This window comes from Rhinoderma darwinii, chromosome 12, assembly GCF_050947455.1.
Source record: "Rhinoderma darwinii isolate aRhiDar2 chromosome 12, aRhiDar2.hap1, whole genome shotgun sequence".
Classification (NCBI taxonomy): Eukaryota; Metazoa; Chordata; class Amphibia; order Anura; family Rhinodermatidae; genus Rhinoderma; species Rhinoderma darwinii.
This window is the reverse complement of record NC_134698.1, coordinates 45,415,663-45,704,020: the sequence shown is the minus strand read 5'-3', so window position 1 is coordinate 45,704,020 and position 288,358 is coordinate 45,415,663. Positions and strand designations below refer to the sequence as shown.

General features: G+C 43.2%; 1 protein-coding gene across 3 annotated transcripts; it reads right to left on the bottom strand.

Annotated features, from left to right (window-relative positions):
- Positions 1–50,179: 50,179 nt before the first annotated feature.
- On the bottom strand, positions 50,180–191,774 carry STXBP6 (syntaxin binding protein 6). Of its 3 annotated transcripts, none has more exons than XM_075843394.1 (6): positions 191,570–191,774; positions 133,924–134,105; positions 76,040–76,170; positions 62,833–62,998; positions 54,536–54,693; positions 50,180–50,945 (listed from the first exon to the last, which is right to left on the bottom strand). In XM_075843394.1, exons 2-6 carry the CDS (start codon positions 134,075–134,077, stop codon positions 50,922–50,924), a joined length of 633 nt encoding a protein of 210 aa, XP_075699509.1. In that variant the 5' UTR covers positions 134,078–134,105; positions 191,570–191,774; the 3' UTR covers positions 50,180–50,921. The 3 variants fall into 3 exon arrangements, with proteins under 3 accessions (XP_075699509.1, XP_075699510.1, XP_075699508.1); XM_075843395.1 differs by lacking the exon at positions 191,570–191,774 and adding an exon at positions 191,457–191,548; XM_075843393.1 differs by lacking the exon at positions 191,570–191,774 and adding an exon at positions 189,644–189,956.
- Between the last annotated feature and the right edge of the window lie 96,584 nt (positions 191,775–288,358).

Sequence of the window (288,358 nt, the reverse complement as noted above, 5' to 3'; positions counted from 1 at the left end):
GTTAGAGGAGTTATGATTAAAATAGGTCATAGAAATATAAAACTTAGGGAGAAGAAAATCACTGAGCGCCTTACGGAGATTCAGGTATTGGAAAACCGCAATAAAACACATCCTTCCCTCACTAATTTGGACAAACTCTCCTCACTCAGAAACTGCCTAAGAAACCTTATATTGCAAGATTATGAAAAAGCATTGAAGAAAAAACAAAGCTAAATTTTACTCTCAAAACAACAAGGCAGGCAAACTCTTAGCCCATAGATAGAGATGAGCGAACTTATGAAAAGTTCGGTACGGCAGGTTCGCCGAATTTCATGAAAAAGTTCGATTCGGACCGAACTAGATCTGACCGAACCTGTAATACAAGAAAGCCCCTAAAAATCGTGTATAACACTGTTTAAAAGCACTAGAAGCCCTGTGTAACACTCTTAGGTCACCCATGAGTGTATCCAAGTACTTTTGAGCTGTGTCAAAGTTACGCCAACATGTATGGCTATAGGAAAACGGATGGGACACGGTGATAACTAACAGAAACCACTGCACTTGTGCATGTTGTATGCTTAATGCATTGTTAAAAAAGGTACAAAAATTAACCATTTTTGCCGGCAGATGCCTGCCAGGGTTCATACATATAAGGTGGTAAAAGAAGAAGCAATGGCTTTTGACAGGCCCTCAAAAAATTTACCCTTTATGGTGGCAGATGCCTGCCGGGGTTCTTCCATACATGAATGTAAAAGCAACAGCAATGGCTTTTCACAAGCCAAAAAATGTACCCTTTTCATTGGCAGATGGCTGCCGGGGTTCATCCATACATGGATGTAAAAGCAACAAGCAATGGCTTTTCACAAGCCCTCCAAAAATGTACCCTTTTTATTGGCAGATGCCTGCCGGGGTTCATCCATACATGGATGTAATGTAAAAGCAACAAGCAATGGCTTTTGACAAGCCCTCCAAAAATGTACCCTTTTTATTGGCAGATGCCTGCCGGGGTTCATCCATACATGGATGTAATGTAAAAGCAACAAGCAATGGCTTTTCACAAGCCCTCCAGACCTGCTTGTAGCAGACGGCAGTGGAGGTGTATTGGTGGTAGTAGAGGTAGCCAACAGACAGCAAGGGTGGTAGTAGTAGTAGTAGCAGCACATTAAAACAGACTGAACAGTCACAGGACAAAGCCCTGTAGTGGGGCATGCCAGCTTGTAGCAGACGGCAGTGGAGGTGTATTGGTGGTAGTAGAGGTAGCCAATGGACAGCCAGGGTGGTAGTAGTAGTAGTAGTAGTAGCAGCGCATTAAAAGAGACTGGACAGTCACAGGAGGACAAAGCCCTGTGGTGGGGCAGGCCTCAGGCCTGCTTGTAGCAGATGGCAGTGGAGGTGTATTGGTGGTAGTAGAGGTAGCCAGGGTGGTAGTAGTAGTAGTAGCAGCACATTAAAAGAGACTGGACAGTCACAGGACAAAGCCCTGTGGTGGGGCAGGCCTCAGGCCTGCTTGTAGCAGACGGCAGTGGAGGTGTATTGGTGGTAGTAGAGGTAGCCAACAGACAGCAAGGGTGGTAGTAGTAGTAGTAGTAGCAGCACATTAAAAAAAGAGACTGGACAGTCACAGGACAAAGCCCTGTGGTGGGGCAGGCCTCAGGCCTGCTTGTAGCAGACGGCTATGGAGGTGTATTGGTGGTAGTAGAGGTAGCCAACAGACAGAAAGGGTGGTAGTAGTAGTAGTAGTAGTAGCAGCACATTAAAAAAAGAGACTGGACAGTCACAGGACAAAGCCCTGTGGTGGGGCAGGCCTCAGGCCTGCTTGTATCAGACGGCTGTGGAGGTGTATTGGTGGTAGTAGAGGTAGCCAACAGACAGCAAGGGTGGTAGTAGTAGTAGCAGCAGCACATTAAAAAAAGAGACTGGACAGTAACAGGACAAAGCCCTGTGGTGGGGCAGGCCTCAGGCCTGCTTGTAGCAGACGGTAGTGGAGGTGTATTGGTGGTAGTAGAGGTAGCCAACAGACAGCAAGGGTGGTAGTAGTAGTAGTAGCAGCACATAAAAAAAAGAGACTGGACAGTCACAGGACAAAGCCCTGTGGTGGGGCAGGCCTCAGGCCTGCTTGTAGCAGACGGTAGTGGAGGTGTATTGGTGGTAGTAGAGGTAGCCAACAGACAGCAAGGGTGGTAGTAGTAGTAGTAGCAGCACATTAAAAAAAGAGACTGGACAGTCACAGGACAAAGCCCTGTGGTGGGGCAGGCCTCAGGCCTGCTTGTAGCAGACGGCAGTGGAGGTGTATTGGTGGTAGTAGAGGTAGCCAACAGACAGCAAGGGTGGTAGTAGTAGTAGCAGCAGCACATTAAAAAAAGAGACTGGACAGTAACAGGACAAAGCCCTGTGGTGGGGCAGGCCTCAGGCCTGCTTGTAGCAGACGGTAGTGGAGGTGTATTGGTGGTAGTAGAGGTAGCCAACAGACAGCAAGGGTGGTAGTAGTAGTAGTAGCAGCACATTAAAAAAAGAGACTGGACAGTCACAGGACAAAGCCCTGTGGTGGGGCAGGCCTCAGGCCTGCTTGTAGCAGACGGCTGTGGAGGTGTATTGGTGGTAGTAGAGTTAGCCAACAGACAGCAAGGGTGGTAGTAGTAGTAGTAGCAGCACATTAAAAACAGAGACTGGACAGTCACAGGACAAAGCCCTGTGGTGGGGCAGGCCTCAGGCCTGCTTGTAGCAGACGGCAGTGGAGGTGTATTGGTGGTAGTAGAGGTAGCCAACAGACAGCAAGGGTGGTAGTAGTAGTAGTAGTAGCAGCACATTAAAAAAAGAGACTGGACAGTCACAGGACAAAGCCCTGTGGTGGGGCAGGCCTCAGGCCTGCTTGTAGCAGACGGCTGTGGAGGTGTATTGGTGGTAGTAGAGGTAGCCAACAGACAGCAAGGGTGGTAGTAGTAGTAGTAGCAGCACATTAAAAAAAGAGACTGGACAGTCACAGGACAAAGCCCTGTAGTGGGGCAGGCCTCAGGCCTGCTTGTAGCAGACGGCAGTGGAGGTGTATTGGTGGTAGTAGAGGTAGCCAACAGACAGCAAGGGTGGTAGTAGTAGTAGAAGCACATTAAAAAAAGAGACTGGACAGTCACAGGACAAAGCCCTGTGGTGGGGCAGGCCTCAGGCCTGCTTGTAGCAGACGGCAGTGGAGGTGTATTGGTGGTAGTAGAGGTAGACAACAGACAGCAAGGGTGGTAGTAGTAGTAGCAGCACATTAAAAAAAGAGACTGGACAGTCACAGGACAAAGCCCTGTGGTGGGGCAGGCCTCAGGCCTGCTTGTAGCAGACGGCAGTGGAGATGTATTGGTGGTAGTAGAGGTAGCCAACAGACAGCAAGGGTGGTAGTAGTAGCAGCACATTAAAAAAAGAGACTGGACAGTCACAGGACAAAGCCCTGTGGTGGGGCAGGCCTCAGGCCTGCTTGTAGCAGAGGGCAGTGGAGGTGTATTGGTGGTAGTAGAGGTAGACAACAGACAGCAAGGGTGGTAGTAGTAGTAGCAGCAGCAGCACATTAAAAAAAAGAGACTGGACAGTCACAGGACAAAGCCCTGTGGTGGGGCAGGCCTCAGGCCTGCTTGTAGCAGACGGCAGTGGAGGTGTATTGGTGGTAGTAGAGGTAGCCAACAGATAGCAAGGGTGGTAGTAGTAGTAGTAGTAGTAGTAGCAGCACATTAAAAAAAGAGACTGGACAGTCACAGGACAAAGCCCTGTGGTGGGGTAGGCCTCAGGCCTGCTTGTAGCAGACGGCAGTGGAGGTGTATTGGTGGTAGTAGGGGTAGCCAACACAGACAGCAAGGGTGGTAGTAGTAGTAGCAGCACATTAAAAGAGACTGGACAGTCACAGGACAAAGCCCTGTGGTGGAGCAGGCCTCAGGCCTGCTTGTAGCAGACGGCAGTGGAGGTGTATTGGTGGTAGCAGAGGAAGCCAACGGACAGCAAGGGTGGTAGTAGTAGTAGTAGCAGCACATTAAAAAAAGAGACTGGACAGTCACAGGACAAAGCCTTGTGGTGGGGCAGGCCTCAGGCCTGCTTGTAGGAGATGGCAGTGGAGGTGTATTGGTGGTAGTAGAGGTAGCCAACAGACAGCAAGGGTGGTAGTAGTAGTAGTAGCAGCACATTCAAAACAGAGACTGGACAGTCACAGGACAAAGCCCTGTAGTGGGGCAGGCCTCAGGCCTGCTTGTAGCAGACGGCAGTGGAGGTGTATTGGTGGTAGTAGAGGTAGCCAACAGACAGCAAGGGTGGTAGTAGTAGTAGTAGCAGCACATTAAAAAAAGAGACTGGACAGTCACAGGACAAAGCCCTGTGGTGGGGCAGGCCTTAGGCCTGCTTGTAGTAGACGGCAGTGGAGGTGTATTGGTGGTAGTAGAGGTAGCCAACAGACAGCAAGGGTGGTAGTAGTAGTAGTAGCAGCACATCAAAAAAAGAGACTGGACAGTCACAGGACAAAGCCCTGTGGTGGGGCAGGCCTCAGGCCTGCTTGTAGCAGACGGCAGTGGAGGTGTATTGGTGGTAGTAGAGGTAGCCAACAGACAGCAAGGGTGGTAGTAGTAGTAGCAGCACATCAAAAAAAGAAACTGGACAGTCACAGGACAAAGCCCTGTGGTGGGGCAGGCCTCAGGCCTGCTTGTAGCAGACGGCAGTGGAGGTGTATTGGTGGTAGTAGAGGTAGCCAACAGACAGCAAGGGTGGTAGTAGTAGTAGTAGTAGTAGTAGTAGTAGCAGCAGCACATTAAAAAAAGAGACTGGACAGTCACAGGACAAAGCCCTGTGGTAGGGCAGGCCTCAGGCCTGCTTGTAGCAGACGGCAGTGGAGGTGTATTGGTGGTAGTAGAGGTAGCCAACGGACAGCAAGGGTGGTAGTAGTAGTAGTAGTAGCAGCAGCACATTAAAAAAAGAGACTGGACAGTCACAGGACAAAGCCCTGTGGTGGGGCAGGCCTCAGGCCTGCTTGTAGCAGACGGCAGTGGAGGTGTATTGGTGGTAGTAGAGGTAGCCAACAGACAGCAAGGGTGGTAGTAGTAGTAGTAGCAGCACATTAAAAAAAAGAGACTGGACAGTCACAGGACAAAGCCCTGTGGTGGGGCAGGCCTCAGGCCTGCTTGTAGCAGACGGCAGTGGAGGTGTATTGGTGGTAGTAGAGGTAGCCAACAGACAGCAAGGGTGGTAGTAGTAGTAGTAGCAGCACATTAAAAAAAGAGACTGGACAGTCACAGGACAAAGCCCTGTGGTGGGGCAGGCCTCAGGCCTGCTTGTAGCAGACGGCAGTGGAGGTGTATTGGTGGTAGTAGAGGTAGACAACAGACAGCAAGGGTGGTAGTAGTAGTAGCAGCAGCAGCACATTAAAAAAAAGAGACTGGACAGTCACAGGACAAAGCCCTGTGGTGGGGCAGGCCTCAGGCCTGCTTGTAGCAGACGGCAGTGGAGGTGTATTGGTGGTAGTAGAGGTAGCCAACAGATAGCAAGGGTGGTAGTAGTAGTAGTAATAGTAGCAGCACATTAAAAAAAGAGACTGGACAGTCACAGGACAAAGCCCTGTGGTGGGGCAGGCCTCAGGCCTGCTTGGAGCAGACGGCAGTGGAGGTGTATTGGTGGTAGTAGGGGTAGCCAACACAGACAGCAAGGGTGGTAGTAGTAGTAGTAGCAGCACATTAAAAAAAAGAGACTGGACAGTCACAGGACAAAGCCCTGTGGTGGGGCAGGCCTCAGGCCTGCTTGTAGCAGACGGCAGTGGAGGTGTATTGGTGGTAGTAGAGGTAGCCAACAGACAGCAAGGGTGGTAGTAGTAGTAGTAGCAGCACATTAAAAAAAGAGACTGGACAGTCACAGGACAAAGCCCTGTGGTGGGGCAGGCCTCAGGCCTGCTTGTAGCAGACGGCAGTGGAGGTGTATTGGTGGTAGTAGAGGTAGACAACAGACAGCAAGGGTGGTAGTAGTAGTAGCAGCAGCAGCACATTAAAAAAAAGAGACTGGACAGTCACAGGACAAAGCCCTGTGGTGGGGCAGGCCTCAGGCCTGCTTGTAGCAGACGGCAGTGGAGGTGTATTGGTGGTAGTAGAGGTAGCCAACAGATAGCAAGGGTGGTAGTAGTAGTAGTAATAGTAGCAGCACATTAAAAAAAGAGACTGGACAGTCACAGGACAAAGCCCTGTGGTGGGGCAGGCCTCAGGCCTGCTTGGAGCAGACGGCAGTGGAGGTGTATTGGTGGTAGTAGGGGTAGCCAACACAGACAGCAAGGGTGGTAGTAGTAGTAGCAGCACATTAAAAGAGACTGGACAGTAACAGGACAAAGCCCTGTGGTGGAGCAGGCCTCAGGCCTGCTTGTAGCAGACGGCAGTGGAGGTGTATTGGTGGTAGTAGAGGTAGCCAACGGACAGCAAGGGTGGTAGTAGTAGTAGTAGCAGCACATTAAAAAAAGAGACTTGACAGTCACAGGACAAAGCCTTGTGGTGGGGCAGGCCTCAGGCCTGCTTGTAGCAGATGGCAGTGGAGGTGTATTGGTGGTAGTAGAGGTAGCCAACAGACAGCAAGGGTGGTAGTAGTAGTAGTAGTAGCAGCACATTAAAAACAGAGACTGGACAGTCACAGGACAAAGCCCTGTAGTGGGCAGGCCTCAGGCCTGCTTGTAGCAGACGGCAGTGGAGGTGTATTGGTGGTAGTAGAGGTAGCCAACAGACAGCAAGGGTGGTAGTAGTAGTAGTAGCAGCACATTAAAAAAAGAGACTGGACAGTCACAGGACAAAGCCCTGTGGTGGGGCAGGCCTTAGGCCTGCTTGTAGCAGACGGCAGTGGAGGTGTATTGGTGGTAGTAGAGGTAGCCAACAGACAGCAAGGGTGGTAGTAGTAGTAGTAGTAGTAGTAGTAGTAGTAGTAGCAGCAGCACATTAAAAAAAGAGACTGGACAGTCACAGGACAAAGCCCTGTGGTAGGGCAGGCCTCAGGCCTGCTTGTAGCAGACGGCAGTGGAGGTGTATTGGTGGTAGTAGAGGTAGCCAACGGACAGCAAGGGTGGTAGTAGTAGTAGTAGTAGCAGCAGCACATTAAAAAAAGAGACTGGACAGTCACAGGACAAAGCCCTGTGGTGGGGCAGGCCTCAGGCCTGCTTGTAGCAGACGGCAGTGGAGGTGTATTGGTGGTAGTAGAGGTAGCCAACAGACAGCAAGGGTGGTAGTAGTAGTAGTTGCAGCACATCAAAAAAAGAGACTGGTCAGTCACAGGACAAAGCCCTGTGGTGGGGCAGGCCTCAGGCCTGCTTGTAGCAGATGGCAGTGGAGGTGTATTGGTGGTAGTAGAGGTAGCCAACAGACAGCAAGGGTGGTAGTAGTAGTAGTAGTAGTAGTAGTAGTAGTAGTAGTAGTAGTAGTAGCAGCAGCACATTAAAAAAAGAGACTGGACAGTCACAGGACAAAGCCCTGTGGTAGGGCAGGCCTCAGGCCTGCTTGTAGCAGACGGCAGTGGAGGTGTATTGGTGGTAGTAGAGGTAGCCAACGGACAGCAAGGGTGGTAGTAGTAGTAGTAGTAGCAGCAGCACATTAAAAAAAGAGACTGGACAGTCACAGGACAAAGCCCTGTGGTGGGGCAGGCCTCAGGCCTGCTTGTAGCAGACGGCAGTGGAGGTGTATTGGTGGTAGTAGAGGTAGCCAACAGACAGCAAGGGTGGTAGTAGTAGTAGTTGCAGCACATCAAAAAAAGAGACTGGACAGTCACAGGACAAAGCCCTGTGGTGGGGCAGGCCTCAGGCCTGCTTGTAGCAGATGGCAGTGGAGGTGTATTGGTGGTAGTAGAGGTAGCCAACAGACAGCAAGGGTGGTAGTAGTAGTAGTAGTAGTAGTAGTAGTAGTAGTAGTAGTAGTAGTAGTAGTAGCAGCAGCACATTAAAAAAAGAGACTGGACAGTCACAGGACAAAGCCCTGTGGTAGGGCAGGCCTCAGGCCTGCTTGTAGCAGACGGCAGTGGAGGTGTATTGGTGGTAGTAGAGGTTGCCAACGGACAGCAAGGGTGGTAGTAGTAGTAGTAGTAGCAGCAGCAGATTAAAAAAAGAGACTGGACAGTCACAGGACAAAGCCCTGTGGTGGGGCAGGCCTCAGGCCTGCTTGTAGCAGACGGCAGTGGAGGTGTATTGGTGGTAGTAGAGGTAGCCAACAGACAGCAAGGGTGGTAGTAGTAGTAGTAGTAGAAGCAGCACATTAAAAAAAGAGACTGGACTGTCACAGGACAAAGCCCTGTGGTGGGGCAGGCCTCAGGCCTGCTTGTAGCAGACGGCAGTGGAGGTGTATTGGTGGTAGTAGAGGTAGACAACAGACAGCAAGGGTGGTAGTAGTAGTAGCAGCAGCAGCACATTAAAAAAAAGAGACTGGACAGTCACAGGACAAAGCCCTGTGGTGGGGCAGGCCTCAGGCCTGCTTGTAGCAGACGGCAGTGGAGGTGTATTGGTGGTAGTAGAGGTAGCCAACAGATAGCAAGGGTGGTAGTAGTAGTAGTAATAGTAGCAGCACATTAAAAAAAGAGACTGGACAGTCACAGGACAAAGCCCTGTGGTGGGGCAGGCCTCAGGCCTGCTTGGAGCAGACGGCAGTGGAGGTGTATTGGTGGTAGTAGGGGTAGCCAACACAGACAGCAAGGGTGGTAGTAGTAGTAGTAGCAGCACATTAAAAAAAAGAGACTGGACAGTCACAGGACAAAGCCCTGTGGTGGGGCAGGCCTCAGGCCTGCTTGTAGCAGACGGCAGTGGAGGTGTATTGGTGGTAGTAGAGGTAGCCAACAGACAGCAAGGGTGGTAGTAGTAGTAGTAGCAGCACATTAAAAAAAGAGACTGGACAGTCACAGGACAAAGCCCTGTGGTGGGGCAGGCCTCAGGCCTGCTTGTAGCAGACGGCAGTGGAGGTGTATTGGTGGTAGTAGAGGTAGACAACAGACAGCAAGGGTGGTAGTAGTAGTAGCAGCAGCAGCACATTAAAAAAAAGAGACTGGACAGTCACAGGACAAAGCCCTGTGGTGGGGCAGGCCTCAGGCCTGCTTGTAGCAGACGGCAGTGGAGGTGTATTGGTGGTAGTAGAGGTAGCCAACAGATAGCAAGGGTGGTAGTAGTAGTAGTAATAGTAGCAGCACATTAAAAAAAGAGACTGGACAGTCACAGGACAAAGCCCTGTGGTGGGGCAGGCCTCAGGCCTGCTTGGAGCAGACGGCAGTGGAGGTGTATTGGTGGTAGTAGGGGTAGCCAACACAGACAGCAAGGGTGGTAGTAGTAGTAGCAGCACATTAAAAGAGACTGGACAGTAACAGGACAAAGCCCTGTGGTGGAGCAGGCCTCAGGCCTGCTTGTAGCAGACGGCAGTGGAGGTGTATTGGTGGTAGTAGAGGTAGCCAACGGACAGCAAGGGTGGTAGTAGTAGTAGTAGCAGCACATTAAAAAAAGAGACTTGACAGTCACAGGACAAAGCCTTGTGGTGGGGCAGGCCTCAGGCCTGCTTGTAGCAGATGGCAGTGGAGGTGTATTGGTGGTAGTAGAGGTAGCCAACAGACAGCAAGGGTGGTAGTAGTAGTAGTAGTAGCAGCACATTAAAAACAGAGACTGGACAGTCACAGGACAAAGCCCTGTAGTGGGTAGGCCTCAGGCCTGCTTGTAGCAGACGGCAGTGGAGGTGTATTGGTGGTAGTAGAGGTAGCCAACAGACAGCAAGGGTGGTAGTAGTAGTAGTAGCAGCACATTAAAAAAAGAGACTGGACAGTCACAGGACAAAGCCCTGTGGTGGGGCAGGCCTTAGGCCTGCTTGTAGCAGACGGCAGTGGAGGTGTATTGGTGGTAGTAGAGGTAGCCAACAGACAGCAAGGGTGGTAGTAGTAGTAGTAGTAGTAGTAGTAGTAGTAGTAGTAGCAGCAGCACATTAAAAAAAGAGACTGGACAGTCACAGGACAAAGCCCTGTGGTAGGGCAGGCCTCAGGCCTGCTTGTAGCAGACGGCAGTGGAGGTGTATTGGTGGTAGTAGAGGTAGCCAACGGACAGCAAGGGTGGTAGTAGTAGTAGTAGTAGCAGCAGCACATTAAAAAAAGAGACTGGACAGTCACAGGACAAAGCCCTGTGGTGGGGCAGGCCTCAGGCCTGCTTGTAGCAGACGGCAGTGGAGGTGTATTGGTGGTAGTAGAGGTAGCCAACAGACAGCAAGGGTGGTAGTAGTAGTAGTTGCAGCACATCAAAAAAAGAGACTGGTCAGTCACAGGACAAAGCCCTGTGGTGGGGCAGGCCTCAGGCCTGCTTGTAGCAGATGGCAGTGGAGGTGTATTGGTGGTAGTAGAGGTAGCCAACAGACAGCAAGGGTGGTAGTAGTAGTAGTAGTAGTAGTAGTAGTAGTAGTAGTAGTAGTAGTAGCAGCAGCACATTAAAAAAAGAGACTGGACAGTCACAGGACAAAGCCCTGTGGTAGGGCAGGCCTCAGGCCTGCTTGTAGCAGACGGCAGTGGAGGTGTATTGGTGGTAGTAGAGGTAGCCAACGGACAGCAAGGGTGGTAGTAGTAGTAGTAGTAGCAGCAGCACATTAAAAAAAGAGACTGGACAGTCACAGGACAAAGCCCTGTGGTGGGGCAGGCCTCAGGCCTGCTTGTAGCAGACGGCAGTGGAGGTGTATTGGTGGTAGTAGAGGTAGCCAACAGACAGCAAGGGTGGTAGTAGTAGTAGTTGCAGCACATCAAAAAAAGAGACTGGACAGTCACAGGACAAAGCCCTGTGGTGGGGCAGGCCTCAGGCCTGCTTGTAGCAGATGGCAGTGGAGGTGTATTGGTGGTAGTAGAGGTAGCCAACAGACAGCAAGGGTGGTAGTAGTAGTAGTAGTAGTAGTAGTAGTAGTAGTAGTAGTAGTAGTAGTAGCAGCAGCACATTAAAAAAAGAGACTGGACAGTCACAGGACAAAGCCCTGTGGTAGGGCAGGCCTCAGGCCTGCTTGTAGCAGACGGCAGTGGAGGTGTATTGGTGGTAGTAGAGGTTGCCAACGGACAGCAAGGGTGGTAGTAGTAGTAGTAGTAGCAGCAGCAGATTAAAAAAAGAGACTGGACAGTCACAGGACAAAGCCCTGTGGTGGGGCAGGCCTCAGGCCTGCTTGTAGCAGACGGCAGTGGAGGTGTATTGGTGGTAGTAGAGGTAGCCAACAGACAGCAAGGGTGGTAGTAGTAGTAGTAGTAGAAGCAGCACATTAAAAAAAGAGACTGGACTGTCACAGGACAAAGCCCTGTGGTGGGGCAGGCCTCAGGCCTGCTTGTAGCAGACGGCAGTGGAGGTGTATTGGTGGTAGTAGAGGTAGCCAACAGACAGCAAGGGTGGTAGTAGTAGTAGTAGCAGCACATTAAAAAAAGATACTGGACAGTCACAGGGCAAAGCCCTGTGGTGGGGCAGGCCTAAGGCCTGCTTGTAGCAGACGGCAGTGGAGGTGTATTGGTGGTAGTAGTGGTAGCCAACACAGACAGCAAGGGTGGTAGTAGTAGTAGCAGCACATTAAAAGAGACTGGACAGTCACAGGACAAAGCCCTGTGGTGGGGCAGGCCTCAGGCCTGCTTGTAGCAGACGGCAGTGGAGGTGTATTGGTGGTAGTAGAGGTAGCCTACAGACAGCAAGGGTGGTAGTAGTAGTAGTAGCAGCACATTAAAAAAAGAGACTGGACAGTCACAGGACAAAGCCCTGTGGTGGGGCAGGCCTCAGGCCTGCTTGTAGCAGACGGCAGTGGAGGTGTATTGGTGGTAGTAGAGGTAGTAATTCACTGTATTTAAGCGATATATATTGTGCTCCCACAAAATATGAAAATTTGTAAATTCACTGAAGTGATATATGAGTAAAATGTATAACTTTTATTTCATAACTCTCTAAAAACAGGGGTACAATCACCACTGTGAAGAGCCCAACCGTGTGTATTAAAAACGTATTAAACAAATACTCCAAGTCCTGATTCATTTGTGAACCCTCTATGACTGGGTATATTATGAAGATACAAATATGGAATCAGCGTTTAAACATTGGTGTAACAGTGGTTTAGACCCTAAAACACACCGGAGCTTGCGATAACCGCACCTAAATCTCCTGATGCTAAGGTACACAACGATGCCACTGTCCCCTACGCTAAAATCCCTTGCTTAACCCGACCCTACGCGTTTCTATACTTATCATCATCAGGGGTCTGTAGCTTGGTCACTCTGGCCAGGATGCCAGCGATATTTCTTCAGCAGCAGATATTCTACTGCACAGCACGGAAGCATGCACGCATAGATGTCAGCGGCATGCTTCACTACGGGACTCTAAGTTATTATAACAAGATACTCCTCCCCCTGGTCTCGGCGGCATACTTCGAACCAGCCAATCACACCAGCTCACCACATTCGTGACGTCCGACCATGTGACTCCCGGCCGTCAGCTGACATACCCGGAAGTAACACTGTCAACGCCACAGAACACGCAGACTCAATGGAAGGCTGTAGACGTATCTTTTTGCTGCACAAAGACTCCTTCTACAAAAAGATAGAGTATAACAATAACAGGTTGGATACATATTTCGGATCAGTTCAAAACCGCAACTGGACTGCCACAATTGAAGCACCTTCCCTGGAAATACATATTGTGTGAATGAATGAGCAATATTAATGTCTGCCACACTTTGAACTTTAAAACCCTCCTGGACAGATCTATCATGCCTGTTAATAATGAATGACTTGTTGCAATTTAGCTATACTAGGACCAGGATTAAATGGCCATACACCTACCTAGAAAACCAACATCACAATATATATTCAATTGAATTGTATTCAAATAAAACAGGTATAATTAGTTTGCTCATTTAAACCTTCAGGATGTACACAGGCCAGTCTGTAGATCCATTGGGCCTCTTTACGCAGAATGAGATTGTCCCAGTATCTCTCGAATTCGTAACATCTCCAACATGTTCCCTAATCCGGCGCCGAAACTGTCGCACCGTTTTGCCCACATAATTTAGTGGGCATGGACATGTTATTAAGTAGACCACCCCAGCTGTTTTGCAGTTCACAAAGTCTCGAATGTCATATTCAACCTTAGTGGTAACACTTTTGAATTTCTTCTCACTTTGGATAAAATCACAAGCTTTACAACTGCCACATCTGTGTGTGCCCGGTATCTGCCTATCCAACCAAGTTCCTTGTTGTATTATAGGGTCAAAACAACTCTGCATCACCCTATCCCTAATGTTTTTACCTCTACGGAACGTGACTGAAGGCCATTGTGTTATCTGATCCGCCAAGTCCACATCAGCACCCAAAATACGCCAGTATCTTTTTAGTATTTCCATGATCTCAGATTGTTTGGAGTCATAAGTGCCTATGAGTCTCGTGACCCTTTCCTCTTTTCGTTGTCTAGGGACTAAAAGACTCTGCCTGTCCGCATCCCTCGCTCCCTCATAGGCCTTTCTGATTACCCCCTTAGGGAAGCCTCTTTCCTTCAATCTATTTGCGAGGTCATATGCCTGTACCTCAAAATCATCCATCGAGCTACAGTTCCGGCGTACTCTCATGAATTGGCCTCTGGGGATCCCTCGTTTAAGGGGATAAGGGTGACAACTATTCCATTGAAGAAAACTATTAGTTGCTGTCTCCTTTCGGTGTACTTTGGTAAGTATTGCGCCTTCCTTAGTTTTTATAATTTTGAGATCTAGAAAAGATAATTCCTGATCACTGATTTCACATGTGAACCTTAGCCCTAGATCGTTTACATTAAGGGCTGCCACAAAAGTATTGAATTCCTCCACTGTGGAATTCCAAAGCAACAACACGTCATCAATATATCTAATCCAGATACCTATTGATGAAGTCCATTTAGCAAATTTGTCCCCAAATACTACTGTCTCTTCCCACCAGCCAAGAAACAAATTTGCATAGGTGGGAGCAGTAGGACCACGTTGCTGGTGAAAGATGCGGTCTTCAAAGATAAATACATTCCTCTCTAACACAAAATGTAGCAATTGTAAGACAAGCTGGTTATGAGCCACATATTGAGTACCTCTAGATTTTAAAAAATATTCCACTGCCTCACAGCCAAGTCAATGTGGAATAGAGGAATACAAAGCCTCCACGTCCAAGCTGGCCAGAAAAGTATTTTGTTCCATTGTGATACCCTCAATTTGTTTTAAAACATCCATAGTGTCACGTACATATGATGTAAGACCTAGTACAAACGGACGCAACACCTGGTCTATATATGTGCTCACATTCTGGGTTAGATTATTAATGCCTGATACAATAGGTCTACCACGTAAGGGAGGGTACCCTTTGTGGATTTTTGGCAGGCTATAGAAGCATGCCATGATGGGAAATTGTGGAAATAAAAAGTTGAATTCATTAGCACTGATCATGGACCTGCTATTTGCATCACGTAGGATGCCTAAAAGCTCCTTTTTGAACAGTGCTGTGGGGTTCTCTTTTAAAATGGTATAACAGTCAGGATTGAGCAAAATGTCCTCACACATTTTATTATAGTCTTCTCGACTCATGACCACAATGTTCCCACCCTTATCGGATGCTTTTAAAATGATATTGCGTCTTTTTTCCAAAGTGGTAAGAGCTACACGTTCAGACCAAGACAGATTGTTATCAATACCCCTCACATCCTGACCCAAAGCCTTGATCTCTTCCCCCACCAAATCTACAAGCAGATCTACGTTGGTGAAATCTCCCAATGGCGGCAACTTCCTGCTTCTAGTTTTTAAATTGGTAAAAGTACCTAGTCCTGGAGCTCTACTTGATTCCTCAAGCAACCCTTCCAAGGCTTCTAGGCCTTCTAAATCAGATTCCTCTAAACCCATTTCCAGACACTTTTTCCTGTTATGATGTTTAAAAAACTTAATCCATTTTAATTTACGAGCAAACAAATTCAAATCCTTAATCCAGGTAAATGAATCAAACTTCACTGTGGGGACAAATGAAAGCCCCTTCTCTAAAAGCATGATCTCAGATAGACTCAATTCGTGTTCAGATAAATTGATAATTTGTAACTTATCCGTTCCTCTTCCCTTTATAAATCCTTTTGTCCCCTCAGCATGTAGCGGGAAATGGGGGGATTGTTGGATAAAAAATTACTGCCACTGTTGGAAGAAGCTCTAGCCCGGCCTCTATTCCTAAATCTGGCGCCTCCCCTATATTTTTGTCTACCACCACCAGTCCCAAAGAATGGGCCTATTCTTTCAGAGTCTGTTGTTTCACTCTCAGATGTAGAGGGGTCGGATTCTCTTAAACCCCTATTAGACTGCTGATACTGTTGTTGTTGCTGATTAACAAAATCATAAGCTTTTTTCTCCCTAAACTCCTGCAGATCTCTCTGGAACTGGAAGTGCTTACGCTCTTTTAGATGATTAGTGAACCCCTTTGGTGGTAGAGGTAGCCAACGGACAGCAAGGGTGGTAGTAGTAGTAGTAGTAGTAGTAGTAGCAGCACATTAAAAAAAGAGACTGGACAGTCACAGGACAAAGCCCTGTGGTGGGGAAGGCCTGCTTGTTGCAGACGGCACTGGGGGTGGATTGGTGGTAGAAGTAGTAGCAGCACCAACAGCGGCACATTAAAAAAAGAGTGGACAGGACAGAATCCCGTAGTAGCAGGCGGCAGTAGTAGGCGGCAGCGGCAGCAGCAGCTTCCATGTCAGATCTAATCAGTGGCATCAGGCACAGGGGTTTTAAAATCCTCACCGATCCACGCTTGATTCATTTTCAGAAACGTGAGATTTTTCAAGCTGTTGGCGGACAATCTTGTTCGCTTAGGAGTGACGAAGCCCCCTGCCGCGCTGAATACACTCTCTGACGCTACACTGGAGGTTGGACAAGACTACACCCATGGCAAACTGGGCCAGTTCTTGCCAATGATCCAATCTGCTGACCCAGAAGTCCATGGGGTCTGGGATCAGCATTTCTGACGGAGAAAGGGCACAGTCCAGGTACGAGTGAACCTGGTTGTTTAGGTGCTGCACCTGGTGATGGTGAACATCCCTTTGGTGACTACGATGTGTGTCAGGTCGGGGTATTGGATGTAAAAATGTTGTCATCATATTTTCCAAACTGAATTGGCTGCTGCTGCTGCCGCTGCTGCCGCCTATTGCAGAGGTGGCTCTGCCAGAGGCGGTGGAACGATGAGACAGTGGGGAGCGGAGAGTGGTCCCCCAGTCAGACATGCTTGCAGCAGGTGTTTGCCGTTTGAAAGCCGTGACAAGCTGGCTGCATAGCTTCTCTCGATAATAAGCCAATTTTGCCTCCCTCTCGGAAGGCGCAAAAAACTCCCCCATTCTGGCTTTATACCAAGGGTCTAAAAGTGTGGCTATCCAGTACTCATCTCTTTGCTTCATGCTTACAATACGACAGTCAGCGCGCAAGTAACGAAGCCTACAGCTCGCCATCCTGGCCAGCGTTTCAGAGGGCCCGGTTGGTTCCATCTCCGCCCCATACTGCCATGGTTGGCCATCATCAAGGTCGTCGTCAGACTCGTCATCACCACCATCACTGTCATGTTGTGCGGCTGCCTCGTCCCCTATCCCTTCCTGTGATTCCATCTCCAAATCCAGCTCCTCTTCAGGTCCTGTTTCCTCATCCTCATCCTACTCCTCCTCAACATCCATAGCCAGATGTAATCCTTCCTCCATCCTTTGCTGAATCATGAATATCAGCGGCATAACATCGTTCATTCCGCTAGCGTCACGGCTCACAAATCTTGTGGCCTCTTCAAAGGGCCTCAAAACGCGACATGCGTCTCTAACCAGCTGCCAGTGCCTGAGCTCGAAATTACACTGGCTCCAAACGCTGCCCGTCTGCTGCATCAGGAAATCATTCACGGCTTTCCGCTGTTCGTACAGACGGTCCAACATGTGCAGGGTGGAATTCCAGCGTGTTGGAACGTCGCAAATCAGGCTGTGTTCTGGGAGATTGTTTTGACGCTGCAAGTCCAGGAGGGCGTGCTTAAATGCATACGAACGTCTAAAGCGAACGCAAACCCTCCTGGACATGGCCAGCACACCCTTCAAACCAACATATGACTTTAAGAAGCGTGTTATGACCATATTGATCACATGTGCCATGCAAGGAGCGTGTGTCAGGTGACCTAGACGCTGTGCAGCCACAACGTTCTTCCCGTTATCAGAGACAACATTGCCCAGTGTGAGTTTCAGAGGAGACAGCCAGCGTGCAATTTCCTCCTTGATGCACAGCAGCAGCTCCTACCCTGTGTGGCTTTTCTCGCCTAGGCTCAGCAGGTGTAAGACAGCGTTGTGGCGCTTCACCTTGCACCAACAACTTAGCCAGGTGTGAATTAAGCCGCACGACAAGTGGATGACTGGGTATATATTGTTGCTTATTGGACAACGATTCCGTAATGGATAACTGACGGGACGTAGGAGGAGCACTAGATGACAGTGATGATGATGATGACAACGACATGGTGGATAAGGCCTGGCTACTACTTAGATGACAGGGACTCGGAGCAGCAGCAGCAGCGGCAGAGGGGTCTTCATTAGATGTACATGATGATGGTGGGGCATGTCGATTGTCCCACATGGCCTTGTGATGCCGCTCCATGTGTTTACATAGAGCGGTAGTTCCTACATTGCTGCCCTGCCCACGCCTTACTTTCTGCTTGCAGATACGGCACTGTGCCATGTTTTTGTCCTCCGGGAAGGTACAGAAAAATTGCCACACGGCAGAGTACTGTAAAGAGGTAGTACCACGTCCACCACCACCACCACCCGAGCTTGCCACTTGTCTGGCAGGCTTTTTTCGGGAGCCTACACCAGCATCAGTGTCGCCGTCACCGGCTCTTGAGCTGACCCTACCGCTGCAACGTTTTGCAGATTGACTTCTGTCCCTATCTCGGCTTGGCTGTTTATCACGGCCAGTGCCGCCACTACTACCCTCCTCCTTTGACGCCGTCATCGGCTCGTCACCTGGTTCCCACGTCCTGTCTAAAACAACATCATCATCATAGCCCTCCTCATCATCCCCGCCACTTCTGTCACTGTGTTGTGAATGTGATGTGACATCATGGCGGGCTCCATGCCCCCCCTCATTACTGCGTCTGCCACCACGGCTACCACCACCAACACCCCCACTACCGCAGCTATGCGTCTCGGACACCGCTTCCACCTCCACCACCGCCACAACACACTCCGTTGGCTGACTCGCGGAAAACAAATCATCATCACTATGTTGTTCAGTATCTTCCTTCGCACCCGAGGAGATGTCTCTTAGGACTCTCAGGAAAGATGGCTTCCCGCTAGGAAGGGGGAGTGAAGACATAGATGATGGAATGGAAACGCTAGAAATACCTATATTACTACTGTCACTGTGCCAAGGAACTGTAGAGGATCTGAAATCGAACGAAACCTGGCTTGAAGCCAGATCGTCAGAGTCTTCCTGCTGAGATGACCGCGAGCCAGCCAACCAGTCCACAATGGCCGTATTGTCTAAAGTAACCCGCCCACCGGAGGAGATGGACAAGTCTGGCTTGCTGATACTGCTACTACTACCAGCAGGCACATGGCTGCTGCTACTAGTGGAACTGGGCACATGTCTTTTGCCACAAATGCTGGTACTGGGTCTGGCACCAACAGATCCAACATTTGGACTGGAAGAGGAGACGGCATGGGTGTTTTTTCCTCTACCCCGTCCTTTCACAACCTTTTATTTACCAGACATTTCACTGCTGGAGTGCAGCAAGTTGAATCAAAACCCGGGGGATGAGCCCCTTCTAAAAGCGTATTCACACTGACACTGGCTTGGCAAATGGCAATGAATGAGAATTTCTATCAGCCACGCCACGGTGCACTCAGGGAATGCTGGGCCTTGTAGTACTACTACAAAGGCTGCCTGTATTGCAAGTTGAATGCAATGGGGATGAGCCCCTTATAAAAGCGTATTCACACACTGGCTGAGTAGTGAGTAGTGGATGAGCCCCTTCGATTGCTGGATTCCTGGCTTTTAGATTCCTAAAGCTTTCCCTAACTGCACAGAGATGCTATCCCTACAGCTCCTGTCTGTAAAATGGCCGCTGAGCTCTGTGCATAGACTTTTATTGCAGGCTTGAGCCCGCCCCTATGCTGCCTCCCGATTGGCTGGGAGAGCCGTTTGCAAGGCCTTATGGGGTAGCCTGATGTCAGGTTATCTTGTGAAATCCTCCATTTTACATCTAACAACTGGCAGGCGCCAAAATGTAGCCGGGTTCGCTCAAAACGGGTTCGGCCGAACCTGGTGAAGTTTGGATTCGCTGCGAACCGAACTTTTCCCGATGTTCGGACCGAAAGCGGGTTCGGTTGTCCCGGTTCGCTCATCTCTAGCCGAGACCGTGAATGCCAAACAGTGTGTTGAATGTCTGGTGCTCGAGTTCGGCATATTGCGGATTGAATAGACAAATTGCTGGGTGGGACTGGGGAAGACCTGGTGGTGAATGTACACATCGGTACCAATGACAATGTCAGTGGAAGATGGAAAGTCCTTAAACTATATACATGGGGGCGCTGTGTAGCACTATATACAAGGGACGTGGGCTGTGTAGCCCTATATACAAGGGGGGAGCGCTGTGTGGCACTATATACAATGGGGGGAGCGCTATGTAGCACTATATACAGTGGGGGAGCGCTGTGTAGCCCTATATACAAGGGACGTGGGCTGTGTAGCCCTATATACAAGGGGGAGCGCTGTGTGGCACTATATACAATGGGGGAGTGCTGTGTAGCACTATATACAAGGGGGCGGCGGTGTAGCACTATATACAAGGGGGGGCTGTGTAGCACTATTTACAAGGGGGGAGCTGAGTGGCACTATATACAAGGGGGCTGTGTGGCACTATCTACAGGGGTCTGAGTGTGGCGCTATCTACTAAGGGGGCTGTATGGCACTATTTACAATGGGGAGGGCTGTGTGGTGCTATCTACAAGGGTCTGTGTGTGGCGCTATCTACTTAGGGGGGGGGCTGTGTGGCACTGTATACAAGGGAGGCTGTGTGGCACTATATACAAGGGGGCTGTGTGGCACTATATACAAGGGAGGCTGTGTAGCACTATATACAAGAGGGGGGCTGTGTGACACTATATACAAGAGGGGGCTGTGTGGCAGTATATACAAGGGGGACTGTGTGGCACTATATACAAGGGGGGGCTGTGTAGCACTATTTACAAGGGGGGAGCTGAGTGGCACTATCTACAGGGGTCTGAGTGTGGCGCTATCTACCAAGGGGGCTGTATGGCACTATTTACAATGGGGAGGGCTGTGTGGTGCTATCTACAAGGGTCTGTGTGTGGCGCTATCTACTTAGGGGGGGGGGCTGTGTGGCACTGTATACAAGGGAGGCTGTGTGGCACTATATACAAGGGGGCTGTGTGGCACTATATACAAGGGAGGCTGTGTAGCACTATATACAAGAGGGGGGCTGTGTGACACTATATACAAGAGGGGGCTGTGTGGCAGTATATACAAGGGGGACTGTGTGGCATCATATATACAAGAGGGGGGCTGTGTGGCACTATCTAAAAAAGGGGGAGGACTGTGGTGCTGTCTACAGGACCCACTGGTCCGTACCACCTTGGCGGTATGGCAGCTGGTCAACAGGGCGCAGGTCAAAGTCTATAGTTCGTATAGGGTACCTGTGGCAGCTCGGACTACAGCAAGGCAGGCTCGGCTGTGACTTGGCACTATCTACAGGACAGGGGCTGTGTGGCACTATCTACAAGGGGGAGGACTGTGGTGCTGTCTACAGGGGGGCTGTGTGGCGCTATCTGCAGGGGGCTGTGTGTCTCGCTATATACAGGGCGCTGTGTGTGGACCTATCTACAGGAGGCACAAAGGTGGCATTATTACTGTCGGGGCACAAAGTGGGCGCGGTTACTGATGGGACACTTTTAATGTGTTGAGCACTGAGGGATCGTTATTACTGTCTGGGGCACTGGATTATGAGTTTGTTTAGAGGTGGGGAGGATGCTGGAAAAGCGAGAAACCAACATGTCTGCGTGTCAAATTCCGCAAAGACGAGTCGTGGCTGGAATAATTCGTCACAATGGTCTGGGCCGGATGGAGGAAAAAAGGGAAAGTAAACGACTAATCAGAGAAGACAACACCTGCAATATAAATGTGCTGTAATCACTTATATTATCTGCAGAGCTACTGTGTATAACTGGAATCTTCCACTATATGGTCACTACATGGTGGTATATTGGTCTTTGTATAGTGGTTTTCATTCAGTCACTGTGTGGTTATGGTGTGGTGGTATTATTCAATAACAGAGTGGGGGTATTATTCAGTCTTTATGTGGATATGGTGTGGCGGTATTATTTGCACCTTATACTGTGTTATTATTGGTAATAGTGGTCTTGTAATAGTGAGTTGTGTTCAGTAACAGTATGGAGGTAATATTTAACCTTGTATAGTGGTATGATTCAATAACTGTATATGTATACCGTAAGGGTGTTGTCACGTAGGGTTCGTTGACCCACTGGTCCGTACCACCTTGGCGGTATGGCAGCTGGTCAACAGGGCGCAGGTCAAAGTCTATAGTTCGTATAGGGTACCTGTGGCAGCTCGGACAGCAGCAAGGCAGGCTCGGCTGTGACTAGGCAGCAGGCAGATGTCAGGCGTGGTGAAGCAGGACAAGCGTGGGATACAGCACAGCACAACTCTGGCTCAGCATGGCACACGACCAGGATAGCACGGATACAGGTAACGGGAACAGGAACACACATCGCATAGACAAACTTTGGGTACGACAACAACGCTCAGTCATAGAAGCAAGGGGCTGAACCCCTCTTATAGTCCAGGGCACTCATGGGCTAATATTTCATCAAAGTCCGGTGCGCACACTACGGGATCCGGCCGAGGTGATGGAAGTGAGTGCTGGCGTCTCCTGAGGAGACTGGGGCCAGCGCTCGCCGATCCATGGCTGCGGCCGTCAGGGGGAGAGTGAACCGGACGGCCCGCAGCCACGGACTTGACCAGTGTATTCACATCAGAGTCAGGTTCCATTAATGGCTTCCATCGGAAGAAAGCAATCAACGGAAAGGCAAACGGAATCCATAGCTTCCGTTTGCATTACTATTGATTTCAATTGTAATGTTTTCGTTGCAAATGGTTTCCGTTTGTCTCCGTTTCGTAAGGTTTCCGTTTTCTTGGAGGAATCAATAGCGCAGTGGGCTCATAGACTTTCCATTGAGACCATACGCTACTCGGAGGAATGCGTTTAAGTGATGGGTGGGGGCCACAGCGCAATGACAACTACCGATCAAACCTTCTGTTCGTGATTCACGCACATGTTCATAAGAAATTAAGAGAAGAAAAAAAAATAGAAATGTGCACATAAAGACATCAACAACCGATGCCATACGGAACACACACGGATGCAACGCATGACAAACGTGTCCATTTTTTGCGGACGCAGAACGGACACGTTCGTGTGAATAAGGCCTAAAGGTGAGGATTACATTGGTGTGGATTAAAACTATGCTGGTTTCCCGAGTCAGAAAACGTGACATAGATGGAAGAGGCAAGACTTGAAGATGTTCTGAATGTGAGAAATAAACTATAGTTAGGGCTTGTCCACACGTAATGGAATTTCGGCAGCATTTCCGCTAAAACTAGCAGACATTTCCTGCGTTTTTTACTGCAGAAAATGGTGCCGCTTTTGCTGTGTTTCTTTCAATGCTGGGAGATGGTGATATCTCCTCTGAAATTTTACGCAGCGTGTGGATGAAATTTGTTAAATATCACCCACTTTGCTGCTATTGCATTCTCTTGTGTATTTTCCAAACTGAAAATCTGGACGGAAAATACGCAGCAATTTCGTTACGTGTGGACAAGCCCTTACCTGTAAGTCCAGGGTAATTTCAGGGCAGGGATGAAAACTACTGTTGTTTAGTACTGTTAAGAGAACTATTAAAGTTATGAGGTTGGTTTTGTTCATATTTTTCAGTAACCTGCAAATTTAGAGATTCACATTTAGAGGCAGCACAACAAACCTGGAAAAGTGAAAAAAAAGCAGCACTGGATTAGAAATACTTTATTTTTATGCATTTCTGAAGTTTAAATAGAATTAAGGCTTCGTGCCACAGGAATTTAGTAGTTGAATGTCCGCAGTATGAACAGACTATTTGCAGGATTCTAAATTAATATCTTCATAATAAATTAAAGTAGCTTCACACTTGTTTTAACTTGGAGTACAAAGCATGAGCTTTTAACTTTCTAATAAACGTTGTTGGAATATTGCCGCTGACAGTGGCTACAGACTAGAGCTATGTTCACATAAGCAGGTAGAAGGACGAGCCTGTTAAAGGTAATGTGTCGCGAATGAGAACATTTTTTTTAGTTATTTGTTTTTATTATTTTTTTGGTGTATTTTTTTTTCTTCCACAAGCTGGGAAGTATTAAACAATAAACAATAATTTGGCATGTTCTCCTATGTTGGCCACCAGAGGGAGCACTTTCCAGAAATACAGCAAGGTGAATCAGGCAAAGTAACCTGACTCACAGCTGCTGTAAATGTTGGAGGGAGACTCACCCCCTCCCTATTTTTGGCTAGAAGCCAGGAAGAGGTGTCGTCAAATTGCCAAGCATTGTCTCCATTTTGGGAGTGATAGTACAATGGTAGACTGTGCTGATCACAGCAGCTATAGGACACACCAAAAGTCTGAGAATGATGAAAGTCAAGAGGGAAGATCCTGTGGTGAATGACTTTTCAGTTGACAGGTTTACACGGCGTGTATTTGACACGTTATTTTGGCACATTTAACGCGCCGAAAAACGCTTTATTAAGCTTCCCATTTACATCAATGGAAAAGTGCGCCGTTCGTACATACAATGCGCTTTTTTATGCAAGCATTTAAAAAACGTGTTGCATAAAAAAAGAAGCGTTGCGCCAATTCTTTGGCATGTAAAATGCGCCAAATTAACATTCTAAAATCTTGTATGAATAGAAAGGGTCAATTTGGAAAGCAAGGGCTTAGAATATAGTTTGTCTTCAAGATCAGGTCGTGTTCATGTAATGTCAAGTGTCCATATTCAGACGTATATCCACCAAAACCATTTGGGTCAGACTGGAAATCAATCCAGCGGGTCCAGATTGTCATATATTTCTCAAAGTTTTTCTGTGTCTTTAAACTCAATTCCTCCATTCTAGATATTTGCGCTACTTTCTTCAGCCAATGTGTTATAGGAGGTGGTATATTTGTTCAATCTCCGAAGGATCAAATTTGATACTCAACTCTTTTTCTCTGGCTGTAATGTAAGGTAGTGTAGTTGTGGAGAGGAACGTAAGGATTCATACCATGTCAGTATTCTACCCATGGAACCTTGTTTCAGCAAAAACTTATAATTAGAAAGTATTTGGTTATAGTGTATCTGATTCAGATGTGCCTGAGGGAATTTCGTCCGCAAGCATGGTATCGCAGGTATTTTTCCATCTTGTAAAATATATTTTATGGATGTCTCCCCTAGTCCAACTCGGAGTGAAGTTGTGTTACTAGTGACCAAATCTTGCAGTCCTATCAGATCTCCTAGTTTTACTAGTGGTGATAGGTCTGGGCTAATATCTTTGTGTTTTGATTTTTTTTTCCGTATTTCAAATGGAGCTTTCTTCAAAAGATTGGAGCGTGAAGACTTAGAACATGAGGTTGATATGCGGGTAAGGGTTTGTGCCAATGGAGCACCATTTAATTCTTCCTCTATAGGTATATATAATTTAGATCTGGAGTACCCATCCAAGATTCTACGAAATTGGATAGCCCGATAATATATTTGCATATCAGTAAAGTTAATTAAGTTACACCTACCAAGATATGCATGGAATATTCCAATTATTCATTAATTTATCAATATCTGAGAGGAGGGGAGTATAATTGAGTCTATACCATGAGCTCGGGGAACAGGATATTTTGAGGCCTAAATATGTTATGAAATCTGAAGACCAAGAGAATTGGGACGCTTTTTGAGCTAACAGGATTACCCTTTTGGAACATGTTATGTTGAGTGCCATCGACTTGGATGGGTTGATCTTGAAGTTGGAAATGTCCTAAAAGTATTCAAATATCTTGGTTAGTAGTCAAGTAGAGTAGATCATCTGCGAAAGCTGCTGTATGATGTATCCGATCACCTACCTTAACCCCTTAATGACCGGGCATGTTTGTACCTTAATGACCAAGCCAGATTTGTCAAATCTGGTATGTCTGACTTTATCAGAGAATAACTCTGTGAAAGTTTTGAATATCCAAGTAATTCTGACATTGTTTTTTCGTCACATGTCGTACTTTATTTTAGTGGTAAAAGTAGACTTATACGATTTGCGGAAATTAATTAAAAAATAGAAAAATTGAAGAAATTTTGTAAAAATTACCATTTTCCCCTATTTTTAACTGCAATATGTCACATATGTACACACATACTGTACAATTTTTTTAATTAAATATATATTTCTATCTCTTTACTCCATTTTGGCAGCACTTTTGAAAAAATAAAATAAATTTTCAGCAATTTAGAGGACTTACAAATTAAATAATAATTTTATAAATTTTGAAGTACATTTTGTTTTCCGGCACCAAGCCAGGTTTTCAGAGGCTCATAGGTCTCAGAGTGATGGAAACCCCCACAAATGACCCCATTTAGAAAACTAGACCCCTTAAGGTATTTACCTAAGGGTATAGTAAGTATTTTGACCCCACAGTTTTTTGCTAAATTTAATACATAGCAGGTGAAAAAAAAAAAAATTTCACTTTTTTCATAAAAGTATCAGTTTGAAAACCAATTTCTTTGTAAAGCGACCATGAGAATGAAGAAACACACCACAAAATCTATCACCCTGTTTCTCCTGTTTTCAAACATACCAACATTGTGGCCCTAATGCGCTGCCTGGACACACGGCAGGACCCAAAATGAAGGGAGCACCCGGAGGCTTTCAGGACTCATATTTTGCTTGAAAATGTTTTAGGCCCCACTGTACATTTGGAGAGGCTTTGAGCTGCCAAAACGATAGAAACTCCCAATAAACGACCCCATTTAGAAAACTCGACCCCATAAGGTATTTATTTAGGGGTATAGTAATTATTTTGACCCCACAGTTCTTTGCTAAATTTAATGCATAGCAGGTGAAAAAAATAATAATTTAACTTTTTTCATAAAAGTATTTGTTTGAAGACCGATTTCTTTGTAAAGCGACCATGAAAATGAAGAAACACACCCCAAAATCTATTACCCTCTTTCTCCTGTTTTCAAAAATACCCACATTGTGGCCCTAATGCGTTGTTTGGACACACGGCAGGGCCCCAAAGGAAGGGAACACCCGGAGGCTTTCAGGACTCATATTTTGCTTGAAAATGTTTTAGGCCCCAATGTACATTTGGAGAAGCTTTGAGCTGCCAAAACGATAGAAACTCCCAATAAACGACCCCATTTAGAAAACTAGACCCCATAAGGTATTTATTTAGGGGTATAGTAATTATTTTGACCCCACAGTTCTTTGCTAAATTTAATGCATAGCAGGTGAAAAAAATAATAATTTAACTTTTTTCATAAAAGTATTTGTTTGAAGACCGATTTCTTTGTAAAGCGACCATGAAAATGAAGAAACACACCCCAAAATCTATTACCCTCTTTCTCCTGTTTTCAAAAATACCCACATTGTGGCCCTAATGCGTTGTTTGGACACACGGCAGGGCCCCAAAGGAAGGGAACACCCGGAGGCTTTCAGGACTCATATTTTGCTTGAAAATGTTTTAGGCCCCAATGTACATTTGGAGAAGCTTTGAGCTGCCAGAATGATAGAAACTCCCCATAAACGACCCCATTTCGAAAACTAGACCCCTTAAGGTATTTATCTAGGGGTATAGTTAGCATTTTGACCACACAGGTTTTTCGCTAAATATATTGAAATTAGTCTGTAATAATTAAAATGTACTTTTTTTCTGAAACAACATAGAAATGTTTATTATCTACAAGGAATAACGAAGAAAATGCACCCCAACATTTGTAAAGCATTGTCTCCCGATTACGACAATACCCCATATGTGGTAATAAACTGCTGTTTGGACCCACAGCAGGGCTCAGAAGGGAAGGAGCGCCATTTGGATTTATGATTTTGCTGGAATGGTTTTCGGTGCCATGTCGCATTTGCAATGCACTGGAGGGACCAAAACAGTGGAAACCCCCGAAAAGTGACCCCATTTTGGAAAAACCTTCAAGGAATTTTTCTAGGGGTATAGTGAGCATTTAGACCCCACGGGTCTTTTGCAGAGTTTATTAGAATTAGGGCGCGAAAATTAATATCAAAATTTTTTCCACTAAAATGTTGCATTTTCTCATTTTCACAAGGGATAAAGGAGGAAAAAAACAACCATTTTTTTATAAAGCAATTTCTCCCGAGTACGGAAATACCCAACATGTTGTCATATGTTTTTTCATTAGAAATGAATTAACCCTTTCAGGACTGATCCATTTTTTGCTTTCATATTTTAGATTTTCACTCCCCGCTTTCCAAGAGCCATAACTTTTTTATTTTTCCATCAATAGAGTGGTGTGAAGGCTTATTTGTTGCGGGACAATCTGTAGTTTTCATTGGTACCATTTTGGGGTACATGCGATTTTTTTTGATCACTTTTTATTCAATTGTTTTGCAATCCTGAGCAAAAAACAGGAATTCTGACACCGTTTGTTTTTAGTTTTTTTTTTTGCGGCGCTCACCGTACGCAATAAATGACATTTTTAATTTATTCTGCGGGTTGGTACGATTACGGCGATACCATATGTATATAGGTTTGGTTATTTTTTTTTAGCGTTTGCGCAATAAAATGACTTATTTATAAAAAAAAAAGCCATAATTTTTTAATTTTTTAGTCAAAAAAGCTGTGTAAGGGCTTGTTTTTTGCGGGACGGATAGAAGTTTTTATTGGTACTATTTTCGGGTACATGCGACTTTTTGATCACTTTTTATTCTTTATTTAGGGAGCGGTGGTGACCCAAAAAATTGCGATTGTCGTAGTTTTTTATTGATTTTTTTTGGGGTGTTCATCGTGCGGAAAAATAACATTATAGTTTTATAGTTGGGTTCGTTACGAACGCGGTGATACCAGATATGTGTACTTTTTTAACGTGTTCATTTTTTTTCTATAATAAAAGTCTTATTATAGGAAAAAAAGCATTTAGTGTTTATAGAACTTATAACTTTTATTTTTACACTTTTTTTAAAACATTTTTATTACTTTTTTTTACTTTTTTAACTTGTCCCACTAGGGGACACTTAGTCTTGCAGCTTTGATCGCTGCTAGAGTACATTACACTACACACGTAGTGTAATGTACTCCAACTGTCATTGTGACGTGACTGTCACACTGACAGGAAGCAGAGGAGGAACGGCCGGAGGCTGTTCCTCCGAGGCTTCCGTGCATGGCAACCCGGAGGTCATTATCTGACCTCCGATTGCCGTGACAAGCATCGGTAGCCCCCACGATCACTTCGTGGGGGCTGCTGATGTGCTTCAAACCACTTAAATGCGGCGACGGCAATCCGTCGCCGCACTTAAGGGGTTAACTGCCGAAATCAGCGGCGATGGTCCGCTGTCCGGCAAGACTGATGTCTCAGCTGTCGGGGACAGCTGTCAGCGCGGGTCTGTCACTCTGTGTTTACACAGAGTGACAGTTTGAAATGCGGACGAAAATGTACGTCATGGTGCGGGAACTAGCAGCCGACCATGACGTACATTTTCGTCCTTGGTCGTTAAGGGGTTAATTCCTTTAATCTGTTTGTTTTGGCGAATTGATTGCATCAGTGTTTTAAGGCTCAAAACAAATAAAAGAGGCCTTGCCTCATCCCATTGGTTATATCAAAACTGGGAGACAAGATGCCATTCGCTTGTACCTTAGCTGAAGGACATGTGTATAAGGCCATAATCCGTTCTATAATGGAATCACGTATACCAAATTTCCTTAGGGTGCTTGACATAAACAACCAATCTACTCTGTCAAATGCTTTTTCAGCATCAGTGGATAATAAAGACAATGGTAGTCCCTTTTACTAAGCGTATAGAATCAAGTGAAGCACCCTCAGGGTATTATCTTTCCCTTCCCTTTGAGTCTCAAACTCTACCTGTTCCGGCTGTATTAAGTTTGCTAAAAGTGTTTTTAACCTGTAAGCTATGAGTTTAGTATACAATTTTATGTCTATATTTAGGAGAAAGATTGGGCGGTAGCTATTGCCAAGGGTAGGATCTTCGCCTTCTTTGGGGAGGACTGAAACGTGCTTCCAAAGTTTGTCGGGTGAAGTCATGTACTTCAGAGGGTGAGTTAAAGAGGCTCTGTCACCAGATTATAAGTGAAAAACTATCATTTTTGAGCAAGTTATGAGCAATTTTAGATTTATGCTAATTCGTTTCTTAATAGACAACTGGGCGTGTTTTTACTTTCTACCAACTGGGCGTTGTGAAGAGAAGTGTATGAGGCTGACCAATCAGTGACCAATCAGCGTCATACACTTCTCATTGTTCCAGCCCAGCTTCTTTCACTGCACAATCACACTGTGCAGTGAAAGAAGCTGGGCTGGAACAATGAGAAGTGTATGATGCTGATTGTATTATGCAAAACTATTAGATGTCTATAAGACTGCTGAGAGCTTCCTCTAGATGAATCCAGTAAAGGTTCCAGGGTGACGTTACAGTTAACACCTAATATCAGTATTCCAGTTTGAAATAATTTAAATTGTTTCTACAATCCAAGGTGATTGGTTAGAATTTGGAGCATAGATACCAGCAATTGTTACCGGAGTATTAGCTATCACACCCTTCACAAAAATGAATCTGCCCTCGGGATCAGAGAGTTTGCAGGTAAAGGTAAATGGGATTGATTTTCTTAGAGCGATAGTCACAGCCCTTTTCTTTGATGATGGATGCAACGAATGGAACCATTTATCAAAACAGGAAGATAATAGGGAGGGAGTTTTTCAGACAGCAAAGTTAATTTCCTGTAAAATAGAAATATTAGTGTGTTGGGATCTCAACATTTTACATATTCTAGATCGCTTTGTTGGTGAATTTAACCCTTTTACATTCCATGTTGTAATTTGTATTGTGGACATGTTTGGTAAATAGGAGTTATTGTAAGTGTCTGCGGTGAGTCGTGTAAAGGAATAATATAGACCGTCTGTATAGTTATTCCTTTTATTGTTATTTGTATGGATAAGATGTCTTAGAAAGGTGTGAAGGTGGGAAGAAGGTGGTGACTTGAATACAGACAAATGAAGGGAGTGACCACTGTTGATCAGCATGAGTCAGACTAACTGGGTCAAAGTGTGCTCGTTAAAGATCCACAGTGGATCAAATGTGAATATTGTAACGTCTATGGCCGCGGACCGTCGTCCTGACTTACCCTCTGATGGCCGCGGCCTCCTGAGGGACGATGGCACTCCCTTCCTGGTCCGGACACTGTCTCCCGCAGGGTGCGTGCGTGCATGTACTGCCTTTTAGGGCCAGTGCGCGTACAGTTGCAGAATATCTGCAATTAGCCCAGTATGCTGCTGGACTATAAAAGGGGCTCCGCCCTCTTGATCCCTGCCTGAGCGTTGTTGTGTTTCCTGAAGTTTGTCATTGCAAATGGTCTCTTAGTGTTTTCCAGTTCCCAGTATTACCTGTTCTTGCTGCCTGTACCCTGTATCCTGTGCTACCGTGTCATTGTGCATTCAAGAGTGGAAGTAGTGTTGTGCCCTCCGCTGCTTCTATTGTGTCACACCCCGCCGGGTATTTGTCTACTGTTGGAGCCTCATCTTAGCCTGAATCCACCGCTACTGTCTACATTGCCTCAGGTACCCTTTCTGAACTATAGACATTGCATTGTACCTGTTCGGCCAGCTGCAACACACCGCGTCGTGACAGTACGCTCAGGCCATGGACCCTGCTGGTCGATCCAAGACCAAGATGACGGCACAGGAGATGCGGACGGATATGCTAGACCTCCGGTCTCGACAGGACCAACTCCTCCAGGCCTTGAACATTCTTGCACGTCGGCAGGAGGTGAAAGCTGCCATTCCTCCTACTACGCCTCCTGGCAGTGTTGATCCTGACTACGCCTCCTGACAGTGTTGATCCACGATTTTCTTTGCCTCTTCCTGATCGCTATGATGGAGATGCAGGGTCCTGTCGTGGATTTTTGAACCAATGCCAGATCCACTTCAGCCTGTATGCAAGGGCATTCTCGTCTGATGTCGCAAGGGTCACTTTCATCATCTCTCTCCTCACTGTCAGGCCCCTTGCATGGGTGAATCCTATCTGGGAGAGACAAGTTCCAGAGACCCGTGACTTCCAGAGGTTCCACCGGACATTTCGCAGTGTTTGAGGAGCCTGGACGAGTCTCGTCTGCAGCCGCCTCCATGCTGAACCTACGCCAAGGAAATACCTCCGTCCAAGGAGCGACTCTGGGGAGATCCGGTACAGTTGTCACATCTGTAATTTGCAGCCAAAACAATGGTCTACGAAGGTCTAATCCAAGACCTTCATATAGTGGCACAAGAACCTCCGGGCAACGAATATTTTTCATCGAGCCGTGTAGTATAACTGAAATTCCAAATGGAAAGAGCCAGCGGTAAGGGATGTCTTTGGCCTTCAGAGCCCTTGTCAGAGTTTTAAAGGGAAGGTGTCATGAAATTTATTTTTTTATCATATTGCTTTTAATGTGATAATAACAAATTTTATTTATTTATATTCTCGTGTTCTACTTTTTACTTTGTTCTTATTTTTACCTCTCTATGGGCGCTGGCATTTTTTTTTCATCTCTGTATGTGTCGATTAACAACACATACAGGGATGGAATACGGCACATACAACCCCATAGAGAATGCGAATGGGAGCCGTTCCATTCACTGCAGCGTACGCCGTCTGTGTGGGAAGTAGTAATTGTTTCAGGGATGCCTTTCAAGCGATGGTTGTTCCTCCGACCTCGGTTGTCCTGATCCTCTACATATGATAATAGATTGTTAAAATTAATGTGGCAATTCTCCAAAGCTGCACTAGTAGATTTCCCGTGATTCACAAGTAAATTTTGAGTTTCCTCTAGTCCACTCTGTTTTGTATTTGACTTGTTTCTTGCTTAATGTTTGTAAGTTCCTTCATGACCGGTTTCAGGGTATATTCTCTGATCTTTTGCATAGTATTCTGTGATAAGAGGATAGCAGAACCAGTGCTCCTTGCATCTTCCTCTGCTGAACTATTTTCTGTTGAGTCCATATTATCTGGTTGTGGTAGAGAAGTGATCTTATTAGGGTCTTTTTTTTGAGCAAGGGAGTTTCCCTTTCAGAAACGCATCCATTTCAGCTTGTCCTTTTTTTCAGCTGCTTTCATCCCTCAGTTTTGTGACTTTTAACCATATCGAAGCAACCGGCGATATAGTCAAATAATCAATGCAGAGCTGTAATATAGTTGTCTGTGGCTGAGAAAGTACTTCTTCCCACCTCAATCCAGCTGTTCAGTGCAGGACCATCATATCAACAGCCCTAATAAAAATGATCTACTTGCCCTGTAAATATAATCTTCGGTATTGGAAGGTTGCAGGCCTCCCTAAAAAATTTGAGCTGTGCCTGTACAATAGTGACTTTTCTTTCTAAAGTCAGTAAAATGTGCAAGTATGCATTTGCTGTTTTAGGAAAGAAGGCGTGCCACTCACCATTTGGAGAAAGTCCAGGAAAATTGAGATCATTCGTTGTAGGGTTGTTGCAGTTAGTTTATGGCATAAGCACAAAAATTTAGTCCGCGGCTACAACGGCCACAGAACGTTCGGTGCTCACTCCAAGGTAGTCGCGGTGCGTCCCCACCAGTAGGGACTTTTATACGGAGATTATCACTCCCGATAGCGGATCTTGAGGGAGGAAAGGGGGTGGTAAGCAGAAGAGGAACGTTCCGGAACGGCACAGGCCACGATGGTAGGGTCCGTCACAGATATCACTCTTAAGTCCCATCAATAGGGCCGAGAGAAACACCCGGTCATGAGCCGGGGTATCAGTGCCTCGTTCTAATGGTGTTTCTGAGCAAGTTGCAATCTTTCAGGCTGTGGATTGCCTCAGATTGCCTTGGCTGGCAGAGCAATCCTTCTATGCAGCCATCTCTTTAAGTGCGTTAGCCACGCGCCCCCCCCCCCTCCCTCCAGTTCTAGCCTTTGTATATTATAAAGAACTTAATAAAATCTGCAAAAAAGTAAAAAAATCAGCAAACATACAAACTGAAAGGCTGGTGGCCAAGGATAGTAAAACAAATCCCAATTTTTTTTTCAAGTATATAAATGCAAAAAAGCCAAGGTCAGAACATGTAGGGCCCCTAAATAGTGGTAATGGGGAGTTGGTCACAGGGGATCAAGTGAAGGCAGAGTTACTAAATGGGTTCTTTAGCTCTGTACAACAGAAGAAAGAGCAGCTGATGTAGCCGGTGCCAGTGCTGTTAATATATCAGTTGATTCCAAGTTAAGTTAAATAAAATAAATGTGCACAATGCTCCGGAACCAGATGGGTTACACCCTAGAGTTCTTAAAAAAACTTAGTTCAGAGTAATTTCTGTCCCCCGCTTCATAATATTTAGAGATTGTCTAGTGACTGGTATAGTGCCAAGGGACTGGCGCAGGGCATATGTGGTGCCTATTTTCAAAAAGGGCTCTAGGTCTTCTCCGGGTAATTATAGACCAGTAAGCTTAACATCCATTGTTTGAGGGACTATGTACAGGAGTATGTCACAACAAATTGTACTATAAGTGACAGCCAGCACGGTTTTACTAAGTGCAGAAGTTGTCAAACCTGAATACTGGGAAGACCCCAGCAGTTGGCAGGCACGTAATAATTACAAGAAATGCTAAGTGTACCGAGGCACACTGAAAGCCAATTTCCCAACTGCTGACTGATATTATTTAAAAAGTAACTTTTATTAATTTTGCCACTAAGAATGTCCAGGTGGACATAAACAATAAATACAGACAGTTAAAAGTTATAGCCGATATTGCTGCCACACACGCTCAAATTGCACTCCGTCTGCATGTATTGCCAGACAGAGCACAGAGTGCTAGAATTTGTCCGGTGACAGATATGACAGCTAGACAGCTGCAGACTGCCGTGCTGGGGCAAATGTAAGGTTAAATTCTAAATTGGATTCGCGTGCTGAATTAGCTAGACAAGTAAGGCTGTTTAAAACAAATGTAGCCCCCCCGACATGTTTCGCTGTCAACACAGCGTCCTCAGGGGATCAAAATGGGGCTAGTAAGCGCGTGTACGAATTGTTACTTCCTTTAAAGACTTCCATTACGTAATCCACAGTGTACACCTGTGTAGGGACCAATGGGGTCTCGATTATGAGGACGAGCCTCCACATCCCCAGATTGACATAAGAATTAGCCAATGTAAGGGCCGTATCAGTATAGCCAATGAGAATGCGCCGAATGCGCATGGGCATTGAGTCCAGGATCGGACTCAGTGTCTTTTTCGAGTTTTGCAGAATTTTGCTCGTGGCGCATGCGCATATTGTACCTGGCCAGGCTAGAATGATTTCAACGTATGTGTTGATAGTGGCCAATGCACAGGTCTGGGCAAGAGAATACGCAAGAAAAACCTCCATATCGCTTAATATGAATGTGGACCAATATGTGAGGGGAAGTACAGCCAATTAGGTTGTACCGAACGCGCATGGGCATCAGTATCCCAGTTGGACATAGTAGAATTAGCTACTCATGAGTTCTCTTGGCGGCGCATGCGCATTTAATGACCAATCGGACTTAGTCAATTTTGACATTTATAAGCTACTTATTTAGATCTCTTGGCGGCGCATGGGCATTTGATGACCGATCGAACTTAGTCAATTTTAAAAAGACAATTAGACATATGTCTTAGCTTGTATGGCTTACAAAGGGGGTACGTGGAGCGCATTTGCGCACTAGAGACATAGAGTGACTTAGATGAGTTTGATGGTAAAGATCTAGATATATAGAAGCGTAGATGAGTCTCATTGTTTAACTTAATTTAGCCAAATCCTGCGGATATATGAATTAGTGCACATATCTGGGTGCCTGGAAGACACAACGACGGGAGACCAAATAGGAACCAGGTATGTATTCCAATGTATGTATATGTATTGTCTACACTCCAAATAAATGTGTGAAATTATTGTCCAGATACTTGTCTAAGTCCAAAAAGTTGGTTCACTTAGGAAGAAGAAAAGAAGAGGAAGATAAATAGTGGTCCAAAATGGCATATAAATTAGAAAGGTACATAGAGAGAAATCCTGTCATTTTAATAGATGGATATTCTAATTCGCTATCTAGCGAATGAGGGTAATTACTGAATAATCTATCTGACATTAAAAAATCATGAAAGGATTATAGGAAGGCAACATAGGTGAAGCCCTCATTTAGTCCATTGGGGCTCAAAGATCCAAGCCTGTGGATCCATTTGGCCTCTTCTTGTAGAAGTTTTTTATCAAGGTTGCCTCCCCTGGGGCCCAGTTTAACTTGGGTGATGCCCCAAAATTTCAGGGCATTAATGTCACCTTGATGATGGAGTCTAATATGTTTAGATAAAGGTGTATCTTCTTTTGTATTAATTGTACTTTTATGTTTGGAAATTCTTCTACGGAGTTGTTGAATAGTCTTGCCCACATATAATTTTGGGCAAGGACACCGTGCTGCATAAATGATACCACTGCTTTGACAGTTTATGAATTGTCTGATGGTGAACATCTTGCCATCACCTGGGTTTACAAAAGTTTTGGTTGTCGGCATTAGAGGGCAGAAAGAACATCTGCCACATGGAAAAGATCCCTGTGCTGGGGGTGGAAGCCAGCTCGTATGTGACGTGAAGGGTCTAGAGTAATGACTATGTGTCAGATGTTCACGAAGGTTCTTGCCTCTCCTATAGGTGATATTGGGAATGCTGGAAATAGTGTCACAGAGGTCAGTATCTGCTTGCAGGATAGACCAGTGCTTCTTGAGAATATCTTTAATCTGATGTGAACAGTTGTCGAAGTTCCCTATACATCTAATAAGGGAAGATGGTTCAATGTTATCGGAGTTAAATTTGTTATTCTCCCTTGTACCATGAAGTAGTTCATCCCTAGATGTTGCCCTAGCTCTAGCATAAGCTCTGTGCAAAGTTTTTTTGGGGTATCCTCGTGCAATAAATTTATTGTATAGGGTGTCACATTCCAATTGGAAGGTGGATTCTTCGGAGCAGTTTCTTTTAGCTCTCAAATATTGCCCAATTGGAATGCCTTTTTTAAGAGCCGGAGGATGAAAACTTCCCCAGTGCAAGAAGCTGTTGGTTGCAGTCTCTTTTCTATAAATTTGGGTTTGAACAGCCCCACCAGGATCCAGGGTAATTTTTAAGTCTAAAAAATTAATTTCTTTGGTGTGTATAGTGTAAGTGAATTTCATCCCGATTTGGTTGTTATTAATGATGTCCATAAAGTCAGAGAAAAGGGCAGTGTCCCCCTCCCAAAAAACAAGTATGTCATCTATATATCTTCCCCAAAATAAAATGTGACAAGTGAAAAAAAGTAAATCATCATTAAAAATTAAAGTGTCCTCCCACCACCCTAGAAATAAGTTTGCGTATGTGGGGGCACAAACAGTGCCCATAGCCGTGCCTTTGAGTTGGTGATAAAATTTATTATCGAAAAGAAAATAATTGTGTGTGAGTAAAAATTGTAATAAAGATACTGTGAAATTATTATGTGCCTGAAACTGAGTCCCCTTAGTGCTCAAAAAGTGTCGAACAGCATTGAGGCCCAGATCATGATTGATGTTCGTGTACAGTGACTCGACATCAATGCTGGCTATTAGTGTCGTAGAGGAGACATTAATACCCTGTATCCTGGTGAGGGTGTCTTTTGTGTCTCGTAAGTATGAGGGTAGGGCTGTAACAAAAGGAGACAAAATTTCGTCAACATATATACTGATGCCCTGCGTTAAATTGTCATTACCGGAGACAATCGGTCTACCAGGCAATGGTGTCACGTTTTTATGTATTTTTGGCAAGGCGTAAAATGTCGCCAAAGTAGGAGTAGAATTATACATAGATTTAAATTCCTCAAGTGAGATCAAACCACTTTCTCTTGCGTCATTTAGAATGATATGTAATTCTGATAAGTATCGTTCAGTCGGATTCCTGTCCATTATTTTGTATGTAGATGCATCATTGAGAAGTCTGTGGACCATGGCGACATAGTCTAATCGATTAAGGATGACAATATTGCCCCCTTTGTCAGATGGTTTAAATATAACTTCCTCATTTTTGCTAAGTTCTTCCAATGCTATTTTCTCTGATTTACTGAGATTGCTACATATTTTTTGTTTGCTTAGTTGAAGTTTCTTTAGATCTGCACTGACCATTTTGACGAATATATCAATATGTGGATATTGTGAGATTGGAGGTGTTAATCGTGACTTAGGTCGTAGTGTAGAAAAGGGGCCGGTGGCCCTATCGACAGGGTATTCATTTTCGTTCGACAGTTCTTCTAATGCACGTAGAGTGGTAAGTTCTGTGTGATTTAAAGAGGTGGTGTCATCGAATTTGTTCTTAAAGAATTTATGTAAGGCTAGTTTTCTTGCAAATAAATTAATATCTTTTGTCCACATAAATTCGTCAAAATTTGGAGTGGGAGTGTACGATAGACCTTTATGTAACAATAGATTTTGCTGCGGATTCAGTTGGAAGTCTGACAAATTTATTACTTGCATATCATCTGGGCGGCATGTGCCGCTATGCATTATTTGGTCTGGCTCCACGGTGTCTTGTGCATTCCTAAAAAAGGAATCACAGGAAAAGCATTGGTTGGTGCTGAGGTTGGAAGGCCTATATTTCCAGCATTCACAGTATTCCTCTGAGGGCCGTCTATATGTTTCCCTACGGGAAATGGAGTGTTGGGTGTCCCTATTGAGGGTATGTGAGATGCTGATGACACTGAGGAGGTAGCATGTGCAGAGGAGATAAACGAAGTGGCAGTACGTTGCCCATTGTGTGCTGGCCATAGTGTGGAAGTTCCCTTGGGACCAATAGATGTCCTTTTTGATGGATTATATTTTCTGTTTTTTAATTTCCGTTTCGCTCCCAATCTATTATCGTCAGGGGATATTCTGGACTCCTCGGTACCAGATATATCTGACTCGGAGATGTCTGTAAATCTGTTGTCACGATTCTGGTATGGAGTGGGGGGGGTACGGCTGCGATATGTATATATTTGGCCTGTGTCAAAATCTCTGCGGTCTCTGATATATTTTCTATGCTTTCTCTCCTTAATTTCTCTCTGCAGGTATTCAATGTTTTTTTGTAACTTTATTTCACATTCACTGTATTCTGGGGTTGAACTAAAACTCTGAATATCATGAATTTCTTTTTCTAACTGTGAACCTACTTTGAGAAGGTCTTTTTTCTCAAAGTCCAAAAGGTATTGCATTAGACGCAGGGAGCTTTCAGTTAGTATTTGCTCCCATCCTTTAATAAAGTTAGTATCACTGCGATAAAGATTAGGGATTAGGTTGATGCGTAGACCTCTATATATTATTTGTTGTTGAATGTAAGTTTCCAAACTCGTGATCTCCCAACAGGATCTTACATATTGTTTGTACGTTTTTTGGAGGTCTTTAAATGCCGTCTGCACGTCAAATTGATGCAGTGGTATGCTTTCCGTAGAAAAAACAAATAGTGCTTCAGACGCCAAATCATCTGGATTAAGTTTTCTAGATAGGAAATTTGCCATCACCCAGAGTGGGGAATTGATAAAGATATTTACTAACAGGATCTCTCAATAAAACACAGACAAGAGGTCAAGAGGTAGGTGATTAACCTAATTGAAACATGAATACTGGGAAGACCCCAGCAGTTGGCAGGCACGTAATAATTACAAGAAATGCTAAGTGTACCGAGGCACACTGAAAGCCAATTTCCCAACTGCTGACTGATATTATTTAAAAAGTAACTTTTATTAATTTTGCCACTAAGAATGTCCAGGTGGACATAAACAATAAATACAGACAGTTAAAAGTTATAGCCGATATTGCTGCCACACACGCTCAAATTGCACTCCGTCTGCATGTATTGCCAGACAGAGCACAGAGTGCTAGAATTTGTCCGGTGACAGATATGACAGCTAGACAGCTGCAGACTGCCGTGCTGGGGCAAATGTAAGGTTAAATTCTAAATTGGATTCGCGTGCTGAATTAGCTAGACAAGTAAGGCTGTTTAAAACAAATGTAGCCCCCCCGACATGTTTCGCTGTCAACACAGCGTCCTCAGGGGATCAAAATGGGGCTAGTAAGCGCGTGTACGAATTGTTACTTCCTTTAAAGACTTCCATTACGTAATCCACAGTGTACACCTGTGTAGGGACCAATGGGGTCTCGATTATGAGGACGAGCCTCCACATCCCCAGATTGACATAAGAATTAGCCAATGTAAGGGCCGTATCAGTATAGCCAATGAGAATGCGCCGAATGCGCATGGGCATTGAGTCCAGGATCGGACTCAGTGTCTTTTTCGAGTTTTGCAGAATTTTGCTCGTGGCGCATGCGCATATTGTACCTGGCCAGGCTAGAATGATTTCAACGTATGTGTTGATAGTGGCCAATGCACAGGTCTGGGCAAGAGAATACGCAAGAAAAACCTCCATATCGCTTAATATGAATGTGGACCAATATGTGAGGGGAAGTACAGCCAATTAGGTTGTACCGAACGCGCATGGGCATCAGTATCCCAGTTGGACATAGTAGAATTAGCTACTCATGAGTTCTCTTGGCGGCGCATGCGCATTTAATGACCAATCGGACTTAGTCAATTTTGACATTTATAAGCTACTTATTTAGATCTCTTGGCGGCGCATGGGCATTTGATGACCGATCGAACTTAGTCAATTTTAAAAAGACAATTAGACATATGTCTTAGCTTGTATGGCTTACAAAGGGGGTACGTGGAGCGCATTTGCGCACTAGAGACATAGAGTGACTTAGATGAGTTTGATGGTAAAGATCTAGATATATAGAAGCGTAGATGAGTCTCATTGTTTAACTTAATTTAGCCAAATCCTGCGGATATATGAATTAGTGCACATATCTGGGTGCCTGGAAGACACAACGACGGGAGACCAAATAGGAACCAGGTATGTATTCCAATGTATGTATATGTATTGTCTACACTCCAAATAAATGTGTGAAATTATTGTCCAGATACTTGTCTAAGTCCAAAAAGTTGGTTCACTTAGGAAGAAGAAAAGAAGAGGAAGATAAATAGTGGTCCAAAATGGCATATAAATTAGAAAGGTACATAGAGAGAAATCCTGTCATTTTAATAGATGGATATTCTAATTCGCTATCTAGCGAATGAGGGTAATTACTGAATAATCTATCTGACATTAAAAAATCATGAAAGGATTATAGGAAGGCAACATAGGTGAAGCCCTCATTTAGTCCATTGGGGCTCAAAGATCCAAGCCTGTGGATCCATTTGGCCTCTTCTTGTAGAAGTTTTTTATCAAGGTTGCCTCCCCTGGGGCCCAGTTTAACTTGGGTGATGCCCCAAAATTTCAGGGCATTAATGTCACCTTGATGATGGAGTCTAATATGTTTAGATAAAGGTGTATCTTCTTTTGTATTAATTGTACTTTTATGTTTGGAAATTCTTCTACGGAGTTGTTGAATAGTCTTGCCCACATATAATTTTGGGCAAGGACACCGTGCTGCATAAATGATACCACTGCTTTGACAGTTTATGAATTGTCTGATGGTGAACATCTTGCCATCACCTGGGTTTACAAAAGTTTTGGTTGTCGGCATTAGAGGGCAGAAAGAACATCTGCCACATGGAAAAGATCCCTGTGCTGGGGGTGGAAGCCAGCTCGTATGTGACGTGAAGGGTCTAGAGTAATGACTATGTGTCAGATGTTCACGAAGGTTCTTGCCTCTCCTATAGGTGATATTGGGAATGCTGGAAATAGTGTCACAGAGGTCAGTATCTGCTTGCAGGATAGACCAGTGCTTCTTGAGAATATCTTTAATCTGATGTGAACAGTTGTCGAAGTTCCCTATACATCTAATAAGGGAAGATGGTTCAATGTTATCGGAGTTAAATTTGTTATTCTCCCTTGTACCATGAAGTAGTTCATCCCTAGATGTTGCCCTAGCTCTAGCATAAGCTCTGTGCAAAGTTTTTTTGGGGTATCCTCGTGCAATAAATTTATTGTATAGGGTGTCACATTCCAATTGGAAGGTGGATTCTTCGGAGCAGTTTCTTTTAGCTCTCAAATATTGCCCAATTGGAATGCCTTTTTTAAGAGCCGGAGGATGAAAACTTCCCCAGTGCAAGAAGCTGTTGGTTGCAGTCTCTTTTCTATAAATTTGGGTTTGAACAGCCCCACCAGGATCCAGGGTAATTTTTAAGTCTAAAAAATTAATTTCTTTGGTGTGTATAGTGTAAGTGAATTTCATCCCGATTTGGTTGTTATTAATGATGTCCATAAAGTCAGAGAAAAGGGCAGTGTCCCCCTCCCAAAAAACAAGTATGTCATCTATATATCTTCCCCAAAATAAAATGTGACAAGTGAAAAAAAGTAAATCATCATTAAAAATTAAAGTGTCCTCCCACCACCCTAGAAATAAGTTTGCGTATGTGGGGGCACAAACAGTGCCCATAGCCGTGCCTTTGAGTTGGTGATAAAATTTATTATCGAAAAGAAAATAATTGTGTGTGAGTAAAAATTGTAATAAAGATACTGTGAAATTATTATGTGCCTGAAACTGAGTCCCCTTAGTGCTCAAAAAGTGTCGAACAGCATTGAGGCCCAGATCATGATTGATGTTCGTGTACAGTGACTCGACATCAATGCTGGCTATTAGTGTCGTAGAGGAGACATTAATACCCTGTATCCTGGTGAGGGTGTCTTTTGTGTCTCGTAAGTATGAGGGTAGGGCTGTAACAAAAGGAGACAAAATTTCGTCAACATATATACTGATGCCCTGCGTTAAATTGTCATTACCGGAGACAATCGGTCTACCAGGCAATGGTGTCACGTTTTTATGTATTTTTGGCAAGGCGTAAAATGTCGCCAAAGTAGGAGTAGAATTATACATAGATTTAAATTCCTCAAGTGAGATCAAACCACTTTCTCTTGCGTCATTTAGAATGATATGTAATTCTGATAAGTATCGTTCAGTCGGATTCCTGTCCATTATTTTGTATGTAGATGCATCATTGAGAAGTCTGTGGACCATGGCGACATAGTCTAATCGATTAAGGATGACAATATTGCCCCCTTTGTCAGATGGTTTAAATATAACTTCCTCATTTTTGCTAAGTTCTTCCAATGCTATTTTCTCTGATTTACTGAGATTGCTACATATTTTTTGTTTGCTTAGTTGAAGTTTCTTTAGATCTGCACTGACCATTTTGACGAATATATCAATATGTGGATATTGTGAGATTGGAGGTGTTAATCGTGACTTAGGTCGTAGTGTAGAAAAGGGGCCGGTGGCCCTATCGACAGGGTATTCATTTTCGTTCGACAGTTCTTCTAATGCACGTAGAGTGGTAAGTTCTGTGTGATTTAAAGAGGTGGTGTCATCGAATTTGTTCTTAAAGAATTTATGTAAGGCTAGTTTTCTTGCAAATAAATTAATATCTTTTGTCCACATAAATTCGTCAAAATTTGGAGTGGGAGTGTACGATAGACCTTTATGTAACAATAGATTTTGCTGCGGATTCAGTTGGAAGTCTGACAAATTTATTACTTGCATATCATCTGGGCGGCATGTGCCGCTATGCATTATTTGGTCTGGCTCCACGGTGTCTTGTGCATTCCTAAAAAAGGAATCACAGGAAAAGCATTGGTTGGTGCTGAGGTTGGAAGGCCTATATTTCCAGCATTCACAGTATTCCTCTGAGGGCCGTCTATATGTTTCCCTACGGGAAATGGAGTGTTGGGTGTCCCTATTGAGGGTATGTGAGATGCTGATGACACTGATGATGATTTACTTTTTTTCACTTGTCACATTTTATTTTGGGGAAGATATATAGATGACATACTTGTTTTTTGGGAGGGGGACACTGCCCTTTTCTCTGACTTTATGGACATCATTAATAACAACCAAATCGGGATGAAATTCACTTACACTATACACACCAAAGAAATTAATTTTTTAGACTTAAAAATTACCCTGGATCCTGGTGGGGCTGTTCAAACCCAAATTTATAGAAAAGAGACTGCAACCAACAGCTTCTTGCACTGGGGAAGTTTTCATCCTCCGGCTCTTAAAAAAGGCATTCCAATTGGGCAATATTTGAGAGCTAAAAGAAACTGCTCCGAAGAATCCACCTTCCAATTGGAATGTGACACCCTATACAATAAATTTATTGCACGAGGATACCCCAAAAAAACTTTGCACAGAGCTTATGCTAGAGCTAGGGCAACATCTAGGGATGAACTACTTCATGGTACAAGGGAGAATAACAAATTTAACTCCGATAACATTGAACCATCTTCCCTTATTAGATGTATAGGGAACTTCGACAACTGTTCACATCAGATTAAAGATATTCTCAAGAAGCACTGGTCTATCCTGCAAGCAGATACTGACCTCTGTGACACTATTTCCAGCATTCCCAATATCACCTATAGGAGAGGCAAGAACCTTCGTGAACATCTGACACATAGTCATTACTCTAGACCCTTCACGTCACATACGAGCTGGCTTCCACCCCCAGCACAGGGATCTTTTCCATGTGGCAGATGTTCTTTCTGCCCTCTAATGCCGACAACCAAAACTTTTGTAAACCCAGGTGATGGCAAGATGTTCACCATCAGACAATTCATAAACTGTCAAAGCAGTGGTATCATTTATGCAGCACGGTGTCCTTGCCCAAAATTATATGTGGGCAAGACTATTCAACAACTCCGTAGAAGAATTTCCAAACATAAAAGTACAATTAATACAAAAGAAGATACACCTTTATCTAAACATATTAGACTCCATCATCAAGGTGACATTAATGCCCTGAAATTTTGGGGCATCACCCAAGTTAAACTGGGCCCCAGGGGAGGCAACCTTGATAAAAAACTTCTACAAGAAGAGGCCAAATGGATCCACAGGCTTGGATCTTTGAGCCCCAATGGACTAAATGAGGGCTTCACCTATGTTGCCTTCCTATAATCCTTTCATGATTTTTTAATGTCAGATAGATTATTCAGTAATTACCCTCATTCGCTAGATAGCGAATTAGAATATCCATCTATTAAAATGACAGGATTTCTCTCTATGTACCTTTCTAATTTATATGCCATTTTGGACCACTATTTATCTTCCTCTTCTTTTCTTCTTCCTAAGTGAACCAACTTTTTGGACTTAGACAAGTATCTGGACAATAATTTCACACATTTATTTGGAGTGTAGACAATACATATACATACATTGGAATACATACCTGGTTCCTATTTGGTCTCCCGTCGTTGTGTCTTCCAGGCACCCAGATATGTGCACTAATTCATATATCCGCAGGATTTGGCTAAATTAAGTTAAACAATGAGACTCATCTACGCTTCTATATATCTAGATCTTTACCATCAAACTCATCTAAGTCACTCTATGTCTCTAGTGCGCAAATGCGCTCCACGTACCCCCTTTGTAAGCCATACAAGCTAAGACATATGTCTAATTGTCTTTTTAAAATTGACTAAGTTCGATCGGTCATCAAATGCCCATGCGCCGCCAAGAGATCTAAATAAGTAGCTTATAAATGTCAAAATTGACTAAGTCCGATTGGTCATTAAATGCGCATGCGCCGCCAAGAGAACTCATGAGTAGCTAATTCTACTATGTCCAACTGGGATACTGATGCCCATGCGCGTTCGGTACAACCTAATTGGCTGTACTTCCCCTCACATATTGGTCCACATTCATATTAAGCGATATGGAGGTTTTTCTTGCGTATTCTCTTGCCCAGACCTGTGCATTGGCCACTATCAACACATACGTTGAAATCATTCTAGCCTGGCCAGGTACAATATGCGCATGCGCCACGAGCAAAATTCTGCAAAACTCGAAAAAGACACTGAGTCCGATCCTGGACTCAATGCCCATGCGCATTCGGCGCATTCTCATTGGCTATACTGATACGGCCCTTACATTGGCTAATTCTTATGTCAATCTGGGGATGTGGAGGCTCGTCCTCATAATCGAGACCCCATTGGTCCCTACACAGGTGTACACTGTGGATTACGTAATGGAAGTCTTTAAAGGAAGTAACAATTCGTACACGCGCTTACTAGCCCCATTTTGATCCCCTGAGGACGCTGTGTTGACAGCGAAACATGTCGGGGGGGCTACATTTGTTTTAAACAGCCTTACTTGTCTAGCTAATTCAGCACGCGAATCCAATTTAGAATTTAACCTTACATTTGCCCCAGCACGGCAGTCTGCAGCTGTCTAGCTGTCATATCTGTCACCGGACAAATTCTAGCACTCTGTGCTCTGTCTGGCAATACATGCAGACGGAGTGCAATTTGAGCGTGTGTGGCAGCAATATCGGCTATAACTTTTAACTGTCTGTATTTATTGTTTATGTCCACCTGGACATTCTTAGTGGCAAAATTAATAAAAGTTACTTTTTAAATAATATCAGTCAGCAGTTGGGAAATTGGCTTTCAGTGTGCCTCGGTACACTTAGCATTTCTTGAAGTTGTCAAACCAACCTGATTTGTTTTTATGAAGAGGTGAGTAGAAGCCTAGACAGAGGGGCCGCTGTGGATATAGTGCTTTTGGACTTTGCAAAGACATTTGACACTGTCCCTCAGACGCTTATTGCGTAAATTAAGGACTATATGTTTAAAAATGATAGTTTTTAATTGGATTGAAAATTGGCTCAAGGACCGTATCCAGAAAGTTGTGGTCAATGATTCCTACTCTGAATGGTCCCCGGTTATAAGTGGTGTACCCCAGGGTTCAGTGCTGGGACCATTATTATTCAACTTCTTTATTAGTGATATAGAGGATGTAATTAATAGCACTTTCTATTTCTATTTTTGCAGATGACATCAAGCTATGTAGTATTGTTCAGTCTATGGAAGATGTTCATAAATTACAAGCCGATTTGGACATACTGAGTGTTTGGGCATCCAGTTGGCAAATGTGGTTTAATGTCGATAAGTGTAAAGTTATGCATCTGAGTACCAACAACCTGCATGCTTCATGTGTCCTAGGGGGAGCTATACTGGGACACTCCCTTGTTGAGAAGGATCTGCGTGTACTTGTAGGTCATAGAGTAAAAAACAGAATGCAATGTCAATCAGCTGCTTCTAAGCCAAGCAAGATATTGTCGTGTATTAAAAGAGGCATGGAATCGCGGGACAAGGATACAATATTACCCATTTACAAAGCATTAGTGCAGCCTCATTTAGAATATGCAGTTCAGTTCTGGGCTACAGTTCATAGAAACGATGGCCTGGAGTTGGAAAAAATACAAAGAATAGAAACTAAACTAATAAGGGGCATGGGTAATCTAAGTTAGGATTAAAATAATTAAACCTATTTAGCCTTGAAAAGAGACGACTAAGGGGGGACATGATTAACTTATATAAATATATGAATGGCCCATACAAGAAACATAGTGAAAACCTGTTTCATGTAAAATCCCCTCAAAAGACAACGGGCACTCCCTCGGTTTGGAGAAAAAAAGGTTCAATCTGCAGAGGCGACAAGCCTTCTTTACTGTGAGAACTGTGAATCTGTGGAATAGCCGACCACAGGAGCTGGTCACAGCAGGAACAGTAGATGTGGCTTTAAAAAAGGCATTGATAATTTCCTAGAATGAAAAAATATCAGCTCCTATGTCAACATGTAGAATTTTTGTTTCATCCCCTCCCTTTTTCCCATCCCTTGGTTGAATTTGATGGACATGTGTCTTTTTTTCAACTGTACTATGTAACTATGTGAAAAAAATTAAAACAATTATAATATTTAAATAACTAAAAACACATAAAATAATAAAAAAAAAATTCACGACACCTTACCTTTAAGAGATCAATTTAAGCAAGCTCATCCATGCACCCACTTGCATAGACATTTAGCCTTCCTGGAATCCTTGAAAAGCTGACTTGGATTTGCCAATCGGCACAGCACCTCATAATTGAATGGGGCTGTGTTTGAAACCAGACAGACAGTCTGGTTAGGAGCAAAGCTGTGCCTGAAAAATCCAAAGGGGCTACGGCTCCTACATTCTCAGAATCGGTGTGGGTCTTATAAATAAGACAATGATCGTATATGCTATCAAAATGCCAATATTGTCTAGGAGGGGGGACTCCTTAAAGGAACAGTGTCATCACAAATTATTTTTTTTTATGTTAAAGATGTTAGTGCTTTATTAAAAACGTTTATATTCATTTGTGTGTTTGTGTTTTACTTTTTCTTATTTTTACACTTTTTCTTCCCTATGGGGGCTGCCATTTTTTGTTCCATTTCTGTGTGTGTCGATTAACGACACATACAGACATGGAATACGGCAGCCACAGTCCCATAGGGACTGCGAACGGCTCCCGTCCCATTGACTTCAGTGTACGGCGTCTGTGTGGGAACTGCGCATGCGCCGCTCCCACACAGTCCAATTTGAAATTGGCGCCGTCCGGCGCCATTTTCCTGTGGACCGGAAGTCGCGGCCGGACAGTAATATTACTACTTCCGGTCGCGGCTTCCGGACTTGTGCACTTGCACCAGCGGCAGCAGACGGAGCGGACGGGCCGGAGGGAGCCGCGGCGGCAGGAGCAGGTAAGAGATTTAAATGTATGTTCCGTGTTTGTGTGTGTTTACTACTGTATGTAAACCTACTACACTGTGTGTTAGCTCAAAAAATGGCGACACACAGTGTAGGAGGTTACACCGTTCAAACTCCTCGTTTATCCCGGCACTAGCCAGGATAAAGGAGGGGGGGATGCTGAGAGCTCACTAGAGCGAGGGCTTTTAACCCAATGTTGCAATGCTGCAATTTTGGGAATAGCTCCATCTAGTGACCAGAAATGGGTAATATTATAAATTAGAATTAATTTATAATATTTCCTGACTAGTGAAAAAAATAAAAAAAATTTGAACAATGTTTAATCACCCACACACTACATGTTTAATTTTTTTTAAAAAAACATGTTTTTCTGGCAACACATTCCCTTTAAGGCTGGGTTCCCACAGTGCAGATTTTGCATGCGTTTTCTTTAGCCAAAACCAGAATTGGATCGAAGAAGAGCAGACCTATAAAGCCTTACTTTATATATTTCTTCTGTTTAGGTTCCGTTTCTGGTTTTGGCTTAAAAAAACGCATGCAAAATCTGCACTGTGGGCACCCAGCCTAAAAACCCTCTAACGTCTTAGTTACACACTCACCACAAGTAATACAGAGAAAAGCCGTTATGAATGTAAATAAGATTGTATTTGTTTAGTAGCAGGAACAATAGCAGCTGCATCATTAGAGGAAGTCCTTAAGGCTAGGATTACACAAAGCATAAAAATTACGCTTTAGAACTGGGCTTAAAATCCACACCAAAATCTGCAATAAAATCTGGATTCCAGTTTGGTAATAGCTGCGGAATTAACTATTTGCACAGCAATGAATGAAAGCTGCAGTGAGAGTCCACAGCATTTCCACAAATCCACTGCATGCTTAGAATCCACAGTGAATCCAGCCTAAAAGATTAATATCTAACTTGACTTTTATATAAAACCTGAAATAGATTTGAAATAGGATGTAAATCCTTGAACCAGAACATAGTTAAGGGTATGCCCATTTTTGCAACCCGTTTTCTTTTTAATTGCTCCAATGCATCTAAAATAAAAAATAAAGCGAGTTTGCAAATACTGTAGTAGTTTTTCATAAATGTACTATTGATGTCTGTCTACAGCTCCAATGCAAATGTATGCGTCACTATGGTAATAGACTACAATGAACCCTGAGTAGCCTGATCCTGCAGTCATTCTCTTTCATCTGTCGTTCACTTCTTGCTAAGCTACTCCTTTTAGGTTATGAATAAATGTTTGGGTAGATGCTACACGAATGCTGACGGTCCATAAGGTCAGTTGGTTTCGCAAATGCCTTTAACAACTTAACTGTCCAGATCACCGAATGATAAATTTGAAACGTGTAGGGTGAGAAATACCAGGGCTTATTATTTCTGAAGTTCAGGGTGATCGCTCGACCATCTATCACTGCAAAAAATAGTGATTGCTAGGGTGGATACAAGAAAAGAACAGAACCACAGTCCAAACTAATTTTGGACATAAGATCCTCCCAAACTGAGGCCACGGTCTGGCACTTTTTATTATTTTGTGTTTGTCATGTCGCTTAGATGTCAATTCCGCTAATAAATGAATGTGCTTTTATACATACCAATAAAATGTTACATTTTTGTTCAGTGATATGTTAGCAAGAAGTAGTGGACATATAGGAGTATGACTGCAGGATCAGACTACGCAGTGTTTTTTTGTAGTCTGTTCCCATGGAGACGCATATTTCTGCCCCGGAGCTGTAGACACAAAAAAGTAAGATGTTTTTAATCAAAGACATTTGCAGAGTTAAGCTTCATTCACAGGGCCAGGGTCCCGTTCAGTCTGAGCTTTCCGTCGGAACGGGACCCTGACTGACACAAACGGAAACCACAGGTTTCTGTTTCCATCACCAAAGTTTACCTTTGCAACCATACTTTTCTTTTTCAAATATGGCTTCGTTCTCATCTGCGCCAGGGTCGCGTTCCAACGTTCTGTCGGACCTTGACTGATGGTGACAGATCCGGTGCCAATCGTTCCGACTACGCTATTATTTCCATCAAAAGGACAGAACCCTTGTACAATGGAGACAAACGGAAACCATTGGCACCGGATCCGTCACAATTGAAATGAAAACCTTTGGTTTCCGTTTGTGTCAGTCAGGGTCCCGTTCTGACGGAAAGCTTCGACAGAACGTTGGAACATGACCCTGTTGCAGATGTGAACAAAGCCTTACTTGAAAAAGAAAAGTATGGTTGCGAAGGTAAACTTTCCCTTTAATGGATACTTTACATTGCCATACCAGTATATGATTTTCGTTTAAGCCATATTTTAAAACAAGAACAGGCCCAACGAATGCCACAAGCTATGACAAATGCCATATATTCCTCACATTAGTCTGTGTACAAACAAAAATAATGAATAAACAGTATCTTTTCAAGGGATTAATAAACATTTTATTGCTTGGAATATTATTATGCAACATGGCTTTAAATAAAATACATGGAAATGTTAAAAATGTGCCAGCTCGATAGAAATGCTGGCATGAAAGGCTTGAGCTGGACGACTGTGAACAAAAACAAAGAAATATGGTAAAATCTACCATAAAAATATGAAAAATAACCATGTCCAGTGACAAACAAAGGAGATGCAAACAATTTGTAAGTGCTTTTCTACGCGAAGCTGCTTAACACTGCCAAGACTTGTCTTTATTATGAAATCGCTCCTGCCAGCACTACAAAGAGCATCAACCTCTCCATAACCAGCCACCGCAGCTTGTTTAGTGGCATAGTGCATGTTTACATCAGTGCAGGTATTTAGCTGGAAATCATGTTAAACAGTGTATTTTCACTCACAAACTTTCAGTTGCCCACATTTCTTAAGTTCTGCCTCAGGCCTTTCCTTAAAATGCAGCAACATTCCAGATGATGTCTTTGAATTACTAGCATGGAAGTGGATGCTGGAAGCTGCTGTACCCTGCATGTTATTTCCATAGTTCTCAAAGTATTGCATTGGCACCAGTTGTGCCTGAGAAGCACAATATGATTGGCAACAATAAGTCAATAGGTGTCCCATTCAAAAGAAAGACATTTTTCTTAGTAACCTTGTGCTGAGGTTTTGGCATATAGAGTTCGGCAGGGGTATAGGTATGGGCACTGTTTCCCAGTCAAGGGCGTCAGCATTTATGCTTCATGGCCAGCTGTAGAAAGAAGTAAAAGGTTTCAAAAATTACACTGAACAGATACATTTCACGCAGCATTTAGCGCATTGGGTGCTATGTTCCCTCTGCTTTTGTGCTTATAGGTTGTCTACTTGTTTTGTGGGAAACCCCTCTTTCTTGAGCTTTTTCGTAGGTTTATATACCCAACATACAGTATCACACATGATAGACTTAGGGCTCACTCAGACGAGCGTGATTCTTGTCCGTGTACTGCAACAACACACAGCACACGGACCCATTGATTTCAATAGGGCTATTCACAAATGCGTGAGTTTTTACACAGCGAGTATCCGTTGCGTGAAACTCACTGCATGTCCTATATTGGTGTATGTCATGCACCTAGCCGCCCATTGAAATCAATGGGTGTGTGAAAACCACGGACAGCACATGGGCGACATCAATTAAGCTGAAAAAAAGTTCCACATATCCACCTTATCTCAGCAAACTGTATCACACATGATAGTCTTAGATACATGGCCCAGCAGACAGTATCACACATGATAGACTTAGATACAGGGCCCCAGCAGTAAGTATCCTTCCACTAACATATGATCGCCCCCACCCCAAAAAAAAAGTGTGTACGTACGTGCGTGTATATATATATATATATATATATATATATATATATATATATATATAATGAGACAGCATATCTATAGCACTACAGCTATAGCTATGGATAGAATTAGATACAGTGGCTCAGCAGACAGTATCAGTATTAGATATAGGGCCCAGCCCGCTGACAGTGCGGCTCCAGCGCGGGACACAGGAAAGGTAAAGATAATAATGGTTTTGCTTTTTTATGTGTTACAAATTTTTTTGGGTGTGTTTGTTTTTTTTTTACAGGTTCGGTCATTAGACTACATCGGATTCGGGGACTACTTCAATTATGGCTTTTTTTATTCTCAATAAAATGGTTAATGAGGGTTTTGTGTGTTTTTTTTAATTTCAATAAAACATTTTTTCTATGTCTTTGTATTTTTTTTAAACTTTATTACTACCGCCTTATTAGAAGCCGCTGGCTGATTGACAGTGCCCATTACTGAAGTGGGGCTTGGTTTTTAGCCGATGCAGATGTTAACACTAACCCCTATTATTACCCCGGTACCCACTGCCACAAGGGGTACCGGGAAGAGCCGGGTACGATCCAGTACCCGACCATCTGTAGTGATGGCCGGGCACTGGAGGGGCCGAAGGCTGGTATTATTATGCTGGGAAAGGCCAAAAACAGTGGCTCTTTCCACCCTGGTAATGGTAGCTTGCTGCTGCTATGTTGTATCTGTCTGGCTATGAAAAATGGGTGGGGGGGGGGGGACCGCACATTTATTCTATTTAAAAAAAAAAAAAGGACATGGGGTCCTTCCCATTTTTGAAAACCAGCCAGATACAACATAGCAGCAGCAGCTTAGCATTAGCAGGGTGGGAAGGGGTTTTTGGCCTTTCCCAGCCTAATAATACCAGTCCGCAGCCGCCCCAGTGTCCTCACTACAGATGGTCGGGTACTGGATCATACCCAGCTCTTCCTGGTACCCCTGGTGGTGGTGGGTACCGGGGTAATAAAGGGGGTTAATTTTAGCCTCTGCATCGGCTAACACTACGCCCCGCCTGAGTAATGGACGTTGTCAATCAGCCAGTGGCCATTACTAAGGCGGTATTAATGAAGTTTAAAAGAAAATACAAAGAGATAGAAAAAATATTTTGTTGAAATGAAAACCCACACATCCTTCATTAACAATTTTATTGAAAATAAAAAAAGCAGTCATCGAATCCGATGTAGTCCAACGACCAAACCTGTAAAAAAAACACAAACACAGGAAAAAAAAAACATTAGTAAGACATGTGTTGGGCTTAGATACAGGGCTCATGTGTGATACTGTCTGTTAGACCATGTTTCTAAGTCTACCACATGGCAGGCTTAGATATAGGAACCCAGCAGACAGTAATCTTATACTGTATAAGATTACGGTCAGCTGGGGTCCTGTATCTAAGCCTGCCTTGAGGAAAGCTTAGATACATGGTCCAACAGACCGTATCCCACATGGGCCCTGTATCTAAGCCCATGTGTGATGCTGTCTGTTGGACCCTGTATCTAAGCTTACCAGAAGGCAGGCTTAGATACAGGACCCCAGCAGGCAGTAATGATGTTACACTTATCCAGCTCTTCGGTGCAGCGGATGTTACGACACCATCCAGCGTCGTGACGTCATGCGCGGCGCACAGCGTCATGACGCGAGAAGACTTCAGGATTTGTGCTCCGCTCGGGAAGGATGGTAAACATTGTTTCTACTATAGTAACAGGGGCCCGTGTATTTTATGACATAGTCCCAAGTTACTATAGTAAATTTCTATAGACTAGGTGCGGGGGCCACAGCCCGATTGCCCAGTCGCAATTGCGACCGCTGGGACCCCAGTAGTGGCAGTCGCCCAGGGATCCGTTGCTTGGGCCCCGGAAGTCCGGTGCAAGCGACGCCCCTGATGCCAATCATAGCTGGTGTAGAAGATGTGACAAATATCTTAAGAGTCGTGCACCCCTAAATAAATTTACTGCATCTAACTTTGGCGTTCATTCTTAGACTGGCGTGTGAAATGCCCGTCTAAGTAAATCTCCCTTAAAGTGTTCAGCCAATTACTACGGGTAAAATCGCCAGTCATGTTATTAAGGGTATCCTCTAAAAAGCAGAGTGCAAACCGGGCACATAATCATGGTCACACACTGTCAGGCCCCATGCACACGACCATGCCCGTAATCACGGTTCATGATTACGGGCACAGGCGGCCACGGACAGCCGCCCGAATTTGCGGGCCGTGCTCCCATATGAAGTATGGGAGCACAATCCGTAAAAAGCAAAAAATAGGACATGTCCTATCTTTTGTGGAGCTTTTCTATGGCACAGACACCTACCTGTAAATATACGGGAAGGTGTCAGTCAGCCATTGAAATGAATGGGTCCGTAATTACGGACAAAATCTTTGGTCGTGTGCATGGGGCCTGACTTTTGATTCTGTACCCAACTACCGTGTACAGAATCAAAACTTTATTATTGTGCGATTTTACCAGACTATGCATGGACTTGTTCTTACTTTGAAATTTATTTACAGGAGTAGGTGCTTAAAAGGGGTTGTCCACTACTGGACAACTGATGACCTATCAACCGGACAGGTCATCAGTATATGATCTGTGGGGGTTCGACACCCGGACCCCGTACGGATCAGCTGTTCCGGCACCGGATGTCATTTCACAGTATGCAGTAGTTGGATCTGGAAGCAGTTGGCTCCATGAATTGCATAGTGGCCGTGCTGCAGAACTGCAGCTCTGCTCCTGTTCACTTGAATAGGAGCAGAGCTTCAGTACTGCAACTCTGCCGCTATTCCGTGACCAGAGCCATCTGCTTCCGTCATGGACGTCCGGTGCCTGAAGGCAGCCAGAGTGGCTGATCAGTGTGAGGTCCGTGTGTCGGACCCCCACAGATCATATACTGATGACCTATCTGGTGGACAGGTCATCAGTTGTCCGGTAGTGGACAACCCCTTTAACTTTAGCAGAATTGTGAAAATGTGGTAATGTTCACCTTGTGAGCGGTGTCTGCAAACTGTTGTGCACTGTTCATCATTTCCGCTGTCGATTCCTCTGCACGGCCAAGGCGCTCTCCGCGCTCATTGAGGGCTTGGCTAGCTTTCTGCACAGCACTTGTTACACTGTCAGCAGCTGAGTGAAGTATACTGTTGCCTGTGAGGAAAATAATTTTAGTCTGGCAATAAAGGTCCTACAAATAAATAAAGTCCTATAGGAGAGGAAAAACAGCAACTTTTTCCAATGACAGTTATGTATAGTGGATATGCCAACTTAGATCCGCTTTTATTCCAAGATCACGGCAATTCCTGAGATCGGACCCCTAATGTTCTGACATATATGGCATATCCGTTCTTTTATGGGAAGTACCTCTTAAATGTGAAGCCCTACAATATTATGCTCGACAGCGCTAAATACACTATAATGGGGAGTAAGAAGAGCTGCCCAAGGCTCTATTGTTCCTACTAGATTGGTGGACCTGCGTCATATAATATCAATCTGGTAAATATCAGGTTTTTTTCTGCCAGCACCCTGGTCGAAAAGCCAACAACAGAAAAATGAAAGCACTTTGTTGTCATGCTTTCTTTAAAATCCTACACATTTTAGGTAAAAGTGACCCAAAAGTGGACATTCACCTCAAAGGGGTATTCCAGTTAGAACAAGTACCCCCTATCCATAGGATAGGGGGTAACTTGCTGATCAATGGGTGTCCGACAGCTGGGACCCACACCGATCACTAGAGTCCCATATCCCCGTTTGAATAGAGCGACTGGTCGCTCATGCCCACAGCCGCTCCATTCATTCTCTATGGGAGCACCAGAGATAGCTGAGTACAAAGTTCGTGACCCTAATTCTAGTGATCGGTGGGGGTCCCCGGTATCGGATAGGGGGTAACTTCTTCTAACCGGAATACCACTTTAATCTTTCTTTTAGTTTCCCCGTTTATATACATATACACATATACAGTATATATCTATACTGTACTTGAGTGCTGCAAACAGTGATTAGATTAAATGATTCCAGTAGAATTTTTTTGAGTGCCACATAAAATTAAGAATAATCAATAAATGTGCTCCAATCGCATAAGTACTCAGGGCTAGGTACGTTTCAAAAAAGAAAGAGTCCCCCCATAAATTATCAACTAGCCAACTCCAAAATATGTATCAACTACGCAAAAGAAAAAGAGTTTGTAGCCAGATGTATGTATACAAAATAAATATTTTTATTAACATGTATTAACCAACAATTTAAAAACAGGATTACTGAAAGGAAAAAGACCCTAGTAAAAAAGGTTGGGAGCGGTTACTGATGTATTTTACATTTGAGATGAGTAATAGCAAAGCTGTCCACTAGTCATATATAATAAATAATACAGGCTTTCATTATACGAATTCCCCTTCAAAATATAGATAAGTCCATTTGGTAGAGAGACTACCGAATCTACATTTAGCATTCAAGTGATCAGAGGAAAAGTTCTTAATAAAGTGCTAGTGCAATTGATTCGCAAAGATAGATGACAGCAGCTTACCCATAGTAAATATGATAGTTCTCAGTGTTCGCTCCAACACAATGACCCCAACGCGCGTTTCGCTGGTAAATTGCTTCCTCAGGGGGAGATATGTGTATGTGAGTGCCATGTCTAGCTACCCTTTTATAGCATTATGTGTCTACACATAGGTGGCGATGATTGTCGGCGCATGCGCCGTGACACGACCGGAAACGAGTACTGCCCCACTTCCGCCCCCAGGCGCTGCAGCACACATCCGGATTCCCGACGCGTAACGGGAGTTCCGGACATGTGCAGTGCACCAAAGAGGACGGAGCGGAGACAGCATCACACCAGCCGTTGACACAGGCATGCGCACTCATCGCATAGAAGAACTTCAGATATGTGAGTAAGATTGTGTGTAGTGAGATGTAGTTCGTTTATGTATGTATACCGATATAATGCCCTGATAGCGTAATGCAAGTCTACATATGTATGTGAGTAATGCTAAAGAAAGTGAATACAAAAGAGAAGAGAGATCTCGATATCTTGGAAAGATGATAGTCTATGTGTTATGCATAATAAATGTGAAAAAATAAAATAGATTAAAAAATATAAATAATAATAAGAAAAAAGTGTAGGTATGAGAAGTTGTATCAATAAAAGAGAGGCACATAAACAACTAAAAAAATCAACAAAAACGTGAAATAAGACAATAGCAACTGCTATTGATATACCGAGTGGTGAAAGTGCAATTTATAATATATCTGACAAAGACAAAAGCAGATATAGAGTATAATATATCTAGAAACAAAGTATACACAGATAATACATAGTGTTGCTGTACAATGACAAATAGAATATAATACAGACGTAAGGTGGTAAAAATACATACAGATGTAAATATACATATCTATATCTAGTTGTATAGACATCTGTATCTCAATTTTGTAAACAGCAACAACTATCCCAAGGGTGACAAGAAAGCTTTCCAACTATATAAAAGAATCATAAATACATCAATGGTGCAATCTAAGGCTGGGTTCACACGACCACATTAACGTCCGTAATGGACGGACGTATTTCGGCCGGAAGTCCCGGACCGAACTCAGTGCAGGGAGTCGGGCTCCTAGCATCATAGTTATGTACGATGCTAGGAGTCCCTGCCTCTCCGTGGAACTACTGTCCCGTACTGAAAACATGATTACAGTACGGGACAGTTGTCCTGCAGAGAGGCAGGGACTCCTAGCATCGTACATAACTAGGATGCTAGGAGCCCGGCTCCCTGCACTGAGTTCGGTCCGGGACTTCCGGCCGAAATACGTCCGTCCATTACGGACGTTAATGTGGTCGTGTGAACCCAGCCTAAAGCAACTAAGGACATACATCAGTGTTCAATTTATGTGCATATACATTTATCTTTAAATTGTATATATATCTCCTATTCATTAGTCACAAAATAGTGTCAAGTATGTTTACAGTCCCAGTGTAGAACAAAATAACGATGATAAAAAATACATACATATATATCCCTAAATAAGAATCTACGCAACATATCAGCATTTTTTACAAAAATAATAATAAACAAAATAATAAATATAAAAAATATATATACTACATAGATAACACTCATATCTGAAGATCCGAGAATATTCAATGCGACGATGCAAATTGATTCGTGTTGTTGAATCTGAGAGAAACGGGATAGACGATTCACTCAGTGAATAGAAAGCATATAGGCACACTATGCAGAAACCTAAATATAAAACGAATAAAAGACGAAACAAAGTTAAAAAGTGATACATAGTAGAAATTATAAAAATGGAACAAAACTGAAATTTTCGTTCAGGCCATGTGGTCTCATGGATCCAATCATCACGATCCATTTACATTCCCTCTGTGCTAGGAGTCTCTTTACATTGCCCCCTCTGATGCCACAGTGTATTCTATCAATACCACGCACTAATAATGTTTTTGGATTACAATCATGGTATTTTTTAAAATGTCTGGGTAGTGTTTTTAAACTTAACAAGTCCTCCACTTCCTTTGCCTTAATGATGTCTCGTACATGCTCTCTTGTACGTATTCTTAATTCCCTGGACGTGAGCCCTATATAGATCTTCATATAGCACAGAGGGAATGTAAATGGATCGTGATAATTGGATCCATGAGACCCCACGGCCTGAACGAAAATTTGAGTTTTGTTCCATTGTTATAATTTCTACTATGTATCACTTTTTAACTTTGTTTCGTCTTTTATTCGTTTTATATTTAGGTTTCTGCATAGTGTGCCTATATGCTTTCTGCCCGACTGTGGACTGAGTGAATCGTCTATCCCGTTTCTCTCAGATTCAACAACACGAATTTATAATCAATTTGCATCGTCGCATTGAATATTCTCGGATCTTCAGATATGAGTGTTATCTATGTAGTATATATATTTTTTATATTTATTATTTTGTTTATTATTATTTTTGTAAAAAATGCTGATATGTTGCGTAGATTCTTATTTAGGGATATATATGTATATATTTTTTATCATCGTTATTTTGTTCTGCACTGGGACTGTAAACATACTTGGCACTATTTTGTGACTAATGAATAGGAGATATATATACAATTTAAAGATAAATGTATATGCACATAAATTGAACACTGATGTATGTCCTTAGTTGCTTTAGATTGCACCATTGATGTATTTATGATTCTTTTTATATAGTTGGAAAACTTTCTTGTCACCCTTGAGATAGTTGTTGCTGTTTACAAAATTGAGATACAGATGTCAATACAACTAGATATAGATATGTATATTTACATCTGTATGTATTTTTACCACCTTACGTCTGTATTATATTCTATTTGTCATTGTACAGCAACACTATGTATTATCTGTGTATACTTTGTTTCTAGATATATTATACTCTATATCTGCTTTTGTCTTTGTCAGATATATTATAAATTGCACTTTCACCACTCGGTATATCAATAGCAGTTGCTATTGTCTTATTTCACGTTTTTGTTGATTTTTTTAGTTGTTTATGTGCCTCTTTTTTATTGATACAACTTCTCATACCTACACTTTTTTATTATTATTATTTATATTTTTTAATCTATTTTATTTTTTCACATTTATTATGCATAACACATAGACTATCATCTTTCCAAGATATCGAGATCTCTCTTCTCTTTTGTATTCACTTTCTTTAGCATTACTCACATACATATGTAGACTTGCATTACGCTATCAGGGCATTATATCGGTATACATACACAATCTTACTCACATATCTGAAGTTCTTCTATGCGATGAGTGCGCATGCCTGTGTCAACGGCTGGTGTGATGCTGTCTCCGCTCCGTCCTCTTTGGTGCACTCCGCATGTCCGGAACTCCCGTTACGCGTCGGGAATCTGGATGTGTGCTGCAGCGCCTGGGGGCGGAAGTGGGGCAGTACTCGTTTCCGGTCGTGTCACGGCGCATGCGCCGACAATCATCGCCACCTATGTGTAGACACATAATGCTATAAAAGGGTAGCTAGACATGGCACTCATATACACACATCTCCCCCTGAGGAAGCAATTTACCAGCAAAACGCGCGTTGGGGTCATTGTGTTGGAGCGAACACTGAGAACTATCATATTTACTATGGGTAAGCTGCTGTCATCTATCTTTGCGAATCAATTGCACTAGCACTTTATTAAGAACTTTTCCTCTGATCACTTGAATGCTAAATGTAGATTCGGTAGTCTCTCTACCAAATGGACTTATCTATATTTTGAAGGGGAATTCGTATAATGAAAGCCTGTATTATTTATTATATATGACTAGTGGACAGCTTTGCTATTACTCATCTCAAATGTAAAATACATCAGTAACCGCTCCCAACCTTATTTACTAGGGTCTTTTTCCTTTCAGTAATCCTGTTTTTAAATTGTTGGTTAATACATGTTAATAAAAATATTTATTTTGTATACATACATCTGGCTACAAACTCTTTCTTTTGCGTAGTTGATAAAATTAAGAATGTCATGTTACCTATAATAATTTGTCATTTCTATGTTGCAAGTAATAAATAACAAATACAGTGCTATGAAAAAGTGTTTGCCCCTCACTCGATTTCTTCTATTTTTGCTAATTTGTCATGTTAAAATTTCATCCAACAAATTTTAATATAAGATAAAGACAACACGACTAAACACAAAAAGTGGATTTTAAATGTTCATTCCATTTATTGAGGATAAAGATTTATTCAATACCTATATCATCTATGTGAAAAAGTAATTGCCCCCTAAACCGAACAACTGGTTATGCTCACCTTGACAGGAACAACTGCAATCAAACGTTTGCGATAACTTGCGATGAGTCTTTTACATTGTTGTGGAAGAAGTTTTGATTCGGCTACATTGGAGGGTGCTTGAGCATGAACTAAGCGTTTAAAGGGAATGTGTCGCTAGAATTGATTTTTTTTTCCAGTTAAATAATTAGTATATAAGTGATTACACATTGTTTTAATTTTTTCACAAGTCAGGAAATATTATAAATTAGATTCTAATTTATAACATTTCCATGTGCTGGCCACTAGAGTAAGCAGTTACCAAAATTTCAGCATGGTCACTGTGGTAAAGCAACCTCATTGATTTATGCTGCAAATTTGGGGTGGACACACTCTCCTCTAGTTTCCTCACACAATTCCCACTCCCTTCTTCTGGTTAGTGCCAGGAGAAGGAGGGGTTTGAATGTCTTCAAATCTCCTACACTGTGTGCCACCGTTTTTTGAGCGAAGGCACAGTGGTAGGAGGATTAGATAAAGGGCTCAGCAGACCGTATCACACATGAACAAACATAATACGCACATCATACACGAACATAAATTGTCTGCTCCTGCCGCCGCCTCCGCTGGTCTAACAAAGTTCTTGCCGCCTACGCTCCTCTTCCTTGCGCCTTCGCTTCGTTGAACATATGGCCGGAAGCCGCGGCCGGAAGTAGTCATCTTACTGTCCGGCAGCGGCTTCCTGCCACATGAAAATGGTGCCGGATTTCGCTCTACGAACCAGCTTTGTTTTGGTCTGTGTGGGAGCGCCGCATGCGCCGTTCCCACACAGACGGCAAACGCTTCTGAGAATGGAACGGCTCCCGTTCGCATTCTCTATAGGGTTGTATATGCCGTATAGTATCTCTGTATGTGTCGTTAATCGACACATACAGAGATGAAAAAAAAATGGCAGCCCCCATAGAGAAGTAAAAGTATGGATACAGTAAAAAGTAAAAAAATTAGAACACAAATAAATAAAATTTTTGTTAATATATTAAAAGCAATATAATAAAAAATAAAATAAAATCATGACACCTTCCCTTCGAGTCAAAGACCTTACTTAGCCACTCCAAAACTTGACTTGCTTGTGTGCTTTGAATCATTGTCGGCTGCACAACCCAACTGCGCTGCTTGAGATTTATGTCACAAGCTGACGGCCGGACAGTCTCCTTCAGAATTTTTTGTAACAGATCAGAATTTATGATTCCATCAAATAGGACAAGTCGTCCAGGTCCTGCAGAGGCTAACCTGTCCTAGATCGTCACACTACCACCACCATGTTTGATTGTTGGTATGATGTTCTTATGGTGGAATGCTGTGTTAGCTTTTAGCCAGAGGTAACGAGACCCACGATTTCCAAAAAAGTTCAATCTTTGACTCATTAGTCCGGAGAACATAATTACAAAAGTCATGGGGGTCAACTAGATGTTTTTTGGCAAATATGAGATGAGCCTTTGTGTGCTTTTTTGTCGACAGTGGTTTGCGCCTTGCAACTCTTCCATTGATGCCATATTTGCCCAGTGTCTTTCTTATTGCTTATTGTGGAATGGAGTACTTTGACCTTAACTGAGACAAGTGAGGCCTGCAGTTCTTAAGATGTTCATCCTTTATGACCTCCTGGATAAAAAGTCGATGCGTTCTTGGTATAACATTGGTAGGCTGGCCACTCCAAGGAAGGTTCATCGCTGTTCCAAGTTCTCTCCATTTGCAGATAATGGCTCTCACTGTGGTTCACTGGTGTCACAACAGAGCCTTAGCAATGGCTTTGTAACCCTTTCCAGACGTAGACTTCAATGACTTTGTCTGGCATCTGTATTTAAATCTCTTGAGAACGTGGTATCGTGCTGCTTTTTGAGTCCTTCTAGCCTTCTTCACATTGACAGACAGGTTCTATTTAAGTGATGTTTAGATTCAACAGGTCTGGCTGTAATCAGGCCTAGGTTTGGCTAGTGAAATCTAACCCAATATTCAAATGTATTTGGTTAACTGGTTGATTTAGTAGCTAAGGGGGCAATTACTTTTCACATAGGGCATTTTTACTTCAATAAATGAGTTCATCATTTTAAAAACACTTTATGTGTTTACTTGGATTATCCTTGTCTAACATTAAATGTAGTTTGATGACATTCAACTGTAATAAATATGCGAACATTTACTTGATCTGTAAAATGTTCTTTAACATCAGTTGCTTTTAACCCAGAACAGAGGAAAGTTGTGCCCAAGATATATGCCACACAGACAGCAAAATATGCAGTGAAAAATCATCAGAATTTCTTAGGTCTCATAGACATGGCATAGCTCCCTGTGTTGCCATACGGTTCTCAGTGTGTAGAAGAATACCTCCAAAATATGACGTGTAATGGAGCATGCCACGAGTGAAATCAAATGCCCCATACACTTCTATGGGCAATGTATTACTTGGAGGTTGTATCTATCCACAATATAGCCATGTACGTGTCTATACCCGGTTCAAAGCACAGAGAACTGTCTGATACTCACCTGAGAAAAGTCTAGATTGACAGTTGATGAACTCAGGCTTTCTATCGGAAAGATATCTCTGACAGGTATGATGCAGGATTTGGAAGAAAGTAAATTTCTCTGAGCCAGAACTTGCCACCCATTGATCAGAAGTATTGTCAAACTGAAGGTCAAATTCTGGAGATTCCTGCAAATGACAGAAGAGATTAAAAAAAATATATGTTACAAGAAAGATTTGTACTGTCATGATAGAGTTTTCTTTCGAGCAGAATTGGCTAGAGCCTCATGCACACGGCTGTATTACAGCTCCATTCAACCTCTGACTTGTACAGAGCTGGAATACGGCACTCATGGACTTGGGGCCATATTGCAGATACTGTATAAATGCCTCAGATTTTTTACAGAGCCATTCAGACATTTTTTGGATGGTTTCTCCTATGATTTTCACAGAAAAAAAAGTATGTGGCATGTTCTATTAGATAAACTTCAAAGCCATATAAAAGGCCATACTTACTAAGTGGGTGGGTGAAAACCCATTCCCAGCAGGACGCAGATAGGTCAAAAATGCTTCAGAAGGAGGGTGAATTAAATAGTGATAGCCACTCCCACTAGTCTTGAGGGGAGTGGCGAACAAAGTGCTCACAAGTGTGCGATAAGTGGGTGTCCATATTAGTGTAGTGCAAGGGTGTGAATGTGTGGTATAAAAGAAATGTGTGTGGTATAGAAGTGTCAGAACCGTGTGTGATAATGTAATAAATAAATGCGATGAATGGGGGTCAGTGCTGTGAATAGTACATGGGGTGTCAGTACTATGTGTAATACATGGAGGAATAATGTGCCAGTCGTCAGGCATAGCATATCTTGCCGGATCACAGCCTATTTGTAACGCCCATACTGTCAGCAAAGGCGGGCTGCTCTGCGTGCCAAACCAAACACTAGCACATCATGCTCTCCTAGTATATAAGACCTGGCCGCGTCCTGAAAAAAGTATATATAGGGACCCACGGAACTCGCAAGGCACTGGGGACCCTTGACGTTGGGTTGCGAGCTTTGCGTATTTTGGCCAAAATAACAACTAATACCCCATGTTTCATGGATTTTTTTTTTTACTATATATATACCCCCGTGTTTCCCCGAAAGTAAGACATATGTCTTACTTTCGGGGTACGGCTTATATTAGCCGACCCCCCTGAAACCCCCGATACGTCTTACAATCGGGGGTGTCTTACTATCGGGGAAACACGGTAGTAAGTATGGCCTTTTATATGGCTTTGAAGTTTATCTATGTCCCATTTTTTTCTGCTGATGTTCCATTAGATGTTGTATTAAGGAGGCATTCTCCCATAAAATCATTGCTTCTAGTGGAGAAAATACAGCACTGCATGGATCACCACACGTTGGCACACGCAGTGCCTACAATTTCATGTGCGGCTGTACAATATCTTGTGCATGATTCCTAAAACTGTGCAACTGCAAGAACCAGTATTCCACAAGCAAATGCCATCTTCAGACCGAGCATCTTCAGTAATCTACTTTGGCATTATCTTTGGGATCATTCAACTGAGTTCTAGAGAATTCATTACTATAATAAGATTCAGCAGCTACATGTACAAGAATCATTGATCCAATCCTATGGGAAATTATTGATACTGATCAATATGACGCAGAACCAAGAGGTACAGTGGCATTGAAGAGCATTCAATTGAAGAACCTTGTGCAGTTAACAATGATCTGAAATGCAGTGACAAGAGCCTGTAGACTGGGGCTTTCAGATAGTAATTCATCTCCTTTGTATCTTTTTAAATTACCCAGAATAAGTAAATAATAGAATGATCATTTGCAAGAGACAAATGCTAGTAAATGCAATGGTTACAATCCAATGTGTACATGTAAACGGAATAATCTAACGTCACAATCTAAATAACTTTGTATTACGATTTACATTGAGAGTCAGACCTGAAGCCTCAAGGCTTGGTCACACTGAGTTTTTTGTCACCGTTTTTCACGCAGAAATCATGGCAAAAAACGGCCGAAATTGCCTCTTATTTATTTCAAGGCGAGTGGAAAATACGCTTGCAGGAAAAAAAAGCTACACGTTCTTTCTTCTCGTGGTTCCGTCTTTGACCTCCCATTGAAATCAATGGGAGGCAGAGAAAGCGTTCTTTTGCCCACGTCGCTCAATGGCCACAGCAGAGAAAGTGCAGGCAGTCCTGCAAAAAACTCCATGTGACCATACCCGCACTGAGTTTTTTTACACGTTTTTTGCTGCGGAAACCGCGGCAAAGAATGGCCGAAATTGCATCCCATTGTTTTCAATGGGAGGTGGGGGCGTTTTTTTCCTGCGAGCGTTTGCCGCAAGCGAGGAAAAAGAAGCGACATGCCCTATCTTGAGCCGTTTCCCGTCTCAAAAACCCCATTGATATCAAGGGGAGACTGAAAAAACGCTGCGAACGGCCAACGCGCTTTTTGACGCGTTTTATGTAAAAAACGGCTCTCTGTTTTTCCCTTTGCCTGTTAAAGAAACAGGTTAAAATACGCGTCAAAATTGCGGCAAAAAACGCATCAAAAAACGCCTGTGGTGCAAAACTTCTTCAAAATAAATGGAGCTGATTTTTCCAGGCAGAATTTTCTGCATGCAAAAAACTCTGTGTGAACATACCCTAAAGGTCCTCTTACACTGCCCGTCCTGGGCCATGTAAACGAACGCCGATCAAAGAGATAGCTCGTTGATCGGCGCTCGTTTGCTCCTTTCACAAGGATCTAGTATGGAGGCGAGCAGTCGTTACTCCGATCGCTTGTTCCCATACATTTGTATCATGTTGGCAGCACATCTCCCTGTTTTCACAGGGAGATGTGCTGCCGACAACGATAATATTTCAGTTTTTTGAAACAGTACGAACAGCAGATGAACGAGCGTTTGCAGAGGGCAATTATCAGCAACGAGCGTTTGCCCAATAATTGGCCTGTGTAAAAGGGCTTTTGGTTTCAAGGATTTTAAAAAGGTTCAACTTTGGGATTTGTATAATCTGAATGGCGCTATGCTTTAGCTCCATATGCCACTTGACATTGGATTTCCAGTAATGGGTGTGAAAGTGGAAATATATAGGAGCCCAAAAATACGAACACCACCTGTCCATATTAAAGAATGACCTATTTGCAAAGATCAATGTTTGCCCTGTCCTGCAACTAACTGCAAAACTTTTTCTGGGACTATAATTCCAAAAAACAAAGGCAAAATAAAAATATTAAAATACACATAACCCCTATTGTGATTTTGTCCCTGCTGGCCACATTGACTATGGCGTGATGTCATATGATCCTAAGGGGCAATTAGGTCATGCAACCATGTCACATGTACAAGACATCACAAGGATGACACATCCCATCATGGCAGGTGGTTACTCTGAGGCTCTATTCACACGATAGGGTCCGAGTGTCGGTCGATAAAAATGGCAGTTTTGGGCCGTTTTTCCAGGCCGTTTTGCATCCGTTCCGTTTCCGTGTTTCAGATTTTAATGGCCGATTTTGACCCGTTTTGCATCCGTTTTTTTCCCTGTCCGTTTTAAAATTGGATGAGTTTCATTTGTAATTTTTTTGCCTCACACTGCCCTCTGTAGATACTGCCACAGCCCCCTGTAGGTAGTGCCAAACAACCCCCCTTGTAGGTAATGCCACACAGCCCCCTGTAGGTAATGCCACACAGCCCCATGTAGGTAATGCCACAAAGCCCCCTGTAGATAATGCCACACACTACCTTCTATAGATACTGACACAAACCCCCTTGTAGGTAGTGCCACACAGCCCGCTGTAGGTAATGCCACACAGCCCCCCTGTAAGCAATGCCACACAGGCCCCCTGTAAGCAATGCCACACAGCCCCCATGTAAGCAATGCCACACAGGCCCCCTGTAGGTAATGCCACACAGGCCCCCTGTAGGTAATGCCACACAGCCCCCTGTCGGTAATGCCACACAGCCCCCTGTAGGTAGTGCTACACAGCCCCCTTGTACATAATCACCCCCCATCTTCCTGTAAGGGACGTCTCCGGGAGAAGTCCCTCACTTCACTGTCCATATATGGACAGTGAAGGCAGGGACTTCTCCTGGCGCGGAATCCCCGGCCACAGCGCTGGGGATTCCGCTTCAGAAGTTCATGTTGTCACTGTGTCTATCTATGGACAGTGAAGTCAAGGACTTCTCCTGGAGCAGAAACGCTGGCCACATCGCCGGGGATTCCGCTTCAGAAGTCTCTGACGTCACTGTGTCTATCTATGGAAAGTGAAGTCAGGGACTTCTCCTGGAGCGGAATCCCCAATCCCCGGGCCACAGCATTGCCGAAGCGGTGGCCGGGGATTCCGCTCCTACAGGGAGCAAAAAAATACCCTCCTTCGCACTGTGAGGAGGAGGAGAGAGCGAGCGATGGAAGACACGGCCGTCACTTGGAGCACATTCAAGTGATGGCCGTGCATTACCCGGCCCCATAGACTGAAAATAGGGCATGTCGCATTATTTGACGGCCCGGTTAAAAATCAGTCGTGTGATTTCAGCTGGATGTCATAAACTGTGAGTACAGGGGTCACAGGCCATTGCAGAGCTCCCTCAAGTGCCCTCCCATGCACTTAAACGACTATAGCAGGGTTTGGTGCAAATTGGGGTCTTCCCTGCCTGGTCATCTGGTTCCTCTTGGGGTAGCCCCCCTCATCTCTCTTCAACGACTTCACCCTTAGCCCATCAAGGGTTTCATCCCTCCCAATGTACTTTACCTCCAACCTATAGTCATCATTTTGGCCCGGCTTCCTCATTTGCCAGACACTCCGCTCTGGAACTTTCTCAAAATCTGAACGATATTCCGCCCATTTTCAGATTAAGTCAACCGGGCTCTACAGCTCTATCTCTCTGTCTCCCCTGCGCCCGAACCCTGCGGGAGGCTGTCCCCAATGGGGCCGTAGAGGAAGGTCTTGACGCATGCAGGAACTAGACCCACACCGCCCACGGAGACGGACCGTTCTGCATAATATCAGACTTTAGGCTATGCCCTACATGTGCCTATCTTGCTTTCTATTGCAAATCGTGACCATGCCTCCAATGTCTGATGACACATTTCTTGATTTTGATATTCCTCACATGTCTGACCTACTTGTTATTGACCATATATTTACTTTTGTATTGCCCATGTAACTATTTTGTTGCATATATTTTTCCCCATCATTTTAATTTAATGTACATTGCTAGCTGTTTTATATTTACTACATCATATTTCAAGAGGCGTGGATAGCTCTTATGCATATCTGTCACTTCCCCCCGTAGGTACTGGACCTTTTGCAGGCACCTAAGGAGCCTCCTGGTCCCTCACATTCTTGTGCTTAGCTTCTCAACTGCCTATTTTGATAATGTATTTGTCTTTCTCTAATGCTCTAATCTGGACTCCTGCCTTTTTTACCTTCTCCGGAGGATCTCAGCAAGCGTTTTTTCCAATATCCATGGCTGACATCACTATAGCCTCCTTCAATGCGAAGGGGCTGAACACCCCGGAAAAGCGTGCACAAATTCTACACCACCTTCACAAACGTAAGGAACACATTGCATGTTTTCAGGAAACACTTCAAGGAGGGTCACACTCCTACTATCAAACATAAATTTTACACACACTGGCACCTTAAAGGGGTTTTCCAGCTTCTGACAACGGATGACCTATCCACCCCATGTTCTTCACTCATGTTCTCTCCAACTTTTCCCTGCACCCATTGACCACAATAATTCCATCTGACCCTCCTTCCACACGCAGCCTTTTTGAGTATAATCAACTGAAACACTTTTATAATGCAACAAAACACCAATCTCATCTCCATCGCACACTAACAGATTTTGAACACTTGTGTGTCGCTGCCCAGTCTCCCACGCATATTATCTCTGTATTATATGTTACTCCTTTCTCAACGCTCGCAAGAACTGCCACCCTACTGTGGAGCATGGGAAAGAGAATTAGGCAAGCAATTCACAGACATAAAATGGAAAAAGTGTTTTCTCCGCTCTCATAAGGCCTCTGTGGCTATATGGGCTCAAGAAACTAGCTATAAAATTATCTCTAGGTGTTGGAGTCTCTACTTCTGACCATAAATGGTACCCATCCCTGCCAGATAATTGCTGGCGGTGTGGGTGGGTCCATGTCCCATATTTGGTGGAGTTGTCCCTCCTTGCGGAATTATTGGAATGCTGTACTTAATATTTTATCAGAGGTTACTGGGGTTTCAATTCCCGATTCTCCAGAGGCAACCCTATTATTTATTTTCCCTTTGCCGCTATCCACTTATAAAAGGTCCATAACTAGACATCTCCTTCAGGCTGCTAAAACAGATATCCCGCGTAAATGGAAATTAACAGATCCCCTGACTCTTGACGAGTGATTTCAAGAAATAGCCTTAAAGGGAAGGTGTCACGAAAAATTTTTTTTTTTTATATGTTTTTGCTTTTAGTATGTTATTAAAATACATTTTATTTATTTGTGTTTTTGTGTTTAACTTTTTTCTGTCTTTTACTTCTCTATGGGGGCTGCCATTTTTTTTTCATCTCTGTATGTGTCGATTAACGACACATACAGAGATGGAATACGGCACATACATCCCCATAGTGAATGCGAATGGGAGCCGTTCCATTCACTATAGCGTACGCCGTCTGTGTGGGAGCGGCGCATGCGCCGCTCCCACACAGTCCAAAAGGAAGGTCTTCGGCCGAGCATCATCCGGCGCCATTTTCATGTGGACCGGAAGCCGCAGCCGGACAGTAAGATGACTACTTGCGGTCGCGGCTTCCGTCCATATGTTCAGAAGCAAGGACTAGGAGCGGAGGCAGCGGCAGGAGAGGGTAAGTTATGTTTGTGTATGTTCGTGTTTTACTGTGTGATTACCACTGTATCTAAGTCTACTACACTGTGCATTCGCTCAAAAAATGGCGGCACACAGTGTAGGAGGTTTGAACATTCAACCCCCTCCTAGGCACTAGCCAGGATAAAGGAGGGGGATTGTTTGAGCACACTAGAGCGAGTGTGTCTTCTCCAATTTTGCAGCATAAAGCAATGAGGTTGCTTTACAATATGCCAATGTTGCAATTTTGGGAATTGCTCCCTCTAGTGACAGCACATGGAAATGTTATAAATTAGAATCTAGTTTATAATATTTCCTGACTTGTGAAAAAAATTTAAAAAATTAGAACAATGTGTAATCATGTATATACTAACGGTTTAACTAAAAAAAAAAAAATTTCTAGCGACACATTCCCTTTAATTCAGAGAATGGAAAACCCGATGGAACACTCGCCAGCTGCTTCTACACGTTACAAATCCACTTGGTCTCATTGGACCACGTTCCTCTCTTCGCCCACATACCCATCTCAGGTAACATGATATAAATTTCCCATTCAAAGTCAATTCGCAATACAATATGGAGATGTGTTTGGAAAAAATTTTGTAGGTTCGCCAGCTTTTATCATACTAGTAACATGCGAATTGCTGCTCTTCACTTTCTTCTTTTATTTTTAATATGATATTCTGGAACTGGAGTCCAGGCTCACCACGACCTCTACCTTCCCGTAGAACAGGGGGGGCTTACCCTCTCTCCCCTTTCTCTATTTAGGTGATGTTTTATACCCTATGATTGATTTCAATGGCTGTTGGTATAATGCAATGTTCAAAAGGAGCCTAAACTGTTATTGTGCTTTTCTTCCATTATCTTGTATTACTTATGCTCGATGTATACATTCACGATGGAACTATGTATCATTGCTTTAATTGGATGTATTTCTCACCTTCTACTTGGGGATATACCCCTATTGTGGTTTTTTCTTTATTTCTGAGGAAGTATTTACTTCCATTATATTTTACTTTGTCGGTCTTGCAAAAAAGAATATTAATAATAATTTTGATTAGAAGTGAAAACAAATTTCACTGTAATTCATTTTCCTGCTCCAAATAGTTATAGAGATACCAGGTAGGTGTTCTTAGTTCTGTTTGTGCTTGTGAGCCTGAACGTTTATTCTATTTTAGTTTTTAACCCCTTAATGCACCTTGACGCAACTGTACGTCACGGTTTGCCCTGCATTAAGGCACCATGAAGTACAGTTACATCATGCTGCTTTTCTGTCACCATGTCAAAAGACATAGTGACAGAACAGTGATATTGGCTGTCACAGATAGCCGATAGTCACTGTGAGTCATTGGGGGAACAATCGCAGCGCGGCGCCGTCAGCAATCGCTGTGATTGGTCAGTCAGTAGTGACTGACCAATCACAGTATTGCAGCATGGTTACCGGGCTAAAAGAGCCGGGTAGCTACACTAGCCGATCGGCTGTTGGCAACAGGAGGCTTAACAATAGCCCCCTGTCTGCCAAGTACGGCGGCCAAGCTTAAAAGGCTTCCGGCCGCATATGAAAGATGGCGGCGGGCTCAGAAGCTGAGCCTGCTCCATCAGCCGAAGGGTGTCCGCTGTATGTTACAGCTGACATCCTGCTGTAACGGCAGGGAATGGAGCTAGCTCCGCTCCCTTCCATTAACCCCTTAGATGCCGCAATGGGGCATCTTAGTTTTTTCCAGAAGATCGGCATCGCTGCAACGTGGTCGCACGGATGCCGATCGTTGCCATGGGAACCGGAGGCCAACAGTGGCTTCTTGGCCTGCCACGTAGGGAAGCCTATTAAGCCCCGTTCGGAGGCGGTGCCTAATAGGCTTGCGGTCAGTGAATAGCTGAGAGCTCTAATGCATTGCATTACATGGGTAGTGCAATGTATTAGAATAAAGATGAGAGGTGCAGGTCTTCAAGTCCCCTAGTGGGACAAAGAAAAGTTATAAAAAAGTTCAGCTAAAAATAAAAATTCTAAGTTAAAAAATTAAAAACTGCCTTTTTTTTCCTATAATAACCCTTTTATTATAGGGAAAAAAATGAAAGCGTTAAAAAAGTACACGTTTGGTATCACTACGTCCGCAAGAACCCAAACTATAAAACTATCATGTTATTTTTCCCGCACGGTAAACACAGCAAAAAAATTAAATAAAAAGCAATGGCAGAATCGCTAATTTTTTGGTCACCATCCCTTCTAAAGTATAGAATAAAGAGTCGCACGTACCCCAAAAAACAAGTCCTTACACAGCCTTGTCAACGCAAAAATAAAAAAGTTATGGCTCTCAGAATATGATGACACAAAAAATAAAAAACTGCAAATGCTGCAAAACATTAAAAAAAACGATATACATATGGTATCGCCGTAATCATATCGACCCGCAGAATAAAGTAAAATGTAATTTATAGCCCAGGGTTAGAGATGAGCGAACTTATGAAAAGTTCGGTACGGCTGGTTCGCCGAATTTCACGAAAAAGTTCGATTCTGACCGAACCTGTAATTTCCGTGCGCCGAGCATGGTACTGTCCAGGGTGCTGAAAGAGTTAATGGGCTGCACTAACTCTTTCAGCAACCTTGACAGTACCATGCTCGGCGCGCGGAAAATACAATTTTAACGTAATAAAAAAATAAAATAAAAACGTTTATACTTACATTCCTCCTGTCCGGCCTCCAGCGATGACGTTTCATCCATGTCGCCGCTGCAGCCAATCACCGCTGTAGTGGCGGTCACGCACGTCAGGATGACGTCAGAAGGCTGGCCTCCAGGGATGACGTTTCATCCCACGTGACCGCCTCTGCAGCCAATCACAGGCTGCAGCGGCCTCTGCAGCCAATCACAGGCTGCAGCGGCCTCTGCAGCCAATCACAGGCTGTAGTGGCGGTCACGCACGTCCGGATGACGTCAGAAGGCCGGCCTCCAGGGATGACGCTTCATCCCACGTGACTGCCTTTGCAGCCAATCACAGGCTGCCGAGTCAGGAAAGAAGGTCGGACTGGAGGAAGAAGAGGGACTCGTCACCAAGACAACGACCGGGTACGTATGAAATGCTTTTTATTTTATTTTTAATCTTTTGTCTATCAGTGATTGATAGAGACAAGTGGCTGCCGATTAGTATAATATTTTTGTAATGTTTTTTCTGTCCGCCCGGGTTCAGTCAAAACGTGTTCGGCCGAACCCGGTGAAGTTCGGATTCGCTGCGAATCGAACTTTTCGCGATGTTCGGACCGAAACCGGGTTCGGATGTCCCGGTTCGCTCATCTCTACCCAGGGTGAACACTATAAAAAAACAAAAAAAAACATTGTCGGAATTGATGATTTTTGGTCACCTTGCTTGCTAAAAAATGGAATAAAAAGTGATAAAAAAATTATGTGTACCCCAAAATGGTCCTAATGAAAACTAGATTGTCCCGCAACAAATAAGCCCTCACACAGCTCCGGTGGAGAAAAAATAAAAAAGTTCTGGCTCTCAGAATATTGAGACGAAAAATATGCAGAGTGTTCCAAAAGCAGATAAGATCGGGCACCATTTATCAGTGCGACACTGGCCACATATCTATGAATTATTTATTTACCCCATTATTATACGCTCATTATGCCCCGATGTACTCCGCAAAGATTACATACACCCATAGAATATAAATTGGAATACCAGTAAAACCCTAAACAGAACAACTGCCAAGCAAAATCTGCGATCCAAAAGCCAAATGTCGCTCCCTCCCTTCTGGACCCTACAGCGTGCACAAACAGCAGTTTACGTCCACATATATGGCATTGCCATACCTGGGAGAACTGGCTTAACAGTTTATGAGATATTTGTCTTCAGTGGCACAAACTGGGCACAACATATTGTGCACTAAATTGGCATATCAGTGGAATATTGCAATTTTCACTTTGTACATCCGCTGGCCACTAATTTCTAATGTAGAATCACCAGTGAGGTCAAAATGCTCACTACACCCCTTAAAATGCCCTAATGGGTGTAAGTTTACAATATGGGGGTCACTACTTCGGGGTTTGTTTTACTATTTTACTTCAGGGCCCTGCAATTGTCGGCCAATGCTGTAAAATCATCAAAATAGACCTCAAATGTGCATGGTGCTCTTCACTTCTGAGCCCTGTCTTGTCCAGGCAAATGATAAATGCCTTGAGGGGTGCAGTTTCTAAAATGGGTTCACTTCTTGGGGCTTCCACTGTACTCTGGTACGTCAGGGGTTTTGCATATGCGACATGGTGGCCAAAAACCAATACAGCAAAATCTGCATGCCAAATAGCGCTCCTGCCATTCAGAGCCCTGCCGTGTGTCCAAACAGCAGTTTATGACCACATGTGGGCTATTGCCGTAATCGGGAGAAATAGCTTTACAAATGTTTGGGTGCTTTTTCTCCAGTATCCCTTGTGAAAATGAAGACATTCTACAATTTAGTTGAACAAAATGTAGATTTTCATTTTCACGGCCTAATTCCAATAAATTCTGCAAAAGACCTGCGGGGTATAATTGCTCACTATACCCCTAGATAGATTCCTTGTGTGTAGTTAACCAAATGGGGTCACTTTTGGGGTGTTTTCACTGTTTTGGCCTCTCATGGGCTTTGCAAATTAAACATGGCACCTGAAAAACAATCAAGCAAAATTTGAGCTCCAAAAGCCAAATGGAGCTCCTTCCCTTCTGAGCCCTGCCGTGGGACCGAACAGCAATTTATTACAACATATGGGGTATTGCCGAGTTTGCTTTACAAATGTTGGGGTTCTTTTTCTCCTATAATTATTGTGAAAATGGAAAAATCTGAACTAAATCCACATTTTATTGGAAAAAAATGTCGATTTTCATTTCACAGCCTAATTAAACTAAATTTAGCAAAATACCTGTGGGGTCAAAATGCTCACTATATCCCTTGATGAATTCTTTGAGGGGTGTAGTTTGCCAAATTGTGTCTTTTTTGGGGTGTTTTCTTTGTTTTGGCCCCACAAGACCTCTTCAAACCCGACATTGTGCCTAAAATATATTCTAATAAAAATAAAAGGTCCCAATATCCACTAGGTGCTCCTTTGCTTCTGAGGCCTGTGTTTCCGTCCAGTAGCACGCCAGGGCCACATGTGGGATATTTCTAAAAACTGCAGAATCTGGGCAATACATATTGAGTTGCATTTCTCTGGTAAAACCTTCTGTGTTACAGAAAAAAATTGATTTAAACTGATTTTATGCAACTAAAAAAATGACATTTGTAAATTTCACCTTTTAATTCAGAACTAAACCGGTCCCTAAAATAAGGCTTTTGACATTTTCTTGGAAATGTGAGAAATTGCTGCTAATGTTCTAAGCCTTGTAATGTCCTAGAAAAATAAAAGGACGTTCAAAAAACAATGCAAACATAAAGTAGACATATGGGAAATGTGAAATAGTAGCTATTTTGTTTGGTATTACTATCGGTCACACAAGCAGATACATTTAAAAAAAATGCACATTTTTAGAATTTTTCTCAAAATGTTGGCGGTTTTCATAAAAATGCACTGAATGTGTCGACAAATTTTACCAATAACTTAAATTCCAATGTGCTACGAGAAAACAGTCTCAGAATCGCTTGAAAAAAATAAGGGCATTCCAAGGTTATTACTACTTCAAGTGATACATGTCAGATTTGAAAAAAAATGGTCTGGCTTAGTCACTAAGGGGTTAAAGCAAGCACCATGTAAAATACATGCTCTGCCACTGGAGGTCACTGGTCAAAGATTTAGCATACTGTACTTTTACTAGATCCTAAGCAGCTCATTACTGCTAGAAATAGCAATAATATAAGCAAAAGTAAAGTCGAGGTTTTGCTACAAATTCTATCCTGCCTTTAAATTTTCAATCCTCATTCAGTAACAAATTAAACGTTTCTAGAATCCACTAATAGGAATGAGAGTGAGGATGAGGAATATCTATTTGTAACATCTTTTTCAATAATCCATGCAACAGAAGGTTTATAAAATGGTATACAATACGTAACAATAAAAATATTGCATTAGTTAAAAGGTTATTACCATCACAGAAAGTGGTGGCATATCTCTAGGATATACCATTACTTTCTGATCGGTGGAGGTCCAACCTCTAAGACCACCACCTATCCTCAGAATGAACCATCGCTGTGGCCCATTCACTGGTTTTGCCTTCACATTGGCCAAAAGTGGCGCTGTGCAGGGAAAAACTTTGAAGGGGGCACAGCATTAAAGCGCAGTCGGACACCCACCAATCAGAGAGTGATGGCATATCTTACCAACTTTCCACGACTCTATGAGATAGGAATAACCCTTTAAGTGTATTCATGTATGTACAAAAACAGATACTAAAGGTAATAACTTACCCGACTAGGGTCAATGCCATTTACTTGTCTCAGCTGTTCTAGAGTCCATTGAGATCTTCTCACAAAACAAGATGAGCCCTCAAATTGTTTAACCTTGGTAACGTAGACTTGTGAGGGTCTCTTATTTGTAACTGTAGGATAAAAATAAATGTCAAATAGGTAACAATTCACATGTGATATGAAGATAATGGTTGTAGCCACTCATATGGATTCTATGTACAGTCATTTGAACTTGCAAAACCGAAAAATAAATTTTGCATCTAGGTTACTTTATTTTACCTTTAAAATGTACCTAACATTACATTATTTGTGTAAATCGTTAGTACATGTAAATACATGAGACTTTTGTAATATAGCTTACCAGGGAAAAGTGGCATCTTCCTCACCTTCTAGCAGCCTGTGTATCCCTTTCCCTACCTCAAGGATGTGCAATGAACCATGCCGAATGAGGTCACTGATATTATGGACCCTCATGCATTCGGTTTGAGGCTGTATGGTGCCCTAGTGAAGCCACAAATACTGGCTAATTAAGTTTGTACAGCAGCAGTAGGAGAAAAAAAAAAGAACACATGTGTAAAGGATCTGCCAGGCACAACTTCTGTGGATACGCCCATAGGTAATCAGTCTGCACCTGAGTCTATGTCTCTGAGACTGACTCCATCTTCCACCACTCGGGATGGCAGGCTTAAGAGTGGGAGAGCCTATCGCAGCCTGGCCAGACGGAGCTAGCTCCCGCCCTCTGTCTATACCTGCCTTTCCTGTTCCTCCTTTGCTTGTGATTCTTCTTGTGTGGTTTCCTGGCCCAGCTACAGCTTCTGACTATTTGATCCTGCTCCATACTGACCCCGGCTTACTGACTACTCTCCTGCTCTGCGTTTGGTACCTCGTGCTCTCCTGGTTTGACTCGGCTCGTTCACCACTCTTGTTGCTCTCGGTGTTGCCGTGGGCAACTGCCCCATTTCCCTTAGCTTTGTGTTCCCTTGTCTGTTTGTCTCGTGCACTTACTGAGCGTAGGGACCGCCGCCCAGTTGTACCCCGTCGCCTAGGGCGGGTCGTTGCAAGTAGGCAGGGACAGAGTGGTGGGTAGATTAGGGCTCACTTGTCCGTTTCCCTACCCCCATCATTACAACATGTCCACGGTCTGGGGAGAAATCTTAACCAAACCAGTCAGAAACAACAGGTCCCAGGCCTGGAACAAACAAAAATAAGAAAGCAGGATCTGTGACTCCCAATGAATTCAATGAGAAATATATTTTACGGTATAAAAAAACACGTATTTTTTAGGGTCGGAAGAAAAAAGTAAAAGTATAATTATGCGACTCGACTAGCATACAGCTGCCTGCAAAACTCTGCAACCCAGACTGGCATCAGCAGAGGCCAAAGAATTAATAGGATATCACCTTATCCGTAAGGATGATCAAAAAGAGGGACTTGTAGGACAAGGAAGCGGGAAGTCTGAAAGAAAGGACTGCATAAGCCATCTCTTTCAAGAAAGTCTTTAAATGATATCGAAAAGTCAAAGTCCTTTGAACAAGAATGGACAGAGGAGAGATCTGACCCCTCAGGGAAGATAAACCAAGTCACTGTTCAAGGCCTGATTACAGGAAGGACAGAACTGTAGGCGTGGAATATTCTACATGCGATGTACACCTTGACTGGCTGAAGTTTTCTGGCCTTCATTATTATCTGGATACTAGCTCAGAGAGACCTTGCCCTCAGACCCTCGTCTTCAGCCACGCTGTTAAATGCATCTGATGTAAAGTTGGGAGGAATACCAGTCACTGGGTAAGGATGTAGAGTGGAAGTGGACGATCAATGTGAGAAGGTTGATTAGGTCTTTGTTCCAGACATGGCGTGGTCAGTTCTGGGCGACCAGAATCACTGGAAGGTCTTTCCTCTTGAGAACTCTGGGCAAGAGTGAAACTGGAACGAAGAGTTACAGGAGCAGAAGAGATACAGGAGAGAGAACTCTTTTCATGGAGTGACCAGAACGTCGACTGCAATGGCCTTGGGATCCCGTGCGTGGCCATGAAGGCCAGAACCTGGTGCTTGAAACTGGATGCGAAGAGATCTTGCGGACCAATCATCTACTCCTGATATGTGGACCACTGACAGCTCTGGAATATGCCTGTCTGCTCACAATAGGATTCGAGAGGACTAGATTCTTTTGAATCCTGGTGTTGCCCTGTAATTCAGATAAGCAACCACCGTGGAGTTGTTCGACTCTTCTTCAGGATTGGCCAGTCTGAATCCAGACCAATCGGAGAAGGCTAGAAAAATTGCCCTCAATTCTAGAAGATTGATTAGTAAGGACGTCTTCTCCTGCGACCAAGTGCCCTAAACCGTTTGCAGAGCAAAAACTGAACCTCATCTAGACAGACTGGAATCCGCTGAGACGACCAGCCACTGGAGGGGCGGAAAAGCGGAGAAGTGCCATAAGTCGGCAGGATCTTAGGGTATACCCCGGGAAAACGGGGCAAGGCGAAAAGTGAGGGCAACAAGTTGGAAACATAGAGAACCCGCCTTGAAATGAAGGAAACTCTGGTGGGTCCTTGCGATTGGGATACGAAGGTCTACATCGCAATATCGCGAATAGAGGAATTCTCTAGGAAGTTTCAGCAATGTAACCACTGACCTTAAATGGACACTAACTTTTCAAACTACTTTTGCTATTCAAAAAGTATCTTTGATAGATCAACTTTTTAACAATAAAATAAATTACAATTTAGTGGTTTTAACCATGCAAATTCTGTGTGAAGTAACTGCCACTAGGTGTTTCCCTTCGTGTAATCTGCTGTCCACTCCCTGTTAAGCAAAATACGTCCCTAGTTACAAAACTGAGGAGACGGACTACAGAAAGTAGGGATGTGTCTCTTCACTGCCTGCCAATAGATGTCTATGAAGAGGGGAGGGGGGAGAAGGAGCAGAGTGAGAGAGATACACACAGATGTGCTGCAGCTTCTGGTAAGTGTTCCTGTCTCACCCCAGTGCTGGATTCTCAGCTACACTACTCATAACTACTGCATGATCTCCATGCTGCTTCTATGTACATGTGATAAATCGAGATCTGACAGCAAAATTCCCTCTCCTATGTGTGCTGTGTATAAAAGACATGGTAGCGGTTAAGCTCCGCCCACTAGCTCAGAGACACCTGAGAATTAGTGAGAGAGCCAGCAGACGGGAAAGCTGCTAAAAATAAAATGCAGAATACAAGCCATATTATGGTCATAAATTGTGTTATTTTCATGTACACACACACACACACACACACACACACATGACCGCTTATTCTGAAGAGTTAGGTACGCCTTAAGGATTCCATGCGAAACAACCCACCTGCTGCTACGGAGGGAATAGAAAAAAATTAAAATAAAAAATAGCAGCAGACCTGAGTATTAGGTCACATCTACTTCCTTCAGATAATAGGCTAAAAATGGAATTAGTCAGTGTCTGTGGGAAGGATATACCCTGCCTAGGCAGAGCCTAGACTCTTTCCTACCTAGTGTTGCTTCATGGTGGCAGGGGCCTATACCAATAGTGCGGTGTCCCGCAATGATATTAATGACAAATTATCATTTTCAATTCCACAGCACACTCTGTGGCAAAATGCATATGTAGACATGGCGGAAAAACATTGCTACATCTAAAGAGAGGCTAAGGCTCCATGCACACGACCGTAAATACGGTCCGCAATTACGGACTCATTCAGTTCTATTGGCAGTGGACACCTTTCCGTATCGCTACGGATAGGTGTCCGTGCCGTAGAACTGTACCGCAAAAGATAGAACATGTTTTGCGTTTTACGGAACATGCTCCCATACGGTGTATGGGAGAACGGGCCGAAAATGCAGGCTGCGGCCCGTAGCGGCCGGCAGTGCCCGCAATCACTGGCTGTGATTACAGCCACGACCGTGTGCATGAGGCCTTTTCCCATTTTTCCTCTAAAGTAATGTAAAAAAATAAACAAAATTGATATCACTGCGTTTATAAAAGTTTGAACTACAATTTCTATCCGCTCCTCACGTGTTAACCTCTGCGACATGTCAATGGCTGTAAACAAAGAGAAGCTTGTAAATAACTCATGAAAGAATAAAGTAACGTTAAAACCAAGCACACCATTGTTTTTCTTGTGAAATTCTCGATAAGTTTGATGTGTCACATGACCCTCTTCCCATTGAAAAAACTAAAGTTGGATACAAAATGGCCACCATGGTCAACACCCAGCTTGAAAAGTTTCCCCCCTCCCATATACTAATGTGCCACAAACAGGAAGTTAATATCACCAACCATTCCCATTTTATTTAGGTGTATCCATATAAATGGCCCACCCTGTATATTACATAGCTTGGTGTCATCTGCAAAAATAGAAATAGTGCTATTAATCCCATCCTCTATATCATTAATAAATAAGTTGAATAATAGTGGTCCCAGCACTGAACCCTGGGGTACACCACTTATAACCGGGGACCATTCAGAGTAGGAATCATTTACCACAACTCTCTGGATACGGTCCTTGAGCCAATTCTCAATCCAATTACAAACTATATTTTCTAAACCTATAGTCCTTAATTTACCCATTAGACATCTATGAGGGACAGTGTCAAATTCCTTTGCAAAGTCCAAAAACACTATTCCCACAGCGACCCCTCTGTCTAGGCTTCTGCTCACCTCTTCATAAAAACAGATCAGGTTAGTTTGAAAACTTCTGTCCTTAGTAAAACCATGCTGGCTGTCACTTATAATACTATTTTTTGTCACATAATCCTGTATATAGTCCCTAATTAGCCCCTCAAACATTTTCCCCACGATGGATGTACTGGTCTATAATTACCCGGGGAAGACCTAGAGCCCTTTTTGAAAATAGGCACCACATTTGCCCTGCACCAGTCCCTTGGCGCTATACCAGTCACTAGAGAATCTCTGAATATTATGAAAAGGGGGACAGAAATAACTGAACTAAGCTGTTTAAGAATTCTAGGGTGTATCCCATCTGGTCCCGAGGCCGTGTGCACAGTTATTTTATTTTATTTAGCTTGGACCATATCTACATTCATCCAATTCAGTATATCTACTGATATATTAACAGCACTGGCACCGCCTACATCAGCTGCTCTTTCTTCGGTTGTATATACAGAGCTAAAGAACCCATTTAGTAACTCTGCCTTCTCTTGATCCCCTGTGACCAACTCCCCATTACCACTATCTAGGGGTCCTACATGTTCAGACCTTGGCTTTTTTGCATTTATATACTTGAAGAATTTTTGGGGATTTGTTTTACTATCCTTGGCCACCTGCCTTTCATTTTGTATTTTTGCTAATTTTATTACATTTTTACAGATTTTATTAAGCTCTTTATATTTTACAAAGGCTACAGATGTACCCTCCGATTAGTATTTTTTAAATGCCCTTTTTTTTGTCATGTATTGCCCCTTTCACAAAAGGTGTAAGCCATTCTGGCCCATAAAATTTTCCTGCAACAGGTTGAGGAAATGTCTCCCCTTTGCAGTTGAAGCCGAACCATGACACCAATTAATATCCCAGAAATTAAAATCTCCCATTATTACTACAGTACCCGCCTGTGCAGCCCGCTCCATCTGTTTATATAGCTGACCTTCCATCTCCTCAGTTATATTGGGGGGTCTATAGATTACACCAAAAGTATTTTTTTCAGTGTTTACCTCCCTTTCTAGTTCCACCCACAAGGTTTCAACCTCCTCACAGTATTCACCCACTATTGTCTCTTTCACACTCGCCTTCATATCACTTCTCACATACAGACATACACCACCACCTTTCCTATTTGTCCTGTCTTTCCAAAACAGTGTAAAACCCTGTAGATTTAAAGCCCAGTCATGTGAAGAGTCTAGCCATGTTTCAGCAACACCGACTATATCTATATTTTCTTCCAGTACCAAGGCCTCCAGCTCCCCCATTTTGCTTGCTAGACTTCTGGCATTTGTGAACATACACTTTAACTTGCCTTTCAGTTTTTCACTTTTATTATCAGAAATGTGATTTGACATTATTTGGGCATTTTTATTTACACTGCTGTTTTGTAACAAAAGGATCTCCTTATCCTGTTGTCTAGTCCTCTCCCCACAGTCTGTTTCTCCCCCCACCAATATAGTTTGACCCCTCTCTAACCTAACTAACCTTTTTTTTTCTACATTGACCGACCTCCTCAGCCCTAGTTTAAACACTCCGCCACCCCAGCTAGAATTCTCTCCCCCAGCACAGCGCACCCCCTTACATTTAGGTGCAAATCATCTGCAGAATACAGTTTGTACCCCAATGAAAAGTCAGCCCAGTGCTCTAGGAACCCAAAGCCTTCTCTTCTATACCAAGACTTAAGCCATGCATTTAACTCCCTGAGTTCCCGCTGTCTTTCCTGTGATGCGCATGGCACAGGCAGTATTCCTGAGAATACAACCTTGGAGGTCCTTCCCTTCAGCTTGTAGCCTAGTTCTTTAAAATTATTCTTAAGGCTCCTCCACCTACCATTTATTCTGTCGTTGGTACCGACATGGACCACAACAGCATGATATAGCCTCCTCAATATATACGCTCCTAATTACCCCAATGCAAATATTTTCTCTCGCTTACTAAACTTTCTACTACAACAATCACTTCATTCCCTAATAGTGGGGGGAATTTAACACCCCCTTACATAATGACAGAGACCGCACTAGCTCATCTACACAGGATGACGTGGCAGCCTCGGTCATTCTTGACCTAATGACCCAATTATCTCTATGTGACCTTTGGCGACTACTTCATACGGCCAAACGAGACTATACCCACTACTCACCAATCACACTCCAGAATTGATTTCTTCATAATGTCATTACAGGCCTTCCCTGCTATTGCCTCAGCTGAAATATTGACAATGGCCATATCTGACCACACTCCCATAACTCTCACAATAGATGCAGGACCACCCTTAAACGTAAAAGTCTTAATTGAAAATTTCCTTCTTACCGAGGATTTTAAACAATATCTAAATATGCACTGGTCACACTACACTACGGACAACAAGGAACATATAGATAATTCAAGCCTATTTTGGATGACCTCAAAAGAAGTTATGAGAGGTCATGTCATCTCATATCTGAAACATAGACGTAGCAACCTACAGAAACAATTCAATATATTAAATATTGGTGTTATGGAGGCACATAAATCCTATTTATCAGACAGCTCGGCAGAGAATAAATCCCTTTTCATAGAAGCTAAAACCCTTCTGGATACCTACCTGCAGGGACAAGCTGAATGGGACATTGATGCCATAAATAACAAGTATTTCCGCTGGGGCAATCGTATAGGCCAGCTGCTGGCAAAGATCACAAACTTCGTAGATCCTCATATGATATACTGAAATTAACTCATCCCACCACGAGAGAAACCATGTTGATCCCAGACCAAATCCAACACGCTATTAGAGAGTTCTTCTTGGAGTTTTACAAACCCACACAATTTGATTCGGAGACAACAGGGTCCTTTCTATCCTCTCTTACATTGCCTAAACTCTCACTGACAGATCAACAACTCCTAGACCAGGCACTCACAGAAGAGGAGGTACAAAGAGCCATCACTGCCTTACCAAATAATAAAACACCAGGCCCAGATGGCATATCTTCAGAATATTACAAAATGCTTTCACCCCACTTAATACCGCCCTTAACTAGATTTCTGAATGACATCTATACAAAGGGATCTGGGCCAGGCAAATTTTTAAACTCACGTACTATTCTAATCCAGAAACCACATAAAAACCCAACAGACATAGGTTCCTACAGACCTATATCCCTATTAAACTATGACTATAAATTGCTAACGTAAATCTTGGCAGATCGTATGTAACTGATCCTGGGAAACAATTACACAGAACCAATTAGGCTTTCTTAGAAATAGACACTCAACCAAAGGGATTAGACAGGCAGTGGCGGCCACGAAACAGGCTCTGAACCCACACTCTGCACCCGCAATGCTTCTGGGACTAGACGTGGAAAAGGCCTTTTGATTCTGTGTCATGGCCTTTCTTACACGCTAATCTTCGATACAGAGGTTTTGGAAACGTTTTCCAAAACTTTCTCACGGGATCACAAAACCAGGTGCATACCACCTTCACTATAAATGGAAGTAACACTCCACCCATTGAGATTAACAGAGGCACACGCCAGGGATGCCCATTATCACCCCTTTTATTCAACCTCTCCATAGACTCCTTGCTTAGACACTTACTCTCACTGACCCCCTTTGATGGGACACACATTGGCACCACTGAATTGAAGCTCTCAGCCTTTGCAGATGATATACTGTTATACAGTGAAGGAAATAAGTATTTGATCCCTTGCTGATTTTGTAAGTTTGTCAACTGTCAAAGTAATGAACAGTCTAGAATTTTTAGGCTAGGTTAATTTTACCAGTGAGAGATAGATTATACAGGGTGGGCCATTTATATGGATACACCTAAATAAAATGGGAATGGTTGGTGATATTAACTTCCTGTTTGTGGCACATTAGTATATGGGAGGGGGGAAACTTTTCAAGCTGGGTGTTGACCATGGCGGCCATTTTTAAGTCGGCCATTTTGTATCCAACTTTAGTTTTTTCAATGGGAAGAGGGTCATGTGACACATCAAACTTATCGAGAATTTCACAAGAAAAACAATGGTGTGCTTGGTTTTAACGTTACTTTATTCTTTCATGAGTTATTTACAAGTTTCTGACCACTTATAAAATGTGTTCAAAGTGCTGCCCATTGTGTTGGATTGTCAATGCAACCCTCTTTTCCCACTCTTCACACACTGATAGCAACGCCGCAGAAGAAATGCTAGCACAGGCTTCCAGTATCCGTAGTTTCAGTTGCTGCACATCTCGTGTCTTCACAGCATAGACAATTGCCTTCAGATGACCCCAAAGATAAAAGTCTAAAGGGGTCAGATCGGGAGACCTAGGGGGCCATTCAACTGGCCCACGACGACCAATCCACTTTCCAGGAAACTGTTCATCTAGGAATGCTCAGACCTGACACCCATAATGACATAAATAACTCATGAAAGAATAAAGTAACGTTAAAACCAAGAACACCATTCTTTTTCTTGTGAAATTCTCGATAAGTTTGATGTGTCACATGACCCTCTTCCCATTGAAAAAAACTAAAGTTGGATACAAAATAGCCGACTTCAAAATAGCCACCATGGTCAACACCCAGCTTGAAAAGTTTCCCCCCTCCCATATACTAATGTGCCACAAACAGGAAGTTAATATCTCCAACCATTCCCATTTTATTTAGGTGTATCCATATAAATGGCCCACCCTGTATATAAAAAAAAAAAATACAGAAAATCACATTGTCAAAATTATATATATTTATTTGCATTGTGCACAGAGAAATAAGTATTTGATCCCTTTGGCAAACAAGACTTAATACTTGGTGGCAAAACCCTTGTTGGCAAGCACAGCAGTCAGAGGTTTTTTGTAGTTGATGATGAGGTTTGCACACGTTAGATGGAATTTTGGCCCACTCCTCTTTGCAGATCACTGTCGCTTGGCAACTCGGATCTTCAGCTCCCTCCATAAGTTTTCGATGGGATTAAGGTCTGGAGACTGGCTAGGCCACTCCATGACCGTAATGTGCTTCTTTTTGACATCACATCACATCCCTTTCATGATCCTGTCTCTGGATGCAGAAAAGGCGTTCGATAGAATATCCTGGCCCGCCCTTCACCAGACTCTCCAACAAATAGGCCTTGGTCCTTCCTTTATAGGTCCTTTTGGTCTATCTTACGAACCCGCATGTATCTCTTCCATCGTTGACGTCCGAGCTGTCCCGTTTTGGATCATGGTCCAACTTTAAGATCAAATTCTCCAAGTCCGAGGCTTTGAATGTATCTCTTCCGTCCCCTCGACACTATCACTCCTCAAAAGTAATTTCCCTTTTTCCTGGCCTTCTAGGGGTAGAACATATTTGGGAGTGCGTATTAGTTCTGACCTCTCCCAACTGTTTACAAATAACTTTGCCCCTTTACTAGGCAAATTCCGCACTGATCTCGCCTCATGGCATAAAAAGGAATTCTCCTGGTTTGGCCGTATTAATATCATTAAAATGTCACTCCTCCCCAAGTTGTTGTATCTCCTGCAGACGATCCCCACCTCCGTCCCCTCCTCTTTTTTGCTACGTATCCAACAGTGCTTTGGATCCTTCATCTGGTCAGCGGGTCGCCCCCGCCTGAGTAGGACAATTCTTACTCTGTCCAGGGACGCAGGTGGGGTTGGTCTGCCGGATTGTCGTCTTTATTATTTGGCGTCGACTCATGCTCATGTTCTCGACTTTTTTCATAATCATGATTCTAAACTCTGGGTTCAATTAGCCCAACGGCTCCGTACCTGTACCCTTTCTACCTTGCCATGGACCCTGCCTGGGAACAGACCGAGACCCGACTCCTTTATTGTTTTTCATACCCTCCTGGCGTTAGGTTCCTCTGGGATAAGGGGCTCGCTCGTGGACCCACTGGGACTAGGGATGCACGATGCATCGAAACTTCGATACTTTGCATCCCCAAACGGTTCGATACCGTTATTTCATGTATTTCGATACTTAGCTGTCCGGCCGCACAGCTCAGTATAGTAACACATGAATGTATGAGAGCGGGGCTGCGGCTGTGTGATAGTCATTGCCCCGCTCCGGAGTCCTGTATGATGCGAAGCGGCCAGCGCTGCACTAATGAGCGGCGGCACGGAAGACAGAACATGGCGGCCGCGCTGCAAAACACCCCCATGTCCTGTCCTTAGTGCCTGAACCACCGCTCATTAGTGCAGCGCCGGTCACATCACCTCATGCTGACCGTGCGGGCACTTACTGTCAGGAGCGGGACAATGGCTGTATTACACAACCGCAGCCCCACTCTATAACGGCGGAGATCAGAGAAATCTCTCATCTCCACCGCTATTCCCCTGAATGCTGCGATCACAGCGGACTGCAGTATTCAAGAGGAAGTGAGAAGGGGGATGTCCCTCGGATCGCATCACAGGAATCCCTGTGACGCGATTGAGGGACATACCACATATGGGCAGACAGCCCAGGGTCCATTGAAGGACCCCAGGGCTGTCTTACCATATTTCCTGTTAGCGCATACTTAGGTATGTCCTAACAACTGCCTGTGTTCTATCAGTACACAGGCTAACGTACTGGCATATAGATATATGCCAGTACATTAAAGTTTAAATAACATTAAAGTTTAATAATATTAAATTTAAAAAAATACACATACACCTTTTTTACAATAAACATTAAAATAAAAGTCTCAATACATAAAACATCCACACATATTGGGTACTGGCGCGGTCGCAATAACCTTCACAACAATTTTTTTGCATCATTTATGATGTGTACGCTGTAAAAAAATAAAATAAAAACTGCTTTCTTTCACTTATTTTGGGGCACGAGGTGTGATGAATTTAACCGCCATGTGCCTCACATTAATAGTAATTAACTTCATCATGTACCTCACACATTAACCCGTCATGAGAAATATGATGGGGTTAATTACTATTAACATTCAAAATTCAATCACACCACGCGCCTCACATCAGAAAACGGAAGAACTTTTTTTATTATTATTGTTGGCAAAGTATCGAATTGGTATCGAAATCGCAATACTAAATGAAGAATCGGTATCGAAGTCCAAATTCTGGTATCGTGACATCCCTAACTGGGACCACTAACCCCTGTTACCGACAACCCAGCATTTCTTGCTGGGGAGGCGAGTCTCTTCTTCTTATGCAGGTCTTCCACTAATCCCATGTATTTCGCTCAGGTCCTCTCCGATTCTTCTTTGCTCCCATTAACCACTATCTGCCCAGCTGAAATGCCCTCACCGCGTCACATATTTCAATACTCTCAGTTAAAACATTACTATAGTGCTACTAAACGCCAGCCTCACCTTCACCGTCCACTTACTGACTTTAAGAGTTTGTGTGTTTCCACCCGGTCCCTTGCACATGCCATCTCCACATTCTATAAATTACTCCTAATCCAGGGATCTCCTCACCTCCCATCCTTCTGCAAGGCTTGGGAGGCTGAATTGCACAAGACATTTACTGACGCACAGTGGATTGCCATACAAGCCCTGGAAACCAGCTACAAAATTATCTCTAGGTGATACCGGGTCCCTTCTGCCCTACATAAATGGTACCCATCTGTACCTGACACATGTTGGCACTGTGGGGCGGCGGGGGGATCCATGTCTCATATTTGGTGGAGTTGCCCCTCCCTACGGAATTTTTGGGAGGCGATTCTTAAAATCATCCTGGAGGTCTCGGTCACTAGTTCTCCTGAGGCCCTTTAATTTATGTTCCCTATGCCACTACCCATCTACAAACGCTCCCTAATTAGGCACCTCCTTCAGGCTGCTAAATCGGTTATTCCCCGCAAGTGGATAACGGCAACTCCTCCTTTGTTGGATGAATGGTTTCAGGAAGTTGCCTTGATTCAACGTATTGAACACCTCCTGGCTCAATCCCCGGCTGCATCTGCACGACATACAGATACGTGGTCTCCATGGCTTCAGTTTCTCTCCTCTCCCACCTACCGTACTGTAGTGGCCTGAGGCCCGGTGCCCATCTTTCATCACGAGATTTCGTCTGTGAGGGGACTGTATGCGAGTGTGGAGGGGATTGCTGGTTTGCTCGCCTCACACAGGTATTTATTAAGTGCATAGCTGCCTTTTCTTACTTTTATGTACCATGATTATCCGGAGCTGGAGTCCAGGCTCACCGCGAACTACCCTGGTCTCTTCCCTGCCTTGTTTGTCTCCTATTCTATTTTTCCCTTTCTTTCTTTCTTGTGTCTATTCTGAGGAGTTATTTGCTTCCTGTGATTGTGCTCACATGCTATGGACATAACGTTATGGCTCCTAGAATATGGTAACACAAAAAGTAAATGATTTTTAATAAAAAGTATTTTATTGTGCAAACGCCATAAGACATTAAAAAAAAACCTATAAACATATGGTATTGCCGCAATCGCATCGCCACGCTGAATAAAGTGAATATGTCACGGTGAACGCTGTAAAAAAAAATAGAATAAAAATCAATAGTAGAATTGCTGTTTTTTAGTCACCACGCCTCTTAAAAATAGAACAAAAACTCATCAAAAAGTCGCATGCACCCCATGAAAACTACAATGAATTCCTCAAGGGGTCTAGTTTCCAAAATAGGGTCACTTTTGGGGGGTTTCCACTGTTTTGGCACCACAAAACTTCTTCAAACCGGACATGGTACCTAATAAAAGGAGGCCTCATAATCCTCTTCGCTTCGGAGGCCAATGCTTCAGTCCATTACCACACTAGGGCCACATGTGGGATATTTCTCAAAACTGGAGAATCTGGGCAATAAGTATTGAGTTGCGTTTCTCGGGTAAAACTTTCTGTTTTACAGAATAAAATGTAATAAAAAAAGATTTTTGGACAAAAAAATGAAATATGAAAATTTCACCTCTACTTTGCTTTCAATTCCTGTGAAACACCTAAAGGGTTAATAAACTTTCTAAATGCTGTTTTGAATACTTTAAGGGGCCTAGTTTCTAAATGGGGTGTTTGATACGGGTTTCTAATATATAAGCCCCTCAAAGCCACTTCAGAACTGAACTGGAACCTAAAAAAAAAAAAAAGAGGCTTTTTCTTATACCACACCCCGATGTACCGCATGGCCGTATCCAGGATGCGTTATGAGGCAATACTTCGCTTCTTACATTATACAGATAATGAGCCGTGCCCTCGCAGAGATGACCCCAGTTTTGACAGTTTATATAAACGGAGACCCCTATTAGACAATTTCAGTGCCTGGTTTTCCAAAACATACACCCCCAAGAATTGTATTTCTATTGAGGAGTCCTTGGTACATTTTAAAGGGAAGTTTCAATTCCGCCAGTACCTGCCGAGTAAGAGGGCAAGGTATGGCGTGAAGATGTATAAGCTGTGCGAAAGTGCATCAGGGTATAACTACAATAGATGCACATGATGAGAACATAGTTCTACGACTTCATAAATCTCTAATAAGGCCGCACATAAAATATTGTGAACAGTTTTGGGCACCAGTGCACAAAAAGACATAGTAGAGTTTGAGCAGGTTCAAAGGTGGGTACCAAAGTAATAAATGGAATGGGTGGAATACAGTACCCAGAAAGATTCTCAAAAATAGGGTTACTTAGTTTAGTAAAAAAAAAAAAAAACTGCTAAAAGGTGACCTAATAACTGTGTATTAAAGGGGTTGTCCGGATACGGGGCGTTTTTTTTCATATGGATAACCTATCCACAGGATAGGCCATCAGTATATTACTGGTGGGGGACCCCAGATGTCCGTGCCGGATGCAGATGGCTCTGTGCTGCAGTTCTGCTCGTTAATTCAGGGATTTATTTGGATTGACATATTGGAGTCAAGAAGGAATTTTTCGCCATTATAAGGAAAATTGGCTTTTGCCTCATGTGGGGGTTTGCCTTCCCCTGGATCAACATTGTAGAATAATAGGCTGGACTGGATGGACATACGTCTTTTTTTGGCCTTACAAACTATGTTACAATGATGTTATAATGTATCTGGAAAAATACTGTAGAAATGCCCAGAAATACTGACTTTACTTTTCATTTCCATTAAGGCGGGTGGAGTTCAGTATCTAGCTCACTAGTTAAACATCCTGGAAGGCAGCTTAGGGATTCAGAAAATATATTATTCTGCAGGCCATTAATCAATAAACATTGAGAGGGGGAAGTGGGAGGAAAGTACAACAGGAAAAAAATAAGTTTTCGGCTTTTAATGTGCTGCAGTATAGCAAAACTATACACTGTATACATTATTCATAAACTCTTAGATAATTGCCAAAAACAGAGCCCTGTCAGTGATTTGTATTATAGCAATTTTAGACATTCATCTTCCAATAGAAATCCTAAGTAGCACTGGGAGTTTTGGAAATCTAGCAATTCAGTACTCCTGCTGAACCCAAATCCTAACCAGTTCCTGAAGCCAGAGGAAGAGGCCAGTGCAGTTATGCAAGAAAGATATTATTTAAAGGGACACTCTGGCCAAAACTAGTTTCCCATGTGTACCATTGTGGTATTCCATGTGTCAGTCTCTACCCGGTTATTTTTCTTGCTGCTTCTTTCTCTATATATCAGACTGGGATGGTTGCTTAGCAGCAGTCTGAGTCCGGCTCGGTGACACGCTTTCTCTACTTGAGTCTATGGAGATCTATGTGTCACCCACCACAGGCTTCAGCAGTTCCTGTACCACACAGGGGGGACAGAAACTTCTATCATCAGCTACCACTGATCCTTAGACAGGTTCCTGTCACACAGGTATAATATAGAAGAATATAGAACATCCTCCCTATCTGTGTACTTAGGCCCCATGCACACGAACGCGCTTTTGCGGCCGCAATTCCCCCGAAAATACACGGGAGAATTGCGTCCCCATTCATTTCTAGGGGCCATGCACACGACCGTAGTTTTTACGGTCCGTGCATGGCCCAGGAGCCCGCACCGCAGAAAGAACGGACATGTCTTATTACGGCCGTCTTCTGCGGTCCGGGCACATTGAAAATAATGGCCGCGGCCATGTGCATTGCCCTCGATTTACGGGCGGCTTGCGGCTGACCGTCCGCTGCCGGCCGACCCGAAAATCACGGCCGTGCACATGGCTACGGTTGTGTGCATGAGGCCTTATGGTTTCTCAGTTCATTTAGGAGAATATAGAGAGATTGATAATCACAGTGTCCCCCAGCATGCAGAAATGGTAAGGTCTTGAGCTGGTCATGTGCTGTGCTGGAGCATTATGGGATTGATATCAAAGCAGAGAGGAAGAGAAAGATGGGGAAATCTAAGAATCAAGATGGAGGCTTTTTCTAAGCACAGACAAAGCTGAAGTTCATAAAGCACAGTATACATAAAAAAAAATTGTAGAGTGTTGTATACAGTCAGGTCGGGAATGCAGCCATGGAAAGTTGTGTTACCACAAGAGGTCTTCCTTAATCTTTCACTAACCATTCTGTCTTAAGTGCTCCCATTGAAAATTCTTGACCATACAAACTACTATCCGTGGTACAAAGAAACCACATATGTCTCAAATATTAAAAGGAAAATTCCACCTTTACAGAAAAATTTATTTTCACAGTAAAAATCTACACAACTTTGTAGTGATTAAGATTTTTTTTATTGTCTTTCCAATTACGACTAAAGCTAAGTTCAGAATTCCATTGGCTTTCTGCTACCAGAGAACAGTGAACTTCGAAAGCTCAGTTACACAATGAGGCAGCATTCAGACAAATGTACTGAACAAAACTCCATTCACACCAGCGGAAAATGTCGGCAAAAAATGGAGCCATTTGAATATGTTGTATGTGTTGTGGATTTTTTGCAGGATTTTCCATTTGTAATGTAAAAGATTAAATCAGACTTGCAGGGAAACAAGTTGTTCCACATCAAGATGTACCATAAATGACTGATAAGTGGGGGTCCCACAACTGGGACCCTGACCTGGCGGACAACTTGTGCCTAGTTGTCTCAATTTAAGTCTAGGCTCACTTGGTTCTAACTTCTATAGAATGTAATGGAGAGAACTATGCCCAAGCGTGCTCTCCTCTTCATATAAGCCAATGTAGCTGGCAGCTAATTTGCAATAGCAAAGGGCTTCAGAGGACCCGTAGTCTCCAGATAGATGGGAGTCCCAGAGTTTGTAACCTCACCTATCAGGCATTGATGGCATAGAATAATAACAATCTTTATTTATATAGCCCCAACAGATTCCTCAGCGCTTTAAAATTAGGGAAGTGACAAGTAAAATGACAAATAATCAAAACAAATGAACAAACTAAATGAAATGAAAAAGGGAGGTCCCTGACCAAATGAGCTTACATATCCTGAGGATCTGACATAACTGCTTCAGATGAGAAAATCCATTTAAACTATTAGGTTACATGTCCGACAGCAAAATTGAACTTAGGCCTCATGCACACGGCCGTTGCCGTGTACACAACCCGTGATTACGTACATAGACAGCCGTGGACGGTCACCCACATTTGAGGGCCGTGCTCCCATTATAAAGTATAGGAGCACGGCCCGCAAAATAAATAAAAAAGAAAAAACAAAAAACGAACATGTCCTACTTTTTGCGGGTCATTTCTATGGCCCACAGACACTTACCCGTAAATATACGGGAAGGTGTCCGTGGGCCATAGAAATGAATGGATCAGTATTTTGATATGCAATTATGGATCAGTAATGTGCATGGGGTCAAGGGCAACCAGCAGAATATTAAAAGGAACTATGTATACAAATGGAAACAAATAAAATAACAAAAACTGGAGGAAAAAACCCCAAACTAATAATTAACCACTATCTATCTATCTATCTATCTAATCTATCTATCATATATATTGATATCTAGTATAGTTTTAGGCTGGGGCAACACAGCGACTTTGGACACGACACAGTCACACGGCCAAAGATCACTATGTTCAGTAGCGTACATGGCAAGTAATGAAAGTGAATGTGATCGTGGTAATTTTACCGGACACGGACACTGGTCACTCACACAAAGATCGCTTTGGAGCCAGCTTTGGAAAATTTGCTCTCTAAAAGCCAGTGTGAACACCATACATTTTAAGCTCCGCCTTGCGCCCAGTGTGTATGAAATGCAGACATATTTGGTATCGTTGGAATCGGCAGAAGTTGACAAATATGTATTCAGGTGTGTTTACCCAGTGGCATGCACCAGATCTCAGAAAAGATCACCTGAGTTCACATATTTGGAAAAAAAAAAAAAAGTCAATGAATTGTCTGGAAAAAATAGAGGGCTAAAATCTTTTATATGTCAGTAATCGAATACCTTGGTGGGTCTAATTTCCTAAAAAGTCTAATTTTGGGGGTGTTAACAGTGTTTTGGCACTTCACAACACCTGTAATGGTCGTATGGTGTCCACAAACCAGCTTTGGAAAATTTGCTCTCCAAAAGCCAGTGGAGTCTGAGAAGTTGCCAAATATGTATTTACGTGTGTTTACCCAGTGGCATGCACCAGATGTAAAAAAAAAAAACATCACATAAAATTACATATTCACATTTTTTTCAAATTTATTTCCCCTTTTACATTTTTTAAAAAGTAAAATATATCTATTATTTTTTTTTACAAAATATGGAAGCCCAACATGTTCTATAAAAAACAAGACCAAATACATGTAGGTTGGAAGAGTAAGGGCAAAGCCCCACGTGGCGGAATTGCTCTGGAATTCCGCTGCGGACACTCCGCAGCGTTAATCCGCAGCGGACCCGTTTCTCCATTGCCTTCCACTTCTTTTTAGTAGGATTCGTTTAGACGAGGCGGAAAATTCTGCTGCGGAGCATAGGCTGCAGTGCGGAATTTGGTGTCCGCAGCATACAATGGATGTTGCGGACCTGTGGCGGACTGGTTGCGGACTCATTGTGGAAGTTCTCCATTGACTTCAATGGAGATTCTAAATTCCGCAATGAAGTCCGCAGATGTCATGTACATGTTATGTGTGCTGCGGATGCGTATTGGTTTTTTAACATGACATTTCTTCATTCTGGCTGAACCTATGTATTTCTAGGTCTACAGCCAGACTGAGGAAGTCAATGGGGCTCCCGTAATTACGGGTGACTACGTGTGTGCACCCATAATTACGGGTGACTACGTGTGTGCACCCGTAATTATGGGAGCGTTGCTAGGCGACGTCAGTAAATAGTCACTGTCCAGGGTGCTGAAAGAGTTAAGCGATCGGCAGTAACTGTTTCAGCACCCTGGACAGTGACTACCGATCACAATATACATCAACCTGTAAAAAAAAAAGAAGTTCATACTTACCGAGAACTCCCTGCTTCTTCCTCCAGTCCGGCTTCCCAGGATGACGTTTCAGTCTAAGTGATGGCTGCAGCCAATCACAGGCTCCAGCGGTCACATGGACTGCCGCGTCATCCAGGGAGGTCAGGCTGGATTCCGAAAGAGGGACGCGTCACCAAGACAACGGCCGGTAAGTATGAAATTCTTTTACTTTCACTAGGGAAAGTGCTGTCCCTTCTCTCTATCCTGCACTGATAGAGAGAAGGGAAGTACTTTCACCTCAATACGCAAAGGCCAGTCCGCATCAATTTACTGCACATTTTGGGCAGATCCGCCACAGAATCTTTAACGCAGATTCTGTGCGGCATTGATGCGGACAGTTGCGGAAGAAAACCGCCACGTGGGGCCATGCCCTAATAGAAGAACAATTCGCTTTTAAATTGGCACATGGCTAAAACTTGAAAATGGGCCTGGTCAGGAAGGGGGGTAAAGCCTCTGGTCAGGAAGTGGTTAAAGGTAATGTGGCGCTAGAATTATTTTTTTTTTTTTAGTTAAACAGTTAGTGTATAAGTGATTAAACATTGTTCTAATTTTTTAAATTTTTTTCACGAGTCAGGAAATATTCTAATTTATAACATTTCCCAGTGCTGGTCACTAGATGGTGCAATTCCCAAAATTGCAGCATTGGCATGTGGTAAAGCAACCACATTGCTTTATGCTGCAAAATTTTAGAATACACACTCGCTCTAGTGAGCTCACAGAATCCCCCCTCCTTTATCCTGGCTAGTGCCAGGAGAAAGGAGGGGATTGAACGGTCACACCTCCTACACTGTGTGTCACCATTTTTTTAGCTAACACACAGTGTAGTAGGTTTACATACAGTAGTAATCGCACACTAAAACACGTACATACACAGATCTAACTTACCTGCTCCTGCCGCCGCCGCTCCCTCCGGTCCGTCTGCTCCCTCCGCTCCAAGTGCACAAGTCCGGAAGCCGCGACCGGAAGTAGTAATCTTACTGTCCGGCCGCGGCTTCCGGTCCACAAGAAAATGGCGCCGGACGTCGCTCGGCCGAAGACCTTCAATTTGGACTGTGTAGGAGCGTCGCATGCGCTGTTCCCACACAGACGGCGTACAGCATAGTGGATGGAACAGGCCCCGTTCGCATTCACTATGGGGCTGTATGTGCCGTATTCCATGTCTGTATGTTAATCGACACATACAGAGATGGAAAAAAAAATGGCAGCCCCCATAGACAAGAAAAGGTTACAAAATAAATAAAAGTAAAACACAAACACACAAATAAATAAAAATATTTTTAATAAAACACTAAAAGCAAATTGATGTAAAAAATTTTTTTTTTCGTGACACTCATCCTTTAAGTATTTGCATATCTACTTGACTTCTCCCCATAGGCTCTGGATACAAGTGCTGTTAAGGGGTTTTACACTGGCAGATTATCGGGCAGACGAACGTTCATATAATGCTCGTTGCCAATAATTGACCTGTGTAAACAGGGAAGCAATCTGCAGAGAAACGAGCAAATGCTCGATCATCTGCTGGTCGTATCGCTTTAAAAAAGTAAAATACTATCGTTGTCGGCAGCACATCTCCCTGTGTAAACAGGGAGACGCGCCGCCAGCATAACAATAATGTAAAAAAATGCACCAGCGGGCACCGCATAAATGTTACCAGATACCCTTAAAAACTTCAATGGAAGAAGACAAAGAACACAGACGGATATGTATATGGCAAAAAGTCTATAGACACAAAGAATATATAATAAAGCGTATAAATGTATTAAAATACAATACTCCACAAACACAATAAAAACCTTTAAAAAAGCAGATGGCTGCTATAACTGGTTCAACTGAGAGATACTGTCCTGATCAGCAGCCCAATACTAACTCCCCCAGAAAAGAACCTACCTCAAATAACCCTCACGTAATGATGACAAAGATAAGGACACAGATAAAAAGAATATTGTATCAGACCATGTGAATAAATGAGTCCTGAAGGCGTAGTGAAGTGTCCAAACAGAGGGGTTATGGAGGTATAACGCGCCACACGCGTTCAAGCCATCAACCGTTGGAGTATAATGCGAATTTTAGTGAACAAATCTCCTAATGATAACAGATTTTTTTTTAGAAGTAAAAATCTCAAAATGCACTGTTTCAAATTATTATGCACAACAGAGATCAAAACATTTTAAAGGTTGTAAAGAGAACTAAAATGGAAATTTGTTGAATTTGCAGCATCAGGTCGTCATATTTACAGAAATCACAAGCTCTTTCAATCAAAAAAAAAACTTAGCAGGCCAAGTTACATGTAAACATGATGACAAAGATATGGACACAGATAAAAAGAATATTGCATCAGACCATGTGAATAAATGAGTCCTGAAGGCGTAGTGAAGTGTCCAATAGATGGGTTATGGAGGTATAAAGCGCCCCACGCGTATCACCACAACGTGGCTTCCTCAGGGGTAGTGAAGTGAGGGTAGAGTTTTAATTATAATGATTGTAAGCTGTGTGCTAGGAGGAAGGAAGGGGGGAGGGACGAACGACACTTAACTCTTCCTTATCACTGCCTGCTGAAAAAAACAAAACCCAATGGAGTAAACGGACCTCCTTTCCGTGCGCTATGCGCAGGAGACCGGCGCCGTATTATATGAAGCGGGACTCCGCGCATGCCCAGTGCTGATTGAAATCTCCACACTGCCCATACACAATGCGCATGCGCCAGGGCCGTGTGATCACAGCCCCACACGCATGCCCAGAGCAACAGACAGGGGAGAGACGCCCGTCTTACTGCGCATGTGGGGGAGCCGGGCCTGTGTCGGCCCCGGCGCGTGCGCAATGAGTACGGTATTTTTTGTTTAGAAATCTATACGCTTTATTATATATACTTTGTGTCTATAGACTTTTTGCCATATACATACCCGTGTGTTCTTTGTCTTCAGACATAAGAATAATGTATGGGGACGAGCGATCGGAGTAACGACCGCTCGTCCCCATCCATAGCTCCATGTGACAGGAGCAAACGAGCACCGATCAATGATGTCTCGTTGATCGGCACTCGGCTGCACCGGCCGCTTATCGGCCGGTGTAAAAGGGCCTTTAGTGTACCCTTCAGCAGTGGCACCAAATGAGCATCGATATCTGCCAGTGTTAGCAAACGGCACACAAGAAAAACATTCAAATGAACAAATGGTGTATTTACTGGAGTCGTTCTTGTCGCAATTCTCAGTAAGGCCTGTTGAGGGACTCCACCTTTATCAATATGCATTCAACCCCAAAAATGATATAAGGAAATGAAGCATAGGTGAATGTTGAGAGACTAGTGCACCACTTCACATCAGGAACCTCTGATATTTCCTGAATTGGCTCTATTCCCTTTTCGCACACAGGCAACACGGATTTCCTTGTACTCAAACAATTAAACAATTACAGAACACGTTGGATGAACTGTGCCCTGGGAAACAAACAAGTGAACATTTTTATTAAAGCTCCAAATGGAAGTCACCTTAAAGAAATCGATAGAGAATTGCCAGGAATAGCAATCCATCAATAGGTCATATGGATGTTAAAAAAAGAGGGCCCCGGAGACTCCCTCTAAGGCCTCATGCACACTTCAGTTTTTTCCTTCAGGGTGCTATCCGTTTTTGTCACTGATAGCACCCTGAACCCATTCATTTCAATGGGGCCATGCACACTACAGTTTTTTTGACGGTCCGTTGCTCCGTTCCGATCCAAAGTAGAGCATGTCGTACTTTGGTCCGGGATTCCGTGACCGTGAGGTCCATGCGAGTCAATGGGGCCGTCAAAAAAAACTGAAGGCATCCGTGTGACATCCGTGTGTGACGGAGCCGTTGCCTAGCAACCGCCGGGCGGGCAGAAAAACATTAGAAAAATATTACACTAATATTACAATAACTGATAGAAAAAAGAGGCTGCTGATTAAAAATAAAATAAAAAGCATTTCATACGTACCCGGTCGCTGTCTTGGTGACGAGTCCCTCTTCTTCCTCCAGTCCGACCTTCTTTTGTGACGCGGCAGCCTGTGATTGGCTGCAGAGGCCGCTGCTGGCTGTGATTGGCTGCAGAGGCAGCTGCAGCCTGTGATTGGCTGCAGAGGCGGTCACGTGGGATGAAGCGTCATCCCTGGAGGCCGGTCTTCTGACGTCATCCTGACGTGCGTGACCGCCACTACAGCCTGTGATTGGCTGCAGCGGCGACATGGATTGAACGTCATCGCTGGAGGCAGGACAGGAGGAATGTAAGTATGAACTTATTTTTTTATTTTTATTACATTAAAATTGTATTTTCCGCGCGCCGAGCATGGTACTGTCCAGGGTGCTGAAAGAGTTACCGCCGATCAGTGCAGCCCATTAACTCTTTCAGCACACTGGACAGTACCATGCTCGGCGCACGGAAACGGGCACACGGGAGTGCACACGGAAATCACACGGCCACTAAAACGGGTTCACGGACCCGTCAAAAGCGGCCGTGAAAACGGTGAAGTAAGTGTGCACGAGGCATAAGATCCAGAAAGGACAGCCACTCTAAGAGCAGCCCCATCTCTGGTGTCCTACCGTTTTTCGATTTGCCGTGATGTTTTTTTTTTGTACACTAGTCTGTCAAATCCTTAAGCTTATGCTTCAAATCAGCCAATAAGACCTTGTGATAGAGGTGCTCTTTTATTTCCATACTGAAACCAGCAATCATTGTGCAGGGCTGTAAGGGACAGTAAAGCTATGGGCCTAGTATAGTCGGAGGGATGATAAATTGTTCATGTGGTGGCTAGTTTGAATCTCATGCCTGTGGCCAGCTTAAAAGGAAGATCTTGGCAGACAATTTTTTTTATTGTTCCAAGCTATCTAAAATAAAAATTCAACTTTGCAAGTAGCCCTAATTAAACATATCTTATCCTTTTGGGTCTACAGCTCCTATGAATACCGATGTGTTTTCATGGTAGGAAACTGCAAACAAACACTGAGTAGCCGGATTCTGCAGTCATACTGAAATCCATTTGGTCCTTACTTCTTGGTAACCTCCAAAATATTATAAATGTTAATGATATTATTATAAATGCATATTTATAAAGCATCATCACCATCTTCCATGGTATAAAATGTGATAGAATAGAAAACAATATAAAACAACAAAAAGAAAACAACAAACTAATATATGTTATAGTGGGTTAGGGTGAATAATCATAAAAAAAATCTCTGACTGTAACGTAGCGTTTGATGAATTGACCTGCAATACACATAAATTAGTACTTAATCCTGCTGCACGGTCCCATGGGAAATGAAGCCGGAATGATGGATGGACAAGCACTTTACTGTAACAGTGCCAAGGCTTATTTCAGTTATACGGGGAGGAAAAAAACAGAAATGAAAGATATCAAACAGCCAAAGAGGCCAAATGAAGGTTTGTGGGATAGTCAAAGAGACATGTAGAGAGCTGGCAGCAGAATACACTAATAAAATATATAAGAAAACACAAGAACTGCCAGTAAACGGCATTATATGCCCTGGGAATGCCAGGCACTGTGTGATTCATGACTGTGCAGAGTCCATTCTTCATAATCCCTTTTAATACTCCCCTTTATATGAAACTCTAGAGAGAGGCGTCCCGAGACACAGACTACAAATAAAGGCAAAGAGAAGATGGTACACAGCCCAACGAGTGCCACCTACCAATCATTTATACAATATCGGGCATCACTTCTATAAGTCTCAAGGAATTTTGAGGCAGATTTTTCTGCCTGCAAAAAAACGCAGTGTAAACATACCCTAAAGCCCAGAATCAGATAGCAAAAGATACCCGGATCTCTAAGTGCATCTCTTCAGTTATCAGGATTTTATCAAGATATACACTCTTTTTTTTTTCTTGGGAGGTGTTATGTCTGTTAGGCATTGTTCACATCATTGGAGGCTATGTTAGGGGCCTCCGTCACAGATCCAGTCAAAGATGCCGGACAAAAAGTTGTAGCATGCTGTGCTATTTTGTATGGTAAGATGATGGATACCATCGCGGAGTGCCAGGTCTCTACTTTCAGAAAACATATGGGTATGGGGGTCAAATATTTTTTTATTTTTTTATTATATAATTCAGGTTTTACTGGTGCATGTCAAAAGTAGGACTATTGTCCGGAAACCCCCGAAAGGGTTAAACCTTGCATTTTCTCATAGTTGGATGTCAATGAAGCAATCAATCTTGTCAATGTTGTACCTTGAGGGTAAGGGTCAGTTCAAACTGAAGATTTTGCGTGGCGGGTCCTACTGCAAATTTATTCCTGCCATCAGCAGGAATATTCCTCTTCCCATTGACTTTAATGGGAGGATCGGGCGGAATCCGCTAGTGGGAAAAAGAAGTGTCTGACTCCCATTGGAATGAATGGGAGGAGGAATTTTGAATTCCTCCGTGTGAACAGGGCCTAAGGCTACATTCACACGAGCGTATCAGATTCACACACGTGAAAAATGCGTATGAATCTGGTCCGTTATGCATCAGAGTGCTTTGTGAGTGGCATGCGCCATTCACGCACTCGCAAAGCACATCTTTTTTTTTAATTATTATTTTCAATTGAATTGATGCGCAAATCACACACCGCACACATGCATCCGTGTGTGGTGCGTGATTTTCACGCACCCATTGTCTTCAATGGGCGATAGGTGCATAAAAACGCACCAATATAGGACATGCAGTGAGTTTTACGCAACGGACACACACTGTGTGAAAACTCCTGCATGTGTGAACGGCCCTATTGAAATCAATGGGTCCGTGTGCCGCGCGTGATTTCCCAGCGCAGCACACAGACGTTATTCACGTTGGTCTGAATGATCCCTAAGGTCTTATTCACACGAACGTGTGCATTTTGCCCATGTAAAAAATGCAGCGTTTTCCTTACGTTGCAGCTCCGTGTAACATCCGTGTATGGCGCGCGTCTGCGTTTTTTACGCTAGTCTGTCACGCGTCAATGGGTGCGTGAAAACCGCGCACGGCACACGGACGCACTTCCGTGTGCCGCGCATGATGCGCGCTACAGTAGTCAAAACTATGTATGAAAACACCACGTGCTTTTCTGTTTACAAACATACAGAGTGTCATAATGATGGCGGCTGCACGAAAATCACAGAGCCGCGCATCATATGATCATGACACACGGAGCTTTTATGGACCTTTTGCGCGCGCAAAACGCTACGTTAGTTGCGCGCACAAAACGCACACGCTCGTGTGAATCCGGCACTATGGCCATAAATCTTTGTCCGGCGTAAGTGCAGTCCGCTAGCTATTATGGCACCCTGACATATTCTGCGTATCCATTATAATTAACAATAACATGTTAAATAGCATAACAATTGCACTGCATAGATCATTGCAGAAGCCAGGCAAGAAAAAAATCTCAGAGGCAGTGAACAATTGCACCAATGCAAGACACATAGCTACACTAAAACTGGAAACTGTTCTGCCCTTTGCAGATAGAGTAATAGCAAGGCCTTCATGCAGAAGATCAGGAAAAAAAAATTGGCTTCTCGATCTTCATCTAAAAAGGATTGTGCTTTCAAATTGATGTCCAAGGACGAGGCTTTAATGTAGCCGTTTTCTGTTCTTTTAAAATTAAATTTCTTCTGGGTCAGATCCTGGCACACTCCCACTGCATAAAATACAAACACTCCGAAGCTGCCAAATACTAGAGCACCAGCCAGAGTCCTACACTCCTGCCAACAGAGAGATAAGACTGGAAGTTATCCAGAGACCCGCTGCTAAGGCGAGACATGTATGACAACTTTGTACAGCCAAACATTTCAAAGCAATTGTAGTTTGTGCATTATCCGCTAATGCACTTGGATTCATAACAAAATACATATCCGATATTATTGAGCAGAGAATACTATAGGGACTGCTAAAAGCAGTTTATGCCGTTTATATACTGGTGAAACCAATTATCACTGTCATTTCAAGTGAATTTTCTGAGTAATAACACTATTTCTGACCATTATATGACTTGTATCTGCATTTTTTTATTTTTAGTAGATTAACCTTCTAAAGGCTCTATTTCTGCTAGTTTTCCCTGAACTCCGCTCCAGTGGGGAAAGGGAAACTAGCTGCTACAATCTCTCCGATACAGAGTATGCATGGAGAAGAGGAGATCCGGCTCCTCCATCTCTCTCTCACACTCTCTGAAGCAGCATGGGAGACATTATACAGCAGTAATGACCAGTGTTGACAGTGAGTAGTGCACATACTAGTAGCAGCAATGTTTTTCTTAGCAGCAGCTCCCTCCTCCTACTCCCCTCTCCATAGACATTTATGGGCAGCAGCTGTAGCCTGATCTCTCAGTGAGGCTGATAATCCTTCTCCATCACTGCCTCACCGAAGATGGATTTTACCAATGAATTGAGAGCGAGTGATCAGTGCATGAGTAAGGGTGGTGTCATTTTTTATGTAATGAGATAATACAAGTTTCCTATTTAGGCTTGTGCTATTGATTTATGGGGAAATTTTTTTTGAAACAGGTTCTCTTTAAAGAAAAGAAAATATTTCTGCAGGTTGGTTATATCAAACATTCAAATAGGGCTTCCAATTGTCTCCTAATGCAGTTTCTGTGATGAGTAACTGCACTGCTAAACAGATCATTATGTATGGAAAGGCATTGTGAGACAAATCACATCAGTTTATTAGTGTTTGTTTTTTTTTCACTAAATGAGGCTTAGGGCTTATTCAGACGAGCGAGTTTAAACTCTGACGTGAAAAACTGATGTTTTTCACGTCCGAGTCGCACCCGTGCAGGACAAGTTTTCACATATTCCTTAGACTTGAGTCTATTGAGTGATCCATGAAAACGGATGAAAATAGGACATGTCCTATTTTTCACGGGCCCTTCACATAGTCCGTTAAAACAACGGCCATGTGAACAGCCCAATTGAATTGCATGGGTGCGTGTACTGTCCGTTTTTTTAACGCACAGCACACGGATGTATAATACGCTCGTCTGTATAAGGCTATATAAGAACACTCCAGGCCTAATGTATATGCTGTATTATGACTAGTGCAGTCCTGAGGGGGTGGAGCATGACATGGATTCAAAGAACACTATAGAGAAAATCCCTGTGTCAAGTACTGCGTGTATCTTGAATGAAATGTTCCTTCAATCACTATATAATGAAAAGTTATGCATATTTCTAATATACCTTACTTACTTTTTTTCAGGGATATTTTTGCTTTTAGTGAATAGAAACATTTACATCCAGAAGCTGAGAACCGATTCTAAGACAGACCATAAGCCGATACCGGCTGTCGCTCTGCTTTAACCAACAACAATAATCTGTTGGAGGCCTTGGCCGCTAGTTCTACATTCCCCTGCAACATCACCGCAGGAGATACAAAGCATTACATAATTCTTATTGAAATCAATGGACTGTGCTGGGTCCTCCAGAGCAAGAGACACTCTTTGTTGTTGCTCTCCACGTCACTATAGTTCTTCTGCATTTACTGAAGTCTATGTACACAGCAGGTCCTGAAGAATGGATGTGTGTTCTGTATGTAAACAAACACTTCCGGAGGTTATTGTGGGGGTCCCTGGCAACTCGCTTTGATGGTCAAATTGTGGAAGAAAACACAGATTTCCCATATAAAACAATAAAACCATTTAATCTGGCATCAGTCCTGCCAGAACATACTTACAAAAGGTGACATTTTGACATCTCCCAGTACAGAAGGAGTACACACGCGATATACATAGCATCACTACAGTACTGTTACATTCGTTTTAGAAATGCTGCTTTGAAGTATCGTGCTGGGTTTGTCTGTATGGACAAAGGAGATAAAATCTAACAAGGCTACACCCATTTTAACATCCGTTTCAAGGCTCAATAGTAAGATTACAATTTTATTCTTAGTGTGGCTCCAAGTATCATCCTAAGTAAGTCCTAGGAGAACCATTTTCACTTTCCCACATGAAGGTTTAAAGGCTATGTAAAAAGGGTTTAAAAAAAAAAAGTCAATCAGTGTGTTTGGTGCAACTTTATAGATAGTTTTTATTAAGAATAATTCTTACTTTTTGAGATGCAGCTGCTCTGTATTCTCTCTACAGAGCAGCTGTATCTTTCTCTGAATCCTGCACTTGTCAGGTCCGCGGGACTGACGGGTTCAGTGTCAGCGGGTCGAGCTGTTATCGATCATATCGAAGTTCATAACTTAGAGGTGATCGATTACAGGTGGATCCTGCATGTGAACCCGTCAGAACCACTGACCTGACGGATTGAGGTCATAGCAAACAATACAGCTGCTCTGTAAACAGAATACAAAGCAGCTGTATCTCAAAAAGTAAAAATAATTTTTAATAAAAGTAATTATACAGTTGCACCAAACAGATGGACTGTCCTTTTTATTTAAAAAAATAAATTACAAAAAATCCCTTTCAAGGGTTTACATTCTTCAGTAAAATATGTTTGTTAAAGAGAAACTGTCATCTCCCCTGACACGTCTATTTAAAAAAATTTAATTTCTTGAAGACTTTTTTTGTGCCATTCCTCTGTTATTTCTCCAAGAAATGTATTAACAACTGGATGTTACCATTCCCCTTGTCAAAGGCAGTGTGTCCCTACGGTCTCACGGTCAGTTGTATTAGACAGAAAAGCAGTGCTGGGCACAACTCAATTTGATACTTCCTCTAACTGTGTGGCATTACTTAAAACTCTACATTTTAGTGGTGTATATATATGTATGTATATTCAAAAAAACTTCAGTGTCAAGCCACATATAAAAAAAAAAAAAAAAAGGGTTTCATAAAATATTTCCATCCATGGACTTGCTGCTATTTCCATTCATTGACTCTTTGCTTGTAGGACAGGTAGCAGAGGTACTAATATTGGTATGTTCAGTGAGCTAAGGAGCTTATTTACACTACTATTTATTTGATAATATGTATTGGAGCCAACCCTCCTATTAGCCCTTATTCGCACAACAGGGTTTCCCGGCCGGGTGACAGCCGTTCATAAATCGGCCGTCACCCGGCTGCATTAGGAACAATAGACCCCTAATGGGGCTATTCACACGACCGATTTTTTGACGGCCCGGGAAACCTGGCCGTCAAAAAATGGGATATGCCCTATTTTCAGCCGTTTACCCGGCCGCCCGGTTCCCATAGAAGTCTATGGGGCCGGGTAATACACGGCCATCACCGGAATGTGTCCCGAGTGATAGCCATGTATTCCGTCGCTCGCGCAAGCTCTCCTCCTCATCCTCACCCTCACAGTGCAGAGTTCATGTGAGGAGGATCTTTTTTTTCTCCCTGTAGAAGTCGGAATCTCCAATCCCCGTGTAATGAGAGGGTAGGGAGACAGACAGGTGAGCCCTAATCTACCCGCCACTCAGTCCCAGCCTACTTGCAACGACCCGTCCTAAGCGACGGGGTACAACTGGGCGACGGTCCCTACGCTCAGTAAGTGCAAGACAGACAAAACAGAAAAGGGTACACAGAAGCTAGGGAAACGGGGCAGCTGCCCACGGAGACACCGTGAGCAACAAGAGTAGTGAACGAGCCGAGTCAAACCAGGAGAGAGCGAGGTACAAAACGCGGAGAAGGAGAGTGGTCAGAAAGCCAAGGTCAATAACAAGCAGAGGATGAGTAGTGCAAGCAGCAGCAGCAAGCCAGGAAACAAGCATAGAAGAATCACAGGCAAAGGAGGAACAGGAAAGGCAGGTATAAATAGACAGTGGGCGGGAACTAGCTCCGTCTGGCCAGGCTGTGATAGGCTCTCCCACTCCTAAGCCTGCCATCCTGAGTGGTGGAAGATGGAGTCAGTCTCACAGACATAGGAGCAGGTGCAGACTGATTGCCCACGGGCGTTGACACAGAAACTGTGTCTGGCAAATCCTTTACACCCCGGCCGGGATTATATGGACATAGTGACGTCACTCACTTCAGAAGCGGAATCCCCGACCCTGTGGCAGGGAATTCCGCTACAGGAAAAGAGAGTGACTATACAGTCCATATATGGACACAGTGACATCACTCACTTCAGAAGCGGAATCCCCGACCCTGTGGCCGGGGATTCCTCTCCAGGAGAAGTCAGTGACTAAACTGTCCATATATGGACATTGACGTCAGTGACTTCTCCTGGAAGGGGGGGGATGGGTGCAACCTAGAGGGGGCTGTGTGGCATCACCTACAGGGGACTTGGTGGCATCACCTACAGGGGACTTGGTGGCATCACCTACAGGGGACTTGGTGGCATCACCTACAGGGGACTTGGTGGCATCACCTACAGGGGACTTGGTGGCATCACCTACAGGGGACTTGGTGGCATTTCATAAAGGGAGCTGGGTGGCATTACCTGCAGGGGGCTGGTTGGCATTACCAACAGGGGGCTGTGTGGCTTTATCTACAGAGGGCTGTGTGTGGCAACAAATTTAAATGATATTCATCCGATTTTAAAATGGACAGGGAAAAAAACGGATGTAAAACGGGTCAAAATCGGCCGTTAAAAACGGCAACACGGCCCGGAACGGAATCGGAACGGATGCAAACCGACCGGGAAATACTATTTTATCGGCCAACACTCGGACCCTGTCGTGTGAATGAGGCCTTAGGCCTCATTCACACGACAGGGTCCGAGTGTCGGCCGGGAAAATCGGCCGTTTTTGGCCGATTTTCCCGGCCGGTTTGCATCCGATTTGCATCCGTTCCGGGCCGAGTTGCCGTTTTTACCGGCCGATTTGGACCCGATTTGCATCCGTTTTTTCCCCTGTCCGTTTTAAAATCGGATGAATTTCATTTAAATTTGTTGCCACACACAGCCCTTTGTAGATAATGCCACAGCCCCCCTGGTAGGTAATGCCACCCAGCCCCCTGTTGGTGATGCCACACAGCCCCCTGTAGGTAATGCCACCCAGCCCCCTGCAGGTAATGCCACCCAGCCCCCTGTAGGTGATGCCACACAGCCCCCTGTTGGTGATGCCACCCTGCCCCCTGTAGGTAATGCCACCCAGCCCCCTGTAGGTAATGCAACCCAGCCCCCTGTAGGTAATGCCACCCAGCCCCCTGTAGGTGATGCCACACAGCCCCCTGTTGGTGATGCCACCCTGTCCCCTGTAGGTAATGCCACCCAGCTCCCTGTAGGTAATGCCACCGAGCCCCCTGTAGGCGATGCCACCCTGCCCCCTGTAGGTGATGCCACCCTGCCCCTGTAGGTGATGCCACCCACCAGCCCCCTGTAGGTGATGCCACCCACCCTGCCCCCTGTAGGTGATGCCACCCTGCCCCCTGTAGTTGATTCCACCCTGCCCCCTGTAGGTGATGCCACCCAGCCCCCTGTAGGTGATGCCACCAAGTCCCCTGTAGGTGATCCCACACAGCCCCCTGTAGGTTGCACCCATCCCCCCCCCCCCCTTCCAGGAGAAGTCACTGACTTCAATGTCCATATATGGCCAGTGTAGTCACTGACTTCTCCTGAAGAGGAATTCCCTGCCACAGGTCGAGAATTCCGCTTCAGAAGTGAGTGACGTCACTGTGTCCATATATGGACAGTGTAGTCACTCACTTCTCCTGTAGCGGAATCCCCGGCCATAGAGTCGGGGATTCCGCTGCAGAAGTACGTGACTTTGCTGTGTCCATATATGGACAGTGTAGTCATGCACTTCTGCTGTAGCGGCATCCCCGGCCATAGAGTCGGGGATTCCGCTGCAGAAGTGCGTGACTTCGCTGTGTCCATATATGGACAGTGTAGTCACTCACTTCTCCTGTAGTGGAATCCCCGGCCATAGAGTCGGGGATTCCGCTGCAGAAGTACGTGACTTTGCTGTGTCCATATATGGACAGTGTAGTCATGCACTTCTCCTGTAGCGGCATCCCCGGCCATAGAGTCGGGGATTCCGCTGCAGAAGTGCGTGACTTCGCTGTGTCCATATATGGACAGTGTAGTCACTCACTTCTCCTGTAGCGGCATCCCCGGCCATAGAGTCGGGGATTCCGCTGCAGAAGTGCGTGACTTCGCTGTGTCCATATATGGACAGTGTAGTCACGCACTTCTCCTGTAGCGGCATCCCCGGCCATAGAGTCAGGGATTCCACTGCAGAAGTGCGTGACTTCGCTGTGTCCATATATGGACAGTGTAGTCACTCACTTCTCCTGTAGCGCAATCCCCGGCCATAGAGTCGGGGATTCCGCTGCAGAAGTGCGTGACTTCGCTGTGTCCATATATGGACAGTGTAGTCACTCACTTCTCCTGTAGCGGCATCCCCGGCCATAGAGTCGGGGATTCCGCTGCAGAAGTGCGTGACTTCGCTGTGTCCATATATGGACAGTATAGTCACTCACTTCTCCTGTAGCGGAATCCCCGGCCATAGAGTCGGGGATTCCGCTGCAGAAGTACGTGACTTTGCTGTGTCCATATATGGACAGTGTAGTCATGCACTTCTCCTGTAGCGGCATCCCCGGCCATAGAGTTGGGGATTCCGCTGCAGAAGTGCGTGACTTCGCTGTGTCCATATATGGACAGTGTAGTCACTCACTTCTCCTGTAGCGGCATCCCCGGCCATAGAGTCGGGGATTCCGCTGCAGAAGTGCGTGACTTCGCTGTGTCCATATATGGACAGTGTAGTCACTCACTTCTCCTGTAGCGGCATCCCCGGCCATAGAGTCGGGGATTCCGCTGCAGAAGTACGTGACTTTGCTGTGTCCATATATGGACAGTGTAGTCATGCACTTCTCCTGTAGCGGCATCCCCGGCCATAGAGTCGGGGATTCCGCTGCAGAAGTGCGTGACTTCGCTGTGTCCATATCTGGACAGTGTAGTCACGCACTTCTCCTGTAGCGGAATCCCCAATCCCCGGCCGGGGATTGGGGATTCCGACTCCTACAGCGAGCAATAAAAGACCCTCCTCCTCCTCCTCACATGCACTCTGCACTGTGAGGAGGAGGAGAGAGAGTGCCGAGCGACGGTAGACCCGGCCATCACTCGGGACACATTCCGGTGATGGCCGGGTATTACCCGGCCTCATAGACTTCTATGGGAGCCGGGCGGCCGGGCACCCGGCCGAAAATAGAGCATGTCCTATTTTTTGACGGCCGGTTTTCCCGGCCGTCAAAAAATCGGTCGTGTGAATAGCCCCATTAGGGGTCTATTATTCCTAATGCAGCCGGGTGCCCGCCGATTTATGAACGGCCGGCACCCGGCCGGGAAACCCTGTCGTGTGAATCCCGCCTAATTATCTCCTGATAGGGATATTTTCAATAATATTATTTGTTTCCAAACTGTTATTAACCCCTTAGTGACCACTAATACGTGTTTTAACGTGATTCACTACTGGGCTTTAGGCTAGGCTGACGCCTTTTCACGTCAGCCTAGTCTAAGTCCTGCACGGGTCTCTCGTGCAGGCAGGAGCCGGGGCTCTGCTCCTGCTCCAACGCCCGTTAAATGCCGCCGTCAATAGCGACCGCGGCATTTAACTTTGTTTACAGAGGGAGTGCGCTCCCTCTGTCACCCATCGGCGGCCCGCGAATGAAATCGCGGGTCTCCGATGGGGTGTCATGGCAGCCGGGGGACTGATAAAAGCCCCCAGGTCTGCCCTGGACATATGCCTGTTAGGACGCGCCGGAGGCACGTCCTAACAGATTGCCTGTCAGATTTACACTGACAGGCAATAATGCTCTGGTATACGAAGTATACCAGAGCATTATAGCAGCGATCGGAATATCGCACAGTAAAGTCCCCTAGTCGGACTAATAAAATCAGTCATCAAAGTGAAATAAAGATTATTAATAAAAAGTACAGTAAAAAAATAAATAAAACCATTTTTTTCCATAAAAAGTGGTTTTATTTAGTAAAAGTGTAAAAAAAAAAAAAAAGTACACATATATGGTATCGCCGCGACCGTAATGACTCCATTAATAAAGTTAATATGTAATTTAAACCGCAAAGTGAACACCGTAAAAAAAAACGCCAAAAACTATGGCGAAATTGCTATTTTTTTCCATTGCCCCCCAAAAAAGTCATAATAAAAATGAATCAATAAGTCCCATGTACCCCAAAACAGTACCATTCAAAACTACGTCTTGTCCCGCAGAAAACAAGCCCAAAAAATCACTACATTGATGGAAAAATAAAAAAATTACGGCTCTTGGAAAGCGACGATGCAAAAGCAAATAATTTTAGTTCAAAAGTGTTTTTATTGTGCAAAAGTCGTAAAACATAAAAAAACCTCCACATATGTGGTATCGCCGTAATCGTACCGACCCATAGAATAAAGGTCACATGTTAATTACGTCGCACAGTGAACGGCGTCAATTTAAAAACGCATAGAACAATGGCGGAATTTCAGGTTTTTTTTATAATCCCCCCCAAAAAGGTTAATAAAAGTTAATATAAAAATTATATGTACCCAAAAATGGTGCCATTAAAAAGCACAACTAATCCCGCAAAAAACAAGTCCTCATACAGCTATGTAGACGAAAAAATAAGAACGTTATAGCTCTTTGAATGCGACTATAGAAAAACGAATAAAATAGCTTGGTCATTAAGGCCTAAAATGGGCTGGTCACTAAGGGGTTAAAATTCACAAACTCGTGATTACATTGATCTAATATTTTGATTCTCACTCCGTCAGCATTGATTGGACATTGTCAGGCTTTGATAACACCCGGTTGTCAACTTATTCATACATTTTTAGAAGGATGTCTTAACAGAGAAACATCACAACACAGAGCTCTAAGAAATTGTTATTTCATGTGTAATTCAATTATTCACTAAAAAAATTATTTCAGGACAGGTCCTCTTTAAATTTTCAAAGCAGTGACAAAAAAAAAAAAAGATTTAGTTGAAGAACAAAATCAGGAACTACAGTTCTGGTGTATTCACACTGTGTGGTTTTGCTGTGGTTTTCTTGCCACTTTGCCAAAAACCGGACTGCAAAAACGCATCTGTATTTAACATGGTTTTGCCGTTAAATAGACACCAACTTTTCAAACAATTTATCCTAATATAATAGTATATACCTGATATAGAGGAAACTTGTAATTTACTTACTGTTAAAATATAGTTGTTTTATCAATGTAAATTATGTGTGAAGTTACTGCCACTAAGTTGCTGCCTTCCTGTAATATGCTGTCCACCCTGTTGTCAAGCAAGATTTGTCCCTAGTTACAGAGAAGAATTGACGGACTGCAGAAACTGGGGGTGTGTCTCTTCACTGACTGCCTATAGAAGTCTATGGAGAGGGGAAAGGGAGCAGGAGGAGGGAGCCGAGAGAGAAAGACACAGATACGCTGCCAATAAAGGTCTATGGAGGGGGGAGGGAGTAAGTGATACTCTGTCATCTAAGTTTTGGATTCTCAGCTACACTACTCATTACTTCTGTATAATGTATTCCATGCTGCTGCAGCTTCTATATATACAGTGCCCACCAAAAGTTCCGGAACACCCTCATAACTTATGAACGGCTCGAGGTAGAGGGTTTATATTTATGCAAATGAGCTTTTCAATGGACAACTGGACGTGTTTTCTCGTTTTACCAACTGGGCGTGTATTGTGTTTTTACCAACTGGGCATTGTGAATAGAAGTGTATGATGCTGACGAATCAGCATCATACACTTCTCATCGTTCCCACCCAGCTTCTTTCACTGCAGACATACAGCATGACGTCCCCCACAGGTCCTTCAACATTGTTGTCGGACAAAGAAGATACATTGGCTCCAGGCGTCCAAAAGGTTAATATGCTCGTCTCTAGGGAGTTTGCTATGCTTACCTGCACTGTACCCTCTGACGCCTGGAGCTGATGTGTCTTCTCTCTTCCGACGCCAAGGTTGAAGGACCTGTGGGTGACGTCACGCTGTGTGTCAGCAGTGAAAGAAGCTGGCTGGGAATGATGACGTCACCCACAGGCCTTCAACCTTGGCGTCGGAAGAGAAAAGACATCAGTTCCAGGCGTCAGAGGGTACAGTGCAGGGTATGTGCAGGTGAGCATAGCAAACTCCCTAGAGACGAGCATATTAACCTTTTGGACGACTGGAGCCGATGTATCTTCTTTGTCCGACGACAATGCTGAAGGACCTGTGGGTGACGTCACGCTGTATGTCTGCAGTGAAAGAAGCTGGGTGGGAACGATGAGAAGTGTACGATGTTGATAACTTGGGCAAAAACGATCGTTTAAAAAAAACAAAAAACGTTGCTGTTATCTACAGTGCAGTGCCGATCACATTCAATAGGAGATAGGGATTTGATAATCTGGTGACAGAGCCTCTTTAAATGGCATGGGGGGGGGGTCGAGTGTGGGCTCATTTGAAAGCTCTTTTCAATACAAAAACGATGCTGCAAACAATATTTTTTTGGCCTTAAAGAGGCTCTGTCACCAGATTATAAGTGCCCTATCACCTACATAATCTGATTGGCGCTACAATGTAGCGAACAGTGGTTTTTATTTTGAAAAACGATCATTTTTGAGCAATTTATGAGCAATTTTAGATTTATGTTAATTTGTTTCTTAATGACCAACTGGGCGTGTTTTTACTTTTGACCAAGTCGCCGTTGTACAGAGGAGTGTATGATGCTGACCAATCACGGCCATACACTTTTCATTGTTCCAGCCCAGCTTCTTTCACTGCACAATCACGCTCCCTAAGGTCCACAAAAATCTAGTGGACCCTCCAGGAAGACCGATAGTTTCGGGCAATGGAGGTTTATGTGAAACTGTGTGTCGCTTCATTGACCATTATCTTAAACCCCTTGTTTGTGAATTACCATCGTACATTCGTGATTCCACTGATGTCTTGAATAGGTTAGAGGGGGTTTACATGGGTCATGATGACTTCTTTGTGACATGCGACGTGGAGTCACTTTATACCTCTATTGAACATAAACATGGTATTGAAGCCGCTAGGTTTTATCTAAATGGGACCAACTTGGAATCCGATCTTATCGATCTTTTGATTGTACTATTGGATTTTGTTTTACATCACAATCTGTTCCTTTTCAAGGATCGATATTTTCTGCAAAAGAGGGGAGTGGCAATGGGGGCCACTTGTGCGCCCTCATATGCCAACCTCTTTCTTGGCCGGTGGGAGCAGAATCTTCAGTTGCCTGATGCGGATGATGGAGGCGTCCTGATATGGATGCGCTTCATCGACGACATACTATTTCTCTGGCATGGTGAAAAAGAGAAGCTTGACAAGTTTCTTGAGGATCTGAATGTCAACCAGCTCAACATCCGTTTGACTTCTAAAATAAGTCGCACTGATGTTGAGTTTCTTGACATTAGACTCACTAGTGACATAGATGGATCAATTGTCACTGATATTTTCAGGAAAAGTACATCAGTCAATTCCTTCCTTTATGCCAAATCATCTCATCCTCCACAGACACTGAGAGCAGTTCCAACGGGACAATTTTTAAGAGCACGTCGGATATGTTCCACAGAATCAGCCTTTGAGAATCAGGCCGCTGACCTCTCAAATAGGTTTCGTGCTAGAGGTTACAAATCTATGGATATTGAGCAAGGATACATGAGAGCCAAAAATACGCAACGAAGTGACCTACTTATACCTAAATTTAAGAAAAAGAACAGTAATGAAGAGGTAAGGTTCATCACTGGATATCATGCCCAATGGAGAGAAATGAAATCGATTTTTGAGAGGTTCTGGCCAATTCTCCATACTGATATGGATCTGAGTGTAGTGCTATCAGATTATCCCCTTATGACTTCACGTAGATCACGTAATCTAAGGGATATATTAGTTAAGAGTCATTATGTAGCTCCTACCTCAGGCTTTATATTCAATTCCAAAGGACCAAAGTGGGGTTCATACCCATGTGGTGACTGTGGGGCATGTTCCCTTATGACTAGATCTCTAGATTTCAGTGACTCTTCTGGGTCAAGACAATATAAAATCTGTCACAACATCACTTGTCGTTCAACTGCTGTGGTTTATTATGCCATTTGTCCATGTCGACTGATATATGTGGGTCTCACTTCTAGAGAACTCCGTGTGAGGATCCTTGAACATGTAAGGGACATAAAGGGCGCTATGAAAACTGACGATCCTGAAAAGTTAAGCAAACTTAAACCGATACCTCGTCATTTTCGTGACCATCATCAAGGTAATTGGAGACTTCTCACCTTCAGGGGAATTGATAAGATCTCCCTAGGAAATAGAGGGGGTAATATTCAGAGAATCCTTGCCCAACGTGAATGCAAATGGATAGTGAAACTACAAACCGTTTTTCCTAAGGGGCTTAATGAAATGATTAGTTTCGCTCCATTCTTATAAATTTCTAATAGGTGCCAACCTCTGTTATGTTTTATCATTTTGTGTGTAGGGAGGATTTATTATTTAACTTTTGCTTGCTTGTCTTTTCAGAGTGGACTGTATCGGTTATATTGGAGGCGCATGAGGTGCATGGCTATATTGAGGTGTATGGGTGCATCGAAGGCACATTATGGAAGTCATCTTATATGTTTTGATACTAATGTGGTTTCGTTGTTTACTTTATTAGGTTACATTTGCAATATAATGTTTGGTTCTTTAACCTTTCTTCTTTTTGATTCTGTGGTTATGCGATGATCGCATTAGGTATCAGTAGCGACATTTCTGTTCATGGTCTGATATAGGCATTCTTGGAGTGGATTGTTTTTTTATCCTGGAATTTCATGGATGCATTACCACATTGATGGATGTTTTGCTCTAACACGTTTTTGATTATCATATGCTTTTTTCTATTCATATGTCTTTTTCACTTTTTCTTTATTATTTGAATTATCTTTCTTGATGTTTCACTTTTGTGCTCTAATTGCACTCTTATTATCATATATTATATATTTTCTTTCACACTCACATATATATATTTCTTTGTGACCTATATGGTCCATTCATACACATACATCTATTTTTATTTTATTTTTGGTCATATGTGTATGCATATGGCCATATATTCACATTAGTGTTCATGCACGTTTACAATTTGTAATATATAGGATTATTTTGTCTTTATATACATGTACTGTAAATGTGCATTTTTTCATACATCTACTTGTTTGTCATGTATGCATTTAAACCACTTATGTCACAATTTATATATTTATATTTTTATTTTTACACTTTTTTCTTTCATTCATATATTTTTATCCATCTAACTAATCAGGTATGATGTTTGGTCATATATGTATATATGGTGATATTTCACATTAATATCTTTAACTGGTGTGCACAGTGGGCTCCTAGGCATGCATTGGGTCCCCCTCTGTACACTTTGTTCATCTATATTATTGCATGATATACTGTTGCCTGTATTTGATCTATCGGAACCAATGTGTGATTTATGTTATTTCCGTACATTTCAGGATGTCTAAATATACTCTCATCTAGAATGCCTTTGCTATTTTGTAATGTAGTAAACATATATAAATATATTCTAACTGTGAATAGCGCTCATGTATTCATACCGCTCTCCATCTCTTGGATATGGGCAATTGCGGTTGCCTTGCCCTATTCCAAGATGGATGCGGTGGTCTGTGGTTGTTGTGCGCATGCGCGGGGCGGGGGGCCGTTCATCATGTAGTTCACGGCGCAACATGGACTTGGGCTCTGTGCAGTTGCGCACTGCTCACTTCCGGACGCCGTGCACTGCGTGATTGAGGTGCTGCCTCTCCTCGTGCAGGCGCCAGCTGAACATCCTATGGACAAGTAAGTGTGGTACACCGTTCAGCTGTGTACCCCTTATTTAAATCCTCTGATCACACTCTTTCAGCACCCCCTGACGAAGCCAGGTGCGAAACGCGCGTTGGGGTGTTCTGACAGTGTTGTGGCAGTGGAATGGCGCATGGTGGGTCTTTTGGTATGCGTATCTTGAGGTCTCAATGAGCTTCCTCTCCATGACTGTGACTTTACAATTTTTGTGACTATTTTATAGGCCCTTGTTATGGTGATTATTATCAGTATACATACTTTATAGTCGTTGATATTGTTATACTACCATTGTTTGCCCTGCCTTATATTCAACACTGTCTTCTGTGTACTGTTGTACATTGTTTTTATGGGTGGTTATATTTTTTTAAAATCGTCTTGATCAACTGTGTTGTCTGTCCTTAATAAAGTCATTTTGTATTTTTTCTAAGATACGTTTGATCTTGTTTTATTATAGCATATGGGGATATCTTTTTGGTGTTTACTATGCATGGGGTCCCATATATGCAACTTTATTCATTGATATATGACCTTGAATTTATAGGTATTCTTTTTTTGGCTTAATTATTGTCTTTTTGGTGAATACAGGTCCTGGTATGGATTATCGTGGTCGTGACCAAAATTGGGTCACCCAGTTGTCAGATGTTTTTAAAAGTGATATACATTCAGAGGTTGGCACCTATGCACCGTTGAATAGAGATATTCAGTTACGTTTAAAATTCTTATTGGAAAAGCGGACTAGAACATGGTGGAACAAGGCTTCTCTGGAGCATTACCTTAGTAAGGATATCATCCCTAGGGGATTGAGAGTTAAAATTACACCTTCATTTCCAGTTGATGACGACCTATTCAGACAGAGGTGGGAAGATGCATGTAAAGTCTGCTCCAGAACGATGTTAGAGTTATTGATAGGATGTGATAAACAGACCCTTGAAGTACTTGAGAGTGAAATTGAACCACTACAGCAAGATCTGAAGGCAAAGATGACGGCAGATGAGATGGTCACCTTTGAAAGGGAATTAGATAGTGAATTTCTTAAATGGGAAAAAGAGATCCAACAATTTAAAATGAAGAAATTTCAGCGTGATCTCTCCGATTACCAAAATGATCGTGTCTTTAGGTGGAACTGGCAACAATCTATGAGGTCAAGATCAAGATCTAGATCACGATCGGGTTATACATCCTCATCCTCTAATGAAGGACCATCAACTGGTCGTTTTTTAGGCAAACGCCCAAGATGGGAGCAAGACACTGGACATCTAATGGGCAAAAACAAAAGAAACAAGCCTTTAGATGGAGGGATGAACCTCAGGAACAGACAGGCAAAGATCAACTAAAGGTAATTAATTTGTCCAATGAGATATTAACGCAGGCACAGTTGGAAGTGTTGGGAATGGGTTTGACCTTCTCTCCAGTATCTAACTTTGATTTCTTTGAGGCTGTCAAGGATGTACACCTTTTTGCTAGGAAACTGCTTTTCAAAAAGCACTTTTCTAGATATGATGTGCAACTTTTCACAGGAAAGGATGAACAACAGGCCCTCAGGGCTCTTGATGAGCTTTTAAAAGAACAAGAACTAACTGTTGAACCTAAATTCCCGGTGGGAGTCAGGGGGCGCTCTACCACATTTCCTCCTTTGTCCATGTGTCCCGCAGTCGACACCTTTGTGAGACTGGTTACCAATGAATTGAGTAAATTGTCTTCACATCGTACACATGATAATTTGAATAGGGCACAACGGGAGGCCCTTGAACAACTCAAAAGAATGAAATCAGTGGTTATTAAGCCAGCTGACAAAGGTGGAAATGTGGTATTGTGGCCTGTTGACAAATACGAGAGAGAAGCCTTTAGACAGCTCAATGATGTGTCATGTTATCAAAGATTGGATGGATGTCCTCTAGGTAGTTTTAAAACCCAATTAGATCAAATTCTATTGAAGGCTTTTGAATCCAATATTATACCTAAAACCACACTTGATGGTCTCATTGTTGATAAACCCATTTTAGCAACCCTGTATCTGCTCCCTAAGGTCCACAAAAATCTAGTGGACCCTCCAGGAAGACCGATAGTTTCGGGCAATGGAGGTTTATGTGAAACTGTGTGTCGCTTCATTGACCATTATCTTAAACCCCTTGTTTGTGAATTACCATCGTACATTCGTGATTCCACTGATGTCTTGAATAGGTTAGAGGGGGTTTACATGGGTCATGATGACTTCTTTGTGACATGCGACGTGGAGTCACTTTATACCTCTATTGAACATAAACATGGTATTGAAGCCGCTAGGTTTTATCTAAATGGGACCAACTTGGAATCCGATCTTATCGATCTTTTGATTGTACTATTGGATTTTGTTTTACATCACAATCTGTTCCTTTTCAAGGATCGATATTTTCTGCAAAAGAGGGGAGTGGCAATGGGGGCCACTTGTGCGCCCTCATATGCCAACCTCTTTCTTGGCCGGTGGGAGCAGAATCTTCAGTTGCCTGATGCGGATGATGGAGGCGTCCTGATATGGATGCGCTTCATCGACGACATACTATTTCTCTGGCATGGTGAAAAAGAGAAGCTTGACAAGTTTCTTGAGGATCTGAATGTCAACCAGCTCAACATCCGTTTGACTTCTAAAATAAGTCGCACTGATGTTGAGTTTCTTGACATTAGACTCACTAGTGACATAGATGGATCAATTGTCACTGATATTTTCAGGAAAAGTACATCAGTCAATTCCTTCCTTTATGCCAAATCATCTCATCCTCCACAGACACTGAGAGCAGTTCCAACGGGACAATTTTTAAGAGCACGTCGGATATGTTCCACAGAATCAGCCTTTGAGAATCAGGCCGCTGACCTCTCAAATAGGTTTCGTGCTAGAGGTTACAAATCTATGGATATTGAGCAAGGATACATGAGAGCCAAAAATACGCAACGAAGTGACCTACTTATACCTAAATTTAAGAAAAAGAACAGTAATGAAGAGGTAAGGTTCATCACTGGATATCATGCCCAATGGAGAGAAATGAAATCGATTTTTGAGAGGTTCTGGCCAATTCTCCATACTGATATGGATCTGAGTGTAGTGCTATCAGATTATCCCCTTATGACTTCACGTAGATCACGTAATCTAAGGGATATATTAGTTAAGAGTCATTATGTAGCTCCTACCTCAGGCTTTATATTCAATTCCAAAGGACCAAAGTGGGGTTCATACCCATGTGGTGACTGTGGGGCATGTTCCCTTATGACTAGATCTCTAGATTTCAGTGACTCTTCTGGGTCAAGACAATATAAAATCTGTCACAACATCACTTGTCGTTCAACTGCTGTGGTTTATTATGCCATTTGTCCATGTCGACTGATATATGTGGGTCTCACTTCTAGAGAACTCCGTGTGAGGATCCTTGAACATGTAAGGGACATAAAGGGCGCTATGAAAACTGACGATCCTGAAAAGTTAAGCAAACTTAAACCGATACCTCGTCATTTTCGTGACCATCATCAAGGTAATTGGAGACTTCTCACCTTCAGGGGAATTGATAAGATCTCCCTAGGAAATAGAGGGGGTAATATTCAGAGAATCCTTGCCCAACGTGAATGCAAATGGATAGTGAAACTACAAACCGTTTTTCCTAAGGGGCTTAATGAAATGATTAGTTTCGCTCCATTCTTATAAATTTCTAATAGGTGCCAACCTCTGTTATGTTTTATCATTTTGTGTGTAGGGAGGATTTATTATTTAACTTTTGCTTGCTTGTCTTTTCAGAGTGGACTGTATCGGTTATATTGGAGGCGCATGAGGTGCATGGCTATATTGAGGTGTATGGGTGCATCGAAGGCACATTATGGAAGTCATCTTATATGTTTTGATACTAATGTGGTTTCGTTGTTTACTTTATTAGGTTACATTTGCAATATAATGTTTGGTTCTTTAACCTTTCTTCTTTTTGATTCTGTGGTTATGCGATGATCGCATTAGGTATCAGTAGCGACATTTCTGTTCATGGTCTGATATAGGCATTCTTGGAGTGGATTGTTTTTTTATCCTGGAATTTCATGGATGCATTACCACATTGATGGATGTTTTGCTCTAACACGTTTTTGATTATCATATGCTTTTTTCTATTCATATGTCTTTTTCACTTTTTCTTTATTATTTGAATTATCTTTCTTGATGTTTCACTTTTGTGCTCTAATTGCACTCTTATTATCATATATTATATATTTTCTTTCACACTCACATATATATATTTCTTTGTGACCTATATGGTCCATTCATACACATACATCTATTTTTATTTTATTTTTGGTCATATGTGTATGCATATGGCCATATATTCACATTAGTGTTCATGCACGTTTACAATTTGTAATATATAGGATTATTTTGTCTTTATATACATGTACTGTAAATGTGCATTTTTTCATACATCTACTTGTTTGTCATGTATGCATTTAAACCACTTATGTCACAATTTATATATATTTATATTTTTATTTTTACACTTTTTTCTTTCATTCATATATTTTTATCCATCTAACTAATCAGGTATGATGTTTGGTCATATATGTATATATGGTGATATTTCACATTAATATCTTTAACTGGTGTGCACAGTGGGCTCCTAGGCATGCATTGGGTCCCCCTCTGTACACTTTGTTCATCTATATTATTGCATGATATACTGTTGCCTGTATTTGATCTATCGGAACCAATGTGTGATTTATGTTATTTCCGTACATTTCAGGATGTCTAAATATACTCTCATCTAGAATGCCTTTGCTATTTTGTAATGTAGTAAACATATATAAATATATTCTAACTGTGAATAGCGCTCATGTATTCATACCGCTCTCCATCTCTTGGATATGGGCAATTGCGGTTGCCTTGCCCTATTCCAAGATGGATGCGGTGGTCTGTGGTTGTTGTGCGCATGCGCGGGGCGGGGGGCCGTTCATCATGTAGTTCACGGCGCAACATGGACTTGGGCTCTGTGCAGTTGCGCACTGCTCACTTCCGGACGCCGTGCACTGCGTGATTGAGGTGCTGCCTCTCCTCGTGCAGGCGCCAGCTGAACATCCTATGGACAAGTAAGTGTGGTACACCGTTCAGCTGTGTACCCCTTATTTAAATCCTCTGATCACACTCTTTCAGCACCCCCTGACGAAGCCAGGTGCGAAACGCGCGTTGGGGTGTTCTGACAGTGTTGTGGCAGTGGAATGGCGCATGGTGGGTCTTTTGGTATGCGTATCTTGAGGTCTCAATGAGCTTCCTCTCCATGACTGTGACTTTACAATTTTTGTGACTATTTTATAGGCCCTTGTTATGGTGATTATTATCAGTATACATACTTTATAGTCGTTGATATTGTTATACTACCATTGTTTGCCCTGCCTTATATTCAACACTGTCTTCTGTGTACTGTTGTACATTGTTTTTATGGGTGGTTATATTTTTTTAAAATCGTCTTGATCAACTGTGTTGTCTGTCCTTAATAAAGTCATTTTGTATTTTTTCTAAGATACGTTTGATCTTGTTTTATTATAGCATATGGGGATATCTTTTTGGTGTTTACTATGCATGGGGTCCCATATATGCAACTTTATTCATTGATATATGACCTTGAATTTATAGGTATTCTTTTTTTGGCTTAATTATTGTCTTTTTGGTGAATACAGGTCCTGGTATGGATTATCGTGGTCGTGACCAAAATTGGGTCACCCAGTTGTCAGATGTTTTTAAAAGTGATATACATTCAGAGGTTGGCACCTATGCACCGTTGAATAGAGATATTCAGTTACGTTTAAAATTCTTATTGGAAAAGCGGACTAGAACATGGTGGAACAAGGCTTCTCTGGAGCATTACCTTAGTAAGGATATCATCCCTAGGGGATTGAGAGTTAAAATTACACCTTCATTTCCAGTTGATGACGACCTATTCAGACAGAGGTGGGAAGATGCATGTAAAGTCTGCTCCAGAACGATGTTAGAGTTATTGATAGGATGTGATAAACAGACCCTTGAAGTACTTGAGAGTGAAATTGAACCACTACAGCAAGATCTGAAGGCAAAGATGACGGCAGATGAGATGGTCACCTTTGAAAGGGAATTAGATAGTGAATTTCTTAAATGGGAAAAAGAGATCCAACAATTTAAAATGAAGAAATTTCAGCGTGATCTCTCCGATTACCAAAATGATCGTGTCTTTAGGTGGAACTGGCAACAATCTATGAGGTCAAGATCAAGATCTAGATCACGATCGGGTTATACATCCTCATCCTCTAATGAAGGACCATCAACTGGTCGTTTTTTAGGCAAACGCCCAAGATGGGAGCAAGACACTGGACATCTAATGGGCAAAAACAAAAGAAACAAGCCTTTAGATGGAGGGATGAACCTCAGGAACAGACAGGCAAAGATCAACTAAAGGTAATTAATTTGTCCAATGAGATATTAACGCAGGCACAGTTGGAAGTGTTGGGAATGGGTTTGACCTTCTCTCCAGTATCTAACTTTGATTTCTTTGAGGCTGTCAAGGATGTACACCTTTTTGCTAGGAAACTGCTTTTCAAAAAGCACTTTTCTAGATATGATGTGCAACTTTTCACAGGAAAGGATGAACAACAGGCCCTCAGGGCTCTTGATGAGCTTTTAAAAGAACAAGAACTAACTGTTGAACCTAAATTCCCGGTGGGAGTCAGGGGGCGCTCTACCACATTTCCTCCTTTGTCCATGTGTCCCGCAGTCGACACCTTTGTGAGACTGGTTACCAATGAATTGAGTAAATTGTCTTCACATCGTACACATGATAATTTGAATAGGGCACAACGGGAGGCCCTTGAACAACTCAAAAGAATGAAATCAGTGGTTATTAAGCCAGCTGACAAAGGTGGAAATGTGGTATTGTGGCCTGTTGACAAATACGAGAGAGAAGCCTTTAGACAGCTCAATGATGTGTCATGTTATCAAAGATTGGATGGATGTCCTCTAGGTAGTTTTAAAACCCAATTAGATCAAATTCTATTGAAGGCTTTTGAATCCAATATTATACCTAAAACCACACTTGATGGTCTCATTGTTGATAAACCCATTTTAGCAACCCTGTATCTGCTCCCTAAGGTCCACAAAAATCTAGTGGACCCTCCAGGAAGACCGATAGTTTCGGGCAATGGAGGTTTATGTGAAACTGTGTGTCGCTTCATTGACCATTATCTTAAACCCCTTGTTTGTGAATTACCATCGTACATTCGTGATTCCACTGATGTCTTGAATAGGTTAGAGGGGGTTTACATGGGTCATGATGACTTCTTTGTGACATGCGACGTGGAGTCACTTTATACCTCTATTGAACATAAACATGGTATTGAAGCCGCTAGGTTTTATCTAAATGGGACCAACTTGGAATCCGATCTTATCGATCTTTTGATTGTACTATTGGATTTTGTTTTACATCACAATCTGTTCCTTTTCAAGGATCGATATTTTCTGCAAAAGAGGGGAGTGGCAATGGGGGCCACTTGTGCGCCCTCATATGCCAACCTCTTTCTTGGCCGGTGGGAGCAGAATCTTCAGTTGCCTGATGCGGATGATGGAGGCGTCCTGATATGGATGCGCTTCATCGACGACATACTATTTCTCTGGCATGGTGAAAAAGAGAAGCTTGACAAGTTTCTTGAGGATCTGAATGTCAACCAGCTCAACATCCGTTTGACTTCTAAAATAAGTCGCACTGATGTTGAGTTTCTTGACATTAGACTCACTAGTGACATAGATGGATCAATTGTCACTGATATTTTCAGGAAAAGTACATCAGTCAATTCCTTCCTTTATGCCAAATCATCTCATCCTCCACAGACACTGAGAGCAGTTCCAACGGGACAATTTTTAAGAGCACGTCGGATATGTTCCACAGAATCAGCCTTTGAGAATCAGGCCGCTGACCTCTCAAATAGGTTTCGTGCTAGAGGTTACAAATCTATGGATATTGAGCAAGGATACATGAGAGCCAAAAATACGCAACGAAGTGACCTACTTATACCTAAATTTAAGAAAAAGAACAGTAATGAAGAGGTAAGGTTCATCACTGGATATCATGCCCAATGGAGAGAAATGAAATCGATTTTTGAGAGGTTCTGGCCAATTCTCCATACTGATATGGATCTGAGTGTAGTGCTATCAGATTATCCCCTTATGACTTCACGTAGATCACGTAATCTAAGGGATATATTAGTTAAGAGTCATTATGTAGCTCCTACCTCAGGCTTTATATTCAATTCCAAAGGACCAAAGTGGGGTTCATACCCATGTGGTGACTGTGGGGCATGTTCCCTTATGACTAGATCTCTAGATTTCAGTGACTCTTCTGGGTCAAGACAATATAAAATCTGTCACAACATCACTTGTCGTTCAACTGCTGTGGTTTATTATGCCATTTGTCCATGTCGACTGATATATGTGGGTCTCACTTCTAGAGAACTCCGTGTGAGGATCCTTGAACATGTAAGGGACATAAAGGGCGCTATGAAAACTGACGATCCTGAAAAGTTAAGCAAACTTAAACCGATACCTCGTCATTTTCGTGACCATCATCAAGGTAATTGGAGACTTCTCACCTTCAGGGGAATTGATAAGATCTCCCTAGGAAATAGAGGGGGTAATATTCAGAGAATCCTTGCCCAACGTGAATGCAAATGGATAGTGAAACTACAAACCGTTTTTCCTAAGGGGCTTAATGAAATGATTAGTTTCGCTCCATTCTTATAAATTTCTAATAGGTGCCAACCTCTGTTATGTTTTATCATTTTGTGTGTAGGGAGGATTTATTATTTAACTTTTGCTTGCTTGTCTTTTCAGAGTGGACTGTATCGGTTATATTGGAGGCGCATGAGGTGCATGGCTATATTGAGGTGTATGGGTGCATCGAAGGCACATTATGGAAGTCATCTTATATGTTTTGATACTAATGTGGTTTCGTTGTTTACTTTATTAGGTTACATTTGCAATATAATGTTTGGTTCTTTAACCTTTCTTCTTTTTGATTCTGTGGTTATGCGATGATCGCATTAGGTATCAGTAGCGACATTTCTGTTCATGGTCTGATATAGGCATTCTTGGAGTGGATTGTTTTTTTATCCTGGAATTTCATGGATGCATTACCACATTGATGGATGTTTTGCTCTAACACGTTTTTGATTATCATATGCTTTTTTCTATTCATATGTCTTTTTCACTTTTTCTTTATTATTTGAATTATCTTTCTTGATGTTTCACTTTTGTGCTCTAATTGCACTCTTATTATCATATATTATATATTTTCTTTCACACTCACATATATATATTTCTTTGTGACCTATATGGTCCATTCATACACATACATCTATTGTTATTTTATTTTTGGTCATATGTGTATGCATATGGCCATATATTCACATTAGTGTTCATGCACGTTTACAATTTGTAATATATAGGATTATTTTGTCTTTATATACATGTACTGTAAATGTGCATTTTTTCATACATCTACTTGTTTGTCATGTATGCATTTAAACCACTTATGTCACAATTTATATATTTATATTTTTATTTTTACACTTTTTTCTTTCATTCATATATTTTTATCCATCTAACTAATCAGGTATGATGTTTGGTCATATATGTATATATGGTGATATTTCACATTAATATCTTTAACTGGTGTGCACAGTGGGCTCCTAGGCATGCATTGGGTCCCCCTCTGTACACTTTGTTCATCTATATTATTGCATGATATACTGTTGCCTGTATTTGATCTATCGGAACCAATGTGTGATTTATGTTATTTCCGTACATTTCAGGATGTCTAAATATACTCTCATCTAGAATGCCTTTGCTATTTTGTAATGTAGTAAACATATATAAATATATTCTAACTGTGAATAGCGCTCATGTATTCATACCGCTCTCCATCTCTTGGATATGGGCAATTGCGGTTGCCTTGCCCTATTCCAAGATGGATGCGGTGGTCTGTGGTTGTTGTGCGCATGCGCGGGGCGGGGGGCCGTTCATCATGTAGTTCACGGCGCAACATGGACTTGGGCTCTGTGCAGTTGCGCACTGCTCACTTCCGGACGCCGTGCACTGCGTGATTGAGGTGCTGCCTCTCCTCGTGCAGGCGCCAGCTGAACATCCTATGGACAAGTAAGTGTGGTACACCGTTCAGCTGTGTACCCCTTATTTAAATCCTCTGATCACACTCTTTCAGCACCCCCTGACGAAGCCAGGTGCGAAACGCGCGTTGGGGTGTTCTGACAGTGTTGTGGCAGTGGAATGGCGCATGGTGGGTCTTTTGGTATGCGTATCTTGAGGTCTCAATGAGCTTCCTCTCCATGACTGTGACTTTACAATTTTTGTGACTATTTTATAGGCCCTTGTTATGGTGATTATTATCAGTATACATACTTTATAGTCGTTGATATTGTTATACTACCATTGTTTGCCCTGCCTTATATTCAACACTGTCTTCTGTGTACTGTTGTACATTGTTTTTATGGGTGGTTATATTTTTTTAAAATCGTCTTGATCAACTGTGTTGTCTGTCCTTAATAAAGTCATTTTGTATTTTTTCTAAGATACGTTTGATCTTGTTTTATTATAGCATATGGGGATATCTTTTTGGTGTTCACCTACATAATCTGATTGGCGCTACAATGTAGCGAACAGTGGTTTTTATTTTGAAAAACGATCATTTTTGAGCAATTTATGAGCAATTTTAGATTTATGTTAATTTGTTTCTTAATGACCAACTGGGCGTGTTTTTACTTTTGACCAAGTCGCCGTTGTACAGAGGAGTGTATGATGCTGACCAATCACGGCCATACACTTTTCATTGTTCCAGCCCAGCTTCTTTCACTGCACAATCACGTGCGCTGGAACAATGACAAGTGTATGACGCTGATTGGTCAGCGTCATACACTCCTCTGTAGAACGCCCAGTTGGTAAAAAGTAAAAACACGCCCAGTTGTCTATTAAGAAACTAATTTGCATAAATCTAAAATTGCCCATAACTTGCTAAAAAATGATCGTTTTTCAAAATAAAAACCACTGTTATCTACATTGCAGTGCCGATCAGATTGTGTAGGAGTTACGGCACTTATAATCTGGTGACAGAGCCTCTTTAACTGGCAGATTTTATGACCTTATTAAATCCCACCAAATGTCAACCCTCTACCTTGAGCCGTTCAAAAGTTATGAGGGTGTTCCGGAACTTTTGGTGGGCACTGTATGTAATAAATAGAGAAAGAAGAGCAGGATTCTTTTATTCTATGTGTGCAGTGTATAGAAGACATGATAGCAGTTAGGCTCCACCCCCTAGCTTAGAGAAAACTGAAAATTAGAGATCGAGCCTACAGAGGGAAAACTGCTTTATAATGCCACTAGCTTTTATACCCGGCGTTGCTCGGGAGGTTGACTTACGGTATGGATAGAGTAAAAGTTCACTATTTAAATACCTATCAGTATGAATTTAATTGCTACCTATCGATATGAATTTAATTGCTAGAGAGTGTAAATAATGTTATTGGAAGCATAAAAGAAATGAAGCAATATATTCATTACAGATTTAGGCCTCATGCACACGAACGTAAAAACGCCCATAATCAGGGGCTGTAATTACGGCCCGTAATTGCGGGCCCATAGACTTCTATTGGCCACGGGTACCTTCCCGTTTGCTTACGGGAAGCTGCCCGGGCCGTTGAAAAATATAGAACATGTCCTATTTCAGGCCGTAATTACGGCACGGGCAGGCCCATATAGCTTCATGCCCACTTCAGTCTTTTTCTTCAGGGTGCTAGCCGTTTTTCAGACGGCTAGCACCCTGACCCATTAATTTCAATGGGGCCATGCACACTTCAGTTTTTTTGACGGTCCCGTTGGTCCGTTCCGACAAAAGTAGAGCATGTCCTACTTTGGTCCGAGATTCCGTGACCGTGAGGCCCATGCAAGTTAATGGGGCCGTCATAAAACTGAAGGCACACGGAAGGCATCCGTGTGCCGTCCGTGTGTAACGAAGCCGTTGCCTAGCAACGGCCGGGTGGCCAGAGGTACACATACAGACAGATATTGCATTGCACTAATCGGCAGCCCCTTCTCTCTGCCAGCACTGATAGAGAGAAGAGGCTGCTGATCAGTGCTGGATCGAAGCGATATAAAAAAAAATAAGTTCATACGTACGCCGGCCGTTGTCTTAGTGACGGGTCTATCTTCTGACTCTCAGTCCGACCTCCCTGGATGACGCGGCAGTCCATTTGACCGCTGCAGCCTGTGATTGGCTGAAGCAGTCACATGGTCTGAAACGTCATCTCAGGAGGCCGGACTTGAGGAAGAAGCACGCAAGAAGGGAGTTCTAGGTAAGTAGTAACTTTTTTGTTGCGTTTTTTTTTTAATGAACCATTAATCTATATTGTGAGCGACGCAGATGGTATTCCCTGTCCAGCGGTAGTCTCTGTCCAGGTTGCTGAAAGCGTTAAGGTACTGCACTGATCGCAGTAACTCTTTCAGCGCCCTGGACAGTGAGTACCGCTGGACAGGGAACAGCATGTGTGGCGCTCACAATATCGTGTACATAGTGGGAACGGGTTTCAGTTTCCTCTCGGAAACTGAAATACGGAAGTGTACACAGAGTTCACACGGTTCCAATCACTGACATGTGAAAACGGTGATGGAAATGTGCATGAGGCCTAAGTCTATGGAGCTCCCATAATTACTCCTGCTTCTTCCTCCATGACATTTCATCCCATGTGACCGCTGCAGCCAATCACAGGCTGCAGCAGTCACATGGACTGCTTTTAAACCAATGAAAAATCGGGCTTCAAACAAACTTTCCAAAATATATATTAGATATAAAAGTCATATAATGGCTAGAAATAGTGTTATTCCTCATGTACACACACGACAGTGCTGCGCTATTGTTTCCAGTAATTTCGGCCTGATCTGTGACGGAGGTATTTGCAAGACCTGTCCATTCTACTTATGGCACAAACAAATCTAAACGTGCATATTTTTTTAATCAGTGTTTATAAATGCTATAAAGTTTTAATAAAACCGTAATAGATGTATGTTTGAATATAGAGAGATTGACCAGTCTGGACAACATCTTCACATTGCAGCCGCAACCTCCTTCCCCAGGGCAAAGTTGATTGAGAGAGCCCTACTACTAGGAGTCCCTTCCACCTACCATTATTACCAAGGGAATCACTGCTCAATTCCGCTTTCTACATTTTAAATAAGATTGTATAACCCAGGCAGGTCCTTGGGCTAACCATTTGGACTGTACTCCAGGAAAAACCCTATTTTGTATTCACAGCAATATAAAAGCAATAGAGGGAGAAAGAAAACCTATTTTGGGACCACTCATGAATGGACAGGACTCTATTTTAAAACCACAGAATCTAAACATTTTGCTATATAACATCATTAAGAAGTTACAATTAAAATAGATTTCTATTAGCAGAGACGTAATTTAGGAGCTCAAGAAAGGGGCGTTAAGAACGAACCCTCTGCATTGACTTTATGTCAAGTAGAAGACATGCTTTACAATGCAGTGCTCAGGGACCATGCACATGAAAAAAGGAACCATTTCATTTTACAGACACTGCCTGAAAAAAAAGACGATCTGCTTGATATTTTAATTAGTAGCCCGCAGTACGTTACTCAATGAAAATGCACAAGACACGTTGCCATTATAAAAGGTACCTGTCTGCGGAGCGCCTTCTGATGCCACTCTTCTATGTTGTGCACATAAATGCAGTAATATGAACTCCACATTTTTGCAGATCACAATAAACAATGAGATTAGCCAATTTAGAACAGCAACATAAATGTTGATAATACAGGGGTTTTAGTTCACTTTCGGATCTAGTCCTGTATACATAAGGAACAGTTTTATACTAGTTGATAAAATATTCTGTGTTTTTAGGGTAAGTTATCGACGAGGATATGGCTGAATTATTTACCGGAATCTTGTACCTAAGGGTAGATTCACACGTAGCACTTGTGATGTAGTAAAAAAAAAAAAAACGTCATGCATTTCACACACTTACGTTTTTAGCCGCAACCGCATTAAAAAAACGCACCAAAATGAGGTAAAAATGCATACGTTTTTTTCAGGTGCGTTATTGATGTGGTTTTTAACTGCACCTCAACTGCTGTGTGTGAAAATACCCTTGGGTACAAGCTTTCACTGAACCTCAGCCATATCCGTGTAGATCCGTTTTTCTGACTGATACTGGCATGAAATGAAGAGAAAAAAAAAAAATTCCATTCCTCCTCTTCCAATTCAGTTTCAGAAAGAAGTTGGTGAGCAGACCCTGTCGAGTTACGTTACCATTTGTGCCCACCCGCTCCATTTACTTCTCCTCTGCTGATGACTAATTCCAGGTATTAGCACAGTTCACAGAGAGCCTCAGACTTTCGTATAACCACCGCGGTTAGGTGGTAGTCTGAAGTAACGATAAAGTCTGTCACCGTGATCCTATTGAGTAAAGGATATCAGGGCTGATTATAGCTATTCTCCTATAACCTTATATGCAAAGCTACTATTGCACTAGTTGTTTTAAGGCCCTGTTAACACAGAGTTTTTTGGCGGTGTCATTGATTTCAATGGGAGGCAGAGGCTTTTTTTTTCCCCGGGCGGCTTTTGGCTGCCCGTGGGAAAGAAAAGCAACACGTCCTTTCTCTCCGTGGTTTCCGCCCCTGACTTCTCGTTGAAATCAATTGAAGGCAGAAAAAACCTGCGCCGCTCATTTCAGAGTGTTTTTTGCCCACGGTCCTTGCTTTAGTTTCAATGGTAAAAAACTCAGGCAGTTCAAAATGTGCCTCAAAATTCCTGAAGGAATTCTGAGGCAGATTTTTTCTGCCTGCAAAAAACTGTGTGTACAGGGCCTAAAAGATAAAGTTAGGAAACCACATATATAGCAACTTTCTAATAAAATGTTATTATGGGAAACACTCCCTTTTGGATGATATAATGCAGTGTTAAGCCCTTATTCACACGACAGGGTTTCCCGGCCGGGTGACGGCCGTTCATAAATCGGCCGTCACCCGGCTGCAGTAGGAACAATAGACCCCTAATGGGGTTATTCACACGACCGATTTTTTGACGGCCCGGGAAACCTGGCCGTCAAAAAATGGGACATGCCCTATTTTCGGCCGTTTACCCGGCCGCCCGGCTCCCATAGAAGTCTATGGGGCCGGGTAATACACGGCCATCACCGGAATGTGTCCCGAGTGATGGCCATGTATTCCGTTGCTCGCGCTCTCTCTCCTCCTCCTCCTTACAGTGCAGAGTGCATGTGAGGAGGAAGAGGGTCTACAGGGGACTTGGTGGCATTACCTACAGGGGACTTGGTGGCATTACCTACAGGGGACTTGGTGGCATTACCTACAGGGGGCAGGGTGGCATTACCTACAGGGGGCAGGGTGGCATTACCTACAGGGGGCTGGGTGGCATTACCTACAGGGGGCTGGGTGGCATTACCTACAGGGGGCTGGGTGGCATTACCTACAGGGGGCTGGGTGGCATTACCTACAGGGGGCTGGGTGGCAATACCTACAGTGAGCTGGGTGGCATTACCTACAGGTGGCAGGGTGGCATTACCTACAGGGGGCTGGGTGGCATTACCTACAGGGGGCTGGGTGGCATTACCTGCAGGGGGCTGGGTGGCATTACCTGCAGGGGGCTGGGTGGCATTACCTGCAGGGGGCTGGGTGGCATTACCTGCAGGGAGCTGGGTGGCATTACCTGCAGGGGGCTGGGTGGCATTACCTGCAGGGGGCTGGGTGGCATTACCTGCAGGGGGCTGGGTGGCATTACCTACAGGGGGCTGGGTGGCATTACCTGCAGGGGGCTGGGTGGCATTACCAACAGGGGGCTGGGTGGCATTACCTACAGGGGGCTGTATGGCATTATCTACAGAGAGCTGTGTGTGGCAACAAATTTAAATTAAATTCATCCGATTTTAAAACGGACAGGGAAAAAAACGCATGCAAAACGGCCGTTAAAAATGGCAACACGGCCCGGAACGGATGCAAAACGGATGCAAACCGGCCGGGAAAAATGGCCGATTTTATCGGCCGACACTCGGACCCTGTCGTGTGAATGAGGCCTTAGGCACTGCTAACGGATCATCATAATTCAGGTTCACATCACCGTTCATTTCCGTTCCGGGGTTCCGTCGGAGGGTTCCGTCGGGTGAACCCCGCAACGGAAAGTGAAACTGACTGCACAGCTTCTGTTTCAGTCACCATTGATCTCAGTCGACTACGCTATTGATTCCGTCGGAAAACCAGAAACCAGACGGAATGGTGACGAACGGAAAGCATTAGCGATGTTTCCGTCACCATTGAGATCAATGGTGACTGAAACGGAAGCTGTGCTGTCAGTTTCACTTTCCGTTGCGGGGTTCACCCGACGGAACCCTCCGACGGAACCCCGGAACGGAAATGAACGGTGATGTGAACAGGCCCTTATCGCAGCCTGTAGTAGATCAAAGACTGTAGTAAAGGTAATGTGGTCATTTGAAACTCTCACAACTCTGTATATAAATATTGGATTTCTCCTACAGGGGGCAATGATAATAACCTTTTATTTGGGAATTTCTATTTATGAACTTTCTTAATATAGTCATTATATTGTCTCTAAAGATGCCCTGTAAATCTGTATTAAAAAAAAAACCACAACTGTAACATATTAATGGAGTTAACACTGGGCATCGGTAGGAAGTGCCACTCTGGGCACTGGTAAAGAAGCACCATACTGAGCACCTGTAAAGCGGTATCACGTTGGGCACCAGGTAAAGCAGTACCACACTGGGCACCAGTCAAAGTGGTATCAAGCTGGGCACCAGGCAAAGTGGTATCAAACTGGGCACCGGTAAAGCGAAACCATGCTGGGCACAAGAAAGGCGGTACCACGCTGGGCACCAGAAAGACAGTACAACACTGGGCACCAGCAAGGCGAAACCCTGCTGGGCACCGGTAACAGGGTACCACACTGGGCACCGGTAAGACAGTACCACGTCGGGCACTGGTAAGGCAGTACCACGCTGTGCACCGGTAAGGCCGTACTACGCTGTGCACCGGTAAGGCCGTACTACGCTGGGCACCGGTAAGGCCGTACTACGCTGGGCAACTGCATCGGAATACAAATCTAAATGCCATGTGGAATATACATGACATGCTGACAATACTTCTCAGGAAAATTGTAAACATGAGTGGTTAAAAATATCAAAGCAAGCTTCACTGGATTGCCAGCCTCCTGTACTGCCTCTAGTAAAGAACCCCTCCCCCAAGCATAATATATTCTGTTATATGGTACCTGATAAGCAGATGTATGTGCGGTATTCTCCTTGTCCTCCTGTTGCTAGGAATGGAATTTTTTTCTTTGTCCTTCGTTTCACAAGCACGGCCCCCAGCATGCGCTCATCTTGGGGAGAGAAGACCTCCTTGCTAATGGTGGTTTTAGCAGACATATCGCATGAGGTTAAGGTGGAGCTTCACCTAGATGGGTTTAAAGAAAGAGAAAGATCAGTCTTTCTTAACCTTATCAACTGTGTAAGGGCGAGTCCACATGTAGCGTAAATACTGCAGATTTTCCGCCATGGATTTTTTTACAGAAAATCCGCAGAATAATAATGGGGGTCATTGTGGTCGAGCGAGCTCCTCTCTCCTCACTTTTTGCGGTTATGGGTACGGCTGGTTACTGATTTATATATTCTAATGCATTGACACTTTTTCTTCTCCCCTTTACTATTTAGAATTGTTTACATGGGATTAGAATTCATTAGCATCTAGACCCATTTTGGGTCAATGATAGATTTTGTGTGAATTCACAATAGCCTTTCATATGTATACATATCATCCAGCATTTTTCTGCTTCGCTCCATTATACCTAGCTATAATAGCTGCTTTTTTGTTGAATTCAATGGGGAGATAAAACCCACAACAAATAGCAGATGTTGGGATTCCGCTGCAAAAATCGTAACTCAGAAAAAAATAAAAATATTTTGCTTACCCAGAATTCTGTGCTTTTTAATCCAGGCCGGCCTCCTGGGAGAACGTTTCATCCCATGTGACCACTGTAGCCAATCACAGTCTGCAGCAGTCACATGTGATGAAACGTCATCCTAGGAGACAGGGCAGCAGGACGGCGGAGGGACGCGTCGTTATGGCTACAGGTAAGTATAGACTTTTTTATGTGCGGTTTTCCGCAGCGGACACTCCGTCCGAAAAATTTCACCATAATTTGGTGCGGTTTTTCAGCCGGTATTCCCTGCGGCGCCAAGGGCGGATACGCTGTGTGCTTTTGCGCAGTGTATCTGTTCTGTGACCCTAATTCTGTAACTAACGCATATGCAAACAAATCTCAAAACAAAAAAAGTACATCTGTAACCATCAGTCTGTATGACCATATTGTAAATTACATCTGTCTACCACTATATCTTCGCAGCAGCTAGTTGCATTACAGTTCTCCCTTCCACTAGGTCTAATGAAGCTGCAGAACACGGCCGACCATGACGTCACATCCATTCTTTACTGCTTCTCCGTTGCGATTGCAAGTTTATAAAGCTTACAAGGTACATAGAAACAATCAAAAAAATAGAACGTTAGAGCCATCTGGGCTAGAAAGGAAGTACAAAGCTAACAGTTATAATATAGGAAGATATGTCAGTTCAGTATAAGGGTATGTTCACACAGGGCGGATACGCTACATAAAATTAGTGCAGATTGTGGTGCAGTTTTCAGCCGGAATATACGCTGTGGAAAATAGCACAAAAAAGTCTATACTTACCATAGCCATGGTGACGCGTCCCTCTGACGTCCTGCAGCCCGGCCTCCTGGGATGACATTTCATCCCATGTGATCGCTGCAGCCTGTGGTTGGCTGCAGCAGTCACATGGGATAAAACGTCACCCCTGGAGGCCGGTCTGGACGCAGGAGCAGAGAGATCTGGGTAAGTATAGACTTTTTTTCTCTGGAGTTGCAATTTTTGCATCAGAATAGCATCTTTTCCGCCGCAAAACTCGCAACGTCTGCTCTTTGTTGCAGGTTTTACCTCCCTAATGAATTCAATGGGGAAAACCCACAACAGAAAACCAGCGATTCTGCAACATAAATGTATATTCTGCAGATTTAAAAAAAAACACACCGTATGTCTATTTATGAACGTTTTTTCGGGCGGATTTTTTACGCAGCATGTGAATGAGATTTATTCAAATCTAATCCGCTTTGATATTACTGTAATATGCTGTAGATTTTACGCAATGAAATCCATTGTGTAAAATACGCAGTATTTACCCTATGTGTGGGCTTACCATAATACATTGTATTACAATATGACAAGACACTAGAACAAACACAAAGTTCCATGACCGAGAATATTTATAAATGGTGGAGTATGAATAATATGAGGTTCAAATAATCTAGAGCAGGTGTAATAAGGTGCTAAACATATAAAGAAATCAGTATGCAATATATTCACAGCAAACAAAGTAGGAGAATTATAGTCATTTATATGCCTGCTGCTAAATACAATAGTTACTGGACTAGGAGACTGAACGCAATGATAGAGGCTTGAGCCATCAGATTATATTCTTTAGGAATGATCATACTGCCAAACATCCAGATGCAAATCACCTATAGCGGCTGCTTTGTGGATTGTCTGAGTGAAGCTATGATTTATTCTGGAAGCAGCACGATGATATCAATTGTAACCAATGCAGACATGTGCCACATATCAAGACACTGAAAATAAGGACTCACGATTAATGGTAAAATTGCGGCATGTTTTACATTTGCAAGAAATTTCAATATTTCCCTGTTAAGAAAAATTTGCAAAAATTAAAAAGTGAAAATATATATTTATATACTTTAGGGTTAGACAAGTCCCAGGTGCCAAAGTGGCAGATTTACTAAGGCGGGATTCACACGACAGGGTGCCGCCCGAGCCCGAGTGTCGGCCGGTAAAAATCGGCCATTTTGCCCGGCCGGTTTGCATAAAGTTTTGCATCCGTTACGGGCCGGGGAGATCTTGACAGTGACATCAGCGGCAACTCCTGAAGGGGAATCCCCATGTGTTCGGGGATTCCGCTTCAGGAGTTTCCACTGATGTCACTGCCCAGATATGGACAGAGACATCAAGCGCTCTGTCCAGGAGCGGAATCCCCGAAAACACGGGGATTCCGCTCCTTCAAGGAGCTAAAGTGCGGCTAGCACATGGAAAAAAGCAAAAATTGGATCCAGCGTTGAGTCCTTTTAGTCTGTTTAAAATAGGAAACTTCTTCCAAGTTTTATTAAGAAGAAGATAAAAACAAGTGCGGTGAAATAAAATTATTTCCAGAGTACAAATAGAGGGATAGTGAAGCAGTGTGAGCGGTGACTACGCGTTTCTGACGCTGACTGCGTCCTTAGTCATGGCTTCTCCCTGCTACCTCCCTGCTCTGCTATAGTGGCGTCGCTACAGTAGTAGCAGCCGCAGCAGCAGCTGCTAGCGGCGCCATGGAAGGGGTCGCCGGGCCAGGGCGCTTTTAAAACAAGCAGGGGAAGGGAGCCAGCGCACCGCTCCCTTCCACCTGCTGTACACCCCGGCCCTGCCACACTGTGTACAGCCATTCGTCCGAATGGCATAAACTCCTCCTCCTCACAGCGCAGAGTGCATGTGAGGAGGAGGAGATAGAGCGCAAGCCACGGAAAACCCAGCCATCACTCGGAACACATCCCGGTGATGGCCGTGTATTACCCGGCCCCATAGACTTCTATGGGAGCCGGGCGGCCGGGTACCCGGCCAAAAATAGAGCATGTCCTATTTTTTGACGGCCGGTTTTCCCGGCCGTCAAAAAATCGGTCGTGTGAATAGCCCCATTAGGTGTCTATTATTCCTAATGCAGCCGGGTGCCGGCCAATTTATGAACGGCCGGCACCCGGCCGGGAAACCCTGTCGTGGGAATGAGGCCTTAAACTGGCGCTTCGTGCTCCAGCCTTAGGCCCCATTCACACGAGTGTGATTCTCGTTCGTGTGCTGTGCGTTGAAGCAACGCACAGCACACGGACCCATTGATTTCAATGGGGCCATTCACACATGCGTGATTTTTCACGCAGCGAGAATCCACTGCGTAAAACTCACTGCATGTCCTATGTTGGTGCGTTATCACGCACCTACACGCCCATTGATGTCAATGGGAGCGTGAAAACCACGCGCCGCACACGGATGCACAATCGGGACGAAAAACCGCAACAAACTCTGGTGCAGTTTTTTGCACGGAATGTTTCATCCCAGGAGACTGCTGCAGCCTGTGGTTGGTACAGCGGTTACATATGATGAAACCTCACCCCAAGAGGCCGGTCTGGTGGAAGAAACAAAAACTTCTGGGTAAGTAGATTTTTTTTTTGACGGAGTTGCGTTTTTTGCGGCATAATCGGTGAAAACCCGCCGCAAAAAAAACAACAACTGCTATTTATTTGTAGTGTTTTTTTCCCTCAGGATTGTACAGTTTATATCACCATCACCCAAAAAAAAATAATATTCATAATCTGCGCATATATTGACTGAAGCGTTCAGCTCATCTCATGAAATCCATCAAACTTGCAATTCATTTTCATAAATAACACAGGACAATTTTGTATATTATTGTATATATTTTTTCCCATTTTAGCATGTTATATGTGCAGTGTGCATCTGTACAACATAGTAGAGCATAGACAAACCCTTGTAGTTGTCTGTACAACATGCTGGTCACTGTCTGCTCTTCAGATGCTGTACTCTGATGAGCACATCTATTCGCAGGCACAGATTCTTCCCTTAGGCAGGAAACATTCATCAGCATCTGCAGGAGGGACGGTATCCGGCGCAGTGTGGGAGCAGAACATCTGTTCAAGCAGCCACCTCCTGACACAGGTAACAAAAGAGAATGCCGCAGATACACAGGCAGTGCGGGTGCAGCACGGAGGAAGGCGGGAGAACAAATCACCAGAAAAGAAAAGTCACGTACATTTTATTTTCCCGATCATGCTTTATGAATAGTCTATATATTCTCCATTTCCGCTGAGATTTAATTTAAAAAAAAAAAGTCGTTCTATAGACGGATGGAAATGGCATACAAGTTTGTCAGGACTAAAAATAAAAACACAAAACAATTTGCTTTTCTTATCATACTGAAATTCGGACCCATAAAGGAAGGTCTCTGCATTGAATCGTCACCTTTCCTGGGCAGTGTTCCACCTAAGGGCGGGTTCACACATAGCGGAATTTCACTTAAATTCCGCTGCGGACACTCCGCAGCGTTAATCCGCAGCGGAGCCGTTTCTCCATTGACTTTCACTTTAATTTAGCAGTGTTCGTTTACACGATGCGTACAATTCCGCTGCGGAGCATAGGCTGCGGAGCGGAATTTGGTGTCCGCAGCATGCTCTGTCTGTTGCGGAGCAGTGGCGGACTGGTTGCGGACTCATGGCGGAATTTCTCCATTGACTTCAATGGAGAGTCAAAATTCCGCAATGAAGTCCGCAGATCTTATGTGTGCTGCGGAGCGTATTGTTTTTACTACCATGACATTTCTTCATTCTGGCTGGACCTATGTATTTCTAGGTCTACAGCCAGACTGAGGAAGTCAATGGGGCTCCCGTAATGACGGGAGCGTTGCTAGGAGACGTCTGTAAATAGTCACTGTCCAGGGTGCTGAAAGAGTTACGCGATCGGCAGTAACTGTTTCTGCACCCGGGACAGTGACTACCGATCTCAATATACAAGTATCTGTAAAAAAAAATATAAGTTCATACTTACCGAGAACTCCCTGCGTCTGTCTCCAGTCCGGCCTCCCAGGATGACGTTTCAGTGTAAGTGACGGCTGCAGCCAATCACAGGCCAAGCACAGGCTGCAGCGGTCACATGGACTGGAGCGTCATCCAGGGAGGTCGGGCCGGATGCCGAAAGAGGGACGCGTCACCAAGACAACGGGCGGTAAGTATGAATTTCTTTGACTTTCACTAGGGAAAGTGCTGTCCCTTCTCTCTATCCTGCACTGAATAGGGAGAAGAGAAGCACTTTTCCTGCAGTCCGCAGCGGCCAGTCCGCATCAATTTTCTGCACATTTTGTGCAGATCCGCTGCAGAATCTGCAACGCAGATTCTGTGCGGCATTGATGCGGACAGTTGCGGAGGAATTCCGCCATGTGTGGTCATGCCCTTAGTTAGATGATCTTTATGTGATGGAAGCAAAGTACCAAACATTGAATAAAGTACGCTTTAGGCCTTGTTCACACGACGCTATAAAAAACAACGCTGTATAAACGCGTCAAAAACGTTCTAATTTTTGCACAGCGCTTTTTAAAACACAGCCGTTTTTTACGCTTTTTTTTGGGCACGTAATTAGGACTCCCATTGACTATGGGAATTAGGCGCAATTTCAGTGAGCTTTACGCGCGGAGAATTGACCGGACGCTTTTTTTTTTACACGACGCGTTTTTAAACACACGAGCGTAAAAAACGCGCCGTATGCACTACAATGCATTTTCCCATTGATGTCAAAGGGAAGCTTAAAGTAAGCATTTTTTACGTGTTTTTTGGTGCGTAAAACGGGGCAAAAACGCGTTGAATACACGCCGTGTGAACAAGGCCTTATAGTTTAATAAAGTATAAGTGATTTATGATTTCATTTTTTTTCTATATAGTATAGTGCTTCAGATCACTGTATAAGGCTATATTCACACGACTGAAAAAAATGGCCGTTAAAAACTGATCAACTGTCAGTTTTTCATGGCCATTTTGCATCAGTGTGTCTACAAATTTTCATCCATTTCCAGTCCGTCTGTCCGTTTTTAAAGGGAACCTGTCACCAGCATTTCACCTATTAAACCAGCAATACCTGGTGGTAGTGGGGGGAAAATCATTTCTATATAACCTAGAATTGTCTTCTTAGTCGGCTCTGTAGCTTTAGTATTCAGTTTTTTAGTGTTCCCACACTGTATGCTAATGAGCAGAAAAGTCTCATATCTTCATTTGAAAAGAGTCATATCTTCATTCCTCAAGTCTTTCCGACCTTACCCCGCCTCCTTAATTTTGATTGACAGCTCCTCGCCTTCCCCCAGCATACAAAATCCAGCGCTTGTGCATAGATGTCCCCTTCTGGTGTGTGCGCACAAAGGGACACCGGATTATTATGATAAAAGGCGTGAAATGTTTGCAGACCGTTTAGGAGAGGGGATAACGGCAATGAACTTTTGATAGCAGCGGCCAGTGAGATATAAGTAAAGTTCAATAGGTGAAATGCTGGTGACAGGTTCCCTTTAATGGGCGTTGAAAAAAAAATGGATTTAATTTGTTGGTTGTATTGTCCAAATCCCCTGAAAACACCACAGGTCCCATGTAGATAGTGCCGCTATTTACAGGAGATGCTATCTACAGGGGGGGGGGGGGGGGTTGGAGACAGGAGTCCCCAGCCAGAGATCTCACGATGTTCTGGCCTGAGACTCCACAGTTGAAAGCCCGACATCACTGTCCATATATAGATAGTAATGTCAAGGGCTTCTCTGGGCTCAGCGCTCAATGTAGCGCACTGTGCGGGGAATCCTCGGCCAGAATCAGTTTTTACCAGCCGTTACAAGGATTCTTTCCTAAAAAACGGCCGGTAAAAACTGATCCATTCACTTCTATGGGAGCCGTGGAGCCGCCAAAACGGCCAAAAATAGGACATGTCCTATTTTTTGACGGACAGTTTTCATGGGCCATTTAAAAAACCGGCCGTGTGAATACACCCATAGAACACCACCGTTCTGAAAACGGTCGTGTGACGGCCGTTACAAAAACGTCCGCCGCACAGCGGTTTTTCACTGTCGTGTGAATGTTCCCTTAAAAGGGATTTACGACAATAGACCCCTATAAGTAATAGCACGCTGCAGTATTACGAATGTATGCTGTAATATTTCCGTAATAAGGTGACAAGAGACTGCTACGGGCCTATACTGTACCTCTGTATATCTCTGATTTTATATGGAGACACACAGAGGTTTGGTGTATTAAAGAAGTAAGCAATGCTTCTAGGGGAGATTACGTTGCTTCATGGAGACATCATATCGTGGAACACGGAGCATGCCTACAGGTCCTTAACTCCTTAGTGACCACCAATATGCCTTTTCACGGCGGTCACTAAGGGGCCTTAGGCTAGGCCATCGCCTTTTCACGGCGGCCCAAGTCTAAGTCCTGCACCAGTATGCTGTGCAGGCTGGAGCGGGTGCTCGGCTATCTGATGACAGCCGGGCTCCTGCTCCAACGGCCGCAATCGAAGTTGACACTGAGCGGCCATTTATCCCGTTAAATGCTGCGGTCAATAGCGACCGTGGCCTTTAAATAATTTGCAGAGGGAGTGAACTCCCTCTCTCACCCATCGGCTGCCCGCAAATACAATAGCGGGCCTCCAATGGGGTGCCATGACAGACGGGGGCCTAATAAAGGCCCCCAGGTCTGCCCTGGGTATATGCCCATTAGGACGTGCCTAATAGATTGCCAGTTTACACTGACAGGCAATAATGCTCTGGCATACTAAGTATACCAAAGCATTATAGCAGCGATCTAAAGATCGCATAGTGAAGTCCTCTAGTGGGACAAAAAAAAAGAAGTAATAAATGTAAAATAAAAATTATTAGTAAAGATTACAGTAAAAAAAACGAAAAAAACTTTTTTTCATAAAAAGTGGTTTTATTTAGTAAAAGTGTAAAAAATGAAATAAAAAGTGCACATACGTGGTATCGCCGCCACCGTAACGCTATTTTTTTCCATTGCCCCCCCCCAAAAAAATCAGAATAAAAGTTAATCAATAAGCCCCCAAAAACAGTACCAATAAAAAATATGTCTCGTCCCGCAAAAAAAACAAGCCCACATATCACTACATTGACGAAAAAATAAAAACATTTAGTCTCTTGGAAAGCGATGATGCAAAAACAAATAATTTTAGTTCAAAACAGTTTTTATTGTGCAAAAGTAGTAAAACATAAAAAACCTCTACATATGTGTTATCGTCGTAATCGTACCGACCCCTAGAATAAAGGTAACGTGTTATTTACGCCGCACAGTGAACAACATGAATTTAAAAAGCATAGAACAATGGCAGAATTTCAGGATTTTTTTCTATTCCCCCCCAAAAAAAGTTAATATAAATTAATCAAAAATTTGTACACCAAAATGGTGCCATTAAAAAGTACAACTAATCCTGCAAAAAACAAGTCCTCATACAGCTATGTATTCCGAAAAATAAAAAAAAGTTATAGCTCTTTGAATGCGACTATAGAAAAACGAAAAAATAAATTAAAAAAATTGCTTGGTCATTAGGGCCTAATATAGGCTGGTCACTAAGGGGTTAATAGGGATGTAGAGACTCCATGTAACTCCATAAAGGGTCTTTCTTTGGTTTTGCATCCACTTATGTTATTGGCTAGAAAAACTGCACCAAAACTGAACTGTGTGAACAAGGCTTTTGGCTATGAGATTACTAATTTTGGTAAAAGGGTCAGGTCTTAAGGGGGTATTCCAGCCACAAACATTTATCACGCATCCGCTGGATAGGAGATAAATATTAGATATGCAAGTGATCAACCGCTGGGTCCCCCACCAATAACTAGAACTGGTTCCCAATTGTCGTCCTCAGCTGCATGACTGCGGCAAGGAGGAGTTTGAATGGATTGGTGAAGGAGTATGCAAGCGGCCCCTTCATTCAACCTCAAATGGGAGTGACAGAAACAGCTGAGCGATTGGTGGGGGTCCAAACAGGATTTATACAGTGATGGCGTTTCCTTAGGATCAGCAACTTATGGGTCTCATTGAGAACACTACTGAAGACAGAAAGTGGAGGAGTTACCTGTAGCAACTTACCACATCACTGCTTCCATTTATATGGAAAATTAAATCTGGATATGTAGTTATGGGAGTCGGATCCAGTTTTTGTCTGCTTTTGTTCTTAGAAATGAGGCCTTAAAATGATTCTTCTTGCTAGCTATCACCTCCTACACTACACACTCCTCTTCAATAGTATTCTGCTGGCAAAAAGGGCAACGCTGTGAATCTTCTATCCAAAGGGGTAGTTAGGGTATGTTCACACGCTTAGTAAAAAATGTCTGAAAACATGGAGCTGTTTTCAAGAGAAAAAAGCTCCTGATTTTCAGACGTTTTTTAATGCCACTCGCGTTTTTGACGGAAAAAATGGCCCGTCGGAACAGAAAGACATTTTTCCCATTGAAATCAATGTGCAGATGTTTGGAGGCGTTCTGCTTCCGAATTTTCAGCCGTTTTTCAGGACGTTTACAGCCCAAAAAACGGCCGAAAATAGGCCGTGTGAACATACCCTTAGACCGCATGCACACGACCGTGCCCGCAATCACGGCCCGCGATTGCGGGCACGGCCGGCCGCTGACTGACAGCCGCATTTTCGGGCCGTGCTCCCATACAAAGTATGGGAGCACGGCCCGCAAAATGCGAAAGAACGGACATGTTCCATAATTCCCGGAACATTTCCACGGCACTGACACCCTTCCGTAGTGCTACGGAAAGGTGTCAGTGTTCAATGAAAGTGAATGGCTCCGTTTTTGCGGACCGCAATTGCGGTCCGCAAAAACTGCGGTTTTTTGCTGTCGTGTGCATGGGGCCTTACAGGGCACAAAAGCCAAACGTTTTCATCTTGATGGAATGCAGACATAATGTGGCCGCCAACAAACACCACCTGCTACATTTTATTGTTGCTCTCTAGCTCAAAAAAGATTGGGGGTCTCAGCTGTCCAGGTCATAAAGTCAGCAATAAATGGCTTAAATAAAAGTTGTTTTTTTTAAAAAAATGCTGCCCATGAAAATCCTTGCTGGTCAATTCAGCTTTACTCTAAACAACAGAAAGCCTGATTAAGGGCCACAGTTACACCCACCTTATTAGGACATACGGGCAAGGGTCTATGCAGTCCTGTCCTATGCCCCAATGACCATCAGAACATCATATTGCCACCGGTTACTACATTCGTCCTCATCTTAGTGTAAAATAACGTACCCCAGGGCATGAAATATTTGACTCTCTTAAGATTGTCACGTTTTCTCAAAACAGGTCTGCATGGATTCCTGCTGAATAAGCTTAGAAAAGCGTGCTACTAGGACATAGACGAGGTTCCTGTATTGATTCCTCTAGGATTACATAGCGGGGAGAAGAATGAATGTGAACAGTGTCCAGGCCGTGAGCCGTGCACACAGATTATTTGTGCTGAAGCAGCACGACTCACCGAGCAAGGAAAGTGAGATGAGCTGTAAAATGCAAATAGCGGTAATTATGAAGGTAGACGCTGGTATTAGCACACAACACTCTGTGGGCAGACGTCGCTCATTTATTCTGGAACAGTGGGTGCTACAAGTGTGGCTCTAGCGTGGGCATAGGAAGGCTGGCTCACACAGGAACAATCAGCAGCACGATGACAGGAGGATTGTGTCACTTCAGCTAGAAGCCAGAGCTTCCTATATATAGGTCTCCTTATCACATTATGAGTAAATTGAGCTCCGTAACATCAAGCATCATATATCATTAAGTGGCATAAGCCGATTACTATTTCATAAGAAAACGGAACCGGTTATATTGCCACGGACACTGGCACATATTATAATCAAGAATTTTTCAGTTGACACCAAATGGTCAGCAATGCCTATGTACTTGGTTTTGGTATATAAAGCAAGTTCTGAAAAGGAATGTGCACCACAAGTACACATCAGAAGATGCCACCACTAGAATAAGGAGGACGAGAAATATGGAAACCTACAAGTTACTGCAAATATAAAGCATCCCTCGGACCCTTAATTCTAATAGCCCCCACCGATGACACTTTACAAGCGAGAGTGCAAATACGCTTTAAAAAAGCTTCACTTTAGTTTAAACGTATATTAGGTAATTGAATGATGTGATATATCTTTACATACAATGTTTTCCCTCATAGAGGAGGCAATGCCGTGTGACGAGACGGGAGAACTACAGGTGTCTAATCCAGACCCATAAGCACAGTGGCACAGCCATAAGGGGAGAGAGTATATGAAACCAGTATTAAAAATGGCACGCGGCAAGTAGGGGGCCTTTTTACAGATTCGGCATGGTGCCCAGGAGCAAAAAGTTACACTTCTGAATAGGCACGCCCTGTGTTTTTGTGTGGTGGCTCCGTAATATGCATGTCACACTTTTCTTTGTCAGGAATGCTCATGCAATCCAGAAGGGAAAAAAAGTCTGAGTGTAAAACTTAAGGGACACAAATATACAGTATGAGTCCATAGATTTCTATCGAATATCGCCATGCACATGTGGCCTTAGGCTGGGTTCACACGACCTATTTTCAGACGTAAACGAGGCGTATTATGCCTCGTTTTACGTCTGAAAATAGGGCTCCAATACGTCGGCAAACATCTGCCCATTCATTTGAATGGGTTTGCCGACGTACTGTGCAGACAACCTGTCATTTATGCGTCGTCGTTTGACAGCTGTCAAACGACGACGCGTAAAAATACAGCCTCGTCAAAAGAAGTGCAGGGCACTTCTTTCAGACGTAATTTGAGCCGTTCTTCACTGAAGTCAATGAAGCACAGCTCAAAATTTACGGCTGTCAGAGAAGCCTCGCAAAATGCGAGGAAGAGCAATTACGGCTGAAACGAGGCAGCTGTTTTCTCCTGAAAACAGTCTGTCTTTTCAGACGTAAATGCCTGCTATCGTGTGCACATACCCTAAAGAGTTTACCGTATTTTTCAGACTATAAGACGCAGGTTTTAGCAAGAATAAATCTTGCTAAAAAGTCCCTGCGACTTATAGTCGGCAGTCAAGGGACCCGGCTGCGCCGGGCCCCCTGACCGCTTCCTTACTTAAAGGATTCTGAAATCCCTATCTCCTATTGCATGTGATCGGCGCTGCAATATAGATAACAGTAAAGTTTTTTGTTTTTTTTTAAACTTTCATTTCAGCCTGGACGTCATGTGTATTCAGAATCCTGACACTTCTGAATCTTTTCTTTGAGATTTCTAGCACGGGAAACGAAATCTCGCGAGATTTCGGAGGTAAACGAGATTTTGTTTCCCTTGCTGCAAATCTCACAGAAAAGATTCATTAGTGTCCTGATAATGAATACACGACGTCCAGGCTGGATGATCATGTGTATTCATTATCAGGACACTGCAGTAACGTTAATCTCTGTGTATGCGGCTGCACATCGCTGCTGTGTAAATCAATGGATATGAGTGTATGATGCTGACTGGTCACTGATTGGTCAGCGTCATACACGTAAACACGCCCAGTTAAAAACACAATACACGCCCAGTTGGACATAACGAAAAAAAAACGCCCAGCTGTCCATTTAAAACCTAATTTGCATAAATATAAAATAGCTTGGCCAAAAATGAACGTTTTAAACAAAAAAAAAAACGTTACTGTTATCTACATTGCAGCACCGATCACATGCAATAGGACATAGGGATTTCAGAATCTGGTGACAGAGCCTCTTTAACCCCTTCCCGACCCATGATGCGCCGGCACTTCATGGAGCGGGGAGAGGATGATGTTTGGAGCGGACTCACTCGCTGAGCCCGTTCCATACACTGCAGGTGTCAGCTGTGTTTTACAGCTGACACGCTGCTCTAATGGCCAGAAACAGCGATCGCACTGTTCCTGTACGTTTAACTAGTTAAATGCCGCGGTCAATAGCGAACACAGCATTTATAGGGGTTTTCCCATGAAGGACATTTATGACATATCCACAGGATATGTCATAAATGTCAGATAGATGCGGGTCCCACCTCTGGGACCCACACCTATCTCTAGAACGGGGCCCCCTAAACCCCATTTTATCTCACTCAGCTCCGCTGTCTCCTGGCCACTTACTGGTTAGGTGGTCAGGAGTTACGGAAACAGTCGAGTGCTCGCTGAGCTACGCGGTTTCCGTAACACACATAGAACTGAATAGTAGTTCCGGAAACAGCATAGCTCGCATGATCTGTAACTGCCCTTCACTACTATGGGAGTTACAGAAATAGCGTAGCTCAGCGAGTTACGCTGTTTCCGTAACTCATCCATGTATTGCAGTGTATTGTACCAGCGATCTAGCGACCACTGGTTCAAGTCCCCTAGGAGAACCAATAAAATGTGTATAAATAAAAAAATTACATTGTGCTTTTTCCACAAACACAATGTAAAAAATAAATTGTATCGCTGCGTCCGTAAAAGTCAGAACTATTACAATGTAGCATTGTTTGACTCGCACGGTGAATGGTGTATAAAAAAAAAACTGTAAAAACCCAGAATCGTTGTTTTTTGGTCACATTAGCCCTAAAAAAAAATTGGATAAAAAGTGATACAAAAATCGTATGTACCAAAAAATTGTGGCAATAAAAACTACAGCTCGTCCCATAAAAAAATAAGTTCTCACACGGCTCAATAGATGAAAAAATATAAAAGTTATGGCTCTCAGAATGTGGTGAAAGAGAACAATTTTTTTTTTAACAAATAGTTTTTTCTTTGTAAGTAGTAAAATATGAAGTATTTTCCTATTGTCTAAAACCCGGGTGCGTCTTATAGTCAGGTGCGTCTATAGAGCTTGAAAAATACGGTAGTTTGGGTACAGGATATATAGAATATATATGATTTTGAGAAAAAGCAATAAGCAGAATCACACAGGCAGTCTTCATGCACTGAGATCATGCTTGGTGTTCATTTTGTCTAGAACGCTGTAGGAGATCACTGTCAATAACAGCCGTCACTCACCTATACTAGCGCTACTAGTGTCACTCATTATTCATGCTAAGCTCATGAAATTCATTAGAAAGATCATGTGAAAAATTCAGGATAAAGTTACCAGAAGTTCTTCAGGTACTCAGTGACCATGCTCCAGCACTGTGAGGCGCGCTTCTTAGGCTATGTTCACACTGAGTTTTTTTACTAGTTTTTTGACGCGGAAACCACGCTGCAAAACTCGTCAAAAATGGCCCGAAATGCCTCCCATTGATTTCAATGGGAGGCGGAGGCATCTTTTTCCAGTGAGCGGTAAAACCGCCTCGCAGGAGAAAGAAGGGACATGCCCTATCTTCGGGCGTTTACGCCTCTGACCTCCTATTGACATCAATGGGAGGCAGAGAAAGCATACTTCGCAGCGTTTTATTCCCGCGGCGCTCGATGGCCGCGGGCGAAATACGCAGCGAAAAACGCCGCGACAATCGGCGTACAGGGAGAGGAAAATCTGCCTCAAACTTCCAAATGGAATTTTGAGGCAGAAATTCCGCCTGCAAAAAAACTCTGTGTGAACATAGCCTTAGGGTAGGTTCACACACAAACTCAAAAACGTCTGAAAATACGGAGCTGTTTTCAAGGGAAAACAGCTCCTGATTTTCAGACGTTTTATAAGACACTGGCGCATTTTGCAGCATTTTTTACGGCCGTTTTTGGCGCTTTTTTCAATAAAGTTAATGAAGAACGTCCAAAAACGTACAATGAAGTGTCCTGCACTTCTTTTTCGCGGCCGTTCTTTTACGTGGCCGTTTTTCAAAACAGCCGCGTAAAAAAAACGGCCCATCGGAACAGAACAATGTTTTTCCCATTGAAATTAACGGGCAGATGTTTGGAGGCGTTCTGCTTCCGATTTTTCAACCGCTTTTCAGCCCGTTTACGGACAAAATAAACAGCTGAAAATAGCCCATGTGAACATACCTTAACTAGGACTGTGACTGTCTGTTCCATACAGCTGCATCGTGTTTGTAAAAATCCATGCACATGTTGCAGTAAATCCTCATTCAGACATAAAATGGATTTTCAGTTGCTGAAAATTCTGCAACAAATGTGAATAATCCCTAAGGAGTCACTTAGGTCATTTCAGAAGTCTATTCTACTTTGTTAGTGCCCTGACAATAAGATGTTTTAACCCCTTAACGATATCCAAGGTATGGGTACGTCGCTGTCATTAGGTAGTTAACACGTATGGGTACGTTGGAGCGTTAAGTGGTCACTGTGTCTAAAGACACGGTGACCGAGTAAAGATGGCTACTCTTTCTGCCAGCAGGCCATCTATACACGTAGCCCAGGGCGGTGGCGCACCCCCCCCCCCGCCACATCGGCGATCGCTGTGATTGGTCAGTCCGACCAATCATGTTCTAGTAAATGAAATAGCAATTGACTTGTTCCTGTTGTAGGAAAAAGACTGCAACACAAAAAGGGGAAAGTGCATCAACGTTCTGCAACAATCATGGGAAAACTAAAAGGGTGTAACAAAGAAAATAATAAGAGGGTGGGAGATGGAGAATAAAGCAAGAAGAGAGATACATTTTTTTTAGGAATTGTGCCCAGGAATTTGCTAGCAGTGCTTAAATTTAGCAATTGTTTTCTATTAACATCAATTAACCCCTTAAGGACACAGCCTGTTTTCGCCTTATGGACTAGGCCATTTTTTTTCAAAACTGACATGTGTCACTTTATGTGGTAATAACTCCGGAATGCTTTCACCCAATGCTTTCATCCAAGCGATTCTGAGATTGCTTTCTCGTGGCACATTGGACTTTGAGTTAGTGGTAAAATTTGGTCCATACATTGTGTTTATTTGTAAAAAAAACACCAAAATTGTAAAAAAATTTGCATTTTTCTACTTGTTAGGCCTGGTTTACACGAGCATGTGCGTTTTGCGCAAGCAAAAAACACGACGTTTTGCGTGCGCAAAAGGCACTTAACAGCTCCGTGTGTCATCACCATATGATGCGCGGCTGCGTGATTTCCGCGCAGCCACCATCATTATGACACTCCGTTTGGATGTTTGTAAACAGAAAAGCACGTGGTGCTTTTCTGTTTTCATTCATCCTTTTCAGTGCTGTTGCGCAAATCACACTTGTCCCACTGAACTGTTTCCGTGTGACATGCGTGGTTTTCACGTACCCATTGACTTCAATGGGTGCGTGATGCGCGAACAACGCACAAATATAGGACATGTGGTGAGTTTTTCGCAGCGGACTCACGCTGCGCAAATCTCACGGACTGTCTGCACTGCCCCATAGACTAACATAGGTCCGTAAAACACGAGTCAAAATCACGCGCGTTGCACGGACGTGATACACGTTCGTGTAAACAGGACCCAAGACAGATAGTTATACCACACGAAATAGATACTAGTTCACATATAACATATGTCTACTTTATGTTGGCGTCGATTTTTGAACATTCTTTTCTTTTTCAAGAACGTTACAAGGCTTAGAACTTTAGCAGCAATTTCAAGAAAATTGTAGAAGGCAATTTTTTTAGGGACAAGTTCAGTTCTGAAGTGGCTTTGAGGGCCTTATATATTAGAAAACCCCATGAAATCACCCCATTTTAAAAACCTAACCCCTCAAAGTATTAAAAACAGCTTTTAGAAAGTTTCTTAACCCTTTAGGTGCTTCACAGGAATTACAGCAATGTGGAGGTGAAATTTACAAATTTCATTTTTCTTGCAGAGAATCAGTCTTAATTCATTTTTTTCTGTAACACAGAAGGTTTACCAGAGAAATGCAACTCAATATTTATTGCCTAGGTTCTGCAGTTTTTAGAAATATCTCACATGTGGCCCTAGAGTGGTAATGGACTGAAACACCGGCCTCCGAAGCAAACAAGCACTTAGTGGATTTAGGGGCCTCCTTTTTATTAGAATATATTTTAGGCACCACGTCCGGTTTGAAGAGGTCTTGTGGTGCCAAAACAGTAGAAACCGCCCAAAATTTACCCCATTTAGGAAGCTACACCCCTCAAGGAAATTATCTAGGGGTATAGTGAGCATTTTGACACCACAGGTTTTTTGCAGAAATTATAGGAAGTAAGCCCGTGAAAATGAAAATCTACAGGTTTAGCTAATTTTTTTTTTTCATTTCCACGAGAACTAAAGCAGAAAAAGCATCACAACATTTGTAAAGCAGTTTCTCCTGAGTAAAACAATACCCCAAATGTGGTCATAAACGGCTGTTTGGACACACTGCAGAGCTTAGAAGGGAAAGAGCGCCATTTGACTTTTGGAGCTCAAATTTAGCTAGAATGGTTTGCGGAGGCCATGTCGCATTTGCAAAGCCCCTGATGGGACAAAACAGTGGAAACCCCCCAAAAGTGACCCCATTTAGGAAGCTACACCCTCAAGGAACTTATCTAAGGGTATAGTTAGCATTTTGATCCCACAGGCTTTTTGCAGAAATTATTGGAAATAGGCCGTGAAAATGAAAATCTACATTTTTTTAAATAAAATGTAGGTTTAGCTAATTTTTTTTATTTCCACGAGAACTAAAGCAGAAAAAGCACCACAATATTTATAGAGCAGTTTCACCTGAGTAAAACAATATCCCATATGTGGTCATGAACGGCTGTTGGGACACACGGCAGGGCTCGGAAGGGAAGAAGTGCCACTTGCCATTCAGATTTTGCTGGATGGATTTATGGAGGCCATGTCGCATGTGCAAAGCCCCTGAGGGATCAAAACAGTGGGAACACCCCAAAAGTGATACCATTTAGGAAACTACACCCCTCAAGGAACTTATCTAAGGGTATAGTTAGCATTTTGACCCAACAGGTTTTTTGCAGAAATTATTGAAATTAGGCCATGAAAATGAAAATCTATATTGTTTTCAATAAAATGTAGGTTTAGCCAATTTTGTTTTCATTTTCGCAATAACTAAAGCAGAAAAAGCGCCCCAACATTTGTAGATCAGTTTCTCCTGAGTAAAAAAATACGCCATATGTGGTCATAAATGGCTGTTTGGACACACGGCAGGGCTCGGAAGGGAAGAAGTGCTATTTGGCATTCAGATTTTGCTGGATAGGTTTGCGGAGGCCATGTCGCCTTTGCAAAGCCCCTGAGGGACCAAAACAGTGGGAACACCCCAAAAGTGATCCCATTTAGAAAACTACACCCTCAAGGAACTTATCTAAGGTATAGTTAGCATTTTGACTCCACAGGTTTTTTTGTCTGAATTTATTTGAATTAGGCCGTATTTACTGGTATTTCAATATATAATGTGGGGCATGTGTATGTTGTGAAGAGAAAATCAGAGTATAATAAAAGGGTACATGAATAATAAAATTAATAATTCATAGGGGTGTGGTAAGCCTTGAAGCAATCCTTTATGCACAGACCAGGTTTTTCGGGGCAGGTGTCGCACTGATAAGTGGTGTCCCTTCTTTTGCCCCTTTTGCTACACACACTGCACCTTTTTTGGGATCTTCCCTTCTTTGCAGTTTGGGGAACGATGCCAGCAAAGTGTTGCCCAGGGACAATACGGGCGCCCTCACTTTCAGCAGATGTGCTTGGGCCATCCCCTGCCTGGTTTTCAAACACAAGCACCTTGACAATCTTCTCCTGAAAATTAAGGAATGACCCTGTCCGGCCTGCACATTTGGATAGCACGTAAGCGTAATACATTGCCATCTGTACTATGTGCACGCCCACCTTTTTGTACTACGCCCACCTTTTTGTACTACACCCTTGTTTTTCTCATGGCACTATAGGGCTTTAGCACTTGATTTGAGAGATCAACCCCTCCCATGTACTTGTTATAGCCCACGATGCAATCAGGATTGTGGGTCACTGTTGTGGTACCTCGTACAGGGACAGGGGCGCTGCCGTTCCCATGTATTGTGGTCAAGAGAAGGACATCCCTCTTGTCCCTATACTTGACGAACAACACGTTCTCGCTGCATAATGCCCTGTTCTCACCCCTTCTGACACATTGGCCAAGCAGTGTTTTAGGGAAGCCTCTCTGATTTTTGCACACCGTGCCGCATGCTGCAGTATTTCTGGTGGAGAGGCATTTAAATAGTGGGATGCTGGTGTATAAGTTATCCACGTAAAGTTGTTAACCCTGGTCCAGCAGCGGGTGCACACAATCCCACACTATTTTCCCACTAACTCCCAGGACAGGGGGGCAATCTGGGGGTTCAATGCTGGAGTCATTCCCTTCATAAACCCAAAACTTGTAGGGGTACTCTGAGATACTCTCGCACAGTTTGTACATTTTTATCCCATACCTTGCCCTCTTACTGGGAAGGTGTTGGTGGAATTTTAGCCTACCCTTAAAATGTAAAAAGGACTCGTCTATTACAATGTTCTTTTGCGGGGTATATGCTTCTTGAAATTTTGTGCAGAAATTATTAACTACTGGCCTGATTTTGAATAGGTGGTCATATGTGGGGTCATCACGGGGCAGGCACTGTGCATTATTATTATTATAATGCAAAAATGTAAGAATAGCTGCAAAGCGAGTCCGGGGTGTTGTCATGCGGTAAATTGGGGTGTTGTACAAAACATCTGTACTCCAGTATTGCCTGATCTGCGGCTTCTTTACTAGCCCCATATGCAGCACAAGGCCCCAAAATGTGAGCATCTCCGCTGCATCTACAGGGGAGGGGTTCACTTGAAGGGTCTAGCATATGATGTTTGTGGGGTTCTAGGCAATAAATTGCTGGACATATAAATTGGTCTGGGCCACCATCAAATTCATAAAATCCTCACTGAAGAATACCTTTAAAAAAAATCTATTTCTGTGAGGCCTTCAGTCTCAAAATGAGTTCCTGAGCTGCCTATGAATTCGGGGATCTGAGGCTAATAATTCTCAGGGGGTGGGTTCCACACGGGATCACTTATCTGGGGGGTTGCCTCAGCTGATGTCCTGGGTCGTCTTTGCGTTGGTTCCTCATCACTGGATGATGAGGAGGAGGACAAGATGTATGGACAAGAATTCCTCTTCTCCCTCGCTGGCGGAATCAGTGTCAGAAGCCAGGATGGTGTATGCCTCCTCTGCTTAATAGACCCTTTGGGATGATTGGGACATTTTTATTAGGGGGGTGTGTAGTGCTTGAACACATGTAACACTGACTTTATTTTTACACAGGGGGTTGTGTGTTGTGCTTTTACACGTGTGTATTTCAAAATTGCTGAATAAAAAAAAAAAAAAGAAGAGAAGGAAGAAAGAAAGAAAATAAAAGTTTAGAAAAAAATGGAAGTATAAAAAAAATTTACTGAACAAACTTCAGTTCAAATTCTGCCAATATAAAACTGTAAAGAATTTCCTGACTACCTGACACTAACTAAAATTTTGTGACGTTCAATCTCCTAAAAAAAATGTAGTATAAGAACTACTGCAGTAAATTTAGGCTAAAATGATAAAACTAATCTATGTAAAATTTAGTGAACGAACTTCAATAAAAAAAACGGAATGTCCGTCACTGACGCTAAATCTGTAACGCTATATATTAGTGCTAAAAAAAAAACTGTAGTATAAAAATTATACTGCGGTGAATTTTTTTAATAAACAGATTTTTATTGATCCAGTATACATCTAATCATTACATACAGCAATGAAACATTGCAAACAAAGCATTGGGATAAGGATCACATTTTTTACAGAAAAACAAAAAAAAAGAAACATACAAACAAACAAACAAAACTTTGGATCCAGACACGGCAAATTGACCACATGTTCGACTAAGGTAATCATAAGAGTATGTCGGAGTAAGTAGAGTCAGTCCACTGATCCCATAAGGAAGTACGGGCGTAGGACCCTTGAATAGAGGCTAAAGCGTGTTCCATAACACAATTATTGTTAACATATAAAATCACTTCACTCATACTAGGCACTTTTGTAGATTTCCAGTATTTTGCAATCAATATTTTTGCAGACAGCAATACATGCAAAAGTACATTTCTGACACCCGGAGAGAAATCCACCAATCCCACATGCAGTAGGGCTAGAGCAGGGGCGAGCTGAATGTCAACCCCTAAAAGAGATCGTAAGAAATCTTCTGCTTGCTGCGTACTGCAGTGAATTTAGACTAAAACTATAAAGCTACAGTAATTACTGACACTAAATGTAGCCCTATATTTTAGAAAAAAACAAAATGTAGTATAGCAAATATACTACAGTAAACTGACACTAACTTTAGAAAATTTGTATAGCTAAAACTACCTAAAATGCTATGTAACTTTTTTTTATTATAAAACGGACGCTAACCTATATGTCCGCTACCCTAACGTCCTACCTATGCAGGTACTAGCTACCCCTAAACTACCGCTACCCTAACGTCCTACCTATGCAGGTACTAGCTACACCTAACTTTTTTTTAAACTTTTTTAGTTTTATATATAAAAAAAGGTCCAAAAAAACCTGCGTCAAAAAATTACCACTGAGGCTGATTATAGACTCAGCACTCAGTGGCCGCAGGGCGCACAGACAAAGATGGTGCAGTAAAAATAGGCCAAAAAATAAGCCTGCACCAAAAAATTAGCACATATGCCGATCAGAAATGGTGGTCACTGATCAGCGCTCCAGGGCGCACACACGGAGACGGTGCTGGCAGAAAAATGGGGAAAAAAAAGGCCCCAAAAAAACCCTGCGTCAATAAATGACCACTGCGGCTGAATATGAACTCAGCACTCAGTGGCCGCAGGGCGCACACAAGAAAATGGTGCAGTAAAAACAGGTCCGAAATAAAAAAAAAACTGTGCCAAAAAATGTGTAAAAATGCCGATCAGTGATAGCGGTCACTGCAGTGGCGTAACTACCGCCGTAGCAGCAGTAGCGGCTGCTACGGGGCCCGCGGCATGAGGGGGCCCGTGTCGCCTGCCGGCACGGGCCCCCACCGTGGCCGGAGGCTCCGCTAGCAGCCGCTGTGGCTGCTACAGCGGGACGCCACTGAACACTACGGCAGAGCAGGGAGGTATCTCCCCGCTCTGCCATTAACTGGTTCCCGACCGCTGGCTGTGTTTTTACGGCCAGCGGTCAGGGTCCTTAAAACCCGAGCCATAGACTTTCTGCGGCTCGGGCTTTAACTTGCTGCCCGCGCGATCGGGCAGCTGAATGTCGGGTCTCCGGCTGTCAGGGACTGCCGGGGACCCTGAGGAGAGGATAGAAGCAGCTTTCGCTGCTTCTGTCTTCTCTGATCACTTGTACACAGCGCTCAATGAACGCTGTGTATATGAATAGAGGCAGCGGCCGCGCCGCTGTCTCTATTCCTCCCGGTGATCATGTGACTGGTCACATGATCGCCGGGTGCCGTTAGTGGCAGACTGTTGCTGGGTCTTACTAGACCCAGCACAGCCCTATTAGTGACAATCGTCACTATGAGAGGGCTGATTTCCCCTGTAACTGGGGCTGCTGTGCAGCTCCAGTTACAGTGGGAAAACATGGTGCAAAAGAAAGAAATAAAATATATAAAGTTCCCCAAAGGTCTTTTTTGACCTTTGGGGGACAGACCATGGTAATAAAAAAATAATAAAGTAAAGTGCAAAAAAAATGTAAATAATAAATACACATAAAATACCGACCCCAAAAAAAAACGTTCCCCCCGCCAATCATTGTTGTAACGCTAGCGCTGACCCAATTACCCTAATATAGACATGTAATATATAAAAATTTACGGTAGACAATGACGATCACAAATAAAAGGTCTATTTTAGGGTAAAACTATGTTATTACCAAAAAAAAAATAGCTGAAATGTAAAAAAGCTTATTTTTTTACTATTTTCAAACTTTATGAATAAAAATTCTAAAATAGCAAAAAAGGTGTGTATAAAATTGATAAAAAAAGAAACCTGCATTGTCTACGGAAAAAACGTCGCAAAAATCACGTTGTTAGGACAGGGGATACATGTGTGATCGCTGGCATTGATAAAGAGAACGGGGGACTGAAAGTCCCCTGAAGTTCTCCATCACAAACCTCGGACTTCCGGGGTCTGTGTCGGCAGCTCCGTAGAAATGAATGGAGCGCCGGTCGTGCTTGTGCGCATGCGTGACCAGCGCTCCTTTCATTGTTATTGAGCTGCGCAGACGCCAGAAGTCAGAGGTTAGTCATGGAGAACTTCAGGGGACGTTCAGTCCCCCGTTCTCCCTATCACTGCCAGCGATCACACATGTATCCCCTATCCTGTGGAGATCCTGTGGAGAGGGGATACATGTCTTTTGTAGGACACACTGTATGTCGCCTTTTTTTGGGAGGGGGGACGCTGTATGGCGTTCCCTACAGGGGGGGTGGCTGTATGGCGTTCCCTATAGGGGGGGAGCTGTATGGCGTTCCCTATAGGGGGGAGCTGTATGGCGTTCCCTACAGGGGGGCTGTATGGCGTTCTCTACAGGGGGGGCTGTATGGCGTTCCCTACAGGGGGGGCTGTATGGCGTTATCTACAGGGGGGCTGTATGCCGTTCTCTACAGGGGGAAGTATGGCGCTATCTACAGAGGGGGGCTGTATGGCGTTATCTACAGGGGGGGCTGTAAAAAGGGCACTATCTACAAGCGGGGGGGGGGTTGTGTGACACCCAGGGGAGGGGGGGGGGCCCAGTCAAAAGTTTGCTATGGGGCCCAGTCTTTCCTAGTTACGCCCCTGGGTCACTGATCAGCGCTCATAGGCTGCAGGGCGCACCCACGAAGATGGTGCAAAACTGTAGTCCTGTGCCAAAAATTGCTGATCAGCGGCTGCAGGACGTACACAGAGGAGGGGAGCAGGGGGGATTAGTGCCGTCCTATACAGCACCAATCCCCTGCGGCACAGTGATAGGTTATAGCCGCAAAAAGCAGAGATTGGCCGTTCTGAACTGACCGACCAATCACAGCGATCGCAGATGCGGAGGGGGGGGGTGCCACCGCCCTTGGCTACGTGTAAAGATGGCCTGCTGTCAGAAACAGCAGCCACCTTTACTCGGTCACCGTGTCTTTAGACACAGTGACCACTTAACGCTCCAACCTACCCATACGTTGGATTGCGTTAAAGAGGCTCTGTCACCAGATTTTGCAACCCCTAACTGCTATTGTAGCAGATAGGCGCTGCAATTTAGATTACAGTAACGTTTTTATTTTTTAAAAACGAGCATTTTTGGCCAAGTTATGACCATTTTTGTATTTATGCAAATGAGGCTTGCAAAAGTACAACTGGGCGTGTTGAAAAGTAAAAGTACAACTGGGCGTGTATTATGTGCGTACATCGGGGCGTTTTTACTTGTTTTACTAGCTTGGCGTTCTGACGAGAAGTATCATCCACTTCTCTTCAGAACGCCCAGCTTCTGCCAGATCACGCTGTGACGTCACTCACAGGTCCTGCATCGTGTCAGACGAGCGAGGACACATCGGCACCAGAGGCTACAGTTGATTCTGCAGCAGCATCAGCGTTTGCAGGTAAGTAGCTACATCGACTTACCTGCAAACGCCGATGCTGCTGCAGAATCATCTGTAGCCTCTGGTGCCGATGTGTCCTCGCTCGTCTGACACGATGCAGGACCTGGGGATCTAAGATCTAAGTTCAGTGCAGGTGGTTGGTTGGTTTTTCAGAGTCCTATATGGCCATGGAACAGCTGCATAAAAGTGGCTGTAGAAGTTTTGATGTTGGGTTTTAGGCTTTTGTTCACACGTCGTGGGTAAAATGTGTTGTTTCCACGAATCACGGTAAAATTATGCGGTTTTGTTGCGATTTTGCTAAAATCCCAGCAAAATGGCGCAGTTATGCAGTGAATTGCAGCAAAAACTACAATGTGAAAACCCAGCCTAAGATATAATGACTTGCCTTCTATGTGAGGACTGTGCCAAAAAAAGGACAAAACTGGAAGCCCTTACAAACCTTGAACAAAGGTGAATGTAATTCGGACAAAGGGTTTTACACACACATAGCTGACTTTTTAGATTTGTAACGAATAAATAAATCAGTTAAAAGAGGATCTGTCACTAGTTTAATAATGACCAATCTCTTAGCTAATCTAATAGGCGCTGTCACACTGATAATGCCAGTGTGTCCTAAAAAGTTTATTATTTTAACCCCTCAGGCTGGATTCACACGAACGTGGCGTTTTTGCGGACGCTAAAACGCGGTGTTTTGCACGCGCAAAAACCACTTGACAGCTCCGTGTGTCATCCGTGTATGATGCGCGGCTGCGTGATTTTCGCGCAGCCGCCATCATAGAGATGAGTCTAGTCGACGTCAGTCACTGTCCAGGGTGCTGAGTTAACTGATCGGCAGTTAACTCTTTCAGCACCCTCGACAGTGAATGGCGATCACAATATCGAGAAACCTGTTAAAAAAAAGAAAAAGTTCGTCGTTTACCGAGAACTTCCCTCCCGGCCGTTGCCTTGGTGACGCGTCCTTGGTGACGCGCCTCTCTTGACATCTGGCCCCACCTCCCTGGATGACGCCGCAGTTCATGTGACCGCTGCAGCCTGTGCTTGGCCTGTGATTGGCTGGAGCTGTCACTTGGACTGAATTATCATCACAGGGGGGTCAGACTGGAGGAAGAAGCCGGGAGTTATCGGTAAGTTAAAACTTCTTTTTTTTTTTACACGTTCATGTATATTGGGATCGGAAGTCACTGTCCAGGGTGCTGAAACAGTTTAACTCTTTCAGCACCCTGGACAGTGACTATCTCCTGACGTTGCGTAACGGAAATTTTTTGGCCGGGTTCGGCCAAAACTAGTTCGGCCGAACCCGGTGAAGTTCGGTTCGGTTGTCCGGGTTCGCTCATATCAAAGACACTCCGTTTGGATGTTTGTAAACAGAAAAGCACGTGGTGCTTTTCTGTTTACATTCATCCTTTTGACAGCTCTTGCGCGAATCACGCAGTTTGCACGGAAGTGCTTCCGTGCGGCATGCGTGGTTTTCACGCACCCATTGACTTCAATGGGTGCGTGATGCGCGCAAAACGCCGAAAGAACGGACATGTCGTGACTTTTTTTCAGCGGACTCACGCTGATGAAAAATCACGGACATGTCTGCACGGCCCCATAGACACATATAGGTCCGTGCAACGCGCGTGCAAATCACGCGCGTTGCACGGACGTTGCACGGACGTTTTTCCCGTTCGTCTGAATAAAACCTTAAGGGCACAGCCCGTTTTCGCCCTAATGGACCAGGCCATTTTTTTTTTTCAAATCGGATGTGTCATTTTATGTGATATTAACTTTGGAATGCTTTTAATTTTGCAAGCGTTTCTGAGATTGTTTTCTCATGACACATTGTACTTTAAGTTAGTGGTAACATGTGTTCGATACATTCAGTGTTTATTTGTGGAAAAATACACACATTTAAAGAAAATTAGCAAAAATTAGCATTTTTCTCAATTTAAATGTATCTACTTGTAAAACAGATAGTTATACCACACAAAATAGTTACTAGTTAATATTTCCCATATGTCTACTTTAGATTGGCATTGTTTTTTGAACATTCTTTTATTAGGACGTTACAAGGCGTAGAACTTTAGCAGCGATTTCTCACAGTTTCACAACAATTTCAAAAGGTTAATTGGGTCTAGTTCAGATCCGAAGTGGTTTTGAGGGCCTTATATATTAGAAACCCCCTATAAAACCTGCACCCCTCAAAGTATTCGGAACAGCATTTAGAACGTTTCTTAACCCTTTTGGTGTTTCACAGGAATTAAAGCAATGTGGAGGTGAAATTTACAAATGAACATTTTTTTGCAGAAAATCTGTTTTAATTCATTTTTTCCTGTAACACTTCTAGAAGGTTTTACCAGAAAAACTCAACTAATTATTTATTACCCAGCTTCTGCAGATTTTTAGAAATATCCCACATGAGGCCCTAGTGTGGTAATAGACTGAAACACCGGCCTCAGAAGCAAAGGTGCACCTAGTGGATTTTGGGGCCTCCATTTTATTAAAATATATTTTAGGCACCATGTCAGGTTTGAAGAGGTTTTGTGGTGCTAAAACAGTGGAAACCGCCCAAAAAAAGACACCATTTGGCAAATGACATCCTTCAAGGAATTTATCAAGGGGTATAGTGAGTATTTTAACCCCACAGGTTTTTTGAGGAATTTAGTGGAATTAGAATGTAAAAATGAAAATATAATTTTCCCCAATAAAATGTAGAAATCTTCAATATATACAAAGCACAATAGAGAAAAACCACCCCAACATTTGAAACACAATTTTTCCCGATTACGCCAATACCCCATATGTGGTAATAAACTGCTGTTTGGACACGCGGCAGGGCTGAGAAGGGAAGAAGCACCATTTGGCTTTCAGAGCTCAAGTTTTGCTGGAACGGTTTTCGGGTGCAATGTCACATTTGCAATGCCCCTGCGAGACCAAATCAGTGGAAACCACCCAAAAGTGACCCCCATTTGGGAAAGTACACCTCTAAAGGAATTTATCTAGGAGTATAGTGAACATTTTGACCCCCGTTGTTTTTTTTTTTGCTGAATTTAGTGGAATTATGCTGTGAAATGTAAAATAATTTTTTTTTGTGATAAAACGTGTACATTTTAAAAAATTTTACAGGGAAAAAAAAAGGAGAAAAACGTTTGAAAAGTAATTTCTCCCGATTACAGCAATACCCCACATGTGGTAATAAACTGTTGTTTGGACACAAGGCAGGGAAAAGGGAAGAAGCACCATTTGGTTTTCGGAGCTCAAGTTTTGCTGGAATAGTTTTCGGGTGTAATAATATTTGATAGAAGGCTGAAGGTATCGTTCCAGAAAAGAGTTAATAGAGGGCAACCCCAAAAAACATGATAAAAGGATACCTACTAGACCGCAAAGACGCCAGCAAAGGTTAGACGAGTGGGGATATATCCTAGCCAATTTGAAAGGCGTATAGTACCAGCGCATTAACATTTGATGAAAAACTTCTCGGAGGTTCGAACAGAGGGAGGACTTCATAGTTCAGCTAATTGCACTGGCCCATTGTGTCAGGGTAAAAGTTTTATAAAGATCTTTTTCCCAATTTAGGAAATGAGCCCGCTTGACAATCTCCACGTCCCCATTCAGGATATCATATATCTTTTTGGTGTGGTTTAGAACCCCTTTGTTAGGGTCAGATAAATGGACACAAATAGACGCCGGTAAGTGGATGACAGTTGCAGAGAAAGCTTCCAAATAAGTCTTGATCTGAATATATTTGAAAACATATTTTTCAGGAACCCGGAACATAGGCACCAAATCTGAGAAAGGTCTAAGACAATCATCCCGAAATAAATCTGAAATATTATGTAGACCATACTTGGACCAATTTTTAATACCTAAATTTGGGATCAAGATTTCCAGCACTTCTATAGGAATCGGGAGAGGGTTACCCATTTCACAGTTGGAGGAAGCTGAAAGGAGGGAAAGCCAGCCCTGGAGGGAGACCTTTACAGTAGGATACTTAGGAAGGGGAAGTGACGGTTTTAAAGCAAATGCACAGAACATTGTGAAGGGATGTATTCCCTAATAGGTTTTGTTGAATTGAAGACCAGCTGGAATTAGAAGTTGATGATATCCATGTCCCCAATTGTTTAACTATTATTGCTTTATGATAGTTCATTATATTGGGAACCCCCAAACCTCCCCTATGTCTATGAACTCTAAGGATAGAAGTTGCTACTCTAGGTTTCCTCCCACCCCACAAAAAGGTCCTTAGTTGCGATTGGAATTTTAACAGCAGTGAAGGAGGAATAGGGACCGTTCGGGTACGTAGGAAGTATTCAGGAGAATTTTCTGGAGAATAAAAATTTTGTAATACACATTACGTCCTAACGTGACCCCATTTTAGAAACTACACCCCTCCAGGCATTTATCATTTGCCTGGACATATGACAGGGCTCAGAACTGAAGAGCACCATGTGCATTTGAGGTCTATTTTGGTGATTTTCGCATGCATTGGCCAACAATTGCAGGGCTCTGCGATCAAATAGTGACCCCTATTCTGGAAACTACACCCCTTAAGGCACTTTAAGGGGTGTAGTGAGCATTTTGACCACACGTGTTTTTTCATTAGAAATTAATGCGCAGTGGATGCTGCAAAGTGAAAAAAATGCAATTTTCCACTGATATGTGCCACGGAAGACAAATACCTCCTAAAATGTTAAGCGGGTTCTCCTGGGTATGTCGATGCCATATATGTGGACGTAAACAGCTGTTTGGGCACACTGTAGGGTTCAGATGGGAGGGAGCGCCATTTGGCTTTTGGAGCGCAGATTTTGCTTGGTAATAGTTCTGTTTGGGGTTTTGCTGGTATTTCAGTTTATAATGTGGGTGCATATGTAAGCAGTGCGGAGTACATCAGGGCATAATAAGAGGGTATACTATTGGGATAAATAAATAATAATCTGCAGATATGTGGCCAGTGTCGCACTGATAAATGGTGGCCAATCTTATCCGCTTTTAGAACGCTCTGCACAATTTCTGTTGTCATATTCTGAGAGGAGGAACTTTTTATTTTTTCTCCAACGGAGCTGTGTGAGGGCTTATTTGTTGCGGGACAATCTGAAGTTTTCATTGGTACCATTTTGGGTTACACGCAATTTTTTGATAATTTTTTATTCCATTTTTGGCAAGCAAGGTAACAAAAAACCAGCAATGCTGACAATGTATTTTATTCTTTATTTTTCTTTTAAAGTGTTCACCGTGGGCTATAAATGACAATTTTACTTTATTCTGCGGGTCGATACGATTACGGCGATACCAAATGTATATATTATTTATTTAAGTTTTGCATCGTTTGCACGAAAAAAAAAAAACACTTTTTTTTTGTGTCGTTATATTCTGAGACTTAGGCCACATTCACACGAACGTGTTTTTGCGGCCGCAATTCCCCCGAAAATCCACGGGAGAATTGCGGCCCCATTCATTTCTATGGGGCCATGCACACGACCGTAGTTTTTACGGTCCGTGCATGGCCCGGGAACCCGCACCGCAGAAAGAACGGGTATGTCCTATTACGCCCGTCTTTTGCGGTCCGGGCTCATTGAAAACAATGACGGCGGCCATGTGCATGTCCTACGATTTGCGGGCGGCCCGCGGCTGACAATCCGCAGCCGGCCGACCCGAAAATCACGGCCGTGCACACGGCTACGGTCGTGTGCATGAGCTCTAACTTTTTTATTTTCAGTCAAAAAAGCTGTGCACGGGCTTGTTTATTGCGGGACCGGATGTAGTTTTTATTGGTACTGTTTTGAGGCACATGCGACTTTTTAAATCACTCTTTATTCCATGTTTTGGGAGGGGTGATAAAAAAAAATTGCGATTCTGGCATTGATTTTTATTTTATTATTTTTAAGGTGTTCACCGTGCGGGAAAAATAACAGTATGGTTTTATAGTTTGGGTCGTTACGGACGCGGCGATACCACATGTGTACTGTTTTTAACGTTTTCATTTTTTTCCTATAATAAAAGACTTATTATAGGAAAAAAGGCAGTGTTTGTTTTTGTTATTCACATTGCGTTTGTGCAACGTAAACCATGACAAACGTAGACCAAAATAGCGTCCGCTTGATTTATGTTTGTCATGGTTTACGTTGGGATACTGTTTTTTGAACAACAGAAGAGCATAGTCTGCTACGTTATTTCGTACGTCAAAAAACCTACACGCGATGTAACATTTTTTTTAGCATTAACCTTAATGGACGACGTACGCAAACGTAATGCTGTACGTCTGCATCCTTTTACATACAGTAAAGCTACCATTTTTTGTTTTTGTTGTTTTTTTTCTATCAGTGTTCACTTTAAAAAAGAAAAAAAAAAGGATAATTTTTTTTTAGGTAAAAACGTATACCGACGTACGAATATACGCTAAACGTACATGCTATAAAAAACGTAAACCGAAAATGGTACACGTCTGTATACATTTTCAATGGTCCACTTTTTATTAAAACAAAAATTATACGCTCGGCGGATAGCCCAAACGCGATGTGATGGGGCCTAACTTCAAACTTTAATTCAACAGTTTTTTTTTGTCCCACTAGGGGACTTGAGGGCCTGCACCTCTGATCTTTACACTATTGCATTGCACTACCCACGCATTAAAGCCATCAGTCATTCACTGATAGCAGGCCTATTGGGTCCCATCTCTGGACAGGGTCTAATAGGCTGTGGTACGTTCTTAGGCCTCCGATTGCCATAGTATCACATCGTGTCGATCACTACAAACCACGAAGATGCCGCGATCGCTTTTGATCGCGGCATCCAAGGGGTTAATGACAGGGATCGGAGCTAGCTCCATTCCCTGCCGTTACAGCACGGTGTCAGCTGTAACATACAGTCGACACCGGAGGCTGTCGCAGGCTCAACTTTTGAGCCTTCGCCACCTTTCTTTTGTGGCCGGAAACCATTTGGGCCCCGCCTCCGGGCGGGACCTAGCAGGCTTCCGTACTTGGCAGACAGGAGGCCATTGTTAGGCCTCTGGTCTGCCAGAACAGCCATCGGAAATCCGCGATTAGCATTGCGGGGTTCTGATCTGCTAGAAAACACCATAGATGCAGCGCTCGCTCTGGTCCTGGCCATGCAGCAGGGTGTCAACTGTAATATACACCTGACACCCGCTGGCGATAGTGCGGGCTCAGAAGCGGAGCCCGCATCAGCGACACAACGTATCAGTACGTTGTGTTGTGTTAAGTCCTTAACGACAACAACATACTAGTACGTTGGATGTCGTTAAGGGGTTAAAAGTGATAAGCTTTTTTTCTAAATATGCAAATAAGGCTATACTAGATAAATGAGCGTCAACACCTGTGATTCTCCTGAGGTGGACCTGCCTCACAGCCTCTGATGCTGTCTTATATGCATTAAGCTACTTCACACAGTGTGGGAGACTGAGGCTGGAGGGAAAGGGGATCACTTCAAAACAGCTATATCTCCGGCTGTGAACCACCTGGAACAGCGGTTCTGGTGGGATATGAAAGAGGAGATTCTAATCAGTTTCCCATTACTAATCAGTAATGAGTGACAGGACATGTCTCTGGGGTTCGTTCTGTCTCTGGATACATACAAAGCTTGTGACATTATCTTTGGATGCTTCTTTCCAAGATGAATTTTGGTCCGAGATTTATGGCTCTTGGCCGCCTCTTATATGAAGGTCCTTGTGCTAGGGTGAGAACGAATCTGGATATATCTGAATCCTTTTCATTGAAATGTGTTACCCGTCAAGGATGCCCACTTTCGCCGTTATTATTTGCCGTTGCAATAGAACCCCTGGCAGTGACTATACGCCAATCTACTGACATACATGGTATCACTAGTGGCCGCATAACGGAAAAAATATCTCTTTATGCCGATGACACACTGGTATACTTGGCGAATGATGGTCCCTCCCTGGCTTCTTTGTTTGAACTGATTGATGCATTTGGTAGCTTCTCTGGCTTATCGGTGAATTGGGCTAAATCCGTTTTGTTTTCCCTTACTCCTGGCTATTGCTCCCGACAGAGCCTCCCTGTACCGTTGCAAATAGTTCCATAATTTGCATACCTGGGGGATTAGGGTCTCCCTTAATGTTTCAAGGTATGGTGAACTTAATCTTGACCCATTGGTTATGACCACTGAAAGGCAGCTGAACACATGGAAAAACCTCCCACTGTCACTGTATGGCAGGATTAACTTATTTCAAATGATCTATTTACCTAAATTTTTATACCTCTTTCGTGCCTGTCCTGTTGTGTTGTCCAAAAGGTTATTTAAACAACATGATAGTATTGTCCGATCATTATATTGGCAGGGTGGCGTTCCTAGGTTGTCTTAGTCTGTTGCAAGCCCCTAAACGTATGGGGGGAATGGCGGCGCCAAATCTTTATATGTATTACTTGGCGTCCCAACTGGTGATTGCACGCTGGTGGATAGATCTAGATATGAGCAATGCAGCCACTACACTGGCGGGTGCACTTATGACTTCTTACGAAAGTCTTACAAATTTGTTATATGGATTTAAATCCCCAGGTTGCGTACCACTGCCTCTTCGGACGGTGGCTGTGGCTTGGAGGGCGGCGCACGCTCTGTTGAGGGTCCCTACAATCCCTGCATACTCACCTAGGACTTCATTATGAAATAATCCTTGGTCGTCCCATCTTGAGTGACTATCGGGAGCGGTGATGTGGTCGGGGGTCAAATTCATATGTCAGGTGTTTAATGTTGACTCTGGCTTTGTATCCTTTTCAGATCTTCAGGAGAGGTTTAATATTTCAGGGACAGTTGTTTTTTTTCATTACCTCCAGCTAAGACATGCTTGGTGTGCCCAATTTGGATCTATGTCACCTCAAGTGGGTTTCTCTAGGTTAGAGGACTTTCTTGGCGCTCCCGATCTTTCAAGGGTCCTCACCCTGGTGTACACCTTGACATCCCTTGGACATAGACCGTTTGATAAGGCATTTCTACGATGGAGAGGGGATGTCCCTGACTTGGCAGAGGAGGACTGAAAGGAGGTGGAACTTTCCTTTTTTGATTCAGTGGTCAGTGCTACGGATTTTCTGATACAGTCTCGGTTTTTACATAGGATCTATTACACACCAGTCAGACTTCAGAGGATGGGAGCATTAACTTCAGATAGTTGTTTTCGCTGCCAGTCGGATGTTGGTACTTATATACATTGTATGTGGGTGTGTCCCAGAGTTGCCCCCTTTCGGTCAGATGTAGTGGAGTTCCTTCATACACACTTTGAATTTCCACGACTTGTCACCCCTCAGTTGGGCCTCTTGGGCATTCTGAATGAAGTTATACAGAGCCATTATGACCAGATATTTTTTCGCTTTGTTCTTTTCTGTGCCAGAAATATTGTGATTATGGCCTGGAAGGATACGGAGGGTCCGAGCTTGGTACATTGGAAGCAATTGGGGAATAAATATATACCCATGTATCAAAAACTGTATCTCAACAGAACATGCCCAGATAAATTTGGTAAAATTTGGTCACGGTGGTTGGAGACTCTAGAAACTGCGGTCTAATTGTTACTTATTTGAATGATATGTTAGTTTGTCTCAGTTAGGCATTAACTGAGGATATTTTTTTATGTCCTGTATATGCAATTTATCTGCTTTGGATTGATTTTTATTCACTGCAAGGCTAAGTTCACACAAAGTTTTTTAACGAGTTATTTGACGCGGAAACCGCGCCAAAAAAACTTGTCAAAGGCGGCCCGAAAATGCCTCCCGTTGATTTCAATGGGAGGCGGGGGCGGTTTTCTCCCACGAGCAGTAAAACCGCCTCGCGGGAGAAAGAAGCGACATGCCCTATCTTCGGGCGTTTCCGCCTCTGACCTCCCATTGACTTCAATGGGAGGCAGAGAAAGCGTATTTCGCGGCGTTATATGCCCGCGGCGCTCAATGGCCGCGGGCGAAAAACGACGCGAATATCGGCGTGCAGGGAGAGGAAAATCTGCCTCAAACTTCCAAACAGAATTTTGAGGCAGAAATTCCTCCTGCAAAAAAACTCTGTGTGAACATAGCCTTAGGCTATGTTCACACGGAGTATTTTGGGGGAGGAATATCTGCCACAAAATTCCGTTTGGAACTTTGAGGCAGATATTCCTCTCCCTGCACGCCGATTTTCGCGGCAATTATCGCGCCGTTTTTCGCCCGCGGCCATTGAGCGCCGCGGGCATAAAACAGCGAGAAATACGCTTTCTCCTGCCTCCCATTGAAGTCAATGGGAGGTCGGAGGCGGAAGCGCCCGAAGATAGGGCATGTCGCTTCTTTTTCCCGCGAGGCAGTTTTACTGCTCGCGGGAAAAAGACGCCGACGCCTCCCATTGAAATCAATGGGAGGCGTTCTCGGGCCGTTTCTGCCGAGTTTTGCGACGCGGTTTCCGCGTCAAAAAACTCGGCAAAATACCCCGTGTGGACATAGCCTTATAATGCCTTTCTGAATGTCTTTGTTTGGTATTTACTGTATATTTGTACGTGTTTTGTACAACAAAAGTTTTGAAAATAAAGCATTTTTAAAAAAAAAACTAATCAGTAATGAGTTTCACAGCAGTTCTAGCTGTGAAACAACCGGAGATATCACCAGTTGAAAACCCAGTTGGGAATGGAAGCGGTGTACCCTGTGTTCCTGGGCTGGGAAGAGGAGAACTGTATGACGCTGATTAGACAGCGTCACACAGAAAACATTACACCGCCCAGATTGAAAAGAACGAGAAACCTCCCATTTGGCAATTGTTGCCAAATTAGCATATGAAATAAATCACACTGTAGTTATCAGCATCATAGCGCCTATTAGATTAGTTAGGAGATAGGGAATTAATAAACTAGCGACAGATCCTCTTTAACCCCTTCCCGCATTTTCACGTACATGCACGTCGGGGAATGCAGCCTGTTTGCGCATTCCCACGTGCATGTACGTGATGGAGATCGTGCGGGCACAGAAGCTGTGGACGCGCGATCGCCGCGGGAGCCCGGCTGTGACTGACAGTTGGCCTCCCGCTGCAACTGCTGAGATTGAAGAAATCTTCAATCTCAGCCGTTTAACCCGTTAAATGCCGCAGTCAATAGCGACCGCGGCATTTAAATCCCTCTGTCACCCATCGGCGGCCCGCGAATGCGATCTCAGGCTGCCAACGGGTTGCCATGGCAGCCGGGTGTCTAGCAAAGACCCCCAGGCCTGCCCTGGCTGTATGCTTATTATGCCGTGCCAGAGGCATGGCATAATAGATTGCCTGTCAGTTTTACACTGACAGGCAATAATGCATTGGTATACTAAGTATACCAAAGCATTATATATGCGATCAGCAGATCGCATAGTAAAGTCCCCTGGTGGGACTAAAAAAAAAAAATGTAAATCAGTTAAATAAAGTTTGTGGAAAAAAAAAAAAAACATTACAGTCAAAATCAAATAAAACTACTTTTTTTGCCCAAAAAGTTGTTTTATTTACTAAAAGTGTCAAAACAAATCACACATACACATATATGGTATCCCCGCGATCGTAACAACTTGACCAATAAAATGAACACATTAATTAAACCGCCGGATGAACGGCGTCCAAAAAAAACTCAAAAAACAACGGCAAAATTCTCTCTTTTCTCCCATTCCCCCCATAAAAAATTAAATAAAAGTTAATCTATAAGTCCTATGTACCCCAAAATAGTACTAATGAAAACTACACATTAGCCCGCAAAAATCAAGCCCACATACGGCCACATCGACGGAAAAATAAAAAAATGACGCCTCTTGGAATGCGGCGATGCAAAAACAAGTAATTTTTTTCTAAAAGGCTTTTTATTGTGCAAACGTAGGAAAACATATAAAACCTCTACATATTTGGTATCCCCGTAATCGTGCCGACCCATAGAATAAAGTTAACATGTTATTTCCGCTGCATAGTAAACGGCGTAAATTTATAACGTGAAAATCAATGATGGAATAGCAGCTTATTTTCAATTCTCTCCTAAAATAAAAGTTAATCAATATATTATAAGAATCTAAAAATGGTACAATAACAAAATACAACTCGTCCCGCAAAAAACAAGCCCGTATACGGTTATGTCGACGGAATAAAAAAAAAGTTACGACTCTTGGAATGCGATCGTGAGAAATAAAAAAATAATCCTTGGTCATTAACGTGCAAAATGGCTTGGTCCTTAAGGGGTTAAAGGGAACCTATGGAGTTCGAACTTAGGGCAGCATAATATGACGAAACAGGAGCTGAGCAGATTGATATATAGTTCTTTAAAAACATTCATTAAAATTTGAATTTCACCTTTGTCCCCTCTGAGTTTATGAGTCCAGTGGGCAGTACTATTCAGTGATTGACAGCTGTCCCCGAGGCTGGGTTTTCATGTTGTATGCCGCGATTCGTGGAAAAAAAACACATTTATTTTACTGCAATTTTAAACAACAAATAAAGGACAAATTATTACCTCTGGGATGTCATCTGAGGAATGGTAGTATAAAAGGCTGTGCTTCATGGACTTAGTTCTTTTTTAATCCGCAAACTATGTAAGATCTTGAGTTGAGGAGCTGTAACATCAGGGCCATCTACTTAATAAACTTTTAACGATCATGACGTCTACTAGAAATAATTACTATTACTTTTAATTAAAGTATTAGGATTAGCACTCATTGATTTGGAATTCCAACAACAGAATACATTTGGCCAGCATGTGAACAGAACTGACTAATTATACAACTATCCTTCCAGCTTCACTACGTCATCTCTGAAAACCTCAGCAGCAAAGCGGAGCTCTGAAATCTCTCCTGTGTTTTTAAGAAGTATGTACAAGTATGAACAGAGACTTGGAGTCAGAACTTATGCAGTTATACACAATACAAACTCCGATCAGGGGTTACTCTCCCCTCTTAGGTACATAGCTCCTTTAATATTTTTGTCTGCCAGGATCACAGGAAAGACAGCGGGAGCTCAGGGAGCTAAATGCATGGCTTAGCCCCCTCCCTCTTCAGCCATTTTTCGGATTTTGACTTTTGTTTTTTCCTCCCCACATTCCAAAAGCTATAATTTTTTTATCTTTCCATCTATATAGCCATACGAGGGGTTGTTTTGCGGAACAAGCTATAGTTTTTCATGGCACCATTTATTCTACTGCATAGAGTTTTGTTTTTACGGCATCCATCAGGCGGTGAAAACGACATATTCACCCTATTCTACAGGTTGATACGATTACGGCGATACCAAATTTATAAGTCTTGTTTTCATGTTTTACCACTTTTAAAAAAAGTAAAACCATTTGCTAAATTAAAAAAATCTTTTGTGCCGCCATATTCTGAGAGCCATAACCTTTTTATTTTTTTCATCAATTTAGCGATGTGAGGGCTTAAATTTTGCAGGGCGAGCTGTAGTTTTCACTGATACCGTTTTGGGTTATATGCGACTTTTTGATCACTTTTTATTTCATTTTTTTTGAGCGCCAAGGTGACCAAAAACCAGCAATTTGCATGTTTTATATATATTTTTTCTTACGGCATTCACTGAGCGGGTTAAACAATGCTATATTGTGATAATTCTGATTTTTACGGACCCGGCGATATCAGTTATGTTAACAATTTTTTTTAACATTGATTTTTGAAGATTTTTTGAACTTTTAATACTTTATTTAACTATGTTCCAAAAAAAATAAAGTTTTTTGTTGTTTTTTACTTTTTTTTATTAGTCCCCTTAGGAGACTTGAAGCAGCGATCCTTGGATCGCTTGCATGATATATTGCAATACTAATGTATTGCAGTATATCGTGATTCTGACAGCCTCCTTTGAATCCCTGCCGGAGGCAGACCTTCAAAGGAGTTCAAAGATGGCAGACCTGGGGGCCTTTGTTAGGCCCCCAGGCAGCCATAGCAACTGTTGTTACCGGCCGATCGCGCGGCAGGGGGGGGCGCGATGGTGTGTTTGAGGGGGTGCCCCCTGATTCTAACACTTTAAATGCCGCGGTCGAGATTGACCGCAGAATTTAAGGTGTTAAACAGGCGGGAATCAAAGTGAACTTTGATTCCGCCCGTTGCAGTGGGGTGTCAGCTGTGTGTAAAAGTCCTTGCTCGCTGTGTATGGAGCGAGCCCAGCCCGTGAGCTCGCTCCATACTTCCCATTAACCCTCATCACATACAGTTACATGATTTTTTGTTAAGGGGTTGGGTTAAGTCTTGTGGTAGAGGTGTAGTGAAGAAGGCTTTGGGTTCCTAGAGCACTGGGCTGACTTTTCATTGGGGTACAAACAGTATTCTGCAAATGATTTGCACCTAAATGGAAGGGGGTCCGCTGTGCTGGGGGAGAGAATTCTAGCTGGGGTGGCGGAGTATTTAAACTAGGGCTGAGGAGGGAGGTGAATGTAGAAAATAAAGAGGAAGTTAGGTTGGAGAGGGGTCACACTAGATTGGTGGGGGAGCAAGAAATGAGAGCACGGAAGCACCACTCAAACAAAAAAAAGTGACATTTATTCACCCAACAGATGCAACGTTTCACTTCCTCAATGGAAGCATTTTCAAGCAATAAGTGATAGTAACACACAGGTATATGTAGAGAACATAGTTAAATTAACAAGTGCTATAAATATTAGCAATTTATATAAATCATGCAAAAAAATCACGATGTGTAACAATGTATCCAAGTACAAACAAAACGTGGTTAAGAGTCAAAGCTAGACATATAATATAGGAAACTGTTAAATCATGTTATATCAAACATGTACATGTAAACAAGTGTAATATATAAATTAGGTGTCAACAGTTATCAATATTAAAATTCAGAAAAGCTGACACTCACCAATCCAAATAGGTCATCGTGCAATGGTATTCTGCCCTGAGTAAAGATGGTGAGGTATAGCACACTTACCTTAATGCGACTGCGCGGCTGAACCAGCCTTTGATGTTGCTGTAATTACGTCAGATGCTGCGGTGTTGTGCTTTGTCATAGCAACCAGAGAACACGAGTATGTCCTTACCCAATGGACAGCTAGGATTTGGGCATGAGCAACTCGGCGCTTGAGACGCCGAGAATCTCGTAGTCGACACATGAGAAATTTTGTTCAGGGAGTCTTAGTTAATTTGGATTGGTGAGTGTCAGCTTTTCTGAATTTTAATATTGATCACTCTTGACACCTAATTATATATTGATATAACATGATTTAACAGTTTCCTATATTATATGTCTAACTTTGACTCTTAACCACGTTTTGTTTGTACTTGGATACATTGTTGCACATTGTGATTTTTTGCATGATTTATATAAATTGCTAATATTTATAGCACTTGTTAATTGAACTATGTTCTCTCTACATATACCTGTGTGTTACTATCACTTATTGCTTGAAAATGCTTCCATTGAGGAAGTGAAACATTGCATCTGTTGGGTGAATAAATTTACCTTTTTTCTTTGTGTGCAGCTTCTGTGCTCTCATTTCTTGCTATAAATTTTATGGGAAGAAGTCACTCCTTACCATTTGAAGCATAGCACCGACCATTTTTTTGGTTTTTGCCACAAGTGCTGCTCCTATTCTGCGCTTTGTTTATAAATATTGGTGGGGGAGAAAGAGACTGTGGGGAAAGGACTACAAACACAGGATAAGGAAACAGCAATAAAAATAAAAATGCCCAAATAATGTCAAATAATCACATTTCTTATACCAAACATGACAATTTAAAGTTTCAGAAAGACAGGACAAATAGGAAAGGCGGTGGTGTATGTCTGTATGTGAGAAGTGATATGAAGGCGAGTGTGAACGAGACAATAGTGGGTGAAGATTGTGAGCAGGTTGAAACCTTGTGGGTGGAATTACAAAGGGAGGTAAATGTTGAAAAACTTATTTTTGGTTTAGCTATAGATCCCCCAATATAACTGAGGAGAAGGAAGGTCAGCTATATAAACAGATGGAGCGGGCAGCACAGGGGGGTACAGTAGTGATAATGGGAGATTTTAATTACCGGGATATTAATTGGTGTCATGGTTCAGATTCATTTGCAAAGGGGAGACATTTCCTCAACCTGTTGCAGGAAAAATTATTGGGCCAGTTTGTGGAAAACCTGACTAGAGGTGAAGCTTTGTTGGATCTGGTCATTTCTAATAATGCAGAGCTTGTTGGGAATGTCAATGGTCGTGAAAACCTCGGTAACAGTGATCATAATATAGTTACATTTTACCTATACTGTAAAAAACAAACATAGGCTGGGAGGGCAAAAACACTTAAAGAGGCTCTGTCATCAGTTTATAAGTGCCCTATCTCCTACATAATGTGATCGGCGCTGCAATGTAGATAGTTATGAGCAATTTTAGATTTATTCTAATGACTTTCTTAATAGACAACTGGGCGTGTTTTTACTTTTTACCAACTGGGCGTTGTAAAGAGGAGTGTATGACGCTGACCAATCAGCGTCATACACTTCTCATTGTTCCAGCCCAGCTTCTTTCACTGCACAATCACACTGTGCTGTGGATCATGCTGAGCTGGAACAATGAGAAGTGTAGGACACTGATTGGTCACTGATTGCTCAGCGTCATACACTCCTCTTTACAACGCCCAGTTGGTAAAAAGTAAAAACACGCCCAGTTGTCTATTAAGAAAGTCATTAGCATAAACTCCACATGGCTTACACCTTCTGTAAAAATGGCAATATATTACAAAAAATGGGCATTTGAAAAATACAAATCTGAGGGTACAGCTGTAGCCTTTGGTAATTATAAAGAGCTTAAAAAAAATCTGCAAAAAACGTAATGAAATCAGCAAAAATACAAAATGAAAGGTAGGTGGCCATGGATAGTAAAACAAATCCCCAAAAATTCTTCAAGTATATAAATGCAAAAAAGCCAAGGTCTGAACATGTAGTGGTAAATGGGTTGGTCACAAGGGAGAAGGCAGAGTTACTAAATGAGTTCTTTAGCTCTGTATATACAACAGAAGAAAGAGCAGCTGATGTAGCCGGTGCCACTGCTGTTAATATATCACTTGATATACTGAATTGGCTGAATGTAGATATTGTCCAAACTAAGTGAAATAAAATAAATGTACACAAGGCCCTGGGACTAGATGGGTTACATCCTAGAATTCTTAAGGAGCTTAGTTCAGTTATTTCTGTCCCCCTCTTCATAATATTTAGAGATTCTCTAGTGACTGGTATAGTGCCAAGGGACTGGCGCAGGGCAAATGTGGTGCCTATTTTCAAAAAGGGCTCTAGATCTTCCCCGTGTAATTATAGACCAGTAAGCTTAACATCCATCGTGGGGAAAATGTTTGAGGGGCTATTGAGGGACTATATACAGGATTATGTGACAAAAAAATAGTATTATAAGTGACAGCCAGCACGGTTTTACTAAGGACAGAAGTTGTCAAACTAACCTGACTTGTTTTTATGAGGAGGTGAGCAGAAGCCTAGACAGAGTGGCCGCTGTGGATCTAGTGTTTTTGGACTTTGCAAAGGCATTTGACACTGTCCCTCATAGACTTCTAATGGGTAAATTAAGGACTATAGGTTTAGAAAATATAGTTTGTAATTGGATTGAGAATTGACTCAAGGACCGTATCCAGAGAGTTGTGGTCAATAATTCCTACTCTGAATGGTCACCGGATATAAGTGGTGTACCCCAGGGTTCTGTGCTGGGACCACTATATAACTTATTTATTAATGATATACAGGATGGGATTAATAGCACTGTTTATATTTTTGCAGATGACACCAAGCTATGTTGTATTGTTCAGTCTATGGAAGACGATCGTAAATCGCAAGCGGATTTGGACACACTAAGTGTTTGGGCATCCACTTGGCAAATGAGGTTTAAATGTAGATAAATGTAAAGTTATGAATCTGGGTACCAACAATCTGCATGCATATGTCCTAGGGGGAGCTATACTGGGGGAGTCACTTGTTGAGAAGGATCTGGGTGTACTTGTAAATCATAAACTAAATAACAGCATGCAATGTCAATCAGCTGCTTCTAAGACCAGCAAGATATTGTCGTGTATTAAAAGAGGCATGGACTCACGGGACAGGGATGTAATATTACCACTTTACAAAGCATTAGTGAGGCCTCATCTAGAATAGGCAGTTCAGTTCTGGGCTCCAGTTCATAGGAAGGATGCCCTGGAGTTGGAAAAAATACAAAGAAGAGCAACTAAATTAATAAGGGGCATGGAGAATCTAAGTTATGAGGAAAGATTAAAATAATTAAACCTATTTAGCCTTGAAAAAAGACGACTAAGTGGGGACATGATTAACTTCTATAAATATATGAATGGCACATACAAAAAATGTGGTCAAATCCTGTTCCATGTAAAACCTCCTCACAAAAACAAGGGGGCACTCCGTCCGTCTGGAGAAAAAAAGGTTCAATCTCCAGAGGCGACAAGCCTTCTTTACATTAGAACTGTGAATCTATGGAATAGCCGACCGCAGGAGCTGGTCACAGCAGGGACAGTAGATGGTTTTAAAAAAGGCTTAGATAATTTTGAACGAAAAAATATCAGCTCCTATGTCATCAATGTGTAGAAATTTTTCTCTTCCCTTTTCCCATCCCTTGGTTGAACTTGGTCTTTTTTCAACCGTACTAACTTGGCACAGCTTAATAGCATGGGTGCTTTTGGGCCCCTGGGTTACTAGCTCTGAAGGAGCGGTGATGCAGTGGTAGTGGCCACCATGCGGTGCTGCAACCGATAGAGTAGGGACCCACTTTGAATATATATATATATATATATATATATATATAGACAGTGACATCCAGTGCTTCCACAGCACCGGAGCCCCAGGCAGAGCGCTACCTGATGCTCTGCCCTGGGACTCCGGACCTGGGGAAGGCTCCTGAAGTCTCTGTCATTATATGGAAAGTGACTTCAGTTTTCCCAGGGGCCAGTCTCCAGGTGGCGTATCCCACGGTGTGCCATACAGTAGAATACGTTTTGGCCTTCCATTGGAGGTGTACGTCGGGAGTCTGTAGGTAAACGTGCAACCGAAAGGACCACCTCCTCTCATTCGTCTCCTACTGCCTCTAATCTTGCTCAACTTCATAGAAGCCATAAAGAAGTTAATCTGTTAGGGGCTGGAGAACAATTGGTTAATTTGAAGTTTTTGCACAGGGGCCCTCTGCTTCCTGTGTCCACCACTGATCCAAAGCAAAAGCTTAAAGGGGTTGTCCAACCGCTAAAAATTGATGGCCTATCTTCAGGATAGGCCATCAATAGCTGATGTGTCGGGGTCTGACTTTCAGGACACCCGCCGATCAGCTGTTTTGAAGGTGCCGCAGCAATAGTACTATCTCTGCTTCCCCTTCATTTCTTCTTGCTCACTGTGAATAGTCGACACGCATTTAGCGGTGATTCACAGGTATTGCAGCCTTTTCTCCCATTGAAGTGAATGGGAGAAAAGGCCGCAACACCTGTGAATCCAATGATGTGCTTGAACACCCACTTGATCGCTGCAGATCGCTCGTCTCAATGGGTATACGGCACCGGATCTCTGAGGCCTTTGCTGCAGCAATCACGTCAGTATACGGGCATGTTATCGCTGCAGCTATGTCAATAAACAGCGGCAGGGAGGAACTCAGCAGCGGCGCTGGAACGACAGGTATCTGTGAGTAATGGCTCTTTTTCTTTGCATACCTCCTACCTTGGCCAATTTTTTAAATCACTCGGAAAACCCCTTTAAGCGAATGGAACGTTAATCTTAGTGAATCTGCCCCAATGCCTCAAATGCTAATTTAAAATTACAATTTCTACCACCTTTATTTACTATGAAATTATCTCACAGGGGAAAAAATGATATTAAAGAAACAAAGCCACTCACATTTTATTTTCCTTTTTTTTTTTTAACAGGTTAGACAGGCTTGACAAGTCTTGCATTATTTCCTGTCCCATTACAAAGTGTTATTATAAATTATTCAATTATATCGGGCTTCAATAGTTTCATTTAACCCCATTGAGTTTTTATATAAACATGTCACTAGTAAAATAAGTAACATTTACAGCATAAACTCAATGAGGGGCACCGCTACACAGTGAAATGTATTGAACAAAGCAAGAACAACATCTCCACCTAAAAAGAAAATATATATACAATAAAATTCTGGATTATTGGAAAGCTATAAAAAAAAAAATATATAAAATTCACCTGCCTAGGGAAGAGAACCTACAGAGAGACAGACAAGGCTGGCTTCCCATGTAGCGTATACGCTGTGGTATTTCCGCAACAGAATTCTGTGTATAAATTTCGCAGCATTCAGAAAGAAAAGCAGGAAAAAAGGCAATACTTACCTTCACTAGGGTTGCTATAGCTAGGAGTCCCTCTGTTCTCCATGCAGCCTGGCCCCCTGTGATGACACTGCGGCCCATGTGACCGCTACAGCCTGCGACTGGCTGTAGCAGTCACATGGGATAAAACGTCATCCCAGGAGGCCGGGCTGGAATCGCAGATTTTCCTCCACAAAAATTGCAACATTTGCGATTTGTTGCGGCTTTTCCTAACCCATTGAACTCAATGGGGAAAAAAGGCAACAAAAATGCAAAGATTTTGCAGCAATTGACATGCTGCGGATAAAAAAAAAAAACAAAACGCACCGCAGGTCAATTTATGCACGTTTTCTCAACTGATTTTTTCTACAGCGTGTAGATGAGATTTGATAAAATCTCATTCACTTTTCTGCTCCTGTAATACACTGAGGATATCCCGTGACGAAATCCGTTGCGGAAAATCTGCAGCTAATCCACCCTGTGAGAACATACCTTCACAGTAAAAGAAAAGTGAATGAGAGTTATTAAATGTCAGCCAAACGCTGCAAAAAAAACAAAAAACTTTGAGTTTCAATTCCGTCAATTAATGGAGTGTATTTTGTTCCGGAGATGCTGCGTTTTTGCCCAATATATTTGAATGGGCAGCATAAATTCTGCACCAAAATACACTTTTTAGTCAAGTTTTGTACAACGTTTACACAGCAGATATGCAGTAAAAACTGCGGGAAATCCGCAGGTGCACACATACTTTGCTATAGTCAATGCTTAACCCTAAATCTACAGCAATATGCACAGCAAAAAACACACTATTTGGTGCAAATATCTGTGACTTTCAGATTTACTAGCTTTTTTTATAGATTCTCTGTGTCGGAAAAAAAACATGAAAAACGAAAAAAGTGTGGAGCAGCACTGTAAAGGGTATGTTCACACGGCTAACTAGAAACGGCTGTAAAACACGGAGCTGTTTTCAAGGAAAAACAGCCTCTTATTTTCAGCCATTTTTTTACGCATCAGAGGTTTTTTGCTGTGGTTTTTACGGCCGTGTTTGGAGCTGTTTTTCTATTGACCCAATGAAAAACGGCTCCAAAAACGGCTCAAGAAGTGACAAGCTCTTCTATTTTACGGGACTTTTTTGTGGGAACGAAACGTCGTTTTTCCCATTTAAATCAATAGGCAGATTTTTGGAGGCGTTCAGCCGCCGTATTTTCAGCCATTTTTACGGCCCGAAAAACGGCTTGAAATAAGCCGTGTGAACATACCCTTAGGCATCACGGCTGGTGCAAGCTTGAGAGTAACCTCTCCCCATGTACAATAGAGTAACACAGTTTGGAAGCCGCTCTCAAAGAGAAAAGTTGGATTTATTCTCCAAATGGTTTTCCCAGCAACATTTCACCCTCTCAATGAAGGCATTCTCAAGCTTAAAAATGCCTTCATTGAGAGGGTGACATGTTGCTGGGAAAACCTTTGGAGAATAAATCCACTTTTTCATTTTGAGTGCTGCTTCCTGACTATGTGTTACCCTAAATAATAAAATAATATGCTGATCTGCTACAAGCACTTTCCTTTATAATCAAAGTAGACTAAGGGTATGTTCACACGGCGGGGGTCCGTAATGGCTGAAATTACGGGGATGTTTCAGCCTGAAAACATCCCCGTAATTTCAGCCGTAGCGGCATGTGCAGGCGCTTGAACGCCGCGTCAATTACGGCCGTAATTAGCGCTGCTATTCATTGGAGTCAATGAATAGCGGCTCCAATTACGCCCCAAGAAGTGACAGGTCACTTCTTTGACGCGGGCGTCTATTTACGCGCCGTCATTTGACAGCGGCGCGTAAATATACGCCTCGTGTGAACAGACAAACGTCTGCCCATTGCTTTCAATGGGCAGATGTTTGTCAGCGCTATTGAGGCGCTATTTTCAGACGTAATTCGGGGCAAAAACGCCCGAATTACGTCCGTAAATAGGCCGTGTGAACATACCCTAAGGCTGGGTTCACACGACCACATTAACGTCCGTAATGGACGGACGTATTTCGGCCGGAAGTCCCGGACCGAACTCAGTGCATGGAGCCGGGCTCCTAGCATCATAGTTATGTACGATGCTAGGAGTCCCTGCCTCTCCGTGGAACTGCTGTCCCGTACTGAAAACATGATTACAGTACAGGACAGTTGTCCTGCAGAGAGGCAGGGACTCCTAGCGTCGTACATAACTATGATGCTAGGAGCCCGGCTCCATGCACTGAGTTCGGTCCGGGACTTCCGGCCGAAATACGTCCGTCCATTACGGACGTTAATGTGCTCGTGTGAACCCAGCCTAAAGCTGATATTACACGGCCCGCCAAGAGACAGCTCATTGATCGGTGCTCGTTTGCTCCTTTCACAAGGAGCTAGTACGGGGATGAGCGCTCGTTATTCTGATCGTCCCCATACATTTCTATCATGTCGGCAGCATGTCCCCCTGTTTACACAGAGAGATGTGATGCCGATAACGATAATAGTTTAGTTTTTTAAAAGGATTCAATCAGCCGACGAGCGAGCATTTGCGCATTAATCGGCTGATCCTTGCCATGTTTATACAGGGCAATTATCGGGAACGAGCATTCTGTGAACGCTCATTTGCCCGATAATTGGCAGGTTATCATTCACGTAGATGCCGAATACAGTGCCCTCTACCCCACCTCTGAGTGCCTCACGTGAAAGCACACAAAGGCTTTATCTGACGGATTCCAAAAGTAAAAAAAACATGGCATGCTCCATCGCATATCATGTTATTGGGAATAGTTTATTCTGGGGAGAATACAGTGGTTCATGGAAGCACCATACATCAGAAGATATGGGTCTGTAATACAGATGCAATGCCATTTTCACTGTTGCCTGCCTATTCAATTCGGGTGCAAACCCCCTATTTACCTCAAAAAACATAGACCTTAATTGTCCTGGACATGATGAGCTGCATGTCTATTCATAACCTGCACTGTGTGTTCCTCAAAGTTGTTTCACGGAGGAACTACAAGGACCCATAGTATAGTCAGTGTACCACGTATGTCTCTACGGAATATCGAAATTCCTGAACTCAGTCATAAAGCAATTTCACAGTACTGTACCAATTAATATACACTCTTGTCTGGGTCTATCAGGGTGCTTTTACACGGGTAGATTTTCGCCGATCAACGTTAACAGCATGTCAATCGGTGACAGTTTAAATGGAGAAATGATCGCATGCGCATGGATAACTGATCGTTGTTATGGTTGTTCGTCCCCATACATTGTGCACCTTGTCGGCAGCACATCTTCTTGTTAAACAGGGAGATGTGCTGCCAACAAGCGAACATTTTTTGGCCGAATAAAAGATCCGATCAGCCGACGAACGTCTGTCGGCTTATCATTACCTTGTTTAAACCAAGACAATGATCAGGAACGAGCGCTCTTTCGTCCAATCATTGGCCAGTGTAAAAGGGCTTTTAGTTATATTCATTTCTGAGAAAGCTATGTGACAACCAATAGACATTATTGCTCCCACCGGGGTTGTAAACCGGTTTACCCAAATTAGTGAAGAGTAAATCAGCCTAGCTCTGCAGAGAGTGCGGATCGATGACAACATACATAACCATATTTGTCATTCAGGACATTAGACAAGCTTGGTGACAACTCATCTTGGCGATAACCGAAAAGAGTATGAACATAATTTTAATACCATGAAAGAAAACAATTCAAGGACTTTATATTTATTGGTATTAATTCTAAGTACAAAAGCACTTTAAAAAATGACCAAAAAAAAAAGTATTGGGGCAGTTATCAAATGAAATGTGCCAGAAACAAAAATGGTGCGCAAGACGAACGGACAAAAAGGAAAAGAAAGAGAGAAGGACATACTAGATGCAAGCTAAAGAGAAATCCGGATAGTGCTATGAATCATGTCCCCTTTCCCAGGTCTTAAAAATTGAGAAGTTCCAAAGAGAAGTCCAAGGGAGCCAGATTAGATGCAATAAATATGTGTTGGGATTCTCCGGGATACCAGCTACCACCAATTCTAGCATGCACATAATGTCATATAGAGAATCCACACATTGCACGCTACCCAAACGCAGATTTTAAATTATCACATAATGCGCAGCAAATCGTACCTGCGTTGACTTAGGGTATGTTCACACGCAAACAGCTGATGAAAACAGCTCCTGAATATCAGACATTTTGCAAGTACTCACGTTTTTCGCGGCGTCTTTTACGGACGTAATTGGAGCTGTTTTTCATTGGAGTCAATGAAAAACGGATCCATAACAGCGTAAAATTACACCTTGTCTGAACAGAACATCGTAAAACCCTTTGCAAGCAATGGGCAGATGTTTGCAGACGTTTTGGAGCCGTCTTTTCAGGCGTAATTCGAGGCGTAAAACGCCTGAATTACGTCTGAAAATAGGTCATGTGCACATACCCTTACCATCCGTGTTACATGTGGATTTGGATCAACAGCGGATATACCCCTTTCTACATTGAAAAGAATGAAATCGGCAGCATACCCCGATTACCGTGCGGAAAATGATCTGCAGCATGTGGATGAGATTTGTTCAAATCCCAACCACATGGCTGATATTTAATAAACTGCAGATTTTCCGTGCACAAATCCCATTACACTCTGGCGTATTTTTGTGTTTTGCAGTATTTAGATTTAAAAAAAATAGTGGCAAAAACCATGACAATACTGCATTCAGCCTTACAAGAACTAGGAACTCAGAGAACCGACTATATTGCCTCTCGCAAAGGGTCAAATTCCGTTGAGGATGTTAATATGCTGAAATCTTTGTTGACATATTAAAGATTCATTAACTGTTGAAACCTTGAGTGATTTTGAAGTGAATATTAAACAAAGATATACTTACTCAGATGTGGAAACTGTGGGGTGCTGGACATAGGTGTTAGGAGGTCAAGTACAAAGCAGCATGCCTTCTATGAAGTGGTTAATACTGTAGAACTGTCCAAGTGCTTATATGACACAGTTGTCTGCTCTCCAGGAATGTCCGGGAGGCTCCGTATATAGGGGCAGGCAAGTCTTCCTACAGCTGGGAGTCTATAAATGTGAGAAGCCAGTTTCACACAAAGGGGCAGATTCACTGAGACTAGCGTTTCATAAGCCCATCTTAGGCCTCATGCACACGGCCATAGCAGTGTGCACGGTCCGTGATAACGGCACGGACGGCCGCGCATTGTTATCCGCGGGCCATCCGCAATCCCGGACTGTGCACACAGAAGACGTGCATTTATTTCAATGGGACCGGACCTCGATTGCGTACCGTAAAATCAGGTGTCCTGAGTTTTTACGATCCGCAATTGCGCCACCCACACGATCCGTGTAAACCAGTCGTGTGCATGGGCCCAAAGAAATGAATGGGTCCGCAATTCATCCACATTTTTGCAGATGAATTGCGGACGCAAAAACACATTAGTGTGCATGAAGCCTTAGCCATCAGCCCCGCTGAAGTAAGAGGCTACAAATTTATTAAGAGATGCCCACCTCTAAAAAAAAAAAAAAAATCGGTTGCAACTTTCCTCTGGCCGTGCCACTAAATGGATGCTCAACTCGTGGCTCCTTTTCTCCCCTCCGGGTCCCTTCAGCAAGCTGTAGCTCATACAAGGTCCTGACGCCGAGCAACGTCAGGGCCTTATATGTGACACAGCTCCCCCCGTTCCGGGTGCTGCGTCACATACAACATCTTGAAGCCATTCTCCGTCAGTACATTATATGAGCCTCAGCCAATCGTGAGAACCTGAGTGGACCTGTAAAGAGGAGCGGTGAGGTAAGTTTACTTTTTTTTTATTATTATTGTCCGATGGGGGGGGGGTAGGTGGTGGGAGGTGATTTGCAGTTAGCATAGCCTAAAACTTGTCTAAAAGCCATCAAGGGTCTGTCCACACAAGACTGAAAAAAATCCCCATGTAAAAGGTCCTGGGTACAACTGCTGTGTCACTGCCAAAATTACTTTTGTTATTGAGTGATTCTGTACTGATTTAATGCTTTCCAAGGCACCATGCACACGACCGTGCCCGTAATCACGATCAGTGATTACGGGCATGGACGGCCACGGCCAGCCGTCCGCACTTCCAGGCCGTGCTCCCATTATAAAGTATGGAGCGCAGTCCGTAAAATAAAAAAATAGGACATGTCCTGTTTTTTACGGAAGGTTTCTATGGCACGTCAAGCTTTCTATATGCAGTGTCAAGCCGAACAGCGTATCCACCCTAAACACCGCAGGGAATGCCGTCTGAAAACATTGTGGTGCGCTTTTCTGGTGGGGAATTTCCACTGCGGAAAGCAGCGCTGGAAAAACAAGAAAAACGTTCATGCTGCGATTCTGCCGCAAATGTCGCAACACACACCACTTTGTTGCGGTTTCAAGCACCCCATTGAATTCAATGAGGAAAACCTACAACACAAGAGCAGCGATTCCGAGGAATTAATGGACATGTTGCGACTGGAGAAACCGCATCACAGGTCAATTTATGTGTGGGGTTTTTTCGGCTGATTTTTCCGCTGTGTGGGGATGGGACTTGTTGAAATCTCACCCACACTGCTGCTACTGTATTACGCTGCGGATCTCAAAGGAGAGAGGGGTTAAGTATGAGCGCTTTTTTTTTACAAATTATGCAAATTTGCTGCAGATTCGTTGCATAAATACTGCACATTTGCGGTGGAAATTTTAGTTATGTCCGATTGTGGTCACATTACTGTGGAAATCCTTTTCTTCAGGCCTCAGCCACCAATGTAAAGCGGGTTTCATTTATTACATTTACATCATAGAACACATATTCAGTCATCATAACTCCATGGTCAAATTTCACAGTATTTTTAAACCAGATCTTACGTTCGCTTAAAGAGGCTCTGTCACCAGATTTTCCAACCCCTATCTCCTATTGCAGCAGATCGGCGCTGCAATGTAGATAAGAGTAACGTTTTTGTTTTTTCAAAAACAAGCATTTTTGGCCAAGTTATGACCATTTTTATATTTATGCAAATGAGCCTTTCTTAAGTCCAAGTGGGCGTGTATTGTGTTCGTTACATCTGGGTGTTTTTACTTCTTTTACTAGCTGGGCGTTGTGAATGGAAGTGTATGATGCTGACGAATCAGCATCATCCACTTCTCTTCGTTAACACCCAGCTTCTGGCAGTGCACAGACACACAGCGTGTTCTCGAGAGATCACGCTGTGACGTCACTTCCTGCCCCAGGTCCTGCATCATGTCAGACGAGCGAGGACACATCGGCACCAGGCTACAGTTGATTCTGCAGCAGCATCGGCGTTTGCAGGTAAGTCGATGTAGCCTCTGTCGCCTGGTGCCGATGTGTCCTCGCTCGTCCGACACGATGCAGGACCTGGGGCAGGAAGTGACGTCACAGCATGATCTCTCGAGAACACGCTGTGTGTCTGTGCACTGCCAGAAGCTGGGTGTTGACGAAGAGAAGTGGATGATGCGGATTCGTCAGCATCATACACTTCTATTCACAACGCCCAGCTAGTAAAAGAAGTAAAAACGCACAGATGTACACACACAATACACGCCCACTTGGACTTAACTTTAAACACGCCCAGTTGTATTTAGGAAAGCCTCATTTGCATAAATATAAAAATGGTCATAACTTGGCCAAAAATGCTCGTTTAAAAAAAAAAAAAAAACGTTACTCTTATCTACATTGCAGCGCCGATCTGCTGCAATAGGAGATAGGGCTTGCAAACTCTGGTGACAGAGCCTCTTTAAGATGGTCATACCCACAAGATTAAAAAAAAGTCAGCCAAAACAACAGATTTCCAGTCACCAAAATGCAGTCAACATCACAAGTTATTAAATCCTAAGTCTATGCAGCACCAAGCGCAGGGTCAGCTGGACAAGGACCTGAATGGGCCTGATCATCCAAATCAAGTCAACGCAAAGACGTAAACTTGAGACCTGTCATGACAAAGGCGGCATGCACACTACTACAATGCAGCAGGGAAGAAAACGAAGAGGAAATTAGAAAACCATGTAAAGTACATCAAATGCTTAGTCCTTATTCACACGACAGGGTCCAAGAGTTGGCCGATAAAAACAGCAGTTTTGGACCGTTTTTCCCAGCCGTTTTGCATCCGTTCCGATTCTGTTCAGGGCCGTGTTGCCGTTTTTAACGGACGATTTTTACCTGTTTTGCATCTGTTTTTTTCCCTGTCCGTTTTAAAATCGGATGAATTTCATTTGTAATTTTTTGCCACATACTTCCCTCTGTAGATAATGCCACATACTACCCTTTGTAGATACTGCCACAGCACCCCTGTAGGTAGTGGCACACAGCCCACTGTAGGTAGTGGCACACAGCCCCCTGTAAGTAGTGCCACACAGCCCCCTGTAAGTAGTGCCACACAGCCCCCTGTAGGTAGTGCCACACAGCCCCCTGTAGGTAGTGGCACACAGCCCCCTGTAGGTAGTGGCACACAGCCCCCTGTAGGTAGTGCCACACAGCCCCCTGTAGGTAGTGCCACACAGCCCCCTGTAGGTAGTGCCACACAGCCCCCTGTAGGTAGTGCCACACAGCCCCCTGTAGGTAGTGCCACACAGCCCCCTGTAGGTAGTGCCACACAGCCCCCTGTAGGTAGTGCCACACAGCCCCTGTAGGTAGTGGCACACAGCCCCCTGTAGGTAGTGCCACACAGCCCCCTGTAGGTAGTGCCACACAGCCCCCTGTAGGTAGTGCCACACAGCCCCCTGTAGGTAGTGCCACACAGCCCCCTGTAGGTAGTGCCACACAGCCCCCTGTAGGTAGTGGCACACAGCCCCCTGTAGGTAGTGGCACACAGCCCCCTGTAGGTAGTGTCACACAGCCCCGTGTAGGTAGTGCAACACAGCCCCCTCTAGGTAATGCCACACAGCCTCCTGCAGGTAGTTCTACACAGCACCCCCGCCATAGATGGCACCCCCCCCCCCTAACTGTCTGTAGATAAGAGCCACTGTTCCAGGAGAAGTCCCTGACTTCACTGTCCAGTATGGACAGTGAGGTCAGGGACTTCTCCTGGAGCGGAGGCACCGGCCACAGGGTCAGGGATTCCGCTTCAGAAGTGCCTGACGTCACTGGGGATTCCGCTCCTACAGGGAGCAAACAAATACCCTCCTCCTCACATGTACTTCGCACTGTGAGGGGGAGAAGGAGAGAGAGCGAGCGACGGAAGACACGGCCGTCACTCGGGACACATTCCAGTGATGGCCGTGTATTACCCAGCCCCATAGACTCCTATCGGAGATGGGCAAACAGACGAAAATAGGGCATGTCCCATTTTTTGACCACCCTAAGAGTGCTTTATAAGCCTGTGGTAAACTGCACCAAATTAATAATAATGGTGCACACGGCATAATATAGCCGGCGAACGGCGCTGGACACATTAACACACTTACATTTACTTAAGGAGGTGCCTCACGATAACCACACGTCCATAAGGCTATGTTCACACGCTAAACAAAAAACGTCTGTCAAATACGGAGCTGTTCTCAAGGGAAAACAGCCTCTGATTTTCAGACGTTTTTAAGAATCAAACGTTTTTTGATGCGTTTTTTGCGGACGTTTTTGGAGCTGTTTTTCTATTGACCCAATGAAAACTGCTCCAAAAACAGCTCAAGAAGTGGCATACATTCTTTTTACAGGGGCGTTTTTTTAACCGCCATTTTCTTTCATACAGCGGCGTAGAAAAAAGTCCCCGTCAGAACAAAATGCTATTTTTCCCATTGAAATCAATGGGCAGATGTTTGGAGTTGTTCAGCTTCCGTATTTTAAGCCATTTTTCGGGGCGTTTACGGCCCAAAAAACGGCTGAAAATAATTTTTGTGTACATACCCTAAGCCCTATTAGACGTCATCCATATTCGGGAACCCTCTATGAGCCAGAACGCTGTGCTATGGTGGATCGGGCCTGTCCATCCGTTGCGTGGCTAAGAAGTTGGACCCAGGCCGGCTACTTTTTGAAAGGTTTTGAATGGCTGGCAAACTTGTACAGTTTGCACCAAAAAAAAAAAGAGTCTAAATTTGGGACATTTAACAACTCCTCTTAGCCATGTCCCTTTATTTTCAAAATTCAAAATTGTTCAGGTGTAAACCGATAAAACAAAATAAGTATTTTAAATATTTAGTGCACGCCGTGTATTGTAGCTTTTTGCGCAATTTCTTAGTAAGTCTCCCCCAATGAGCTGTTGAGACAATCAGAATGACTCAAGTGCTGAAACATCTGGAGGAGGGAGGGTACAAGAACTGATCTCTCGCCCACCATACATCTCTAGGAGACATCTTAATATAGAAATGCACCAAAAACTCATCTGTCAGACACATTGTCATGTAGCAACCACATCAGAGAAACCATTAGTCCACGAACATAATACGAACGACAATTCATACCGAGATTGGCAGCATTTTTGGTACCACAACGATGGGACACAACCAAGCAAAACCCTATTATCAGCCTGGTAGATGGCATTGTACACACCGGCCGGAGTGTTTAGTGGGCAGTAGAATTATTGGAGGGTTCCTTGTTATGGAGTATGACCAGCATCACACAGGACCTGCTTTCCCGTGCAGAGTACAGTGACAAGAGGTGTGGCACCGGGCACATATACATTGGGCACCAGCAGGAGGGGGCACTGGGGTGACACTTCATGAATAGATGTTCAGGTAGAACTCACCCCGAGCAGTGTCTGCGCGCCGGTATATAACTCCTGGCACACCAATGCAGCGGAGAGCTGAGGTCTCAAAGATCCCGGTGTAAAGCCCGTGTAGCCGGACTCCACAGCTCTCCGGTCCCGGGCTGCACTATGTTCTGCGGAGCCCTGTCCTGCCTCAGTCTGCTGCAAAACTGGGGGCTCTTACACGTGACCCCGAGCAGCCAATCAGTGTCCGGAGATCGGGCGCACTGGGAATGGGAATCGCTGGGAGGAGAGGCTGCTGGAGAATGAGGGACTGACACGGGGTGATAAGGACGAGGAGGTGTGTCCGCCCGGCGGTAACTTGTGTGTAATAATGCCGGCCCATTACTTGTACATGTGCTGTACATTCCTGCTCGCTGGCGCTGCACTCTGAAGGATGCAACGTGTTTACTGGACGTAATGCACGAGGTGCACATGCAGTGTGATTGTTATCAAGAAATCCGTGAAAATGGCTCACGTTCATGGTAAATGCTACAGACTGTAATCATGGAGGCTCAAAGTCTACCCGCAGACCCGTCATAGCAAAAACTTTTTTTTTTAAGCTCCCCCCCCATGAAGCGTGCCAACTCGAGTGTGCCCTCATAAACAGTGCCGGAGTTCCTCCATAAACAGTACCAGCTTGAGTGCCCTCATACAGTGTGAGACAGAGAGTGCCCTCATAAACAGTGTCAGGAAGAGTTCTTCCATAAACAGTACCAGACAGGGAGTGCCCACATAAACAGTGCCAACCAGAGAGTTCTCTCATAAACAGTGCCAGTGAGTTCGTCCATAAACAGTACCAGCCAGGGAGTGCCCTCATAAACAGTGCCAGTGAGTTCCTCCATAAACAGTGCCAGCCAGAGAGTGCCCTCATAAACAGTACTAGTGAGTTCCTCCATAAATAGTGCCAGCCAGAGAGTGCCCTCATAAACAGTACCAGTGAGATCCTCCATAAGTAGTGCCAGACAGAGAGTGCCCTCATAAACAGTGCCAGTGAGCTCCTCCATAAGCAGTCCCAGCCAGAGAGTGCCCTCATAAACAGTGCCAGACAGACTTCCTCCATAAACAGTACCAGCCAAAGAGTGCCCTCTTAAACCGTACCATCCAGAGTGCCCTCATAAACAGTGCCAAAGAGTTCCTCCATAATCAGCGCCAGCCAGAGTGCCCCCACAAACAGTGCCAGACAGAATTCCTCCATAAATAGTATCAGCCAGAGAGTTCCTCTATAAACAGGGCCAGACAGAGAGTGCCCTCAAACATTGTCAGTTAAGAAATACCCCATTAAGAGTGCTAGCTAGGGCGGAGCTTACCACGCTAGGTGATGGACGTGTAATCGCAGCGCTCCTCACTACACTCGCTCATTCTTCAGGACATCGCCTTGATTACTCGCTGACATGGTGAAAACAGTTAGGGATAAGCCTAAGGAACATCAGGGCACCCCCAGATCACATAAGCAGACTTCCGAAATGGACAAATTCTTTGGGAAAAAGCTGCCTTCTTCAACGGGCAGATCCAAGATGGCGCCTCCGCCTCACAAAGTGAACAACAGGCGGAGGACTCGGCTAGCTCTTATGCCCCTTCCGACTCGGCTGGGGACGCTCACTATGTGCCAATATCCAGGGCATACCTAAAGAAGACACTGCTGCAAGCCCTTGTGCCTGTTATGAAAGTCTTGTCCGATATAAAAACTGATATGCACCACATTGGTCACAGGGTACTTGCGCTTGAAGAAGCCCAAACCTTGGCATCCAAATATGGCGTCTCTATGCACAAAGAGTTCTATGCTCATCAGACGCACTTAAACAATTTATACCTGCATCTGGAAGACCAGGAAAATCGCAGCAGATAGAGAAATGTTCGGATACGGGGGATCCAAGAATCGGTCGATAATGAGGCTCTACCAGTCACTTTGACCGCCATCTTTACCTCGTTATTGGGTGCCGAACAAGCTGCATCTATATCCATGGAAAGGGTACATCGAGCCCTTCGGCCTAGACCTGCCGCAGGTGATCCACCACGAGATGTGATATGAGAGGCCCCCCTTTAGAGCGCATAGCGTGGGGGACACATGGGATCACTTCGCACCCCCCTGTTTTCCCCCTTTTTCTATCCTTCTTTTCCCTTATTCTGTTCTCTTGTTTGTTCTATAGGCTGTTTTTCCCCCTATTTGTGACTTGGTATCTTCCCACACCCCTTCTGTGGGGTGTGTTTTGGTATTTACCTTGTTCTGGAAGTTTCCCCAGGTTTGACCTCGTGACCAGGCAGATGTTGGCAACAGTCCAGGGATTGGTTTGAGCAGCTGAGCGGCGGGAAATCCTGGAGGATAAAAGGCCTTGCTGTCTGGTCCGATCAGCAGTTTGTCTGAAGAGGAAGCCGTTTGAAGCAGCCCCACCCACCCTCCCCTTTTTTCATGGACAGAATCACCGCCACGGTGTTTGATAGTGGGTTGTCGCACATCTAATGCTGTGTGGACAAGTGCTTATTTATTGGACATTTCAGTATTGGACATTATTTATTTAATTATTCAGTTATTCAAGTTGATTATAAAGATTTATGAATATATTTGTTACCCATAATAAACACCACAGCCTTTTATTTCCAACTATTTGTATGCGTGTCTTTATTTATGGTATTTCTGGGGATTGAGTATGTTATCCCATGCGGGATTCTTAGCTATGTACACACGGCGGCCATTTTACGAGGAGAGAGAGATACTCCAGTGGTTCTATATGAGGGGACTAAGGTATTACTGTTTCAAGACCTAGCGGCAAGCACTTTAGCCAAGTGCCGCATTCTGATGCCAGTCACAGACGCTCCACGGGCCTGCAAGTTACCTGTCCGATTGCTTTACCCCTTTCGGCCTAGCTACTATGAAAGAGGGCCGGCAAATCACCACTCGTACACCTGGGGACCTAGGCAACGACTGGAGCAAATTAGAGATGGACCCTATGGATATCCCCTCTTGGATGCCCAAAAAAGAGAGATAGAAGCAGCACTCAAAAAAACTCTGGTTTATTCATCCAGCATGCACTGCATCCCTCTTGGATGCCTGTGTCCCTGGATTTGCAACCACCACCCCAGAAAAACAATTGGCACTCTACATCCAAGATTAAGTCTCCGAGAGGCAAGAATCTACATCACACTGAGCACACTTGATCTGTCTCTCCTGGTATCCTTGATCAGTTTCTTTACAGGATTATGTCTTTGAGTAGTCGTTGAAATTTGCAAATGTAGAGATGCATTGTTTAAACTTTTATTTCTCGACTTATATCTATATATGTTGGAAGATTGTTCACAGGTGTTCTGATATAATCCTGTATGAGTATTTACTGGTTATAATTGTTACCCTTCATCAGTTGCACCCCCACCACCCCCTATCTCTCTCCTATAAATTAAATAATGCATTGTATAGCTGATTACATTCTGAGCCTTATTATAACAATTTCTTGTGGAGATCCTTCGTACTTACCTTTCACTTTCAGCTTGAACATCACTGAGGTGATTCATATAAAATTTTTATCTTAAAAGTTATGAAGCTTCAGTGCGGTGTTTTGTAAAACATGGCAAATTTCTTCTCTCCCCCTTCTGGCAGGGGTTTTCTTGGATGCGCCTCCTAATTCTGGGATTTTATAGAGGCTATATTTTGATTTCATTTATTATGCTTTTGTTAATTCATGTTATACTGTATGTTATGTTTTGTCTCCCAAGTGGTGTTTTTTTTGCTAGGTCCCTTGCTGTATCGATGTCCTTAAATGTGGACCCCCATGGGTAGATTGAAAGTCTGCTCCTACAATGTGAAGGGGTTAAAGATTCTAGACCTCTTTTGGGGGGAATTTAACTCTAAAGCTTAATACCCCTGACATATTACTGTTACAAGAAACTCATTTTCGTCCTACACATCTTTTTACCCTTTCTAAACAGCAGTAATCTCTATTGTTCCACAGCACTTATTCCTCTAAGTCAATTGCCATCCATAAAGTTCTTCCTTTTAGGGAAGGTGCTTTATTGTTAGATCCCATGGGACGCTTTGTGTTTCTAAAAGGCCACATCTCCAATATGAAGTATATGGTAGCGGCCGTGTATGCACCTAATGTTGGGCAAATAAGATGGATGCGTAAAACTCTTACTCCCCTTAAAACATTTAGCGAAGGACATCTTATTTTCGAAGGGGACCTTAATATTTCGATAGATCTTCCATTAGACACAACTTCTACTGCCAACCCTCTGCTATACGCCAACTTAAGATCCTTTTGTCGCAACGGGATTCTGGATGCATGGAGAGTGAAGAATCCCTCGGTAAAGGACTATACTTATTACTCCCCTCCTCATGGAACTTACCATGATTTCAAAGTTTACAGAGGTCTGTAATTCATTACTTGAGGGCTCTCCTGTCCCTAAACAATAATTGGAAGCTTTTATAACTATTCTTCCTAAGGAGGGGAAAGATCCTGAATGTTGTGGGGGTTATAGACCTATCTCACTCTTGAACTGTGACTTGAAATGGTGGATGAAAGTTATGGCCCTACGAATCCAACCTATGCTACCTCAAATAGTAAATGAAGAACGAGTAGGGTTCCTAAAAGGCTGGGAGGGCAGGCATAACTATAGTACGCTATTTATTAAGTTAAGCGCCGGGGGCGCTGTATAGTCCTTCTCGGCACAGATGCGGAGAAAGCTTTTGATAGGGTCTATTGGGAGTACATGAGAGCTACACTACTTAAATTTAATTTCCCCCCTGTTTATCACTGCTATATTTTATCTGTATGATTCCCGATCCGCTAGAATTCAAGTAAACGGTACCTTGTCGGGATCCTTTTCTATAGCTAATGCAACTCGTCAAGGTTGCCCTTTATCCCCATCCCTGTTTTGTATGGGGATGGAAACACTTTTTGCGAAATTGAGGCAGACTGAGGACATTAAGGGTCTATGAATGGGGAACCACATACACAAAGTTGTTGGAAACCTCTAACAGCCTTTCCATTGATATTGGATGTCTTTAACACTTTTGGAGAAATTTCCAACTTTAAAATAAACTATGACAAATCAGATGCCCTGGGTGTGGATCTGCCTGTAGCTCAACTCTCCGTTCTGAAATCTACCTAACATTTTAAGTAGCCTCCAGCTGCTATTAACCCTTTAAGGACGCAGCCTTGTTTTGGCCTTAAGGGTATGTTCACACGGCGGGGGTCCGTAACGGCTGAAATTACGGGGATGTTTCAGCCTGAAAACATCCCCGTAATTTCAGCCGTACCGGCATGTGCAGGCGCTTGAACGCCGCGTCAATTACGGCCGTAATTAGCGCTGCTATTCATTGGAGTCAATGAATAGCGGCTCCAATTACGGCCAAAGAAGTGACAGGTCACTTCTTTGACGCGGGCGTCTATTTGCGCGCCGTCATTTGACAGCGGCGCGTAAATATACGCCTCGTGTGAACAGACAAACGTCTGCCCATTGCTTTCAATGGGCAGATGTTTGTCAGCGCTATTGAGGCGCTATTTTCGGGCGTAATTCGGGGCAAAAACGCCCGATTTACGTCCGTAAATAGGCCGTGTGAACATACCCTAAGGCTCAGAGCCAATTTTTCAAATCTGACATATTTCACTTTATGTGGTAATAACGTCGGAATGCTTAAACCTATCCAAGCGATTCTGAGATTGTTTTCTCGTGACACATTGGGCTTTATGTTAGTGGTAAAATTTGGACGATATATTCAGTGCTTATTGGTGAAAATTTGCAAAATTTAGGGAAAATTTATAAAAAATAGCAGAATTTAAATGCATCTGCTTGTAAAACAGACGGTTATACCACCCAAAATAGTTACTAGTTCACATTTACTATATGTCTACTTTAGATTGGCATCGTTTTTTGAACATTATTTTATTTTTCTTGGACGTTACAATGCTTAGAACATAAACAGTAATTTCTCTTTTTTTTAAGAAAATTTCAAAAGCCTTTTTTTTAAGGTACCTCTTCAGTTCTGAAGTGACTTTGAGGGGCCTATGTATTAGAAACCCCCATAAAACACCCCATTTTAAAAACTAGACCCCTCAAAGTATTCAAAACAGCATTTAGAAAGTTTTTTAACCCTTCAGGCATTTCACAGGAATTAAAGCAAAGTGGAGGTGAAATTTGCAAATTTCATTTTTCTTGCTGAATTTCAATTTTATAAAAAAAATTTTTTTGTGTAACACGGAAGGTTTTACCAGAGAAACACTACTAAATATGTATTGTCCAGATTCTGCAGTTTTTCGAAATGTCCCACATGTGGCTCTACTGCGCTCCTGGAATAAAACACAAGCCCTAGAAGCAAAGAAGCACCTAGTGCATTATGAGGCCTCTTTTTTATTAGAATATATTTTAGGCAGCATGCCAGGTTTGAAGAGGTGTTGAGGTGCCAAAACAGTAGGAATCCCCCAATAGTGACCCCATTTTGGAAACTACACCCCTCAAGGAATTCATTTATGGCTGTTGTTATCATTTTGACCACACAGTTTTTTCACAGCACCTATTTTAATTGGGCTGTGAAATTAAAAAAATGAAATTTTTTCCAATAAGATGTAATTTATGATCAAAATTTCCTATTTTCACAGGGAACAAAATACCCAATTTTGTTGCCCAATTTGTCCTGAGTGCGGCAATACCCCATTTGTGGTGATAAACTGCCGTTTGGGCCCATGGGAGGGCTCAGAAGGAAAGGAGCGCTATGTGTTTGTTGGAGTCCAGATTTTGCTGGATTGGTTTTCGGGTGCCATGTCGCATTTGCAGAGTCCCAGAGGTATCAAAGCAATGGAAACCCACCAGAAGTGACCCCATTTTGGAAACTACACCCTTCAAACAATTCATTTATGGGTAATGTGACTATTTACACCCCATAGTGTCTTCACAGAACTTATCTGAATTGGGCTGGGAATTTAAAAAAAAAATATTTTTTCCAATAATATGTAGTTTTGGCTGAAAATTTCTAATTTTCACAAGAAATAAAATACCCCATTCTGTTGCCCAATTTTTCCTGAGTGCGGCAGTACCCCATTTGTGGTGATAAACTGCCGTTTGGGCCCATGGGAGGGCTCAGAAGGAAAGGACCACCATTTGGCCTACTGGGGATTTTTTGGTGCAAAGTCATGTATGCAGAAGCCCCTGAGGTACCAGTACAGTTGAAACCCCCAAGAAGTGACCCCGTTTTAAAAACTACACCCTTGAGGCATTCATCTAGAGGTGTAGTGAGCATTTTGACCGGAGACATACACCCCATAAACTGTAATGTGGGTACTCACGGGTATGGCAATACCTTCAATGTAGCTGTTATCAGCTGCATGGGCACGCAGCAGGGCTCAGAAGGGAAAGACGAGGTGGGATAAGCTGTGCGGAGTGTATCAGGGTAAGTAAAACTGGGGTAGATTAAAAATCATGGGATGTATGATACACTTTGAAGCACTCTTTCATACGGAGCCTTAGTTTTTTGGGACACGTGTCACATTGATATATTGTGTCCTTCCTTATCCCCCTCTTATAGCAGACTTTGTACCTCTTTTGACTTTTTCCTTTCTTGCCAGTTTGGGGAACTTCTCCTGGAAAGTGTTGCCCTGGTACGATGCGTGTGGCCTCGCCTCCAGAAGTACTGGGTGCCCCCCCCCCGCTTGGTCCATAAAAATTTGTTTCTTGATAACCACCTATTGAAATTCCAGGAAAGTTCCCCTCTGGCCTGTACATCGATGTAGCACATACGCGTTGTACAATGCCATCTGTATGATGTGCCCGGCCAGCTTCTTATACCACACCGCATGGCGCTCTAGGGCTTCAGGACTTGATCTGACAAGTCCACCCCTCCCATGTACCTATTGTAGCCCAGGATGCAGTCTGGTTTGGGGGTCTCTGTACTGGTACCTCGTACAGGTACATGGGTACTGGTGTGGCATCTCACCTGTCCTTGTACTTGACACACAATATGTTGCTGCTAGATTGTGCCCTGCTCTCACCCATTCTGAGCGTTTGCCCTGCAGAGTCTTAGGGAGGCCTCTCAGATTTCTTCTAGTAGTGCCGCATGCCGCAGGACTTCTGGGAGTGAGGCAGTTGAAGAGTGGGACGCTGGTATAAAAATTATCCAGGTAGAGGTGGTAACCCTGGTCCAGCAGTGGGTGCACCAAATCCCACACAATTTTTGCATTAACTCCCAGTAAGGGGGGGGGGCATTCTGGGGGCTGTATACTGCTGTCCTTCCCTTCATATATCCTAAATTTGTAGGTATACCCTGATGCACTCTCGCACAGCTTATACATCTTTACGCCATACCTTGCCCTCTTACACGGCAGGTACTGGCGGAATTGAACCCTCCCTTTAAAATGTACCAAGGACTCATCAATAGAAATACACTTCTCGGGGGTGTATGCTTGGGAAAACCGGGCACTGAAAGGGTCTAATAGGGGTCTCCATTTATACAAACGGTCAAAACTGGGGTCATCTCGGGGTGGGCACGGCTCATTATCAGTATAATGTAAGAAGCGAAGTATTGCCTCATTTATTTATTTTTTTAGGTTCCAGTTCAGTTCTGAAGTTGCTTTGAGGGGCCCATATATTAGAAACCCCTATCAAACACCCCATTTTAGAAACTAGACCCCTCAAAGTATTCACAACAGCATATGGAAAGTTTATGAACCCTTTAGGTGTTTCACAGGAATTTAGAGCAAAGTAGAGGTGAAATCTCCTTTTTTTTTTTGTCAGAAAATCCTTTTTATACCACTTTTTTTTATAACACAAAAGGTTTTACCAGTGAAACGCAACTTAGTACTTATTACCCAGATTCTGCAGTTTTGAGAAATATCCCACATGTGGCCCTCGGGCGGTAATGGACTGAAGCACTGGCCTCCGAAGCAAAGGAGCACCTAGTGGATTTTGAGCCCTCCTTTTTATTAGGCACCATGTCCGGTTTGAAGAGGTTTTGTGGTGCCAAAACAGTGGAAAACCCCCAAAAGTGACAGCATTTTGGAAACAAGACACCTTGAGGAATCCATTGTAGTTTTCTTGGGGTGCATGCGACTTTTAGATCAGTTTTTATTCTATTTTTAAGTGGCGCGGTGACTAAAAAACCGCAATTCTACTATTGTTTTTTTTATTCTATTTTTTTTACAGCGTTCACCGTGCGCTATAAATGACATTCACTTTATTCTGCGGGGCGATACGATTACGGCGATACCAGATGTTTATAGTTTTTTTTAATGTCTTATGGCGTTTGCACAATAAAAGAAGTTTTGTAAAAAATAATTTACTTTTTGTGTTCGCTTATTCTAAGAGCCATAACGTTTTTATTTTTCCATCAAGAAAGCCGTGCGAGGACTTATTTTTTGCGTAACGAACTGTAGTTTCCATCAATACCATTTTTAGGTACATGCGACTTTTTGATCTCTTTTTATTCCATTTTTTGGGAGGTGAAGTGACCAAAGAATTGTGATTCTGGGACGGTTTATTATTATTTTCGTTTACGGCGTTCACCGCGCGGGATAAATAATAAAATAATTTTGTAGGTCAGGCCGTTACGGACGCGGCGATACCAATTATGTATAGTTTATTTGTTTGTTTATATATATTTTTATTAATAATAAAGGACTGATAAGGGAAAAAGGGGGATTTTTACTTTTATGACTTTTAAATCTTTTATTTTCTTATCTTTTTTTAACTTTTTTTTAACTTTTTAACTTTGTCCCACTAGGGGACTTGAGGGCAGGAGGCCCTGATCGCTATTCTAATACACTGCACTACATGAGTAGTGCAGTGTATTAGAGCTGTCAGCTACTCACTGACAGCAAGCATAGTGGGTCCTGACGTTGTCAGGACCCACTAGGCTTCCGTCGATGGCATAGCCGGACACCATTGTTTGGTGTCCGGTTGCCATAGTCACCATTGCCGGCCGCTATCGTGTAGCAGGCCGGCGATGGCAGCTTAACCCCTAAAAAGCCGTGATCGCTATTGAGCACGGCTTTTCAGGGGTTAATCAGCGGGGACACAGCGATCGGTCCCCGCTGTAGGAGCTGTGACAGCCGCTGTACGAGACAGCAGCTGTCACAGCTCCTGTATGTGTCGGGAGGACGGCCGAAACGGCCGTTACTCCCGAGACGTACTATTCCGTCATGGAGCGCGAACAGGGCGCTTTTCATGACGTAATAGTACGTCACTGAGCGTTAAGGGGTTAAATATCTGGGAGTTATGATTCCACCCGATACGACCCAACATTTCTCACTTAAATTTGTACCCCTTATTTCGAAGACCCAACAATCCCTCCCTCAACTGAAAATTCCCTATATCTCCTGGATAGGACGAAATAATTTACTTGCCACTTACGTACTCCCACAGACCCTATATACAATGCAGAGTCTTCCCATTGAACTTCCCTCTAGCTTTTTCAATAGTTTTAAAAGTCTCTTCATTAACGTCTTATGTAATGGGAAGCATTCCAGATTGGCTTATTGACTACTTAGACTAAAAAAGACAGTTATGGCGTTACCTGATTTGAAGACATTCTATAAGGCGACCCAATTGCTCCGCTGGTCACAAATAGCCAATACATCTTTAAAGGCTCTTCATTTGGACATGGAACGAGCACTCCTTCCAGAGGATTTTTCTCACCTACTGTGTGTGTGAAATTACCATTGCCCCCGAAGAAAGTCTTGGTTAGTGATCTGACTCGGCGGATGCTCAAGATATGTCAGAAGACAGAGGCTCTAGCTTTGTCTCATGGAGGTCTTTCACCATTGGCTGCATTGGGAGCTTTGCCATATTTTACTAGTAAAACGCATCGGTTGGTCTTCAATGTGGACGCTTCTCAAAGCCTTTAATGTAGAAACTGTAGTTGCCTCCCAAGAGGCCCCTGAATTACACGCTCTCATGTCACAAGTCCCGAATTCTAATTCTACTTCTACTTTCGCTATCTCATCTATATCTTTCCTACATAAAATTACTTTAACTCAGTGTGTCGTAAATTCCTAACCACCAAACTATCTCCTTACCCAGATCCCACGTGGTTAGAAAATTACACCCTTCTACCCTCGGCCCCATCTAGATCCCTGTCTAAGATATATTTAGGTCACATCCTGCACCAAGCCACACCTGAACCCCACTTCTTTGTGGAATGGGAAAAAGAGTTAGGTATAACTTTGTCGCACAAAGAGGTTGATTTTGTGTTCTCACTCACTGATTTTCTCAATGTGTGAGGTACCAGGAAAACTCATATAAAATTGCTCACGAGGTGATAGAGCACACTAGCTTATCTTTACAAGATACACCTTGGTGGTTTTGCCCTAAATGAGAATTTTGTACACAAGTAGAAAACGCTATTAGGGATATCAAAGGGAATAATCTTCGTTTATCTCCTGCTTGAAAAGTTTCCCCCCTCCCATATACTAATGTGCCACAAACAGGAAGTTAATATCACCAACAATTCCCATTTTATTTAGGTGTATCCATATAAATTGCCCACCCTGTACAATTTTGACATTCATGGAATAAACAATTATTTCTTAGATACGTCATGGGATGATGCACAGCGACTTTGATAGATCTCTCCCTCCACCTGAGAGGATGTACAGAATTTAGAGATGTGTTTACTTTATTATAACTTTATGACAGGTTCATTCCAATTTAAGATCCTGATTCTGTTCTCCTATTTGTTGTTTGATTATTGTTTGTTCACTGTATTGTGAGCTTGTTTCCTCACAATTGCTGTATGCTCTTATGTTTTTCTGTTATTATTTTCTATGTATTCAGAATTGAATAAACAGAGAATTAATAAAAAAAAAAAAAAAAAGAGTGCTAGCTAGGGAGTGTCGCTATTAACATTGTCAGGAAGAGTATGCCTTAATTATAATATTAGCCAGAGTGCCCCATAAACAGTGCCTGCCAACGTATCCCATAAGCGGTATCTGTCAGAGTGCCACTATACACAGTTTCAGCCAGAGAGTGACCTCCTAAATAGTGTCAGCCACAGAGTGCCCCATAAACAGTGCCAGACAAAGAGTTCCTCATAAACAGTACCAGCCAGAGTGCCTTCATAAATAGTGCCAGAGAATTCGTCCATAAACAGTGCCAGCCATAAAAATTGTCAGACAGTAAATACCCCATTAAGAGTGCTAGCTAGGGTGTGTCAGCCAGAGTATGTCTTAATTATAATATCAGACAGAGTGCCCCGTGAACAATGCCTGCCAACGTATCCCATAAACAGTGCCTGCCAGAGTTCACCTCTAAACAGTGCCAGACAGAGAGTACCCAATAAAGAGTACTAGCCAGAGAGTGCCCCTATTAACAGTGTCAGAAAAAGAGTTCCTCCATAAACAATATCAGACAAAATGCCCCATAAACCATGTCAAATAAGGAATTCCTTTATAAACAATAATATCCAGGCAGTGCCCCTATTAATGGGGTCAAATGGAGTGCCTCCATTAAGAGTGCCTACCAGTGTGCCCTCATTTAGCATGTTTAATTAAAAAAATAAAATAAACCCTATGCTCTTTGAGAAGTGTGGAGGCAGAGAAGTGTAGGTAGGTCGGCTGGTGCATGGAGAGGAAAGGGGTTCAGGTAGGTTACCTGGTGTTGCTAAGGAAGGGAAATACAATATGGATAGAGTCTCACATGAAGTTTTTGTGGCAGTTGTTTGAGCCAAAGCCAGGACTGGATTTAAATGGGAAAATGTAGGCCCTGTTCACATCACGTTTTTGACTTAAGTTTAGGAAAGCTCCCAAACTTACATGCAAAACATATCCCTAGGTTTCCATTAGCCTGACAGAGGTCAAAAGATTGTCCTTTTGGCCTCCACCGGTATGGTGTACGTTGATATACCTTTAATTTCTTTTAGGTATGGGATAATGTGCTAAACCATGCTATTCCATACAAAAACCATATACCGTGCAATATACTTTTTTTTAACGTGGGAGCCTGATGGTGATGCTTGCCACTGTATGGCATACATCACAGGCATCCGTTAAACATATACGTCATGGGCTTTTTTTGGGATTCCCCCAAAAAATTTCATTGACTTTTATTCAAAATTTGGTTTTGCGTTTTTCCGATACTACTTCTATGTATCCTTTATAAGGAGAAGCTGAATCGTTCACTATCAGCCGAATCCATCAGTGAACTGAACTGACGGTTCGGCTAAGAGCGGGTCCTGTGTGTGTCTAACAAACTCGATCACAATAATATTGATCACATCTACGTTGATAAACTTAGGAGTGATCGATATTATTGTGATCCTTTGTGCTAAACACACACAGGACCCGCTCTCAGCCGAACCGTCAGTCAACTTCAATGACGAATTTGGGATACATAGAAGCTGTATAGGAAAAACTAAACAAAATATTTAATAAAAATAAAAGTAAACATTAGCATTTTACTCGATTTAAATGTATCTGCTTGTAAAAAGGATAGTAATACCACACAAAATAGTTGCTAATTAACATCCCCCATATGTCTACTTTAGATTGTCATAGTTTTTAAAACATCCTTTTATTTTTCTAGGACGTTACAAGGCTTAGAACTTTAGCAGAAATTTCTCACATTTTCAATAAAATTTCAAAAGGCTATTTTTTCAGGGACCAGTTCAGTTCTATACAATACAAACCCCCATAAGTCATCTCATTTTAAAAACTATAAAGTATTTTAAAACTATAAAGTATTCAAAACAGCATTTAGAAAGTTTCTTAACGCTTTAGGCGTTTCACAGGAATTAATGCAAAGTAGAGGTGAAATTTACTCATTTTATTTTTTTGCAGAAATTCATATTTAATCAATTTTTTTCTGTAACACAGAAGTTTTTACCAGAGAAACGCAACTCAATATTTATTGCCCAGATTATGCAGTTTTTAGAAATACCCCACACGTGGCCCTAGTGTGCTTATGGACTGAAACACTGGCCTCAGAAGCAAAGGAGCACCTAGAGGATTTTGTGGCCTTATTTTCATTAGAATATATTTTAGGCACCATGTCAAGTTGGAAGAGGTCTTGTGATGCCAAAACAAAGGAAACACCGCCCAAAAAATGTTGCAAACTACACCTCACAAGGAATTCATCTAGGGGTGTAGTGAGCATTTTGATCCCCACAGGTGTTTCCTAGATTTTATTAGAATTCGGACGTGAAAATAAAAAAAAAAAATTTTTCCCCAATAAGATAGAGTTTTAGCTATAAAAAACAAAAATGATACGAAAAAAAAAATCCCCCTAGCATTTCTAAAGCAACTTCTCTGCAGTACGGAAATACCCCATATGTGGGCATAAACTGCTGTTTGGGCACTCAGCAAGAGCACCATTTGGCTTTTGGAGAACAGATTTTGCTGGATTGTATTCTTGACACCATGTCGCTTTTGCAAAGCCCATGTGGGACCAGAACAGTGGAAACATGCCAAAAGTGACTCCATTTGTGAAGATACACCCCAAGAGGAACTAATCTAGGGGTGTAGTGAGCATTTTAACTCCACATGTGTTTCATAGATGTTATTAGAATTGGGCAGTGAAAATATAAACATTTTTCCAATAAGGCGTACTGTAGCTTTAGCTCAAATTTTTTTATTTTCTCAACAAATAAAGGAGAAAAAACACCATAACATTTGTAAAGCAATTTTTCCCAAGTATGGCAATACCCCATATGTTATTTGTGCACACAGTAGGGCTCAGAAGGAAAGGTGGGCCATTTGGCTTTTGGAGTGCAGATTTTGCTGGATTGGTTTCTGGGCGCTATGTCGCATCTGCAAGCCCCTGTGGGTCCAAAACAGTGGAAACCCCCAGAAGTTACCCCATTTTGGAAACTACACCCCTCAAGGTATTCACCTAGGGGATTAGTAAGCATGTTAACCCCGCAGGTGTTTTCCACAAATTAGTGTGCACTCGATGTTGCAGAGTGAATATGGGAATTTTTCCTTAGATATTTTAATATGTGGTGCCCAGCTTGTGCCACCATAACAAGACAGCTCTCTAATTATTATGATGTGTTTCCCAGTTTTAGAAACACCCTACATGTGGCCCTAATCTTTTGCCTGAACATTCGACCAGTCTCAGGAATGAAAGAGCACCATGCGATATTGAGGCCTAATTTGGCAATTTACAAATTATTGGTTCACAATTGCAGAGGGACTGATGTGAAATAATAAAAGAAACCCCTGAGAAGTGACCCCATTTTGGAAACTACACCCCTCAAGGCATTTATTAAGGAGTGTAGTGAGCATTTTGACCTCACAGATCTTTCCATAAATGATAGCGCTGCGGATGGTGCAAATTAAATATTACATTTTTTCCCTAGATATGTAATTTCAGTGGCAAATATGTGGTGCCCAGCTTGTGCCACTAGAGACACACCCTAAAAATTATTAAAAGGGTTTTCCCGGGTATGGCGATGCCATATATGTGGAAGTAAACAGCTGTTTGGGCAAGTTGTAGGGTTCAGAGGGGGGCTTTTGGAGCGTAGATTTTGCTTGGTAGTAGTTTTGTTTGGAGTTTTACTGGTATTTTAGTTTACAATGTGGGGTCATATGTAAGATGGGCAGAGTACATCAGGGGCATAGTCAGGTGGTATAATAATGGGGTAAACAAAACCAATAAAATAATCCATAGATGTGTGTTACGCTGTGAAGCAATCCTTTATGCACAGGCCGATGTCGCATTGATATGGTGTCCTTTCTTATCCCCTTTTGTTACACACTCTGCACTTTTGCAGTTTGGGGAATTTTGCTGGGAAAGTGTTGTCCTGGTATTATACGGGCACCCTCGCTTCCAGCAGATATGTTTGGGCCCTACCCTACCTGGTTCCCTAATTTTAGGACCTTGATAAATCGCGTTTTGAAACAGAAGAAATGTTCCCCTCGGGCCGGCACAACTGCATATTATTTCTTTACTGACTTAATGGAGCCTTAAGTAATTACATTTTTTCATAGACGTAGTGGTATAAGGGCTGTTTTTTTGCGGGGCGAGCTGTAGTTTTTATTGGTACCATGGCGTACATGCAACTTTTTGATCACTTTTTATCTTATTTTTTGGGAGGCAAGGTGACCAAAAGACAGCAGTTCTGTCATATTTTTTTAGTTTCTTTTATATAGCGTGCACCATGCATTATAAATTACATGTTAACTTTATTCTGAAGGTCAGTACGATTCCGGTGATACCAAATTTATAGCACTTTTTTATGTTTTACAACTTTTTGCACAATAAAAATTACTTGAGTAATTGTTGAAAAGAGGAAAGGACGATCCAGCGCTGTGTCGGATTTTAAAAAGGAAATGCAATTCCCAATTTTATTGGAGATATAATTAAAAAACGGAAAGGAGACGCAGTCTCAAGATGGAGTGTAGTAGCGGGCTAATAGCCCAAGCCTACGCGTTTCGAGCACGTGCAGTGCTCTTAGTCATGGCAGAAAATGTGAGTGCCCTTTGTGTTTTGCCTACTTAATATGCATCGCTGGTAATTACGAAGTGTTGGTGATTGGACAACACTAATTGGTAACTATCGCTGCAGGAGGAATGTTCATATAGTGAATTGAACGTAAGTAGAATTTGTCAGAACTATGCTATCCAAAGAAATTTTCTAACGTGTCAATTTATCACAAATTCATAAGAATTTTTTAGTTCTTTTGTATATAAAGGGATAAATACATTAAAATGTTCAATACTATCTATCAGGCTATCGTTTATATAACACCTTAGAAGTTTTAATAGGTGCTCCATGATATACTATTAACCCAGCGAGGCATGTACAAAACAAAGAGGGCGTGTACACACCAAAACATTCTTGGTATACAGGGTGGGCCATTTATATGGATACACCTAAATAAAATGGGAATGGTTGGTGATATTAACTTCCTGTTTGTGGCACATTAGTATAGTATATGGGAGGGGGGAAACTTTTCAAGCTGGGTGTTGACCATGGTGGCCATTTTGAAGTCGGCCATTGTGTATCCAACTTTAGTTTTTTCAATGGGAAGAGAGTCATGTGACACATCAAACTTATCGAGAATTTCACAAGAAAAATATTGGTGTGCTTGGTTTTAACGTTACTTTATTCTTTCATGAGTTATTTATGTCATTATGGGTGTCAGGTCCGAGCATTCCTAGATGAACAGTTTCCTGGAAAGTGGATTGGTCATCGTGGGCCAGTTGAATGGCCCCCTAGGTCTCCCGATCTGACCCCCTTAGACTTTTATCTTTGGGGTCATCTGAAGGCAATTGTCTATGCTGTGAAGATACGAGATGTGCAGCAACTGAAACTACGGATACTGGAAGCCTGTGCTAGCATTTCTTCTGCAGTGTTGCTATCAGTGTGTGAAGAGTGGGAGAAGAGGTTTGCATTGACAATCCAACACAATGGGCAGCACTTTGAACAGATTTTATAAGTGGTCAGAAACTTGTAAATAACTCATGAAAGAATAAAGTAACGTTAAAACCAAGCACACCAATATTTTTCTTGTGAAATTCTCGATAAGTTTGATGTGTCACATGACTCTCTTCCCATTGAAAAAACTAAAGTTGGATACACAATGGCCGACTTCAAAATGGCCACCATGGTCAACACCCAGCTTGAAAAGTTTCCCCCCTCCCATATACTAATGTGCCACAAACAGGAAGTTAATATCACCAACCATTCCCATTTTATTTAGGTGTATCCATATAAATGGCCCACCCTGTACATCAAACAGTGACAATGGGAGAAGGATAAAAACAATGGAAAATACTTTCCAATATGACAGGAAATACACAAGACCAGAAAAACTCTATGTTAAATAAATATTCGTTTAATAAGTATTGGTATAGTTGATTTATATATCAGCATTGTGAGAAACTAGACATGGACCGCACAATCCACAGTATATACGTTGATCTGAGCCGCTAGGCATAATTTATAAACATGAACATGAGGTTCTTTGTAAACATTTTGATCAAACTGTAAAAGCCCACTTGCCACTTCACGGCGACCTCTTTAAAGTGGGTCCCTACTCTAGCGGTTGCAGCACCGCATGGGGGCTACCACCACCGCAGCACCGCTCCTGCAGAGGGAGCAACCCAGCGGCCCAAAAGCACCCATGCCTTCAGACCGTGCCAAGCCTCCTTGGCTCTGGGCCACGTCCCCCCACAAGTGCAGCACTACAGCAACAGACACCACCATACAGCACCACAACATGTGAACAGATGGAATGAGCTCACCTTGCCATGCGCCCCCAGTGGCCAACTGAGAGCACAAGCAAGAGCAGGAACACTTATGAGGTCATTCTGGAATTAAAATCAGCTGGGTATTTTTTCAAATGCGTGGAGTGCTGGTACCAAGTAAAACAAAGGACTCCACGCATTTGAAAAAATACCCAGCTGTATGGTGGTGTCTGTTGCTGTAGTGCTGCACTTGTGGGGGGACGTGGCCCAGAGCCAAGGAGGCTTGGCACGGTCTGAAGGCATGGGTGCTTTTGGGCCGCTGGGTTGCTCCCTCTGCAGGAGCGGTGCTGCGGTGGTGGTAGCCGCCATGCGGTGCTGCAACCGCTAGAGTAGGGACCCACTTTAAAGAGGTCGCCGTGAAGTGGCAAGTGGGCTTATACAGTTTGATCAAAATGTTTACAAAGAACCTCATGTTCATGTTTCTAAATTATGCCTAGCGGCTCAGATCAACGTATATACTGTGGATTGTGCGGTCCATGTCTAGTTTCTCACAATGCTGATAGTTGATTTATATAAACACTACGTTTAAACAATGTGTCCTTGGTATATAAAATATCGATGTTTTGTGATTATACCTTCGCAAAGGGAAAGAAAAAATAATTTGTATATCACAAAGAAACACTATATTCAAACAGTATGTCCTGGGTGTATAAATATCAATACTTTTAATTATGCCCTTCTACGGGGGGAAAAAAGGAAATTAAGTTTGTATATATGGATATGTTTCGTCGAAAAGCCGAATCTATACGGTAGATAATTGCCGAAGATCGAATTTATTTCTTATTTGTTTGTTGTTATGTATATTCATTACATGTCGTGAAAGCGTCCAAAGACGAACCCCACCAGGGGATAAAAAGAAATAGAACCCCAAAGGGATCTCCGCTACATCAAAAAACAGGTCGAAAAAATGCCACGTCTGCACGGTGAGTTAAACCTTATTACATTTTGCCTTCCATTTACTGGATGTCAACGATAATTTGACAGTATCAGATAAACAGTAAGATATTTGTGTGTGTGTATATATATATACATATGAGTTGGTCCCTATATAAAAATATATATGTTTGCGAATTCAATTTTGGATACGTCAAAGGAAATTTAGGATCTAAATTGATAACAGTATGTTGTGAATTGACCCTTCTAGTAACTGTAATTTCACTTCCAATTGTTTTTTTATATATTGGAACAAAGTATCGTTTGTTTCTAGTTCTTATAAAACATGTATAAATATAGAGAGAACAAATATACTAATTAATTCTTTCTAACTGTTTGTTAGATGTTTCCAGATGTTTTCACATTGATAACTTTAAGACAAAATAGTATATCTGGCTTGTTAGGTAGTAATTAATATATCCATAAGGTGGCTGTAAATAGTCATTTCAAAAATATCGGGGAATGAAAGTATATAGAAGTTCTGTGAGACACTATTGTAATTTGCGATGTTTAATAATGAAACATCAGTTCTTTCTTGAGATTGAGACCTGATGGAAAGCAGGTTTGTAAATTATAAATCCAGAACACTTCTCTGGTTAAGAGAAGGTGTCTGAGATCTCCCCCTCTAGTTGTTCCCCTAATTTTTTCTATTGCATAGGTGCAAAAAGAATTTGTGCACCTGTTGTGGCCGGATATAAAATGTCTGGCTGCGTTAGAAATGTTAGTGATATTGGGATTTCTTATATAGCCTAGATGCTCCAAAATTCGCACTTTGAATTTTCTCGTGGTACATCCCACATATTTAAGATTGCAAATTGTGCATTCAATGATGTAAACCACATAATTACTATTACAATTAATGTAAGATTTAATTGGAAAATTCATGGTCCCTGTAGAATTCGAAAATTGTTTGATGACCTTAGAGAAATTGCATACCTTGCAAGGCTGTGTGCCACATTTAAAGTAGCCTTTATGTGTTAGCCAAGTCGGCTTGGGATTATTGGATGTTAAGAGTGAAGGGGACAACATGTTGCCAAGGGTAGGTGCCCTCCATGATACTACCCTACAGCCATTTTCCAGAACCTCTTCTAATTTTGCGTCCTCATAGAGGAGAGGGATATACTTGAGAACCATATTTTTAATCATGTTGAACTGGTTACTAAATTGTAATACCAAGGTAGGTATATTAGAATCCATTACATCAGGCTTGATGGCTTTGTCATTCTTTTCGATAGACAAAAGGGAATCCCTGGTTTTAGTGCTGACTATATTTTTAGCTCTTTCCAGTGTCCACTTTTTATATCCCCGTGCCTTCAACCTATGACATACCTCAGATTCTTCCTTGATGTACCCTGTCTCTGTTCTACAGTTTCTCTTGGCTCGTGTTAACTCGCCTACCGGTATTGCAGAGATTGTATGTCTCGGGTGACAGCTGGTAGCGTGCAGGATAGTATTTCCCGAAATGGGTTTATGATAAATTTCTGAACAAATATTAGAGCCAGTTCTAGATGTAGGTTTTATGTCCAAGAAATTAATAGTCGTGTCATTGTGACTATGAGTGAATCTAAAATTCAAATCGTTGTCATTTAAAAAAGTGAGAAATTTAGGAATGGCAGATACATCTCCCTCCCAAATGAATAGGAGGTCATCGATGTATCTGCCATACCAATGTATATGTTCTCCATGGAAATTGATAGTGGAGAATAGGAAATACTCCTCCCACCAGGCCATAACTAGATTGGCCAAAGATGGGGAAAACTTGGCTCCCATGGACACCCCTCTTTGCTGTAGATAAAAGGTACCTGCGAAGTTGAAATAATTGTGCGTCATTAGAAAATTGGTCACTTCTACAAGAAAATGTTGTAATGCTTGATCATACATGCTATATTTGGAAAGATGAAAAATGAGGGCTTTAATAGCAACTGGATGGGGAATACTGGTATATAAGGAGACTACAGCGCAGCTCAGCCACGTGTAGTTTTAATTCCAGATTTTATTATAGAAAAGCGACAGAACATCTTTTGTGTCTCTCAAATGGCCGGGTACTCTGGATACAAGTGGCTGTAGGAAAGAATCCAGCCATTCTGATGTTCTCCCAGTTAAGTAACCTATACCCAAAACTATGGGTTGCATTGGGGGGGATTAATACCCTTGTGTGTCTTGGGTAAAGCATGCAGTATGGGTACTACTGGAAATTCTACCCGTAAGTAGTCATACTGTTTTTTAGTAAGTAAGCCCCCATTCAGACCCCTATCCAATAGGTTTTTTAATGCAGAAGTAAAATCATTTGTCGGATTGTGATGTAATTTAGTATAGGTATTCGAGTCGTCCAACAATTTACTGATTTGATCAATATACATGTCCTTGTCCATAACTGTAATGAAGCCTCCTTTGTCTGCCATCCTTATTACGAGATCTTCATTTTCACGCAAGGATTTAATTGCTTGTTTTTCTGCTAGGGTAAGATTATGAGTTGATTTGCACTTTCCTATCTGGTCCTTGATCCTATGTAGCTCTCTTTCCATAACCTGTTGAAATTTGTCCATAGACTCGGTACGGGACTGTAGAGGATAATAGCTCGGGTTTTTAGTTGCAAACTTGGATGCTTGGTTAGTGATGGAATATTTTGGATGTTCTTCCGCTAGATCTTCTAAGTGGAGCATTGTCCTCTGTTCTTGGAACATGAGCTTTCTATAATTGTTGGTTGCAGATGTGATCGGTGTTTCCACTGTCAATACGGTGTTTTCCACCTCTGATGTAAGAAAGTGCCTTTTAACCGTGAGGTTACAAACAAATTTATTTAAATCCAGGAGAGTGTTGAAAATATCATAGTCCTGGTTAGGCACAAAATTCAATCATAATGTGAGGACCCTGGTTTGTATAGGGGAAAGGGACACTGAGGATAGGATAACCACATCCAGGTTGTTCATTGTCTGTGGTTCCTTAATCTCCGGGGTTGAATGGTGTCCAATCGGTTTGTGCTTCCTGCCCCCCCTCTTCCCCCGTTTTTTTGAGGAGTCACGTTTGGTATTATAATTGGGCCTGGATTTACGGGCACTTTGTGGTACATCCTGATCTGATTCTTCCTCCGCTCCATCCGTAGTTTCCAGCTCCGTGGAGCTGAAACTAACTCTATGTGGCCCAGAATGTTGTCTGTGTGAATTGTTACGATTCCTAAGGATGAATTTGGTTCCACGTTTGTGGTAATTTCCCCTGTTCCAGGTGTAGACTTCATTATTGTTGTACTCTTGATTATCTCGCAGAAATTTAGATTTTTTGATATCTGCAATTGTTCAAGATGTTCGTCAGTCCTCCTTTGTAGAACCGGGAAATCAGGTGAGCTGGCAAGTAGGTTAATTTCCTCCCTTATCTTAGTGATATCTGTTTGAAGTTGTCAGCATTGTGAGAAACTAGACATGCACCGCACAATCCACAGTATATACGTTGATCTGAGCCGCTAGGCATAATTTAGAAACATGAACATGATGTTCTTTGTAAACATTTTGATCAAACTGTATAAGCCCACTTGCCACTTCACGGCGACCTCTTTAAAGTGGGTCCCTACTCTAGCGGTTGCAGCACCGCATGGCGGCTACCGCCACCGCAGCACCGCTCCTGCAGAGGGAGCAACCCAGGGGCCCAAAAGCACCCATGCCTTCAGACCGTGCCAAGCCTCCTTGGCTCTGGGCCACGTCCCCCCACAAGTGCAGCACCACAGCAACAGACACCACCATACAGCACCACAACATGTGAACAGATGGAAAGAGCTCACCTTGCCATGCGCCCCCAGTGGCCAAACTGAGAGCACAAGCAGGAGCAGGAACACTTATGAGGTAATTCTGGAATTAAAATCAGCTGGGTATTTTTTCAAATGCGTGGAGTGCTGGTACCAAGTAAAACAAAGGAAATGAGGAGGATAGACTATACAATATAAGCATTGTGAGAAACTAGACATGGACCGCACAATCCACAGTATATACGTTGATCTGAGCCGCTAGGCATAATTTAGAAACATGAACATGAGGTTCTTTGTAAACATTTTGATCAAACTGTATAAGCCCACTTGCCACTTCACGGCGACCTCTTTAAAGTGGGTCCCTACTCTAGCGGTTGCAGCACCGCATGGCGGCTACCGCCACCGCAGCACCGCTCCTGCGGTGAAGTTGTATACCTGTTTGAAGTTGTGTAAGCTTGATCTCTTCATGTTTGGTAATTGGTACCATAAGATTGATTGAACATTCAGATAGTAACTTGTTCCAATCCGTTGTAAACTCCTCTGAGTACTTGTTAGTTGGTATTTTGCGTAATCTTAGACCTCTAGGAATCATCTTTTTTGAGATATAATTACGTAGAGTAGTGAGGTCCCACTTTTTTTATACTTTGTTTTTAGTCCCACTAGGGGACTTGAAAATCCAACTGTCTGATTTATTTTCTAATACATTGCACTACCTATGTAGTGCAATGTATTCGATCTGTTGTTCACTGACAGCAAGCCGATTAGACTTCGCCTCTGGACGGGCCTAATCGGCTTCCATAATGGCAGAGCAGGAGGCCATTGTTAGGCCTCCTGTTGCTACAGCAGCAGTCGGCAGCCCTGCGATCGCATGGCAGGGCTGACGATTTGCTACCAACCACTAAGATGCAGTGATCGCTTTCGATCGCTGCATCTAAGGGGTTAATGGCAGGAATCGTAGCTAGCTCCGGTTCATACAGCTGTTACATACAGCTGGCACCCACCGCTGACGACACCAGCTCCTTAGCCTCATCTTGCCGTCTGCTACAGAAGACCGTTAGGCCCCGCCTCCGGGTGCGGGCCTGGAAGGCTTCCTTACTAGGCAGACCAGGAGGTCAGTATTAGATCTACGGTTGCCATTGCAGCCACCAGTACCCCGGCCATGTCGTTGCTGGTGTGGCGATGAGCTACAAACACCTTAAATGCACATTAAATGCAGCGATCGCTTTTGACCGCTGCATTTAAGGGGTTAATGGCAGGGATTGGAGCTAACTTACGCCCCCACACCCGGGGATGACACAAGGGGATGGTGGCACAGACTCAGCTTCAGAGGCATTTTCCACCATTTGTCGTATGAAAAATGTTGGGAAGGGGTTAAAAGTTATCATATTTCTGTACCTGGAGTTATTGCTTTCTTCTCACGCCATGTCTTTTATACATGTATGGAGTAGTTCTACCAGCTGTATTATTGGAATAGTAGCGGTTATCCTGGATGTATCTTATTAGCAAGGCCATGCATGAGAAGGTAACAGCTTTGTCAATAGTTATGACTGAAATCACATGGCAAGCTACATGACCAGTGCAATGTTTTCTCAATATGCTGACATCCTGTGATACACAAATAGCTTGTCAAGATATTTTATTTTCAAAGTCTGATTAATAATGAATACCTATTTTACACAACATAATGACGGAAACAGCCAAGCGCTGTACTCGGCTGTTTCAGTAATTCCCAAAGACCCAAAATAAAGCGGCAGCGCGCATGCTCAACCGGGACTCCATTCAATGTCCTCCTCACTGCGGTCGAGCACTGAGGAGGAAACTCAGGGTTCAGGACCTCCGCTTTCGCGATTGATGGGGGTCCCAGCGGTGGGGCCCCCAGCAATCAGACAATTATCAGATTTCCTGTGGATAGGTGCTAATTTATGTTTCTGAAAATACTCATTTAACCATGAGCTTCCTGGAAGAAAACTACAATTATAAATAAGGGATGACAATAGTTAAATACAAAGTGACCTGAATGCAGGGTAATACAAAATGTGAGATAAGTATAGGTAATATAGAGCACTGGAGACCCTTAAGGCTGGGTTCACACGACCTATTTTCAGGCGTAAACGAGGCTATTATGCCTCGATTTACGCCTGAAAATAGGGCTACAATACGTCGGCAAACATCTGCCCATTCATTTGAATGGGTTTGCCGACGTACTGTGCAGACGACCTGTAATTTACGCGTCGTCGTTTGACAGCTGTCAAACGACGACGTGTAAAATGACTGCCTCGGCAAAGAAGTACATATATATATATATATATATATATATACACAAAACAAAAAAAACAGCAGCACCAATAAAGTTTGGATGCAGGCCCTAAGGAACAGACCAGGGTCCCAACTATACAGCAGTCAAAAAACAGGCAGCACTCCGTAGTATGTGAAAAAATTAGGGCACTTTATTGCCCCATGTGCAACGTTTCAGCTCTGTCCTTTAAAGCCTTTCTCAAGCAAAGAAAGGCTCTAGAGGACAGAGCTGAAACATTGCACATGGGGCAATAAAGTACCTTCATTTTTTCACATACTACGGAGTGCTGCCTGTTTTTTGACTGATATATATATATATATATATATATATATATATATATATATATATATATACAGTGAAGGAAATAAGTATTTGATCCCTTGCTGATTTTGTAAGTTTGCCCACTGTCAAAGACATGAACAGTGTAGAATTTTTAGGCTAGGTTAATTTTACCAGTGAGAGATAGATTATATAAAAAACAAAACAAAATCACATTGTCAAAATTATATATATTTATTTGCATTGTGCACAGAGAAATAAGTATTTGATCCCTTTGGCAAACAAGACTTAATACTTGTGTTAGGGATCTGCCAGGTACTTCATCTAGGTATACTCCTGGGATTAATCAATCCACACCTGAGGCCAGACCTGTTCGACTGACACCATCTCCCACCAACCAGGGTGGCAGGCTCAGGAGTGGGAGAGCCTATCGCGGCCTGGTCTGTCGGAGTTAGCTCCGCCCCCTGTCCTTTATTACCTGCCCTGTTCTCTCCCTCAGTGCTTGTAATTCTTTTGGATTCCTCGCCCCACTGCTGCTTGCTCCAGCCTGCTTCTGCCGTGCTTCTGCCTTGCTGCAGTTCTGCTTGACCTGCCTTGCTTTGCCCCTGGCTTGCTTCTGTCTCCTTGCCCGCTTGGGTGTACTCACTTCGTCCTGGTCCTGACTGTCCGTTCGCCGCTCCGTTTCCTCGTGGCGTTCCGTGGCTACTGCCCCTTCCCTTGCATGTTCCCTGTTTGTTTTCCTGTGCACTTAGACAGCGTAGGGACCGCCGCCCAGTTGTACCTCGTCGCCTAGGGCGGGTCGTTGCAAGTAGGCAGGGACAGGGCGGTGGGTAGATTAGGGCTCACTTTCCCTTCACCTCCTTCCGGCCATTACATAATTACAAGCCCTTACCTAGTCTACCATTTCTCCTACGCTGACGCTATCATGGACCCCCTTGAGACCCTGGCCCAGCAGATGCAGGGCCTCTCCTTACAGGTCCAGGCCCTGGCCCAAAGGGTCAATCAGGGTGACGCTGCTTTAGTAGTACCCCTCACCTCACCTCTAGAACCCGACCTCAAGTTACCTGACCGGTTCTCAGGGGACCGTAAGACGTTTCTCTCCTTCCGGGAGAGTTGCAGACTATATTTTCGCCTAAAGCCCCACTCCTCAGGTTCCGAGAACCAGCGGGTGGGTATCATCATATCCCGACTCCAGGAAGGGCCCCAAGAGTGGGCCTTCTCCTTGGCTCCTGACGCCCCTGAACTTTCCTCTGTTGATCGTTTTTTCTCTGCCCTCGGACTCATTTACGACGAGACTGACAGGACTGCCTTAGCCGAGAGTCAGCTGGTGACCTTACGTCAGGGTAGGAGACCGGTTGAGGAATACTGTTCTGATTTTAGGAAGTGGTGCGTAGCTTCTCAGTGGAACGATCCGGCCCTAAGGTGCCAGTTTAGGTTAGGATTATCTGACGCCCTGAAGGATCTGCTGGTTAGCTACCCCTCGTCTGACTCCCTTGACCAGGTTATGGCCCTAGCAGTACGACTTGACCGACGTCTCAGGGAACGTCAGCTAGAACGCTTCAGTGTGCTCCCCTCTGACTTTTCTGCGATCCCCCCCGAGGTCCCGTCTCCTCGCCCCTCCACGGAGGACTCGGAGGTACCTATGCAACTCGGGGCCTCCATGTCCCCTCGACAACGTAGGGAGTTTCGCAGAATGAATGGTCTCTGCTTCTACTGTGGGGACGACAAGCATCTACTGAACACCTGTCCCAGGCGCAAGAATAAGAAGCCGGAAAACTTCCGCGCCTAAGTGATCATCGGGGAGGTCACTTGGGCGCACAGGTATTTCCCGTTAATGTGAAACGCAATAAAATTTTGCTTCCCTTTCAGGTCTCGTTTGCTGGCCGGGCTGCCACGGGCAGTGCTTTCGTGCATTCAGGGTCATCTGCTAATATCATGTCTGCGGAATTTGCTATGTCTCTAAAGATGCCTTGTATTGATTTACCTTATCCTATCCCTGTAGTAGGAATCGACTCAACTCCCCTTGCTAATGGTTATTTTACTCAGCATACTCCTGTTTTTGAACTCCTTGTGGGCTCCATGCATTTGGAGCAGTGCTCTGTACTGGTGATGCAGGGATTATCGTCTGATCTGGTTTTAGGCCTTCCCTGGTTGCAGTTGCATAATCCCACGTTTGATTGGAATACTGGGGATCTCACCAAATGGGGTAATGAATGTCTTATGTCATGTCTTTCTGTTAACTCTATTTCTCCCCGGGAGGAGGTAAACACGCTTCCTGAGTTTGTTCAGGACTTCGCCGATGTGTTTTCTAAGGAGGCCTCCGAGGTGTTGCCCCCCCATAGAGATTACGATTGCGCTATCGATTTGGTGCCTGGTGCCAAGCTTCCTAAGGGTAGGATATTTAATCTTTCATGTCCTGAACGTGAAGCCATGAGGGTGTATATCCAAGAATGCCTGGCCAAGGGTTTCATTCGCCCCTCGACTTCTCCTGTAGGTGCTGGCTTCTTCTTCGTGGGGAAGAAGGATGGTGGTCTTAGGCCGTGCATTGATTATCGTAACCTGAATAAGGTCACCGTAAGGAACCAGTACCCACTTCCTTTGATTCCGGATCTTTTTAATCAGGTTCAGGGAGCCCAATGGTTTTCTAAGTTCGATCTACGGGGGGCATATAACCTTATCCGCATCAAAGAGGGGGATGAGTGGAAAACTGCGTTCAACACACCCGAGGGTCATTTCGAATACCTGGTCATGCCCTTTGGGTTGTGTAATGCCCCTGCTGTCTTCCAGAATTTTATTAATGAAATCCTGAGAGAGTACCTGGGTAATTTTCTTGTTGTGTACCTTGATGACATACTGGTGTTTTCCAAGGACTGGTCCTCCCACGTGGAGCATGTCAGGAAGGTGCTCCAGGTCCTTCGGGAGAATAATCTGTTTGCTAAGACTGAAAAATGTGTCTTTGGGGTACAGGAGATACCATTTTTAGGGCAAATCCTCACTCCTCATGAATTCCGCATGGACCCTGCCAAGGTTCAGGCTGTGGCGGAATGGGTCCAACCTGCCTCCCTTAAGGCGTTACAGTGTTTTTTAGGGTTCGCCAACTATTACAGGAGATTTATTGCCAACTTCTCGGTCGTCGCTAAGCCTCTTACGGACCTTACCCGCAAGGGTGCTGATGTCCTCCATTGGCCCCCTGAGGCCGTCCAGGCCTTTGAGACCCTCAAGAAGTGCTTTATCTCGGCCCCCGTGCTGATTCAGCCCAACCAAGAGGAGCCATTTATTGTGGAGGTTGACGCTTCCGAGGTGGGAGTGGGGGCCGTCTTGTCCCAGGGTACCAGCTCCCTCACCCATCTCCGCCCCTGTGCTTACTTCTCTAGGAAGTTTTCGCCCACGGAGAGTAACTATGATATTGGCAACCGCGAACTTCTAGCCATTAAATGGGCTTTTGAGGAGTGGCGGCACTTCCTGGAGGGGGCCAGACACCAGGTAACGGTCCTTACGGATCACAAGAATCTGGTTTTCCTAGAATCGGCCCGGAGGCTTAATCCTAGACAAGCTCGGTGGGCACTATTCTTTACCAGATTTAATTTCTTGGTTACCTATAGGGCTGGGTCCAAGAATATTAAGGCTGATGCTCTGTCACGTAGTTTCATGGCCAATCCTCCTTCTGAGAAGGATCCTGCTTGTATTTTACCCCCTGGTATAATCGTCTCTGCCACGGATTCTGATTTAGCTTCTGATATCGCGGCTGATCAGGGTGCAGCTCCCGGGAACGTCCCTGGGGACAAACTGTTTGTTCCCCTGCAATACCGGCTGAGGGTACTCAGGGAAAACCATGACTCCGCTCTATCTGGTCATCCTGGCATCTTGGGCACCAAACACCTCATTACCAGAAACTATTGGTGGCCTGGGTTGCCTAAAGACGTTAGGGCTTACGTCGCCGCTTGTGAGGTTTGCGCTAGGTCCAAAACCCCTAGGTCCCGACCTGCGGGCCTACTACGTTCCTTGCCCATTCCCCAGAGACCGTGGACCCATATCTCCATGGATTTTATCACCGATTTGCCTCCATCTCAGGGCAAGTCGGTGGTGTGGGTGGTAGTCGACCGCTTCAGCAAGATGTGCCACTTTGTGCCCCTTAAGAAGCTACCTAACGCCAAGACGTTAGCTTCTTTGTTTGTGAAACACATCCTGCGTCTCCATGGGGCCCCAGTCAATATCGTTTCTGACAGAGGGGTACAATTTGTTTCCTTATTTTGGAGAGCTTTTTGTAAAAAGTTGGAGATTGATCTGTCCTTCTCCTCCGCCTTCCATCCCGAAACTAATGGCCAAACGGAAAGGACCAACCAATCCCTGGAACAATATTTAAGATGTTTCATCTCTGACTGTCAATTCGATTGGGTCTCATTCCTTCCCCTTGCTGAATTTTCCTTGAATAACCGGGTCAGTAACTCGTCAGGGGTCTCCCCGTTTTTCTGTAATTTCGGGTTTAACCCAAGATTCTCCTCCGTCTCCCCTGGTTGTTCCAATAATCCTGAGGTAGAGGATGTTCATCGGGAACTGTGCACTGTCTGGGCCCAGGTTCAGAAGAACCTAGAGGCGTCCCAGAGCGCACAAAAGATTCAGGCGGATAGTAGACGTTCTGCTAACCCCCGGTTTGTCGTCGGGGATTTGGTCTGGTTGTCGTCCAGGAACTTGCGCCTTAAGGTCCCGTCCAGGAAGTTTGCTCCCCGATTTATTGGACCTTATAAGATCATTGAAGTCCTCAACCCTGTATCCTTCCGTCTGGAGCTCCCCCCATCATTTCGCATACATGACGTCTTCCATGCCTCCCTCCTTAAACGCTGCTCCCCGTCCTGGTCCCCCTCGAGGATACCTCCTGTTCCCGTTCTCACCCCTGAGGGGGTGGAATTCGAGGTGGCCAAGATTATGGACAGTAGGATGGTCCAGGGCTCCCTCCAGTACCTGGTCCATTGGAGAGGATACGGGCCGGAGGAGAGGACTTGGGTACCTGCCCGTGATGTTCACGCTGGGGTATTGATCAGGAGGTTCCACCTTCTCTTCCCCACTAAACCGGGTCCCCTTAGTAAGGGTCCGGTGGCCCCTCATAAAAGGGGGAGTACTGTTAGGGATCTGCCAGGTACTTCATCTAGGTATACTCCTGGGATTAATCAATCCACACCTGAGGCCAGACCTGTTCGACTGACACCATCTCCCACCAACCAGGGTGGCAGGCTCAGGAGTGGGAGAGCCTATCGCGGCCTGGTCTGTCGGAGTTAGCTCCGCCCCCTGTCCTTTATTACCTGCCCTGTTCTCTCCCTCAGTGCTTGTAATTCTTTTGGATTCCTCGCCCCACTGCTGCTTGCTCCAGCCTGCTTCTGCCGTGCTTCTGCCTTGCTGCAGTTCTGCTTGACCTGCCTTGCTTTGCCCCTGGCTTGCTTCTGTCTCCTTGCCCGCTTGGGTGTACTCACTTCGTCCTGGTCCTGACTGTCCGTTCGCCGCTCCGTTTCCTCGTGGCGTTCCGTGGCTACTGCCCCTTCCCTTGCATGTTCCCTGTTTGTTTTCCTGTGCACTTAGACAGCGTAGGGACCGCCGCCCAGTTGTACCTCGTCGCCTAGGGCGGGTCGTTGCAAGTAGGCAGGGACAGGGCGGTGGGTAGATTAGGGCTCACTTTCCCTTCACCTCCTTCCGGCCATTACAACTTGGTGGCAAAACTCTTGTTGGTAAGCACAGCAGTCAGACGGTTTTTGTAGTTGATGATGAGGTTTGCACACATGTTAGATGGAATTTTGGCCCACTCCTCTTTGCAGATCATCTGTAAATCATTAAGATTTCGAGGCTGTCGCTTGGCAACTCGGATCTTCAGCTCCCTCCATAAGTTTTCGATGGGATTACGGTCTGGAGACTGGCTAGGCCACTCCATGACCTTAATGTGCTTCTTTTTGAGCCACTCCTTTGTTGCCTTGGCTGTATGTTTCGGGTCATTGTCGTGCTGGAAGACCCCGCCACGAACCATTTTTAATGTCCTGGTGGAGGGAAGGATGTTGTCACTCAGGATTTGACGGTACATGGCTCCATCGATTCTCCCATTGATGCGGTGAAGTAGTCCTGTGCCCTTAGCAGAGAAACACCCCCAAAACATAATGTTTCCACCTCCATGCTTGACAGTGGGGACGGTGTTCTTTGGGTCATAGGCAGCATTTCTCTTCCTCCAAATACGGCGAGTTGAGTTAATGCCAAAGAGCTCAATTTTAGTCTCATCTGTCCACAGCACCTTCTCCCAATCACTCTCAGAATCATCCAGATGTTCATTTGCAAACTTCAGACGGGCCTGTACATGTGCCCTCTTGAGCAGGGGGACCTTGCGGGCACTGCAGGATTTTAATCCATTACGGCATAATGTGTTACCAATGGTTTTCTTGGTGACTGTGGTCCCAGCTGCCTTGAGATCATTAACAAGTTCCCCCGTGTAGTTTTCGGCTGAGCTCTCAAATTCCTCAGGATCAAGGATACCCCACGAGGTGAGATTTTGCATGGAGCCCCAGATCGATGTCGATTGACAGTCATTTTGTATGTCTTCCATTTTCTTACTATTGCACCAACAGTTGTCTCCTTCTCACCCAGCGTCTTACTTATGGTTTTGTAGCCCATTCCAGCCTTGTGCAGGTCTATGATCTTGTCCCTGACATCCTTAGAAAGCTCTTTGGTCTTGCCCATGTTGTAGAGGTTAGAGTCAGACTGATTCATTGAGTCTCTGGACAGGAGTCTTTTATACAGGTGACCATGTAAGAGCTGTCTTTAATGCAGGCACCAAGTTGATTTGGAGCGTGTAACTGGTCTGGAGGAGGCTGAACTCTTAATGGTTGGTAGGGGATCAAATACTTATTTCTCTGTGCACAATGCAAATAAATATATATCATTTCGACTGTGATTTTCTTTTTTTTTTTTATATATATAATCTATCTCTCACTGGTAAAATTAACCTAGCCTAAAAATTCTAGACTGTTCATGTCTTTGACAGTGGGCAAACTTACAAAATCAACAAGGGATCAAATACTTATTTCCTTCACTGTATATATATATACACACATAAACACGAACACACACACACACACATACATACACTTGTATTCGGGCAAGCATACAAACAAAGCTAATTTGCGTATATGGTTGTTAAACCCCTGCGATTGGTCAGTATGACCACTGGTCTTAAGGGAAAGGTAGGACTGTAAATATATGAGATTGGTCACCTCGGACCAGAATGACCTCATTTTGGGGCACAACCACCAGATATGCAATGTGTAACCCAAATGAGTGCACCCTCCTAAGCAGGAGATCTTTTTGATATATTGTTTCCTTTATTTTGCAAGACAAATTAAGTTATGCAAACCTTTGACCACTTTTTCTTTTTTTTTTTAATGACACAATGTATCATGGTTTTGTGTTTTAAGCAACTTTTTAATTGTTTTTTATTAAAAAAATAATAATTAATTTTTTAAATATATCTTCTATGTATCATGGATACATAGAAGCTGTATCTTGTGCTCAGAGCTGAATCTGTCAGGTCAGTGGGACGACCGGCCTAGGTGAATAATGGGTTCTGCGTGGTTGATGCACTTTTTTGAGCCAAAACCAGGAGTGGATCCAACAAACTGGATTCAGCTTTCACTGATCCCTTGATAGACACAAGATTTCCCCTAAAGTAATGTTAAAAAAAATAAAAGTTAACATAACTGGTATCGCCGCCTCCGTAAATGTCCGAACTATCACAATATAGCATTGTTTAACCCACTCGGTGAACGCCGTAAAAAATAAATAAATTATAAAACACGCAAATTGCTGTTTTTTGGTCATCTTAGCTCTAAAAAAATGAAATAAAAAGTGATCAAAAAGTCGCATACATCCCAAAATGGTATTGGTGAAAACTACAGCTCACCTCACAAAAATTAAGCCCCCACATCACTGAATTGACAAAAAAATTAAAAAGTTATGGCTCTCAGAACATGGCGACACAAAACATTTTTTTTTTAGCAAATAGTTGTACATGTAGTTGCACATGTAGTTTTTACCGACTGATGGACGCCGTAAAAACAAACCCCCCCCAAAAAATGGTGTAATCACGTTTTTTTTCCCATTTCACCCCACAGATCATTTTTTTCGGCTTACCAGTACATTATGCGGTACAATAAATGGTGCCATGACAAACTACAACATGTCCCTCAAAAAACAAGCTCTCATATGGCTGTGTCGACAAAAAAAAAAAAAAGAAGTTATGGCTTTTGGAAGGGGGGGAGGAAAAAAATTCAATTGGCCGTGTCTCCAAGGGGTTAAAGATGAAGCAATTTTTTCAAATCCGACGTGTCATTTTATGTGGTAATAACTTTGGAATGATTTTGCCTATCCAAACGATAGAGTTTGTTTTCTCGTGATACATTGTACTTTATGTTAGTGAAAAAATTTGGTCGATAAATTCAATATTTATTTGTGAAAACCCCCAAAATTTAGAGGTTTGCAAAAATTAGCGCTTTTCTAAATTTAAATGTATCTGCTTGTAAGACAGATTGTAATACCACACAAAATAGTTACTATTTCACATATCCCATATGTCTACTTTATATTTGCATCGTTTTTTGAACGTTCTTTTCTTTTTCTAGGACGTTACAAGGCTTAGAACTTTACCAGCAATTTCTCACATATTCAAGAAAATTTCAAAAGGCTATTTTTTGAGGGACCAGTTCAGTTGTGAAGTGGCTTTGAGGGGCCCATACAATATAAACCCCCATAAATCACCCCATTTTAAAATCACCCCTCAAGTATTGAAAACAGCATTAAGAAAGTTTCTGAACTCTTTAGGCGTTCCACAAGAATTAAAGCAAAGTAGGGGTGAAATTTACAAATTATTTTTTTTTGGTAGATATTCACATTTATTCCTTTTTTTTTTTTGGAACACCTAGGGTTTTACCAGAGAAACGCAACTCAATATTTATTGCGCAGATTCTGCAGTGTTTAGAAACATCCCACATGTGGCCCTAGTGTCCTAATGGACTGAAGCATAGGCCTCAGAAGCAAACGAGCACCTTGTCGATTTTGGGGCCTCCATTTTATCCGAATATTTTTTTATCCTACCCTTCTAGCTGTGGTTATAGCTACCAAAAAGGCTGTCTTCCAATAGAGATGATTTATGTTACAGGAAGATATAGGTTCAAAGGGAGATAGCGTCAAACCTCTCAATACTATGTTTAAATCCAAAGGAGGAAGAAATATAGAAGGTCTGGGAGATAATCTAGATGCGGTCACAAAGAATCTTTTTATCCATCTTGGTCAAATCTTGATAAAAAAAATTACTCATTTCGGATACTTGAACTTTTAAGGTGCTAGGTTTTAGTCCTTTTTTTAAAGCCTGATTGTAGACAGTCCAATATCTGTGAAATATTAGGATGATGAACATCAGAAAAGGGATCGCCACACCAGGATAAGAATTTCTTCCAGACCTTCCCATAAATGGCATTAGTAAAATTTTTCCTACTCTTTTGTAGGGTTTTTATGATTGCCTCTGACAATCCTTTGCCTTTCAGTATCAGTCCTTCAGAAGCCATGCTGCTAAGGGGAATTTTTGCGGCTCTGAGTGTAGGATTGGCCCCTGATAGCGAAGATTCGGGAGTGATGGTAGAATCAAAGGATCTGTTATGTTCAAATTGTTTAGGAGACCAATCCAGGCCCTTTTTGGCCATAGAGGTGCGATCAAAATAAGACTGGTTTTCTCTAGCCTGAGTTTCTGTAATACCCAAGGCCCCTATACAAGGGGATATGCTAGACTGAACGACCATTTGTGAGCTAGTGTGTCTACCCCTATGGAATTTTCTTTGGCGTTTAGAGAAAACATTTTTGGCGTTTTGGTGTTTCCCTGGTTGGCAAATAGATCTACTTCCGGGACACCCAACCTGCTGGTAATCTGAAAAAAAACCTTTTGATTCAGGCACCTCTCTGTGAAATTTATGGCTTTCTTGCTCAGAAAGTCTGCCTGTGTATTTAGAGTACCTTTTAGATGGAGAGCTGAAATGGACCCAAGTCTTGGTTCTGCCCAGTAGAATATTTGTGAGGCGAAGAGTTGGAGATTTCTCTGTTTTGTGTCTTCCTGGTATCTCAGATATGACACCGTAGTTATGTTGTCTGAATATACTCTTATGTGTGCCTCTGACTACATGTTCTGCTGATCACAGCGCCTCTAATACAGCTCTCAATTCTAGAAAATTTGAGGAGTGAAGGCTTAGTCTCTGTGACCATGTACCCTGAACGGTCTTACAGATACCTCTGTACCCCATCCTAATTTGCTTGCATCTGTTGTCACTGATATTAGGGGAGAGGGATGCCAAACTACAGCTTTGTCCAGGTTCCTGGATAAGGGAACTTTTTACTGAACCTGTCAGGAGTATTCTCTTGTCCAGTGTTAGGGAGGATTTTTTTCCATTTTGACAGGGCCTGGAGATTTCTGGAATGAGCCTGAGACCAGGGAACCACTTGAATGCATGAGGTCATTAATCCCAATATCGACATTGCCTCTCTTATGGAGACATGTCTTTGACCCCTGAAGTTGGAAATTCTTACTTTCAAGGATAATTTTTTTGTCTTGTGGCAAAAACGACATTTGTGAGAATCCAACAAGATTCTCAGGAATATTTTTTGTCTCTCTGAAGTGTGAAAGTGATTAGAATATGTTTAAAAGATGTCATTTTGTGTGGACTTCATCTTGTATGGTTGGCGTCCATTTTGGATAATTGGAATCCATCTTGTGGCCTGAAGGAGCCATTTTGAGATTAATAAATCAGGGGTGCTTTAAAGTGAATATATTTGTGAGCATTGCCTGAAAAAATCCTATATTGTTTTTAGTTCCGAACCTAAATGGTTTTTATTTAGTCACTCCCGCTATGGAGAATACAGATGAATATTTACCTATTTTTGTGTGATAAGGAGCCGATCATCCTTGAGAGTCGGGAGAATGACATTGTTTACTATAAGGGAGGGGGTCAGTTTCACTCTTAGCCTTGGACAATAGTTTGGTTAATGTAAGGGAGTGGTAGTCTCACTCTTAGCATCTATGAAGTGGTATATATATTTTGGGAACTCATAGCTTTACACTTAAAACGTCTTGTAAGCGTATGATTGGTTCAGGACAAAACATATTGTCATTATATGCTGTTGGCTAAATGAAATCCAAATTAATCTCATATTGTAAACATTGTAAACGATTTGCTGGAATACAGCTGCTCCTACTTCGAAAGATTTTATTGTATTGGTTTGATGAATAAACGTCAGAGAAGGATTTTGAGTATACAAAGCATGGTCTCTATGTCATGATTCTCTCCGATATCGATAAACAACAACCACTGGGATTATTTGTACCTGAACCGGTGTATTGATACAGGTGTCGGTTGACACATCTACCTAAACCTTCAGTCTAACATATTTTTTGGCCGAAACTGCGTCAACAGCTTTGGTGCCGAAATCCGGGAGGTTTATTGTCGGATAGCTGTCGCTGGGAGACGGTCATTGGTGCATCAATGGAACATCAAAACCGGTGAGTAAGGAGATTATGCTTTTTTTTTTTTTTTAAAACATACATTTTTATTAAATGGATTCAAGTTACACATTTTTGCATAGACAATCCAATACTGAACATTGTCCTGTGCAGAATAAAAGTATTTAATGCATTACAGCATAGAAATAAGTCATAGCATACAAGTGCAAGCATATAAAAATGTGTTTAATGGAAAGGTATATTATAACAGATGTTATTATAATAAAGCCAAACAATTAGATGAACATAACGAAACGTAGGCTCACTACAATAGATATGACAATTAAAGAAGAGATAGGCTCATGTGTGAAGAGAGTCCACATAAAAGCAGGATGATATCCACTTATCCCAAGTGAGATGTTGAAATAAACGAAGTCCCTTTATGGAGGAAATATTTTTTTTTATAATGCAATTATTATTGACATATTGGATTACTTCGGACAATGCAGGAATGGAAGTTTTCTTCCAATATTTAGCAAATATTTATTACAATTTTTGCAGAGGTCAGTATATGAAATAAAATTGTCCGATCATGAGAATGGAAATCTGCTACATCTATATTGAGTAAGGCCAATTCAGGAGTACATTTGATTGGTTTCTGTAAAACGATAGTCAAGAGCCGGTCTATTTTATTCCAAAAGACTTGAATAAGTGAGCAGTCCCCAAAAACATGTTTGAGAGTTCCTACAGATGTAGGACATATCCAACACACATTGGAAGAATTCGGATAAATTAAAGATAAACGATGAGGCGTCAAATACCACCAGTATAAGATCTTCCTCATAGCTTCTAAGTGCTGGGTGGATTTAGATAGCTTAGTCGGCAAAAGAAAGAAAGTAAGGAGGAATCCTCCAGCTCACCATTTAGCAGGATTTGACTGCAGACAGCGCCAGGATCGCCGCGACGGCACGCGGCGTTAAGACAGAAAAGAAGGAGATACGATGATCCAGCGCATTGAAGTATGAAATGAAACAATGTTTCAATTTTATTCCAAAACTAAAAACAGAAGATAGCTTCCAGGTACAGAGAAATGTATCGTTGATGTTGGCAACATCAACGATACATTTCCCTGTACCTGGAAGCTATGTTCTGTTTTTAGTTTTGGAATAAAATTGAAACATCGTTTCATTTTAAACTTCAATGCGCTGGATCATCGCATCTCCTTCTTTTCGGCAAAAGAAAATAAGACTCCCAGTTTATAGTACTGTGTGTGAGGTGTAAATCAGCCTCCCAATGAGATAGACATGCTAATGATTTCTGTTGTAAAGCATCCGAGCCAAATACGCCCTAGAAACACCTTTTGCAGTTTTCTGGTAATGGTAAAAATACATTTCATAAGGCAGTTTAGAAGGATTGGATCTTATAGTAGTGTTCAGCATAAAATGCTGGATTCTTAAATATTTATAAAAGTCAGCTGTTCATATAGAGTATTTATCAGAGATCTCTGAGATCTCTGCAAAAGTGGATAAAAAACTTCCACTCCAGATCTAGGTCAGGAATTAAGTGCAAAAGACCTTTTTTGACCACCAATCATTTCCAAGAGAACAAATCTGCTTTTAGGGTATGTTCACACGGCTTATTTACGGACATAATTCGGGCGTTTTACGCGTGGAATTACGCCCGAAAATACGGCTTGAAAGCGTTGACAAACATCTTCCCATTAAAAGCAATGGGTTTTACGTTGGTCTGTTCCCACGAGGTGTATATTTATGCGTCGCTGTCAAAAGACGGCGCGTAAATAGACGCCCGCGTCAAAGAAGTACCTTGTCACTTCTTCAGATGTAAATGGAGCCGTTTTCCATTGACTCCATGGAAAAACAGCTCCATTTACGTCCGTAATGGACGCAGCGAAATAGCACCTCAACATGCCATGACGGCTGAAATTACGGAGCTGTTTTCTCCTGGAAACAGCCCCGTCATTTCAGCCGTTACGGACGCTGTCGTGTGAACATACCCTTATTGTCAGCAAAGGGGGGAGGGGGCCTACACTTTAAGGGCAGAACCCTATGGGGAAATATCAAGAGAACTATAACGTCCACAGTGTTTTTCTATAGTTACCCAATTTTTTGGGTGCACGTGGTTCAAACATTGTCTGATTTGGTCTATAATAGAAGCGTGATAATATGCCACAATATGAGGAAATCCCAATCCCCCTTTGGCTATGGGAAGATATAAAATGTGAGCTCTATGTATTTTCCAAACATATTTCACTAGTATGTTTTGAAGTCTATTTAACCCCTTTGCGCTCCATGACGTACAATTCCGTCATGGTAAGTACATCATTCGCGCTCCATGACCTAATAGTACGTCACGGGAGGATCGGCCCTTTCGGTCGTTCTCCCAACACATACAGGAGCTGTGACAACTGCTGTCTCATACAGCAGTTGCCGCAGCTCCTTCAGCGGGGACCGATCGCTATTTCCCCGCTGATTAACCCCTTAGAAGCCACGTTCAATAGCGATCGCGGCTTCTTAGGGGTTAAACCACCATCGACGGCCCACTACATGATAGCGGGGACGTAGATGGTTACTACTGCAACCAGATGTCTAATAATTGCCTCCGTCTATGCCACCTATGTAAGCCTAGTGGGTCCTGACAAAGTCCGGACCCACTATGCTTGCTGTCAGCGAGTAGCTGACAACTCTAATATGCTGCGCTAAGCATGTAGTGCAGTGCATTAGAATTGCGATCACGGCCTCCTGCCTCCAAGAGCCCTAGTGAGACAAAGTAAAAAAGTAAAAAAAAAAGTTGTGTAAAAATAAAAAATAAACGTTTTGTAAGTAATAAAAAGTAAAAATCCCCCTTTTTCCCTTACCAGTCCTTTATTATTAATAAAAATAAATAAATAAACTATACATAATTGGTATCGCCACGTCTGTAACGGCCTGAGCTACAATATTATTTCGTTATCTATGCGGTGAACGGCATAAAAGAAAATAATAATAAACCATACCAGAATCAAAATTTTTTGGTCACTTTACATCCCAAAAAATGGAATAAAAAGAGATAAAAAATACTACTGATCGAAACTACAGTTCGTTACACAAAAAACAAACCCTCACACGGCTTTCTTGATGGAAAAATAATAAGTTATGGCTTTTAGAATAAGGCAACACAAAAAGTAAATGATTTTTTATAAAAAGTAATTTATTGTGCAAACGCCATAAGACATAAAAAACCTATAAACATATGGTATCACCGTAATCGTATCGCTCCGCAAAATAAAGTGAATGTCATTTATAGCGCACGGCGAACACTGTAAAAAAAATTTAATAAAAAACAAATAGTAGAATTGCTGTTTTCTAGTCACCACGCCTCTTAAAAATAGAATAAAAACTGATCAAAAAGTCGCATGCACCACACGAAAAGTACAATGAATTCCTCAAGGGGTCTAGTTTCCAAAATGGGGGTCACTTTTAAGGGGTTTCCCCTGTACTGGTACCTCAGAAGCTCTGCAAATACATTACATATAGGGTATTGCCGTAATCAGGAGAAATTGCTTTACAAATGTTGAGGTGCTTTTTCTCCTTTATTCCTTGTCAAAATTAAACATTTGTACCTTTTATCTGAAAAATTTGCTTTTTCAATTGCCCAGCCTAATTTCATAAAATGCAGCAAAAAAACTGTGGTATCTAAATGCCCACTATACCCCTCGATAAGTTCCTTGAGGGGGGTAGTTTGCCAAATAGGGTCACTTTTGTGGGGTTGCCACTGTTTTGGCACCACATGACCTCTTCAAACCGGACATGGTGCCTAATAAAAAGGCGGCCTCAAAATCCACTAGGTGCTCCTTTGCTTCAGAGGCCTGTGCTTCAGTCCATTACAACACTAGGGCCACTTGTGGGATATTTCTCACAACGGAAGAATCTGGGCAATAAGTATTGATTTGCGTTTCTCTGGTAAAACCTTCTGATTTACAAAAAAAAAGGAATAAAAAGGATTTTCTGACAAAAAAATGAAATTTGTAAATTTCACCTCTACATTGCTTTAAATGCCTGTGAAAGACCTAAAGGGTTAATAAACTTTCTAAATGCTGTTTTGAATACTTTGAGCGGTCTGGTTTCTAAAATGGGGTGTTTGATGGGGGATTTTAATATATAGGCCCCTCAAAGCCACTTCAGAACTGATCTGGTACCTTAAAAAAAAAGAGGCTTTTGAAATTTTATTCAAAATATGAGAAATTGCTGCTTATGTTCTAAGCCGTGTAACGTCCTAGAAAAAAAAAGAATGTTAAGAAAATGATCCCAACATATAGTAGACATATGGGAAATGTGAACTAGTAACTATTTTGGGTAATATAACCCTCTGTCTTACAAGCAGATGCATTTAAATTCAGAATAATGCTATTTTTTTTAACATTTTCTCTAAATTTTGCTATTTTTCACAAATAAACACTGAATATATCGACCAAATTTTACCACTAACATAAAGCCCAATGTCTCACGAGAAAACAGTCTCAGAATCGCTTGGATAGGTTTAAGCATTCCGAAGTTATTACCACATAAAGTAAAATATATCGGATTTAAAAAATGGGCTCTGAGCCTTAAGGCCAAAACTAGGCTGTGTCGTTAAGGGGTTAAATAAGAGACTGGAATCGTGATAGGATGTTTCTAAAAGCATATAGAATCTTGGGCAAAACTAACATTTTAATGGCTGCAATACGGCCTATCCAAGAGGCTTCAAATTTAAGGTAGTCATTAAGGTCTCGTTCCAATTGAATAAGTAATGGAGGATAGTTAAGAGCATATAAATGTGATGTAGGGTATACTAATTCAATCCCTAAAAAGGGAAGTCCTTGAGAGGATCACGTGAAAGAGTACGTATTTTGTAAGCTTTGTACAGCTTCAGGTGGTAAACCCATATTCATAAACTGAGACTTGCGGACATTCACTTTGTAATATGATACAGAACTAAATGGGGAACGAGGGCATCCTTGTCAGGTGCTATTAGATATTGTGAATGGAATGGATTGATATCCCGAAGCCAACACAGTAGCTGAAGGTTTAGTATACAACTCCATAACAATATCTCGTGCTTTCCCTACAATACCAAATTAAAGTACAGCATCCAAATAACCCCAATGTACGCGGTGGAATGCCTTCTCCGCATCCAAAGAGGGGAGCAGAGAGGGCATTCGACGTCGCTCCACCAAATCTTTGATGTAAAAAAAGCGACGTGTACCATCAACTGAGAACCGATTTTTGATGAACCCGACTTTATCTTGATGAATCAGATGGGGTAGTATAGAGGCTAAGCGGGAGGCTAGTATTTTAGAATATAATTTTAAATCTGTGTTGAGCAGACTAATGGGTCTAAAGTTCTGCTGTCTGTCCACAGGTTTCCCTGGTTTGACAATTGTTGCCTGAAGCATTTCTCTGGGAATTTGTCCCGTAGAATGTATATGATTAAACAACTGAAGAAGCTGTGGGGCAAGTGTAGATTTCAACTTTTTGAAGTAATCATTAGTAAGACCATCAGGGCAGGGGGATTTTTGATATTTTAGAGTTGCAATAGCATCTGTAATTTCCGTTAACAGGAAGGGCTTACTGAGACAATGTGACTGTTGGAAGAGAGATAGAAGCTAAAAAGTCTGCAATAACGGTTGGGGGAAGGTTGAGAAATGGAGGAATCTAGATGTAGATTGTAAAGATAGGAATAATACTGTGAAATAGAATTTGCAATCTCTTGAGGGTTAAACAATACATCATTATTTTGGTTGTAGAGAAAGGGAATTCTAGCTTTAAAGGATTGGCGCTGTAATTGTGAAGCCAAAAGCTATTAATATGTCTGTAATATTTAGCTTTCAGTTTTCATAACGCCAAGTCATATTTGTATAAGTCAAGTTGATGGACTTGGTTTTGAAGATGACTAAGCAATTTAGTTCTATCAGGACAGAATTCCCATTTGTTCAATTGGGTAAGATGCAAAATATCATTCGATAACTGAAGGCACTTATTTTCTAGTGGCCTCTCATGAAAGCTTTATGAGCCCACCATATAGTTGCGAGAGTTACATTGGAGGTAACATTTAAGTCCAAGAACTCTTCCAGAGCTTTGAAATTAGATTGTTGGTACTTAGGGGAATTCAAAATGAAGTGATTAATCCTCCAAGGAAAAGTGGGGGGTTTATTGAAACATTCCCAGATCAGTATGGTAATAGGAGCGTGGTTCGACCAAGTGATTACTCCAATTTGGGAGGAAATGACACGATCATACAAGGGGTTGTCAGTGAAAAACATATCAATTCTCTAATAAGTACCATGAGGATGTGAGAAAAAAGTATAATCTTTCTCATTTAAATGCTGAAAATGCCAAACATCCATCCATACTTCCCTAGACATAGTATGAAACAGATCTGAGGGGGGCTGTGATGCTCCTAAGGCTGTAGAATCAAGAGAAGGCCACATAGTTTTGTTATAGTCACCCACTAATAAAAGGTATCCTTGTTTATATTGTTGAATCAACCTGAGCAATTTGTTAACAAATCTAGTTTGATGGATGTTCTGCACGTAAACATTAACAATAGTATATTGGACATTGTTAAGATGACATACAAGAACAATATATTGCCCTTCAGAATCAATGTGAACAAAATCTTGCTTAAAGGCTAATGAGTGGTGTATGGCTATAGCGACCCCACATTTTTTAGAGATAGCTGGAGCATGGAATATATGAGCTAGCTCCCATCCCATCCCTGCCATTAACCCCTTAGATGCAGCGATCGAAATCGATCGCTGCATTTTAGGGATTGCTAGCAGATTGGCAGCCCTGCCATGCAATCAGGGCTGCCAACTGCTGCTATGGCAACAGGAGGTCTAACAATGGCCTCCTGCTCTGCCATTACGGAAGCCGATCAGACCCCGCCGGGGGGTAGTGCAATGTATTAGAAAAAAAAATCAGACAGTTGGACCTTCAAGTCCCATAGTGGAACTTAAAAAAAAAGTATAAAAAAGCTTAAAAAAAACATATAATAAAAGTCTCAAGTAATAAAATAAAACACAATCGCCCTTTTCTCTTATCAAGTCCTTTATCATTGAAAAAAATCAATGAACCATACATATTTGGTATGACGGCGACCTTAACAGCCTGAACTATAAAAATATTTATCTATATTTATTTATTGCACGTGGTGAACAGCGTAAAAAAAAAAACTAAGCCAGGATTTCTGTTTGTTGGTCACTTTGCCCTAAAAACATTATAATAAAAAGTGATCAAAAAGTCACATGTATCCAAAAATTTTACCTATAGAAACTATAGCTCGTCTCGCAAAAAACAAGCCCACCTACAGCTCCGTCAACTAAAAAATTTAAGCGTTATGTTTCTCACAACTTGGCAACAGAAAAAATACATTCTTTTTACAAAAGTAATTTTATTGTGCAAAAAGTTGTAAAACATAAAAAAGCGCTATAAATTTGGTATCAGGTGAATTGGACTTACCCGCAGAATAAAGGTAACATGTAATTTATAACGCATGGTGTCCACTGTATAAAAAGAAAACTAAAAAACATGCCAGAAATGCAGTTTTTTTGATCACCTGGGCCCCCCAAAAAATAGGATAAGAAGTTCTCAAAAAGTCCCATGTACCCCAAAATAGTACGAATAAAAACGACAGCTCGTTCCGCAAAAAAACAGTCCTCATACCACTACATCTATAAAAAATTAAATAAATAAAGGCTCCAATAAGCCAGGAAAGAAAAAATCTGCAACTGTGCAGGCTCGAGGGGAACATTCCTTCTGTTTCAAGAGGCGAATTATCAAGGCCCTAAAATTAGGGAACCAGGAAGGAGAGGGCCCAAGCATATCTGCTGGAAGAGAGGTTGCCCGTATTAAACCAGGGCAACACTTTCCCAGCAAAATTCCCCAAACTGCAAAGGTGCGGATTGTGGACCAAAATGGGAATAAGAAAGTAGACCATTTATCAGTGTGACACTGGGCTGTGCATAAAGGATTGCTTCACAGTAAAATATCTATAAATATATAATATATAAATATATGGATTATTTTATTTTTATTTTTTTACCCCATTATTATACCACCTGACTATGCCCCTGATGTACTTTGCCCAGCTTACATATGCCCCCATATTATAAATTGAAATACCAGTAAAACTCCAAACAAAACTACGACCAAGCTATATCAATGCTCCAAAAGCCAAATGGCGATCCCTCCCCTCTCAACCCTACACCGTGCCCAAACAGTAGTTTACTTCCACATATACGACATCACCATACCCGGGAGAACCCTTTTAACAATTTTTGGTGTGTGTGTCCCCAGTGGCACAAGCTGGGCACGATATATTTGCCACTAAAATGGCATATCTAGGGAAAAATTGAGATTTTTACTTTGCACCATCCGCAGCGCAATCATTTATGGAAAAGACCTGTGGGGTGAAAATGCTCACTACACCCCTTAATAAATGCCTTGATGGGTGTAGTTTCCAAAATGGGGTCACTTCTGAGGGGTTTCTTTTATTACGTCACATCAGAGTCTCTGCAATTGTGAACCAATACTTTGTAAATCACCAAATTAGGACTCAATTTCGTATGGTACTCTTTCACTCCTGAGCCTGGTCGAATGTCCAGGCAAATTATTAGGGCCACATTTAGGGTGATTCTAAAACCGGGAAACACAGCATAATAATTAGAGAGCTGTCTTGTTATGGTGGCACAAGCTCGGCACCGTATATTGGCATATCTATGGAAAAAAATCAAATTTTCACTCTGCAACATCGAGTGCACACTAATTTTCTGCAAGACACCTGCAGGGTTAACATGCTCACTACACCCCTAGCTGAATCCCTTGAGGGTTGTAATTTCCAAAATGGTGTCACTTCTGGGGGGTGTTTCCACTGTTTTGTTCCCACGTGGGCTTTGCAAATGCGACATAGCGATCGGAAATCATTCCAGCAAAATCTACACTCCAAAAGCCAAATGCCGCTCCTTCCCTTCTGAGCCCTACTGTGTGCCCAAACAGCAGTTTATGACCACATATGGGGTATTGCTGTACTCGGGAGAAATTGCTTTACAAATGTTGGAAGTTTCTTTTTTGCCTTTATTTGTTGAGAAAATTAAACATTTTAAACTAAAGCTACGGCTTATTGAAGATATGGGATTGTTTTTATTTTCACTGCCTAATTCTAATAAATTCTATGAAACACCTGTGGGGTCAAAATACTCACTACATCTAAAAAGATGTAGATTTTCATTTTCACGGCCTACTTCCAATGATTTCTGCAAAAAAACTGTGCAGTCAAAATGCTCATTATACCTCTAGATAATTTCCTCAATGAGTGTAGTTTCCAAAATGGGGTCACTTGTGGGGGGCTTCCACTGTTTTGTCCCCTCAGGGGCTTTGCAAATGCGACATGGCCTCTGCACACCATTCCTGCTAAATTTGAGCACCAAAAGCCAAATGGCGCTCTTTCCATTCTAAGCCCTGCTGTGTGTCCAAACAGCCATTTATAACCTCAAGTGGGGTATTGTTTTACTCGGGAGAAATTGCTTTACAAATGTTGTGGTGCTTTTTCCCCTTTAGTCCTCGTGGAAATTAGAAAAAAATAGCTAAACCTACATTTTCTTTGAAAAAATTGAGATTAAAATGTTCACAGCCTACTTCCAATAATTTGGAAAAACCTATGCAGTAAAAATGCTCACTATACCTCTAGATAATATCCTTGAGGGGTGTAGTTTCCCAAATGGGGTCACGTTTGGGGGATTTCCACTGTTTTGGCACTGCAAGAGCCGTTCAAACCTGACATGGTGCCCAAAATATATTCTAATAAATAGAAGGCCCCAAAATCTACTAGGTGCTCCTTTGCTTCTGAGGCCGGTGCTGCAGTCCATTAGCACGCTAGGGCCACATGTGGGATATTTTCTAAAACGGCAGAATCAGGGCAATAAATATTGAGTTGCATTTCTATGGTAAAACTTTCTGTGTTACCAAAATTTTTTATTAAAAATGAATTTTGTAAATTTCACCTTTAGGCTGGGTTCACACACCCTATTTACGGACGTAATTCGGGATTACGTCCCAAAATACGGCTCCAAAGCGCCGGCACACATCTGCCCATTCATTTGCATGGGTTTTACGATGTACTGTGCCGACGGTCATTTTTTTAACGTGCCGCTGTCAAAAGACGGCGTGTAAAAAAGACGGCGCGTAAAAAAGACGCCCGCGTCAAAGAAGTGCATGTCTCTTCTTGGGACGCAATTGGAGCCGTTTTCCATTGACTCTATAGAAAAACAGCTCCAATTATGTCCGTAATGGACGCTGCGAAAAACGCCTGCACATGCCATTACGTCTGAAATTCAGGAGCTGTTTTCTCCTGAAAACAGCTCCGTAATTTCAGGCGTATCGAACGTGTACGTGTGAACATACCCTTACATTGCTTTAATTCCTGTGAAACATCTAAAGGGTTAAGAAACTTTCTAAATGCTGTTTTGAAAACTTTGAGGGGTGAAGTTTTTAAAATAGGGTGACTTATTGGGGATTTCTAATATATAGGGCTCTCAAAGCCACTTCACAACCGAACTTCCCCCTGTAAAAATAGCCTTTTGACATTTTCTTGAAAATATGAGAAATTGCTGCTAAAATTCTAAGCCTTGTAATGTCCTAGAAAAATAAAAGGATGTTCAAATAAATGGAATATGCCAATCTAAAGTAGACATATGGGGGATGCTAATTGGCAACAATTTTGTGTGGTATTACTATTTATCTTACAAGGAGATACATTTAAATTTGAAAAATGCTAATTTTTGCATTGTTTTTCACAAAATTTAAATACTGAATGTATCGAGCTAATTTTGCCAGTTACATAAAGTCCAAAGTGTTACGAGAAAACAATCTCTGAATCGCTAGGATAGGTGAAAGCATTCCGAAGTTATTACCACATGAAGTGAAACATGTCGGATTTGAAAAAAGGAGATTCTTTCAGGAAGGTCAAAACTGTCAAAAGAGGGAAGGGGTTAAACGGGCTATTAAGACCATTCGCATTTAAGGAAGAAGAACGGAATACCATAATACAATAAAAAGAGGGGTTACTGTTACACTGGTTTCCTTATGAAATCGTGCCATATCTGGTGTACATATGATATTGTACATAAGTGACATCTTAGAGCAAGTGAGCATAAACAAGAGCTTTTGAACAGGAAAACACTCTGAAAAAAAAAGATACAATCGTGTTTGCAAAAGATGACACAGTTGTGCTATAATAGGAGTAAAGCACTGTGCTATTAAGCAGCAGATGTGGTCCAAACCTAGGCCATTCAAATGGGACAGCACAAACGAATTATAAGAAAATAACAGAGAAGCATAGTGAACTCATATCTAAAATAGAGATCATAGGAAGCAGACTCTCATCTAATGTAGAGAGAAAGTTAGAAGGGCGGACAAGACACAGAGGATCGGCGTAACGGGACTTCGTGCCATTCTGTGTCCAGGAGAAGAGGTCCTTTGGGAAGAGATGCATCTCATCTAGATGAGGAGGCAGATGAAGGCGAAGGCGTCACAGCACCCAGATTCCATTCTTTAACCCCTTAATGACCGGGCCATTTTGCACGTTAATGACCAAGGATTATTTCTTGTTTTTTCACGGTCGCATTCCAAGAGTCGTAACTCTTTTTTTATTCCGTCGACATAGCCGTATAAGGGCTTGTTTTTTCCGGGACGAGTTGTATTTTGTAATTGTACCATTTTTAGATGCTTACAATATATTGATTAACTTTTATTAACTTTATTTTAGGAGAGAATTGAAAATAAGCAGCTATTCCAGCATTAATTTTCACGTTATAAATTTACGCCGTTTACTATGCAGCGTAAATAACATGTTAACTTTATTCTATGGGTCGGCACGATTACGGGGATACCAAATATGTAAAGGTTTTATATGTTTTTTCTACGTTTGCACAATAAAAACCCTTTTAGAAAAAAATTACTTGTTTTTGCATCGCCGCATTCCAAGAGACGTAACGTTTTTATTTTTCCGTCGATGTGGCCGTACGTGGGCTTGATTTTTGCGGGACAATGTGTAGTTTTCATTAGTACTATTTTGGGGTACATAGGAATTATAGATTAACTTTTATTTTATTTTTTATGGGGGGAATGGGAGAAAAGAGAGAATTTTGCCGTTGTTTTTTGCGTTTTCTTTGGACGCCGTTCATCCGGCGGTTTAATTAATGTGTTCATTTTATTGGTCAAGTTGTTACGATCGCGTGGATACCATATATGTGTATGTGTGATTTGTTTTGACAGTTTTACTAAATAAAACCACTTTTTGGGGCAAAAAAGTAGTTTTATTTGACTTTGACTGTAATTTTTTTTTTTTTTTAACAAACTTTATTTAACTGTTTTACATTTTTTTTTTTAGTCCCACTTGGGGACTTCACTATGCGATGTGCCGATCGCATATATAATGCTTTGGTATACTTCGTATACCAAAGCATTATTGCCTGTCAGTGTAAAACTGACAGGCAACCTGTTAGGTCATGCCTCTGGCATCGCCTAACAGGCAGATGCTGAAGACAGACCTGGGGGTCTTTGTTAGACCCCCGGCTGTCATGGAAACCCGACGGCGACCCGCGATTTGTTTGCGGGGGCGCCGATCGGGAGACAGAGGGAGTTCCCCCCTCTGTCAAACACATTAAATGCCGCTGTCACTATTGACAGCGGCATTTAATGGGTTAAACTGCCGGAATCGGCGCGCGCTTCGATTCCGGCAGTTGCAGCAGGAGCCAGGCTGTGTATAACAGCCGTGCTCCTGCCGCTGATCGTGTGGGTACAGTCATAGTACCCGCGCCATCACAGGACGGATAAATCCGTCCTCCTGCGCGAACTAGCAGCTGCTGAGGACGGATATATCCGTCCTTCGGCGTTAAGGGGTTAAGAAGGGATAGAGCGATAGAGAGAAGGGATGGAGAGTCCACCACGTGTTTAGAGCCTTTGTGGGAAATAATAAGCTTAACGGGAAATTCCCCATTTATAGGAAATTTGGTGGTCCCGTAGAATTCTTGTCACAGAGATAAATTCTCTACGTCGAAGCAATGTGGCAGCGGAGAGATCAGCAAACAACTTAATGTCTTGAAATCATTCTGGAAGAATGTCCATGCTTTTTGCCGCGAATAGAAGTTTGTCTTTTAACAGGTAAAAATGTATACGGGTGATTACGTACCTCGGGGACAAAGCAGGGAGAGATTTTGATTTAGGAATGTGATGAGCTTTGACGATCATCAATTCCATTGCGGTGTATCCGGCAAGATAGCCGCGAAAAGATCAGTCAAAAATTCCACTAATTGCTCCTTTTTTTCCTGCTTCTGGTATCCCACGAAACCGCACATTATTGTGGCGTGATCTATCCTCAATGTCTGCAATCTTGTGTTTGAGCGCCTCTACTTCCAAGTTTGTACTCATATCCACTAGAGTATTATGTGACTCAGAAAACTCCACCATCTTAAATTTCAATATGTGAGGTTCTGACACCCAAAGCATTAAAGTCTTTTTGCAAGTCTTGAAATGCAGTGTGAATAGTGTGCTGAATAGAGGTATGCATTTCATTCAACAAAAGTTTAAGTGCTACTTCAGACACAGGTTTTTCAGAATCAGTGGTATAAATAGGCAAAGATGGTGTAAAGGATCTGCCAGGCACAACTTCTGTGTATACGCCCATAGGTAATCAGTCTGCACCTGAGTCTACGTCTCTGAGACTGACTCCAGCTTCCACCACTCAGGATGGCAGGCTTAGGAGTGGGAGAGCCTATCGCAGCCTGGCCAGACGGAGCTAGCTCCTGCCCTCTGTCTATTTATACCTGCCTTTCCTGTTCCTCCTTTGCTTGTGATTCTTCTCGTGTGGTTTCCTGGCCCAGCTACAGCTTCTGACTATTTGATCCTGCTCCATACTGACCCTGGCTTTCTGACTACTCTCCTGCTCTGCGTTTGGTACCTCGTGCACTCCTGGTTTGACTCGGCTCGTTCACCACTCTTGTTGCTCACGGTGTTGCCGTAGGCAACTGCCCCATTTCCCTTTGCTTTGTGTTCCCTTGTCTGTTTCTCTCTTGCACTTACTGAGTGTAGGGACCGCCGCCCAGTTGTACCCCGTCGCCTAGGGCGGGTCGTTGCAAGTAGGCAGGGACAGAGTGGCGGGTAGATTAGGGCTCACTTGTCCGTTTCCCTACCCCCGTCATTACATAATCACAGGCCCATATACCTAGTCTACCCTGGTCCCTGACACTACTATGGACCCCCTTGAGACCCTTGCCCAGCAAATGCAGGGTCTCTCCCTACAGGTCCAGGCCCTGGCTCAGAGGGTCAACCAGCCTGACGCTACCATGGTAGTGCCCCTCACCTCTTGAACCCCACCTCAAGCTGCCTGACCGGTTCTCAGGGGACCGGAGTACTTTTCTCTCCTTTCGGGAGAGTTGTAAACTTTACTTTCGCTTAAAGCCTCACTCCTCAGGTTCTGAGAGCCAGCGGGTGGGTATAATTATGTCCCGGCTCCAGGAAGGGCCCCAAGAGTGGGCCTTCTCCTTGGCTCCTGACGCCCCTGAACTTTCCTCCGTTGATCGTTTCTTTTCTGCTCTCGGACTCATTTATGACGAGACTGAAAGGACTGCCTTTGCCGAGAGTCAGCTGGTGACCTTACGTCAGGGTAAGAGACCTGTTGAGGAGTATTGTTCTGACTTTAGGAAGTGGTGCGTAGCTTCTCGGTGGAATGACCCTGCCTTAAGGTGCCTGTTTAGGTTGGGTCTGTCGAACGCCCTGAAAGACCTGCTAGTTAGCTATCCCTCTTCTGACTCCCTAGACCAGGTTATGGCGTTAGCGGTACGACTTGACCGACGTCTCAGGGAACGACAACTTGAACGTTTTTGTGTTTTCCCCTCTGACTCCCCCATGATGCCTCCCGAGGTCCCGTTGCTTCGCTCTTCCACGGAAGACTCGGAGGTACCTATGCAACTCGGGGCCTCCGTGTCCCCCCGACAACGTAGAGAGTTCCGCAGGAAGAATGGTCTCTGCTTCTATTGTGGGGATGACAAGCATCAAGTGAACACCTGCCCTAGGCGTAAGAATAAGCAGCCGGAAAACTTCCGCGCCTAAGTGATCATCGGGGAGGTCACTTGGGCGCACAGGTATTTCCCGTAAATATGAAACGTAATAAAATCTTGCTTCCCTTTCAGGTCTCTTTTGGGGGTAGGTCTGCTACCGGCAGTGCCTTCGTGGATTCAGGGTCTTCTGCTAATATCATGTCTGTGGAATTTGCTATGTCTCTAGCTATGCCTTTGATTGATTTGCCTAAACCTGTCCCGGTTGTGGGTATCGACTCCACTCCTCTTGCTAATGGTTATTTTACACAGCATACCCCTGTTTTTGAACTCCTTGTTGGCTCCATGCATTTGGAGCAGTGCTCTGTACTGTTGATGCAGGGATTATCGTCCGATTTGGTTTTAGGCCTTCCCTGGTTGCAGTTGCATAATCCCATGTTTGACTGGAATACTGGGGAGCTTACCAAATGGGGTAATGAATGCTTGACGTCATGTTTTTCTGTTAATTCTATTTCTCCCCCTGAGGAGGTGAACACGCTACCTGACTTTGTTCAGGACTTCGCTGATGTTTTCTCTAAGAAGGCCTCCGAAGTGTTACCTCCTCATAGAGAATACGATTGCGCTATCGAATTGGTACCAGGAGCTAAGCTCCCTAAGTGTAGGATATTTAATCTTTCTTGTCCCGAACATGAAGCCATGAGAGAGTATATCCAGGGATGCCTGGCCAAGGGTTACATTCGCCCCTCTACTTCTCCGGTAGGTGCTGGCTTCTTCTTCGTAGGGAAGAAGGATGGTGGTCTTAGGCCATGCATTGACCAGTATACCCTTCCTTTGATTCCTGATCTCTTTAATCAGGTTCAGGGGGCCCAATGGTTCTCTAAGTTTGATCTACGGGGGGCGTATAACCTTATCCGCATCAAAGAGGGGGTTGAGTGGAAGACTGCGTTTAACACGCCCGAAGGTCATATCGAATACCTCGTCATGCCCTTTGGGTTGTGTAATGCTCCTGCGGTCTTCCAGAATTTCATAAAAGAGATTTTAAGAGATTACCTGGGGGTATTTCTTGTAGTGTACCTTGATGACATACTGGTGTTTTCTAAGGACTGGTCCTCCCACAATGAGCATGTCAGGAAGGTGCTCCAGGTCCTTCGGGAAAACAAACTGTTTGCGAAAACCGAAAATGTGTGTTTGCGGTACAGGAGATACCATTTTTGGGTCAAATCCTCACTCCTCATGAATTCCGCATGAACCCCGCCAAGGTCCAGGCTGTGGCGGAATGGGTCCAACCTGCCTCCCTGAAGGTGTTACAGTGTTTCTTGGGGTTTGCTAATTATTACAGGAGATTTATTGCTAACTTCTCGGTCATCGCTAAGCCTCTTACGGACCTCTCTCGCAAAGGTGCTGATCTCCTCCACTGGCCCCCTGAGGCTGTCCAGGCTTTTGAGGTCCTTAAGAAGTGCTTTATCTCGGCCCCGGTGCTGGTTCAGCCCAACCAAATGGAGCCATTTATTGTGGAAGTTGACGCATCCGAGGTGGGAGTGGGGGCTGTCTTGTCCCAGGGTACCAGGTCCCTCACCCATCTCCGTCCCTGTGCCTACTTCTCCAGGAAGTTTTCGCCCACTGAGAGTCACTATGATATTGGTAACCGCGAACTCTTAGCCATTAAATGGGCATTTGAAAAGTGGCGCCACTTCCTGGAGGGGGCTAGGCACCAGGTAATGGTCCTTACCGACCACAAGAATCTGGTTTTCCTAGAATCTGCCCGGAGGCTAAACCCGAGACAAGTTCGATGGGCGCTTTTTTTTACCAGATTCAACTTTTTGGTTACCTATAGGGCTGGGTCTAAAAATATTAAGGCCGATGCACTGTCGCATAGCTTCATGGCCAGCCCTCCTTCGGAGGAAGATCCTGCTTGTATTTTGCCTCCTGGTATAATCATTTCTTCTATTGATTCTGATTTAGTCCCTGAAATTGCGGCTGATCAAGGTTCAGCTCCCGGGAACCTTCCTGAGGACAAGCTGTTTGTTCCCCTGCAATTCCGGCTAAGGGTACTTAGGGAAAATCATGACTCCGCACTATCTGGTCATCCAGGCATCCTGGGCACCAAACACCTCATTGCTAGAAACTATTGGTGGCCTGGGTTACCTAAAGACGTTAAGGCCTACGTCGCCGCTTGTGAGGTTTGTGCTAGGTCAAAGACTCCCAGGTCCCGACCAGCGGGCTTACTACGTTCTTTGCCCATTCCCCAGAGACCTTGGACCCATATCTCCATGGATTTTATCACCGATTTGCCTCCATCTCAAGGCAAGTCGGTGGTGTGGGTGGTAGTAGACCGATTCAGTAAGATGTGCCACTTTGTGCCCCTCAAGAAACTACCTAATGCGAAGACGTTAGCTACCTTGTTTGTCAAACACATCCTGCGTCTCCATGGGGTCCCTGTCAAAATTGTTTCGGACAGAGGGGTACAATTTGTTTCATTGTTTTGGAGAGCCTTCTGTAAAAAGTTGGAGATTGATCTGTCCTTTTCCTCTGCCTTCCATCCTGAAACTAATGGTCAAACTGAGAGGACTAATCAATCTCTAGAACAATATTTAAGGTGTTTTATCTCTGACTGTCAATATGATTGGGTCTCATTCATTCCCCTCGCCGAATTTTCCCTTAATAACCGGGTCAGTAACTCGTCAGGGGTCTCCCCCTTTTTCTGTAATTTTGGGTTTAATCCACGGTTCTCCTCCATCTCACCTGGTAGTTCCAACAATCCCGAGGTAGAGGTCGTTCATCGGGAACTGTGCACAGTCTGGGCCCAGGTTCAGAAGAACCTAGAGGCGTCCCAGAGCGTACAAAAAACTCAGGCTGATAGAAGATGTTCTGCTAACCCCTTGTTTATGGTCGGGGATCTGGTGTGGTTATCGTCTAGGAACTTGCGCCTTAACGTCCCGTCCAAGAAGTTTGCTCCCCGGTTTATTGGGCCGTATAAGGTCATTGAAGTCCTCAATCCTGTCTCCTTCCGACTGGAGTTGCCCCCATCTTTTCGAATACACGACGTGTTTCATGCCTCCCTCCTTAAACGCTGCTCCCCGTCCTTGGCTCCCTCGAGGAAACCTCCTGTTCCCGTTCTCACCCCTGAGGGGGTGGAATTCGAGGTGGCCAAGATTGTGGACAGCAAGATGGTCCAAGGCTCCCTCCAGTACCTTGTCCATTGGAGAGGATACGGGCCTGAGGAGAGTACTTGGTTACCCGCCCGGGATGTTCACGCTGGGGTATTGGTCAGGAGGTTCCACCTTCGTTTCCCCAATAAACCAGGTCCACTTAGAAAGGGTACAGTGGCCCCTCATAAAAGGGGGGGGTACTGTAAAGGATCTGCCAGGCACAACTTCTGTGTATACGCCCATAGGTAATCAGTCTGCACCTGAGTCTATGTCTCTGAGACTGACTCCATCTTCCACCACTCAGGATGGCAGGCTTAGGAGTGGGAGAGCCTATCGCAGCCTGGCCAGACGGAGCTAGCTCCCGCCCTCTGTCTATTTATACCTGCCTTTCCTGTTCCTCCTTTGCTTGTGATTCTTCTCGTGTGGTTTCCTGGCCCAGCTACAGCTTCTGACTATTTGATCCTGCTCCATACTGACCCTGGCTTTCTGACTACTCTCCTGCTCTGCGTTTGGTACCTCGTGCACTCCTGGTTTGACTCGGCTCGTTCACCACTCTTGTTGCTCACGGTGTTGCCGTAGGCAACTGCCCCATTTCCCTTTGCTTTGTGTTCCCTTGTCTGTTTCTCTCTTGCACTTACTGAGTGTAGGGACCGCCGCCCAGTTGTACCCCGTCGCCTAGGGCGGGTCGTTGCAAGTAGGCAGGGACAGAGTGGCGGGTAGATTAGGGCTCACTTGTCCGTTTTACTACCCCCGTCATTACAGATGGGTGCCGAGGGTGTAAGTCACCAAGCAGTGTGACAGGAGTAGCTGGTAAAGCATGCAAGGAGAGCTAATAGTACTCACAGATGGAGGAGATGGAGGCCTTGAAGGAAAATGAGGAGTCCCGGAGGAAGGAGAGACAGACTGCAGCGTTGATACAGCCACCTATGAAATAAGGGAAGTAGGTGAAGCTGTGTTAGCAGACGGTCGCGAGGCATCTGAGATCAAGTCAATGTTTCAATGTTATGAATGTTGTGAGATGATGGTGCCGGCAATGCAAGTGTTCTGTGCGAGCCAGTAGTGAGGGTGCACAGAAGTATAAGATTGTTTCAGTGTATGAGGAGCGTCAGACGCCTGTGCTGCATTTCTATCGTACTGGGCGTAGGGTTGATAGAAGTTTTAACCTACACATAAGGGTTTTTGATGTTGTGAAAGTCTTACAGCTGAGACAGTTGGAAAAAATTGTACAGATAGACAGCCCTAATTTCAGAGGTCCGCTTTTGTGTCCATTAAGTGTGGTCCCTTATACTTGGTGGGAAGGTGAAGAAGATGAAGGATTTGTAGAAGAACCCTGCAATGGATTGGTGGTTGCTGGATATGTTTTGTATTGTTATAGGCATGGTGTTTGTGATTTTATTTGTCATTTGGCTGATGTGGAAAATTGTTAAGGATTCAAAGAGAAGGTCACCCTGTTGCCTGTTTGTTCTGAGAGATCTGAGTGTTGGGGACGCCCGACTCGGCGAGAGTCACAGACTTCTGACTCAGTGGTACTAAGTGTCCGTCGGTGGCACAAGTGTTTGTCGGTAACACAACTGTCCTGTGGCCACAGACTGTCCGTCGGTGGCAGAGTGTCGGGGGCAGAGAAGTTGGATATTCGTCGGTGATGTCCTGTAAGTATTACTTGTAGTACCAAAGGACTTCTGTGGTTAAGTCATGATCATGGGAAACTCACGGACCAGAGCAACAGGGGCAACCTGGAAGAGTAGGAGAAGGTACTGTGAAGGGGCATGTAGTGCTTTGCTGTAGGAAGAGAAATGGGAAATATGTGGTGTTAGTGGGGGGATTATGATATGTTGGAGATGTTGGAAAGCTGCAGGGGGAGCAGGAAGAGATGGTGATGTATATGGGGAAGATGTGGCGCTGCAATTGTTGAGGGAGAAGACGTGGTGTACGGTGAAGGAGGAGATGATGCTGTGAGAGGGAGATGTAGTACAGCAGGTGGGGAAAGATGTAGTGTTGTGAAGGGGGAGATGTACTGTGAGGGGGAGATATAGAGCTGCTGGGAGAGAAGGAAGAGGTGGTGCAGTTTTGTTAGGGATGGGCTGAATCTCAACAGATGGGAAAATAAAAATATTTACTGAAGCAAATGTTATACTTCTCCCCCCCCCCCCCGTTGGGACCTAATCCCATTTTTTGCAGCTAAGTACAGAAGGAAACAAAGGCCATGAATATGTGTGTAAGCAAGCTGTAAATGGTAGTATGAATAACTGTACATTATGAATGTGTGCTTTTGTTAATAGGATGCAGATGTGTATAAAAAAAGATTCCTGTCCATGGATCTCATGCTGTTTAGTTTCAGATGTTATGCATAAGGAAACTGCAGTACAATAGCTTATTATATACAAAGGCTAGAACGCTGCTGCAATTCATCACTTATCAAAAGATTCTATTATGTACGTTTGTATGAAGAGTGTGTGCAGCTCAAGCCCATTGTAAGTAAATTCTTTAGGAGCAATCCCATTCTCAACAGTCCGAATTAGAAATGCAACCATTTAGAAAAATGTAATAATAATAACAAAAAAAGAATACACACAATATACATGCACTTGTACCAGACTTTATGTTACGATGGGTGTGTGGACCCACTGGGCCATACCTCCGTAGCGGGCTAACAGCTGGCCAAACAGGATACCAAGGCAAAATCAATAGTTTAAATAAGGATACCTGTGGCAATACAGACAGTAGTGATGGCAGGCTCGGATGGGACCTTGGCAGTAGGCAGACACCAGGCGCGGTGAAATACAGCAGGCGTAGTAGCACGGGATACAGGTAGCAGGAACGGGAACACTGGGAAGTCGAAAACACTAAGGGACCATTTCCAAAGACTAACACGGGTAAAAACAACAATGCTCGAGCAATGAAGGAAGGGGCAGGGCCCTTCTTATAGTCCAGGGTGATCATGGGACCAATCAGTAAATCTAAAACATGTGTGTGCTCTGGCCCATTAGGGCCGGGAATGAGCTCGACTGGCATCCCCATCTTTTAAGATTACCTAGTTTCCATGACCCTATTTGGCAACGTGAAATGGCTGGCATTTCAATATTCTGGCCTTATCTAGGAGGAGACTAAATAGAGAGCTGGCTGGATACAGTATGTAATTAAAACTGCAGAGGTGTGACCCAGGGCTGCACCGTCCATGAAGCGAGATGAGCATCTCCCCTCAGGTGGCGGCCTGCTGCCTCTGAGTGGGCGGATGCGCAACTGAAACCAGCCGTCTCCTTATGCACTATAATGGTACCTGTGTCTATAGAATGCTGATACAATTCCATGCATAAGCCATACAGCACATTTCAATGATGCCACCTTTCACCTTCGTCATTGAACGGAACGGCAGGGCACCCTGCCAATCAGCACTTTTCAATGATGAAAGCAGACGCTTGCATTGTTGAAAGGCGTTGATTGGCAGGGCAGAATGCCTTACCCTGCTATTCAGCACTTTTTAATAACATTGCACCATTCAGCCTCAGAAGAGAACAGGCCTACATTGCAAGAGGAAGGAGTTGGAACGGTATCAGGTAAGACTGTAAAGTGTTTTTTTTCTGTTAAAAGTGTGAGGGGCTATATGTGGAGCACTATCTACACGGGGCTATATGTGGGGCACTATCCACAAGGGCTACTATCTACAGGGGGCACTATCTACAGGAGGCACTATGTATGTGGGGCACGATCTACAGGGGGCACTATCTACAGCGGGCTCTAGGTTGGGCACTATCTACATGGAGCACTGTGTGTGTGGAACACAGTGTATGGTGCTATTATAATCAAGGACTCAGTTTACAGATGTAGCCATCTTTAACTTGATTCTGATAACTTGCCGCAACATGATATCACACAACAAAAGCCATTAAAAAGTCATTAAAAAAAGTCAAGATAAGAGATCTAGCCATTGTTTATTTAATGCGTTAAAAGTCAAGGTAAAGACGGCTAAATCTGTCTGGTGCTATTATAATCAAGGACAAAGTAAATGGTGCTATTATACTTAGAGGTGCAGTGTATGGTGCTATTACATTTAGGGGAATAGTGTGTAGCACCATGAGAATTTTAGGTGCAGAAATGTTTGAAATGTGAGAAGCTGAAGACATTTGAGCGGGAAAACTGCAGAAATGGGCTGTGGCCGGGAGAACTCATCATAGAGGTCTGGACAGGATGGAGAAGAAAAAGAAAAAAAAAACAACTAGAATCTGAAAAGACGTCACCTGTGAGTCACTCAATGTAAATATTTATTCTGCCTCAAATCAGAAGTGTAGTCACTGTATGATCTGTAGCAAGATGGTGGGTGGTCTGATTTTTTTTTTGTGAAACGGCAACTCCCTTATCATTGTTCGGGCCATGCTGGGAGCTGTAGTTTTACATGGTACAAACCTATATGGTAGGGGTTGCACTAAATTGAGCTGTATTTGTGCTGATACTGTATTTATGTACTGAGCTTTGTTCTGGTGCTGTATTTATGTACTGAGTTTGGTTCTGGTGTTGTATTTATGTACTGAGCTTGGTACTGGTGTTGTATTTATGTACTGAGCTTTGTTCTGGTGCTGTATTTATGTACTGAGCTTTGTTCTGGTATTGTATATATGTACTGAGCTTGGTTCTGGTGCTGTATATATGTTGGTTCTGGTGCTGTATATATGTACTGAGCTTTGTTCTGGTGCTGTATATATGTACTGAGCTTGGCTCTAGTACTGCATTTATGTATTGAGCTTGGTTCTAGTACAGCATTTATGTATCGAGCTTTGTTCTGGTGCTGTTTATACGTATGTATGAGCTTGGTTATGAAGCTGTAATTATATAGGATATATCTATATTAACAAAGTTGCAGGGCAGATGGAATGCTTTTCAATTCATTGTATATTTAATGGGAACCTGTCTGATAGTTTTAACTGACAATATTTCCAAACATTCCCTTGTATGTTTTTTTCAGATGCAAGAAAATCTATAAAAAGCAACTTTCAAAATGGCACACACTATATGCAAATTACTCATTAAGGGGTCATGGGGCGATGCCGCTATCCTGAAGAGTCACAAAGTTCTGCCTCCGAAACCACCTTTCCATGTTTGATTGCCATCTCCATGGCCATTATACATCGCTACCAGTCCCCTCCAACTTTCTCGAATGCGCCATTGCCTTGTACTTCTTGGGCATGGACCGTGCAGCGAGGTGTACTCTCCCCCCGGCTTCATCACTGCACCGCGCATTTCAGGGGAGCACAAGGCAAAGGCGCATTTGCAAGATTTGGAGGAGGCTGCTAGTGATGAAGAACAGCCAGGGGGATGTCAATCAAAATCAGGGGGGCGCCATTTCAATTTTTACCTCGGGTAGCAGAAAAGCTAGAATCGGCCCTGGTGGAACCCCCACATTCCAGGTATTTATGGAATGTTTTGTGGATATGCCAAAAATGTCTAATGTATAAAAATTGTTATGGAATCTCCAGTTGAGCAATTCCCAAGGTGGAAGTTAGTGGAATTGGTAGGTGAGAGATTCCCCAAAGGCTGCTAGAGACTGTCAGGAATGAGCATGAAAATAAATCTGCAATCATTCACAACTTCGATCTAAGGCTACTCTATGATTTTTGCCAGAGCCCACCTGCAAGGTCGGTTGGACTTTGCAGCATAGAACCCAGGTTGTTTTAACAGAGTTCGGTGTTGGATAAGAGGTGCAACACAGGCAATACAAGAGCAGATAACAAGACAGCCCGAGGGTAAACAGAAAGTCCAAATTACAAAGCTAGTATATAACATGGATTGCAAAGGTCAAAATCAGCCAGGAGCAGAAAGTCAAAATCAGTAAGCAAAGGGTAATCCAGAGATAGGCCGAGGTCTAGTTCTAAAAAGTGCAAATAGTCAAAAGGTACAGGGTATAGTCAGTATCTTTATCAAACACATGAAGACAAGGAAAATCACAAGCAAAAAAACCCAGAACCAACCCAGAGTTAAATATTCCACCCTTCAATCTGATAGGAAAAAAAGAGAGAGAAGTGGAATAGGCTCAACAACTAAAACCAGAACCGCCCAGAAGCTAGACTAGTAGTCATGGTAATCTTAAAGGGACGGACGTTTCCGAACAACAAGCCCTTCTTGTTTATTTTAAGTGTAATATATATATACATATACAGTGAAGGAAATAAGTATTTGATCCCTTGCTGATTTTGTAAGCTTGCCCACTGTCAAAGTCATGAACAGTCTAGAATTTTTAGGCTAGGTTAATTTTACCAGTGAGAGATAGATTATATATATATAAAAAAAAAAGAAAATCACATAGTCAAAATTATATATATTTATTTGCATTGTGCACAGAGAAATAAGTATTTGATCCCCTACCAACCATTAAGAGTTCAGCCTCCTCCAGACCAGTTACACGCTCCAAATCAACTTGGTGCCTGCATTAAAGACAGCTGTCTTACATGGTCACCTGTATAAAAGACTCCTGTCCACAGACTCAATTAATCAGTCTGACTCTAACCTCTACAACATGGGCAAGACCAAAGAGCTTTCTAAGGATGTCAGGGACAAGATCATAGACCTGCACAAGGCTGGAATGGGCTACAAAACCATAAGTAAGACGCTGGGTGAGAAGGAGACAACTGTTGGTGCAATAGTAAGAAAATGGAAGACATACAAAATGACTGTCAATCGACATCGATCTGGGGCTCCATGCAAAATCTCACCTCGTGGGGTATCCTTGATCCTGAGGAAGGTGAGAGCTCAGCCGAAAACTACACGGGGGGAACTTGTTAATGATCTCAAGGCAGCTGGGACCACAGTCACCAAGAAAACCATTGGTAACACATTACGCCGTAATGGATTAAAATCCTGCAGTGCCCGCAAGGTCCCCCTGCTCAAGAAGGCACATGTACAGGTCCGTCTGAAGTTTGCAAATTAACATCTGGATGATTCTGAGAGTGATTGGGAGCAGGTGCTGTGGTCAGATGAGACTAAAATTGAGCTCTTTGGAAGTAACTCAACTCGCCGTGTTTGAAGGAAGAGAAATGCTGCCTATGACCCAAAGAACACCGTCCCCACTATCAAGCATGGAGGTGGAAACATTATGTTTTGGGGGTGTTTCTCTGCTAAGGGCACAGGACTACTTCACCGCATCAATGGGAGAATGGATGGAGCCATGTACCGTCAAGTCCTGAGTGACAACCTCCTTCCCTCCACCAGGACATTAAAAATGGCTCGTGGCTGGGTCTTCCAGCACGACAATGACCCGAAACATACAGCCAAGGCAACAAAGGAGCGGCTCAAATAGAAGCACATTAAGGTCATGGAGTGGCCGAGCCAGTCTCCAGACCTTAATCCCATCGAAAACTTATGGAGGGAGCTGAAGATCCGAGTTACCAAGCGACAGCCTCGAAATCTTAATGATTTACAGATGATCTGCAAACAGGAGTGTGCCAAAATTCCATCTAACATGTGTGCAAACCTCATCATCAACTACAAAAAACGTCTGACTGCTGTGCTTGCCAATAAGGGTTTTGCCACCAAGTATTAAGTCTTGTTTGCCAAAGGGATCAAATACTTATTTCTCTGTGCACAATGCAAATAAATATATATAATTTTGACAATGTGATTTTCTTTTTTTTTTTTTTTTTTATATATAATCTATCTCTCACTGGTAAAATTAACCTAGCCTAAAAATTCTAGACTGTTCATGACTTTGACAGTGGGCAAACTTACAAAATCAGCAAGGGGTCAAATACTTATTTCCTTCACTGTATATATATATATATATATATATATATATATATATATATATATATACATACAAAAACCATAGAACAAAGTAACGGCACCAGGACTTCAAGATCGATGAAAAAGGATGGATTTATTCCACTCAAGTAAGCAGCAACGTTTTGGTCCGTCAAATAACCTTTCTAAAGCTGTATAGCTGTATATATATATATATATATATATATATATATATATATATATATATATATATATATATATATATATAAAAACAACAACAACAACAACAACCTACTAGACCGTTTTAAGACAACAACCATCAAAGCAAATACCTTGTCCTGGATTATATGCATCGCCATTTGCTGCCCATATTTGTTTCTTGCCAAAACCCAGATCCAATCCGACAGGGAAGAAAAGTATACTGCTTTAATTTATGCCTCTCTTTTCTTTTGGATCCATCGCAGTTTCACAAAAAGTGGTAAGCATGCCACACTGCCATGTGTGACCCCTGCCTTATAGTTTGTCAATTATTGATTGAGAATTCAGAGATCTAGTCTATGGACATACTGTACGTGCAGAAGGAAAGTGATGTATACATTTCTTTTGCAGAACCTTGCAATTTTGAGATGTTTATTGGATTGTTGGTTATCCATCATTGCTGCAGCTAAATGGATTGTCAATGCCAGGTGTATTTAGTCGAGACGGCCGTGTCATACCCCAATGAATCACTAGAACAGGAGACCTTCATCCCCCGTTCCTTCTCCTACATACGGCTGTAGTGGCAATGAATTCTATGGAGCAATGGCCAAACATGTTCACAGCTTGCTCCTTAGAAGTTTTTAGTAGATGCAGAAATAGCGAAGGACGTTTACCCGACTCTTTCTGTAGTGATGGGACCTCCATTGATCTAGCATCTATCTTGTGTATAAATAAGTATTATGTGGGAAAGACTCCAACCAATGTAGATATTCAAATAGGGAGGGGGCGTAAAAAAAAAGCCATAGTGCTTCTTTAAACTTTGATCAGTGACTCCAGTTTAGCTGCATTATCTCAAGCTCAAGCAGTGATGTCCAACTGGTCGGCCTGATGTGTCTGGCATCCAGAGGAAGGGAAAATCATTAAACACAGTTTCCTTTACCAGGTTAATGATCCTGTATGCTGTGCTTTGTTTCAACCATAAAGAACATTAGAGATCCTCTGTTTTCTCGGTTATGGAGACAGGGTGGTATCTATCATGTTTATATATATATATATATATATATATATATATATATATATATATATATATATATATATATATATATATATATATATATATATTCATAATGCCTATGCTCCTTTCCTTGTTGTACCTCTGTATGTATTTTAATAGATCTTTTCTTTTGCTAAATAAAATATGTGAAGAAAATAAGTGCTCAAGAAGGGGACTTAAATGGTTGCAAAAGTGATCCAAAAATAGAATTTTACATTTTTTAGACAGAAGCCAAAAGGTGCCTAAGTGATATATTTTTTGGCCTGAAAATGCTGTCCACAAATCCTGCAATCATATGTGTGTGCCTACCTCTTGACATGGTCCTGGCAGAGTAGATGGGTGGCCCATTGATTCAAGGCCTGCATTTGAGATCCCCACAATATGTCAGGATGACCACCTCTGGTCTAAGGAAGTCTGAGATACTCTAAAACCTCTTTCCTGTCTCATTAGGGTCTCCAGCTGTCTGATTGGATATGAATTAGAAGACCATTTTTTTTTTTCAATGACACAGTTGGATATTAAGTAACTGGAATCCAACTTTTGTATCAACCACCTGAATATGTTTTTTACTTCTACTACAGAGTTATATCTTATTACTACTGAAATATTCCTTGATTCCAAGTACTGTTCTCCTTTAATACATCTGACATTTTACATAAGAAAACTGTAATCTTATACGTATCTGCTTTTAACCTCCTTATCAGAATTAAATGCCAGTTACTAAGCTAATTCTGCAGTGGATTTCTGTTGCAGAGTCATGATACTTATCAATGTCCTCAGATCTACTATCTGACTGAATTCTCCATGTGAGCCTCCTGTGCAGTTGCCAAGAGTTTAATCAATATGTCTCTATATCTCAGAGTATAGTGTTATATGATACTAAGAAATGCTGCAACTTCCACTTACATCAGTTTTAAATACTGTACAGGAAAACATTAGATCTATAATTCATTTTAATATATAAGGCACATAATAATGCTAGTTTGGTGCTAGACTACTTGTGCAGCATTAACTCACAGAATAACAGTATTACTCAACCCACGTAGCATAATGCAACTTAGACCTCATATACTTGTGCTGTTTCTTTTTGCAGTAATTTAAATGAAATCTATTTTTTTTCTATAACTGAATTAGAACTGCTAGTGGTATATGCACCTAGAGTCATCCATTTCTATATTTGTTGTTGCTTTTATTCCAAATACGGAACCTAGGAGGCCCACAGTAACACGTCAAGCGTCAACTGGTTGCTGCGAATATCACTTGTCTGGCACAATGCTTGTGTAAGTTGGGGGTGGGTGAGGAGTTATGATAGAACCCCCACAAGAATGCCATGGAAAAAGATGAATTGAAGAAGGAAGCTAGGGTAACCACTTTAACTAATATTTTTTTTGTATAGAGCTCATAGCTAGATCTCTTATTCAAGTATTTGTGGTATTAAAATAAATGGTCATGAAGTTAAAGTGGCAATGTTTGCAGACGATCTTTAGGTTGTCTTACAGAATGCAGATGAAGATATTTAAAAAGTAATGAACACCCCGGATGATTATGGCCCTATATCAGGACTTTAAATAAATCATGATAAAACTGAGGTCCTGTTTATTAATTAAATACAAAATGCTAAAGGAGCACTCGGAAGTTCAGAGACAGAGATTAAAAATTGCAAAGCAAGAGATAAAATATCTAGGGGTTAGGATCGGATGTACAAAGTAAGTAATCTACAAGAATAACATACAGGTAATGCCACCCAATACTGAAAAAACGTTACAGAAATGGAAGGACTTGCCACTCTCTATGTTTGGAAGAATGTCATTAGTTAAGATGGTATTGCTTACAAAAATGTTATATACATTTCAAATTATACCGTTTTTAATTAAAAATAAAGAAATAACAGAATTAGAAAGAGCCTTTCTTCGATTTATTTGGAGTGGGAAAATACATAAAATGTCTCTTGAGAGGCTACATCCTCCCAAGCAGGGAGGGGCAATATGTTTCCCGAATTTAAAAAAGTATAATTGGGCATGTATTATGAGGCCCGATTGAATGAATCATCCTATTCTATTCAATATCGCACTAGAGGAGGCTCTATTTTCGCCGTTTTCATTGACCTCTATTATTCTGTCACGAAACAGAGACATATCAGCAACACAGAGGAAGATGATTCTGTTTAGAGATACCTGGAAGGTATGGGGCAAATGCAATGCAATATTTGAAACCTCTCCACATATTACCAGACTCTCTGCAATAGGAGATCATCCGGCATTACACATAGGAGAGTTATTTTGAAATGGCAAGATCTTGGGTTGAAGCATATTATACAAGTAATACAATGTGAGAATGGGTTCATCTATACTTTTCGAGAAATATTAAATTAATTTTCAGTCTCTCCTAAAGATTATCTATACTATCACCAGTGGAGACATTTAATTAATCAGATTTGCTAAAAAGATGCCAATTTATGGAAAAAAACTGATTTTTATAAAATAATACCTAAAGTAGAAGGGAGGGTCTCGACATCACTTATTTACTATACACTACATACGATGCAGATAAATTATAAAAAGTTAAACAGCAATTGTTTTAATAAATAGGCAAAAGAAACCACCCCAGATATGAAAATATCACCATTTGAGATCCAGGAGAAGATGCACAAGGGGTGGAATAACACTAATCTATTGGTAAAGCCTAAGATACTCAGGGAACGTCAATGTAAGATACGCTTCAGAGTCTATAGTGCTTTTAATGTTTCCTTTACACCTAAAATTTCTGGTACTTTAGAAAGCCATGAGAAACAATGCCCTACTGACATATGTCCAAAATGGTCACTTCCCAAGGCCTGAATGTGGCACTCCCTCTGGACCTGTACACAGGTGTAAAGGATCTGCCAGGTACTACGTCTGGGTATACTCCCGGGATTAATCAGTCGACACCTGAGGCCAGACCTCTTAGACTGACACCGGCTCCCACCAACCAGGGTGGCAGGCTCAGGAGTTGGAGAGCCTATCGCGGCCTGGTCAGTCGGAGTTAGCTCCGCCCCTGTCCATTTATACCTGCCGTGTTCTCTTCCTCAGTGCTTGTTATTCTTCTTGGATTCCTGGCCCCACTGCTGCCTTGCTCCAGCCTGCTTCTGCCGTGCTTCTGCCTTGCTTCAGTTCCGTTTTTCCTGCTTCGCTTTGCCCCTGGCTTGCTTCCTGCTCCGTGCTCTCGTTGGTATACTCCACTTCATCCTGATCCTGACTGACTCATTCACCGCTCCGTTTCCTCGCGGCGTTCCGTGGGCTACTGCCCCTTCCCTTGCGTGTTCCCTGTTTTTACTCCCTTGCACTTAGACAGCGTAGGGACCACCGCCAAGTTGTACCCCGTCGCCTAGGGCGGGTCGTTGCAAGTAGGCAGGGACAGGGCGGTGGGTAGATTAGGGCTCACTTGTTCCCTTCACCTCCTTCCTGCCATTACATAATAACAAGCCCATACCTAGTCTACCATTTCTCCTACGCTGACGCTATCATGGACCCCCTTGAGACCCTGACCCAGCAGATGCAGGGCCTCTCCCTACAGGTCCAGGCCCAGGCTCAGAGGGTCAACCAGGGTGACGCTGCCTTAGTAGTACCCCTCACCTCACCTCTAGAACCCGACCTCAAGTTACCTGACCGGTTCTCAGGGGACCGTAAGACTTTTCTCTCCTTCCGGGAGAGTTGCAGACTTTATTTCCGCCTAAAACCTCACTCCTCAGGTTCCGAGAACCAGCGGGTGGGTATCATTATATCCCGACTCCAGGAAGGGCCCCAAGAGTGGGCCTTCTCCTTGGCTCCTGACGCCCCTGAACTTTCCTCCGTTGATCGTTTTTTCTCTGCCCTCGGACTCATTTACGACGAGACTGACAGGACTGCCTTAGCCGAGAGTCAGCTGGTGACCTTACGTCAGGGTAGGAGACCTGTTGAGGAATACTGTTCTGATTTTAGGAAGTGGTGCGTAGCTTCTCGGTGGAACGACCCGGTCCTAAGGTGCCAGTTTAGGTTAGGATTATCTGACGCCCTGAAGGATCTGCTGGTTAGCTACCCCTCTTCTGACTTCCTAGACCAGGTTATGGCCCTAGCAGTACGACTTGACTGACGTCTCAGGGAACGTCAGCTTGAACGTTTCAATGTGTTCCCCTCTGACTTCCCTGCGATTCCCCCCGAGGTCCCGTCTCCTCGCTCTTCCACGGAGGACTCGGAGGTACCTATGCAACTCGGGGCCTCCATGTCCCCTCAACAACGTAGAGAATTTCGCAGGAAGAATGGTCTCTGCTTCTATTGTGGGGACGACAAGCATCTACTGAACAGGTCCCAGGCGCAAGAATAAACAGCCGGAAAACTTCCGCGCCTAAGTGATCATCGGGGAGGTCACTTGGGCGCACAGGTATTTCCCGTTAATATGAAACGCAATAAAATTTTGCTTCCCTTTCAGGTCTCGTTTGCTGGCCGGTCTGCCACGGGCAGTGCCTTCGTGGATTCTGGCTCATCTGCTAATATCATGTCTGTGGAATTTGCTATGTCTCTAAAAATGCCTTTTATTGATTTGCCTTATCCTATCCTGGTAGTGGGTATCGACTCCACTCCTCTTGCTAATGGTTATTTTACTCAGCATACTCCTGTTTTTGAACTCCTTGTTGGCTCCATGCATTTGGAGCAGTGCTCTGTACTGGTGATGCAGGGATTATCGTCCGATCTGGTATTAGGTCTTCCCTGGTTGCAGCTGCATAATCCCACGTTTGATTGGAATACTGGGGATCTCACCAAATGGGGTAGTGAATGCCTGATGTCATGTCTTTCGGTTAACTCTATTTCTCCCCGGGAGGAGGTAAACACGCTTCCTGAGTTTGTTCAGGACTTCGCTGATGTGTTTTCTAAGGAGGCCTCCGAGGTGTTGCCCCCTCATAGAGATTACGATTGCGCCATCGATTTGGTGCCTGGTGCCAAGCTTCCTAAGGGTAGGATATTTAATCTTTCATGTCCTGAACGTGAAGCTATGAGGGAGTATATCCAAGAATGCCTGGCCAAGGGTTTCATTCGCCCCTCGACTTCTCCTGTAGGTGCTGGCTTCTTCTTCGTGGGGAAGAAGGATGGTGGTCTTAGGCCATGCATTGATTATCGGAACCTGAATAAGGTCACCGTAAGGAACCAGTATCCCCTTCCTTTGATTCCGGATCTTTTTAATCAGGTTCAGGGGGCCCAATGGTTTTCTAAGTTCGATCTACGGGGGGCAAATAACCTTATCCGCATCAAAGAGGGGGATGAGTGGAAAACTGCGTTCAACACACCCGAAGGTCATTTCGAATACCTGGTCATGCCCTTTGGGTTGTGTAATGCCCCTGCTGTCTTCCAGAATTTTATTAATGAAATCCTGAGAGATTACCTGGGTAATTTTCTTGTAGTGTACCTTGATGACATACTGGTGTTTTCCAAGGACTGGTCCTCCCACGTGGAGCATGTCAGGAAGGTCCTCCAGGTCCTCCGGGAAAATAATCTGTTTGCGAAGACCGAAAAATGTGTGTTTGGGGTACAGGAGATACCATTTTTAGGTCAAATCCTCACTCCTCATGAATTCCGCATGGACCCTGCCAAGGTTCAGGCTGTGGCGGAATGGGTCCAACCTGCCTCCCTGAAGGCGCTGCAGTGTTTTTTGGGGTTCGCTAACTATTACAGGAGATTTATTGCCAACTTCTCGGTCGTCGCTAAGCCTCTTACGGACCTTACTCGCAAAGGTGCTGATGTCCTCCATTGGCCCCCTGAGGCCGTCCAGGCTTTTGAGACCCTCAAGAAGTGCTTTATCTCGGCCCCCGTGCTGGTTCAGCCCAACCAAAGGGAGCCATTTATTCTGGAGGTTGACGCATCCGAGGTGGGAGTGGGGGCCGTCTTGTCCCAGGGTACCAGCTCCCTCACCCATCTCCGCCCCTGTGCTTACTTCTCTAGGAAGTTTTCGCCCACGGAGAGTAACTATGATATTGGCAACCGCAAACTTTTAGCCATTAAATGGGCTTTTGAAGAGTGGCGTCACTTCCTGGAGGGGGCCAGACACCAGGTAACGGTCTGGTTTTCCTAGAATCTGCCCGGAGGCTTAATCCTAGACAAGCTCGTTGGGCACTATTCTTTACCAGATTTAATTTCTTGGTTACCTATAGGGCTGGGTCCAAAAATATTAAGGCTGTTGCACGGTCACGTAGTTTCATGGCCAATCCTCCTTCCGAGAAGGATCCTGCTTGTATTTTAACCCCTGGTATAATCGTTTCTGCCACTGATTCTGATTTAGCTTCTGACATCGCGGCTGATCAAGGTTCAGCTCCCGGGAACCTCCCTGGGGACAAACTGTTTGTCCCCCTGCAATACCGGCTAAGGGTACTCAGGGAAAACCATGACTCCGCACTATCTGGTCATCCTGGCATCTTGGGTACCAAACACCTCATTACCAGAAACTATTGGTGGCCTGGGTTGCCTAAAGACGTTAGGGCTTACGTCACCGCTTGTGAGGTTTGTGCTAGGTCCAAGACCCCTAGGTCCCGACCTGCGGGCTTACTACGTTCCTTGCCCATTCCCCAGAGACCTTGGACCCATATCTCCATGGATTTTATCACCGATTTGCCTCCATCTCAGGGCAAGTCGGTGGTGTGGGTGGTAGTAGACCGCTTCAGCAAGATGTGCCACTTTGTGCCCCTTAAGAAACTACCTAACGCCAAGACGTTAGCTTCGTTTTTTGTTAAACACATCCTGCGTCTCCATGGGGCCCCAGTCAATATCGTTTCTGACAGAGGGGTACAATTTGTTTCCTTATTTTGGAGAGCTTTTTGTAAAAAGTTGGAGATTGATCTGTCCTTCTCCTCCGCCTTCCATCCCGAAACTAATGGCCAAACGGAAAGGACTAACCAATCCCTGGAACAATATTTAAGGTGTTTCATCTCTGACTGTCAATTTGATTGGGTCTCATTCCTTCCCCTCGCCGAATTTTCCCTGAATATCCGGGTCAGTAACTCGTCAGGGGTCTCCCCGTTTTTCTGTAATTTCGGGTTTAACCCAAGGTTCTCCTCCGTTTCTCCTGGTTGTTCCAATAATCCCGAGGTAGAGGACGTTCATCAGGAACTGTGCACAGTCTGGGCCCAGGTTCAGAAGAACCTAGAGGCGTCCCAGAGCGTACAAAAGATTCAGGCTGATAGTAGACGTTCTGCTAACCCCCGGTTTGTCGTCGGGGATCTGGTCTGGTTGTCGTCCAGGAACTTGCGCCTTAAGGTCCAGTCCAGGAAGTTTGCACCCCGATTTATTGGACCTTATAAGATCATTGAAGTCCTCAACCCTGTATCCTTCCGTCTGGAGCTGCCCCCATCCTTTCACATACATGACGTCTTCCATGCCTCCCTCCTTAAACGCTGCTCCCCGTCCTGGTCCCCCTCGAGGAAACCTCCTGTTCCCGTTCTCTCCCCTGAGGGGGTGGAATTCGAGGTGGCCAAGATTATGGACAGTAGGATGATCCAGGGCTCCCTTCAGTACCTGGTCCATTGGAGAGGATACGGGCCGGAGGAGAGGACTTGGGTACCTGCTCGTGATGTTCACGCTGGGGTATTGATCAGGAGGTTCCACCTTCTCTTCCCCACTAAACCGGGTCCTCTTAGTAAGGGTCTGGTGGCCCCTCATAAAAGGGGGAGTACTGTAAAGGATCTGCCAGGTACTACGTCTGGGTATACTCCCGGGATTAATCAGTCGACACCTGAGGCCAGACCTCTTAGACTGACACCGGCTCCCACCAACCAGGGTGGCAGGCTCAGGAGTGGGAGAGCCTATCGCGGCCTGGTCAGTCGGAGTTAGCTCCGCCCCTGTCCATTTATACCTGCCGTGTTCTCTTCCTCAGTGCTTGTTATTCTTCTTGGATTCCTGGCCCCACTGCTGCCTTGCTCCAGCCTGCTTCTGCCGTGCTTCTGCCTTGCTTCAGTTCCGTTTTTCCTGCTTCGCTTTGCCCCTGGCTTGCTTCCTGCTCCGTGCTCTCGTTGGTATACTCCACTTCATCCTTATCCTGACTGACTCATTCACCGCTCCGTTTCCTTGCGGCGTTCCGTGGGCTACTGCCCCTTCCCTTGCGTGTTCCCTGTTTGTACTCCCTTGCACTTAGACAGCGTAGGGACCGCCACCAAGTTGTACCCCGTCGCCTAGGGCGGGTCGTTGCAAGTAGGCAGGGACAGGGCGGTGGGTAGATTAGGGCTCACTTGTTCCCTTCACCTCCTTCCTGCCATTACAACAGGTCTGGAGGTTTTGGCGCTCAGCAGCTTTGTTTATAAATTCTGTATTAGATCAATCTGTACTCTTAAACCCCTGTTTTTTTTTTCTTTGATTCCGTTTTAAAGTTATTTGAAATTAGTAGAATTATCTATCTACTGACAGTAACAGCTAAGAAGATTATTTTCAATTCATGGCTAAAACGCGGTATTCCAACTTATTCAAAGTTTCTGAATTTTACTTAAAATTTTAACTACGCTAGAATAGCTCTAGATCTACCAGAAACAAGGATATCAGAGGGAATACTGGGAAAGGTTAATGAGACGCTTGTTCGATAAACTAGATATATATACATTTTTTGATTAGTGGTCTTTTTTTGTGTGCTCAGGAAAGAGGAGAAAGGGGGGGGTATTTTATTTCTATAATGTGGGGGGAAATGAGGAGATGTACCTTCGTGACCCTCATGTTGTTATCTGCTACTTTTTAAAGGATAATAAAGAAAAAAAATTATTACAAAAAAAAACCTATTACTTTTAGCTTAAAGGGAATGTGTCGCTAGAATTATTTTTTTTTTCCATTTAAACAGTTAGTATATAAGTGATTACACATTGTTTTAATTTTTGGAATTTTTTCACAAGTCAGGAAATATAAATTAGAATCTAATTTATAACATTTCTATTTGCTGGTCACTAGAGGGAGCAATTCCCAAAATTGCAGCGTTGGCAATGTGGTAAAGCAACCTCATTGCTTTATGCTGCAAATTTGGGATAGACACACTCGCTCTAGTGTCCTCACACAATCCCACCTCCCTTATCCTGGCTAGTGCCAGGAGAAGGAGGGGGTTGAATCTTCAAACCTCCTACACTGTGTGCCGCCATTTTCTGAGCGAATGCACAGTGTAGGAGGATTAGATACAGTGGTAATCAGACAGTATAACACAAACATACACGAACGTAAAACACACATCACACACACAAACATAACTTACCTGCTCCTGCCACCACTGCTGCCTCCGCTCCTATTCCTTGCGCCTTCGCTGCCTTGAACTTATGGCCGGAAGCCATGACTGGAAGTCGTCATCTTACGGTCCGGCCGCTGCTTCCGGTCCACATGAAAATGGCGCCGGATTTCGCTCTGCCAAAGACCTTCCTTTTGGTCTGTGTGGGAGCGGCGCATGCCCCGTTCCCACACAGACGGCGTACGCTATAGTGAATGGAACGGCTCCCGTTCGCATTCTCTATGGGGATGTATGTGCCGTATTCCATCTCTGTATGTGTCGTTAATCGACACATACAGAGATGAAAAAAAAAATGGCAGCACCCATTGAGAAGTAAAAGTAAGAATAAAGTAAAAAGTACAACACAAATAAATATAATATTATATATTATTTAAAATACAATTTATTTTAATATCAAACTAAAAGCAATATTATATATATATATATATATATATATATATATATATATATATATATAAAAAATTGTGACACCTTCCCTTTAACAATATCAGTTGGTTTGCCGTTGCTGATGGTGCATTTGGCCACAAATATTATATACATTCTTCCCGGTGTGGGACATACAAATATATACAGGTGGGGAAGGCTGTCGAGCAGTGGTGTCGCTATCACCGGGCATCCGTCCTGAATTTTTGGGCCAGTGCCCTCAATCTCCTAGTGACCGCCACATTCAATTGTATCTACGTCCTCAGAATGCAGATATAGTTGAATACTATGACATAGCAGGGAGCCATCAGCTCCTTGCTACACCACTCACAAGTTCTACCACCACAATTTTCACCAAGCTCCACCACTCACAAGTTGTATTATTTGTTGGGGTGCTATTACTAATTTATTTGGTACCATTAAGGAGTAGGGGACACTATAACTGAATAGGGACCATTCAAGGGGCACTATTACTGAGTGGGCCGCACTAAGGGTCAGTTTTTGCTGAATGGGGGCCACTAAGGGACACTACTACTGACTGAGGGCCACTAAGGGGTACTATTACAGAGTAGGGCTTTTATTTCCTTAGACTAAGCGCTTTAAGAGTTGGTCCACCGCAGCAATGGAAAGAATCTAATTTCTTAATTTTTTACGCCATTTATCGTGCAGTAAAAACTGCATGTTCACTTTATTGTACGGGTTGATACAATTACGGCGATACCAATTTTTTTTTTTTTTTTATGTTTTAACAATTTTATTTAAAAAAATATTTGTTAAAAAACGAAATTGTTTTATGTCGCCTTATTCTCGGGGCTATAACGTTTTCATGTTTCTGTTGATTTAGTGGTGTGATAGCTTATTTTTTGTGGGACAAGCTGTAGTTTTAAGTAATACCGTTTTGGGGTATATGCGACTTTTTGATCACTTTTTATTAAATTTTTTTGGGAACTAAGGTGACCAAAAACCAGCAATTTGGGGTTTGTTTTTGACTGAGTGGGTTTATATTGTAGTATCTTGTACTTTTACGGGCGCTGCGATACCAGTTATGTTAACTTTTATTTTTTTTACATTATTATGTGGAAAAAAATAATGTGGAAAGGGGGGTTAATTGCAGTGCAAAGTTGTCCTCTGGCAGCCAGGACGATCGGCACCCTGCGAACGCGACACGGGGGAGGGGGATGGACGACTACGATGGCTCTTACTTTTTTCCCCCCTTACAAAATGCTTTATTTTGGAAAACATTAAAAAAGCTAGACATAATTGTTATTTCCGCGTCCGTAATGAACCGAACTATCTTGTGCTCAAACTGCCTTGAACAGTATAGCAACACTATACACACATATAAAGCTCTGTATCCATCTCCTCTGTTACTCTTGGGTCCCTAGAGGATGGGTGGTACTCCCTAGAGACTGTTAGGCTAGGTACCCACAGGTCGGACGCGCTGCGCAAAGGTACGCAGCGTATCCGACATAAAACCCACAGGGAATTCCACGCCAAATTGTGGTGCACATTTTTGGGCGGAATCTCCACTGGAAAGCTGTGGTTGAAAAAAAAAGAAAAGCTGACAATTATGCCTAGCCGTTGTCATAGCAACGCAGCCCAGCCTCCTGGGATGACGCTGCAGCCCATGTGACCGCTGCAGCCTTCGATTGGCTGCAGTAGTCATATGGGATGAAACGTCATCTAAGTAGGCCGGCTTGGATGGAGAACAGAGGAACGTGACGCTATGACAATGGCCTGGGGGCGGGGAGTATTAACTTCTATATCATTTTTTTTTTAAAGTTTTTTTCTGATATGTAATTTTTGCTGCATATTTGCACGGGTTTAGGGTTTTTCCTCCCCAATGAATTCAATGGAAAAAACCTGCAAATTAAGAGCTTGTTAGTTGGTTTGCAGCCAGAGACCTTACTGGAAAAAGCAGCTAAGTGGCAAAAATTATTTAAAACAAGCAGCTGAACGAGTGTGGGAGATTGGGAGTGTGCATTGATTTCAAGTGTGCATTGATTTCAAGTGTGCAGTGTCTTAAATGTGACTTAAGATTCAGTGACTTTAGATTAAAGGGTAACTAAACGTTCAACAAAGTTCTATGAGAAAGTCTATGAGCCTGTACTCCCATACATCGGCTTTCCGGAAAAAGCTGAACAGTAACAAAACGGCTGATCGCTCACACGAGCACTTCTGACGCTTCTTTTTAGCGATTGGTGCGGGTCTCAGTGCTTGGACCTCCACCGATCAAAACTTCTGACATGTCACTGTGACATGTCAAAAGTTTGTTGAACTTTTAGTCACCCTTTAATTAACTTTAGAAGAAATTGTTGCTAGGGCTGTTTAGTGTATTTATTTTTCCCTACAACAGTATACTGATTGTTAAATCTCCATTAGACACAATGAACTCCATTTCTGCCAGTGCTATCCAGTGTGCATCCTGTGCCATGTATGCTCTCTTTGAACAGCCATTTCAGGGACCATACTGCTGTGGAGGGAGTATCAGAATTTCCCATTTCGAACCTTAGATTCTGGATCTAAGTTTCAACAAGCGAGCAATTGACAACATGTATAAGAGTTTGCTGCTCGCTGAGCAAGCACCCACTGAGGCAGATGCAGGGGAGGATGGTAGCAAGGAGGTTCAGACTGTTGAGGCAGCTAGCTGGGTAATAGTTAGAAGGCGGTGTAGAGGAAAGAGTGTCAGGGATAGAAATCCTGATCTGGAACACCCCAACAAGTTTGCCAAGTTGGCAAATAAGGGGGACGTCAGGTCAGGGTTATCACTACTGCAGCAAGAAACTTCCTCTAGCAACCAGGGGAATGTCTGCTCCAGTAAGGAGGGGAATGGGAGCACAGGAAAGGCAAAACAGGTCCTGGTAGTGGGAGACTCTATTATTAGGGGAACAAATATTGCAATCTGACACAAAGACCAGGAATACCGAACAGTTTGTGGTCTTCTGGGTGCTCGGGTTCGGCATATCGCAGATCGGGTTGACTGATTATTGGGAGGGGCTGCTGAAGACCCAGCGGTCATGGTGCACATTGGCACAAATGACAAAGTTAGAGGTAGGTGGAAGGTCCTAAAACATGATTTCAGTGACTTGGGTAACAAGCTCAGGGCAAGGACCTCAAATGTAGTACTTTCATAAATACCTCCTGTGCCACATGCCACACCAGGGAGACAGTGGGAGATTAGGGAGGTGAACAAGTGGCTAATTCCTATTGGGTTAGAACAGTTAATAGGAATAAGAAGAAAAGTGGTACAGAAGAATATATAAAATGCATGTATACCAATGCCAGAAGCCTCAATAACAAGATTGAGGAAAAATAACTGAAAATACTGGAGAATAGTGACATAGTGGAAATAAGTGAGACATGGCTGGATGATAGCTATGACTGGGCTGTTAATATTCAGGGTTACCGTCTCTTTGGGAATGATCGTACTAATAATAAAGGGGCAGGTGGTTTGCTTTTATGTAAAATCCTGCCTAAAACCCATCCTGTGTGGTGATATCTATGAGGGAAATCATCATGTGGAGTCCCTATGGGTGGAAATAAGGGGTGGGAGAATTAATAATAAAATACTGATAGGGGTTTGTTATAAGTCTTCAAATATAATGGAAGAAGCCGAAAATCTACTAATAAAGCAAATCGATGAGCAGGGCCGGAGTTAGGAGGGGGGGGGCAAACCGGGCAATTGCCAAGGGCCTCCATCCCTAAAGGGGCCCCCTCCTTCAGCATTGCTGTTCAGCTGCCTGTCCTTGAAAGCAAGCGGGCGGGTAGCTGAAAAGCAGTTGTGGTGATATCGGGTACACATACTACTTGCTGTGATAAAGTCTATTGGTTGATGATAAATACTTAGCTTTCTTTACTTTGGACCCAGGATACCCCGTCTGTAAAAATGGCTGACTCAATCCTATAACTACTTTTTCCTACCAACTGTCATGAAACAACAGCCACGCCTCCTGTGCACGGAACAGTCCAAAAAGGGGAAATTCTATGAGGGGAGATAGAGGGAAATAATGTGAAAGGGGAAATGGAGGGGAATAAAGGGACGATACAGGGGCCGATCACCGGATTTCATATAAAAACAACTGTCTAAAGGCGGTACGGGTGGGAAAGACCAGGGGTGGGATCCGGCTGGTTCGCCCTGGTTCCCCCGAACCATTTGTTAAGATTACAGCTGGTTCACGGAACCGTAGGGAAGTGGAAAACCAGAACCGGTCCCCAGCACTCAATTGTATTCGTGTCCTTAGGACGCGGATACAATTGAGTTGGCTAGCGCTGCCCTGGCGAGGCACATGTTGCCTTGTCATTCGGTGCTATAGTAATGATCTATTTGGCACGGTGACGTCATCGCGGCGCTGCAGTGTTCCGCTGGAGGACTGCGTGGCTGGAGGACATCGCGGCAACGGAACAGGTAAGCATATAATGTTTTTTACCTTTTATTGTGGGCAGTGTTGGGGGCCTTAACTATAGGGGACAATAACTACAGCGGAGGACTATATAGGGGACAATAACTACAGGGAAAGGACTATATAGGGGCACTATGAATAGGGGAGGACTATATAGGTGGCACCAACTACAGGGGTGGACTATATATGGGACAATAACTACAGGAGAACACTATATAGGGGCACTAACAACAGGGGAGGACTGTATAGGAGGCACTAACTACAGGGGACGACACAGGGGGCCTTATCTACTGAGGACGCCACAGGGGGCACTATCTATAGGGAAAAATAATACTAACGCCACAGGGGGCACTATCTACAGGGAACGCTACTATCTACAGAGGGCACTACGGGGAGCACTACCTACAGGGGGCTCTATAAGAGGCACTATAGGGGCTTTTACACTGGGCGATTATCGGGCAGATAATTAGTTCTTAGAACGCTCGTTACCGATAATTGCCCTGTGTAAACAGGGCAGCGATCAGCAGGTGAACGAGCAAACGCTCGATCATCTGCTGGTCGTATCGTCTTAAAATAGGAAAATATTATCATTGTTGGCAGCACATCTCCCTGTGTAAACAGGTAGACGCGCTGACAACATGATGGTAATGGATGGGGGAAGAGGGATCGGAGTAACGACCGCTCGTCCCCATTCATAGCTCCGTGTAACAGGAGCAAACGAGCGCTGATCAACGATGTATCGTTGATCGGTGCTCGCTGCATCGGCCGAATACCAGCAGGTGTAAAAAGCCCTTATCTACAGGGGGCTCTATGAGGAGCACTGTGTGTGGTGCATTACAGTGTTTGACACAATTTTATTCGTGTACACAGTGTCTAGTACTGTTATATTTAGGACTGCAGTGTATAGTCCTACTATATTCAGCACAGTGTGTAGCACTATTATGTTCGGGGGCACAGTATATGGTACTATTATATTCGGGGGGCACAGTGTATGATACAATTATATTTAGGAGCACAGTGTATGACACTATTATATTTATAGAGTGTGGCACCATGATAATTTTATCTTTGTTTATAGGTGCGGAAATGTTGGAAAAGTGAGAAGCTGAAGACATCTGAGCGGCAAACTCTGCAGAAATGGGTCGTGGCTGGGAGAAGTCATCATAGAGAACCAGAGAAAAAGAACGACTCCAATCTGAGAAGTCGTAACTGGTGAGTCACTAAATGTAAATGTTTATTCTCACTGTGACAGATCAGTACTATCGTTCTTTTTTTGGGAAACAACAACTCCCAGCATATCCTTACCTTCATTCTGGCTATACTGGGAGCTATAGTTTTATGCCGTACAAACTTATATGACAGCGTTTGAACTGAATTTGCAAATGATCTCTGTAATGAGCTGCATTTGTGCTTGTGCTGTATTTATGTACGGAGCTTGGTTCTGATGCTGTATATATGTACTGAGCTTGGTTCTGGAGTTATATGGATCATTACAACCAAGCTCAATACATATAAACACCACCAAAGAGAAGCTCATAACATATATACAACTCCAGAACCAAGAGAAGTACATATATACAACACCAGAACCAAGCTCAGCACATATATACAGTGCCAGAACCAAGCTCAGTACATATATACAGCTTCAGAACCAAGCTCAGTACATATATACAGCTCCAGAACCAAGATAAGTACATATATACAGCTCCAGAACCAAGCTCAGTACTTATATACAGCACCAGTACAAAGCTCAGTACATATGTACACCAGAACCAAGCTCAGTACATATATACAGCACCATAACCAAGCTCAGTACATATATGCAACATCAGAACCAAGCTCAGTACATAAATACAACACCAGAACAAAGCTCAGTACATTTACACACCAGAACCAAGCTCAGTACATTTATACACCATAGCCAAGCTCAGTACATATATACAATACCAAAACCAAGCTCAGTACATAAACGTCATACAGAGCTTGGTTCTGTGGCTGTATATATGTACTGAGCTTGGTTCTGGTGAGTATATGTGAACTGAGCTTGGTTCTGGTGAGTATATATGTACAGAGCTTTGTTCTGATGCTTTCTATGTGTACAAGCTTTGTTCTGGTGTTGTATATATGTACTGAGCTTTGTTGTGGTGCTGTATATATGTACTGAGCTTAGTTCTGGTGCTGTATTTATATGCTGAGCTTTGTTCTGGTACTGTATATATGTAGTGAGCTTGGTTCTGGTGCTGTATTTATATGCTGAGCTTGGTTCTAGTGCACTTTATATGTACTGAGTTTGGTTCTGGTGTTGTATATATGTACTGAGCTTGGTTCTGGGGCTGTATATATGTACTGAGCTTGGTTCTGGTGAGTATATATGTACTAAGTTTGGTTCTGGTGTGTATATCTGTACTGAGCTTTGTTCTGATATTGTATTTATGTACTTGGCTTGGTTCTGGTGCTGTATTTATGTACTGAGCTTGGTTCTGGTGAATATATATGTACTGAGCTTTGTTCTGGTGCTGTATATATGTACTGAGTGTAATGTCCGTGGCTGCGGGCTGTCAGCTCCAATCCCCTCCTGACAGCCGCAGCCACGAGTCGGCAAGCCCTGGCCCCAGCCTCCTCCTCAGGAGACGCCAGTGCCCGCTTCCACTCACCTCAGCCGGATCTCATAGTGTGCGCGCACACGCTCATGCCCGCTCTTTTAGGGCAGCCCGTGTACCGGACTTTTGATGAACTTTGACCCGTGAGTACCCTGGACTATAAGAGGGGTCCTGCTTCTATGCCTGAGCGTTGTTGATGTTCCCTAGTTTGTCTATGTGATGGCCTCCTAGTGTGTTCCTGTTTCTGGTTTCCTCTTCCTGTTCCAGTTCCTGTTCCTTGCATTCCATACTATCCTGGTCGAGCACTGTGCTGTGCCAAAGTCGTGTCGTGCTGTATTCCACGTCTGACCTGCTCCACCTCACCTGACGTCTACATGCTGCCTAGTCCAAGCCGAGCCTGCCCTGCTGCTGTCTGAGCTGCCACAGGTACCTATACGAACTATAGACATTCACCTGCGCCCTGTTGGTCAGCTGACTTACCGCCAAGACGTTACGGCCCAGTGGATCCACAGACCCTTCGTGACACTGAGCTTGGTTCTGGTGCTGTTTGTATGTACTGAGCTTGGTTCTGGTGTTGTATTTATGTACTTGGCTTTGTTCTGGTGCAGTATATATGTAGTGAGCTAGGTTCTGTTGCTGTATACATGTACTGAGCTTGCTCCTGGCACCGTATCTGTGCATTAGCCGGAAGAGTTGTCATGGCTTACTGTGCATGCTGCACTGTCCTCCTCCCTTCTCACACTGCACACCCTAACTAAATGGGCTGAGCATGCTTAGGATATTGAATGTGCGCATATAGGTCTATACGTAATGGGTGAATTTAATATAATGAGCGTCGGTTGGTAGGTATGTACGCTTATGTCATTATTTACATAGTGTGGAAATCCACACTAAAACATTCTGGCCAGGGAATTTCTTTATTTAGAGTCCACTTTAACATAGGGCGTATTTGGAATATCGTAATTGTTTTATTTTATTATTAGAATCATTGCGATACACCGCAAAACACCGCAAAGCCCCCCCCCCCCCCGACACGTATATCCTTGTCTGCAATACAGGGAACCTGTTAAGAATTTGAATCCCTCCCCTGGGAAAGACTGACATGATCTGACACTTGGTGCCAGAACACCACTCCCGTTCCACCACAGCAGTGTCAGTGATAATACCAGTGATCCATTGGGGCAGTGCTCCTCCTGCCAATTCCATGTTACAGACTCTCTCCTGCTTCTCAGCCTCCTCCAAATCCCATTATCTAATGCTACGCGTCCGTGAGTCTGCTACGTGTGCACTGCTGTGTGCTGTGTCTTCCTGATGCTGTTAGCTTCATGATGTAGTGTGTACCCTGGGCAGCATCAGGACACAGTAAACTGGCGACCAGTGGGTGTATGTATAGCAGCCTGGAGTGAAGGAGGTACACAATGATACATAGGCAGCAGCATACTGCCATAGAATATTATCGCCAGGGTCTGATTTATTTATTTTATTTTATGGTCTAAGGGACTTCTGGGGTTTGATTTTGAGCATGGAAGAGGAACATATATAATGTGTGTATCATACACATATCATACACACATATTAGCTATGCCACTGACAGGGATCAGTATTGGGCCCTCTTCTTTTTAATATGTTTATTAACCTTGTAGAGGCTTTACAGAGTATAATTTCAATATTTTCAGATGAAACTAATTTCTGTAAAGTAATCAACACAGAGGAGGATAATGTAGTACTACAGAGGAATTTGGGGAAGCTGGAGATTTAGGCAGAGAAATGGAAAACTAAGTTTAATATGGATAAGTTTAAGCTTATGCACTTGGTCCACAGATTTTTTTTTTTTTTACATTTATGCATTAACACTGGGTAAAACTACTACTAAAAAAGATTTGGGGATATTGGTGGGAAGTACATTTACCTTTAGCAACCAGCACCAGGCAGCTGCTGCCAAGACAAAGAAAATCATGGGATGCATAGATGCTCATGACAAGAACATAGTTTTGCCTCTGTACAAATCACTAGTCAGACCACATATGGAACATTGTGTACAATTTTGGGCACCTGTGTATAAGAAGGACATGAACTAGAACGAGTGCAAAGAAGGGCGACTAAGGTAATTAAGGGAATAGGTGGATTGCAGTACCAAGAAATGTTATCAAACTTGGGGCTATTCAGTTTAGAAAAAAGACGACTTAGGGGCTAATTACAATGTACAAATATATACCCCATTTTTCGGACTATAAGACGTAGTTTTTAGCAAGAATAAATCTTACTAAAAAGTCCCTGCGTCTTATAGTCGGCAGTCAAGGGACCAGGCAGCGCCATGCCCCCTGACCACTCCTTACTTAACCCCTTCCCAACCCATAATATGCCGGCACACAATGGAGCATGGAGGGGATGATGTATGGAGCGTGCTCACGCCCTGAGCCGGCTCCATACACTGCAGGTGTCAGCAGCTGACACGCTACTCTAACGGCCAGGAACAGCGATCACACTGTTCCTGTTCGTTTAACTAGTTAAATGCCGCAATGAATAGTGACCGCGGCACTTATAGTGGTTTTCCCATGATGGACATTTATGACATATCCACAGGATATGTCATAAATGTCAAATAGATGTGGGTCCCACCTCTGGGACCTGCATCCAGGGCCGCCATCAGGAATTTCTGGGCCCCATACAGCCAAGATGACTGCCCGCCCCTCCAATACTGGGGGTGGGCAGCAGAAAGTGTGGCACTCACGTTTGTACGTTATATGCATTAACTGATTTTGGTGCTGATGTCAATTACAGTGAAGGAAACCATGAAGCAGGCAGTGACCGATTAATGCTCAGGATTTTGATCTATTTAGCCAAAACTTATCCGACTGTATGGCATACAGTGGGTTACGTCGCCCAGGGAGTGGCCCAGGGGAAACTCCTGAAGTCACTGTCCATGAACAGGGCTGGAGCCATCTACTAGCACTCTGCCCAGGGACTATGGCACTGTTCCTGATGTCCATATACGTAAAGTGGCGTCCGAAGCTTTGCAAAGCCTGCGTACACGAGCGGAGCGTCGGCAAGGCTCTGGCCAGGGATTCTGGCCCTGGAGAATCCCCTGACGTCACTTTACATATATGGACAGTGATGTCAGGAGCTTTCCCAGGGACAAAGTCCGCGGGTAGAGCACTTGTGATTCTCTGCCTGGGGACACCAGAATAACAAAGTCTACTACTCTATTCCATCCTTCAAAAATAAGGTTTACCAACGTCTACCAGCCCGACGGAGGCTAAAAGGACATAATGGAGCCATGTGAATTATTGTCTACGTTGTTTATAGTGTATGTGAGATTTCCTGACGTACACGATAAACTTAGGGCAACAACATGATGTCAAGGGGGCATTAAGGGAGGGGAAAGCACTTGTCAGGATGTAAGGACAACTAATTCTCCGTTCTTACGTTGCCATTAAAGTTCAATGTGTTTTTCCACAGCAAAAATCTGAGGCTTACCCTTTGATTTTTGACGCAGATAGGCCACAAGCGTGTAGCAGATCTGCACAAGAATAAGGCCCTGTTCACCCAGTTTTTTGCCTCATTTTTTGCAGCGGAACCCGTCTTGGAAACTGCGGCAAAAAACAGTCGAAATCGGCATCTATTGATTTTAAAGGCTTTTTTTCTCGCAAAGCGACATGCCCTTTCTTCGGGCATTTCCATCTTTGACCTACTATTGACATCAATGGGAGGCAGAGAAAGATTTTTCTGCCTGCAAAAAACTGCGTGAGCAAGTCCCATTGTCATTCAAAGTTGCTTATCCTCTGCTTTTCCATGTAATATAAGTCGCACGCTACTTGCTACTGTGCTGGATTTCTTTTCATGGTGCGGACAAAAATACACGTGGAAAATTTTTTGCAGCATGTAAACTGGGTTGCAGAAACTGATATGCATGTAATGCAGAATCATCGGCATGTCATCGGAATCCGTATCAAATCCAACATGTGTGAACGGGACCTTAGGGTGAGTTAAAAAAACAAAACTCTATTAGGTCAAATGCACATGATACGTATTACATGCCAATTTATCGCGGGTATTTTCTTGCGGCAAATCCGCAGTGTAATACAGTACCAGCAAAGTTAAATGAGCTCAAGAAAGCTCATCTACATGTCGCATTTTCTGCACAAAAATTGGCCTGCGGTGCGTATTTGAAAATATGATACATGACTAACGTGTTAATCGTCCGTGTGAAGGACTTTTTTTTAATGGCCGTCACACTGCTGCATATATTTCTATGGGGTTATTCACATGGTCGTTACTTTAACAGACTGTGTGAAGGGCCTGTAAAAAAACAGGACATGTCCTATTTTTGTGCATTTTCACGGATCCCTCAATAGACTCAAGTCTATGAGGGATCTGTGAAAACGGGTCCCGCACTGGTGCAAATCGGCCGTGAAAAACGGCCGTTCTTCACGGCTGATTTTACACACGTTGGTCTGAATATAGTCTAATATTGTAATTTGTAGTGAATTTTCAGTGCGCAATCCGCACCAAAAATAGGAGACAAGTAAGTGGTCTTATTTAGACGTCCATGTTCGGTCTGTTATATACGGACCGTGTATCAGCCATATTTTCCGGACCGACCCCAGTTCAGGGAGCCAGGTTTCTAGCATCACAGTTATCTATGATCATAGAAGTCCCTCCCTTCCCGTGGGAATGCGGTCCCTGATCCCGTACTGAAAGCATCATTACAGTACAGGACGGTAGTCCCGCGGAGATGCAGGGACTCCTAGCAGCATTGATAACTATGATGCTAGGAGTCCGGCTCCAGGAATTGTGGTCGGCCTGGGAAATACGGCCGATACACACTCTGTATATCACGGACCAAACACGGCTGTCTGAATAAGGCCTTAGTCTAGTTACACAGTGTGGTCAAATCCCATTTTTTTGCCACAATTTTTGCAAAATAGCGGCAAAAACGTGATTTGACTGCACTGTGAGAATATTGCCTAACAGCACTATTTTTTCATATTTTGTATACTTTTTTAATGCAATTTTCATAATCGCGGCACAAATAACGCGGTTTTGGCACAATTTTTATATCATCGCGGCAAAACTGCACCATTTTTGCCGCGATTGCAAAACAATCGCTAAGAAAAAGAAAAGACAAACAAAAACATTTTAACATACTTTATATATTCTACAAGTGGGGTCAGGGGGAAGGGTCCAGTCGGCAGTGTAAAGGAGCTGGCTGGGTGTGCGGGATCTCCACACAGAGCTTCTACTTACTAGTTGCATCTTCCCCATCCAGTTCGTGAAGCAATAAGTATGCAGGGGGGGCCGCGAGCGTTGCCCCTTTTCTTTAGCCATGTGACCGGGCCCCTGACGGCAGTACTAGTAGTACCGCCCTGTTGGTGGCCATTCCTGCATCTATCTCTAGAACGGGGCCCCCTAAACCCCGTTCTATCTTACCAGACTCCGTTGTCTTCCAGCCACTTCACTTCCTGGTTACATGGTCGAGTTACACAAATAGCGTAACTCGCTTAGCTACGCAGTTTTCGTAACTCCCATACAACTGAATAGTAGTTACTAACTGCCATTCACTACTATGGGAGTTACAGAAACAGCGTAACTCAGCAAGTTACGCTATTTCCGTAACTCATCCATGTATTGCAGTGTATTGTACCAGCGATCTAATGATCGCTGGTTCAAGTCCCCTAGGGGAAATAATAAAATGTGTAAAGGAAAAAAAAAAAGATTAGATCAATTTTCAGGAGTGTAAATTTAAAAAAAAAATGAAAAGAAAATACCCTTTCTTCCTATTTTTCCCAAAGCACAATGTAAAAATAAAAAATAATATAAAAATTGGTATCGCTGCGTCCGTAAATGTCTGAAACGATTACAATATAGCATTATTTGACATACACTGAATGGCGTAAAAACAATAAATTTAAAACACCAGAATCGTTATCTTTTGGTCACCATAGCGCTAAAAAGAATGAAATAAAAAGTGATAAAAAAATCGTATGTACCAAAATAATGGTGCTAATAAAAACTACAGCTTGTTCCGCAAAAAAATAAGCCCTCACACTGCTCAAATGGTGTAAATATATAAGGTATGGCTTTCAGAATGTGGTGAAACTGAACAAATTATTTTTTTTAACCAATAGTTTTTTCTTTGTAAAAGTAGTAAAATATGATTTTATTTCCTATTTTCTGTTATCTAAAACCTGGGTGCGTCTTATAGTCCAAAAAAATACGGTAATTGGACAGTACAGATATCTTTCTAATGATCTTTTTAAACCTAGGCCTATGTAACGTCTATGGCCACGGCCCGTCGTTCTGACTTACCTCTCGACGGCCGTGGCCATGGACATGTGTGTTCTCTGCTGCGTCTTCCACCAGTGAGGCGCCGGCACTCACTTCCTGGTATCGAGACAGTCTCCCGGAGGGCGGGCGTGCCCGCGTGTGCACGACCTTAAAGGGGAAGTGCGCGCATAATTGCAGGAAGTCTGCAATCAAGCCCAGAATGCTACTGGACTATAAAAGGGGCTCTGCCCTCTTGTCCTGTGCCTGAAAGTTGTTCGGTACCCAAAGTTTGTCTTCTAATGGTCTCCTAGTGTCTTCCAGTTTCCAAGTGTTTTCCTTGTTCCTGTATCCTCTATCCTATTTCCCGTGCTATCCAGATCTAGTACCGTTCTGAGCTGTTGTCGTGTTGTGCTGCATTCCACACCTGTTCCGCGACTCCACGCCTGACGTCTACCTGCCGCCTGGTCCCAGCCGAGCCTGCCTTGCTACTGTCCGAGTTGCCACAGGTACCCTTTCTGGACTATAGACTCTGTACTATACCTGTTTGGTCAGCTACCGTCCCGCCATGCGGTATGGGCCAGTGCGTCCACACCCCGCATCGTGACAGTCTGTAACAATAACAAGGGGGCATCCTCTACATTTAGAGGAAAAAAGGTTTCACCACCATCACAAATGGGGATTCTTTACTGTGAGATTATGGAACTCTCTGCCATAGGATGTTGTGATGGTTGATCAAGTTCAAGAAGGGCCTTGATGACTTTCTTGAAAAATATAATATTACAAGTTATGAGTTCTAGATTCTAGTGATGGGATGTTGGTCCAGGGATTTATTCTGATTTCCATATTTGGAGTCGGGGAGGAATTATTCCCCTAATGAGGCAATTGGCATCAACCTCATGGAGGTTTTGCCTTCCTCTGGATTAACATGGTAGGATTATAGGTTGGACTTGACGGACCAGTGTCTTTTTTAAACCTTATCAACTATGTAACTATGTAACTCTCATCCACTTTGCTGCTACTGTAAATGCTGCAGATTTTCCACACAATGTTTTTTTGTATGGAAAAGCAAATTCTTTAATCGGCCACACCCTAAGAGACATTACACAACTAACTGAAGAAGAAACTGTTGCCGTCTTAACCATAACTGTCCATTAAAAGAATTTCAATAAAAACACTTAAGAGCAAGATTACAAAGTGCTATTTTATTTGAAAATGTACACAACTTGGAGAGTCTGTGAGTACTGCTATAATTTTTCTATTTGCTTTGGAAAAATATTGCACACGCTACGCAACATTTCCATATTGACATACTGCTTGACTGTATGCCAGTATTGAGATCTACTGCGTTTATTTAAATCTGAAAGGGGTTGTTCAGGATCATAAAAAGAGGGACGATTTTTTTTTAGATACAGCCCCACAGTTGTCCATGAGCTATGTCTGAAATTGCTGCTAAGCTTCATGCAAGTGAACGATGCTGAGCTGCAATACCAAACACAAGTCATGGACAAGCGCAGCACCGTTTCTAGAAAAAGAGCAGACCTTTTTTTCTAATCTTGGACAAACCCTTTAAACTTAACTTAATACAACACTCCATTAAACCCTTCCCGACATATGACCTATACGTACTTACGTAATAGCTGGCTGGGGGAAGTATGTAGCGGGCTCATGGGCTGCATAGAAAGCAGGTGTTGGCTGTATATTACAGCCGACACTTCACTGTAACGAGCGGGATTGCTTTAAATGCCGCGGTCAATAGTGACATTTAAATAATTGGAAAGAGAGGGGGCTACCCACTCTAACAGCCCATCGGCCCCCTTGCGACGCGATCGCAGTGTGACTATTGTCGTGGAAGTCAATGGCTCAAAATATATTAGACTGAAATTTAGACGAGTCCAACAGACTCTCAGGCCAGGCACTTTATCCAGCATCCTAATCAGGATATTTCATACCAATATATATATCGAGAGAGGAGAAGAAAACACACAGATGCTGCTGATATGCTCAAAATACTCCTCTGGAGGTTTATTTCCAAACTCAAACTATAATACTATCATTCAGAAGGGGTGTAGGCTTGAGGTTAACCAATCAGAGACAATGTGACAATAATTCTTATTCAGCCAATTACAGACATACGATACATTCCAGATACATCATTATATTTCTTCACACATCAGGTTTGCAGGTGGCCTTATCTCTCTTGGCTAGAATGTTCCTGTAAGATGGGGGAGGCATTCCCACAAGCATATTTGCCACCCTCCCATCTCAATCCATGTGCCTTCTCTGCAAGCTTCGTATGGAAGCCAAGGTCAAAGATAAAACATACAAAATCAACATTACTGGCGTTAAAGGAACAATGTATTTCTTATTCACTACAAAAGAACCAGGATGGGAACTCCAGACAAGATGGCTGCTGCACGAAACGAAATCATTTAAACATTATTATAATCACTTTCACATAATACATATCTTAGTAATTCGGCATCCTGCTTGATAATTCATAATGTAATTTCATACAGAGAATATAAGCATATATACCATCCTTCACAACCCCCCCTTTTCTCATATTAAATTACAGAAATTATATATTATGATTATAAAATTCAAACAATATATCAATAGGGCCACAACTAATATGATGCCATCCCCAATGTCCAGTTTGGGTATGGGGTCCCACCAGTGCATTGACAAGTCCTGTACATGGTTTGTTTCCGGTTCGAAGGGCTATCCTCTTCTATCTTCTGCTCTTTACTGACTGTCACCCTCAGGGTAACCCACACAATTGTGGAGTCAGACTGTACGGTGGTGTCCAGTGGGGGATTTATTATTACCCCCTCCTGGTCACTTACTTATTAAAACACTTGGATGCTGCTAACGGGTTCACTCAGTTGTCTTTGCTTTACTTTGACCTTTGCTGGTGTCATCAGGACTTGGCTTTGTCCTTCTCATCTGTCAGACACACTGTCTCTTTTAGTTTACATCACCGGGCTGTACTGTGAGCCTGGGGTGAGTTCCCACGTAGACGGATTAGTGGAGTTTTATTATGACTACCACAAACCGTTCGCATCTGTCCTCTTCCTCCGGCAAGTTGCTTGGCTTCGAAGCTGCTTAGAATTGTGACACTGCCGTCAGTTCATGACAAACGCGTTGTATTGGCTCCGGCTGCGCCTGCCGCATCTCAGTGATGGAGTTCATCATGTTAAAGTCTTTTAGTTTATGTTTCCTCTCACTTGCTGGGGACCCCCAACCCTTGTCAATTGTTAAAATAAATGCTAATCTGGTGATATCATCTACGTAATATAAAAGTTGTTCTAAGTACATACAATAACAATGTCAGGCCCATAAACTAAATCAAACACACCTTTATATAAGAAAAACTTCTCTGTTACAATGGACAGGGCACCTAGAAAATGTGTAGTTTCTGGATACATTGTATTTTCACTTGGTGTTACACCTTTCAGCAGGATTTGTACCTTGATCTGAGCTGATTGCCTGGAACAGCTCCAACTCACAAAAATATACACAGATTCCACATGTTTAGCTGACAAATGTTGCAAACCAATTCTTTTTACTCTGACTGGTATTGCCTGGGAAGGCCTCTCAAGGTCTGTTCTCTTCGTGGGAGGCGGGTATGATAAGGTTGGCACCGGTCTGCCAGGTCTGTTCTGTAGGCAAATCAAACAACTCTAACAGAATTTAGCAGCAACAGCTGTAAAGCCTGGGACATACCAATTAGATCTTACCACATAGATCCGTGCAATCTTGGGGCATATGTAAGTTCACACACCATCAATGCAAGTGCCATCAAGAGTGCCTTGGGTGCTACCGGTTTACCTTCCTTTATCCGTCCACATTCTGTTAGAATCTGGTTCTCACGCCTTCCACTCCCAGTTGGAGACTTCCTGTGGAGAACAATCTTTTTCATTGTATAATCATTAATTGATCTTAATCAGATAATTAATTTGAAGAGAAACATTAACAAATAACATCTTGACATTAAACGTTCACATTGAGCATTAACCCCTTTAGGACACAGCCTGTTTTGGCCTTGTGGACACAGATGATTTTTTCAAATCTGACATGTGTCACTTTATGTGGTAATAACTCCGGAATGCTTTTACCTATCCAAGCGATTCTGAGATTGTTTTCTCGTGACATATTGTACTTTATGTTAGTGAAAAAATTTGGTCGATAAATTCAATATTTATTTGTGAAAAACTTCAAATTTTAGCAAATTTAAATGTATTTGCTTGTGAAACAGATAGTAATACCACACAAAATAGTTACTAGTTAGCATCCCCCATATGTCTACTTTATGTTTGCATCATTTTTTTTCACGTACTTTTATTTTTCTAGGACGTTACGAGGCTTAGAACTTTAGCAGCAATTTCTCATATTTTCAATAAAATTTCAAAAGGCTATTTTTTCAGGGACCAGTTCAGTTCTGAAGTGGCTTTGAGGGCCTTATATATTAGAAAGTCCCCATAAATCACCCCATTTTGAAAACTGTACCCCTCAAGGTATTCAAAACCACATTCAGAAAATATTTTAACCCTTTAGGCGTTTCACAGGAATTAAGGCAAAGTAGAGGTGAAATTTTCGAATTTCATTTTTTTTGCCGAAATTCATTTGTAATAAAAAAAAATCTGTAACACAGAAGGTTTTACCAGAGAAACGTAACTCAATATTTATTGCCCAGATTCTGCAGATTTTAGAAATATCCAACATGTGGCCCTAGTGCGGTAATGGACTGAAATACCGGCCTCAGAAGCAAAGGAGCACCTAGTGGATTTTGGGGCCTCCTTTTTTTAGGAATATATTTTAGGCACCATGTCAGGTTTCAGGAGGTCTTGTGGTACCTAAACAGTCGAAACCCCCCCCAAAGTGACCCCATTTTGGAAACTACACCCCTCAAGGCATTTTTCTAGGGGTATAGTTAGCATATTGACTCCACAGTTTTTTTGCAGAATTTAGTGGAATTAGTCTGTGAAGATGAAAATCACCTATTTTTCTGTGGAAACATTGAATTTTTTCATTTTTACAAGGAATAAAGGAGAAAAAGCACCCCAAAATTTGTAAAGCAATTTCTCCCGATTACGGCAATACCCCATATGTGGTCGTAAACTGATGTTTGGACCCACAGCAAGGCTCAGAAGGGAGGGAGCGCCTTTTGGATTTTGGAGCGCAGATTTTGCTGGATTGGTTTTCAGTGCCATGTCGGGTTTGCAACGCCCCGGAGGGACCAAAACAGTGGAAACCCCCCAAAAATGACCCCATTTTGGAATCTACACCCCTCAAGGAATTTTTCTAGGGGTATAGTGAGCATTTTGGCCCCTCAGGATCTTTTTTAGAGCTAAGGTGACCAAAAAACAGCGATTTTGGCGCTTTAAATTCTTTATTTATTACAGCGTTCACCGTGCGCAATACATTACGTTTTAATTTATTCTGCCGGTCGGTATGATTATGGCGATACCATATGTGTATAGATTTTTTTACGTTTTGCAGCGTTTGCACAATAAAATTAAGTTTCTATAAAATAATTTATTTTCTGGGACACGCTATTTTGAGCCGTAACGTTTTTATTTTTTCGTCAAAAAAGCTGTGGGAGGTCTGGTTTTTTGCGGGACGGGTTGTAGTTTTTATTGGTACCATTTTGGGGTAAATGCGACTTTTTGATCACTTTTTATTCTCTATCTTGGGAGGGGTGGTGACCAAAAAATAGCGATGCTGACAGTTTTCCGTTTATTTTGTTTGCGGCGTTCACCGTGCGGAAAAATTAACATTATAGTTTCATATATTGGGTCGTTATGAACGCGGCGATACCAAATATGTGTACTTTTTTTTGACGTTTTCATTTTTTCCCTATAATAAATGACTTATTATAGGAAAACAAAACCTTTTATTTTTACACTTTTATAAAACATTTTTATTAACTTTTTTTTACTTTTTACACTTTATATTTTTGTTTATTAACTTTTCTTTTTACTTTTTACACTTTCTTCTTTGACCTGCAGCTCTGATCGCTGCTAGAATACATTACACTACCTAGGTAGTGTAATGTATTCCAACTGTCAGTGTGACGTCACAGTCACTCTGACAGTTGGTCTACGGGGATCAGCAGAGGCTGATCCTCATAGGCTGACATACATGGCAGACTTGGGGGCCGTTGTCTGGCCCCCGGGTGCCATCACAAGCATCAGAAGCCCCCACGATTGCATGGGGGCTGCTGATGCGCTACAAACCCGCTACATGCGGAGATCGCAATCGAGCCCCGCATGTAACGGGTTAATTGCCGAAATCAGCGGCGATGAGCCGCTGATCGGCAACACTGGAGAGTGTCAGCTGTCGGGGACAGCTGATCTCCAAGTTCCCGATGCACACTGTCGGCGACAGTGTGCATCGGGAACGGCACAGTGACTTTCTGTCACTCTGACAGGAAGCCTATCAGGACCAGCCGAAGGTTGGTCCTGATGGGCTTCCGTCCATGGCAGACCCGGAAGCCATTGTTTGGCTTCCGTTTGCCATACTAACTATCGGCAGACCCCGCGATTTCGGACGGGGGTCTGCCGATATGTTAGAAACCCCTAAAATTCGGCGATTGCACCCGATCGCCGAATTTAAGGGGTTAATGCGCCGAAATCAGCGGCAAAGGACCGCTGGCCGGCAAGAGGGGAGTGTCAGCTGTCGGCGACAGCTGACCTCCCGATTCCCGGTGCACACTGTCGCCGACAGTGTGCACCGGGATTAACTCAGTAACTGTACGTCCTCGTGCGGGAAGTTATCTCCTGCAACGACGGACAGTTACGTCCTGGTGCGGATAGGGGTTAACTAGAGGTGATACATGCAAACCCATTTTTCTTCTTTATATATACAGTGAAGGAAATACGTATTTGATACCTTGCTGATTTTGTAAGTTTGCCCACTGTCAAAGTCATGAACAGTCTAGAATTTTTAGGCTAGGTTAATTTTACCAGTGAGAGATAGATTATATATAAAAAAAAACAAAACTGAAAATCACATAGTCAAAATTATATATATTTATTTGCATTGTGCATAGAGAAAGAGTCAGACTGATTAATTGAGTCTGTGGACAGGAGTCTTTTATACAGGTGACCATTTAAGACAGCTGTCTTTAATGCAGGCACCAAGTTGATATGGAGCGTGTAACTGGTCTGGAGGAGGCTGAACTCTTAATGGTTGGTAGGGGATCAAATACTTATTTCTCTGTGCACAATGTAAATAAATATATATAATTTTGACTATGTGATTTTCCGTTTTTTTATAAATATAATCTATCTCTCACTGGGAAAATTAACCTAGCCAAAAAATTCTAGACTGTTCATGTCTTTGACAGTGGGCAAACTTACAAAATCAGCAAGGGATCAAATACTTATTTCCTTCACTGTGTATATATATATATATATATATATACATATACATACTGCACAGAACTCTCTGCTCTAAAATTTTCGTTTCACAACAACAACAAAAAAATAAATAAATAAAAAAAAATTCAAATGGGAATATTCCGCTACCTTTTATCTGACGCATTCCTCCAATAGTCCAATGCTGAGGCTGGTCTACAACTTTACATAAGACTTAACCTCAGTATTTAATATTCCCACAACACTTCTTGAATACAATTATTAAACAAACTAACTTTGGGATAACATCTGGAGAACTGCTGATATCTTATTGTACAAACGCCAGTTCAATACTTGGGATAAAAACGATTCCCCTGTCACTACACACAACTTCTGCAGTGGGGAAGATACAGGCCGGGCTTCAGACCACCCTGAGAACAGGTCTACACATACGAGCACCTTTTCATACACTTCTTCCTCGGGTAGTTGTATGTCCTGCAGTCGCTGGGATGGGTAATCTGGCCAGGATTGCACTTTTCATAGGAACCTTTGCTGTTTTACCTATGTCATGCCGTGCTCACATCATGCAGGCTACTACAAACCTAGTGGTGGCATTGTTATATCCAGGGACAAGCCAATTTACTGATACCTGGCTGCACATACCCTTGTTGTCACTTCTGTCTTCTCTTGCGATCTCAATTGGCTTACCCGATGATCCAATAAAGTTCCTACTACCAATGGGCCCATAATTGTGGGCGATGCCAAAAGCGTACCTAGTCAGTGTAAATGTCGGCCGTCTTACCTTCTGCCAGGTTACAAGCCTCAGCGAGCACCTCCAGCTCTGCTCCTTGAGATGAACAAGAAGATGAGAGTGGTTTCTGGATGATTTACCTGGTGCCTCATATCCTGTCTTGTACATACTGTATATGATGAAGTGTCTCCACATTTCACATTTACATTGGAAACCCATGTCACATATAGATAGAACATTTCAAAAGGATGGAGTTTTATTTTTCCACATTCATCTGATGATCCAGGACACTTGTAAATCCCACCCACCAGGTCCTGCAAATACCTGATTAATACAAAAACAAACACATTATGTTACTGAAATCTGGCATAAAATGAACAATGTTCAGACAATTTTTTTTGTTTTGTCTTCTTCCCCATCTAAATCTGTAAAGACTCATCTGTGAGTGACGTCACCTCGCCTCCTGTGTAAATTTGCTGGAGGGGATGGTCTCTTACACAATACCTCATATTGGGTGGAGACTACAGCACAGCATACCTAGTGCCATATTTACCGTTCTGGAAGGATCTGGAACCATCTATGCAGAAAAACCTCAAAATTACTGTCATACACATTTAATCTGGATTACTCATTGGGGTCTCATACACATTTTGTAGACCTCCTTGAACCAAATTCATTAATTCAAAACAAAATTAAACACAAAACAAAACTACCTGATAAGTCCCTTCACCATTCCCTCCTATTTGGACTCTGCGAAAGTAATGTAGCAGAGTTCAAAACTACATATCTCTACATAATAAAGTCGGGCACTCTATCTGGGGGGCACTAGTTTAGCCCCCTGTAATACACAACAGCCTGGAACAAAAATGACTTTCTCCTGACAAAAATACATTTTATCTTTAAAACGACTTGCAATCATTTACCTGTAAAACATCTCACATGTTCAAAAATAACATTTAACACCTTCCCGACCGCCCACTGTCTTTTGACGTCAGGCGGTGCGGGTGCTTAATCTACAGAGACGTCTTTTGGCGTCGCTGCAGATCAGGCTGATGAGCGCTCGTGTGAGCACTCATCCTCTAAGCAGGAGCTGTTACTAACAGCTCCTGATCTTAGAGCAGCCTCCTGAACACAGCTGGGGTCGGCAAACATTCGGACCCCAGCTGTGTAACCCTTTGATTACCGCGGTCCGTGACCGCGGCATGATCAAAGGGAATTTCCCTCTTTAATCGCATCACCGGGATTCCAGTGATGCGATCAAACACCGGGGAATCCATCTGCAGTCAGTCCTGGGGACCTACAAAGGACCCCAGGGCTGTCTGTTCCGTGTGCCTGCTGTTCGGGCACACTATGTGCTGCCCGATCAGCAGCCTGTGTCATAGTGACACAGTGTAATGTATTAGCGTACAGAAGTATGCTAATACATTACAAGTAAAAAATAAAGTTACAAATAAAGTTATCCCTTGATGGGATTAAAAAAAAAAAAAGTAACAAAACAAATAAATAAATAAAAAAAGTGCCAAAAAGAGTCTTTATTTTGCATTAAATACATTTTATTGCCCCTACACTAAATAAAAACAAAAAACCTACGCATATTAGGTATCTACACGACCGTAATAACCTGAAGAATTAATCTAATGGGTTATTTAGCGTGAAACGTGAACGGGATAAAAAATAAACAAAAAAAACTATTCCGAGAATCGCTTTTTCCTATATTCACGGCGTAAAAAATTTTTTTTTTACCCCCAAACTGTGTTAAAAATAAAATACTATTTCTCTCGCATAAAGCAAGGCCTCATCCAGCCACGTCAATGAAAAAATAAAAAAGTTATGGCTGCTGAAACGCAGAGAGGCAAAAACAGAAAAATTTAGCTGGTCATTAAGGTCTTTTCAGGCCCGATCATTAAGGGGTTAAGCAGCACTATAGCACGTGCCTCATGTGTGAAAACAAAAACAAAACAAAACAATTGTAATTAGTTATTCAATAAAACAGAAAATAATATATCTGGTAATATTAATTACTGCAAACCAATAAACTATATATAAAAATAGGGAACAGTGGGGGTACATACATTTTCAAGACCCCGTGTATCACAATATCTATATTTTAATTAATTTGAATAAACATCAAAACATTGCAACATTAAATCTTATCACATCATAACACATAAATATGCAGCGTAACTTTTATCTTTTTGCAGACAAATCCAGCCGGCTGTAATATTTTTCTCGCTTGGTGTAGTTACGGACAACAGCGCATGTGCAAAGATAAGAAACATTCCTTTACACAGAAAAGAAAAACTGATTTTAACCCCATACACAAAACACTAAGATTTTTTTTTAGACATTACTGCTGTTAAAAATAAGAGCATACAATATAGATATGCTTTATTGTGGCCACTAGTTTCAAACTTCACACATGTTACATTACACACATCACACAGATGTCACATCGCACCCGTTCACATTACACTCCCTCCGTTCTGACCCACGTTAGTCACTGCAATGTACCTGGCTGCTCCGTTTTCTTCACTCTTCCTATTAAAATTTACACCTATATTCAAATTGTTCTTTCTCACATCAACTTACTTGTAGCCACCTGCAATCACTTACTTTGTCCTTTTAATTTTCTCAACTTTCCGCAAACCATTCTATTTATCACATGCAAACATCCATTTTACGGCTGCCAGCCTCTTCAAAATTTTTTTTTACAGTGTGTTATTTTGCCTTCACATACTCTACAATTAAAGCCCCAGCTCCTTTTGCTCATTCTACTATAATGATGGCCGGGATATGTGCCCCAAGGCTGTCCCGCATTTTTGTCTCACTTCCTCCTGACCGCATGGTCGGAGAGCAGTAGGGAGATCTCCGGTAAATCCCCCACCTCCAGGCAAACTGGCCACGTTTGCCGACAGATATCTCAGACCAGTCTATCCCCTAGACTGTCTTACGAATACGATATCAAAAGTTGTTCCTCCAGACATTCTAGCAGTAGGATTCCCTTTCCTCTGATCCCTCACTATATTGAAGATCAAGAACAGACAAAATGCTGCCAATCAACAATTGCAAGAGCAAATTCTTCAACACAATCAACATTCATGAACCTCCATTGAATCAAACAGGAGTTGGTCACATTCATTTCAAACATCTACAAACCCCTCACTGCCGGGGTATAGCTTTTGGTTCATACAGAAGGACCCTTACACACAGTATTACAAGATGGCAGTGTGTGCTAAAAATGTATCAATGATTATTCAAAACAACATTCAAAGCTTTCCCTGTTGCACTGGATTCTCCATTATCAGGACTTAACCATTGAAGCCCTTGTGGTACTACAGGATATTTGTTAAGGATCTGCCAGGCACAGCTTCTGTATCCACGCCCATAGGTAATCAGTCTGCACCTGCTTCTATGTCTGTGAGACTGACTCCATCTTCCACCACTCAGGATGGCAGGCTTAGGAGTGGGAGAGCCTATCACAGCCTGGCCAGACGGAGCTAGCTCCCGCCCTCGGTCTATTTATACCT

What these genes read in the sequence shown, in the direction of transcription:
- STXBP6 (XM_075843394.1), bottom strand. Translation starts at nt 134,077, where the DNA reads ATGTCTGCTAAAACCACCATTAGCAAGGAGGTCTTCTCTCCCCAAGAT. An exon ending in CACATACATCTGCTTATCAG is followed by an intron (nt 76,171 to 133,923) that starts GTACCATATAAC and finishes TTTATCCTACAG; the next exon opens with TTACAAATAAGAGACCCTCA. An exon ending in TTGCAGACACCGCTCACAAG is followed by an intron (nt 50,946 to 54,535) that starts GTGAACATTACC and finishes TTCTTTCTACAG; the next exon opens with CTGGCCATGAAGCATAAATG.